Here is a 288,358-nt window from a genome sequence, read left to right on the forward strand (position 1 = left end):
TATATATATATATATATCTTTTTATTTTTCTTTTTGAAAAAGAAAGTAGAAGGCTAAGTTGGAGAGGAAGAAGAATCTTCCTTAACCAACTTCAAATCAATATTATATTGGAGATTGCTTCTGAACTCTTCCTTTGTTAATGGTTTATGATATATTTGTAATCTATGACCATTTACAAGGGAAGTTACTTTTTCTTCATCAATGGTTTTGACTCTGATCGCTCCATTATCAAAGACAGTTTCAATCTCATAAGGACCATGCCAATGAGTTTGAAATTTTCCTTGAAAATATTTAAACTTTGAATCAAAAAGCAATGCCCGAACACCAGACGGAATTTTCTTTCTTTGATAAACTTATCATGCAACCTGGATCCTTGTTGTTGGACTATATTGGTTATATGAATAGCATATTGTCATATCTCATCAAGTTCATTCAATTGCTCTGTTCTTTATCTTTGGGCTTCTGATAGATCAAGACCCAATTTCGTTGTTATTTTAAAAGTATTTATCTGGAACTCAACAGGAAATAGGACTTTCTTTCCATAAACAAGTTCATAAGGAGTGTGTCCTGTTGTGTTTCTCCATGTGGTACGATATGCCCATAAATATTATGGAAGCTTTTCTGCCCAATCCTTTCGATGGAGATGCATTATCTTGGTAAGAATTGCTTCAATTATTTTATTGGTAGATTCAACTTGTCCATTCGCTTATGGATGATATGGAATAGACTTATGATGTTTAATTTTGTACTCCTCCATTATCTTTTGTACCAAATTGGATGTAAATTGAGTACCTTGATCTGTCACAGTTTCCCTTGGGACACCAAAACGAGTGAAAATGTCGTTAAAAAAAATGAAACTACAATGTTTTCAGTAGCAAAAGGAAGTGCTTTAGCTTCTACCCGTTTTGTGAAATAATCTTTAAAAACAAGAATGTATCGTTTTGTCTTGATGGTGGATTGATTGGACCAATAAAATCCAAAGCCCATTTCTCAAAAGGTTCAATAAGTACCTGAGGTTTTAGAGGCATTTCATCCAAAGGAATTGGCTTCCCCATTCTTTGACAACTGTCACAACTCTTAACATATTCTTTGGCATCCTTAAAAAGAGAAGGCCAATAATATCCTAAGAGAAAGACTTTATATGCAGTTATTTTATCAGTGAAATGTCCTCCACATGGTTCATCATGACAAGCTTTTAATAACTCTGGTACTTCATCCTCTCTAACACATCTTCGAATGATTAAGTTAGGTCCAGTCTTGTACAATTCTTCATTTATCCATGAATAACATGCACTAGTTTGAATAACCTTCCTTTTCTCTCGAGAAGATAAGTATGATGGTAACCTCCCTGTAGCCAAATAATTAGCAATATCTACAAACCAATGAGATTTAATAGATACTGCAAAAAGATATTCATCAGGAAAAATACCTTATATGGGAACATCATTATTATATTTTTGTATTCTAGATAGAAAATTGGCAATTGTGTTTTTCTTTCCAGGTCTATCCAAAATACTAATATTGAATTCTTGTAATAACAATAACCATCTTGTAATTCTACCATTAGTAATTGATTTATTCATTAAATATCTAATTGAAAAATGATTTGTGTGAGTGAAGGTTTCATAACCAGTGATATAATGTCTGAATTTATTGATGGTATGTACAACAAATAAAAAGTCCTTTTCTGTTACAGTGTAATTTAATTCTACAGGGGTCAAATTTTTGCTTGTATAGTAAATAGCATAACGAGTTAAATCTTTATGTCCTAATACAACTCCTAAAGTTGTATCTGAGGCATCAATCGAAATGTGAAAAGGTAGTTTCTAGTTTGGTCCTCTTAAAATGGGTGCTTCAGAAATCTTTTCTTTCAATGTTTCAAAATATTTTTGGCAGTCAGAATTCCAGATAAATTCACAATATTTTGTAAGAAATTTGAAAAGTGGAGAGGCTATCTTTGTAAATTTTTCTATAAATCTTCTATAATAGCCAGTAAAACCAAGAAAAATTCTAACATCTCTTTGACAAGTTGGAACTGATAATTTAGAAATGACTTCTACCTTAGATGCATCCACTTTGATTCCATTTCCTGAAATATGGTGGCCTAAAACAATTGCCTCAGCGAACATCAAAAAGCAATTTTCATGACTTAAAGAGAGATTTTATTCTTTACACCTAATGAGAACTTTTTCTAATTTTTTAAGAGCTTCTTCAAAAGAGTTTCCATACACAGTAAAATCATCCATGTAAACTTCCACATAATCATGAATTAGATCAAAAAAATGCCTAAAACTGCCCTTTGGAATGTTGCAGGTGCATTACATAACCCAAAAGGAAGTACTCGATAAGCATAAGTTCCCCATGGACAGGTAAAGGTTGTTTTATCTTGATCTTCTGGAGCTACTTGGATCTGGTTATATCCACTAAAACCATCCAAGAATGAAAAATACTTTTTCCCTGCCAATGTATCAAGGACTTGATCTATAAAAGGAAGTGGAAAATGATCTTTTAAAGTAGCTTTATTCAATTCCCTATAATCAATGCATACTCTCCATTTTCCATTATTTTTCGGAACAATTACCAATGTTGAGACCCACTAGCTGTTTGATATTGGATAAATGAAATTCACATTTAACCATTTTTGTAATTCCTCTGGAGTTGTTAGATTGGTCTGGCATTTTCTTCAATATAGATATGATGCATACAAGTTTTAGGATCAATTCCTTTCATATCAATGTATTCCCATGCATAAGTAGAGGAATGTTCTTGGAACATCTTCACTAATTCTTTCTTTTGAGATTCTTCGAGATTATCATTAATATTCAAAGTTTTCCCTTGGAAATTTTTTTATTAAAAACTTGCCAAATTTCTCCATAGAATGTAAATCCATTTGACGAGATCATAGATATTCAATATTACATTATTCTTGAAAACTTTGATTTTGTTCACAATATGAGGAAAATTCATTATTTTCCATTAAATTCAAAATCTAATCTTCGTCGTCTATTTGTGACGTAGCAAAAATTGGCTGTAAGTCAAAGTTTTCAATATCATCATCTATCCATGCTTCAATTTCTACTTCTATTATTGTTTTTGTAGGAGGATATAATGTGAATTTATTTGTCAAACTTCCATCAGAGATAAACATATCACCAAATCTACAACTTATAAAAGCATCAGTTGTAGCTAACCATGGTCTACCTAGAATCAATGGGTGTCCTCCTAGATTATTCTTGGGTGTCAAGATCATGAAGTCAACTGGATATTCCCAAGAATCTAAGGATACAAATACATCTTCTAACACACCATCAGGTTTGATAACAGATTTATCTACTAATTGCAATAGTGTAGGTGTATATTGAAGATTAGGAAGTTTCAATTGATTCATAGTTTGTTTACTCATGATATTTATGGCTGCTCTTAAATAAATTAATGTATTTGGAATCTCAACACCATTAATGTGTATTTTCACAAAGGGATTTCCTCGATCTAGATGTTTTTGAACTATTATTTTCCCATCATGATATCTGTAATTCTCTCAACTAACTGGATTCTTTTAACTTATTTCCTTTTTCTTCTTGGTTTTTTAATACATAACTCCCTGATTGTCTCTGCAAATATTGGTATTTCTTTGATAGCTTGTAACAAAGGATTTTGTATACAAACATTCTTATTTTCATCTATCATATCATAATCAGACAACACAATCTGTTTTTCGACCCCTTTTTCAATTTTCAATCTTTCAGGAAAAGGTGAATTTTGAATAGAAACTAAAGGTTGTTCTATAATGGGAGTTGAGTTTATTGGAGTATTATCAACATGTACAGGGGTGGTTTGTTTTTTAGGATTTTACTCTTGATGAAGAGATGTATCTTTCTCAAAGAAGTCATTCTTCTCAGACTCCTAGATAAAAATGGATGGTGACTTCTTTTCCAATACTCTACCAGATCTAAGTTGGACATTGTTTAGATCTAATGGAGTTATCATGTAAGTTTGGAAATTTTGCCCTTCCATGTTGTAAACAGGTTGTGAGTTTTTATTATTTGGATTTGGAAGTGGCTAAGCAGGTAGTTGATTTGGCTTTTGTGGAAATGGTAGTGAAAGTTGTGGGTTTGGATTTTGAGGTTGAGAGGGTTGAACAGGTTGAGGAAAATATTGTGGTGGAAAAACAGGGTAAGGTTGTTGAAATTGAGGATATTGAGGATACTTTCCATAAGTATTTTTCCATCATTGTGCCCAAGGTTGAGACTAAGGTTGCTAAGGCATGGGTGCAGTCCAATTGCTTTGTGGTGGTTATGCATATGTTTGAGTGTTGAAACTGTTAGTGCATGTCATTACTGCAAGTCACCAGTGATCAAATGTGCTCTTTCAAAAAAAATTGATAGGGTTCTATGTCAAATTTGTATGGTTTCATAGGATTTCAAACAAAACTTTGGTCACTGGTTAGTGTGTCTAGGTATGTTACTACTCCCTTCATTTCATGGTCAAATTGTCATGAGTCATGCCATCAGTCATTGTGATGAGTCATTAGTGAAGTGTCTTGATCACCATCCGAGTCATCATCTCATGGTTAGTCATGTTTCAAGGTCCAAATCATCAGTTTCATACTCCGTTAGATGTCATCATTAGGTCAAGTCATCAAAAAGGTCAAAAAAGATTCGTGACATCATATAGGTCATCATTATGGGAGTATTAATAAGGAAAAGTGTTCTGTAATGATATCCAAAGTGCATTCCAGCCCTCAGAAGAGCGAATTCTTGCCTCTAGAGTATCATTCTTTCTCCCTCGCTGCGTTTTTGGCATCCTTGTTGCGCTTTTGAAAAGGGAGAAAAATCATTCATTGCAAAAGTTTTCTCCATCAATTTACAGGTCCAGCACATCATCAACAAGTAAGTGAACTTCATTCACTCCTCCTTCATCCTTCCTTTCATCAATTTTCTCAGCAAGAGCCAGTGAAACACCCTCTCCTAGGGTTTTGTTGTGCTTTTGGTCTCCTAGTAATTTTACTACATTACTGTGGTAAAACCCTACTTTTTATAATGAAACACCCTCACCTATACTACATATACCTCCCTTAACCTTTTCCCATGCTCATTCCCCTCATTTCCCTCACTTTCCCACAAACCATAGCCTATTGTTATAATTTTGACACTTTCCTAGGCTAGGGATGTGTTTTTCACTTTACTACCCCTTCCCCTCACTCATTCCTAGGAATCCCCAAATTTTCTCAGAATTTTTCTAGTTCCCTATCCCTTTTATTTCCCTAAATTTCCTCACAGATATCAAAATCCCCTGTCTTCCCAAACCTAAACCCTAATTCTTCCTCCTAGTGGGCTAGGGTTTCACCTTGAAGGCAGAGACCCAACACACTGAAAATAAGAAGTACAATAATGGAGGACATGTCTCAAGAGTTGAGCCATCTAACATCAAAGAGATCAGTGCCTCACAAACTCATCAAGAGGTCATTTGTGGCACACATGGACAGTTTTGCTTCAAATCGTGTTTCTAACCAAATGGAGATGAACTTGACAATAGTGGAAGAGGTTGTTGTCAATAATATACCAAGGGAAAGAAACCTCCTTCCATTTTACACGGGTATCATCGATTGGGAGATATGAAACTTTCTTGGAGACCTATGCCAGAAAATAAAATAAAAAATTCAAGTTAATTTCTTGTTTTAGTCACGATTTTGTGGCATGGATTACGAGAAAATGAAAATTAATTTCCAGAAAATGAGAGGGTTGTTTCTTGAAAACATCCTTATCTACAAAAACCTCTCTCAGTTTTCCAAAAATCCTTATGGTTAGAGTGATATAGCTTCATCTTTGAGCCCTATTTTTGGAGAAAACCCAGAAATTTCAAAAAACACAGTGTGAGCTATAAACACAGCAACCTGCATAGAGGAGACCTCCAAATGGAAAATGGATTGCATATTTGGATTCAGAATGACCTCTACATACAATTTTGACTATTGGCACTCCAAAATATGAGCTTCTGACAAGTAGACAAGGCAAAAAAACCCTCAAGAAATCACCTTTTTGCCTCCTTTTTTAGATGGACGTTGTGCTTATAGAGTCATCTTGGGAGAATCAATTTTGGAAGGCCTTACCATGGGTAATTTTCAAAAATTCAAGTTGTTCTGGAAACTAGACAGGAAAGTCTAGTTGACCGTTCTCTCATATTTCAAATTTGACTTCATAAAGGCTTCCAAAATCTGCTTTCAAGATGGCGCTGCACTTATAACGAAGTGCGCTACACTTATGGCTAAATGTGCTGCGTTTATACCTGTAGCAGCCTTTTTCAGTTCATTTTCTCTAGATCTTGGTTTTATGATGTAATTTTGATATTTTAAAGACTTTATGATGTAATTATGGAATACATTAACATGATAGGTTGTTTTTTAGCTTAATTAGGCCTCAAAAATGAAGCAAAACCCAAATCAAAGTCTAAGAGAAGAGTTTGTTTTTTACCTTCTCACTCTCTCTTGTTGGTTGAGAGATTCTTGGGAACTGTTCCACCACTTAGGGATTCGACCCCTGAAGGTGGGGAAGTGGTTTATCTTAGTCTATATGTATCATTTCTCATTCAGAGAGAAGGGTTGGACTTCAAAGGAGAGGACTTGTATCTTTATGCTTTCATACAGTTAATCAAGGAGCAGTTGCAGTTATTTTTCAGGAATACTTGTTCAGTGAGTTTGTGGTATTGTTTCCCTTCTATATCAGTTTCTTATTCATGAATTCATATCTCTTGACATGCTTTTCTTTCTTCTTGTGATTTTCCTTACAGTCATATAGGCAGAATTCTTTAATTCAAAGCTTTGTTTATGTGGAAAATCATGTTTATGTATCTCTTCTTCTAGATTAATGAATTCATGCTAATACATGCTCATTATGACTTCTTAAGTTTTTAGACCCTACACTACATTGACCAAAATCTTTAATTCACCACAAAACATTGTTATCTAGCTCCTTTTATGCCTGCTACTACAAACCTTTAACACCTTGACCTAATTTCTTGCTCTCATCCCTGGTCCAGCAACCTAAAAACCCTAAATTTTAAAAAACTCAACCCAAACTATTATATCTACTCTAAATCCATTTCTTTTCCAATTATTCACTGAGAAATCCTTAGAGAGATCCCTCTCTGGTTCAATAGGGCTAGCTGCTGAACTGCAAGTGGTTTGAAGTTACCTCTTTTGATCTCCTCCTCAACCTGGGACATTGTAGGGGTTAACAGAAATCTTGAGTCATATTTGATTGTGGATTTTGACATGGTCTCTTGGCAATAAAACAAAGAGGTTTTGCTTGATTTGGCATTACTTCCTCTTGATAGATACCTTTAAGACCCAGTATTGAAGGACATTCCTTTATATCATTATTTTCTACACATAGAACACAGATTTCTACACTTTTTAAGTCAAGGGGGCATTCTCTCAAGGCATGTTTCTTTCTACATTTCAAACAAAGGACAGATAATGCAAAATTTTCAGCCTTTTGTTTGTTTTGTACTTTAAGGGTATATATTTGTTCACTAAGACTCCCCAAAATATATGTTTTAAAGTTGTCAATAAAATTGCCTATTTTAGCCCTACTTACCATCCCAGCTGCAGATTTATTAATCCTAGACATAACAGGATCTCTTGGATTTTTCCCAATTCTTGCCTTTCCTCTTGAAATGTGTATGCATAACTCACAAATATCTCCAAATGATAACTGAGAAATATATCCTTTACCCATCAAATTGAGAAGATCTATCCACTCATCTCTGATATATTTTAGCAAGAGAGATTTCAAAGTTTCTTCATCTAGATTATGCATTTTAGCCCTTTTTACATTATAAGCAAATCTTTCAACGAAATATTCAAGATTTCATCTTATTTTTGCATCATTTTAAAGACTTCATCTTTAAGGTTATTGGGCATATAATAATCCTTGTATTTTTCTAAGAATGCATCTTTAATGTGTTCCCATATTCTTATAGAGTGTGCTCCTAAACCCATAAATCATTTTACTGTTGCATCTTTAAGAGTGGATGGAAACAATTTCAACTTTTGAGTATCAAGTAAGTAGTCATCGGATCTACACAAGACTTCAAACTCAAAGAGAAATGTTTCAGGATCCTCATTTCTTAATCCATGGAAATTAGGGAGGATAGAGGGTGAGATATTTTTCATTGTGGTTGTGGTATCTTCATCAAAGATGGGAAATCCAAAAGGTTCTGGATATCCTCTAGCACCTCTTCTTCCTCTTCCTCCACCTCTTCCACCTCCTCTATTTCCTCCTCTTCCACCTACAATCCTAGGTTGTTCACCATTCACATTATGCACTTCTACTTCCCCTTCTCCTGCCATTGTAGATTCCTTAGAGACAATGTAAGGTTGCAAACTTGGGTTTTCTAGTTCCTCCTCTGGCTCCTCTGGTTCTTCTATCAATGGAATGTTAAAATAGGTTTCTTATTCTTCCTCTTCACTAGGGATTTCCAGTTCTTGTCCTAGAAGTTGTTCTCCAATTGAAGATAGAAAAATTACTCCTTTTGTTGAGGATGTAGGATCTTCTTCTTCTACTACGACTTCAGTAGAGGAAGCTGATGAATCTTTAGGTTGTATTTAAGATCTAAGTACCAGTTGATTGGGGGAAATGTCCTAATCAACATTTGGGGTAATCCACCCAATCAAGGCATGTAACTTAGATCTATATCTGTTGAAGTGGTGGTTCTGACTAGTATAATGGTTCTAGTTACCCTTTCACATAGCAAGTCTATAATACAGGAATAAATGAAAGATAAACTATAACTCTAAGCTATGTATTGCATACCTATTACTCTAATATAATCTAAACTATAAGTTTATTAACTAAATGTACCTGGGATTTATTGAGTTGACATGCTTTTAAAATTTTCCAATGTTACTTAGTAATATAGATCAATAAGTAAAATTGGAAGTAATCCCCTTAAATGATAAAAGTAATCTTGATTAAATAGTTAATCAAAATTAGCTTTTAATGACAAGAAACATGTAAAACTCAATGAATCATTCAAAGTTGAATATCACTTTCATTAGTATCTTCAATAGTGAAAAATACCAAAGTTGATTCAATACACAAGAACAAATAAAACAAACAATTCCTTTTGAAAAATAGAGAAAAAAGAAATCCAGAATAATAGTACCCAAGAGGAATTCTACTATGCCTTCTCTAGAAATGCTTGATGGTTCCACATTAAAATAAAAGATCGCTTACAGACAATAGTGTGCATATAAGTGTCCTTTTAAAATTCAAATCAAAACCTCGATCTCATAATCGAGATGAGAATTTATACATTTGAAAGAATAACAATCTTTCCTAGTTTCTCAACTAAAAATTACATAAACGGAAATCCAAACAATACATTAATATCCAATGGATAATCTTGGCCTAATCTACCAAATCTGAATCCTATTCAGATAGACTGTGAATAAGCCGAAGGGTTATTTCCAACAAATTCCTTGAATAGCCTTTTCAATAGCATATGTTTTTCTTTAGCGATGTAGTGGTTCAACTGTCTGATTAAAATCGGAAGAGAAAGTTCTTCCAGAATTGGCCCTAGGATTATCCTGCAATCCAAATAAAACATAGCAATCATCATTTTATTTGAAATAACTCGAATCTTAACCAATTGTAACGAAAAAACATAACAAATAGCCCAAGAACAATAAAACAATGATTGGCGAATGCGGATGAATATCAAAGGATTTAGGTATGGGAGGTTTTGAAATGGTCACAACATAGCCAAAATTGCGATATTGTGGAAATTTGATATAGAGTGGACGCAATTTTGTATTAAATCATCATAATAAAACCAATCGGGTCTCGAACTAAATCGAAGATTTTAGACATGTGCCACTCCAAAAGTTCTGATCTACGAGCGGATGTGTTATCACAATTTAACCAAATCTTTAATTATATTGCATCTGACATATCAGAGATTGGTACATATTGGAAGTCGGAGGGAGAGTTGTATCAATTATCAGAGATTGGAGGTTATATGATATCGAAACTTTTAAGAGGTGACACATTACAAAAACCCTGATATGGGATTCTCTAATATAAGGAAGCAGAGGAAATGATGTGGTAGGTGGGTCCAACATATATCGAAAATTTGGTTTATCGCAAGTTTCATAATGTGACTCATAACAAAAACTCTGATATGGGTATTTCTCCGATAGTGTTTCATAATATGTGTTATGTGTTATTTGCGTTAGTCATGAGCTTGGTCTCAGGGGCTATTTAATAATTAATCCTAATCATTAAGATTTAAAACAAAGTTTTATTAACAAAAACTTAGTAAGATTAAGGAAAACTGAAAATAAAACAAAGCAAACTAAGTTAAGATGAAACAATTCAATGATTCAAAATGCAAATGCAAATTCAAAAGGGTCCCCATAGTTAGTTATTATGATAATAATAAAGTCAAAAATGGTGGTGTTGTGTTTTTTACCACAACAGTACCTCAGGAAGTCTATGTCTGACTGCAATTGATGGAATATGAGTTTGGGTGGATGGTGGGGCACTACGAGGTCATGGTGGGGTGAATGATGATGTTGGAATCAAACTCCTACCTCTACTTACAAATCTACCTCTAGAATCTCTTTCCCTATGCATATCAATTTTATTTTTATTTTTTTTTAATGAAAAGAAAAAGACTCCTATATACACTTCCCTGACAACGACGCCAAAATGTTTGGTAATTTAATTGATGTTAAATTACTACATAAATTATCGACCAATGCTAGTATACTAATGAAGTGTATGTGCATTGTATGTACTAGAATTCCTTATTATTCAAGCAATTCCTAGATTAAATTGAGATATCGAGATGCACATGTTTTCTTAACAACTATCACTCTTACATGAAAGTAAATATGTCACTCTTTAACAGAAATGAAATCAAAATCATTGCACTTGCTTAAAAGAAATATCACACTTTACTTGAAAGAAACATCACACTTGCTTGAAAGAAATATGAAACTAGGATTATCACACTTTCTCAAAAGAAAGATCACACTTTGCAGAAATAAATATCACACTTACTCAACTAAATAATGAAACTAAATCTAAATCACTCTAATAGAAAAAAGAGAAATTAACACTAATTGGAAATTGAAATCCTCTTCACCAAACTCAAACTATACTACAAATCATAAATCAATCCACACTCTGTCATACTACTTATCATGTGCATAAGAGATCTCAACTTCACTCATTGATCCCGCAACAAAATGATTAAACAAAACATGCTCTGTTATGAACTTTGTGATCACTGTCAAAATTATTCATTAACAATCGAAATTGGACAGTTAGATGAACGAATTAAACACTACATAAAATGCAGAATTGAAATGTTAATTGAAAACAATAAAACCTTACAACTCCAGGGGGCCCTCCTGCGAGATGTAGGTAACAACATGACTCCTTCAAATGATTATATACACATCAAAATAATGCACAACAAGGATATCAAATAAAACAAAGTTTTTATAACTATAAAATAGAGTTTTCAAAATAATATTCAAGACTGTGTTTGTCATGCCGAGAGGTAGATTTATAACCTCTATCAATAATTATTTAGAGATTTACGAGCCTATCCTACTCGACAGAGACTAAAAATATCATAAAAAGATAATATCTCATGATTTCCTCATGATTTTCTATCAGAGAAGCAAATCATGAGGCTAAATATCTTCTTCCCTCACTCGCCTTGTTCACCTTCGGCTCCTTCTTCCTTGGTTTACTTCCGCTTTGACTGGCCCTATGTGGTGTTCTTATCATCGATCTAGATCATGAAGATAGGAAAATACTGTTGTGCCAGTTATTGGCCACCTGCCCATATGTTTCGTTCCTCGACTGAAGTTTAAGAATCGTTCAACTTTGCTATAGAATCAATCATTAGCTGCAGAAATCGTGCAATTCAGTAGCTCATGAAAATATTAAGTTAAATAATAAATAATAATGAAACTTATGAAATAAAAGATGTTTAAGTACCTATTATTGCCATGAACCTTGTAAATTATTGCTCAATTAGAGTTATTAGAGTCAAAAAGGAGGATGGAGTGTAGGAAGTTTGTCAAAAGGAGATAATTTTGGGCTTTGAGACTCCCAAAGGCCTCCCACCTATTCGTGATCATGGTGATGCTATTCATTTGTTTCCAAGAAGTGTTCCTCCAAACATAAGACCTTACAGATATCCCTATGACCAAAAAATTGAAATTAAACTTATGATTGCTGAAATGATAGAGGCTGGTGTAATTCAACCTAGTCAAAGTTCTTTCTCTACTCAAGTAGTATTGGTGTACAAGAAGGATAGATCAGGCATATGTTTCTAGATTATAGGGAGCTCAACAAGCTCACTACTAAAGATAAATTTCTTATTCCTATCATTGATGAATTGTTGGATGAATTACATGGAGCAATTTACTTCACCAAGCTAAATCTTCTTTTCGGATATCATTAAATTAGAACGAAGACTGAAGACATTCTGGAAGCAACATTCAAAACTCATGAGGGTCGTTATGAATTTTTGGTCATGCCTTTTGGCCTTACTAATGCACCTTCCACATTTCAATATTTGATGAATTCCATTTTCAAACCCTTCCTTAGAAAATTTGTGTTAGTATTTTTTGATGATATACTAATCTACAACAAGTCTTGGAAGGATCATGTTCAACATGTTGATAGGGTGCTCAAACTATTGGAGGAGAAAAAATTATATGCAAAAACCTCCAAATGTTTCTTTGGAGTACAAGAGGTAGAATATTTGGGTCATATTGTATCTCATGAGGGTGTTAAGGTAGACCCTAATAAAATTAAAGCTATTAAGGAATGGAAAATCCCCACAACCATAAAGCATCTTTGAGGATTTCTCGGGTTGACAGGGTATTATCTCAATTTTTTTAAGAATTATGGGAGAATAGCAACACCTCTACCAACGTTAATGAATAAAGATGCATTTTCTTGGACTCCAAAAGCAACTAATGCCTTTGAACATCTTAAAGAGACAATGTGCCAAGCATCGGTCTTAGCTACACTAGACTTCCTAAAAACATTTATTATGGAATGTGATGCCTTGGGAAATGGAATTGGTGTTGTTTTAATGCAAGAAGGAAGACCCATTGCTTTTGAAAGTCGTCCAATCAAAGGAAAGTATTTACACAAACCTATTTATGAGAAGGAAATGTTGGCAATACTACATGCACTAAATCAATGGAGACCTTACCTAATGGGAAGACACTTCAAGGTAAAAACAGATCATGATAGTCTTAAATACTTTTTGGAACAAATATTATCTTTAGAAGAGCAACAAAATGTTGTTGAAGATGGACTCTCAAAAAAGGATGAGGATGTGGAAGCATTGCTTTGTGCCATTTCTATTATCCAACCTAATTAGATCATTGAAGCAAGGGATGAATAGAAGAATGACGAAGAGGTGTGGACACTCATTCAAAAGTTGCAGCAAGATCCCAATACATATGATGCATTTAGTTGAAAAAATGCTTCATTTTGGTACACATATCGCTTATATCTTTTTAAGAATTCCCAACTTAAGCAAAAGATTCTTTTGTAATTGCACACCTCCCCCTTAGGAGGGCACTCCAGATTTTTTAATACTTACCACAGGGTCAAGAAGGATTTTTTTTGGGATCGCCTTAAATCTGATATTCAGAAGTTTGTGACACAATATTTGGTTTTCCAACAAAATATGTTATGAAACCAGCTCAAGAAAAGATAGAAAAGATAGATCAACGCCTTAGAATTCAGCCTCTTCTAGGGGGAAACCTCCTTTACATTACATAAATGAACAATTCTTGGATGATTCAAATGAAAAAACCTCCTTTATATATATAGGAGTCTAAGGACTCACAATATAACCCAGCCGACCTAACAATAATAATATAAAGCCACAAAAATAATAATAGAGGGATTCTATGGGGCACAGTAATAACAATATGGGGACAATAGGGGCACAACAATATTAATAAGGGATACAACTACAATAGTAATGGGGTAATCACTAGTATTATAGGGACCCAACAAGCCCCTCTCCTTCAAAAAAGTGTTGTCCTCAACGCTTCAGTAGTTCTGGATGCTTCTGTATAAAATTATCATCCTCCCATGTGGAATCTTCAGCAGATAAGTTCTTCCACTTGATGAGATACTCCGAAATTGATCGATTTCGTAACTGTCGAGTTCTTGTTTCTGTGACTGCTTCTGGTTCCAATATAATTTTTCCTTCCTCGTCAAGTTCTGGAAATATTGTTTGAACTGGGAGCTTGTCTCCTATAACCTTCTTTAAACATGAAACATGGAAAACTGGGTGCAATCGAGAAGCTGCAAGAAGCTCCAATTTGTATGCCATAATACGAATCTTTTGCAACAACTTGTACGGACCATAATACTTTGGTGATAATTTATTATCCTTCTTAGCTTGCTTGAGGGACATTTTGTTATATGGTTGTAGCCGTAGGAATACCCAATCACCTACATCAAAACTTCTTTCGTTGCGATGTTGATCTACATGTTGTTTCATTCTATTCTGTGCCAACACGAGGTTATCCTTTAAGAGTTGGAGGACATGTTGTTGATGTTCGATGTGATGTTCCACTGCTTGAACCTTAGAATTCTCTCTTAAATATGATGTGATGGATGGTGGCTAATATCCATAAAGTGCCATAAATGGGGTCATTTTTGTTGTTGTATGGAAGGAAGTGTTATACCACCATTCAGCCAAAGGCAACCATTTGACCCATTGTGTTTGTTTATCAGATACAAAGCAACGAAGATATCCTTCCAAACATTTGTTTACTATCTCAGTTTGCCCATCAGATTGAGGATGATAAGATGAGCTATGAGCTAACTGAGTACCAAGACAAGAAAATAATTTTGTCCAGAAATTTCCAATGAAAATGGGATCTCTGTCACTTACAATAATCTTTGGGTTTCCATGTAGCTTTTGAATTGTTTCCATAAATGCAGTAGAAATTGTACTGGCTCTAAATGGATGTGATAATGCACAAAAGTGTGCATACTTGGTAAGTCTCTCAACTACCACCATGATGACACTCTTTCCCTCAAACTTGGGTAAACCTGTGATAAAATCCATTGAAACCTCCTCCCAACATTGGCTTGGAATGGATAAAGGTTGTAATAAACCCGGTGTCTTAATTGTTTCAACTTTATTTTGTTGGCAAACCAAACATTCCGCCACAAACTTTTGAATATATGATTTAAGGCCATCCCAAAAAAATTCCTTTTTAACCCTGTGGTAAGTTTTTAAAAATCCTGAGTGCCCTCCTAAGGGAGAAGTGTGCAATTCCATAAGAATCTTTTGTTTTAGCTGGGAATTCTTACAGAGGTATAAGCGATCTTTGTACCATAACGAATCATTTTTCCAGCTAAATGTATCAGACGTACTGGAATCTTGTTGTAACTTTCGAATAAGTGCCCACACTTCTTCGTCATTCTTCCATTCCTCCCTTGCTTCGTTTATCCAATCTGGTTGGATAATAGAAATGGCGCACAACAATGCTTCCACATCCTCATCCTTTCTTGAGAGTGCATCTGCCACCACATTTTGCTTCCCTTTTTTGTAGATGATTTCAAAGTCATAACCCAACATCTTTGTGACCCACCTTTGTTGCTCTTCAGAGGATAATCTTTGTTCTAAAAAGTATTTAAGGCTATCATGATCTGTTTTTACCTTGAAGTTTCTTCCCATTAGGTAGGGTCGCCATTTCTTAAGTGCATGGAGTATTGCCAACATTTCCTTCTCATAAATAGCTTTGTGTAAAAACTTTCCCTTGATTGGACGACTTTCAAAAGCAATGGGTCTTTCATCTTGCATTAAAACAGCACCAATTCCATTTCCTGAAGCATCACATTCCACAATAAAGGTTTTTGTGAAGTCCGGTGTAGCTAAGACCGGTGCTTGGCACATTGCCTCTTTAAGATGTTCAAAGGCCTTTGTTGCTTCTGGAGTCCATGAAAATGCATATTTCTTCAATAATGTTATTAGAGGTGTTGTTATTCTCCCATAATTCTTAACAAACTTGCGATAATACCCTGTCAACCCGAGAAATCCTCGTAGATGCTTTATGGATGTGGGGATTTTCCATTCCTTAATGGCTTTAATTTTGCTAGGGTCTACCTTAACTCCTTCATGAGATACAATATGACCCAGGTATTCCACCTCTTGTACTCCAAAGAAACATTTGGATCTTTTTTCATATAATTGTTTCTCCTCCAATAATTGTAGCACCCTGTCAACATGTTCAACATGATCCTTCCAAGACTTGGTGTAGATTAGTATATCATCAAAAAATACTAACACAAATTTTCTAATGAATGGTTTGAAAATGGAATTCATCAAACCTTGAAATGTTGAAGGTGCATTGGTAAGGCCAAAAGGCATGACCAAAAATTCATAATGACCCTCATGAGTTCTAAATGTTGTTTTCAGAATGTCTTCAATCTTCATTCTGATTTGATGATATCCTGAACGAAGATCCAACTTGGTGAAGTAAATTGATCCATGCAATTCATCCAGTAATTCATCAATGACAGGAATGGGAAACTTATCTTTAATAGTGAGCTTGTTGAGCTCCCTATAATCCGGACACATGCGCCATGATGCATCCTTCTTGTGCACCAATACTACTGGAGCTGAGAAAGAACTTTGACTCGGTTGAATTATACCAGCCTCTAGCATTTATGCAACCATATGTTCAATTTCACTCTTTTGGGCATACGGATATCTGTACGGCCTAATGTTTGGAGGAACACTTCCTGGAAGCAGATGAATAGCATGATCATGATCACGAATAGGTGAGAGACCTTTGGGAGTCTCAAATACCTTGGAATGATTGTCCAAGACTTTTTGGATATCTGGAGAAATAGATGATTCCAATGTGGAAACGTCTAGCGAACATAATTGTGCAATTACACCTCTTTGTTCCTTTTTTAAAAGCTTTGTCATACCGTTAGAGCTGATTATCTTTCCTGGTTTCCCTGCAATACCCCTTAATTCAACTTCCTTTCCTTCCACAGAAAATTTCATGAAAAGTTCTTGAAAATTAAAAGCTATTGTACCCAAGGATTGTAGCCATTGGACTCCTAGTACAACATCAACACCTCCCATTGGAATGGAAAGCATTGGGCTAGTCAATACATATTCTCCCATGGATAGCTTGATATTATGGCACTTTCCAGAGCAATTTATTGTTCCTCCATTTGCAACCATCACTGGACACTCTGGTGCTGGATATAAGAAGCAATTCAATTCTTTTGCTACCTTACAATGAATAAAATTGTGGGTAATTCCTGAATCAATCAACACTATTACCTTTTTCTTCTTGATTTGTCCTTCTATCTTGATGGTTTGAGGAGTGGTAATTCCTGCCAATGCATTACAAGATATGGTCGGATTCATTTCTTCTTTATCTAGGCTTTGTTCCTGGAGTATATCCTCTTCTTTTGACCTTTCTTGCTCCTTTTCTTCTTCCTCTTCACAATCTATGAAGAATAATTTCTTCTCAGCACACTTATGACCTTTATTGTATTTGCTATCACAACTGTAACAAAGCCCTTTTGCTCTTTTTTCTTCCAATTGTTGTGGTGTTGCTCTAAAGAAGGTGTTTCTCTTTGTATCCTCATAATGTGCTATCATTTCCTCCGTGAAAATTGACCACGTAACAAGTTGTTTACGAGAACAAAGCCCTTCATACCATAAAAATTGATCCAGTTCTAAATATGAAGATGCAATATATACCTTTTGTAATAGTGGTACACCATGTAGATCAAAATATTGCTCCATCTGAAGTATCCAATTTACCGGATCCTTGCCATCAAACTTCCTCATCTTGCTTTTTCTTGATTTTACGAGCTCGATATTGAAACGACTGTAACTCTGTACTTTCGGATATTTAAGTTCTGAAATTGCAATCTATAGTAGCCCTCTGTGTCCTCTTTCCAATGCCACCAGTCTGATCCAAGTTGGATTCTCCAAGGAAGAGTTATACACAATCTCCCAAGATGACCTGATTATAGACTAGTTCAGTAGAGCGAACTTGTACGACGTGCCACGAGTCACTGTTTCCACCTTTGGATCTGAATAAGATATACAAGAAACTACAGTCCGTCCTCTTTCTGTGCCTTCTTACGAAATTTCAATCCGATTCTCAGAGAGAAAGTTATGCTGATTTTCCCCAGGTCACCTGTTTGGAATGTAATTTAGGAATCTGCAAAAACACCAACTACCTCAGATCATATCTCCGCAAATATAGCGCGAAAAGCTCTGAAATTCAGACCCAAGATTTAGCGTGATTTCTTCTAAAATGGGGTTTTTTTTTTTAGCTTTTGAAACATCGCAGAAAAAAAGTTATAGCGACAATGCCACAATGACCTGTTTGGAGCAGTGAAACCCTAGAATCCAAAGCTCTAATACCAAATGTTATGAAAGCAGCTCAAGAAAAGTTAGAAAAGATAGATCAACGCCTTATAATTTAGCCTCTTCGAGGGGGAAACCTCCTTTACATTACATAAATGAATAATTCTTGGATTATTCAAATGACAAAACCTCCTTTCTATATATAGGAGTCTAAGGAGTCACAATATAGCCGACCTAACAATAATAATATAAAACCACAAAAATAACAATAGAGGGATTATATGGGGCATAGTAATAACAATATGGGGACAGTAGGGGCACAACAATATTAATAAGGGATACAACTACAATAGTAATGAGGTAATCACTAGTATTATAGGGACCCAACAAAATAAAGTTGAGACAATTAAGACCTCAAATCTGTTACAACCTTTAGCCATTCCAAGTTGGCATTGGGAGGAGGTCTTAGTGGATTTTATCACAGGTTTACCCAAGTCTGAAGGAAAGAGTGTCATCATGGTGGCAGTTGATAGACTTACCAAGTATGCACATTTTGGTGCATTATTTCATCCTTTTAAATCCAATACAGTTGTTATTTCATTTAAGGAAACAATTTAAAAGTTACATGGAAACCCAAAGATTATTGTAAGTGATAGAGATCCCATTTTCACTGGAAATTTTTGGAAAAAAATATTTTCTTGTCTTGGTACTCAATTAGCTCATAGCTCATCTTATCATCCTCAATTTGATGGGAAAACTGAGATAGTGAACAAATGTTTGGAAGGATATCTTCGTTGCTTTGTATCTGATAAACAAACACAATGGTTCAAGTGGTTACCTCTAGCTGAATGGTGGTATAACACTTCCTTCCATATTGCATTAAAAATGACCCCATTTACGGCACTTTATGGATATCATCCATCATCCATCACATTATATTTAAGAGAAAATTCTAAGGTTCAAGCAGTTGAAGATCACATCAAGCATCAACAACAAGTCCTCCAACTCTTAAAGGATAACCTCACTCTAGCACAAGATTGAATGAAACAAAAGGTAGATCAACATCACAATGAAAGAAGTTTTGTTGTAGGCGACTATTTATTTTTAAGGCTATAACCATATAAACAAATGTCCCTCAAGAAAGCTAAAAAGGATAATAAATTATCACCCAAGTATTATGGTCCTTACAAGGTGTTGCAAAAGATTGTTACTATGGCATACAAATTGGAGTTGCTTGCATCTTCCCAAGTACACCCAATTTTCCATGTTTCATGCTTAAAGAAGGTTATCGGTGACAAGCTCCCAGTTCAAATAGTGTTGCCAAAACTTGACGAAGAAGGAAAAATCATATTTGAGCCTAAAGTAGTCACAGAAACAAGAACATGATAGCTACGAAATTGATTAATTTCAGAGTATCTCATTAAGTGGAAGAACTTACCCGCTGAAGATTCCACATGGGAGGATGAGAGTTCTATATAGAAGCATCCAGAACTACTGAAGCGTTGAGGACAACATTTTTTTGAAGGAGAGGGGCATGTTATGTCCCTATAATACTAGTGTATTCCCCTTACTGTTATTGTTATTGTTGTGCCCAAGTGTCCCCCATGTTATTGTTGCGCCCCCATAGAAACCCACTATTGTTATTATTGTGCCCTTACATTATTATTATTATTGTTATGTAGGCTCTGATTATATTGTGACCGCTTAGACTCCTATATATACCAAGGAGGTCTTATCATTTGTATCATCTAAGAATTGTTCATTTATGTAATGTAAAAGAGGTTCCCCCCTCGAAGAGGATAATTTTTAAGTCTTTGTGAGTTGGTTGCATAACAGGAATGGTCTCCAGGTTGCCTTTGTAAAGCACCACACACATCGAAACACAAAGATTAAACAAATTTGAGCGTTCTTGTGGAATCAAAATTCGAAGTATTAAGATCAATTGAACTTTATTGCCACAAAATTCAAAGACACAACAACCATAAGTATAATTGGGAGTCTCTTAAAAAATATTGCACGAGAGATATGCAATATAATGGTGCTCATGATCATCTAGCGGGAATTCTTTTCCCATTTTCTTGTATTTGCATATCAACACTTAAAGAAATATTGTCAATAAAATGTTTTCATTTTGGAATTTTCGCTCCTTAGTAACGAAAAGATGTGGATTATGAAAAAATTCCAACCATTTCTGACCAATCTAATTAAAATTATATAATTTTAATTGGATTCCATCATGCTTTATTTTTGGCATACTGACCACATGTTCTTCTTTTGCATATTCCTTTGGCATATATCTTTGCAAAGACTATATACTTGGCGTGTGACTGAGCTCGAGATAAAGATTCCAACAACTCTCGATCACGTGCCCATTCCTTTTGCAATCGGTACAAAAATACATGCATTTATTCCTTGGCAAGGAAGCCTTTAAACCTGGAAGAGGGTTCTATGATTTCATCTCAAGAAATATATTCACTTTTTGAACCACTGCTTTATGCTCTTCACACTTAGCCACACAATGATCAACCCTATGACAAAAGGTACAAGGAAAAATATTATGTATCTTCTTATTTAAATGATCATCGAAAGAATATTCATGAGACTTATACCTTTTCCCATTGTCTTTTGGACTGATACTTTGACAAGGATAATTCAATTTGGCTCTTCTTTTGAAGCACTCAACTCTTTGTGGAGACAAATCATCACCATCATTACCATTGTGGTTCATTGCATCATTAATTTATAGGAGTCCTTTTGACATGAACTTAATACTTGAAGATTTTCTTGCCTCTGCAGTTTTGGATCATTCTCCAATTTCTTCATGAGTATATCCCAATCCTTCATTTTGAGGTTGTCTCATTACCTCAATAGGATTGATGATGCCTTGACCATTTAATCCAAGTCCATTTCCATTGTAACCCATCTTGGTTAATAACTTCATACCAAATCCCTTGGTATGCTTCTTGAAAGTTGCAAAAGTTGTATCATCATTGCTAACATAAGGTATAGAAAAAGAAGGGCTTTTTACTTCCTTTGTCCCCTGGTCATCTGCTTGATTGTTCAACTCCTCTGCCTTTTCTGTCAATAATGAAGTTTGTTTGCGTGGTTCATAAGACGTATTCTCCCACTGACAAAAGTTACAAATATCAGTATTCCCTTGATAAAATCTATATCTTGTATACTTGTCATGACTACAAACCTGTCTGTCTAGTCTTGGGGACCGTTTTTACTGTTTTGGTGGTCGAATATTCGCCCATTTTCTCTACAAGAGAATTTTGAAATTGAATATGTATTTTCCTTTTCTCATCCTTTGTAGCTTCAAGCAATCTACTCAACTTGAAATTCTCCACTCGAAGAGATAAGTTAATCCCCTCTAGTTCTTGGAGTCTATTTTGGAGATCTTGGTTTTTGCCTTCCAATGTCTTGATCTGTTTTCATAATTCATTTCTTTCTTTGATGTCATTCTATAATTCCTATACCATTTTCTTTATGGTTAAGGAATCTTGAAAGAAATTCAAGTCTTGACAAATATTTTCGAAGAAAGAACCCCAAATGTGACATTTTGAATCAAAGGGAATCACCTTCTACTTGCTTGAATTGGAGCTAACAAATGTACCCACTAATCCAAACAATCAACCACTTTGATACCGAATGATCTAAAAACTGGAGAGAATAAAATTACAACAAAGTCTCTTCACTTCACTGTAAGGGCTTGTGAAATTAAGTTCCAAAATTACAACATAAAGATGTAGAGAATCACATAAAACTGTAACTTAAGAGGCACAATAAAAACATGAATAAGAGAAAACATGAATCATTAGTAACTTAATCGAAACATGAACAAAGTGAAACATCAAGACTAAGATGATAACAGGGTTCATCCAGTCAACTCTTGCACTGGTCTATGTCTCCAGATTCGCCTCCAAAGGTTGAATTGCTTTATTGTCTTCCTCAAAAGAGGTTGAATGTATACAATGCTTTGCAAAAAGGACTGACTCCCAAAACTGCCTTCTACTACCCAAGGGATTTCAAGACAAACACGCTGCATACATTTCTTCAATACCTCATAAAGACTCTTGAGCTCTCAAGCTCTCTAAACAATACTCCCTCTCAAAAACTAACTCTCCAAAAACTCTTTCAAAACAAGCTCTCTTTTCAAAGAGTACATAAGAGGGATTTATAGATTTCAAAGATCCCTAAACAAAGGAGAGGATATCTCCTTAGATCCCTATTCCAAGGAGAGAATCACTCTTTAGATCCATTAAAAGAGGATCTATGATATTTTTGAGGATTAAATCTCTCAACTCCACCAAACTTGAACTTCATCCAAAACTCAAGGGATATGAGGAAATCCCATGAGACTCTCAACTCCAACTTGGATTTAGAAACTGATTTTGAGGAAGATTCTCTCATAAATCAATTTCTATTTTACAATTTAAAATTCAAAAATATGAGCACACAAAAAAACATTTAACATTCAAATTTAAAATGTTCATAACCTAGGCTTTAATAGTCTTGTCTTAGGCATGGCAAATTTTGGAGAACTGTGACAAGATCCTCCTATATTGACATAGATGCATTATCTTCTCAGTTTGAGAAGGATTCCTCATTGATATCTTGCATGACAAGCTCAGTGGGCAACAATGTGTGGTACATTGATTCTGAAGCATCCTTTCACATGACTAGGAACAAGGAATATTTCAACCAGTTGAAGGAGGAGGACATGTAGTTTCACATTGAGCTAGGCGATGATGATGGGTACTTGACCAAGGGTGTGGGTACTGTCAATTTTGAGAGTGATTATAGTAACCTCTCTATATTAAGGATGTCCTCTACGTATTAGGCCTTAAAAAGAACCTTGTTTCTATTTCCACACAAGAGTACAAGGGTTTAGTAGAGAAAAGGTCTGCCTCAAGCAATTACAATTTCTAGCCATGAAGTAGATTAGTGTGAGGATGAAGAATATTTACAAGCTACAAATTGAGATAGACACAACCTTGAGCAGCAAGGTAGGGCATGAGCGTGGCAAATATGTGGAGGAGCTTTAGCATAGATGCATGGGTAATTTGCATCATGGAGCGTTGAAGATCCTTCAGCAAATAGCCACAGGGCTACCACCATGTAATATTGGCCAACATGATGTGTGCAAGGGCTGAAAACTTGGCAAGTATGCCAAGTCATGTTTTCAAGGTTGAGACAACATAGCCAAAGGGATTTTGAAGTTTATACATTTAGACATATGTTGGCCCTTCTCTTCTCCATCCCTCAGGAGACACACGTACTATGTCACTTTCATAGAATACTATTCTTGGAAAAATTGGATCTTCTTTATGAAGAAGAAGGAGGGGTTCTTCTCCAAGTTCGTGGAGTTTAAGGCCATGGTAGAAGACCAGACCGAGAAGAAGATCAAAGCCTTGAGGAGTGATAATGGCAAGGAATATGCCTCCAATTCTTTCAGGGATGTGTGGGCCAAAGATGGCATTAGGAAACATATTACAACATCCTATAAACCTCAATAGAATGGGTGGCTGAGAAGAAGAATTGCAACATACTTGGAGTAGCCAAGGCCATGTTACATGAATAGGGGCTACCCATGTTCTTGTGGGTAGAGGCATGTAACACTCTAATATTTCTGCAGAATAGGAGTCCACATAGAGTGCTTGGACAAGTTAGACTGGAGGAGGGTTTCATAGGAAATAATCTTGATGTTTCTCACTTCCACATCTTTGGGATAAAATTTCACTATCATGTGCCCAAAGAGAGTAGGAAGAAGCTACAACCCATAGCTAAAAAGGGATTTTTTCGTGGGTTATTGTGAGACACCTCAAGCATACAAGGTGTATGTACCATCACTCATGAAGACAATTATTAGGTGAGACATGAAGTTTGCGAAGGACAAATCTTTGAGGGAGTCCTTAGAATGAGAACAGGTTGGAGGGCCTAAGGAGGAGCTTCTCGCTCCTTAGCAAGATCCTCAACCAGTACCAGTCTCATCCAAGTGGCAAGAAGGTTATGCAACAGGATGGCAATGACTCATTGCAGGATGGGAAGGAAAGACCAGGATGAGTGGAGGCAACCACTCAGTCAATGACTCCTAGCATAAGTAGGAAGAGAGATAGTTAGGCTGAGAGGTTGATTTAGGAGGCCTAGGGGCTAGTTGAGGCTCCTAACTTTATGTTCAGACATAATAAGCAACCACAAAGGTATACCAGGTACATGGCACTAATGACTGATTTGATAGGCTTAGAGCCTCCTTATTTTGAGGAGGCAGCCTCTTGACAGGTTTAGCATGATGCCATGGTGGAGGAAAGATTCATCCATCATCTACAACGATGTTTGGGAGATTGTGCCATGCCCAGAGGGAAAATCAGTGGCAGGATCACGTTGGGTGTGCAAGGTGAAGCATAGAGTAGATGGGAGTGTGGAGAAGTAAAATTCTAGGTTTGTGCCCAACGACTTCTCACAGGTTGAGGGCATTTACTATGATGATATGTTTGCCCATGTGACTCGTTATTCATCGATCAAGACAATTCTAACTCTTGCAACTTAGATGGAGTGGAAGATCCACCAGATGGACGTGAAGACAACATTCCTCAATGGGGTGGTTGAGGAGGACATTTGTATGGAGTAATGAGAGGGATTTGAGACTTTCAACAAAGACACTCATGTTTGTTTGCTAAAGAGAGCTCTTTACGGGCTCAAACAGGTACCGAGGGCATGGTACACTCACATTGACAACTACCTTTATAGATCAGGCTTCACTAAGAGTGAGGCAGATGCCAACCTATACTACATCACAGTTAGAGGGATTTAGCTCATTCTAGTGCTCTATGTTAACAATATTATCTTGACTGGACCAAACACCTTGATTCAAGATTTCAAGGTAGGTCTTATAAGAGAATTTTATATGAAGGACATAGGGATTATACACTATTTCCTTGGGTTGGAGGTATGGGAGGGTGATGGGGAAATATTCTTGGGGTAGGGGAAGTACACTACGAACATTCTCAGGAGGTTTCGTATGCAGGATTACAAGCCCATGACCATGCCTCTAGTCACAAACTAGAGTAAGGTGGACGCTAACAAAGTAGAGTGAGTAGATGCCACGTTTTACATGCAACTCATTGGGTCGTTGATGTACTTAGTTAACACACTACTTGATAAATGTTTTGCATTGAACCATTTGAACCAGTTCAATGTCACATGGTTCAGGTTTGAATTCGGGTTCGACAATGATTAGATTTGGTTCTAGTTTAAATTTTTTGATGGGGTTTGGATAAGATTCGCCATTAGGTTCATCTATATACATTTTCTATATGTATAGATATATTAACTTGAAAATTAAATATAGGATAAAATTGTAAGAAATCAACATCCATAAAAAAATGCTATCAAGAACATGGAACTGCAAAGATAGATTACAAGCTTGAATTGTCACATGAGGTTATGAGTTTTAATATACTGACTTGGTTAATGGCCATGAGGTTCACCGAACCTCAAAATATTTTTAAGATTCGTCAAAATTCGAACCTCAAGGTTGAAGTTCGACGAACCATATGACATAGGGCCAGTTCATGATAGACCCTACCAGAGTTCACTGGGTTACTGCAAAGAATGTCTTGAGGTATCAGTAAGGCATGATGGATGATGGAGTCGGGCTTGAGGGCTTCACAAATGCAGATTGGGTAGGGAGCTCCATAATTCAAAAGAGTACTTCAAGTTGCGTCTTCAACATTGGGTCAACAACTGTTTCCTAGTTCAACAAGAGGCAGAGATCAATTGCACTCATTTTAGTAGAGGCTGAATACATGGCTTCCAACTTAGTGGCATGTCAAGCTATCTAGATGAGGAATTTTCTTGTAGGTGTCTTCAGGTAGGGGATGGAGCCCACTATGATACATTGTCATAATCAAAGGTGCATTAATCTCTCTGAGAATCTAATGTTTCATGATCACTCCAAGCACATCAAGATTAAATACCATCAACTTAGAGATGGTGTGCAGAAAGGGATAGTAAAGCTACCATACATTCCAACATATGAGCAAGTTACAGATATCGTGACGAAGGACTTAGTCAAAGGCAAGTTCATGTTTTCCAGAGATAAGTTGGGAGTTGTACAAAATCCCTTCCTTGCTAAGAGGGAGTGTTGAAAATGTAGTGATGCAAGGCCTACTGGCTTGTGCCTTAGCCAATGAAGACCTCGAATTAGTATTTCGCTAGCATGAATGCAAGTTCATGAGATAGACTTTCATTTGGATGAGTTAATTTCCAATTTACTGGAATGGTCTTCAAGTTTGGATGTGCGGTGTTGGAGCTTTAGTTTGTTGGAGTCTTCTTCAGTTAGACTACAGGATGAGGTTGAAGTGACAAGTTCAGTTAGTTCAAGTTAAGACTTCAAAGATAAGTGTAGAGAGGATTAGTTGATTCCTAAGTTAACTTGAATCGTGACTAAAGGAGTCCAAGTGTAACTGGGACTTTCTCTATTTAACTTGAAAAGGAAACTCGTGGCACTAGTGTGAACTAGCATTCGACTATGCCTCCTTGCATGCTTCAAATTATATTGAGAAAGAAAAGGACGAAGGCACAATATAATTAATCATTCTTTGTTTGGAATACACAATAGTTGAGGAGCAAGAGAGTGCGCCTTGGTTGAGGAGAAAGGATCAAGATTCGCAGACCAAGTTGAGACTACCTTCAGCAGAGAACAATTGTGTGCAGGGGAAAGATCAACACTAAGGTTGAGAGCATATTCTTAGGGGGTGAGAGCAGTGATCAAGAGTAGGGCTGAGAACAATTGTAGAGATGAGAATAGTGAGGAGAGGCCTAACACTTTCTTAATGACGAATTGTTGGATGTAGTAGCAACGCATTGAATTGTAATGGATCCATTTGCTCCAAGAACAATCATAAGACACCACAACAAAGAAAGTAGGATTTCCCGTTTGGGTTTCCTAGGTAAAACAAGCGTGTAAATTTTGTGTGCATGTGTTGTTATCGCAAGTATCTTCTGCTACTTATTGAATGTTGAAAAACTTTGTATCTTGGTTAAAATTAAATCTAGTTTTAGTTTTTAGTTGCTTTACTTTTCTATAGATACATCTAAGTAGTTGTAGAGTTTCAAGAAATTCAACAATGTGATTTCATTCTTCTTGTAGCTTGCTTTTCCTTAATTATCTCGGGGTTTAGTAACCTTGCCTTTCACATGGCCCAAAACATCATTCTCTACAAGAATAAGATAAATCCTTATCTTCCATGCCCTGAAGTTTGTAGACCCTTCAAACTTGTTGTTTGTCTTGGTATAGGAACCTATGGTCATATATCTAGTCAAACAATCTGATTACAGAAGTAGATTTCTTCAAGAGTGATCTTAATGCCCTTTTTCCTTCACCGATGCTTTGACACCATGTTGATTTTTTAAGGAAAATTAAGATAAATAAATTTTCTGCCAAATAATTACTTCCAATTGTATAATTATATCTTTAGCACATTCTAGATCATTAAGCAATTACACTTCTGGAAAATTTCAACCATGAATACAGTAGGGCAATAGAGATCATGGTAAAACAATGATGCATAAGAGACACAAAAATTTATCCTAGGAAAACCCAAACCAAGGAAAAACCCAACAATCTTTTCCTAGGAGAAATTTTCCAATTCAATCAAATGTACATAAATTTTTTCTAGCTAAAATATGATCAAATTATCTAAACAACTTTCCAAGTTAAACATGGTTAAAGGAGAGAGAAAATCATGTTTTGTACAACTAGTCAAATATGGTTAAATAGGTTGAATTTTAGCCTTTGCTGCTCTTGGTCAACTACAGTCAAAGATTCTGAATTTCAGCCTTGCAACTTCCTCAAAATTTCGGTCAAACTATCATGGTTGACCTATGGTCAACACTGGTCAAATAGGTATGGTCAACGTCCATAATTTAGCCAGAGATTTGGTCAATAATCTAGTCAACAATACGATAAGATTTGCTCCAATAACTAGTCAAATATTTTGTCAAATCAACCTAAAAAATGGCAAGTCAACATTGGTCAAACATAAGTAGAATAGGTTAAACTTTTTTGGTCATAGTGTCTTCTTCCTCCTTCGCACGAACATAAACCTTCTTGAGCATATCTGAATTAGTGATGAGAGATGCCCATTGAGGAGGTCCAAATGTCAATATATATGATTCAAACGAAGTGGGATTTGACCAAGGGTCAAACCCCTTCAATAGGTGGTCCCAACTTGTAAAAATGGGGCCGACATGAACAATAAAATAATATTTTATTTCTCTTTGACTTTATTGACTTGAATACTAACTGCAACAACATAATTTCAACACCTTCCTGTGTGTCGAGTTCTCCACAAGAGCCTTAAACTATTGGAAGCGATTGAAGACTTTATCTTGTGTCATCAAGAAGTAAATCCAGGCCTTCTTGGAGAAGTCATCTGTAAAAGTCACAAAATACTCATAACCCCTCAGAGACTTAGTGGACAATGGACCACAAATATCAAAATGTATTAAATCTAGAACACCCTTGGTTTTACTACCACTCCTTGGAAATATTGTCTTTGTAAGCTTCCCAAGTATGCACCCTCTACACACGTCATCATGTTTTGTGCTTACTTATAGAACACTTGTCACAGTCTCTCTGAGTAACTTAAGTTCTCCACGATGGATTTGACCCATCCTCCTATGCCATAGCTCTTAACGCAGCCTAAGTCGCTAATACCCACATTATGTAAACAAAATTCCATGCCATATACATGTCCCAAGATTAATCACTTGATCCAGGTGAAAACCTTCACAATTCAAGTTTTAAGGCCCCTTAATTAAATGCTTAAGCGGGAGCGCTTCATTTAACTATCCCAAGTCTAAACTTTAATTAACCTTTGAGCGGAAACTATACGACCCTTCAATATCCTTTGGTTAACTCTTATTACCTGTGCATATTAACCATACCATGGTCTTTAGACTTTGGTTAAACTCGACCTTAACCCATAATACATTAATCCTGCTATTTCTATTATAATACTCATATAATAGAAATATTTCATTAACCACACTTAACCTTACCTTTCCACCATTCTTCAAACCTTTGCACATATATCGATGCTCAACCTGGGCTTCAAATATGCACCTTTAATTTCTTCCTCCAGATCCAACAGCTATCGCATCGTCCGCTCATCAATGTTTGTGCGCCCAAATCTCCACTGTTGATCATTCCTGCATGATCCAATGGATATCGTGCAATCTCGCGCTCCAACTAGCACGACTGATAAAATTTCGGAAGCACGCAAGAAAAGTTGTTTTGTTGTGCTATGTGGCGCCTCCACGTTTTATCGCGTAGAATTTTGAAATACCACTTACATCCTTTAGGCCGTGCAAGATACCACTTATCACCTTTGGAAAATTGCTCACGTGCTTAAATCAAAACCTTTAAGAAAGATGCTTAACCAAAGGTTTAGCGCTTAATCTTCGCCATTCCTCTTCCGTCGTTATTATCTGTCGATCTGGCCGATCCGACAGTTCCCGTGCTTTGCTGTTTAATTCTTTCTACGTCGTTGATCTTCCATTTGACTCCTTCCTGAGCTTAATTACAGTCCATCATTGGAATTGTTTAACCTCCAATTTTCTATGTACGTTGTCTCGGCGCTCTGTCCTTCTCGATTTCGTTTGCACACACATATCTTATGCAAAAACACTTCGTTTATAAATAATTACAATTTAATCACATATGTACTCTACACAGGTTTGAAATCGAATTTCTATATTCATAAACAGGTATCTACACAGTTCCTTCTCTCAGGCCTAATTTCCAATATTAGTGGCCTTTGTTTCCCTATTTGCCTGTAGGCTTACAATCAAACTCTATCTAATCTCTGACTCTCTAACTAACTAACTCTTTCTATGCCTTTTAGGCTTACATTTATACAATTGGTTTTGTGAACCAATTCTAGTTCAGATCCTTAATAATTTCAACTAAACCCTAACAATCCTCTCAATCCCATAAATCATGAACTAATTCCTTAAGATCTACAATTAATTTCCAAATCTATCAATCCCTATGAACTCTCAACTATTCTGATTCTCTCATGTTCCCCTTCATTCGAGAACATTTACAATATACCTCTCAATACTTAATTAGATCCTATTCTCATAAAATCACTCAAAAACATTAAAATTACATTAATTTGATGCATAGGAAACCAACTCCCTTAAAACACAAGACCACCTATGTCTACTAAAATACAATGATAATTTTGAGCCGAATGCTCCTGCATCAGACTCTCAAGGTTGAAAACATTCATAATATCCTAATCATGTGTTCCCATATGTTGATAAAAAACCTCCAGGGTCCCAAACTTTAGTTTGTAGTTGTCTGAATGCTCTGTTCCTTTGTTGATGTTGTAGATCTGTTGTCTTCCAATTCATCTTCCTTACTTCAATCAATTTCAAATTCTGATTGATCACTCCTCCTGCTGTCATTTTCCTCAACTTGGACTGTATCATCATCAACTGCCATAATTCTTCAATCTCCATCTCCAGCACACCCTTGGGCTGGTAACAAATCTTGATTTTATTACTCTGCCACTGCATCTCACTGCACATTGTCCATTCATATTTAAACTGTTGATTACTTTCTTCAGCTTTTTCTACTTCAGCTTCTACTATTACTCTTGATATTGCTCCAAGTACTGCTGTAGATATTGCTTCCACCCAAACTTCCTGAATATCCTTGAAGATATCTCCCTCTGCAACATATAATTTCTGCTCCTTGTCTACAAGTTTACTTTCCAATGATTTAATATTTTCATTCCATGGGCTAAGTACTATCATGTAATCTTCATTTTTCTCCATCATTTGATTTTTCTCCTGTGCCAAATATTCTCCAGCATCTACAACAAAACCTGTAATCATAAAACAATTGTTAAAATAAAAAACATAAGGCTTTTGTGCCTTTTCTTCCCTTGGCAACAATTCAGCTTGCTGCTCTGATTTTTCCTCCTCTGTCAGCACATCAGTATGCTGATTCAACCTCTCTAAAGAATTCTCTAACAGATTCTCAAGACTGTTAGCAAGTCTCTCTTCCACACCATCTGCTTCAGTGATGTCTTCATGTTCTTGTCCACTGTAGTGAACTTCTTCATTCTCATTCAGCTCCGCTTTTACAACCTGAATACTTACTCTTTGGTTTTCTAGCCTTTTCTCCAAAAGACTTAACTCATGCCATAAATTTGCCATCTCACTTGGGATTTCTCCTAAAATCTCTACATAATCCTCACTATCTTCTTCTTTGTCACAAGTATAATTTCTTGGTGACACTACTTCTTCATTCTCGATCAGAATAAAATTATGATCCTCCATATTTGTGATAGTTTTAGATGTTTGTCCATCACTCTTCCTTTGGCCATTTAAGAAAATCAATTTCTCTTTGTTCTTAACAATATCAAATTTCTTATCATAAGACATAACTATCTCATCTCTACTGAAGATATTTCCTTCACTAAGCAAGGAATTTATGAACTCCTTCTGCTGTAATAACTCAACTTGATCTTCATTTGAAAGACAATCATCATCATACTTTGCTTGGCAACTTTCAGCTTCACTCAAGACAGTTCCATAGGATTGTTTGTCTTCTGCAATACCTGCATTAACATACAACTTGTCAATTTTAAAACCACAATACCTCATGATCTCACTTGATGACTCAATCATCAAGCCCTCCTGCTGTTCCAAGTCCTCTACATGACTCAGAAATATTTCGATGGTCTTCTCTTCAATCTCCTCAAGTCCTTCACTTGGTTGCTTGATATCCTTCCCTACTTCTTCTTGCTTTTGGCCATCATCATGAGTCAAACTTCCTCTGCTTTCAATCCTTGCAATACGCTAAAAAGAAAACTTTTCCCCAACTGTGTATGGTCATTTACATGAGACCTATCTATCTCATCTTCTTTCATAATAGAATTTAGATTTTGCCTGTCTTTTTCCTCCTTTAAGAAAATATCAGCAAATTGTCTTTCTTCACATGTTTCACCTGCAAACATACACAAATTATCAATTTTAAAATCATGTGACATTTTGGTCTCACTTGATGCTCCAGTCATCATATCTCCTTGCTGTCTTGAATTCCCATAATAATTCATAAGATCTTCAATAGATCTCCAGTCCTCATCTTTACCCAGAACTTCACCATGTTCTGCTTCACAAATGGAAACTTCCATTCTCAACTCAGCTTCTCTGAGTTGTTCCATGAGCCACTTCACTTGCTTCTATTGTAGCCTTCTTAGTAACTTAGACCACTTCATTTGCCTTGGCATCCTCCTTCTTCACTTTGTGGCTTTTCTCTGAACCTCTACAATGACTATCAGTAGTCATCTTCTTCTCCATCTCTATGATTTCTTCACCCACTCACTATGAGCTGCATAAGTCTCTGCAACAGCAAGTCCTCCCTGCTACATGATACCTCACTAAGCTTCTCTCCTCTGAGCTCAGTCTTTTGGCATCTCTTTGGTTCTCTCCTTTGGAACCATATGAGCACTCCATGCTCTAGACTTCAACTCATCTGCACTTTTGAGAACACAACTGTCCTCTTGTATTTCAAACCCAAATGAAATACTAGGTTCTGGCCACTCTCTCTCAGAAACCCTTACTAGCTTCCTTCATCACTGCTCTTCAGGTTGTGATCTTCTTGCTAAGATGCTTCACTAATTACTGTTACCTACATATCAATGATATTTAAAACAAAGATCATTCCAAGCTTTCAAAATCTTGTTGCTGCCAAATTTCTATGGCCACTTTAAAATGTTTTTGCTCAGCTTCCTTCTGAGAACACTCTTGTCCTCTCTGTCCAACCTTCAGTCGGATTCTTCAGGTTCACTGCCACTTTTTTTCCATGTCTTTCATTCACTTTGTTCTTTAGAACACATACAACTTTCCTTGTCTGTCTTCTTCTATCAATCTTTACTCTGTCTTTAACCTGCAAAACTCAAACCAGAGTTAAATAAAACAATACCTGTATGATTTCACAAGCAGTCTCCATCCACTCTACACATTCAAGTGAATTTCCATTTTCTTCAAGAAAACAAACATCGTTGTTCTTTCTTTATGCTTATGTAATCTCTTCTTAAGAGTATCACGTACTCTCATCTTATGTCACGCCTTCTACTTATCAGATTCAAATAACTTGATCTCCTCTTTCTTTCGCAATCACACTTGCATTTTGCACAATTCTGCTTTAATTAAAAATAGCTTTAACCATCTCTGATACCAAATGACGCAGCCTAAGCAGCTAATACCCAAATTATGCAAACAAAATTCCATGCCATATACATGTCCCAAGATTAATCACTTGATCCATGGTGAAAACCTTCACAATTCAAGGTTTAAGGCCCCTTAATTAAATGCTTAAGTGGGAGCATTTCATTTAACTATCCCAAGTCTAAACTTTAATTAACCTTTGAGCAGGAACTATACGACTCTTCAATATCCTTTGGTTAACTTTTATTACCCGTGCATATTAACCATGCCATGGTCTTTAGACTTTGGTTAAACTTGACATTAACCCATAATACATTAATCCCACTATTTCTATTATAATTCCCATATAATAGAAATATTTCATTAACCACACTTAACCTTACCTTTCCATCATTCTTCAAACGTTTGCACGTATATCAATGCTCAACCTGCACTTCAAATCTGCACCATTAATTTCTTCCTTCAGATCCAATAGTTATCGCGTCATTCGCTCATCAACTTTTGTGCACCCAGATCTCCACTGTTGATCATTCCTGCATGATCCAAAAGATATCGCGCAATCTCACGCTCCAACTAGCACAACCGATAAAATTTCGAAAGCACGCGCGAAAAGTTGTTTTGTTGTGTTACGTGGCACCTCAACGTTTTATCTCGTAGAATTTTGAAATACCACTTACAGCCTTTAGGCCACGCGAGATACCACTTATCACTTTTGGAAAACTGCCCACGTGCTTAAATCAAAACCTTTAAGAAAGACGCTTAACCAAAGGTTTAGTGCTTAATCTCCACCATTCCTCTTCCGTCGTTATTATCCGTCGATCTAGCCGATCCGACGGTTCCCGTGCTTTGCTGTTTAATTCTTTCTACGTCGTTGATCTTCCGTTTGACTCCTTCCTGAGCTTAATTACAATCCATCATTAGAACTGTTTAACCTCCAATTTTCTATGTACGTTGTCTCAGCGCTCTGTCCTTCTCGATTTCGTTTGCACACACATCTCTTATGCAAAAACACTTCGTTTATAAATAATTACAATCTAATCACATATGTACTCTACACAGGTTTGAAATCAGATTTCTACATTTGTAAACAAGTATTTACACAGTTCCTTCTCTCAAGCCTGATTTCCAATGTCAATGGCCTCTGTTTCCCTATCTGCCCGTAGGCTTACAATCAAACTCTATATAATCTCTAACTCTCTAACTAAATAACTCTTTCTATGCCTTTTAGGCTTACATTTATAAAATTGGTTTTGTGAACCAATTATAGTTCAGATCCTTAATAATTTCAACTAAACCCTAAGAATCCTCTCAATCCCATAAATCATGAACTAATTCCTAATTTAAGATCTACAATTAATTTCCAAATCTATCAATCCATATGAACTCTCAACTATCCTGATTCTCTCATGTTCCCCTTCATTCGAGAACATTTACAATATGCCTCTCAATACTTAATTAGATCCTATTCTCATAAAATCACTCAAAAACATTAAAATTACATTAATTCAATGCATAGGGAACCAACTCCCTTAAAACACAATACCCCTATGTCTACTAAAATACAATGATATTTCTGAGCTGAATTCTCTTGCATCAGCTATCCTATATCTTTGTTACTGCTATTGCTAACTAGTGCCTTTGGAGCGTCCAACTGCAACCTGCAAAACTTGTTGCTTCTCACTCTTCATTCATTGACTTCCAATCCTGTTGTTTTATGTACATCTTATATCCTCGAAAGTACGCGTCATACCCCTTATCCTGAAGAGTAGAAAATGAAATTAGGTTCATTTCTAAACCTGGCACATGCAACACATCTGCAACATGAGTACTTTTACCTGACTCCCTTTGAAATGTAGCAATCCTATCCTAAGTGAAGTACACTTGGACTTATTTCCCATTTGAATATAGAAGCCTATCTCCTCTACTTTTTAGCTGGATAACTACTCTCTTAACTCCTACCATGTGACATGACGCCCCACTATCAATATACTAGACTCTTATGGTGGTTGAGCTAGATAAGCAAGCTATGGGAGCGAACTCATCTTCTAGTCTTGAAGATAACTCGTCAGTATTCACTGAAGTTGTTATTTGCTACTTATTCTTCTTTTCACCCTTCTTCTTGTTTAGACATTGACTGACATAGTATTCATTCTAACTGCATTCAAAACACTTGATTTTACTCAAGTCCTTGTTTTAGCCCTTCTTGGATTTGCCGTTTCCTGCAAGAGCAACATTCTCGTCATCCTCATGCTTCTGACTTTTACTGCTACTACCACTGACAAGGTTCAACCTAAGCTCTTCCTGAGTGAAATCGCTCCACAAATGGTCCCGGTCAAGTAAGTCTTGTTGTCCATTGATCACTTAGACAAACACATCCCACTTCTTTGAGAACCCATTTAGAGTATTTCTCACGAACTCCTCTTCATCTATCTTCTTCGACAACTGCTAACTCGTCCTTGACAAGTTTGATCCAAGTGAGGTAATTAACTACACTTTTTCCCTTGTTATGTCTGGTGTTTCTTAGATTCTCTCTTAGGATCAACTTCCTGTTTACAGAAAAATTATGGAACAACTTCAGGTTGGCATCCCACATCTTCTTGGATGTATCCAATTCTGCAATATGAGAAACAATGTGATCGTTGATCTCGTCTTGGATAATATACCTAGCCTTAGCATCCTCAACTTTAAATAGGAGGGTTTGACCATGCACTATGCTATTATATTCCTTTATATGTTTTATAAATGTAAATCCTAAATTATGAGCCAGAAACATCCAATACAAATTCATTTTTATGCATAAATTTACTCTAAAACCCTAGCAATTAACCTTATACTTCTAGGAAAAAGGAGAAGGAGAAGAATGGATGATTATCACAATAATGATTAATGGCTCATCCTAAATGGTTCAATGGAGTCTTTTTAGGGATAAATATTTGAGAATGACCTGGATGAAGCAAGGGGAGGATGATTAGAACCCCAACGATTTTCCTTGTGAGGGGAGTAATTAAATACAAGGAATGCACAATCATAGTTTCCTTATGGGTTTTAATGAGAACAATATTTCATAATATAGAGGAGCAAGTTTTCAAAATAAATTAGCATTTAGACATGAGACAAAATAGAAACCCTACTAACACAAATACAAGATGCAAAATATATAAGATAACACATGAAACTTACAAAATTGTCCAAGAAACACTTCTTTCGGTCCTAGGTCTTTCAGTCCTAGGTAAACATCTCCATGCAAGAAACCATCTCCAAGAGAAATTCACACCATAAAAATATCACATTTTTCCCAAGTAGCTAAAAATGACTAATTCACACTCTCTATGGAGAGAAGAGTCAAGAAATTTTGTTATCAAACCAGCTCGCAAAAAGATAGAAAAGATAAATCAACGACTTAAAAATCAACCTCTTCGAGGGGGCAACCTCCTTTACATTACACAAACGAACAATTCTTGGATGATTCAAATGACAAAACCTCCTATCTATATATAGGAGTCTAAGGGGTCATAATATAATGAAATCCGACATAACAATAATAATGTAAAGGAACAACAATAACAATAGTGGGCTTCTATGGGGCACAATAATAACAATATGGGGACTACATGGGAACAACAATATAATAAGGGGGTTGCACTAATAACAATAAGGGGTTACACTAGTAGTATAGGGATCTAACATGCCCCTCTCCTTCAAAAAGTGTTGTCCTCAACGCTTGAGTAGTTCTGGATGCTTATGTATAAAATTCGCGTCCTCCCATGTGGAATCTTTAGCGGCTAAGTTCTTCCACTTGATGAGATACTCTGAAATTGATCGATTTCGTAGCTGTCGGGTTCTTGTTTCCATGACTACTTCAGGTTCCAATATGATTTTTCCTTCCTTGTCAAGTTCCGACAATATTGTTTGAACTGGGAGCTTCTCACCTATAACCTTATTTAAGAATGAAACATGGAAAATTGGGTGCACTCAGGAAGATGCAGGAAGCTCCAATTTGTATGCCATAGTACCAATCTTTTGTAACACCTTGTACGGACCATAATACTTTGGCAATAATTTATCATCCTTCTTAGCTTGCTTGAGGGACATTTGTTTGTATGTTTGTAGTCGTAGAAATATCCAGTCACCTACATCAAAACTTCTTTCGCTGCGATGTTGATCTGCATGTTGTTTCATTCTATTATGCGCCAAAGTGAGGTTATCCTTTAAGAGTTTGAGAACTTGTTGTTGATGCTCGATGTGATCCTCCACTGCTTGAACCTTAGAATTTTCTTTTAAAGATGATGTGATGGATGGTGGATGATATCCATAAAGTGCCATAAATGGGGTCATTTTTGCTGCAATATGGAAGGAAGTGTTATACCACCATTCAGCCAAAGGAAACCACTTGACCCATTGTGTCTATTTATCAGATACAAAGCAACAAAGATATCCTTCTGTTATGTTCCTATACCAATAGGAGTCATAAATTTTGAATGGCTGAGGTCAAAAAATGTAATATGTACATACCTTTGCTTTCTGCAAACGTTTTTCATATTCAAAAATTAAAAAATGTAAAGAGGGTATATCTTAAAAAAAAATCAAAGGACAAAAAGAAAGAAAAAGGTCAAAAAAGATGAAAATATGAACCCCAAAAAGACCATGAAAGTGTGCAAGTCCAAATTCCACTACTATTTACTTTTCTGCATAATAATGATTGTGTGAAACTTGTTATTCATGCCACAATCCATGGTAATCAAACAGTTTAATCTTGGTTATTCCATGTTTTGAATTTCATGCTTAGATATAGAGAATAAAATCTGACCAAACTGTTTAATCTTGGCAGAAAAGTAGATAGGTAGAGTGAATAAAAGGAGCTCAACAATTTAATCTGAGCCCTTGAATGCAATAAGGATAGATTAAGATAGATTTCTATTGTAAAAGAAAAGAAAAATGTTTTGATAAAGGTTTGCTAGCTTAAGTGCACCCTAATAAAGAGTAGAAAAGATGGTAGGATGAGTAGATGGGTAAGTAGTTGCATGGTTGCAGAATTATGATGATTGATTAGGTAAAATCATGTCATTTACTTTCATCATCAAGTTCCTAAAGTATGGATGATAATTGAGCATTAACACAAAGTCAAGTGATTAATTTCCCCATTCATTTTACCCTTAATTTTACTAATTTCCCATAAGCAAAGTCAAAAGTACCTAAAACCTTAAGTTAAAGGGGATTAGAGCATTTCTCTGACTTCTGGAGGGACCGGACCCTCGGCCCAATAACTTATAGGTCCTAAGTACTAAAATCCCCTCATGAAAATTCACCTCCCTTCAATTCATTCATTTTCCCCTAAAAATCTCTTTTCCTAAGGTAAAATCACCATTTGCCTAGGGAAAGTAATCACCCCCAAGCAAACCCCTTTTCACTCAAACAACTCATAAAAACCATCTTACCCTAAGTATTTTGTGTATATGAATAAAGTGCACCAATCATGTGTTATACATTTAAACTTATGGTAAAAATCTTTTCTGCCTTTGTCATATTAATTTATTAACCTTATTATTTGATTCCCAAAGAATCAACCCTTTCCTGTATATTTTATTAAAAACCCATATGTTAATATCCCACCCTAAAGGTTTGAAATATAAACCTTATTAGCAAATAGTTTAATGGGTTAATTAAGTCGATCAACGACTAATTAATAACCATGAACCACTGTCGAATAAAAAAGATTAATTAGTCAATTAGTGATTAATTAATAAATCTGTCCCCACTAATGAAATCGTTCTTGACGTCATTAAACCTCCATAATCCGCAATTAATTAATCCCTTCGTGCATTGAAAACCCCGTCGGGCCCCTCCATTAAACCTCATATCAAATCATCGCCCCTATCACTGTGCAATCTGACCCCGTTTGATCCAACGGTTGACGCTCATATCAAGCGACCTCTGAAGGCCGACCTTTACCTGCCCGATATGGGTGGTTTCACTATTCACCCCGCCGCTACGTGGCGCCCGATGAATGGCATCGGACAGCCTCCGCCCAAAACCACTTTATCTCAAAAGCGGTGCGATACGATCCCGCTTACCGCCTCTCGCTAAATGACAAAAGGTCACATCCCCCGCTTAACTCCAAGTGTCCTTTTCCTTGTGTACCCGCCAAAATCATTGAATTTACGAATAAAACCAAAAAGCTCATTTTTTTTTGTTTTATCGTGGAAAAAGACCTCTCGAACCTCCATGCAAGCACCAAAGTACGTGCAACCGTCAACCCACATCCAACTGCCAACTTACTGAAGCTGCTGAAACTCCAGACCACCTTTCAGTCACGTGCGCTTCCTGCAAACAGTGCACAGTCACCATTACTCCGTTCAAGAGCCGAAACCAGGTATTTACCCAAATTCACCAAGAAACCCTGTTTTATTCCCAAACCTGAACTCAATTGCTTCAAATTACTAAGTAATTCAGTAAGAAAATTGCCCAACGACCCCAAATACTCTGAATTGGACCAGTTTTTCCCAAATTTCACTAAAAACCCTTCGCCCCCATCCTTGAATCCACAAGAACCAAGGATGTCTGCCCCAATTGCATTGAATGTCATGCCCATTTCTACTCCTCACAGGGATTTAGACCATCTTCCACTAGCAGATAAAGATTTTCAGATTAAAGATACCTCTGTCCAAGAATCCCCTTTGAAACTATACTGCAGGTACAGAGACCAGTACCTGAACCATGCAAACTTCATAGGGCTTTGGGAATCAGGTTTACCCAAATACCAGTTCCCAAGAGTTCACATTTTCCTAGAGATCATCCACTACTACCACATGAACTATAGCCCTAGTCAGAGAGCAGTAATGACCCCAGACCAGTCTGTATTGTTTACCATCACTGCTGAGTCCATAAATCAAATGCTGCAGTTACAACCAAGCCAAAACCTGACCCCTCTTTCTGTTGGAGATTTACTTAATAGATTCCCTACACTCACCTCAATCAAACTTGCTAGGTTTTTCCAGACCTTCATTAGGGAAAAACAATACACTCCAAAGGATCCTCCCCCTTACATGTGGACTATTTTCTCTGATCTTGGCCGAGACATCATAGAAATGATATCCAGTGTGTTAGGCCAAACCACAAGTGAATTTGTTGATGAAATTATTGTAGCCTTTATGTCTATTTACTCTCCTAGACAGCCCCCAACCATCATGTTTGACTTTGCTAAGTTCATTGCTGATAAGATGCATGATCAATTCATGAGGATGGATAATGAAAGAGTGTTTAAATATTCTTCAGTTTTATATCATCTGTTCTTGTATTATCAAGTTGACAAATTCCCAATCCCACTCCAAAAGCTTGATACCAAAGGCAACCCTAGATCGGTAGTCTTTTGGACTTCATTAATCCACTTATATGACTCTCAATATTCTTATACTGACTTCATAGACCTCTTTGTACACCCAGTGGCAACTATGTTGCTAGGAAGCCCTCCACCCAGAATCAGTGCAGATATCAGGAGGGTCCTTTAGTTGTCCAAACAATACAGAGTGGGGGATTGGTACTTGTACCAAAACCACACTGAAATCAGAATCTATGGATGTGAGCTAGCTCCCTACAAACTGCCCAGATACCTCCCTATGAGATTGTTTGCTCTGGAGTACTACAGACAAATGATCAATTCAGATGAGGTGCACTTTGTGAAGGCCAAGAAGAAAGCTCAACTTAGGATAAAGGATCAGCTTGGCCCATTCATATGTAACAGTAGGGAAGCAGGAAAGGTAGCAGAGGAAATCCTCCAAAGACTGAGACTGAAACAAAGTTTTATCTAGAGATATGACCCTTTAGACTTCATTTGCAATAGGAGACAAAAGAACAAATCATCTCCTTACATCCACCACAAAATTCTTGAAATTGAACAACATGTTGTTGGAAATAATACTGAGAGGGGGGCTGAATCAGTATTATTAAGTCAAATATTCCTTTTTCAAAATCAACTGCTATACGCTACTTCAGTTAATTAAACCCGCGTATATACGCAACAATGCAGAAGAAAACCCGCGTATATAATGCAAACTTTTAATTTACTTTATCTTTCTTATGTTGATTGTTAATTTGTGATTCAGAAACAAATAACCAGTAACCAGAAACAGTAAAGCAGAGCAGAAAGACAATCGCACACAAGAACACAAGATATAAGGTGGAAACCCAATGTGGGTGAAAACCACCTGCTGCAATTCGTCTCTATCTTTTCTTTAATTAGAAACTTCTTTTTACATATGTACCGGTGCAGTCCTTTTACCAGTACGCAGGCTGCAACCTGCAAAGAGCTACAACTCTCTCTCGTTTTCCAGCTTCCCCTGGAAGGGAGCTACAACCCCCTTAGCTCTTGCACTAGCCAAGATACTAGTACGTAGGTGTTGGCCTACAGAAGGCTACAACCTTCTCTTTCTTTCAAGGACCATGTTTCATAAATTTTCAGACTGGATCCACTAATAACATCAATCAACCATCAAGAATTTCTGCATCAACCAATCACCTTTTCACCAATCAAAACTAAATCAACATAAACACCTCTTTAACGACTGTACCCAGATCACAGTAACAGTACTACACACCAAAACTGAACCCAGAACACTGCAGCAATAAACAGAAGCAACAAAAACACAATTCAAAATGTATACGCTACTTTAATGGCCTGAAACCTGCGTGCATATGCTTCTGTGTATGGAACAACCTGCGTATACGCTGTTTTCCTTCATTGAACCTGCATATATACGCGCCTTAGCTGAACTGAACCTGCGTACAGATCTACAAACATAATTCACTCTTTCAAGTATTCAGGCACTGATTAACCCAGATTATCAGATTTATAGATCACGCATGTGCCAGATATAACAGATCAAAATCATGCAAAGATATTATCATTCAAGCCAAGAGATTATGACCCATCAATAGAACTTATCCTTCTTTTCACTAAGGTTCCTCCTTCATTCAGATCCAGATCTGCTTCACAATGCTAATCACCAATAATTCAGATCTCGTACATTATCAGATATTCAATAATAATTCAAATGATACCTTGTCTCATGATCTCCTTCCTCTTTTATAGTTTTAGGCCTTCCACAATACCACGGTCCAAAACCATAATAAACCAATACCAAGGGCCCAAAACCCAGGGTCAACACTTCTGACGAGATACCTTGGTCCAAAACCATAGGTTCAAATTCCAAGGACTAACAACCATGGACCAAAAATAAGTTTCCCACCATGTACGCGCTTTTTTTGTGCATAAAAGTGCATGTATACGCATACGCGACTTCTGAATGTATAACCCGCGTGTATACGCATCTTCGGCAAGGTGAACCTGCGTATACAAGATTTCCTTCATTCTGAGTGCCTGAACTGAGGTCTGACACCAAAGTGAGTTGCCATCAGGGACAACACCTGAACCATAGGGCCACACCTGTGCCAAAATGCCAACACATGCTAATCAACTAGAATGGAAGGAAAACACTTTGGTAGACCGAGATAGCACAAAGGTTGTTGTTGATAATGTATTGATTGATTTAGATAGAAGACTTGATGAAGATTCATTTGTAAAGGTGCCAGGAGAGTCCCAATCTCAAAAAGAATCACAGGGACACAGTGGGAAAACAGCAGAAGAAGGACCATCAGAGCAGCAACCATCAGAGCAACCAGAAGTATCAGAGTAGCCAGCGGAATCAGAACAGCCAAAGATCTCAGAAGAACTTGCTCAACCAGAACATATCATGATCAATCCTCCCATTTTACAAACTCCTCTAAATGAGGAGAGGAATCCTAAAAGGGATAGGGAGGAGGCTACTCCTTCTAGCAGACCTATCGCCCAAACTTATGTCAAGAGGCAAAGGTTGAATCCATTTTTAGAACAAGAGTTTACTGAAGAAACAGTAGGAACTACAGGTGTAGAAAGCAGGCAAACTACTCCTTCAGGAAATACACAAAAACCTTCCCCCTCCCATGCTCAAATGCTAAAGAGACAACAGAGCGTGGAAGTATCCTCCTTTAGAGCTCCAACTGGCCAGAGCTATGACATCAGAGAGAAATATAAAGAAATAAAGGCCAGGACTGAAAGATTGAAGGCCCAAATTTATGCAAATTACCTAAAGATGGCTCCTACTAATCATACAAGGCTAATGTCAACCTTTGATGTGAAAGAAGGAAAAATGCAGATGACCTTTATGAAGCCAACAACACAGCAGCCCAAGTCAATTGTAGATTATTTGAAAATAGACTTTGAAGTATTGGCAAAGGATGTCCATCCTATTGACCAAATAGAATTACATAAGCAGACTGGGGAAATGGTTTACTCCACCTTGACCAGCAAGGCAATTGTAGCTCACCAACTCCAAAATTCGCTGAATAATATGTGAGTGCAATTCCAGTTAGAGAAGGCCTCTTCACAGGCCAAAGATACCAGAATAAAGTCCTTAGAAGACTTAGTCATAGAACTAGGCCATGACCCCAAAGATGTGAAAGCTGCAGAAAAGCTTATTAAGAAGAAAAATGATGACATAGCTACACTGAAAAAGCAGCTCAAGATTCCTCCCTGCATCATCCTCAGACAGCTGAAGTATTGGAAACTCAGAAGGAGGAAGAGCTTATGCACTTGGTCCTGAAGCTAAATGAATAGTTAAAAGAAACAGAGAAGAACTGGATAATTTGATGCAGTCTAAATAGAGTGAGTTGGCCACCACTCCTCAGATTGTAATTCCTACAGTTTCTATAGCAGTACCCTCCACATTGGTTGTTTCATTAGCACCAACAGTTCCACTAGCTACTGCTCTGCCAGTTACAGGTACATCAACAAGCACAGGGACATCAATAGAAAAGATAGATAAATTGGTAAAATCCATGGAGGAGATGACCATCCAGGCTGCTGAGCTCAAGAAACTTAGAGAACAAGTGTCAAGTTTGGAAACAGATTGCAAACTTGCACAAATTCAACAGAAGGAAGAAGCTCAAAAGAATCAGAGAATGGGAGAAAGAATAAAAGTCCTTGAAAAGGACTTGACACTGCAACAACCACTTGGAGACATGAAAGAGATTCTTTGGACCAACATCATTGATTCCATCAATGATGTTTGGCCTTCTATTCAAGTTATTTTTGAACAAACTGAACTAGTAAAAGTGGCTACAGAAGCAATCCACAAGACCAGGGAAGAGTTGGGAGAGAAGCCTGAAGAAGCCAACCAATTGATAACATTCCTGAACAATAGAAACAGGTATCAGCTTGATGAACTAGAAATAGAAGACAGAACAACAACAATCATAGAAATAAAGAAGGTTCTCACTAAGAGAAACCTTATGCTTAACCTTGAGAAAAAATGCCAGAGTATCCAAGCAGACATTGACAGGTTTATGACAAAATATGGTATTTTAAGAGAAAAAGGACTCCCCAGTCCCATGGTAATACATGAAAAACTGATGACCCAAGATGACTATATTGAAAGATTACATAAGTTGGCCAGAAGCCAAGCTAGTACTTCAGGGGTAAAATCTTTGCCCACTGGAAAGGTATTATATGACAGTCTTGAAAATCTGTTTTTCATAGAGCATGAGGTAAAACACTTGTTTACCAGCAGGCCAAATTTTTCTAAGTATACAAAAGTTGACAAAATATATAGAAAGATGATAAGGATGAAATTACCTGACAATGAATGGTGGACAAATCTAACTGATTTACTATGAAGTTACTGCAGTAAATCTATATGGTAAAACATTGTTGCTAGGTGAAACAGGTAAGATAGAGTCAAAGCAGAACAGGTAAAGAGTATCAGTAGGTAGAAGATATAAAGTGAATCCAGCACATAAGTATCAAAGCAACTGAAAGAGCCAAATCTGAATTACAATAGCCAACACAGTCACAATAAAAGGGACAACAAGAAGATAGTTCTCCATCTATCTCTATCTTCATGCTGAAGATATTTTAGTTTCCTAGAATAATTCTCATATTGTTATGAGATATTTTTGTAACATTTTTTGTATAAATACTTCACAAATTGAAGTAATTAGGGTGGATTAAAATACATTTTCTGTAGACATTTTATATTGAGCCAAGGAGCTATTGTACTCAAGACTGGACTGGTTTTGTTGGATATGAAATAAAGCTAAGGACATTTCACATGATTCTTGTGCATAGTTGCAACAAATAAGTATTATCTCTTCATGTTTAAATATTGTTTTCTCTTCATGTTATAAATATTCATATGTGTCTCTAAAAAATATGTGAAGTAAACAAGGAATGATAACTCAAAATTAGCTTAAGTGCTCTAGGAATTCTTAATTGCTCCTTTACTTCCATAGTTTAAACCCCCCCCCTTTGGACCATAGTAAAGGATTCTTCATTTCCCTTTGCTACTGATCATCCTTCCCTTCTTCATCTTAATCCTGGTTAAGGATCCATTTGAACCTGCAGATTTGATTTTTGCTGTGCTAGCCTGCCCTGTGAACTCTTACCTTAGTGATTGATCAGATCCAGTTAAGCCATTCTTGATTGACTCCATAGCCCAATGGCCTAAATGCTTGCTCTGCCCATCTGTTTCTTAATTCCACCACCCAATCAAAACCGAAACACCATGAGCATTAAGAACTAGCCTGAAATCTACCCAAAACAAAGTTAAATTATAAAGAGAGAGCCCTCTATGGACTTAGCTTGGCTAGAACCCAAGTCTAAAAGATTAGGTTTGTGGTTACCTTAGACTATTCCTTCTTTGATAACTTCTAGGGAAAACATCTGAGTGATAACACCTTCCAAACATTTATTCACTATCACAGTTTTCTCATCAGATTCAGGATGATAAGATGAGCTATGAGCTAACTGAGTACCCAAATATTCCACCTCTTGTACTCCAAAGAAACAATTGGAGATTTTTGCATATAATTGTTTCTCCTCCAATAATTTGAGCACCTTGTCGTTGAACATGATCCTTCCAAGACTTGATGTAGATTAGTATATTATCAAAAAATACTAACACAAATTTTCTAAGTAAGGGTTTGAAAATGGAATTCATCAAACCTTGAAATGTAGAAGGTGCATTGGTAAGGCCAAAAGGCATGACCAAAAATTCATAATGACCCTCATGAGTTCTAAATGTTGTTTTTGGAATGTATTCAATCTTCATTTTGATTTGATGATATCCTGAACGAAGATCCAACTTGGTGAAGTAAATTGCTTCATGTAATTCATTCAATAATTCATCAATGACATGAATCGGAAATTTATCTTTAATAGTAAGTTTATTGAGCTCCCTATAATCCGGACACATGCGCCATGATCCATCCTTCTTTTGTACCAATATCACTGGAGCAGAGAAAGAACTTTGACTAGGTTGAATAATCCAACCTCTAGCATTTCTGCAACCATACGTTCAATTTCACTCTTTTGGGCATATGGATATTTGTAAGATCTGATGTTTGGGGGAACACTTCCTGGAATCAAATGAATAGCATTATCATGATCACAAATAGGTGGGAGGCCTTTGGGAGTCTCGAATACCTTGGAATGATTGTCCATAACTTTTTGGAGATTTGGAGAAATGTATGATTTCAATGTGGGTACCTCTAGTGAACATAATTGTGCAATTTCGCCATGTTGTTTTTTTTAGAAGCTTTGTCATCCTGTTAGAGCTGATTATCTTTCCCCGTTTCCCTGCGATACCCCTTAATTCAACCTCCTTTCCCTCCCAATTTTTTTTTAAGAAAAGTTCTTGAAAATTAAAAGCTATCATACCCAAAGATTGTAGCCATTGAACTCCTAGTACAACATCTGCACCACCCATTGGAATATTCAAGACATATTCTCCCATGGATAGCTTGATATTATGGCACTTTCTAGAGCAATTTATGGTTCCTCCATTTGCAACCATTACTTGACACTCTGGTGTTGGATATAGTAAGCAATTCAATTCCTTGGCTATCTTACAATGAATAAAATTATGGGTACTACCCGAATCAATCAACACTATTACCTTTTTCTTCTTGATATGCCCTTCTATCTTGAGAGTTTCAGGAGTGGTAATTCCTGTCAATGCATTACAAGACATGGTTAGATTCATTTATTCTTTCTCTGAGTTTGGTTCCTAGTGTATATCCTCTCCTTTTGATGTTTCTTGTTCCTTTTCTTGCTCCTCTTCCACATCTATGTAAGTTAATTTCTTCTCAGCACACTTTTGACCTTTAGTGTATTTTCTATCACAATTGTAACAAATCCCTTTTTCTCTTTTTTCTTCCAATTGTTGTGGTCTCAACCTTGTAGGTGGTGAAAGGCTAGGAGAAACAACACTTCCATCTTTATAGTTATGAGTGGTAGGCTTCCTTGTTGCCATAATTTTGCTTTCAATTTTTCTTGCCAACCTGTATGCCTTCTCCAATGAATTAGGTTCCCAAAGGCGAACCTCATGTTGAATGTTATCCTTTAAAGTCCCTATGAAGACATCAATCCTTTGCTTCTCTGGAATATCATTTAACCTTATATTCAATTTTTGGAAGTCCTCAATGTGATTTGCCATTGAACCCTTTTGTTTGAGAAATATCAATTGGCTAAAGAAGGTGTTTCTCTGTGATCCTTATAATGTGCTATCATTTCCTCCATGAAAATTGACCAGGTGACAAGTGGTTTACGAGAACAAAGCCCTTATACCATAAAAATTGATTCGATTCTAAATATAAAGATGCAATAAGTACCTTTTGTAACAGTTGCACATCATGTAGATCAAAATATTTCTCCATCTGTAGTATCCATGTTATGGGATCCTTGCCATCAAACTTCCTCATATCGACTTCTGAAAAATGGTGGGTCTTCAATCCAATGTTAGATTCTATGAAATCATGATTAACATTTATGTTTTTCTCATCATGAGTTTCCTCTACTACCTTTTCGTCATTAGGAGGTCTTTCTTGTAGCTACTTTGTCCCACCTTCCTTCAAACCTTCCATGTCTTTCTTCAAATCGTCCATGCCTTTCTTCAAATTTGCTTTCCTACAATCGATATTAGCTTCCATGGCACATATAAAACTATTTATCTTAGCTTCGATCACATTCTTCAAATCCTCCATCTAATTTTGCTTACTAGATGTTTCTATTTTCTTGATTCGAGTCATTCTTTTTCTTTCTTTTAGCAACTCGATCTTGAATCTATTGTATCTCTGAAATTTCAGATCTCCAAGGTATGAAATTATGACCTGAAGTATCCCTTTGTGTCCTATTTCCAATGCCACCAGTCTTATCGAAATTGGATTCTCCAAGAAAGAGTTATTCCCAATCTCCCAAGATGACCTGCTTATATACTTTTTCAGTATAGAGAACTTATACGAAGTGCCACGTGTTATTGTTTCGACCTTCGGACCTCAAAACAATACACATAAAAGTAAAGTTTGTCCTCTTTCTTTAGCTTCTTACGAAATTTCAATCTGATGCTCAGAGAGAAAGTTATGACGATTTTCCCCAAGTCACCTGTTTGGGATGTAATTCAGGAGCCTGCAGAAACCCTAAATGTCTTGGACTGTATCTCCGAAAATATAGAGAAACAAGATCTAAAATTCGGACCCAAGATTCACCACAATTTCGGCTCAAATGGGTTTTAATTTCAAAGTCTGAACCTTTGTGGAAAAACAATTATAGCGAAAATTCCACGATGATCTATTTGAGATGGAATTCTGGAGCTTGCAAACACCCTAATTTCCTCAGATCATATATCCGAAAATATAGAGAGACAAAATTTGAAATTCGGACCCGAGGTTAAAAACAATTTCTTCTCAAATGGGTTTTTTTTTTAGCTTCTGAAACGTCTTAGAAAAAAAGTTATATCGAATATGCCATGATGACCTGTTTGGAGCATGCGAAACCCTAGAATCCAAAGCTATGATACCAAATGTTATGAAACCAACTCACAAAAAGATAGAAAAGATAGATCAATGACTTAAAAATCAGTCTCTTCGAGGGGGCAACCTCCTTTACATTACACAAATGAACAATTCTTGGATGATACAAATGACAAAACCTCCTTTCTATATATAGGAGTCCAAGGGATCATAATATAATCAGAGCTGACATAACAATAATAATGTAAGGGCACAACAATAAAAATGGTGGACTTCTATGGGGCACAATAATAACAATACGAGGGCTACATGAGAACAACAATATAATAAGGGGGTTGCACTAATAACAATAAGGGGTTACACTAATAGTATAGGTATTGATTTGGGGTAGCATCGGATGTGCTCTAGCCATGAAAATTGGTGGAGAGGCTAAGCATATGAGATCTCGAAGACCCAGAATTGGTTTGGGCAGATTCTAACCGGTTTGGGAGATATTAAAATAAATAATATTTTTAATGGAGTTCCTAAGTCTAAACTTAGGAAACATAAAATATTAATGAGTATTAATATAAAATTGGGTTAGAAGGTTCCAAAAGTCATGGATCAAGCCAAATATAATCTTAGCCGTTGATTAGAGATTTAATATCGGCCGTTGAAGAACTAACAAGAAAAGTATAAGAAGAAGTTTGAGGGTTAGTTGGAGAACACACTGAGGGAGACCAGTCAGTTCGATTTCTGGAGCGGGGTTAGCTGAGAAATTCAAAGTAGTGATTTGGAGAGCAGCAAGAGGCAGCAAGTATGGAACAGAGGGTCGGGAACAACACCAAGGGAACAACACAGAGGTTGGAGAGGCAGATGCAGAGGCTGCAGACTGCGCAGTCACTTAAGGGCATGCGTGGGTGACGCAGAGAAGCTCAGTGCTGATGCAGAGAGGTAGGGGCTGACGCAGAGGGTCTGGGAGCTACGCAAAGGTTAGCTAGGCTGACATTGAGATTAGGGAAGCGTTGACAAATTTTCTCTTTGTTGGGTAAGCCAGTTTAACACCCAGTTGTACTGAAGAATTGTTGAATAATAAAATCCTCCATTGCTGCACCGATTTTCCCACATTGGGTTTTTCGGGGACTGATTGTCCAAAATATTTGTGTCGATGTGTTAATTCTTGTGCATGTGTTTGTTCATGTATTATGATGTGATATCTGCAGCATAATTTATTTTAATGTTTACTGAAGGATTTTCATAAATAACTTATCGGGAAATAAGTAGGTAAAATAAATCAGTTGTTGTAGTGATATAATTTTCACAATAGGGGCCTAACAAATGTTTGATGATGTAATGAAATGAGGGGAAACCTTTATTCATATGAGGCTTATCTCCCTTATTATAACAATAATACAAGTAAAGTTCCTAATTGCAAGTTTACTTTGAGTGTTCCACGAGAGTGAGGTTACAAGGCAACCTCATAGCACATAACACATAAAGATTAACAAATGAACAACATATTTCAACCTAGAAACCTTTACAGGAAAACCAACTTTGAGTAATAGATCTAATATTCATAGTCCAAAGGCAAATTACAATGGAGTCTTCATGCCTCTAAATAGGCTACATTAAATTAGAATACCATGGGCAAAACTATGGGTTTTTAAAACCTGGGGTTTGAAAACTGCCAACGATAAATTGAATCTATGATCAAGTCAAACTTATTTGAACTACCTTGACACATGTGCTATGTAAGATTCCAAATGGAAATATTTGTTTGGGGAAGTGGCCACCTTCCATCCATGATACTCATGTTCCCATGGATTGTAAAAAACAAGATAAACTAGGAAAGAAAAGAAATGGAGGGAGCATATCATAAACCATCTTATATACAATGTCAAAAAATGTTTTTGTTAGCTTCTTCCCCTCCTCACAATGACCTCGAAAAAGTGTGTAAGAAAGGGGTTCACAAATTCTATGATGTGCCCATCCATGAGTGGTTGCTAGCAATCCTATAAAAGGTTCAATTATTCAAAGAAACAATTGACAATTATGTGTAATCTAATTTAGAAAACATTATTATATCTTATGACTAATTTTGTCCATGAGGATAGTAGATTAAAGACACATTTCATAAATAACATCTAGAATATGTATAAACATTGAAATGAACAACAAATGTACACAATTCCAAGATAATTGTATACACTACATGCCGTTATTTACTCAATCTTTATATGTTCTTCCGAAATAAATCTCTTTAAAACTTTAAGACACTTTTCTTCATTTTAAAGATAATACTTGATGTAAATAATGGATTTAGCTTATAAAATAGAAAACACCAACTAATTTAACAAATTCTCAACAAAATTTTAGACTCTTATTGTTATAATCTTCATCCAATTTAACATTTATAAATTTCAAAGTAATATTGCAATCTCAAATCTCACATCCATATAAAATAAAATAACATGAGTGACGAGGGTCTTAAAAAGAAGCTTCTTTTTAACCCAAATCCAAAGATTTGCTAACCTGCAATTGTTTTAAGTCCATAATAAACTTAAGCATCTTAATAAAAAGAACATAACTAACATATTACAATGAACTCTTTTTTTAGGTGCTTATTTTTTTTATATACATTTCCATCAAAACAATAAACTAATTTAAACTTATACAATGTTATTATTAATTTAATTTAAAAATAAGAATTAACAAAACACAAAATTAATATAAAACTAATTAATATATATAGACCTGAGTGGTTTGTGGTCCAAAATTGCTTTTACTTGGAATTAGTCTTCCTCGAACATAAGGAAACAAGTTAATGGCTCAAGGCCAAGATGAAATTGCTTTTACTTGGAATTAGTCTTCCTCAAACATAAGGAAACAAGTTAATGGCTCAAGGCCAAGAGGCATAGCCCGCTCCATTATGGACCACTAGCGAATAATTAGTCTTCCTCAAACATAAGGAAACAAGTTAATGGGTCAAGGCCCAGAGGCATCTCAAAACCCGCCCCCTTATGGACCACTAGCTAGGCAATTACTTTGGGCGGTTTGTCAACCTGCAATTGCAGAAAACAACTAGTGATGGTTGTGGCCATTGCTGGTTTGACCACTGAGTTATGATAAAAATTTCCACTCTATAGAAAACTGAAATTTGACAAATATAACAGAGATTTTCAAAAATTTCTACCAAATTTTATCAAAATCACATAAAAATTTCCATTATTTTATGTGCTAAATTATGAATTTTTAAGTGCGCTAAAATATACATTATTTACCTCTTTTAACTTTTATGATTTTCTATTTTGATGATTGAATATGTTCATACCCGAAATATGCTATATAATATTTTATAAAAATATCCGTAAAATTAAATTTCCCATTCCAGAATTAGTTATTTTATTTTGATAATGAATCTATTCATACCCGAAATATGCTATATAATATTTTATAAAAATTTCCGTAAAATTAAATTTCCCATTCCAGAATTAGTAATTTATTATAAAATTTACATGCACAACTTGCACCTCGAAAGCAATTACAACCAAAGTAAAAAAACACATGCGGCCTCAGGGCAATCAAGATCTCGCATCTCAATGCAGATGGTGCAGATACAGGAAGAGCACCGTCAGTGACGGGTTCGAATCCGGTGGGGTTCATATTTAAATCACCATCAGAAGAAGTATTCTCTCGCACGTAAAAACATTCAAACTATTCACGTAACAATTTAAACTGAGAGTTCTCATGTAACAGGAACTCACAGGCAGCAAGCTGCCCGATCTCTGGTGAAAGGTAGAAGTTTTTTAAAGAGCATGAAGCTTATTTGATCCGTTCCAATCAGCGATGGAGGCACATAATGCAGATAATAATGGCGGACAGGATGAATTGGACTCTTTATTCGAAGGGATGGTTTTGATGACGCCCTCTCAAATTGATACCCTAGAAACACCGGCACAACTCCAGCGGAATCCGGAGAACGAATCCTCCATTGGTATTAGTGCTGTAAGTCAACCTCTTGATGAAAATCTTTTCTCTGATCTCAATCTCTGCTCCATAAACGAAGACTCAATTGATGAAAATTCGAAATTGTTAGCGTTGGATTCAAACAGGGAAAATAATATTAGTAATGGTCTCAGAAAGGGTTCATTATTAACAAGGTCGGTTGAAGTTACTGGAAGCAGACAGGGTTCTAGAAGGAAAAAAAAGAGCTTCAAGATTGGGTATGGTCGGGATGATTACAGCTTTGATGATGGATTGCAGACTGGTAGTAATAATCTCAATCAAGGTAATAATAATAATAACAATCATAGTAATAATATCTTGGAAGCTTACTCATCAGCTCAAGTTCATGCCAATGTTGATGATCAAGGAGTTCAATTGCAAATTAATGAATCAAAAGAGGAACCCAACTTCGATATCTTAGATAACAGTGATCTTAGCATAGATGGGAAAAAAATAGGTTCTGATGAAATCCCTATGATTCAGAGACCCTCTTCAGAAGAAGTGGGAAGCTCAATTGATACCCCAAATCTCGAGATCACAGCAGAGAAAAGAGAATCTGATGTAGTAGAGGCAGCCGAGAGATGCGAATCAAATCATGTTGAGAGTGTATTGCAAACCTCTGTCGAGATTGAGAATGCTGATTTTGATGTTGCAAGGCAATCTGAGCATCAACCGATTGGTGTGGAGCCAACAGGTGTATCACCAAGGGGACACTCCATTGAAAAGAATCTGGCTGATATTAAGGACCGATTATCGATGAAGTTAAAGGAGCTTCAAGAAAAGGCTGCCTCTATATCTATCTCCAGGAAAGCGGCAGCGCAGAAGAGAAGACAAGCTGCTGAGGAAGTAAATATTGCCTCTAACAAGTACAAGGAGATTGAGAAAGAACTAGAGGATGCTTGCGAAAGAGAGGATTTTGAAAGGGCGGAAAGTCTTAGCGAGAGCTTGCTTTCTGTGGAGAAATCAAAAGAAGCAGCTCTTAATACCTTCAGAAGCGCTGAAGCAGATTGTGATTCCATGGTCTTGAAAATGCAGGAAATATTAGAATTGCAGGTTGCGGTCGAGGAGGAAGGCATTCGTCTACTGCAGTCTTTACAGAAGGTGTGTTTCCTATCTCTATTTGTTTGTAGAAAATTATCTCTCCATCTTCTTTTTTTGATCGTAAAAATGCTTCCCAATTAATATAACAATATGCTCATCTGACATTTTACAAAAAAATGGGTGGGAAAAGTAAAAGGGTATCACCAGAAAGTAACAAGAGGCACATGTAAATGTCCTGTTGAATCTAAAAAAAACCAAGTCAATGCGGTTCATTAAAGTGGACAAAATCTCCATTGTGATCAAGCAGTAATAACAAAATTCATTAGTGCTAGGTCAAGTAACAAAAGGTCACAAAAACATTAATGTCTACCCTGGGAAGGGGCACCAGCAATAAGCATAAATATAATTAAATTAAGCACAAGCTGCCATAGCTGCAGGATCCTTTTTGTTTTCCCTGAGCTTGATTCCGTCCACTGGAACTGCCCGAAAAAGTTATGCACGGTAAAGGTCCAAATCTTTCAGGGAACTTGCTATGTATGGACCTATATGGGAGATGCCCTTATGGAAAGTAATGCTTTTTCAGATATTTTGCCTTTTTTTTCAAATGGTTTTGGAATGTCAAAGTGGCACCCGGGAGAGATTGAATAGAATGAAAATGCTTCCAGGAATACAAAGCCATATACAAGGAAGTGGGTTGCTCTAGCAGTTTTGCTAAATTCATTATAAAGCAAGACCCTAATTTTGAATTCTCTGTTGTTTTTACAAGCAGCTACAAAGGAAGGGTATATTCTGTCGTCAAAATCCCCAGCCCTCATCTATGCAGGCTTTAAAAGATTCTTATCCTGTGGACTTACAACTTCATTGTGTCTTTAGAAATAAATTAAAATAATATGGATTTTGAGCATGAAAGTTCAATGGATGTTTCTTGCATCAAGTTCCTCACACTTGCTTGTTGGCTAGATATTTTGCCTTCAGCTAGACACTTAGTTCTTTGTCTTTTCTGCTTTCAGTACTGATTTAGTTGTTGCTTTTGCACTTCCACTTTGCATTTGACACTTATGCACTCTTTCAGTCCCATTGACGTACTTTTGTGATCATTTGTTGGACATTAATAATTTTTTTCTTTATCCTTATGTATCTATAGAGTATACTACTGATATGCATGATGTGTTACAGAATTTTTTTACCTTTGATATGTTTTAAATTAGCAGAAGCTTTAAATACAGATGGCACATTATAGTAAATTTTACTTCAATGATAATGCTTGGAAATCCAATGCTCAGTAGTCAATTCAACTGGCATTCCTTTTCCAACTTTTCTTCTCAGTAAGGCAAAATGTTATGATTAAAGTGTCAGTCCTCTGGAATTTGAAAGATTTTCATGTTAATGTGCTAAAACTCAGGTTAGATGATTGGCTGTTGACAAGGATAACCACAGGAAATAGGACAGGGAAAACCACAGCAAATAGAAAAACAGAAATCCCGGATGTTTCATTTTGATTCTCACTCTGTACATTCTGATCACAATGCTATTATTATGAATTTCAAGGTTTCACAGATTATACACTCATAATACACTTCTGGCATGGACACACAACGTGACCTAGATAGTGTCAGGTTATATACAAAGTTTGTGTTAGATATTACCTAGTTTAGCTTGGAAAGTCTTCTCCACAGCACAGGGTGCACAATGTCAGTAGGTACAGCAGCAGGAGGAAGAGGGCATTTGATGCAGGTCTGTACAGCAGCAGTTATCGCAACAGTTTGCCTGGGTTTTTGTCCACAGCAGAGTGTGAGGGAGGTGTAGTTATGTGTATTTCTAATTTTGCAGCAACAGTTTGCCTAGTTTTTTGTGCACGGTAGAGTGTGAGAGATGTATAGTTATGTGTATTTCTAATTTTGCCACCATCAGTTAAACTCAGCTCACTGCAGTATGCAGTTCCAGATTCAAGAAGTTCCAGTGTCATTTCAATTTCTATTTCAGTTCAGTTCTAGTTCTGTTTAGTCCAGTTCAGTTTACATTACATGCATGATCTATTCTTAGAGAAAGGTGCAGATCCATAAGTAGTTAGGGCACAGATCCCAAAGAGCAGTGTGCATGCAACATGTGTATGTGCCAATCATCCTCCAATGGGACACACAAACTCGGGTACTATTATTCATGCAGGAGGGTGCACTGGCTATATTGATTAGAGTTAGGGTTTGACTTTTCAGTTGGGGTACTTCATGCATAAGTCCAGATACATCACATCTTCCCTTGTCTCTTATTCTATAAAAGAGATGAAGGGCACAACACTGAGATGGTTAGTGACTTAGAGATTTGAATCTTTTGTGTTGTGATTTTATTCTTTGCAATTGGTAGAATACAGATGTTATTTGAGAGTTCAGATCTAAGTTGCAGGAAATGTGTACCGAAACCAGGTTGAAACCATAGTTTTAAAAATCGTCCGGTTCGAACTGGAAATTGGCCAAACCCGTCGGTTGGAAAACTTTCAGATTGAACCAGACTTTTAAACCTGGTTCGAACTGGAAATTGGCCAAATCGGCTGATCAGGATCAGTTAAGTACCAAACTAGCCTAACTGGTCCTGACTGTCCGATTCTGTCACAAACTAGCCAATTCGGGCGCTGCACAGTTGGGCGTTTTGTTAAAATTGGCAACTAGGGCCAAACCATAGTTGCGGGGGAGCGCCCCCCCCCCCCCCCCCCCCCCCTGCTCCCGCTCCCAATCTGCGCTCCGGGCGGGAGCAACTCGGGAGCGGGTCGGGAGCGCCCACCCTAAAAAAAATTCGCTCCCTGCCTTTTCGGGAGCGTTTTGCCTTTTTTTTTGTAGTAATGTTCGAAATGCAATTTTTTTGAAAGAAACAAATAGTTTTTGAGTGGGGCAGCTTAATGATCAAGTCTAGGCCCTAGTATAGATATGCTATTCATGGTAATGTTAAATTCTTAAAGTAAAAGTGACTTTTACTTAAATTTTTAACATTACCATGAAATGACTCAGGATGTTTGAGAGTGGTTTCATCCTCATTGGATTTCATATGGAGAAAGTAGAATTTTAGATTTCATTCAAAATCCAGCAGACTTATCAGTTTTTCAGGATTTCAGGATTGGGGGATTGCAATGTTTCCATTGAATTTTGTCATGTATTAGGGTATGGAACTCATATTTAATCAAGAGTATCAATCCCTCTATGTACCTTGATGTTAGTGACATTGGTTGTCAAACTCCTCTATCATGACCCTTCTAAAAATGTACGCATCACTCAAACAAAATCTTGACTTGACATGCTATGCTTTTTCTATCTTATGTTAATGCTTAGAGGGTGATATTAATGACAAAGATCCCTATACAGATACAAAGGTAATGACAAAGATACCTCTGGATATTAATGCTTGGAGGGTGATATTAATGACAAAGATCCTGATTTTGCAACAAGACTAAAAAATTAGACATTTCTCGTGGTGGCAAGAGGCCCAAGCATAAGAAATAGATAATAGATTTACTTCTCTTTTCTAGTTTCTAGTAGCTTTTATAACTATTGACTCTTTCATATTTATTATGATATTTTTTTAAACAATATATGACAATTTAAGTTTGAAGTTGGCAATTATAACTCATTAGTAATGAATTATGAATATGATGCTTCATGAAAGTTGAAAGTTGTTTCATTTCATTTCATTTTATAACATTTCATTTCATGTTAGATATTATTTGTTGTAATGGTTACACTTAGCTTACAAGTACAACTTTGGTGATCAATGATGATAAATGTTATATATTGAATTTTGAAAGCTTGAAACTTTAAGATTGATGAATCATGAGACTCAATATGTTGTATGTTACTAACTTGCGGACGTGGTTGATGAAGATTATAACTTCTAGATGATTGTTGTTATATGGTTCAATCTATGCTTTTTTATGTTTTTTATATCTAATTCATCATTCTACATGTTTTTGTTGACATATATGTATCAAAAATTAAAAAATATAAAAAATATATATTTTTAAAAAATCGCTCCGGGATTCGCTCCCAAACCGGGAGCTTCTGAAAATGGTCGCTCCCGCTCTCGTTTTCGCACCCAAACTGGGAGCTTCTAAAAATGGTCGCTCCCGCTCCCGTTTTCGCTCCCAAACCGGGAGCTTCTGAAAATGGTCGCTCCCGCTCCCGCTCCCCGCTCCCAAGTAACATGGGGCCAAACTCCATGTGGGCCATCTTATTTATGGTAGCTGATATTTTTCTTGGATCCCTCTTATCGAGAGGTGTAGGATTGATCTAAAGATCATCTGATTCTGATAGGTATTCATGGAGTTATGAATTTATTTGTGTTATAAGACAATTCGTCAAGGTCGGCCAACAACCAAATAAACCCCACATGTGCTCAAGTTTTAGTATAAAAGGAGATGACTTCAGAGTCATTTTACACACACACTTCTATCTTGATTTCTCTCCACTTGTCTTGGGTTTTAGTGGAAGAGAAATCTAGGAGTGGAAGCCCTAGACGTTGGAGGAAAAGAGGCTGCCCTAGATGCAGATGGAAGGCAACCCTAGACGCAGACTAAAGGCTGCCCTAACGCTGACCTAATCTAGCCCTAAACGCTAGTCTAATTCAGCCCTAACCATAGTCAAACAAGAGAGTCTTAGCCGCCGTATAAAGGGTCAAAGGAACAACGAAGGGGCTGCCCTAGACAACATGAAGGAGTTGTAGGGACAACGTGGCCTTAACTGCAGTTAAACAAGCCAAAAGGAATAGCATAGGTGTGGAGGGTTATTCCCTTGGAGAACCGCAAACTTTAGAAGGCTGTCTTGCTGATTTGTATGGAGGATAAGGGCTGTAGGGTGATGCCCTAACCTGTGATGCAATGTAGTAGTGCAGCATGGTGAAACAACAGATGGTAAGCATGGCAAGCATGGAGCTGCAAGGGACAACTATATAGTAAATTAGGACAACAAAAGAATGCTAAGGCAAGACAGCTGTTGTGACATGGCAGCAAAGGTACATGGTACTGCAAACTCATTGGACAGCAGCATGTTGGGACAACAACTATGATGGCATAGCCAGAAGTTGTGACATGGCAACAAAGGTACATGGTGCTGCAAACTCATTGGGTAGTAGCATGTTGGGACAACCCAATGACATGCTAATTAAGACAACAATGACATTGTGCAGCTGTGGCACAATAGGTCAGCAGCAACATCAAGTACATGGTGGCAAGCATGGTGCTGCAAACACATGGGGACAACTAGGCTATGGCGCTTGTTGGAGCATAAGAATGGGACAACAGTATGGTACATGGGACAACTATGGCAGCATGGTGCAACAAGTGTAGCATTAGGTGCAACAATATGATGTGTACAACATAAGGTGCAGTAGTATGATGTGTACAGCTTGAGGTCCAACATTGTAATGATGGGTGCAACATGGTGCAGCGCGGTGAGGTGCATCATGATGACGAGATGCAATAGAATGGTAGGTGAAGGAGTCATCTTGGAGAGTCAATTGAAGCAGCATGTCTTCAACTGATCTCATGTATCATCTTCTTAGAGATGATCTATGCTCTTACCTAGATAAGTCAAAGTGTTGACTTTTGTTGTAAATGTACTATCTCTCTCTCTCTCTCTATCTGCTGAACTATTGAAGAACATATAAGAAGAATTGATCAAAGGTTTCCCCACATTGGGGTTTGTCCCTGGCTAGCGCCACATCTAGTGTCCTCGTCTTGGCTTGTCTTCTACGATTTATGTTTATGTTCTATCTGCAATTTACTTTAACGCTGATGTGATTGTTAATCTGGAAAGATATTGAGCTAACTGTGAAAATTGAAATAAATTGCTCTAAGCATAGAACATACCTAAAATTAACACGTTTTGATGGGGCTTGCAGGTGGTTTTTTGCAAAGCATGGGCAGGTTTCCCCCCAAATCTGCCCCCCTAAACTTATAAAAGGAGTCCAAGCTCCTATTTGGATCACACATTTGATTTCTAGTGTTTGTGAGCATCTGAGAGCTTCGACAGTACTGCAACAACAAGTTTGGGGGTTCATTTTCATCTTGGAGCCGGTTTGGTACATAACCAGTCTTGATTGGCCGATTCTGTCACAAATCGACCAGTTCTAGTGCTACACAATTCGACATTTTGATGGGGACCGTAGGTGGTTTTTGAAGTTGGGTTTTTGCAAAACTTGCTCAGGGTTCCCCCCCAAATCTGCTCCCCTAAATTAATAAAACGAAGTCCAATCTCCTATTTGCCTCACACATTTGATTTCTAGTGTTTGTGAGCATTTGAGAGCATGGACAATGATGCAACAACAAGAAGTTTGGATGTTCATTGTCATCTTGGAGTTGGTTTGGAGCTGTCTACTGTCTAGTGGAGTTGGCATCTTTGGGAGGAGGCTTTATCAATTGATTTTCATTCCTAGGTATGATATTTCCCTTAAATTTCCATATCTCATTGCTGTCCTTGTTTTCAATTATGTATATCCCCTATTTCAACTTTCAAGTTAAAAAAACAACCTCTGTAGTAGATTAGTAGTTGATCATAGGTTTTGCATTTTCTTTTTTATTTGTAGATCTCTTTCCTTTGAAATTTGAAATTTCACCATTCACCATGGCCCAAAAGCCAAAGATGCTGCATGGGTTCACTGTCATGTTGTTGATGGCAAAATGTTGCGCAAATATTGCAAGCATCTAGTGGGAGGAGGGAGTATTTTTATGTTGAAACAACACTTGGCTAGTACAAGAGGCCAAGTGACTCCCTATGATGCACCAGATAAAGTGATAGGGCCTATTAGAAAAGAATACCTTGAAAAGTTTGAGAAGTTTCATGAAGCAAAGGCTAGGGAAAAGGCTATAAAATAAGAAATTGCAAGGAAGAAGGAATTGCAAAAGCTATGGCTAGGAGAGGAGCAAGGGGGTATGATGATTTTGACCTTGATCTATCCCTTCCACCAATCTCCATGACCCCTTCCGTTATGTTCCTCGAACCTCCCCCTCTTGGGTCTCACTCTCAAGCCAAAGGTAAAAGGCGGATGAACATTAACAACTATTTCACACCTTCCTCCACCTTTGCCTCTGCTAGTGCCACTGCCTCCCAAGCAAGTCTAACTCAACCCACCTTGGATGTTCATTGGAAAAAGCAATGCAAAGATGTTGCTTTTGAATACATTGCTAGATGGTTGTATGATACAGATATCACCTTTAATGTTGCCCACTCACCTTATTACCAAGCTATGTGGGATGCTACTTTCGTTGTAGGAAAGGGCTTCAAATGCCCTCCTATGTATGACTTAAAGGGAACTCTTTTGTAAAGAGAGGTTGCATCCATTGGAGAATATTTGACCGAGTTTAAAGAATTATGGACCAAAACAAGTTGTTCCATCATGTCAAATGGGTGGACTGATGGAAAACACTGCAGTATCATAAATTTCCTTGTCTCTTGCCCTCAAGGAACCATGTTTTTGAGATCGGTTGATGCATCTGATAGGGTGAAAGATGCCAATCTATTATTTGAGCTTTTGGATGAAATGGTTACAACAATGGGGGAGCAAAATGTTGTGCAAATCATCAAATACAATGCTTCAAACTATGTTCTTGTTGGAAAGATGTTATAGTCCAAATATAGGACCATATTTTGGACCCGATGTGGAGTGGGTAAAGAACAGTGCAGAGCATGCCAAGTGTATCTTAATGTACATCTACAAACACTCATGGGTATTGAGCCTAATGAGGAAAAACAGAAGGGCAGGGAGCTTGTTAGGCCCGCCATCACGATATTTGCAACTTCCTCACAATGCAATTTTTCACTCCCCAACAACAAAAATTGTAGAAATTGTTTTCCAGTAATGATTGGAATTCATCTTGGTGGGCTTGTAGAGTAGATGGAAATGACACCAGAAAGAAGGTTTTTGACAACACTTTTTGGAAAAAAGTAGTAGAGCTTGTGAAAATTGGTGAGCCCCTTGTTTAGGTGTTACGGTTGGTGGATGGGGAAATTGGCCTTGGGCTACATGTGAAGATATGGATTAGGTAAAGGAGAAAATACGGGCAACCTACAAGGATGAAGTAGGTAAATATGGGCCTATTTGGGAGATCATTGATAGCAGATGAACCAATCAACTCCATCGTCCTATACATGCAACCGGGTATTTCCTGAACCCAAAGGATCATTATAAAGCTAAGCTAGGAGAAGACCATACTGGGGAGGTTAGAGATGGGTTGTATGAGTGCTTGAAGCACATGGTACCTAAAGAGCTGCAACAGTTGAAAATACATCAACAAAGAGCTGCAATACTTGGATCTTTCTATTGTAAACTAATTCACACTTTTCTTTTGGTACACTATTGGAGATTCTTTAATGCATTTCGATATTGGAGATCTTTGGAAGTTGTGTGAGATATTTCCTGATATCCCAAAATTTAATGGAAATCCATTATTGGTACTTGATCATATAACTAAATTCATCTCATATGTTTCAAGAGAGGGCATCACTCACCAAGGTACTTTGGTGAATTTATTCATTGAGTATCTTGGAACGTGTCAAATCAATGATCTCTATGACCCTATCAACACCACTTCATTTGAAGTTTTGGTTGAATTTATTTTTGGGTATTGGAGGTCACAATTCATGACCGATGAAGATGCACACAACATCTTGGCCATTAACCAATTCTTTCTTCATCTTTATGAAAATGTAAAGAGTCCATCAAAGGTCCTAAAGCTAGATACACCAAGGGAAGATTGTGATGACCCTGAGGAACATAAATAGAAAAGATCATCAAGTAGATGAAGGATATATGGAAGAATTTTGGACTACAAATTGGGGAATTGACTACGATAACAAAGAGGAGGAAAGCTCCATGAAGCCCTTGGTCCATGATGAGGAGCCTGATAACGATGATTCTTCGACACAGGAAGTGATGTTGAATGTACTCCATGAAGATATTAAAACTGTAGACACCATTGATTCCCCAAAGGTTGACATTTGTGACTTCATTTATATAAATGAAGGGAAATGGAATATGAGTGGCCATCATTTCGACAAAGATCCTATCTATGACACCGATGAAGAAGGAGAATTTGTGGAAAGCGAAGTTGAGGCTAGCCCTATTTCTGTCAAGGATATTATTCCTAATGATACACCTTTTGAGCCCCTTGAAGAGCAAGGTGATCCCATGGCTCCCTTGAGAATTGACATTGAAGACTACTTGCATGTTGTAGAAGGGAAATGGGAGATTATTAGCTACCGCTTTGACAAAGACCCCATTTATGATGCTAATGATGAACTTGATAAGGATTTTGACTTGCCTTGTATTCCATGTCATCAAGAAGCATTGATCACTTTTGAGCAATCCTTGGACCTTAGTATTAAAAATGATGAGCACATGTTGGTTGCCCCTTTTCAATATGATTCTTGTAATAGACAACATGATTGGTGTATTTCCCCTTGTCAGTCTTCTTCTTTCTCCTATCCCTCGCGGTAGGAGCATGAGGATATCAAAGGGAACTCCATGAATAAAGGAGCCTTTGAGGAAAAGTATGGGTCTTGATCATTGATTTCTCCATATTCTTGATTGAAGGAAAGATCCGATGGGTCCAACCTAAATCATGTTCATCCCCTTTTCCCATGGCCCCTTTGTAGGATTCATGGTCGCCTTATTTTTCCCACCTCCCACCCTTGTGACCTAGCATATGAGGATCATTAGTATCATGTTCATTTCCACATGGTTATTGATCATAGGAATAGGACATATGATATTGATAATTGCATTGGTTGTATAATTACACTTAGCATTCGCATGGTGTAGCATGCATGTTAGAGTAAGATACATTGCATATTGATTTTGCATAACTAATATCATCATATCATATCCTCATGCTAGAATAGATGCATATAGATTAAACTTGAATTTTAGAGTAAATTTTATTTTTTGTATGGTTTTATTATTTGATGAAAACATGGGCGATAAAAGTATGCCTAGGATAGATGCTTCCAACAATTGTTTGTGATGTGCAAGATACAGGTCTGTAGTCCCAGATGATTGCTAGTGTTCTCATGACCTCCCATTCGAGTAAGATGACCTCCCATTCGAGTACATGGTTCATGCACTCTATAGTGAGCTCATGTCCTAGTTGGAACCAGATGTTACCCACCAAAAGTGGGTGTCCCCATAGGAGGATTTTTCTCCTAGATTTGTCTTCACCTGGCAACCAACATCCTTTGATAGCCACAATTGTAGTTGATCCATTGTGCCACTTGATCTCCGCTCCGTGAGCCAATCATATTTCCCCTCACCCATTTGTCGAGAGCGTATGTTTGAAGGTGGGACATATAAATTCTAAAGGTATGTTTTTCATTGTGCAATTGAGTGATTATGCTTGTTTTTCCTTGGGCACATTGGGCATGGATTAATGGGTGACTTGGAAGGAGGAAAGGTTTTGACTGTAGTCTTGTTCCCTCACCATAAATGGGGGGTTAATCCTCAATCCTAGTCCCATGGGATCTCCTCTATTGGCTTATAGCTTTAGGAAGGGAAATACTTGGGAAACCTCTATTTTGGTACCGTGGTCCCGTTTTTCTGTTTCACATTTTTCACTCCCCTCTTCACATTACAAGCCCTATTTCATCATTTTCCCTCTCTAGGTCCAAATGACTAGTGGGTCCATAAGGCTCTGGTACACCCCCTCCCCTTGTCCACTTGTTTGTGTCGGGCCTGGAAATGTTGCCTCAGGGGTTGATACAACTAAAAATTCTTTAAAAGCATAGCATGGCCACAAGCAAGAAACAAAAAGAATATTATAAAATGCAAAATATGGCCGCGGCTCGCGACATTATATTAGCACGTGGGAAAAAGCCAAACAAGAGCTCTGCCCCTTCATTATGGCCATCACCTTGGTTCCTAGGGTCCCATGAGTGCCCCCACATCATTAAGGAACCCATGCATGTCCCAACCCCTGGTGGATGATGAACTACCCCACCTTAAGGGGGTAATAATTGCTTATATCTTACACAACATGCTCTCATCCCCTGGAGTCCCAAGCAGTGATAACAAAGAAAAATCAAGAATGGCTAAAGGCAAATGAAGGTGGGTGGAAAAACAAAGGCCAGGGTAACTCATGTACCACAATAGCTCCCTCTTCATCTATACACCCAAGTATGTGGACCCATGGCATTCGGTCTTAAGACCCCTGTGTCCGTATCCACCTCATCATTATTCACATGACCCCTATCATGTGAAGTATGTACCTTGGACTTGTCCTTCCCCTTGGAGGCTTAGAACACCTATTAAGGTTGTTACTTGTTTATTAGCCACTCCTACCTAGGGAGGTAACACTATTACATGCTCAAAGCCCCAAATTTGGAAGGAAAGCCCATTATGAAGTCTCATTTGTGCCTTTGATTACAAGCTTGATTCACTTATATACACTAACAAATTATTGTACATGAAGGTGAGGAAGCACAATGGATCTTATATGTAATTAGTAGGTGGTTTCATCATGGGCTGGGAAACTTAATTGGGGCCCATGCCCACTAGAGGATCATTTTGACATTTGTAGGGGATGCATTGAGAGCCATCGGAACCCATCATGTGTATTAGCATCATTTCATGCCATGGTCATCCTCAGTACCTTCAACAGTTTGTTCATTGCCCCACATTATTCGCAAGATGATGCACTTGGACCAGCTTGACCAACCGACTTAGCATGATCAGGGTAGCTGATCCAAGGCCCAGAGGAGGTTTGTTGTTGGAAAATGTAACTAGTTTTGGTCTTCATAATTGTCATTGTACTCATCTCATTATATATATCTTATGTTACAAGAAAAAGAAGAAAGAAAAATATTATTTTCAAGCAAACGGGTTTAATGCTCCATTTGATTGCTCAACTATGTCATGCATGTCCTTCATGCTTCTAGGGTTTGTCAAATCAAAAGAATATTTTTGTTGAGTCAAGAGAGTCTTTATCATTTGTATAATACCTTATTGGGCAAGTTGTAACATGTAAAAGATATTATTTTTGAGTCTAGAAAGTCAAATTTGACCTCCAAGACCAAGTTGACCCTACCAAAGGAAGTCAACCCAATTTGAGGTAATTCAACCTCATGAGAAGGCTATATAAAGGAAGCAAGTTCGATTCATTTGGACACACTTTTGCAGTTCGATCTCAAGCAAGAAAGGAGAAAAAGAGAGCGAAGGTCTAGGAGAAGGAAGCATCTCAAGAGGAAACCAAAATCTGATTTTTGTGACAATCTTCTCTCATAGAAGGGAAGGTTTTTTAGGGTTTTTGCAGTTGTTGCAGGGCTGAAAATTGCAGGCCAAAGTTGCAGACTTGATTTGAGGGCTAAAACTTGTGATTGGAGCAAATTGAGGAAGGTTTGACTCTCGTTGACTTTGAAGGCTTTGACTTACTTGAAGAAGGATTTCTTGGAGGGATGACTTGGTGCTTGGAGGAGGCTTTTGAATTTGGTCTTTGGGTCTTGGAAATCCTCATTTGATCTGATTCTATAAGAAGAGGAGATTCTTTATGGGTCTTCCCCTTGGAGGGTTTTTCCCCAGCTTGGAGCGTAATTATTGTGTCTATTTTTTTATGATTTATGCTCTTGATAATTGTTTGATGAAAAGAATCTAATAAAGGACAATAGGAAGCTAACTAAAGTTCACAAGCAATTATTAAGGATAAGGAGAATTGTTTAAATAGATGCCCTAGTAGATTCTCCAACATTGTATCAGAGCTAAGGTGAAGAGAAGGCAACTTGAAGATCATCTCGTTGACATAAGAGAATGGTGCTTGTCAAAGGGAACCATTAGCAACAAGCACACAAGAAAAGGAAGAAAACATATTGACCTAAGAAGGAAGACTACTATATCTAGTTCTTATTGAAGGCCTCATCTTAAGAAGGATCAAACTCTCCTTAAAGGAAGGATACTGTCTTTCTCTCTTGAAGGCTCTTTGATTTTGAATAAACATCTTGAAGAAAGGCTGCTCTCTTTTGGAAGGCTATCAATTTGAAGTCTCGTTGGAAGATATCTTTATAGGAAGCATCTTACAAGGTCTATGAAGACAAGAAAGTATCAAAGAATCTTGGATACATTATCCACTCCTTGGAGGAGCTTGAAGATTGTTGAAGGCATCCTAGAAGTCATCACTCTAGGGCATCTTTGAAATATTTTGAAGATTCTTGAAAGCACCAAGATAGTTGAAGACATCATCAAGAAAGGCTCTTGGTTCACAAGTAAGTACCATATTGTCTTTTATGTCTCAATCTACAGAACAAATGGCTACATTTTGCAAGGAAAGCAACAAACTCATTGATTCAACTAACTTTATAGCATGGAAGATGAGGATTGATTTGGTACTCACAGAAAATGAAGTCATTGAATAAGTTCTTGGTGAAGTTACTCAACCAGACAAAGAGAAGACTCAAGAATTGGCAAAATATAAGAAGGGAGAGGTGAGGGAACAAAGGATTCTTATTAAATCCATAAAGGATCATCTTGTTCCCCTTGTTGCTGATTTGAAGACTTCTAAAGCTATCTATGATAAGTTGGTGAAATTGTACTCTATAAGTACATAAGGTCAGAAAATATACTTGAGAAATCAACTATATAAAACAAGGATGTCAAAGAATGAAGATATGGTCACATATCTTACGAAGATCTCACAATTAAGTGACTAGTTGCAAGGACTTGGGGAAGTCATTTCCAATTTAGAGATGACTAGTTGTGTACTAAATGCTTTGCCACATGAATGGAGCAGTTTTGCAAAATACAAGAAGAAGAAAGGGAAGTTTGGAAAGTCTAAAGGAAAACAAGATATGACCAAGATTCAATGCTTTGGATGCAATGCATATGGACATTTTAAAAGGGATTGTTCAAACAATTCTCAAAAGAAGAAAAACAACAAAAGGAAGGAAAGGAGTGGAGCTCACACAACTGAAGAAAGGGAAGAACTTGAGAAGAAGCCGAAAGGGGAGGATCCCAAGGATCTATACTATTGAAGGGAGCTCCATCTCTATTAGGTTTATGTACAATTTGTCTCTCTTTTATTAAAAAATAGCAGTTAGAGTAGCATGCACTGTTGCATTCTCTAGAAGAGTTTCATTTTTTGTAGCATCATGAACAAGACCATGGCATTATAGAAGAAAGCATTTGATAGTAGAGAAATCAGAGTCTACATGATCAAGTTGCTTTGGAAGAAGTCATCTAGCTAACAAGAATGGGAAGTTTTGGACCATCTTGCACATCATATTTCATCCAAGTATTTTCTAACATAATGTCAGAGGCAATCATCTTGTAGAAAGGATCATTAAGATCCTATTATAAGAACCATCATTTATGGAATGTTCTTTAACTTAGAAGCATCATGACATAACTAGTATATATTCCATGTAGTATGTAAACAATAGCTTTGAAGGATGAAGTGATGATGATGGTCAAGTTTGTTGAGAAATCCATTAGGGCAACATTAATGTTTCTTATTCATTAGATTTCTCTTTTACTTGACAATTCCTTGTGATTAGTCATTAGTTCTTCTTCATTATGTTTTCATCATCAAGATAATTGCCAAAACTTCAAAGACAACATGAGAACACAAAATGTAAGCACTCAGCCAGGGCTAAAATCCCTATGAAGGGGAAAACCCAGTCAAACTCTTCCACTAGTAAATAAGATTGAGATGACCAAGACCTTTGACAATGACTTTACCCCTCCATCCATCAAGCCAACCTTTAAGAAGACAAATCAAACTTTCAAAGTTATATCAAGGAGAACACCTTAGAATTTCAACTTTCTTTCTTTTGCTCTTGTAATTTTCGGCCCATCTCCACAGCCCTGTATCTTTGGTCTTGTTGAATTACAAACTTTACATGAATGGTAGATCATTCGACTTCCAATCTCCTTCACATGGTCTTCTTTTCTTATGTAGACTCTTCTTCGCACTATCTTCCACTTTTAGGATTGCAGATCGAACTCCATTGACATCACTTACTTGAATAGGTCGAATTCACAGCTATACATGTAGTCGTTGGAATCTCCATCAATATGTCGACATGATTAGTTGGATAGCTGACTTGATGTGTTTGAGGCCGACTTGATGGTGGAGGGGTTAACATGACTAGAATAAATTTCTTTCTTAAATACAATGAGCCCAAGAAGGGTCTTTATACATGATATTGACTTTTGACACAAGACACAAACCCTAGAGCACATAATGGGTGATTTTGACCTATTGACCATTGACCCAAGCATGAAACCCATGCTTTAATAAGTCAATTACTTTTAACAATAACAATTTCTTTTTCTTTCTTTTGACAAATATATTACATCATGACTCAAATACAATTATGAAGACCGAAACTAGTTACATTCTTCAACATTCCCTCTTAACTAGGGAGGTATTCATAATTACATATATACATAGGTACATGGAAGATCTCAAAATGATATGATCCATGAAGAGCCATAGCACACTTAGTGCTACAAATTAGATACTTGACCAAGGTATTTAATTCGGTGGGACTAAGGTGTACTCAAGCTTTAGCCACTCTAGGTACCATCAGGCTTTAAGCTCTAACACCAACTTGGGGATCTAGGTGCGTATCGAAGGTCAAAGCTCCAAGACCAATGCCACCCTCCCTACTTCAGGATCTAGACATCATCACAGGCCGACCAGATGTCCTCCCAAGCGTCTTGTCACCATAAGAAGCTTCATCTCTACCTATAAACTAAATCAGATATGTCCATCAGTTCCAGCATGCTTCAAAATGTTCAACCCTTTTATGGAGAGATTAACCATTACACTCATAATTCCAGCTAGCAATAAACTTTCAAATATATACAAGTTAACACAAACCTTTGGGATCTTATTGATGCTGCTTAGGTCATCATCATATCAAACACATCTCGTTGGAAGCTTCCTTCTTTAATTTTACAACAACACAAACTTAGCCTCGACACTTTTCAACATAACCAAGTTCTGTTTGCAACTTCATCAATCATGAACAACCTATATGTAGTGCTTTATCTATTCTTCAATCTCAATCATCCTGATCAACTTGAAGAGATTAACTTATCAACCAAGCTCCCTCTCAAATAGGGAAATATAAACTTTTCCTTTATCCAAGTTTCTTCTTAAATAGGGAATCGGTCCATCAACAATTTTTATTCTTTCAGCCACAGACTCCTTTTGCATCATCATTACATCGGAGAGCTTCAATCTTTCAAAGCTTCGTTCCTTCAGGGACATCATCCTTTCTATGGCAACAAGATCATCTATTCATTTTTAATGTCATCAACTCCCTCTTTCAATCATGCTTATTATTATTATCAAGTCATCTTTAATTATGAACATCTTTAAAATCTTGAAGATTATGTACTTGCAAATCTTTAACAAGTACAACCTAGTTAGGTTCATAGTCAACAAAGGTTACATCTTTTATATTTGGACTTTAACAACTTGCTAGGGTTTTTGTCATAAACCCTAGATTCCATAATTGAGACTTAAAGCCTTATATCAACAACTAAATCAAGTTAGCAATCCAATCATAACACTTTACATTTTCAATATTATGCCCTAGAATTTCACGTCAAGCTTTATTAGGGTTTTGTCAGGACTCACAAACCCTAGATTTCATCATTGAAAGGATATCAACAATATTAGTATTTGATATCTAGGGATTCATTCTTATATCAATCTCTTACTTGGGTTTTAATTATGCGGAAGCTCATACACCCAGGTTTTCATTCCTAAGACTAACTATTGCAAGGGTTTTGACATAAACCCAAATTCTCCAAACCCTAAAATCCGGGGTGTTATTATTTAACTCAGATATTATTGACAATGTTATGAACCCAACTCAAGAAAAGATAGAAAAGATAGATCAACGCCTTAGAATTCAGGCTCTTCGAGGGGGCAACCTCCTTTACATTACATAAATGAACAATTCTTGGATGATTCAAATGACAAAACCTCCTTTCTATATATAGGAGTCTAAGGAGTCACAATATAACCCAGCCGACCTAACAATAATAATATAAAGCCACAAAAATAACAATAGAGGGATTCTATGGGGCACAGTAATAACAATATGGGGATAATAGGGGCACAACAATATTAATAAGGGGTGCAACTACAATATTAATGGGGTAATCACTAGTATTATAGGGACCCAACATGCCCCTCTCCTTCAAAAAAGTGTTGTCCTCAACGCTTGAGTAGTTCTGGATGCTTCTGTATAAAATTCTCATCCTCCCATGTGGAATCTTTAGCGGATAAGTTCTTCCACTTGATAAGATACTCCGAAATTGATCGATTTCGTAGCTGTCGAGTTCTTGTTTTTGTGATTGCTTCCAGTTCCAATATAATTTTTCCTTCCTCGTCAAGTTCTGGCAATATTGTTTGAACTGGGAGCTTGTCGCCTATAACCTTCTTTAAACATGAAACATGGAAAACTGGGTGCAATCGAGAAGCTGCAGGAAGCTCCAATTTGTATGCCATAGTACCAATCTTTTGCAACACCTTGTACGGACCATAATACTTCGGTGATAATTTATTATCTTTCTTAGCTTGCTTGAGGGACATTTGCTTATATGGTTGTAGCCGTAGGAATACCCAATCACCTACATCAAAACTTCTTTCGCTGCGATGTTGATCTGCCTGTTGTTTCATTCTATTCTGTGCCAACACGAGGTTATCCTTTAAGAGTTGGAGGACCTGTTGTTGATGTTCGATGTGATGTTCCACTGCTTGAACCTTAGAATTTTCTCTTACATATGATGTGATGGATGGTGGCTGATATCCATAAAGTGCCATAAATGGGGTCATTTTTGTTGCTGTATGGAAGGAAGTGTTATACCACCATTCAGCAAGAGGCAACCATTTGACCCATTGTATCTGTTTATCAGATACAAAGCAACGAAGATATCCTTCCAAACATTTGTTTACTATCTTAGTTTGCCCATCAGATTGAGGATGATAAGATGAGCTATGAGCTAACTGAGTACCAAGACAAGAAAATAATTCTGTCTAAAAATTTCCAGTGAAAATGGGATCTCTGTCACTTACAATAATCTTTGCGTTTCCATGTAGCTTTTGAATTGTTTCCATAAATGCAGTAGATACTGTACTGGCTTTAAATGGTTGTGATAATGCACAAAAGTGTGCATACTTGGTAAGTCTGTCAACTACCACCATGATGACACTCTTTCCCTCAGACTTGGGTAAACCTGTGATAAAATCCATTGAAACCTCCTCCCAATGTTGGCTTGGAATGGATAAAGGTTGTAATAGACCCGGGGTCTTAATTGTTTCAACTTTATTTTGTTGGCAAACCAAACATTCCGCCACAAACTTTTGAATATCTGATTTAAGGCCATCCCAAAAAACTTCCTTCTTAACCCTGTGGTAAGTTTTTAAAAATCGTGAGTGCCCTCCTAAGGGAGAAGTGTGCAATTCCATAAGAATCTTTTGTTTGAGTTGGGAATTCTTACAGAGGTATAAGCGATCTTTGTACCATAAAGAATCATTTTGCCAGCTAAATGTATCAGACGTACTGGAATCTTGTTGTAACTTTCGAATAAGTGCCCACACTTCTTCGTCATTCTTCCATTCCTCCCTTGCTTCGTTTATCCAATCTGGTTGGATAATAGAAATGGCGCACAACAATGCTTCCACGTCCTCATCCTTTTTTGAGAGTGCATCTGCCACCACATTTTGCTTCCCTTTTTTGTAGGTGATTTCAAAGTCATAACCCAACATCTTTGTGACCCACTTTTGTTGCTCTTCAGAGGATAATCTTTGTTCTAAAAAGTATTTAAGGCTATCATGATTTGTTTTTACCTTGAAGTGTCTTCCCATTAGGTAGGGTCGCCATTTCTTAAGTGCATGGAGTATTGCCAACATTTCCTTCTCATAAATAGCTTTGTGTAAAAACTTTCCCTTGATTGGACGACTTTCAAAAGAAATGGGTCTTTCATCTTGCATTAAAACGGCACCAATTCCATTTCCTGAAGCATCACATTCCACAATAAAGGTTTTTGTGAAGTCTGGTGTATCTAAGACCGATGCTTGGCACATTGCCTCTTTAAGATGTTCAAAGGCCTTTGTTGCTTCTGGAGTCCAGGAAAATGCATCTTTCTTCAGTAATGTTGTTAGAGGTGCTGCTATTCTCCCATAATTCTTAACAAACTTGCGATAATATCCTGTCAACCCAAGAAATCCTCGCAGATGCTTTATGGATGTGGGGATTTTCCATTCCTTAATGGCTTTAATTTTGCTAGGGTCTACCTTAACTCCTTCATGAGATACAATATGACCCAGATATCCCACCTCTTGTACTCCAAAGAAACATTTGGATCTTTTTGCATATAATTGTTTCTCCTCCAATAGTTGTAGCACCCTGTCAACATGTTCAACATGATCTTTCCAAGACTTACTATAGATTAGTATATCATCAAAAAATACTAACACAAATTTTCTAAGGAAAAAAAAAAGAAACCGTTATTGTCTGTGTTGCACGGGTACCCGAACCCGGGGGTGGGGTTCTCGAACCCGTCCCGGGTTCCCGCACCCAAGTACCGGATTCGGGTACGGGTTCTTCCCAGAAGAACCCAGAAGAACCGGGTTCTTCAAAAAAAAAATTTGGGTTCTTTTCCTTTAACGGGTTCTTGGGTTCTTCGGGTGCTTGGGTTCTTGGGTTCTTGGGTTCTTCGGGTCGGGTTCTTTGGGTTCTTTGGGTTCTTCATAAAAAAAACTATATTAAAAATTTAATTTTCAAATATTTTTTTTTTATTGAAATTTAAAAAATAACTTATAACAAAGGTAAAACTTATAACAAAACCTAAAAAACCCTAAATCAATTCTTTTAAATCAATTTGGAATGAAACATTCTTCCACGGTCCATACCATCAAAACTTGTGTTGCACGGGTACACGCACCTGGTTTTTTTAAGTTTTTTACAAGTCTTGTTTTTTAAGAATTTTTGTAAATCAATTTGGAATGAAACATTCATTCCCGAGCCAAATAACCATCAAATTATAAACTGTAAATGCACACATACAGGTTCAGACATTTTCGGTCAAATAGAAAGTAGGATTGAGACCAGCCATAAGCTGTAATCAGCTGATGTTGTTAAATGGCGAAGGGCTATTTTGGACAATGGCTAAATTAAGTATCAAAATCTGCCAATTTCTCACAGCATTCTGATAACATCATGTTAAGATTAAAACTAGGAAAATATGCCTAAATCATATATGGTCTCTACAGACCTGTACACCAAGTAATCTCTAAACACTGTGAAGATGTTTTATGTTTAGATAATTAATATTCAGGCAGAGCTTCGCACTCAAAGACAAACTATCCCTCAAGCCATCAGATGGCTGCTGTGAATTTTATTGGGAAACAAAGACTGATAAGCGTGTTTTGTGGAAGGGTAAGGCTGCCACTGTTTTTGGGATTGCTTTACCACAGAGCACACCATGCATGGGGTAGGTGGATGATTAGACATCAAGAAAATTCTAAACCACTATCAGGTTGAGAAGAATTTCCTATGAAAAAATTGTGTTTTTATATGGGGGAGACTAAACATTCAAAGCAAAGTTACCAGCTCAAGCTCCAGCCAGAATGAGCAATTTCAATGAGGAGAGAAGTTGTCTTGAAATTAGAGCAGGAGGCAGAAATGCTAACACTCCTTGGTTGTGTAGGAGGAAGGGTCTGTACGACCACAACCTGATTCATTGATAGGCATCCTTGCAAATGAACCTAAGCTGCATAGTTATTTTAAAGCCTGTGTGTGACAAAATCTGTCCCAAGTTTCACCAAAATAGCTGAGTCTAGCATTTATCCTAGTATGTATTTTGAATTTTTAGTGTTAGTAGTAGCCTTGAGCTCTCTCACATCGCTGTCACAGTGTCATGGTTACACGGAAAAGATTCAAAAGAACAGTTTTTTGGTGATAAATTTTGAAATTTCAATGTCAATGTTGAATGTTCAATGATGTGCATGTTTAAATGATTATCATTAAAGTTTTCTTGTTTAAAGTTGAAAAAATATACAAATTCAAATTTCATATATATTATTAATTATAAATTTATAATTTATAAAATTTAATTATTAAAATTTAATATTATTATATTACCCGACGAACCCACGCACCCTGTTTCCAAAAATGTCGTCCCCGTCCCAGTCCCCGTCCCCGTCCTCGCACCCACGTTTCCTGGCAACATAGGTTATTGTTCGAAACTTATATATAAACATTTTTCTCCAAAGGAAAAAAAAGAAACCATCGTTCTCAAAGCAAACTCGAATTTAATGCTGCAAAAATCTTCAAAGAATCGAAGAATGCTGCGAAATCCTTCAGCGAATTTCTCAAATCCGACACCCGCCTTGTTAACTATCTACGTGCTAAGAAATAGTGTGAGGTCTGTAGCATATTGACACGTAATGGTGTGTATGCTCCATGGACTCTTATGTTAAAAACCATAATATATAATATAAGCTAACGTGTAAATAAAACAATGACCCATTCGTTTTGTTTAGGGCCTGACATCTATCAGCGGTAAGTCCGACGATCCATTATAAAAAAAAATGGCGCTCAGTTTGTTGTTCGTCCAGCTGGTTTCTCTCTGGTGGACTCTAAATTCATTTATTTATTTTATGAAAATCGACCAACTGTGCTAGATGGTAAGAAGGTCTATTTTGGCGTTGCCTACCGTCCTTGAGAATCGAACCCACGACAAAGCGTAGAACACCTAGAGGTTAAATGGTTGTTAAAAGCTTCGAGGTTTATCGTTCCTAATAAATGACCACAGGCGTCCAACGATATAATCCCATATCATAGGGCTTCATACAAATTAAAACTTAAACCTTGATTTAATATATATATATATATAATTGTTTTATAATAGGTCGGGTCACTGTTTTTAGGTTGGGTAACTGTTTTTAGGTCGGGTCACTGTTTTTTTTTAAATATCTACAAACATAATTTTCAATTATATCTGTACTTAGAATTATCGTACTATTTCCATCGTATTAAATTATTATATTTAATTCCCATAAATTTAATTTAGTTATATATATTAATGCAAATTTTGTCGTATTTAAAGGAAGGTAAGATAGTAAAATATATATCTATATCTATATATAAAATAAGTAATATGATATAGGAATGTATTAAATAGTGAAATAGAAGCACGAAAATTATAAAAGGAAAGAATACATAAATAAAGATTACATCCATTGATAGTAAGTGTATAATGAAATAGATGATAAATAAAGCACAGTAGTTAAGAATTAATATATATAAAAGTAATATAACATAAAGCAAAAGATAACAAATACTAATAAATTTGAGGTTGGTGGCTAACAAGTGTAAATAGTCAAATGAGTTTATCTTAAAGACTTAAGAAAAATAATTAGTATATTTCTCATCTGAATCACTTATATTTAATATCTGCAAATAACATAATAAAACATAAATATATATATATATATATATATATATATATATATAGAAATGTTATTATAATGTAAATATACATTCGAATGTAATGTAGGAGCATTATAATCAAATGAGATTATTATAATCATTAGAACATAGCATAATTTTGAAATACGTATTATTTTGCATAAAATAGAAAACCCTGCATTAGGACAAGGAGGTCGCGAGACCACCCTCCTTGACCTCGGTACCAGTGAGATTTGCCTAGCAGATAAAAATAGCAAAAAAACTATACTTGTTTGAAAATTTGAAATTGCAAAATATATGTTAAATCCAAATGAATAGCTTAAATTTTTACAAATTTTCTTTTTATAAACAAGAATTATTACGATGGTAAGGACATATGAGCGACGATGACATGATCGGGCAGCATCACCGTCATTAATGCCACCACCATCGTCATCACCATCTCCATCGCCACCAATATCATCATCATCTCCATCGAGACCATCATCAACACAAACGGCTCCAACACCGGAGTTGACCGTGATAATGAACTCATTGGAAGCCTTATTGGAAACATTAAAAGGGTCAACCATGGCTAAGACCAAAGAAGAACTTCAACCCTTAGCAACCAATTCAGCGGAACCAAAGAATTTTGAGTATAAAAGATCAAAGGAAGATATTTCTAGGGAGCTTCAGAAAATTAAACTCCCAGAATTTTCAGGAGGTCGAGCTGGAGAACATGCTGAGGCATGGTTAGAAGGAACGAACAGATGTTTTAAATTAAGAGAATATTCTTCTTCTGCAAAAACAAAAATTGTTGTATTTCAATTAAAGGAAAGTGCCTTGATTTGGTGGGGAAATCTGGAAAAACAACTACACCTCACAATGGATAATGTCCCTTGGGAATTGTTCGAGGAAAGATTTCGCGCAAAGTATTTACCTCCATATTTTCAACAACAAGAAGCCAGAGCCTTTCATACATTAGTTCAAGGTAATAAAACAGTGGAAGAATACGAGATAAGGTTTATGGAGCTTGTAAAATACATTCACTACTTAGATTCTGATAAACGTCAAGCTGAACACTTCGTATTTGGATTAAATCCTCGCATCAGGGCCTTGGTGAGCATGTGGAAACCATCATCGGTAGCTAAGGCGGTAGAATGTGGCCGTTATGCAGAAGAACATCTAGGAATCAAAAAGGATGTAGGGCCAACAAAACCTTTACAATTAGGATTTCCAAGAAAGACTCCCCGAAATTTCTTCAGGGGAGGTAGCTCAAGGCCACCTTATGGTAATAGATTTATTCCAAGAAATGTAGGAACAAGAGCTGCCATGGCAATTAATACTGTAGTCGTTGAATCATCAAACACCAGTCCATGGACATCTCGTGGAACTGCTAATAGAGGAAGAAATTCGAGAGGAAGCAACATGAGAGGATGAAGCTCTTTATCTAGAAATTCACATCCTGATTCAAGAGGACCAACACAGGTTAATTGTTGGGGATGTGGAGGACCGCATTTTCAACGTGATTGTCCAGAAACTTCATCAGGTATATTGCATAGGACTGGAAAGGAACCAATACCAAATACCCAAAGTGATCATAGAATTCATGCATTAGTCAACAACGATCAAGCAACACATCAATCCACTGTAGTGGAATCTTCAGGTATTATTAATGGTATAAAACTCAAAATCTTATTTGATACTGGTGCCACAGATAGTTTCATTTCGTCATATGCACTAAACAAATGTGGGTTGGCAGCTCGCAAACAAAATGATTTCAGACAGGTAGAAATGGCTTCAGGAGAACTCCAATCTGTAGACTTAAGTGCGGATCAATGCAAAATTGACCTAGGGGTCTGTTTGACTAAATTAAAAGTTTATGTCACTGCCTTAGGAACGTATGATCTTGTCATAGGTATGGATTGGCTAGAAGCTCATCAAGCTTGGGTAGACTGTTATGGAAAAAGAATTCTAGGTATAAATGATGAAGGAGAAGCGATCCAAATTCAAGGAATCAAGAGAAAAGTATCTTTATGCTACATATCAGCAATGAAAATGAAGCGTTGCTTAAGAAAAGGTTGTCAGGCATATGTAATTCAAGAAGTAAGTAAAGAAAAATGACCATCCTTAGAACAATATCCGGTGTTAACCGAATGTCCGGATGTATTTCCAAAGGAATTACCAGGATTACCCCCTATAAGAGAGCTAGATCTCACTATAGAATTGAAACCTGGTACTCAACCAATATCTAAAACGAATGACAACTCCAAAACTTCAAGAATTACAAATTCAATTGAAGGAACTATTGGATATAGGACATAATCGACCCAATATATCACCTTGGGGTGCTCCTGTAGTTTTTGTCAAGAAGAAAGATGGATCCTTAAGATTATGCATAGATTATCGAGACTTGAATCGAGCTACGATAAAGAATCGATATCCTATGCCTCGAATTGATGGTCTTTTCGATCAAATGAAAGGAGCTGCTGTCTTTTCAAAAATTGATCTTCTATCAGTGTATCGTCAACTAAGGATTTCTGAAAGCGATATTTCTAAGACTGCATTCCGGACACGCTTTGGGCATTATGAATTTACTGTGGTACCATTTGGGTTAACAAATGCACCAGCGATATTCATGAATCTTATGAACAGTGTTTTCCGCAAATATCTTGATCAATTTGTACAAGTCTTTTTAGATGATATACTCATCTATTCCAAGAATGAAAAAGAGCATGAAGATCATTTACGGATAGTGTTGTCTTGCCTCAGAAAACATCAGTTGTATGGAAAATTATCCAAATGTTCGTTCTTTCAGAAAAAGATTCATTACCTAGGTCATATCATATCAGGTAAAGGGATTTCAGTAGACTCTATAAAGGTAAAAGCAATCATGGAATGGCCAATACCGAAAAACGCACATGAAGTACGAAGCTTTATAAGCCGATTACAACCCTTCAACGTAAAGATGTTAAGTATGAATGGACTGAGGAATGTAATAAAGCATTCTCTGAACTCAAAAGACTACTGACCAGTGCACCAATCTTAAGAGTCCCTGATATGGACAAAGATTTTACGGTATGTACTGATGCATCTAAACATGGGTTAGGTGCAGTATTAATGCAGGATAGAGGAGTAATAACATATGTCTCCAGAAAGTTAAAGCCTCATGAAGAACTCTATGCTACTCATGATTTAGAGTTAGTTGTTGTAGTACTAGCTTTAAAAATTTGGAGACATTATCTAGTGGGGCGAAGTTTTACACTCAAAAGCGACCATCAAAGTCTACAATATTTGTTCACCCAAAGAGACTTGAATGCTAGACAAAGATGATGGAGTGAATTCTTAAGTGAATATGACTTTGGAATATCATATATTAAAGGAAAAGAAAATGTACTAGCAGATGCTTTAAGCAGAAAACCACGGATATTCTCCCTCATATCTATCAAAATAGACTTAAGGCAGCGAGTACTAGAACATCTCATAAAGGATAACTGGTATTTAAAGGTAAGATCTAGTCTTGATAGTAAAAAGCCAAAAGAATTTAAGTTTGAAGGATATGAACTAAAAGATGATGGAATCTTACGATTTCATGGGAAGATGTATATTCCTGATAATAGGGATCTTCGAGACACTATACTTAAGGAAGCTCACAGAGCAGTGTATTGTGCACATCATGGAGTAAATGAAATGTATACGGATACCAAGAAACTATTTTACCTTTTTTTTTTTTTTTTTTGTTCTGTTCGGGCATGAAACGTGATATAGTTCAATTCATTGCAAGATGTTTGGAATGTTAACAAGTAAAAGCAGATCATTGTCATCCAGTGGGTCTTTTACAACCTCACGACATTCCTATGACCAAATGGGAGATTATTTCTATGGATTTTATCACTGGGCTACCTCTTATTTCTCAAAGACACAATGCCATTTTGGTAGTAGTGGATAAATTAACGAAAAGTGCCCATTTCATTTTCGTAAGAGATACTTATGAAGTTACTGACGTAGCTCGAGTATTCATAAATGAAATTATCAGATTTCATGGAGTACCTAAGAAGATTATATCAGATAGAGATTCTTGATTCACTTCAAGATTCTGGACTTGCATGCAATCAGCCTTAGGAACTCAACTAAATTTGAGCACAACTTATCATCCTGAAACCAATGGGCAAACAGAAAGGGTAAATCAAGTACTTGAAGATATGTGGAGGATGTATATTATGGATCAGCAATCACACTGGGAAAAGTACTTACCTTAGTCGAATTTGCATACAATAACAGTTACCACAGTTCAATCGGAATGCCTCCATTTGAAGCCTTGTACGACAGACCTTGCAAAACACCGTTAAGTTGGGACAAGTTAGAAGATATAGTGTTAGTAGGGCCAGAGTTAATACAAGAAATGGAGGAGCAAGTAAAACAAATTAGACAAAGGTTAAAGGAAGCACAAGATAGACAAAAGAGTTATGCTGATGCTCACAAAACTGATAGGAAGTATGAAGTAGGGGATCAAGTTTTCATCCGCATCAAACCGAATAAAAGTACTATCCGATTCGGAAAAGGGACAAAGTTATCACCCCGATTTATTGGACCATTTAAAGTCATGGAAAGAGTTGGACTTGTCGCCTATCGTCTTGCACTGCCACCTCACTTGCATAAAGTTCATAATGTATTTCATGTATCTGTATTAAGGCATTACATAGCTGACCAATCTCATAACCTTCAATGGAAGGAACTGCAGGTATCGGACGAAGGAACCATATCGATCGAACCATTACGTATATTGGAATGTAGAGTTCGACAGCTCAGAAATCGTCTGGTAGACCAAGTTAAGGTCCAGTGGGACAAGTATAGTCCTGGATCAGCTACTTGGGAAGATACGGAAATCATATGTCAAAAATACCCCAACTTGTGCCAATTTTGAAGAACTTTAAACCATGTTTTGTATATATTTACTTTACTTTAAATCAAAGACTCAGAATTATTTTGAAATGATCATATATAAACGTGAATTTTTATGACATAATATCTGTTTAATTCTGCTAGTACATGGATACCAAGATGGAATATGTTATTGATGTTATTAAATTATAGTTATCAAAGTAAAATTTAAATATTTGAGTAATTTTGCTTCTAATGGGAATTAAGATATTATAATTTTGTTTCATTTATGCATATCAATATGATTGATGAAATAGAAATCAAAGAATGATTACATTTTAAATATGAAAGTTAATGACATGAATAGAATAAGGCAAAGTATGTTATACTGTAATTGACATGTGTGAATTATACATAAGCTATTTGTTTTGAATATGTTAATGCACATTTTTGCATGGACAAGTGTTTATGATTGCAGATAATATCCGTTACCAAAATGACCGCGTGATGACAGAAACCTCAGAACAATTAAGGCTCAAAGAGATTCCATGATAGGGTATTAACCCTGATTTTACTGGGAGGGGTGGAGGTGTTGTCCACCGTGTATCCTCTAAACTCTGGAGTCATGGGAGGAGTGTGCGAGTCACGCTCCCCTAGACGTGTGATGATGACTGCCAGAGGTCTACTAGGGATGAGGTCACTATAGGCGATGCTGTCATCCTTGGAGTTTATAAATGGTTAGGCCAGTATAACTGACGCCATGACATACTCTAGTAGAGGACGGATAGGATGAGAGCAGAAGAGATTAGGGAGGATAGGGTGATTTTGTAAATAGCTGGGGAACCTAATGAAATAAAATATGATCATTAAAGTTATAAACCTAAAGTATTCAAAACACCAAATTTATAGTGCCCTTACATTAAGTAAGAATTTAACCTCAATATATGTACTAATCGCTATCATAAATATTCATATAAGATAAAACTCTAACTTCGGGACGGAGTTTTCTGAAGGGGGGGTGTATGTAACGACTTATCTATAAAAGTAATATTAAAGAAATTTTAGTAAATAAATTATATTAATCAATTAATAAAATAATAAAAATAAACTAATGATAAAGTATTTTAATATAAGTCTAACCCTTTATATTAAAATCAGACAAAAGGAAAGAATCAAAAATCAATATACCCTTTAAAAAAAGAAATGTATATGACACGACATGGGAAGGGTGTCACCAGGAAATGAAGCGGTGGGTGCTGGAGGAAGGACGACCACTGACAAGAAACAGTTTATAAATCAGAAAGAAGAGTTTGGGAAGGGGGATCGGAAAGAAGAAGGAAGAATGAAGGGGATACTAAAGAAGTAAACTTGAGTTACCAACAGAAGGAGAGCTGGTTGTTCTGAGGTTTCTGGGCACGGGGGAACAGTCTGCTTCAACTGAGAAGCTTACTGGATTGAGTAGCGAGGTTTTGCTCAGTTTGGCTGGGTGGTTTCGGTCTTTTGGTAAACGAGAGCGAACTGGAGGAGTTCTGAAACATTTTCATCCGTAGCAGACCAAGTAAGTACTTATCATCGAATCAAGCAATTAGTCATATGAAGTTTTGCATAAATTTAGAACATAATTTTTTCTTAAAGTTTCATACTCTGTTTAGAATAAATAGCTCTATAAAAACTCCTTACAATATTTCCAGTTCAGTAAATCTTTATAGTTTCAGAAATGGTTCTTTACATCAGCTTAGCCCTTACATTTCGCTCCCCAGCAACACAAAATTTCGGCCTAACTTCAGTTCTGTAGTTTCGGCCCCTCCAGCAGCTTAGCAGCTTCACACGAGAGAGAGAGAGAGAGAGAGAGAGAGAGAGAGAGAGAGAGAGAATTTTGACTTCTTGTGCTTGATAGAGACCTCCTTTTCCTTCACTGGCCTTCTTCTTATCCCTTGAATTTCACACTTTTTCTGGCCCAGAAGTTGCAGATCGAGCTTGAGTAGTGAGTGCTCCAAATGAGGTTGAGTTGCTTCCTTTATATAGGAGATTCCGCTCCTCAACTAGGCTGACTTGTCCAGTTTGAGGCTGACTTGGTGGAGGAGGCTTAATTGACCTATTTTACATTAAAATAAATTTCTTTCTTGACAAATGAAGTCCAAAAGGGTCTTTTACATTATGACATGGACAAAGACACTTAACATAAACCCTAGAAGCCTTCAATGGAGCATTTGACCTAAAAACAATTGACCCAAGCATGAAACCGATGCTTTAATAAATCAATTTATTTAATAATAATTTTTTTTTTTCTTTCTTTTGACAAATACATTACATCAAGACTCAAATGCAATTATGAAGACCAACACTAGTTACGTTCTTCAACACAATCCCACCTAAGATTCTTAAAGCAATGCTCCTATAATGTCTTCCATCTGCGAGGGTGCTTTGAGAAATCATATGATATAAACATATGCTTCCCCAGTTATGCCTTACCAATGCTCAGCTCATTTCTTGAGGAATTCATCTTCTCAGACAGGATGTTGGGATGTTTTATTTCAAGCCAGCCATTATTTTTGCTTCAACTTAGCCACCTCGACAGAATGAATGGGAGCAATATCTTGAAGCAGGATTCCAGACCTATTTGTTTACCATACCTTTGCAATATCCAGTTCTTGAAATATATTGTTGAGAGTCAAGACAACTGATGATAAATCCTGGAAGAACTGCTTCTGCAAAAACTCATTGTAATGCTTGGTTTTTGAACAAGCTATAGCGATGACTTAGAAGTTAGGAATCAATCTAAAATAATTGGGAACAAAAAGAGGACCTCAGGTTCAGTTTTGGACACATGGATAAACAAGACAGTAAAGGTTAAGCATATAATGTGACGGCAGCTTTGTTGAACTCAACCCCATTGTGCTGTTGTTGGTGAAGGTGGTTGGGATGATACATTTCTATGTGGCAAGTGTAGTGCACAAATTATTGGAATTAGGCACATGAATTTCATGTATTTATGTTGGAGCAAATAATTCCATTTTGTTATGGTCTTATATCTTTTTAGGTGTATCAAACATAATGTATTAAGATTATGGTTAGAATAGAGATTCATGCTAGTGTAGCTGAGTGTCCCTAAAAATTAACAAATTGGGTGTAAATATCCTGATAAAAGTATTCAAAAGATTATACTTTGCACATCTAAAATTTGAATTGAAGTTATGGTTTATTTCTTAAATTTTCTTTGTATCATTGCGTGCTTAGTTTCTCTACACGACACTTCTATGTGTGCCTTTGTTTCTCTGAAGTGGAGAGTGTTGGAATAGTTGTTACTGAATCCCTCAGAGATCTATTTTATCTTGGATCACTGCTGCATGTGTTTAACTATTTCATTTTCAAATTAAATGTATTTGCCTGGTTCAGCAAGGTTTTCTACTTCAGATCATTATGTCATGACATGTCATGCCACTTGTTTTTTATATCTTGATACTAATATGATCTAAAGCGCAAACTGGCAAATCACTGACACAATGTTTTTGCAGGAGGCTATAGATACTGCAGATACTCTCATTAAAGAGGCAGAAAACACTGCTGCCAACGAAATGGAAAAGTGGCAACTAGAGAAAGAAGCTTTGGAGCTGAAGAAATTGGAAACTGATATTGAATTGAAGATAATTGAAGATGCAGATGCAAAACTCAGAGAATCAATTAATGATTCTGTTAGGGAGGACATGGAAGAGAAAAAAATCCTTGTTAATACTCGAGAAACATTGATGCAAGAGCTGCAACATCTGCTTGCCTTGGTTAAAGCTAAGGAAGAAGAGATATCAGAAAGTGATATGCAAATTCAAAGTGTTGAAAAGAGGATTTCTGATAGAGTGTCCAAGTTTGAAGAAAATCTTATAGGAACAAAAGAAAAGTCTGAAGAACTACAGTGTGTACTAGGCCAACTGCAGACTAACTCTGAAATTCTTTCCATGAAGAAAATGGAAGTCGATCAGTTGCTTACCTCAGTGGACCAAAAGAGGGTAAACCTCGTTCGGTTGGCTGACAATGCTGGGGATGAGGCAAGGGTACTTCAGGAGTTGGTGGATTTGAGGAAGTTGATAGTTTCATCCTTTTTGCAATCCAGAGAAAATAAGGTGAAACTGGCCGAGAAGGAGGAACAAATTTCACAAGAAGTCCAAGAGTTGAGACAGCAGGTTGCAGCTGCAAGGTCATCTCTTCAGGTGTGTGATTGCTTTCCTACATTGGTTCTTATGGCCCTAGCATTCTTTTACAGCTTAATTTGGTTTATATATTGTTTGTTGACTTGGGTCATCTTTGCCACACCCATTTTTTTTGACTAACATTATTTTTTTGGCAACATTATCATGGATGAATTTTTTGACTTTGAAGCATGTGACCAAGACAAGCTTAAGAGTTCTAATCTCCATTTACTCATAAAGCAGCAGGGATCCAAAACTGCTGATTCTTTGGTTTGATTGAATAAATACTGCATTGATTCATTATTTTGTTTTCAAATGAGTGAAAAATATTCATAGAAAAAACTGCTTGCAAAAGGACTAATTTAATATAGTCAAAAGCAAGTGTATTGGCAACAATTAGTTCCTATTTTGGAACCAGACAAAAATCAGATTGCAAACGAAAACAGACAGCTATAAAAGCCCATTACAATATAAGGATACTTAGTAAATATGTTAAAAATAGAATGGAAAATTGCTAATGGATATGATTTAGCAACTGGTTCCCCTCCATATCTGCTCTATGCTTCACTAATTAATTGATAATGTTAAGTTCCTAAAGCCAATTATCTCTAATTGCCATATTGAGCAGTGAAATAATAAAGAAAGCCATGAGTGAGGTCCATCCTGGTTACTAGTTCCTAGTTGTTTTAGTTTTTTTTATACTTAAATCCAAACCATTGTATAAACAAGTTATTGATGGCATGCACTGCATTCTGATTCTCTCTCCTCTACCTCGTCCTTAACGGCCAGCCCTAGGTTTGGGTATTTAGAAGTGCTGTCTCAAAGGTGATAATTGTACTTGAGCAACAGATCCTTTCGCAGTTCAACCTGAGGATGTTAATCAGTTCCAAAAAGGATTTCATATTGCTTTCTCATGTCTTTTCTAGGCCCCATATCGTATTAGGATTGTCTGACCTTTCAATCCTTTAAAATTTCTATTTTGAACTTTTCTCTGTGTTGTCTCTAGGTCAAGGCATTTGGCTGTTAGTTCCTGTTGAAAATTGGTAGCTGCGGTCGGTATTTTCTTTGGCAAATCAAAGAAGAAATTATGAATTTATCTGTTGACCAAGTCAGCCTAATTTGCACAAGTCGGCCCAACTGATTGAAAGGGTTTGACCCCAAGGTCAAAAACCCACCTAGCACATGTATAAATTGGAGTTCGTTTGACCTCATTTGGCTTCCATCCATCTCACTCATTTGATCTGAAACAAGAAGAAGATCACACGTGCAAAGGGAAGAAGAAGAACAATTGACTTATGTGTTGGCCAGCCACTTGATATATGTTTGACCAAGCTCTTGACTATTTTTGGGGGCTGAGATTCTTCATGGTTCGTTGACTGTCTTTGACCGAGTTTTTGATTTGTTATGTGCTCGTTGACTGAGAGTTTACTTGCGGTCAACTTCTGTGATTTGACTGAGATTTTACTGTGGATTACGGGTCGAATTTCAGCCTCCTGTGACCAGCTACCTTAGGCTGAAATTCAGTCCCTCTGTTACAGACTTTGTGTTGGACCAATGTTGACTATTTCTCTCTCTTATTTGACTGGTTTGAATTGGCGTTGTTGAGGTCAGAAATTGGTATATTTGTGACTGGAATATTCTGATGTACATTTTGATGAATTGAACTCTCTCTCATAAGGAAAGATTGCTGGGTTTTACCCTTGTGGGTTATGCCTTGGTCATTGACCTGATTTCCGGTGTCTCTTGTCTTACTGTTTTACTGTGATCTCTATTGCTCTATTGAAGAAGTTAATGGTTGAAAATTTTCATGTATAACTTCTTAAAGATTTGAATGCACTAAAGAAGCCTAATTGTATCATTGGAAGTAGTTATCAGTTTGAAAAATTGTACTAGTCTTGATTGCACTAGAAACTCAACATGGTATCAGAGCTATGGTGAAGAAAAGAGCACTGAGATCACCTTTTGAGGAAGCCCTAAGTAGGCCTAAGTTTGAAAAAGTCCTAGTTCAATTTGCAAAATAACAAAAGATTTGTTTGTGGAAGGCTGAAATCCTATGTCACAGTTTGCAAAGAAATCAAGGGCTAAGATCATTCATTCATTAAGGTTGTTGGCCATGTTAAGATCAATAAAAATTCTTGTTTGCTATGGAAAGTATCAATTGCAAGCTCTCTATATTTGTGGAAGGTGACCAAGTCTGAAGCCTATAATCAATGTGGAAGACCAAACTTCTTTATCTCTGTGAGAAGGTGACAAGTTCAAGATCATTTATCTCTGTGGAATGGACAAGTCTGAGCCTCTTCTCTCTGTGAAACAAGGTCCGAAGGTAATCAAGTCTGAGCCTATAATTTCTGTGGAACAATGATCAAGTCAGAGCTTTATCTTTGTGAAACGAAGCTACAATGTCTGAGTTTATTACTTGAATTTACTAACCTTGTAGAAGTGATCAAAGTACCCTACCCAAAAAGGTTTGAGTGTACTCCAAAAGTCTGAAAAAGACGAAGAGGTTTGAACTATATTATCTCTATGAAAGAAATCAAGAATCCGAACTCTACACCTGTGGTACTGTCAAGAAGACCGAGACCATTCTCAAGGAAGAAGTCCAGAGTCCACTCTAACGAAGAAGTCCAAGATTATCCAAGCCTATCTGCGCCTCTCTATTGTATGGATTAGAAATCCAAATATCTTTGACATCATAAGGAAGGCCTATAACAGATCTTGATCCATGTATATATATTGTGAAAAATTGGGAGACATTCTCGTGTGCAGTGGATACCTGTGGAAGATTCTCTTGATTCCCTTAAGAATGATTTGGTAACAAATGAAGGGCTGATGCCAGCAATTTATAAAAATCCCAGTCAAAGCAAAGATGAATGACAAACTGATGCTCAGGAACCTGCTCTTCTAAGAATCATGTCTAATTGAAGACAGTGGAGTTTTTGCAAAGGAAAGAAGTATTTAGAAAAGACCATTGGAGCAAAATCAGAAATCCAGGTATGTACCTATGACTTCTTTGGATTGTGTTTCTCTTGAAAGATCTGTAATCAGACTGAAGTTTGAAGAAGATATTGCTTGGCACCTAAGGATAGATATCTGGAAAATAATCCGAAGATTGATATCTCCCTGAACTCTTTGATGTGAGGTATGAATAACCCTTGTTTAAAATATTTGATCTCTTTTCACCATTAGAGAAGCTCCGTCAGATAGGATGAAATGAGGGTCTGAGTTTTGCATCATAATATTTGGAACTAATATTTCTCAACCTGAAGACTGTGTGTCTATACTTTACAAATTACATGCATTACCTGAAGTACAATATGCTTACATTTAAAAAATGAATGGTATGATACATTCAAACATGACATGAGCTGATCCTGTGTATAAAATACTGAAGTCACTAAGTCTGAAATTGGAAACTACATAGATTACCATCAACATTTGCCATTCAAGATTGAAGGCTGAAGTGTTGAACTTGAGGAAGTCCCTTCATCTGTGATGCATAATCTTCATGGAAATATTGACATAAAAATGGTCTTGGACATCTCTTCAATTCAAGCTTGTGAAAGAAGTATCCCTTGTGTCTTGAGACATGCAAGATTGCTTGGAGAACGATATTTTCTTTTATGGATGATCAGTCTTATCATAACACCTTCTTGATGAAATGAAAAAGAAGGCCGAGTGCCTCTTCAGGTTGAACTTTGAAGTATAGTTGGAGCAAAGTCTAGATACATGATTGCTAAAGTAGAAGGAATCGTGTGACTTTTATTGGAAAGTTACACAAAGTCAGGACATTACTTTGAAGTCTTGAACAAGGCCTGGAAGATGCCGTGCTGTCATAATATAACATTGAAAGCAAAGTCACCTTATTTATCTTCCTACTAAATCTGAAGATGTCACTTGTCTAAATCCATCTTCAAGTGTTGTAGACCAAAGTCTCTCTCTTGACAATGTCATAAATGATTGAAGACATGTTAAATGATTGCATGAACGTCCGAGTATAAAGCTAAGATCTGGATGATGAAATTTATTGCAAGTTTTAGGAAGTAGATGCTGCTGATGATTTTATGTAAGAACGGTTTCTTGAATTGATCATCATTAATTGTAATAATTAAAGATCTAGGGTTTGTAAACCCAAACAAGCGACAAGGCTTAGATAAGAAAGCCCTAGGGTTCATGGACAAAACCCTAGGGTTGATTACTTTTGTTGATAGAAGAAACCCTATCTCTAGCAACGAAGGACATCATGATGATGATGTGGATGAGGTTGATTTGCAAGAAGGCTAAAGATCAAGAGGGAGCCAACATATTCTCAAAAGATAAGTATCTTGTATCTCTCTTATTTTTTTATATCATCACTGTCGTTATTCTTCTTGTCCTTGTATATCTTGTTTGGTTGCATTGGTCTTCCTTGGCCTCTTAGTGAGGATTGCAGGTACATGATGAAGCCTGCCAACGCTGTGGCAATAAATGAAAAGATTGGAAGAATAAAGCTTGAGACAAGAAGTTGAGAGATATTGTATTAGATGAGCCCTAGACTCAGAGGGAGCAGACAAATTAGCAAGATTAAAGCTTGTTTTGATATATGTCGAAAATAAGTGAGTTGTGACTTCCAAGATTAAGATGGCTAAAAATGCCAAGCAAAGGGTTACCTTAGTGAGAGGGAGAAGGATATGAAGACAGACACCTTGTGCATGGTAATCTCAAGTTGATGGCTAAATGGTTCTACAAAGAGCAATGTTGATCCATTATTGAAGATGAGCTCGTGATTTTGATTTTTGACTAGGGCTAAGGACCTCTTTGTCCAGTGTAAGAGGGAGCTGATAAAAGGATCTTGGTCTAATGCGTGACTACCTGAGATTAGAAGCGTGGCAAAAGACTGCTGAAATCTTTGTTGAGATCCTTCAGAAGTTTGGCATGGTGGATTGAGTCCATGAACACTCCCATGATGACAAATTTGAAGAAGCTGCGAGATTGTGATTGTGGTCTGGTCGATCCCTCTATGTATCGCAAATTGATTGGCTCATTGAACTATCTGGTGAACCCCAGACCTGATATTTGCTATAGTGTGAACACATTGAGCCAATTCTTGAGCCCTGACATGTGCATTGGGTTGTAGCAAATATCGAGATATTTGCATAGCACCATTGATTTTGGTTTGAGGCCTGTTTTTAATAGAAAATGGCAACTGCATGTTTTTACTAATGTTGATTGGGCCAGATGCACCAGTTATTGCTCAAACTAGTAGGGGACCTAAAGGGGATTCCTATAGGGTCAAATGCTAAACCAAGGGCAACAAATGGAGACTTAGCCCACTGTCACCTCAGTTAAGGCTCCCTACTATTTACAGACTTTCACTGATGGGAGGAGACCCAATATATATGGAGTGAAAAATTAAGGATAAATCAACAAATGGATATAAGTGACCCAAACAATCTATTTCTAGAAGAGGGTCAAGGATCGAGCTTGCTTGCTTTCTAAGCAAGGTACAATGTCTTCTAGGAGAAGGATGTGGGGATTTGAGGGTTAGGTTTAGGGAATATAACTTGTGAAAGAGTTTCCTGATCCCTAAAATCCTTATTGAAATTGGTTTCCCAGATGGTTCTTGAAGAATTGTCTTTTCAAAGGGGTGAGAGTCGAGACCACACGGGATCAATTGGACCCAGCCTAGGTTAAGAGGCAAGAATTTAGCAACCAATGATGTTCTTAACCCAGATAAGGGTACTAATTAACCTAAGTAGCCCTGCATTTGGCCACAATGACAACTTGGCCATATCGATCTCGACCGACTACCACTACCGAGCCGTCGTTGCTCTGCATCTCTCTAATCCACCGTGTTTTCCCCTGCCCAAGCTTGCTCCTTGTCTCCCATCGACCCCCTGTCCTTGAATGCCGCCATTCTGTTGTCACCACAGGCTGTCTTTGTTCCTCGCTACACGCTGCAGATCTTTCCTAGTCACTACATTGCTGCTAGCCTCCATGCTGACAGAAAAAATAAAATAAATTATATCGTTCATTCGTAATTTTCTATAGAATCGATATCAAACAAGAAGAGGTGGCATAAGCCAAGGGTCAAACATTACAACCCTTGATAAATATATCAATTATATCAACGAATTTAATCATTGTATTTTATTTGAGCCACTAGAATTCGAGTAAAAAGCAACTAATAAAAATAAATAAATAAATACTAAAGTGGGGTGAATATTTCTTTCACGTGGTGAAATATCGTAAAAAAACAATTTCACATACCTTTTTATGTACCTTATAAGCCTAAAATAGATAGTTTGAGTAACTCATGTGTATATATATATATATATATATATTATAAAAGGAGTTAAGGAAAATTATAAGGTTATTGAGAAAAGCTATATATATATATATATATATATTACAAAATAAATTATATTAAAAAATAAAAAATAAAAACAATTGTGGCATTTTAAGTAAAAATACAATAGAGTCGATCATTGAAGAATTAATAAAAGTTAAGGGGTTACCTTTAAACCCTAAGCTTAGCGACAAACACAAAAGAAAGTTCATCACTGAAGAAAGATAGAGTCTAATTTGAAGATGAATAGAGAAACTATGGATTCCATACATAACTCTACATTTTGGACCAGATGTCCATTTTGTGGAGCAAAAGATCAGTGTTTATCTAGTTTTAAAAATCGCACAATACCTTGTCCCAAATGTCGAAGATTGTTTACTTTAGAAGAATATCAAGATAGCGCCCAGACACAAATTAAAAAATTAAAGGAAGAAGAAAATACGTTTAAAGACTTATTAGAACAAATTAAAAACTTAAAAGATAAAGAGAAGGCTACTAACGACGAGGTCAACAATTAAGAAAAGGAAGAAAAAAAAGCATAACCAAAATCTTCTTAACCAAATTAAAAAACTTAAGACTGATAAGAAATCATTGAAGAATAGATTCAAAGAACTTGTCACAAAGGAAGCATCAAAATCTCTAGATGTAGCAGTCCAAGCTGAAGAAACAAACATTGATTCCTCTAATCTCACAGTTCAAGCAAATCCAAATCCTATTGAAGTAAAGACGTACTCAAAGGTTACCATTCAAACGACGGACACTCTAAATGAGGATTCAATAATCAATTCAACAACAACAATGCCTGAAGGAAATCAGGAAACTACCACTAACATGATAAGGGAAAGTCCAACTAGACGAGCTTTTTATCGACATCCGAATCACAAGAGCAGACTTTCCAATCAATCTAAGTATCAGTATGGTTCAGAGCACAAACAACAGATCTATGTTCCAAATAATACTGAAGGTTACAGAACCCAACCTTATGATAACAATTCATCACAAGATCTGAGAGGTCAGAAGATTCCACTGAAGGTTAATCTAGGATGGTCCAATCCATTTTCAGTACGACAATTCTATCTATCGCTCAGAACATTATATCGTCTTGTATCAACAAAGATGGATGCTCAGAAACAAGAAGATATTCCAAATGATAGAGGAGATTTGATCCTTCATCAGTAATCTTTGAGGACAAAGCTTTTTGAAGGGGAAGGCAATGTTATGAACATAAATTATGTAAAAGTAATAAATATAGATAAGAAATAATAATCATAATAATATAAAATTAAATAATAATTAGTTAAACAAAGAGGCATGTCTCTACAAACACAACTCTTCGTGAAAGGGTACTTACCTGGCTATATATACATGACCCTCATTCTCATTTGTATCATCCTACATCAATTCTTTATTTTTTTTTTTTCGATGTGGTTCACGGGGGCACCGGAGGTGGGCCGCTACGTCCACGTAGAGCTGCACGGCCATCAGGCCTACCCCCGAGGGCGTCGAGGAGATTTGACCCCGTGACCTCTCAAACCGGAGAGTACTATCAGCGGGAACTCGACCATTTGAGCTAACCCTCGGGGGCCCTACATCAATTCTTTTATACAATATAAAATTTACAATTACTGTCCTGCAATGGATTTTTTTCTCTACGAAGTATTTTAATATTTCGGTTGCGTATACGACTTTTGGTCGTTACAACTTACCAACCATGGACCACAAGTGGGGACTTCATAATGGCCTGCCATTCTATAATGGGCTTCGGCATGTGCTAATGTCTCCCAAACTCCAAATGGGGTTAACCAAGTATCCTATTAGGTGGTTTCCACTTCTAAAGGGGATAATATGTTTAAGGTACATCCTTTAAAATGTGGTGGTATGTGATAGAGAGGTGAATGAAGTAGGGGATGAGAAGTGGTAGTCCTCGGCCACATCCTGGGGTGCAAGGGTACCTAATGAAGGGGAAGCCCATACTTGGGTTTATAATGTATAGGAGGGAGCAATTGTATGAGGTGCCCCAACCTTGATTTTTCCACTCTTCTTGTATGCCTTTTGCCTTTCTATGATTTTTCTTTGATTAACTGCTCGGGGCTCATTGGGTAAGGGCATGATGTATGAGATGTAGCAGTGGATACCCCCTTTTAAGGTAAGGCAGTTCATTTCCCACTAGGGGTTGGGATAATCATGGGTTCTTATTTAATGAAGGAGGCTCATAGAACCTGTAGGAACCAGGGTGATGGCCATGATGATGGGGTAGAGCTCATGTATTGGCTTTTGCCCACGTGCTAAATGTGTTTGTCCTGACCATCTTTTGCATTTTGTTGTACATTTTCCTGTTAAGTGTGGCCAAATATGCTTTTACTTTTCTTTTTAGTGTCATTAACCTCCGAGGCAAGGGGAAGGGGAGAGCTAACCCTATGTGGACTTAGTGGAGGAATGTGGACCCAGACGAGAGAAATGATGAATGGCTAAGTAATGAGTGGAAAGGGGGCAATATATGCGGATAAGGGAGTGGGACCACGCAACCAAAAGCAGGGTTTCCCGTGAAATACCATCCCAAAAGCCAAATGGTAAGTAAAAGAGATCCCACGGGACTAGAATACAAGGTAAATATCCAAAAGGGATCTAGGGGACACGAGCACAGATCTAGCCCATTCTTTTTGTCGAATCCCCCCATTAATCCACTCCTAGAAGTGTCCATGATAAGCAAACTACAATACTCAATTACCAAATGACAAGGCATACCTTTAGGTTCGAGAGGCCCACCTTCAAACATACGATCATGGTAGATGGGTGAGGGACCACATGGCTGGCTTAGGTGGCAGAGAAATAACACAATGAGCTAGTTGGTGGTTGCTGGCTGCCGACTGAGGATCATCTTGGAGAAAAAAATTCTCATAATCACCCACAAAATGGTGGGTAACAACACCAATGATAGAAAAAGCACTTATGGTTTTTGTTTTTGGCTTGGGCTCTGCGATGATTTCATGATCAAGTAAGAAGCAAACTTCTGTTGCTCTTAAGCTAAGTATATAACTGCATGTTCAACCTATTGCGACGCTATGTGGCTTCGTAAGCTGTTTGCTGATTTGTTTGATGAAGTGTTGGAATTGACTATTGTATATTGTGAAAATCAAAGTTGTGTAAAGCTTTCTAAGAATCTTGTTTTTCATGGTGGAGTCAAAGCACATTGAGATCAAATATCACTATATCTGGGATGTTGTCCTATGTGGAGCTGTGAGGCTCGAATACATTTCTATTGAGCAAGTTGCTAATGTTCTGACTAAGCCACTGTCTCGGATGAAGTTTGCTTGTTGTGAGAAGTCTGGAGTGGTTGAGAATTCCTCTTGAAGAAAGAGAAGCAACATTGATTTTATAGCATCATGAGATTGACAATCTTCCTTGAGCTTAATTGAGAGACCAAGATTTATGGTCGAGAAGATTGTCCTATTTAGTCGCTTGGGTCATTGAGATTGATTGAGAAATCAATAAGGCTGGGGAGTTTGAGGCCTAGAGTGATCGCTTAGGTCATTTTGTGTGACTAAGAGACTTATAGGTTTGATCGGGGACACTGATTTTGAGTACTCTCCCTTGGGTCATTGTTTTTGACTGAGAGACCATATGGTTAGGGAGATTGACCCTATTGACATCGAAGTTAGGATTCCTCCCTTGGGTCATGGACTGAGAGAATATATAGTCGGGGAGTTTGATATTGAAATAGGGATTCCTCTCTTCGATCATTGAGCTTGACTGAGAGACCCTTATTTATGGTTGGGGAGATGGACCCTGTGTACTCTCTTAGGTCATTGGGTTTGACTGGGAGACCATTGGTATGGTCAGAGAGTTTAATCTTGATTACTCCCTTGAGTCATTGTCTTTGATTGAGAGACTAGTAGGATGGTCGGGGAGTTTGACGTTGAGTTCTTTTCCTTGAGTCATTATGTTTGACTGAGAGACCAAGTGGACTTGGTCGAGAAGATTGATTGTGTACTCGCTTCGGTCATTTTGCTTGGCTAAGAAGCCGTTTCATATGGTTGGAGAGGTTGGCCTCATTGATTACCTTGGGTTGTTATTGAGAGACCAACAAATTGGTCAAGGAGATTGATCTTGAGAGAGAGAGAGAGAGAGAATGAAAAGTACCTCCCTAGCTAAGAGGGAGTGTTGAAAATTAGTAGCTACGGTCGGTATTTTCATTGGTAAATCAAAGAAGAAACTATGAATTTATATGTTGACCAAGTCGATGTAATTTGCACAAGTCAATTGCACTCATTGAAAGGGTTTGACCCCAAGGTCAAAAACCCACCTCCTAGCACATGTATAAATTGGAGTTCGTTTGACCTCATTTGGCATCCACCCATCTCACTCATTTGATTTGAAAGAAGAAGAAGATCACATGTGCGAATGCAAGAAGAATAATTGACTTCTGCGTTGACCAACCACTTGATATTTATTTGACCAAGCATTGACTTTGGTTCATTTCTCTCCTTTTGTCCAATCCCTTGACTATTTTAAGAGGCCGAGATTATTCATGTTTTGGGCGCGTTGACCAAGAGTTGACCTGCGGTCAACTTTCGTGATTTCACTGAGATATGATTGTGGATTACAAGATAAATTTCAGCTTCCTGTGACGGCTTAAATTCGGCCCCTCTGTTACAGACTTTGACTTGGACAACATTGACTATTTCTCTCTCTCATTTGACTGGTTTGACTTGGCATTTATTGAGGTCAAAAATTGGTATTTTGACTGGAATATTCTGATGTACATTTTGATGAATTGAACTCTCTCTCATAAGGAAAGATTGCTGGGTTTTCCCCTTGTGGGTTTTGCCCTGGTCATTGACCTAATTTTTGGTGTCTCTTGTCTTTACTATTTTACTATGATCTCTATTGCTCTATTAAAGAAGTTAATGGTTGAAATTTTTCATGTATAACTGCTTAATGATTGGAATGCACTAAGAAGCCTAATTGTATCATTGGAAGTAGTTTTTAGTTTGAAAAATTGTACTAGTCTTGATTGCACTAGAAACTCAATAGTTCCTCCATATGGCATTTTATGTTGCGACTTTCCTTAAATACATAGTGGGAAGTAAAGTAATCTAATGATATATGTTTTGGGGAAAGAGTAGTGGTGGTTAGATTATAAGAACTAGTGGGGATATAATGTTTAATGATATTGAAATGCTATTTTCAAATGCACTTGAATCTTTTCCTCTCATTGCCCTTGACCTTAATAAGGCTCGGTAACAAGTGGCAGGTTGGTAGCTAGAAAGGACAACAAATCATAGTTATACAAAACCTTAAGATAGTGTTCCATGACTTTCCTACTCCAAGGTAGTCATGTCCTTTGTTGGCTAAATGATGACTTTCATGGGTCCCACTGAGTGCATCATACATCTCTATTGCTTGTTGGAATTGTAATGGCACAATTTGGTCGTCTTTGGATGCCTTCCAAGATGTTATTTGTAAGCATGAACCTATTTTATTTATTGAGAGACACAAGATCCCTAAAAGGTCACTTTCATCAATTTCTATATACCATTGAGCTTTGACCTTCAAAAAGGAATCATGAAGCTCTAGGGATCTTTGAGGTTTTTGTGGAGCTGTCTATCTCATATGTGACTACTTCATGTCTAAGTTCTTAGTGATGGATTTTGATGAACATTCTAAATATATATGGTTTGAGTTCAAAGTGACCTATCATTTTAGGATGTCTTTAGTGCAATTTGTTATTTTCCCCCAACATCTTCCTCTTTTGTTGTCCATATTGATAGTAACCCATTTCTTTTTGTTTTTTAACTGGAACGGTTATGTTTTATTGATAAAAAGACAGGTTGGGCAAAGCCTAATCAACCATTACATTCTTCAGATTGACTTAAGCACAGTATCCCACTTAGGGGATAAATGCCTTGGTCGGTGTATCTGCATTTATACTGATCATTCCATTTTGCAGCGTGCATCCTATATTTGCCAATCTGTCCGCTTCCTTGTTTAATCCTCTGAGAATGTGGAAAATTTGAGCCGAGGGAAAATCCTTCAGGATTCTGTTCACTCTTGTTAGCTGTTTGTTTAGCACTGGATCCTTAAGCCCTTTCTTGCTTACTATTGCTTTTATCAACATTTCTGAGTCTCCAAAAACTAAGATTTCGCTTGGATTTTCTTTTCTGGCCATTTGGCAAGCTTTCAATAGACTGAGAATTTCTGCTTGGTTGTTGGTTTTCAGTCCAAGACCCCAGCTGAAGTCTTCTTTGTTCCCATTCGGAAAGAAGATCGCCCCTCCCGCTCCTGACCTCCCTGGGTTACCTTTTGAGGCTCCATCAAAAAAGATTGTGCACTTGCCCTGGGATTTCCACCACTGTTGGAATCTGTCCTCTGGATCTCGGATCTGCCATCTTTCCTTATGGATTGGTCGTGTGTTTGCTGGGTGTTTGGCCTTACAAGTGTGAGCATCCAACCACATCCTGTTATGAAACCAGCTCACAAAAAGATAGAAAAGAGAGATCCACGCCTTAGAATTCAGCCTCTTCGAGGGGGCAACCTCCTTTACATTACATAAATGAACAATTCTTGGATGATACAAATGACAAAACCTCCTTTCTATATATAGGAGTCTAAGGAGTCACAATATAATCCAGCCGACCTAACAATAATAATATAAAGCCACAAAAATAACAATGGAGGGATTCTATGGGGCACAGAAATAACAATATGGGGGTAATAGGGGCACAACAATATAAATAAGGGGTATAACTACAATAGTAATGGGGTAATCACTAGTATTATAGGGACCCAACATGCCCCTCTCCTTCAAAAAAGTGTTGTCCTCAACGCTTGAGTAGTTCTGGATACTTCTGCATAAAATTCTCATCCTCCCATGTGGAATCTTCAGCGGATAAGTTCTTCCACTTGATAAGATACTCTGAAATTGATCGATTTCGTAGCTGTCGAGTTCTTGTTTCTGTGACTGCTTCCGGTTCCAATATAATTTTTCCTTCCTCGTCAAGTTCTGGCAATATTGTTTGAATTGGGAGCTTGTCACCTATAACCTTCTTTAAACATGAAACATGGAAAACTGGGTGCAATCGAGAAGCTGCAGGAAGCTCCAATTTGTATGCCATAGTACCAATCTTTTGCAACACCTTGTACGGACCATAATACTTTGGTGATAATTTATTATCCTTCTTAGCTTGCTTTAGGGACATTTGCTTATATGGTTGTAGCCGTAGGAATACCCAATCACCTACATCAAAACTTCTTTCACTGCGATGTTGATCTGCCTGTTGTTTCATTCTATTTTGTGCCAACACGAGGTTATCCTTTAAGAGTTGGAGGACTTGTTGTTGATGTTCGATGTGATGTTCCACTGCCTGAACCTTAGAATTTTCTCTTAAATATGATGTGATGGATGGTGGTTGATACCCATAAAGTGCCATAAATGGGGTCATTTTTGTTGCTGTATGGAAGGAAGTGTTATACCACCATTCAGCCAGAGGCAACCATTTGACCCATTGTGTCTGTTTATCAGATACAAAGCAACGAAGATATCCTTCCAAACATTTGTTTACTATCTCAGTTTGCCCATCAGATTGAGGATGATAAGATGAGCTATGAGCTAACTGAGTACCAAGACAAGAAAATAATTCTGTCCAAAAATTTCCAGTGAAAATGGGATCTCTGTCACTTACAATAATCTTTGGGTTTCCATGTAGCTTTTGAACTGTTTCCATAAATGCAGTAGAAACTGTACTGGCTTTAAATGGATGTGATAATGCACAAAAGTGTGCATACTTGGTAAGTCTGTCAACTACCACCATGATGACACTCTTTCCCTCAGACTTGGGTAAACCTGTGATAAAATCCATTGAAACCTCCTCCCAACGTTGGCTTGGAATGGATAAAGGTTGTAATAGACCCGGTGTCTTAATTGTTTCAACTTTATTTTGTTGGCAAACCAAACATTCCGCCACAAACTTTTGAATATCTGATTTAAGGCCATCCCAAAAAAATTCCTTCTTAACCCTGTGGTAAGTTTTTAAAAATCCTGAGTGCCCTCCTAAGGGAGAAGTGTGCAATTCCATAAGAATCTTTTGTTTTAGCTGGGAATTCTTACAGAGGTATAAGCGATCTTTGTACCATAACGAATCATTTTGCCAGCTAAATGTATCAGAAGTACTGGAATCTTGTTGTAGCTTTCGAATAAGTGCCCACACTTCTTCGTCATTCTTCCATTCCTCCCTTGCTTCGTTTATCCAATCTGGTTGGATAATAGAAATGGCACACAACAATGCTTCCACATCCTCATCCTTTCTTGAGAGTGCATCTGCCACCACATTTTGCTTCCCTTTTTTGTAGATGATTTCAAAGTCATAACCCAACATCTTTGTGACCCACTTTTGTTGCTCTTCAGAGGATAATCTTTGTTCTAAAAAGTATTTAAGGCTATCATGATCCGTTTTTACCTTGAAGTGTCTTCCCATTAGGTAGGGTCGCCATTTCTTAAGTGCATGGAGTATTGCCAACATTTCCTTCTCATAAATAGCTTTGCTTAAAAACTTTCCCTTGATTGGACGACTTTCAAAAGCAATGGGTCTTTCATCTTGCATTAGAACAGCACCAATTCCATTTCCTGAAGCATCACATTCCACAATAAAGGTTTTTGTGAAGTCCGGTGTAGCTAAGACCGGTGCTTGGCACATTGCCTCTTTAAGATGTTCAAAGGCCTTTGTTGCTTCCGGAGTCCATGAAAATGAATCTTTCTTCAATAATGTTGTTAGAGGTGCTGCTATTCTCCCATAATTCTTAACAAACTTGCGATAATACCCTGTCAACCCAAGAAATCCTCGCAGATGCTTTATGGATGTGGGGATTTTCCATTCCTTAATGGCTTTAATTTTGCTAGGGTCTACCTTAACTCCTTCATGAGATACAATATGACCCAAATATTCCACCTCCTGGACTCCAAAGAAACATTTGGATCTTTTTGCATATAATTGTTTCTCCTCCAATAGTTGTAGCACCCTGTCAACATGTTCAACATGATCCTTCCAAGACTTGCTGTAGATTAGTATATCATCAAAAAATACTAACACAAATTTTCTAAGGAATGGTTTGAAAATTGAATTCATCAAACCTTGAAATGTTGAAGGTGCATTGGTAAGGCCAAAAGGCATGACCAAAAATTCATAATGACCCTCATGAGTTCTAAATGCCGTTTTCGGAATGTCTTCAATCTTCATTCTGATTTGATGATATCCCGAACGAAGATCCAACTTGGTGAAGTAAATTGATCCATGCAATTCATCCAGTAATTCATCAATGACAGGAATGGGGAACTTATCTTTAATAGTGAGCTTGTTGAGCTCCCTATAATCTGGACACATGCGCCATGATCCATCCTTCTTGTGCACCAATACTACTGGAGCTGAGAAAGAACTTTGACTCGGTTGAATTATACCAGCCTCTAGCATTTCTGCAACCATACGTTCAATTTCACTTTTTTGGACATAGGGATATCTGTACGGCCTGATGTTTGGAGGAACACTTCCTGGAATCAGATGAATAGCATGATCATGATCACGCATAGGTGGGAGACCTTTGGGAGTCTCAAATACCTTGGAATGATTGTCCAGGACTTTTTGGAGATCTGGAGAAATAGATGATTCCAATGTGGAAACATCTAGCGAACATAATTGTGCAATTACACCTCTTTGCTCCTTTTTTAGAAGCTTTGTCATGCCATTAGAGCTGATTATCTTTCCTGGTTTCCCTGCAATACCCCTTAATTCAACTTCCTTTCCTTCCACAGAAAATTTCATGAAAAGTTCTTGAAAATTAAAAGCTATTGTACCCAAGGATTGTAGCCATTGGACTCCTAGTACAACATCAGCACCTCCCATTGGAATGGAAAGCATTGGGCTAGTCAATACATATTCTCCCATGGATAGCTTGATATTATGGCACTTTCCAGAGCAATTTATTGTTCCTCCATTTGCAATCATCACTTGACACTCTGGTGCTGGATATAGGAAGCAATTCAATTCTTTTGCTACCCTACAATGAATAAAATTGTGGGTGCTTCCTGAATCAATCAACACTATTACCTTTTTCTTCTTGATTTGTCCTTCTATCTTGATGGTTTGAGGAGTGGTAATTCCCGCCAATGCATTACAAGATATGGTCGGATTTATTTGTTCTTCATCTAGGCTTTGTTCCTGGAATATATCCTCTTCTTTTGACCTTTCTTGCTCCTTTTCTTCTTCCTCTTCACAATCTATGTAGAATAATTTCTTCTCAGCACACTTATGACCTTTTGTGTATTTGCTATCACAATTGTAACAAAGCCCTTTTGCTCTTTTTTCTTCCAATTGTTGTGGTGTCAACCTTGTAGGTTGTGGAAGACTATGGGCAACAACACTTCCGTCTTTATAGTTGTGAGTGGTATGCTTCCTAGTTGCCATAATTTTGCTTTCCATTTTTCTTGCTAACCTGAATGCCTTCTCTAATGAATCAGGTTCCCAAAGGCGAACATCATGTTGGATATTATCCTTTAAAGACCCTATGAACACATCAATCCTATGCTCCTCTGGAATATCTTTTACCCTTATGTTCAATTTTTGGAACTCCTCAATGTGCTCCATTATTGAACCCTTTTGTTTGAGACTTATCAATTGGCTAAAAAAAGTGTTGCTTTTTGTATCCTCATAATGTGCTATCAATTCTTCCGTAAAAATTGCCCAAGTGATAAATTGTTTACGAGAACAAAGCCATTGATACCATACAAACTGATTTGGTTCCAAATATAAAGTTGCCATACGTACCTTTTGTGTGTTTTGCACATTATTGAGATCGAAGAATTGCTCCATCTGTAATATCCATGTGGCGGGATCCTTGCCATCAAACTTCCTCATATCGATTTTTGGAATATGGTGAGTCTTCGATCCAACATTAGAGTCTATGGAATCATGATTAACATTTCTTTTGTTCTCATCATGAGTTTCCTTTACTACCTTTTCACCATTAGTGACCCTTTCTTGTAGCAACTTCTTCAATTCTTCCATGTCTGTCTTCAAATCTATCTTCAAATTTGCCATCGAATCCTCCATCTTAGCTTCCATGCCATTTATCTTAGATTCCACGCCATTTATCTTAGCTTCTGTTAGCTTTTGTGAGCGTGACATTTGTTGCACTTGTTCTTGTAATTTTGATATATCATGTAGCATTTCTTCCTCTTCTTCATGAGTCATGCTAGAGCTTTCAGGTTCCTTACTAGGTGTTTGCATTTTCTTTCCTCGGGGCATCAGTTACCGATAATAATGCTTTACTATGCCCTTTGAATTCCGTTAAACCAAGCTTACACAAAAATTTAAAAAAAAACTACACACCTTTTTTCACTTTATAGAAGCCTGATATTGAATCTGATGTATCTCTGTAATTTCGGATCATCCAGTTCTGAAATTGCTACCTGTAGTAGCCTTCTGTGTCCTCTTTCCAATGCCACAAGTCTGAGCCAAATTGGATTCTCCAAGGAAGAGTTATGTGAAATCTCCCACAGTGACTTGCTTTTAGACTAGTTCAGTAGAGCGAACTTGTACGACGTGCCACGAGTCACTGTTTCAACCTTTGAATCTGAAACACACATACAAGAAACTACAGTCCGTCCTCTTTCTGTACCTTCTTACGAAATTTCAATCCGATCCTCAGAGAGAAAGTTATGACGATTTTCCCCAGGTCACCTGTTTTGAATGTAATTCAGGAGTCTGCAAAAAGACCAACTTCCTCAGATCATATCTCCGCAATATCGCGCGAAAAGCTCTGAAATTCGGACCCAAGGTTCAGCGCGAATTCTTCTCAAATGGGTTTTTTTTGCGACTTCTGAAACGTCACAGAAAAAAAGTTATAGCGAAAATGCCACGATGACCTGTTTGGAGCAGCGAAACCCTAGAATCCAAAGCTCTGATACCAAATGTTATGAAACCAGCTCAAAAAAGATAGAAAAGATAGATCAACGCCTTAGAATTCAGCCTCTTCGAGGGGGCAACCTCCTTTACATTACATAAATGAACAATTCTTGGATGATACAAATGACAAAACCTCCTTTCTATATATAGGAGTCTAAGGAGTCACAATATAATCCAGCCGACCTAACAATAATAATATAAAGCCACAAAAATAACAATAGAGGGATTCTATGGGGCACAGAAATAACAATATGGGGGTAATAGGGGCACAACAATATAAATAGGGGGTATAACTACAATAGTAATGGGGTAATCACTAGTATTATAGGGACCCAACACATCCTTTCTTCAATTCGGAGAGAGTTATCATCTTTGCCCTCTCAGCCACTTTTGTTTTTGGCAATTCAGTGTTACTGAAGATGGTTTCATTCCGGGCTAGCCAAAGCTTCCAGCAGACATACTTAGGGGCAGCTATCCACACCCGGTGCCATATAGATTTGCTAACTATGTTGTGAGGGTAGCTAGCTTTCCAAGAGGAAAACATGATGTCAATCGAGCTTTGAGATGGAAGACGAACATTCAGTCCATTCAGGAATATGGACCAAACCTCCTTCGCAAACTCACATTCTATAAATAGATGATCTGAAGTTTCCAATGCGCATTTGCAGAGGACGCATCGATGTGGGCCTGCTATGTTTCTTTTGCACAGGTTTTCCCCAGTCAGAATTTTTTTGTGGAACAAAGTCCAGAAGAAGAAGTTAATTTTGGGGATGTTGAAGCTATCCCAGATCTGTTTCCACACGGACTCCGGATGAGACGATTCCTTTTTACTTTGCATCTGAAGATACCCTTGACTTGCCGTATACACCCCCATCTTACCCCATCCCCAGGAGTCTTCTTCTTCTGTGTGCACCGGAGCAAAATCAGAAATAGCGTCTTTAAGGGCATCTAACTGAGGTTTTAAATGCTCTGGGATTCTAGGGAAAGTCCAGCGCTGCCAGTTCCCATTGCTATCCCAGCCTGATATGTCCTCTATTTTCCGGATTCCTTTCGCATGTAACCAGGCTCTTAACTCGGATATTTCGTTAACTTCTGCTAGAGGGGGATGGCCCATGACACTGTCTCTCCATAGCATTGTGTTTTTACCATTTCCAAGAATTCGATACAGGTAGGATCTGAAGAATTCTATGCCTCTGCTGCACAACTTCCAGGCCAACATTCCTTTGGGGTTTTTCTCCACTGTAAAGAGTCTTATTGACTGATTTTTGAGGTATTTCAGCTTGAAAATCTGGCTGACTGGGTGATTTGGCTCAATGTAAAGCTGCCATAATAATTTACAGCCCATAGCTAAGTTTGCATGCAAGGGATCTCGGATTTGCAATCCTCCTTCTGCGAGTGGTCGTTTCACTGTATCCCAACTTATCAAGTGGAATCTGTTATTGTTTCCGCGTCCTCCATTCCACAGAAAGTTGCGCATAAGTTTGGAGATTTGATCGGAGATTGATTTTGGAGCCAACATTAGAGAAGCCTGGTATGTAGGAAGAGCTGTGAGGACTGATTTGATGAACGTGAGTTTGCCTCCGGTAGTGAGCCAAGAGCCTCCCCACACAACAATTTTCTTCTTGAATTTCAAAATTACTTCCTCCCACAGCTGATTTCTGTTAGAGCCCAACGTTATTGGGAGGCCCAGATATTTAATTTTATCCCAACCAGCGTATCCTGTAAAGCCCAGATCATTTTCTATTTTCTCAATTATGTGTTGCTCTGTGTTCCAACCATACACAACGCTTTTCCTCTCGCTTATAAGAGCTCCCAAGATGCTACAAAATTTCTGGAGGATGTTTTTGAAGGAATTTTCTATTCTTGGAGATGCTCCCCCAAGCAAAAGTGAATCATCTGCAAATAGTGCATGGTTCACTGGGTCAATTCCTTTCTCAATTCTAATCGCAGGTATGCTACCATCTTGTTTTTCCGAGGTCAACTTTCTACTCAGGGAATCTGCCATCAGTATGTAGAGGAATGGGGATAGGGGACAGCCTTGCCTCAATCCCCTAGTGGCTATAAAGAAATTAGCAGGTCTTCCATTTACCACTGGAGCAATCCATATCTTCTCTAAACAAGCTTTGATGAGGTTGATGAAGTCCTGGCTAAACCCAAAGGAAGAAAGAACCTTGTACAAGAAAGAGCAATTAACTCTATCAAAAGCATTGCGCATATCCAGTTTGATAAGCATACCTTGTTCTTTGCGAGAGTGGCTGGAATGCAGAGCTTCCTGAACTTGGATGACATTGTCCAGTATATGTCTTCCTGTCACAAACCCCCCTTGTGCTGGAGAAATTAATTTTTGCAGAAGAGGTTTGATTCTATTCGCCAGAAGTTTAGCCACAATCTTGTAGGAAGCATTGCAAAGCGAAATCGGCCTGTATCTTTCAAAAGATCCTGGGTTTGCTTCCTTGGGGATTAAGGCGAGAAAGGTGGAATTTATTCCGCCTCCGACCTTTGCCTTCCTCATGAATCCATGTATCATTCTAAGAAGATCTGGTTTGATTAGCTCCCAGCATATTCTGTAGAAATGGATTGAGAATCCATCAGGCCCAGGGGCTTTGTCTGGCTCCATGGACCAAACAATTTTTGATATTTCTTCTTCCGTAATTGGGCTCAAGAGTATGTCGTTATCATCTGGGCTGACTAGGTTCGGAATATTTGAGAGGAAATCTGATATATCCTCCTCGCTCCCATCCCTTTCAGCACTAAGAAGGTTTTGGAAATGCTTCTCAGCAGCTTCCTTTATTTGATCAAATCCTTTGCACACCTGTCCACTGGATGTAGTGATTTCTGCAATATGATTTCGCGAAAGGCGGGCCCTATACTGTCTGTGGAAGTATGTAGTGTTTCTGTCCCCAGCTTTGAGCCACAAGCTGCGAGACTTTAAACGCCAATATTCTTCTTCACTTCTAAAGGAGCTATATGTTTTCCTTTGAGTAGATTTTTCTTTATCTAGTTCCATGGGGGAGATTTCTTTCTTTTCTAGTTCGAATTGAAATTCTACCAGCTGATGGACTGCTTCTTTCCTCTGGCTGGTGCGGGATTTTAAAGCCTTCTTTATCCATTCTTTTAGGGCCTTCTTTGCATTTTTCATTTTTTGTTCCCGCACAAAGCTTGGGGAGCCTATTACATCTTTTTCCTAGGTTGATTGAACTGTTTCGAAGAACCCTTCTCTTTCAGCCTAGAGATGGCTAAAGCGGAAAGGGAGAGGACCTAAGTCTTCTTCTTCCTTTAAGCAAAAAAGGATAGGTTTGTGGTCCGAGGTAAGTTTTGGAAGAATCTTGGTGAAAATAATTCTTTTGTCCATCATGATGGAGCTGCTGGTGAGAAATCTGTCCAGCCTTGCTGAAATATGATTTTCCCCTGTTCTATTGTTGGTCCAAGTGTATTCTCCTTTCACTGGCTTGAAATCTACTAAATCCCACTGGAGAATGAGATTTTCCACTGTGAAGAGGAGAGGGTCCCTTGTGAAGTGTTAGGATATTCCGACACATAGGATATAGTTAAGTTCAACTTGGTCTAGTATAGAGTTAGGTTAGAGTTAGGTAAAGTGTGTTTCTTTACCGTTGTACATTTTGTAACTTACAATCCGACGGTCACGATATGTAGTGATCCGACGGTTCACTCTCACCTCGGTATTACCGACACTTGATCCGTGGCTTGACACCCGATTGGTCCATGAGTTCTATTTAAAGCGCATGGAGGGTCATTGTTCGGGTAATCCGTGCATGAGAGAAGCTTATGTAAATTTTCATTCTTTGATTAATAAATTGCCTGTAGTACCCACGTTGGGACAGGCCGTGGACTGTTTCCCTCCTTGCACTTTGAGGGTTTTAACCACGTCAAAAATACTGGTGTATTGATTTGAGATCTGGTTGTGAGCGGTGTCCTTTTGGTATTCTTTCTGAGGAACTTACCCTGTAAATTCCTACATGGTATCAGAGCTATTTGAGGGCCGCGTCCGTTGGTGATCCAAATCTGAAGCCGGTAGAACTGCATGCGGCTGTCGTTTCCTAGATCTGCTGTTTCTGACTGCTTTCGGGCCGAGAGGACTGCTCTGTTGCGTTCGGAGCATCTGTTCCAGTGAGGAACCCCTTTCGTTTCACGCGAAAAGGTTTCCGGTAGCCCTAGCTGCGTCATTTTTCAGATCGGGAGGTATACAGTGTTTTTTGCAGTTTACTGTTATTTTCTCTCTGCTTATTTCGGTCTCAGTTTATTTAGCCTTTTTTTAACCGGATCTATACCTTTCATTTCTGCGTATGCTCTTTGCCCTGCGACTCTGTGCGATCTGGGCAAATCAGAAACAGAAAGGAAGGATTTTTCTCATGCGTATGCTCTTTTCCCTGCACCTTAGTGTGATCTCGGAAAATCAGAAACATTGAGAAAAATATTTAGTTTTTCGGCTAAAGCTAACTTTGAAATTTTTTTTAAAATTTCTAGTTTTTTGGCTAAAGCTAACTTCGAGCCGCAAGGTTCGTTTTTCTTTGCATATTCGTGTTGGGTTTTGTGTTTTGTGTTTTGTAGGGAAAAAGAGCTTTCTCAAGGCAAGCACGCAAACCAAGGCCCCCCCCCCCTCTCTCTCTCAAATTTTTTGTATAGATCAATTGGTTCAAAGCTATTTTAAGAGAGTAGAGGTCTTGGGTTCAAGTCTCCATTTTGTGGGGGCGGATTTTTTCATTCCCGCACATTCGCGCACTTTGCCGGCAACGTCAACAATTTTTTTTTCAAAAAGCCATAACTTCTTCATCCGGAAGCCTTTTTCAGAGCCGTTTTTTTAAAACCGCCTATTTTTTCGAGATCTATCCATTGGAACACTTACTTTCAGCATCTTCAGCTTCAGTTTTTAAAAAAAAATGGAAAGTCCATGCCAAGTCATTCTTGACAGCACTAACTACTTCCAATGGGTAGCCTACATGGAAGATTTACTTAGAAGTAAAGGTCTCTTCAGAATAGCCACAGACCAAGAGAAGAAACCAAAAGATGAAGACAAGGCGGCAAAATGGGAAAATAGACAAGATCAAGCACGTGGTTTGATAGGGATGTCTATTTCTCCTGATCTTAGATTCCACATTGCAGAACTTGAGACTCCTCATGAAGCATTAGAAAAACTTGCTAAAGTTTTTGGGATTAAAAATGAAATTAGAGCCCATCAACTTGAAAATGAGCTGCTTACTTTGGATCCTAATAATTTTTCTTGCATTGAAGATTTCTTGTCCAAATTCAAGACCCTTAGATATCTCTTGGAAGGTGTTAAAGTTAAGAAAGAAGATGGTAACCTTATTTATTCCATCCTTACTAAGTTGGGACCAGCCTACTCTGTATTTGTTTCCACTTTCCATTCTACAAGGGAAGCTTTCATTTGTCAAGGACAAGACTACAAGGCCCCTTCCTTTGACTCCTTTTGTGATTCCTTAATAAGAGAACAAGAAAAACTCTTACACCTTGGTCTTCTTAATCTTGGAAACTCTTCCACGAAAGCGTTAGCCGCCCAGCAGCAACCAAATTCAAAGAATCCTAAGAAGTCATATCCTCAAAAGAATGGTCCTAAACCATCTCAGCCTCAAAATGAAAGATCATTTCAGCAAAATGATAAGACCAATAAAAACAAATGGAAGAAGACTGATAGACATTGTAACTTTTGTAATCGAGATGGCCACTTAGAATCTAAATGCTTTAAGAAGATGGAAGCCTTGGAAGCCGCAATGAAGAAACATAACATCCATGTGGAGCCTACTTCAACTTCAACTTCCGGAATGGCACTTTCTGCATGTCATTGTCAATCATCTCAGTCTGGTTATGCATTAAATGTATCTTCTTCTTCTTCTCATTCTCATGAGTGGCTCATTGATTCTGGAGCCTCTTGTCACATGGCCAAAAACCAAGCCATGTTTTCTTCTTTAAATGATTGTAACACCAAAAATATATATATTGGTGATGATAGATCTCTTAATGTTGTAGGGACTGGAACTGTTCATCTAGACAATGGTCAGTTTAATGATGTATTATGTGTTCCAACCTTATCCTGCAACCTTCTATCTGTCTATCAGATAACTCATTCAGGTGAAGGTAAAATTGTTGAATTTTCACCTCATGATGTTGTAATCAAGGATCTAAAAGATCCTAAACAGATTCTAGCTACTGGTCTTGCTGATGATTCCAAAAGGTTGTATAAGTTTCACAACTTTGGGTCATCAAATCTTCCCTCAGTATTTGTTGCTCATAATGATGAAGTGAGCAAACTTTGGCATGAGCGATTTGGTCACTTAAACTATCGCTCCCTTCAGCATCTATGTAAAGAAAATATGGTGACAGGTCTTCCTATGGTATCTTGCAGAGATGGTGTTTGTTCCGGATGTGTACTCGGAAAACATCATCGGGACAGTTTTGACAAACGTGCCTCTTGGCACGCCTCAGCCCCTTTACAGCTTGTGCACAGTGATTTATGTGGTCCTCTTCCTGTTGCTTCATTCTCTGGCTGCAAGTACTTCTTAACTTTCATTGATGATTTCTCCAGACGCACTTGGGTATACTTCTTAAAACTCAAGAGCGAAGTATTTAACACTTTTTTGGCCTTCAAAGCCTTTGTTGAAAAACAATCTGGACATCAAATTCTTAAGCTAAGAACTGATAATGGTGGAGAATATGTTAAAAACACATTCATCAACTTTTGCACCGAAAATGGAATTCAAATGCAACATACTGTTCCATACACTCCACAACAAAATGGTGTAGCTGAAAGGAAAAATCGCACCTTAAAGGAAATGGCTAATTGTATGCTGCAATCTAAAGGACTCAGTCTTAGTTTTTGGGCCGAAGCAATTAATTGTGCAAATTATATAATCAATCGCACTCCTACTAAGGTTCTAGAGAATATCACTCCAGAAGAAGCTTGGAGTTCCATTAAACCAGATGTAAGTCACTTTCGTGTGTTTGGAAGTGAAGCATGGGCCCATATTCCAGATGAAAAGCATAAAGCTTTAGAACCTAAGAGTGAGAAATGTACTTTTGTTGGATATTCTGAAGATGTAAAAGGTTATAGACTTATTCCATTTAAGTCCAAAAATGTTATCATTAGAAGAGATGTAAAATTTGATGAAAATAAATCGGCCTGCGAGCCTAGTCCGGCGGATGTGCCACCTCTTCCTATCTCTTCTACTTTTGAAAACATTTCTTCTTCAGATGATGAAAGCGAGGATGATAATCCTCCCCCACCTTCTCAGGATCCTCAACTTCCAAGATGGGTCCGTGCTACTCGGGATGCAGCAGGTGATCTTGCCGGTGATCCTACAGATCAGCGACGTACACGTTCTCAGTTTGAAAGAGCCTCTTCTTTACTGGCTCAAGCTCCAGTAAATCATGATCCTGACACTTTTGCAGAAGCTTCAGGCCATCCACATTGGGAAGCAGCTATGAATGAAGAATATCATTCATTGATGACAAATGATACATGGGATCTTGTTCCTCTACCAAAGGGACGCAAACTTGTTAGATGTAAATGGGTTTACAGAACCAAGTATGGACCAGATGGGAAAGTTGATAAACATAAAGCTCGTCTCGTTGCTAAGGGCTTTTCACAGGTTGAAGGCATTGACTACACTGAAACCTTCTCCCCTGTTGCCAAAATGAACTCTATCCGCCTTGTTCTTTCCCTTGCTGCCTCTTTAAAATGGGAAGTCCATCAGATGGATGTTAAATCTGCCTTCTTGCATGGGGACTTGCAGGAAGAAATCTATATGGAACAACCCATTGGCTTCATACAAACAGACTCCAGCCTTGTTTGTCGACTTAAGAAATCCCTTTATGGCCTCAAGCAAGCTCCTCGGGCTTGGTATGCCAAAATGGATAGCTTTCTTTTAGAATCTGGCTTTTCTAGGTGTCATTCTGACAATACTGTCTACACCAAGAAAGTGGGAAACTCTCTTATCATCCTTGTTCTTTATGTTGATGATCTTATTCTTACTGGTAGTGATCCCAACCTTATAAACCATGTGAAGTCCAGCCTTAAAAAGAAATTTGAAATGACAGACTTAGGACACTTACACTATTTTCTCGGTCTTCAAGTCTTGCAATCCCAGGAGGGTATTTTCCTTTCCCAGTCCAAGTATGCTTGTGATATTCTTCGTCATTTTCACATGGAAGACTGTAAGCCAGCCCCTTCTCCCTTTCAGTCTGGAGTCAAACTTTCAGTCTCTTGTACTTCTCCTGAAGTTGATGCTACCTTATACCGTCAACTTGTCGGAAAACTCTTGTATTTAACCCATACTCGTCCTGATCTTTCCTTTGTTGTTGGCCTTGTTGCTCGTTTTATGCAAAACCCCCGTGAAAGTCATTGGAAAGCAGCTAAAAGAATACTTCGTTATGTTCGAGGTACAGTACAGTTTGGGATTCATTACAGTGCCAAAGCAGCTCCTCTGTTAGTTGGTTTCACTGATTCTGATTGGGCTGGTGACCCTGATGATCGGAAGTCTACTGCCGGTTATGTCTTCACTCTTGGTTCAGGACCTATTACATGGGCTTGTAAGAAACAGGCTGCCATTTCTCTTTCGTCAGCAGAAGCAGAGTATCGTGGTGCCGTGGAAGCTAGTAAGGAAGCCTTGTGGCTTCGTCAGATCCTATCAGAGTTTGGCTTTGAGCAGCAGCATCCAACCACACTTTGGTGTGATAATCAAAGTGCCATTCAGCTATGCAAAGATCCAGTCCAGCATCAGCGCAGCAAACACATTGAACTACACATGCACTTCATCAGAAAGCTCATTCATGACCATGTTCTTGAAGTGCAATATTGTCCAACAGATGATCAGGTTGCAGACATCTTCACAAAGGCTCTCACAGAGGCGAAGTTCACTAAACTTCGATATATGCTTGGAGTTCAGGAAGTTGTCACTAAGGGGGGATAGGCTCTAGTGCCTCCTTCCTTCTCCTATTGTGTCATATTTGTAAATCCTTCAATCCTATCCCAAGTTGTTCTTAAGGGGGGATGTTAGGATATTCCGACACATAGGATATAGTTAAGTTCAACTTGGTCTAGTATAGAGTTAGGTTAGAGTTAGGTAAAGTGTGTTTCTTTACCGTTGTACATTTTGTAACTTACAATCCGACGGTCACGATATGTAGTGATCCGACGGTTCACTCTCACCTCGGTATTACCGACACTTGATCCGTGGCTTGACACCCGATTGGTCCATGAGTTCTATTTAAAGCGCATGGAGGGTCATTGTTCGGGTAATCTGTGCATGAGAGAAGCTTATGTAAATTTTCATTCTTTGATTAATAAATTGCCTGTAGTACCCACGTTGGGACAGGCCGTGGACTGTTTCCCTCCTTGCACTTTGACGGTTTTAACCACGTCAAAAATACTGGTGTATTGATTTGAGATCTGGTTGTGAGCAGTGTCTTTTTGGTATTCTTTCTGAGGAACTTACCCTGTAAATTCCTACATGAAGGTCCCACCTCTCTTCTCTTTGGGATCCATAATAATGTTTAGATCTCCTCCTATGACTATATTCTTAGGATTGAAGAGTTCTAAATAGTCCGAGAGTGTCTTCCAGCACTCTTTCTTTTCAACATAATGCACAGGAACATACATATTGAAAAGAGCTAAGATGAAGTTGCTTGTTTTATGGCGCAATTCAATATAGATCCAGTGTTGAGTCTCATAGGATCTTTCAAGAGAAAAGGTGGTTTTAGACCAGAATGTGCCTATTCCTCCAGTCGAACCTCTAGCACTAACTACCTTTCCTGAACCAAAATTCCATTTGTGTTGCTTGTGTTTAGAAGGATCTCCCCTTCAATTTTTGTCTCTTGAAGCATGAGTATGTCTGTGGATTCCATTTTCAATAGATCTTTAATAGCCTTTGCCTTAGTGGGATTCCCCAAACCCCTGCAGTTCCAAGAGACCAGCTGCATCATTTACAACTTGTTGGGGTGGGTCCACCTCCCTTAGGAACCCTTGGTCTGGTATTCCTCCCGAGGGTCATCTCAATGGTGGCTTGACTTCCAAGGGTTTTTTGTCTTTCTGATTCTTCTTCCCTAGTTTCCTTATTTGATTTCCTTCCAGCTCTCTTTGATGGCCTCTCGAAGGTCTCATCATCCGAAGAGCCCGCATTTTCTACATCCTTTTTCTTTTTTTTTTAATTATGTCTGCATATGAAGGGGAAGAAGTACTGCCTGGAATCGGGCTTGTAGTATTACCTGGATCTTGAGAGTCGGTGTTGTTCAGCTGGGGGAGACCGTCCCGTTCTGCCTCTGGAGAATCTGAAGGCGTTTTGAGAGATTCAAAAGGATTTTTGTCCTCCTCGATGCTGATGGTTTCCTTGCTTCCCGTGTTCTGAATGTTTGCACTTTCTTGCCCTGATTTGTTCCCTGTCTCTTTGCCTTTGTTTTTATTGTTTTGTCTGTTGTTTGCTGTTTTCTTTACTTGTTTCCATTGTTCTCCTTTTTCTTTCTCTGTTGCCTCCTCATTTTTCTTCTTGCAGTATCTTGCGAAGTGCCCGTGTTCGTGACAGTGTCGGCATTTGAAGGGGAGCTGTTCGTAGTCAAGCTCTTGGATATGTGTCCAATCTGCAACCGAAAGTTTGATGGCTTCAGGTAATCCGACTTCCAGATCGACCTCTACACATATTCGGGCACAGGAGAATTGATCCTTCCTCGGCGCTTGGTCTATGTATCTGCCTAGAGCATTACCAATGGATTGCAGCGATCTCTGGCTCCAACAGTGAAGGGGGAGATGTGGAAGACGCACCCATACAGGCACTGTCGTGGGCACGTCCTGTGCCGGATCAAAATCTGGTGACCATTTATTTAGATAAAGCCCTTGAGGGCCCATAAAATATGGCCCGTTTCTGAAGATCAGGCTTCTATCTTCCGCATTATCAAACACAAATACAAAAAACCCTTTGCCAACGAAATGGCTTTTTATTCCTTCCTAAACCAGAGGTATCCAGTTCCGTTTAACCCATTCTTCAACTGCTTTCGGGGATGGCCATAGCCCTGTGAACTGGCCGATGAGGCCTCTTTCGGCTAGGTTTAGCGCTGTTCTGCAAGTTTCCTCCACAGGCAAGGTCACCGTGGGGATGTTTTCCAACTTTTTGACGAACTTTTTCTGTGAACTGGAGATCAGACGTTTCCCAGCAGCTGTGATGAGGGATCTGAAAGCTTCGAGCTCCGGAGACGGGGGAGGAGGGGCCTCAGGGCCACCTCCGAGATCCATAGTGGAGAAGACCGCGCGAAGGAGGGAGTAACCAGCCAGGCGCGGCTAGGGTTACAGCAGAGCGGCCATGTGCGCGCTTAGAGCCATCGTCGATAATTTATTATGAAATTTGAAAGATAAATATTAATATATAGTAACCCATTTCTTGACTATACATAAAATGATCTATTTGTGCTTAAAGGACGTCATTCTAATGGGCAATTTCAACCCCTAGGGCCTACACTAGGACCCAACAAATTGGTATGCATACGCTGAATCAAGGTCAACTCTATCTCTGCAAGCTAAATTTGGAGGATTTTGGGCTTTAAAGACACTTATTGTGATCTTTTGGGGTCTCCAAAAGTATTTACGCCATGTTTCAAGTGCTTCATTAGAGTTGGGGTACATGGTGTATGTTCAGTGCTTGGATGGCCCGAGATGGTTTGTGTTGAAAAATGAAAAGTGTTAGCTTATTATATCTTATTTTCCTTTAACCTTGATATTTGCTTGTGAATCTTAATTATCTTCTTTATGTTCTTTAGTCAGATCTTTTCATCAAACAATATCAAGAACAATAACAACAACAATAAGGGTAGATATTAGGCTCTTAGCGAGGGCAAAACCCCTCCAAGGGGAAAATCACGGAAAACTCCTCTTCTTAGAATTTGGTTCAAATGAGATACAAAGACCCAAACCCTAAACCAAGTCCTTCTCCAAGTACCAAGTCAGCCCTTCCTCAAGTCCTTACTTGATTTTTCATCAAACTGCTACACACTGCAACTTCGACCTGCCAACTTCGATACTGCTACTCAGCCTACAACTTCGACCCTGAAATTTCAGTCTTGCAACTTCCAAGAAAACCCTAATGCAACGTCCTCCTGAGACTTACTTATAACAAGACAACTCTCCCAAGGTCAACGAGGTCAAGGCAAGGCTTTCTTCCTTCCAGCTACAAGATTTTGCATTTCGTCCTACTGTAACTCAGTCCTACAAGTTCGACCTCTTTTTGTAGCCCAAAACCCTAGAATTTTGCATGTGTGAGATAGATAGAGCCCAAAAACAAGAAAATTTCGTCCTTCCTTCTCTTCCTTGGCCTTTGCTCTCCTTTCTGCTCTTCCCAACTACAAATCGAAGTTATTCTTGTGATATCGAACTTTGTGGAGTGAGTATGTGTAAATGAGGTCAAACTTCTTCTTTATATAACCTTCTCAAGGGGTCGAATTCCCTCCTTTAGGCCGATTTGATGTTCCGAGGGCCGACTTGTACTTTTGGAGCTTCCTGGGCTTTCTAGACTAAAAAATAATTCTTTTTACAAATATATTTTGCCTGGAAGGGTATTATAAACATGATGTTGACTCCATTGACTCATGATAATAAATCCTAAGACCTAACAAACCCTAGAAGCACAAAGAATATGCTTTTACCAAGAAGACCATCAATAATGAGCATGAAACCCATGCTTTTATAATGAAATTTTTTTCTTTTTTTTTCTTGTTGGTTACATATGATACATATTAAAATGAGTACAACAACAATTATGAAGACCGAAACTAGTTACATCTTCAACAATTTGACTCATGGTAGATTGTTAGTGAAGGATTTGTACAATGGAGGCGGCGTGGTCAATGAATGTTGGACCTCAAATAGGTGCCGACTTGGTATTATTCACTTTGGCATTGGAGTTCTCTTGATAGCTTTGGGGACTTCCTTTATGACAACCACATGAGGGGTTCACTTGCTTGGAGAATGCCTTACTTGGGAGGAGGAGCATTGTGCATTTTGGAGGAAGGCATCTAGCCCTAGGTAGCATGGGATAGCTTGTTTTCTTATTTAGAGGCTAATTTATTGCTTGAAACGCTTGGCTATGACAATTGGTAGCTAACCCAGGGGAGTAAATTTCTTAGGAGGATCAATGTAATTTGTGGAGGTTTGTGATGGGGAGATATGGGGTCATGCCTTCTGTAGCTACATTATCTCAAAGACCTTATTGTGCACATCATCTTGGAGCATGACGTGTATTTTGAAGTGGATTGCTTCATTTGTTTTGATCTACAAGTGCTCATTGTAGGTTGCTTATAAATGTTTGGGCTCATATTGTAACATTGGCCTCATGTACCTCCCATACAAGGTTACTTGGTAGCGGGAGCGAAAATGGGGAGTGGGAGCTAAAACGGGAGTTAGAGCGACATATTCAAAAGCTCCCGGTTTGGGAGCGAATCCTGGATCGTTTTTTATATATATATATATATATATTTTATATTTTGATGCATATATGTCAACAAAAATATGTATAATGATTAATTAGATATAAAAAACATAAAAAACTTAGATTGAACCATATAAAAACAAACATCTAGAAGTTATAATCTTCATCAACCACATCCACAAGTTAGTAACATAGTAACATACAACATATTGAGTCTCATGATTCATCAATCTTAAGGTTTCAAGCTTTCAAAATTCAATATATAACATTTATCATCATTGATCACCAAGGTTGTACTTGTAAGCTAACTGTATCCATTACAACAAATAATATCTAACATGAAATGAAATGAAACAACTTTCAACTTTCATGAAACATCATATTCATAATTCATTACTAATGAGTTATAATTGCCAACTTCAAACTTCAAATTTAAATTGTCATATATTGTTAACAAAAAATATCATAATAAATATGAAAAAATCAATAGTTATAAAAACTACTAGAAACTAGAAAAGACAAGTAAATCTATTATCTATTGCTAATGCTTGGGCCTCTTGCCACCACGAGAAATGTCTAATTTTTAGTCTTGTTGGAAAATCAAGATCTTTGTCATTAATATCACCCTCTAAGCATTAATATCCAGAGGTATCTTTGTCATTACCTCTGGATTTGTATAGGGATCTTTGTCATTAATAGCACCATCTAAGCATTAACATAAGATAGAAAAAACATAGCATGTCAAGTCAAGATTTTGTTTGAGTGATGCATACATTTTTAGGAAGGTCATGATAGAGGAGTTCAACAACCAATGTCACTAACATCAAGGTACATAGAGGGATTGGTGCTCTTGATTAAATACGAGTTCCATACCCTAATACATGACAAAATCTAATGGAAACATTGCAATCCCCCCAATCCTGAAATCTTGAAAAATTGATAAGTCTGCTGGATTTTGAATGAAATCTAAAATTCTACTTTCTCCATATGAAATCCAATGAGGTCGGAACCACTCTCAAACATCCTGAGTCATTTCATGGTAATGTTAAAAATTTAAGTAAAAGGATGAAAATGAAGATCAAGGAGAATGTCATTTTTACTTTAAGAATTTAACATTACCATGAATCGCATATCAATACTAGGGCCATAGGCTTGATCATTAGGCTGCCCCACTCAAAAATTATTTGTTTCTTTGAAAAAAATTGCATTTGGAATATCACTGCAATTTTTTTTTTGGAAAAAAAACTAAATGCTCCCGAAAAGGCAGGGAGCGCTTTTTTTAGGGAGTGCGCTCCCGAGTCGCTCCGAAGCCGCTCTCGCTCAGAGCGCGAATTGGGAGCGGGAGCGAGAGGGTTGGGGGGTGCTCCCCCGCAATCCTGCTCCCATATATATAGGAGGGATCATTATCATTGTATCCCTTCTATTTGTACTTGTCTTCTTGGAGAGAATCACTAAGGTTCATAAGTTCACGAGGAAACCCTAGTATAAGCTATGGAAGGGAAAGATAATGATTTGCTTTGGAGTTTGCTCTTGTGATTAGGGTTTTCTCTTGTGGAGGTGATGTTGGAGATGGCGATTCATATCTTTGTACTCGTGTTCATATTCACTCTTGTGTTGAGATGTGACCTTAGAGAGGAGTGCACACTGCACACTAGTGTTCTCTCTTTCTCTTGGTTTTTATTTGTACTTGATATCTCTCTTTGTTGAAGTCACTAGGGTTTCTCTATCTTCTTCAAGTATCTTGGAGCATTTTGGGAGTCTAGGGTTAGGGTTTATCTCTTGAAGGTTTGAGATTAGGGTTTTGTGATAAAAACCTAGGGCATTTGTGGTGGAAAAGAAGAAAAGAGGTTGTCTTGCCTCAGAGGACTTGGAGTGATTCTTGCATTTTGTAGCTCCTTAGTTGAGCTAAGGCTTTCTTTGTTTTCCTTAGCTAGGTTTTGGAGAGATAGTGGACTTGTACTAGCCTCGAGAAAAGGCTATGGTATGCATTTGTACTTCATTTTGAGCAAATTAATGAAGTTTTCAGCTGTCCAAAACTTGTGTGATTTCCAGATATGATTTTCAGCCATAAAAGTTCCTCAAATATTGTTATTTATAGTGATCCATGTCCTGCTGATTTGACATAAGTAAAAGGACACTCTGTTGAGAGATTTGAATCATTATTAAAAAATCTATATGGATTGTTTTGCAGTTGCTATAACTGCTGTATTACTGCCGTTATAACTTCTGTAAAAGTTAATTTTTAGATCTGGTTTATGTGGGATTAGTTTCCCTAGAGGGTTGAAACTTATCTTGGTTGTTTGGTATCTTTTCTCCTTGGATTGCCTAGAAGATTGGACTGTTAGTGAAATATTGTGATATTTTGGTTGTTGTTTTATACTTTATTTCATAACATCCTTAAGGCTGAAATTCATAGGGTGAAGGTCTTGGAAATCTCTAGTCAAAGAGGTGAAATTTTTGTTTTGCATTAAAATTCAATCTGGGCAGAAATTTCAACATGATATAGATGCTTGTTGTAGCTAAGATCATTGTAGAGTAAGAGGGAGCTTGTATTTCAGCTGAAGATTGCTTGGGAGAGGTACTTGACCTTTTCAAGAGTGTGGGGTTTCAAACACTAATTTGCTCGAGAGAGGCACTTTGACCCCTGCAAGGGTTGTTTCTACTTCATATATTGTTGATTTTGTGCACTTGAGAATTGTTTCAGTTGTTTGAAGTGGCTCTTAATTTTAGAGAGTGACTGGTTGAATGTATCTTCCAATTTTGTTCCATGGAAGCTTAGGCTTCAGATTTTTATGGAGGAGGACGATCTTGGTAAGAATGTTGAGAAGGAACTTCTAGAATCTATTGATCTAGCACAATTGGCCTATTGTCAGAAGAAGAAAGTCAAAGTGAAGAGAATCATTCTCAGTTTGTTAAGGGTTGTTTTATCGTATGCATTTTAGATAGGACAATTGGTAAGAACATGTTTGATGCTCTGTAAAGTTGTTTCAAAACTGTTGTGCTTCTTCATAGTTGCTCTTGCAAAACCAACAATTGATCATTTGCATGAGCAAGACAAAAACTATGTTGAGCTGCTTGATGAGGATTAGTGAATTTAAGGATCAGTTGGTCACCATTAAAACAATAATGGAAGATCGAGAGTTGTTGTCCATTTCCCTAAAGGGGCTTGCTCCTTCCTGGATGCCTTTCGTTCAGTGTGTTTGTGCTAGAGAGAACATAATTGAGTTTCTAAATATTTTGGTTGATCTTGTGCAAGAAAAATTCAAGCTGCAATGTTTTTCAAAATAGCAAGGGGAAGTGGATGATATTGGCTTGTCAAGGGGACAAAGAAGGGTAGTGAGAAAGGATTCAAGAAAAATGATGGAATAGATACAGGAAAGGACTTTAGTAAGATGATGTGCTTTTGATGTCACGAGATGGGACATTATGCCAGATAATGTCCATTGAAGAAGGGAAATAGTGTGAATAGGTTGCAACTAGGATTGTAGTAGATTTAGAGGAGATTAACTTAGTTGGAGACTACCTTTTCCAGGGCTTCTTGTTTATCTTCTAACACTGTCTATTGTTGGATGGTATGTGGACAATGGAGCTTTGAGACATGAAATATGATAGGTCATTATTCAATGTATTTCAAGAGCAAGAGGGTCGCATGGGCATGGAGCTTGGTGATGATGCCACTTATCCTGTAAGAAGAGTTAGATCCACCTTGTTTCAGATTCCTTAGGGTGATTTTCTTGAGCTGGTTGATAATCTATTTGTTCTTGGTTTGAAGAAGTCTCTTCTTTCAACATCTTGTATGATCGAGGTATAGTGGAGAGTTGCTTTTGAGGAACAACAGTGCACCATCAATCATTGTAGTCTAGAAATGTTTCGCCAAGTTTTCAGGATGGGGAGCGTGTGAGTAGGGAGACACACATGGGGGACATGTGGAAGCATCCACGAATTTTGGGGAAATTTAGGGGGTATGAGAGGATTTTTGGTACCTAGCATAGGGGTCTCTTTCTCTAAAAATATAATAATAATAATAATAAAATCCCAACAATAACAATTCATCATTGTACATTGTAAATCTAAGTTGCACGAAACGGGGAAACGGGGAAGCGAAACGAAACGCGGAAGCGAAACGAAACGCGACCTCCCCAAATTTTGGAAACGGGGAAACGCGAATATATATAATAATATATATATTAAAAACATTTAAAAATTATTAATATACATATGTGCAATCATAAAGCATTAATGATACATTTACTTAAACATTTTAACATTAAGATTAAATTTACATCACAATGATCACATTTACTCATGAGTCATCACATAATGAAAATAGAAATATAGGAACTGGAAAATCCAAAATCAGCCTTTATTTATATTAGTATATGAGGCTGTAAGTACAATAAAGACTATAAGGCTGCAAGAACTATAGAGACAAGTCACAAAAGACTAATCCTCATCATAACAATCCTCATCAAAAATAGAAGCAGCAGAATGCTCAACAATGGATGGTGGTGCTGAAGAAGATGATGCACCAACTCCACTTCCAGAATCCTCCTCAATATTCAGGGCAGCAAGAGAGAGATCCAAATCAGGATTTTCTGCATCCACATCCCATTCTTTAGAAGGACCACTGTTGTATTCTGGACCCCTACGAGATGCAAGGCGAAGGTTGGAGTGCACATAAACAAGATCCTCTGCTTTCTGTGAGCCCAACCTATTGCGCTTCACAGAATGAATAAAACCATAAGTGCTCCAATTCCTTTCTGCTGATGAAGAGCTTGCCACTTGTGAAAGAATACGAATGGCAAGGCTTTGCAAATGTACACCATTTGCTCCATGACAAATCCACCACCTAACTGGATTCATGGTGCTTCTCTCCTCCAAAGCTGATATATCTGCATAATCATCTATTCCTGCAGCAAAACTGGCAAATTCCTCCTTTACCTCCCTATGTAGATGAGAAGGAAACATTCTCATTAGTGCTTTTTTCACCCCAGGAGCCACCTCTCTATCCCTATGGGGTGCCTTCCTCTTCCCATTGCTTTTAGCAATAAGCTCCTCATCATAAAATTTGGGGTTCAAAGCATGTGCTAAAGTGTGCAATGGTGTATTGAAATTGTTCCACTTGTCAACAATGATTTTCTTGATCAAACCAGCAAAATGATCATCAACAAACAGAAGTTGTGGAGACTCCTGCGAAATGATTTCCATAGTTTTCTCAAACATGGAATCCATGCCATCATATACCTCTCCCAAGAAAGGTTGGTCAGTGTCAGCACTCCGGAGAAGCTCAAATGCAGGGGTTGTGAACTTTAGCAAGAAATCTACCTTGCTCCACCAATCCTCATCAAGGCACAATCTACGCACCATAGATCCCCGCTCTGAATCTGCTTGTCTCCACTCAATCCAAAGTTGACTCACCACCATAGAAACTAATGCATGCTTAACCTCAACAAGGCGGCGCAACATCACGAAGTTTGAGGCATATCTTGTCTCAGCAACTTTTAACAACTCCAATTTGGAGTACTCTCGAAATATGGCCTGAGACTGGTGGTGGTTGGTGATGAATTTGATAATCTCCCTTGCTTCCCCTGTGACTTCCTTTATCCAGGAAACTTTGTTGTTGATCTCCTCTAAGATCAGATTCAGATTATGGACAATGCATGGTGTCCAAAAGATGTGGTCATACCTCCCCTCAATAATTAAACCTGCAACTTTGCAAACTGGTGCATTATCCGTGATAACTTGCACCACCCTGTTAGGCCCTATTTGTTCAATAGCTTTTATAATAACATCAGCAATGAACTGTGCATCTTTCACCTCTCCTGAGCAGTCTTCTGCCTTGATAAACATTGCTCCTTTGGGGGAAGTGGCAATGATGTTTATCAATGGTCTGCGCCTCATATCTGTCCAACCATCTGAGACTATGGTAACCCCAGAGCTACTCCAGGAAGAACGAATTGGAGCTAAAACGTCCTCCACAAGTTCCTTCTCATTTTTGAGAAGCTGGGTTCTGACTTTCTCATAGTTGGGCCCCTTGTACCCTTGAGGAGCTTTGTTAACTGCCCTCAACATATCTTGCCAGTAAGGAGAGCGAACAACATTGAATGGGATACCACATGCATAAATGCACCTGGCCACTCTGGAATCAGCTTCTTCTCTTGCTTGCACATTCACCAATCTAGCAATTCTGCTATCCTGAACTGATTGGGATGCCCCTGAGCCTCTGGTATGTTTGGGTGCTGCTTGTTCATGTTCTTGAGTGTGACCAGCTCTCCTGTTTCTTGCTTCAGCTACAATCCTTGGCTCAATGTTAGATGTAGCCTGAGTATGCTCATCATGCCTTCTCTTAGTACCATCCGCCTCATCTTGCTCTCTTTGATATGCCCTCCTTACCAACGGATCTGATGTTTTTGTGCAACCCAGAATCCCCTGTCCTCCTCCATGCAACAGATGCGCCTTCACTCTTGGGTAGGAGCCCTTGTACGTATTATTGCAAAGAGTGCATCGCCATTCCCATGAGCCACCACCTCCACATTTTTGAAGCTTCGTCACATGCCTCCAAAGAGGATAATATTCAGCCCTTGGGTTGGCCCTAGGGTTTGAAGTTGCAGCTGCACTTTGGCTGGAAGCCATTGCTGCAAAAATAAATTAAAAAAACAAATCTGTAACAGTGTAAATAATAAAAACGTTTTTCATATTTTTGGCTGTATAAACCCTAGAAAAATTAAAGAAATAGTAAGAAAAAAACTAAGAAATGAATGTGGCTTACCCAAATTAATTTTCTGTGGCTGAATCTACCCTAAAATGCCAGAAAAGAGGAGAAATATGGCTGTAGCTGAGCCAAATCTGCTGCAAAAATAAATTTAAAAAACAAATCTATAAATAAAAAACGTTTTTCAGCAATTTAGCTGCATAAAACCTAGAAAAATTGAAGAAATAGTAAGAAAAAACTAACAAAATGAATGTGGCTTACCCAAATTAATTTTCTGTGGTTGAAACTACCCGGAAATGCCAGAAAAGAGAAGAGAAATATGGCTGTAGCTGAGCCAAATTTGCTGCTACAGAAATCTCCTGCTGAAATCTCCTTCTCTTGCTGCTGAAATCTCTTTCTCCCGCTGCTGAAATCTACTTTGCTCACTGCTCAAAACACCAGCTACTGAAACAACTGGCAATCTCCAAGAGAAACTCCTTGCTGAATAGTGTGATGAGAGAATGAGAGGCACTGCTCTTTTATAACTTTAGAAATGGTTTCTAGAACAACTTAGAAACCCTAAAAAAATTTACAAACTAATAAAAAAAAAAAATTTAAAAAACAAGTGAATTTTTGGAGGAAACGGGGCCCGTACGGCCTGGAAACGTGTTTTCGGCCGTACGGGCACATTTCCATTTCGGGAAACGTGCCCGTACGGCCGAAAACGCGTTTCCAGGCCGTACGGTACGCGGAAACGCGTTTCCGTTTCGTTTCCGTACGGAAACGGACCCTGCTAGCACGTTTCCTGCAACTTAGTTGTAAATACTAAATGATAAACAATACAGTAGTATTAAATTCAAATTTGTAAATCATATGAACATGATTTAGATTAAGATTCAATAATGAATACATTTTTTCATAAACCATAAATGAAACAAAAATACTAAAATATTGATACACTGATTTAAATTCATCATTCTAGAATCTGATTAGTACTAGAAAAACAATGGGGCTAGATATCGAAGTGTGAAATAGTAAATTGAAATTACTCACACTAAAAAATAGTAAAGAGTGACAAGTCAAAGACTCATTCGAAGGTCATCAATGTCTAGAATCAAGATGCAAAGGTTAAAACCGGAAATTAACAATGGACAATGGATATTGGAAACAAAATGAGCATTGTTACCACAAAATCTAGCAGGACTTGGAGGGGGAAACCCTATAAGACAAAAAGCTAGACTAGGTGCTAACAATGGGACAATGGCCCATTGTCACCACAGCCAAGGTCCCTTGCTCTTTATAGACTTTCACTGATGGGAGGAGTCTCGATAGGAAGGAGATCACTTAGAATAGATATGCTAGGTATAGGGCACAAAGTGATCAAGCTAGAGCTCATTCGAAAGAGAGGCTCAATAAAGGTACAAGGCTTCAAAGAAGCAAATTACTCTCTAAGAAAAGCCCTAGAAAAGAAGGCACAAGACCTAGGGTTTTGAGGTTTTTCGATGGTAATAAGTATTCACAAGGTCAAGGCTCAAGAGAAAAGGCTTCTTGAGATATACTTCAACAAGTACTAAGCTCATACAACCTTCAAAGAAGTCCCCAAGTTGAGGGAGAAGAAACTAGGGTTTCCCTCTTGGAGTAACACCTAGGGTAAGAGATTTTATGGATGAGAATCAAGTGGATGCCCACTAAACATGGAGCATAGGTAGCCTGGACCCTAAGCTTGATGTTTAGGCTCTCGAATTCCCAAAAAGTCCCCTCCCTAAACTTTCACTGCAAGCCCATGATTTTCACCCTAGCCTTAAAAGGACCAAATTTTAAGAGGAAAAATTATTGATGAAAAGTTGAGGGCTCAAGAATGGTGCTAGCCCTCCCATGTCTCTAAGGGTGAGGCAATCCTCATCTGGGTCTCGGATTAGCTGCCAAACCATGTGTACACTGCTAAGTTGGCTGGGGGCATGCTTGTCCAAGTGTATCATCTCATGAATAACATGGTTCAAAGTGCAGATTGCTATGGTGCTGTAGGTGCCCATGGAATGAAGTAATGATGCTCTACAAGTACATGAGTCCCATGGTTCTCAACGCTTCACCTGGAGGGTGTCATATGCTCCTCTAGTGGAATTAGGCCCTAGTTAAGTTCCCCAACCCATGATGAAACCACCTGCCAATCACATATAATGTCCAGTGTTGCATCCTCACCATTAGGTACAATAATTCATTAGTGCATCTAAGTGAACCAAGCTTGTTAAACAAGGGCATATTGAGACTTCATATGGGCATGCTCTTGGAAATTTGGGGCTTTAATTGTGAAGTAATGTTACCTCCATAGGTAGGAGTAGTTAATAAACAATCTCATTAGGTGTTCCCAGCCCCTAAAGGGAAAGGCAGGCCCTTGGTACACCCTTCAATTGATAGGTGGCATGTGAGTGATGATGAAATGGATGGGGAAATAGGGCTCTCAAGGCCAAATGCCATGGATACAAGGATAACAATAATGAAGGATGTCCACATTTTGGGTATATAGATATAGGACGTAGCAGTCATGGATAAAGGAGTTACCCAACCTTTGTTTTTCCGCCCCTCTTTATTTGCCTTTTTCCTTTTCTTATTTTTTCTTTTGTATTGCTACTCGGGGCTCCAGGAAATGAAAGCATGTTGTGAATGGTGTAAAGCAGTTATTACCCCCTTAAGGTGGGGTAGTTCATCACCCACCAGGGGTTTGGACATACATGAGTTACTTAATGATGTGGGGGCACTCATGGGGCCCTAGGAACCAGGGTGACGACCATGATAAGGCGTAGAGCTCATGCTTGGATTTTGCCCACGTGCTATTTAATGTCTTGGCCATATTTTGCATTTTATAATATTCTTTCTTTCTTTTGTTTCTTGCTTGTGGCCATGATATGCTTTTAACTTTCTTTTAGCTGCATCAACCTCCGAGGCAACATTTTCAGGCCTTACCCGGATGTGGACAAGGGGAGGGGGTTCCTGCCAGTGCCTTGTGGATCTAGTGGTCATGTGGACCCAAAGAAGGAAAATAATGAAATAAGGCTTGTAATATACGGAGGGGAGTGAAAAATGTGGAACGAAAAAGCGGGACCACGCTACGGGTTTCCCAGGTAGTACCCTCCCTAAAGCCATAGGCCAATAGGGGAGATCCCACGGGATTGGGATTAAAGAATTAAACCACCCCTCCCCCCCCACCCAATTTAAGGTGAGGGAACAAAACCACGATCAAAGCCATTCCTTCTTCCAAGTTACCCAATAATCCATGCCTAAAATGCCCAATCAAAAAAAGCATAAGCACTCAATTGCACAATGAAAAACATATCTTTCGGGTCAGATTTCCCACCTTCTAACATATGCTCTCGACAGGTGGGCGAGGAAACATATACCACACTACGGGTTTCCCAGGTAGTACCCTCCCTAAAGCCATAGGCCAATAGGGGAGATCCCACGAGACTGGGATTAAAGAATTAAACCACCCCCCCCCCCTCCCCCGCCAATTCAAGGTGAGGTAACAAAACCACGATCAAAGCCCTTCCTTCTTCCAAGTTACCCAATAATCCATGCCTAAAATGCCCAATGAAAAACAAGCATAAGCACTCAATTGCACAATGAAAAACATATCTTTCGGGTTAGATTTCCCACCTTCTAACATAAGCTCTCAACAGATGGGCGAGGAAACATATAACTGATGCAGGGAGCAAAGATAAAGCGACACATCACATCAACTAAGGGTGGCTCTTAAGGGTTGCTGGCTGTCGGTTGAAGAAGATGAATAGGAAAGAAGCTTTCCTAGGGTCCCCCATTTGGTGGGCAACAAGCATCAAGGAGTGAAAGTGAATAAAAGGTAAATAAAAGTGAAAGTGAGATAGGGTATTTTTATACATTGTTTTTATTTTTTATATTTTCATTTTTTAAGCTTTTATAGGAAATTTTTTTGGTGGGATGCCTAGAATCTTCCCTTCCTTGAGGGGCACACCTAGAAGAATCCCTTTTCTAGTGGGGATGCCATGAAGCACCCCTTTCCTAAGGGGACGGCCAAAAGGACCCCTTTTCTTAGGGGGGTGCGTAGAAGTCCCCCTTTTGGGAAAATGACTCCCCTACACTAGGTAAACATTTCTCCTTTTGTTTTGGGAAACGTTTCCCCAAGCATCCCCTTGCTTCGGGGGCATGCTCCTCAATCTAGTGGGCATGTCCTCGTGAAACATTGTAGTTTAGCTAGTTTAAGGACTTTGGATGGAGGGGTGAGAGAGTTTGGCCTTTATAGGTTACTTGTTGATCGAATATTGCTTGTACATTCTATTGGGAGGCTAGAAGAGCCTTCTAGCTTTGAGGAGGCACACGCATGTTGGAATATCTTAGAGACAAGCTTTAAACCTATTATGGGTGTTGTGATAACATCTTTTGTTGGTAGATATGACGATACTTATACAACTTATAGTATCGATATTTTGACACAATGCAAGATTGTGGCGGGTAGAGATGTGACATCTAATGAAGACACAAGGTCTTCAAGTTCACAAGATTCTACTTGAATGATTGAGGGGAAAGTCGAGGTTGTCGTTTAAGAGATTGATTCTAAGACTAGAGATGAGTCGGATTTAGAGGGAGTTGATGTGAGATTGAGTGTGGATATGCCCTCACGTAATCTAGCTTGTAAGAAGCCAAGATGGCTAACCCAAACATTACAGGAGCATGTAGGAGCGCCCAAATCTTCAATGACGGTGGGACACATGGGAGATGATCCTTGATGGGTTTGCATAGTGGAGACAAGTTGATTAGTGATTGCTTGGCATTAGTTAGGTACTAGCTTAGTATTCTTCAGTAGGTTGTTGGAGTTTTCTTGACAGCTTGGGGGATGTCCTTCACGAGGGCCATATGGAGAGTTCACTTCCTTGGGGAACGTCCTATTTGGGAGGAGTGTTGTGTATTCCTGAGGAGGACATCAAACCGTAGAGAGCATGGATGATGGGATAACATGGATTCTTGTTCAGAGGTTTAGAGTTGTCTCACTTAACCTAGGTTGTGACAATGTTGTTGCATGATGCATCTAATCAAGTGGAGTAAATTACTTAGGAGAATTGATGGAGTCTTAGGAGGTTTATTATGGAGAGATGTGGAAATGCCTTGTGTACTACATCATCTTGGAATCTTTATTGTGTATGCTATCATCTTGAAGCATGACATGTGTTCTTTGAAGTATAGCATTTCACTTTTGTTGGCCTACAAGTGCTCATTGTAGGTTGTTTGTAAGGACTTGGGCCTGCATTATATGGTTGGTTCTATTTTTTCATATGGTATATATATCTATTCGTAGTTTTGTTCTAGGGTTATATTCCTTCATACTTGCAGGTGGTCATTATTCATTAGAGGATTGAGATGATGTGATAGCATAGGTGACAGGTCTTTACAAATGACAAAGGTTGATTCCCAAAATGTGGCCAATGTAAATTTGTAGGTAGCAGGTTTGGTGGAGTTGCAGATGGAGTTGATATGTGTTGATGTAAACACTTGTAAAGAGGGAGTGCTAGCTTTTGGGGTTACTTTGAAAGTGTTTACACCATGTTTGGGGTTCTTCATGATATTTGGGATACATGGTGTATGTTCAACCTTTGGATGGTCCAAGATAGATTGACACATGGGAGATGATCCTTGATGGATTTGCATAGTGGAGACAACTTGCTCAGTGATTGCTTGATCTCATGGCTTAGTATTTTTACATAGTATGTTGGAGTTCTCTTGATAGCCTGAGGATATCCTTTGTGATGGCCACATGGAGAGATCACTTGCTTGGGAGGAGGAATGTTGTTCATCCTAGAGGAGTTCATCAAACACTAGAGAACATGGGATAGCTTGGATTCTTGTTCAAAGGTTTAGAGCTGTCTCGGTTAGGTTGGGTTGTGATAGTATTCTTGCCAGGTTTAGCTATCACATGCTCTCTAGCGTTTGATGGATTGACACATGGATGGTCCAAGATGGATTGACACATGGGAGATAATTCTTGATGGATTTGCATAGTGGAGTCAACTTGCTTAGTGATTACTTGACCTCATGGCTTAGTATTTTTCCGTAGTTTCTTGGAGTTCCCTTGATAGCTTGGGGACATCCTTCACGATGGCCCCATGGAGAATTCACTTGCTTAGGGAACACCCTATTTGGGAGGAGTGTTGTGCATCCTAGAGGAGGATATCAAATGCTAAAGAATATGGGATAGGTTGGATTCTTGTTCAAAGGTTTAGAGTTGTCTCGGTTAGCCTGGGTTGTGATAGTGTTCCTACAAGGTGTAGCTAATCCAGTGAAGGACATTGCTTAGGAGGATTGATGGAGTCTTTAGGGGCTTATGATAGAGAGATATGGATACGCCTTGTGTAGCTACATCATCTTGGAACTCTTATTGTGTATGACATCATATTGAAGCATGACATGTGTACTTTTGAGTGTAGCACTTTACTTGTGTTGGCCTACAAGTGCTCATTGTAGGTTGTTTGTAAGGACTTGGGCCTGCATTGTATTGTTGGCCTCCCTTACCTTTTATATATATATAGAGGAAGGAGAGAGTCCTTTCATCATCATCATCATTTTATCACTTCTCTCTATACTTGTCTTCTTGGAGAGATTCACTAGGGTTCATGAGTTCATGAGGAATCCCTAGGAGAACTTGTGGAAGGGAAAGTGAACCTCCTTGTTTGGGGTTTGCTCTCGTGACTAGGGTTTGCTCATGTGGAGGAGATGTTGGAGATGATCATTCATATCTTCGTACCCATTTTCATATCCACTCTTGTTGAGATGTGACCTTGGAGAGGAGCACACCTTAGTCTTGTCTCTCTCGTTTGGTCTTAATTTGTACTTGATCTCTCCCTCTCTCTCTCTTTTTCTTGGAATCACTAGGGTTTCTTGGTCTTCTTGGAGTATCTTGGAGCATCTTGGAATTCTAGGGTTAGGGTTTATCTCATGGAGGTTTGAGATCAGTGTTTTGTGATAAAACTTTGGGGTATCTTTGGTGGAGAAGAAGTGAAGAGGACATATTGCCTTGGAAGACTTGTTGGAGTGATTCTGACATGTTGTAGCTCCTTGGTTGAGCTATGGTTTTCCTGTTTTCCCCAGATAGGAGTTTGGAGAGCTAGTGGACTTATAGTACCTTGAGAGAAGGCTATGGTGTCTATTTTTATGCCATATTGAGCATACTAATAAAGTTTTTAGCTGTCCAAAACTTGTGTGATTTCCAGATTTGATTTTCAGCCATATATGCTCTTCAAGTATTGTTATTTACAGCTATATATGTCTTGCTGATTTGACTAAGTAAAATGAAAGTTTGTTGAGTGATTTGAGATCATCAAGGAAGGATATAAGGGCTGGTTTGCTGCTGATATACCTGCTGTTTTACTGCTGTTATAATTGCTGTAAAAGTGAATTTTCAAATCTGGCATATGTGGGATAAGTTGCCCTAGATGGCTGAAGTTTATCTAGGTTGTTTGGTATCTTTTCTCCTTGGATTGCTTGGAAGATTTGGCTCTTAGAGTGTGGAAGCTTGTCTAGGTTGTTTGGTACTTTTCTCCTTGGATTGCATGGAAGATTGGGCTATTAGAAAGTGAAATATTGTACTCTTGAATTTCTCATGGTTAAGATCTGGGAAACCTCAAGTCAAACAGGTGAAATTTCTGTTTTGCACTAAATCTTAACTCAGACAGAAATTTCAACACTTAGCTGATGGCTTGTGCCCTATCATGGCATATAGGGGACATTTTCTCCACTTAGAAAAATCTCACGGTCTTTTCATTTTGAATAGGCGTCTGTGTTTTTCAAATTTCATTGGGTATAATTGCTTTCCACATGGTGGGGCAGCTATTTGGTTGATTCACTTGATTGTGTTCTTTCCAACAGAGCTTTGATTGCCCATATTCAAGATCTTTATGTGTGTCGCCTACTTCCATTCAATCATACTTACTTTACCTTCAAACTTCCTAATTCTTTCCAATTCTTAGTTCCCTCTCTCATGGGGACTTTACATGCTTACCATATTGCCTTTTATTTTAAAAACTTCAATTGTGTTCTATTTTAGTTTCCTTTCTTAGCTTATCCCCCGCTTTTATTCCCTCTCTGTTGACATTGCCAAACACCTCTCGACCCATATCCTTTTGGAAGCTTCCCTTGACTCATATGCTCACTTGAATCATTCCCCCAAGGCTATTTACTGGATTGGATCTTATCTTATGACTGTTAGTAGGATAACAAGTGAAAATCCATGCACATATATCCTTGATTTGTTCTCATCTACAGCCTTTCCTTTTTTGTTCATAGGGAGTATTGTTGCCTCCTTTGACATAAGAAGTATGTGCTTCTTGTGTTAATAAGGCATGAGCTTATTGCTTGCCTTTGCACCTCCTTCAAACCTTTTAGCATACTCTTATTTTTGGAATCCCCCCTTTCATATGTTGATCCCCAAGCTTGGGTCTCTCATATCACCTTGCTTTATAATACTCCAAATCAATGCTTGTTGATTGTCTCTTCTCCTCCAATTTGTCATTCCTTACTGTTGGACATGTTAGGACTCATGAGAGCTATTTAGAAATTGGGTATTACCAAGCTGGTTGTGAAACTTTCACTATTGCATCAACTAGAAATTATTTTTCTAACTGAATATTATTAAGTGTAGTTTATTTTCTATTATGACAAACAACAAATAAAATCACTACTGCAATTTTCACCAAAAATAAAATGTGCTATGGAAGCAAAATTGGAACTGAGAAAACAGATGCACACACAATAAAAATGACACCAATATTTTTGGACAAAAGTCCCCAAAAAAATCCAGTGTGGGAAAACCAATGCAGCAGATGAGGGTTTTATATTTATTATTCAACAACAAAATCCGATTACAATATTTGGATGCCAAGTTGGCAATCCTCTCCTAATAAATCACTAGCAAAATATCTGAGACATTTTTCTCTCTCTCCACGAGCAATCTTGGCCTGATAAGGTCCTACAAACAACTCCCAATCACTAGCAAAATATCTGAGAGATTTTTCTCTCTCTCCACGAGCAATCTTGGCCTGATAAGGTCCTACAAACAACTCCCAATCTGCCTTTGTGTCAACCACTATGCAGGCCGAAACTTGCACTGCCTAGAATAGTTGCTATCTGCCTTTGTTGTCTATCTCTGCCACTGAGAAGGATTCAATGGCCCTCTGGAAGAATTTTCACGACACTCTGCTACTGAATCAATCTCTCTAGTTGAATTGAACTGCCTCCTTGAGGCTCTGCATAGTCTCTCTGTAAAATAACTCGACCTCTCTATGCTGACTCTTCTGGCACTGGAAAATCCTCTGGAATCACTCTGCTACTGCTCCTCAATCTCTGCTACTCGATCACTGGATCAAATTCTTCCCTAGCTGAATCTCTGCTCTATGGGAAATTCAATCTGCATTGATCTTCCTCTCACTCGATGTGTCTATCTCCATCCCCATCGTCTTGCTCTTATAATCTTTTGTTGGTGAATCAATGACCATGATTAGATCTCCATCAACAACTAAGATCATCTCAAACTCAATCCGTGTGAGTTTCTAGAGCATTCTCACATTTCTTTAATTAATTACCATTAATTAACCAATTTTCCTAAGTTAGGAAAAATTTAAATGATGGCTAATTAAGTTAACTGAGGCATTTTGCAAGCTTAATTCGCGAAACCTTTTCTGGGTTTTGAATATTTCGCGCTCTTAGCCTCTCTGACACAAATCGAGACTAGAACACCTTTCCAATGCTTCAAAAACTAACACTCCCTCTTAGTGAAGAAGTTGTTCTATTATCTTTCTCTCGTAACATCTTCCCTCACACTGTTGATGTTTGACACTTGTCCATCAACCCACTGCACACTCTGATTCATTTGCCAATTCTGTAGTTGAACTACCCTGCATATGCATTATTGCTGACACTGCTCTGCGCTGCATTTGATCTCATGATGTTGTTGCTATTACAACTACTGCAACTAAGAACCAATCTCTGAATCTACTGTGACCCTGTATTGGCTCTGCAACTGTCTCCTGAGTCTCTCACTAAAACTAGCCCCTGCACTATCTACTGAGTAATTGTTTGCGCCCCTTAATAACTCAATGCAACTAGTCTCTCAAGATCTGACTACGCCATGCTGACAATGATCCATCTGCTATTGAAAATTGTGGGCCCTTGTAGCTAAGGTAATGATGCGTGAGGAAACATCTGTCTGATGTTTTTCTCCATGGATCTTGCCCAAATCTCTGCAACTCTGGTAACTAGAGTTCAAGATCTCCCCAACTCTCTCTTGGAGGTATAGCTGCATACAAGGCAAATTTGTCCTCCAACCTGTTGGACAAATTATCAATCTTTGCCGAAGCTGCTTCCTGCTCTTGTTATTCTTGGGGCAATGGGTATTGTAGTGACCAAACTCACCATACCTGAAGCACTTGATCTTCAACAAATCTTTCTTCTTCTTTTCTTCTCCCTTTGAGCCTTGTCCCTGACTAGGACCTTTCTTCACCTTCCCTTTAGATGCAAGGGTTACATTCTCCTCATCCTTCACACTCTTCGGTCCTTTGCTACTGTTGCCGCTGATATTACTTTCGACAAGAGCAAGCCTCATTTCTTCCTGAGTGAAATCACTTCATAACCGATCCCATCTAGGTAGTTGATCGCATCTAGTGATACCCTGAACAGAGGTCGCCCACTCCTTGGTGAAACCGTTGAGAGTTGTATGCATTAGCTCACTGTCGGGAGGTGTCTCTCCAACTGCTGCAAGATCATCTCAGACATTCTGAACTTTGGTGAGATTATGAGTGACTCCTTTACCCTTCTGCATCTTGGTGGTCCTCAACTTCTCTTTCAAGAACATCTTCCGGGTCTTGGAAGGATCCTGGAAAAGCTTCGCCACAACATCCTAGCTTTCTTTGGCAGTATTCTTGGCAGATAGATGCGGAACTATATGATATCGTACGCCATCGAGGATCATCCTTTTTGCCTTGGCCATTTCCTTATTGCAGTTCTCTAGCTTCTGCTGATCTATAGGTATGGAAACCACATTTCTGCATATGTATTTAGACCAGACCATGCTGATCTAGTAAGAAAGTCATTTTGGTTTTCAAAATATAGTAGTTAGAGGCTCCATTAAGCCTACCCTGATCTTGAAGTACCACTGAGGCCATTTCTGCAAAACTCAAATCTAGGTAAATAAACAAGAATCTCCTTTCTTTCTTGCTCGACTTCCTGCTCTGCTACTCGCATTCCCTCCTGGAATGCGTAGATCTGCCCTGCTACTACCCTGTGCTATGGAAAAGTCGGATTCCTCCAGAAAACTGAATCTGGAAAACCTCAGGGAAATTCGGGAAAACTCCTCTCTATGTGCTTTTTCTCTTCCACCCAGCGTTGATCTGTTGCTGCAAACCAACTGCGCCCATATCTACTTACTGGAACTACTTCCGGACAACACCACTGTCTGCAAATCATCACAACTGAGGCTCTTCGAATTTTCTGCTGCGTGCAAGTTGAAAATCAAACCTTGCCTCTGCTAATTCGCATTTCCTGTTGGTGGTCTGTGCAAATCTAGAAATTTTTCCCAGAGACTCCCTATGAAGCTGCAAAATTTCTCCCTCATCATTGAGCCACCGATCTGTCTTCAAACTCACTGTGGTACCATGTGAAATTTTCACTATTGCAGAGACTGGAAATTATTCTTCTAACTGAATATTATTATTTGCAGTTTATTTGCTATTATGACAAACAATGCATAAAATCACTACTGCAATATTCACCAAAAATAAAATGCATTGCGGAAGCAAAAATGGAACTGAGAAAATAGATGCACACACACAATAAAAATGACACCAATATTTTCGGACAAAATTCCCTGGAAAAACCCAATGTGGGAAAACTGGTACAGTAGATGAGGGTATTATTATTATTATTCAGCAGCAAAATCTGAGTACAATATTTGGATGCCAAATTGGGAATCCTCTCCTGAGAAATCACTGGCAAAATATATGAGAGATTTTTCTCTCTCTCCACAAGCAATCCTGCACTGATCTGGCCCTACAATCAACTCCCAATATGCCTCTGTGTCAACCACTGCTTGGGTCAATGTTTTCTAGGTCAAAGTCCCCATTGAGGACTTCTAGGTTTTGTCTTGAGTCATTAGAGTCATTTCCATTATTATTAGACCCTTCTTGGACTTTTGTATCATGTAAAAAGAATTATTTTTGAGTCAAAAAGGTAATTTGTCACCTCCACACCAAGTCGACCTTGCCCTCAACAAGTCGACCTGGATTAGGGCAATTCGACCTCACAAAAAGCCTATATATTGAGCAACTTGACTTCATTTGGAGAGCATCATCAACAAGTTTGATCTCTAAGAAGCAGTAGCTGGAAAAGAGTGCGAAGTTGCTGGAGAAGGAGAGAAGTTTAGAAGAAGAAAATCTAGTTTTTGGGCTACCTTTCTCTCACATGTGCAAAGATATTGGGCTGAAGTTGGGGCCGAAATTCTGATCTAAAGCTGCACCTTAAAGCGTTGACACTTGGAAGGCTGCGAAAAGGACATCTACAAGGAGGAAGGGTTGAGTTGGTGGTTGGAGGAGGTCTTTGTCTAGGTCTAGAAGTCTAGAAGTGTCTCACGTTAATTTGAATCTATTGAAGGAAGAGTTCTTGACTGGTTTTTCCCCTGGTTGTGCGCCTACACCTTGTGTCTCTTATTCTTGTGATTTTCGTAAACATAATTTGGTAATTGCTTGATGAAAGATAAATTAAATAAGAAGTAAAAGAAGCCATCATAATTCACAAGTAATTATCAAGAAAGAGGAATCAAACCCTAAATCCTACTAGCATTGATTTCTCAACATGGTATCAGAGCTAAGGTTAAATAAGGTTGAAGATCACACTGTTGGCAATTACTTGAAGAAAGGAAAATCAGTTTTGGAAGAAAAAGGTTACTCCTATGGCAAAGTTACTTGAAGATGGGAATCAATATTGTGAGAATTGCAAGAAGTTGGATTGGAAGGAACATCTACAATCTATTTAGAGAGTCAAGAGTGAAGGATTTTTGCCTACACTTACAGGTACTCTTGATGATGATAATGCATAGGTCATTGATAGTGGAACATCAAGACATTTCACTGGAGAAGATGGACAACTTAATACCCTATGGAAGGAACCATCATCTCATGCAGTGGAGTTAGGAGACAACAACAGTTATGCAGTCAAAGGCCTTGGATCTATATCATTAAAGCTGGAAAATGGAGCAAAGCTACACCTCAATAGTATACTCTATGTTCCAGGTTTGAAAAAGAATTTACTTTCAATTTCCTGTTGAGAAGATAAAGGAGATAGGGTTGCCTTTGTAGATGGTAAAGTTCCGATTTGGGAAAAGATTCAAGCATTGTCAAGGTAAAAGTTATTGGAGTTCGTGAAGGAAGACTATATAGAGTTATAACACCATCTCCTCAAGCCCTAGTTCACATGGAGATCAATCTTATCGACTTATGGCATAGGAGATATGGGCATATACACTACAAGATAATTTCCTCACTTATGGTAAATGGCATCCCCAATATCAAAGAAGATCGTGAAGGAGTATACAAGGGATGTGCTCTGGGAAAGAATACAAGGAAGCATTTTACAAGCAATGAAACAAGGTCTAAAGAAATATTAGACCTCATTCATTATGATGTGTGGGTCAATGTTCATCAAATCTCTTGGAGGCCATCTTTATGTGACCTTCATTGATGATCACTCTAGGAAGACCTGGCTCTATCTTCTCAAGACAAGGGATGAAGTATTTCAAAAGTTCAAGGAATTTAGATCCAAAGTGAAGAACTTACCAAAAAAAAGATAAAAACTTTGAGATTCGACAGTGGAAAAGAATACACTTCAAGAGAATTGATTGCATATTGTAAAGAAGTAGGTAGTAAGAGGGAGATCATTGTTCCCTACAACCCCGAGCAAAATGGAATTGCAAAAAGGAAGAATAGAACCATTGAAGAATGCATAAGGAGGGAGCCTCCACCATTTTACCCCAAGATAAGTATCTTGTTCCTTGTTTCCTTTGTTATGTTTGGTTTCCCTTTCATATCAAGATTTGTTTGTATTATATGCTAATAACCTTTTCTTTGTAGGATAGATTGCATAATACACAGAGGTTATGGAGAAGACTTCAAAGGACAAATTTGAAGCATGGAAGAAGTTATATAGCAAAGGAAGCCCTTCAAAATTAATGTCTTACAAGGTTTGTTAAGGAACAACTCAAGGTATGTCTCAAACTATAAGCTTTGTTATAAAGTTCCCTTCCTATAAAAGGTACGATCATTCTTCTTTTAAAATTTTCTTTACATTACTAACATCATTATGTCTAGGGTTTTGAATCGTAAAGATTCTTGTTAGGGTGATTAATCATAAGATTGAAACTACCCTCATTATATTATCATCTATCATTCTTATGGAACCCTAAAAAATTCTCTGTAAAACCCTATCTTAAGGGTATATCAATATTGATTATGAAACCCTAGTCTACTTAGGGTTAATGAAATTTAGTAAACCTATTCATTTTTTAGGGGTTTAGTATTGTTATGATAAAAACCTTATTCCTTTAGGGTTTGTTGTTAATGTCTAAGTTATGTATTGGAACCCTAGATCTTTAGGGCTTGGTAAAATGGGGTTTATAATCAAGACCCTCGTATTAGCTAAACTGAGGTCCTAGGAATGAAACCCTAGGTGTATATTCGTCTGTATGATTGAAACCCTAGTTTGAATGAAATTGTTAACTTCGATGTATTGATGTTTGTTTCTTGGGTTTACCTAGTAGATATTGATGTGAAATGCATCCTCGATATGTATATGTGAGTATGCTGTCCTAATTGTTAATGTTCATAGTTTGTGAAAGTTAGGGTTTGTAAAGCTCTAGTAGAAGTTGATATTTGAGGATATGATATAGTTTTCAATATGATTTAGTCTAGGGTTTGCAACAAAGCCTAGTAAATGTTTGTCATGTAAAAGCATATTGTTGAAAGTCCAACATTGCGAACATCAGCGTTAGGATAAAATCGGCAGGGGTCCAAAAAAAAATCGTAAAAATTGGGAAAATATCGATAAAAAATTAGCAAACATCGGCAAAATTAAGATACCATAAAAATAGTTTTAAAAATCGGCAAACATCGGCTAGGCCAAAAAATCGTCATTTCGAGATAAAATCGGGATGTTATCGAGATGTCACAACACCTTAGATAGTAATATGATTGGATTGTTATTGAATCATTGATATCTAAGGTTTTGTGTCTCGAAGATGGAATCTAGGGTTTACATTAAGTCATGGTAGAATGTCATATATCTCTAAAAGTAATATTGAGGCCCTAGATATAATGACACTGATATCTTGGTTGAGTTGCTCAAAGTCTTGATGATGAAGTCTAGGGTTTATGACAAAACCCTAGCAAGAAGATGATGTCTAGGATGTAAAAAGTTGTATCTCATGAACCTAACTAGGTTTAGTTGTTTAATGTCCAAAGTCTAATGCTTCCATTATAATATTGACATGATTTTTGTATGGTTGACTTCATGCTTCTGTATTTTTTTTTGGGTTGTACTTGCTATTAAAGTTTTACATGTACATAATCTTCAAGATAATAAAGATGTTCGTATAAGCATGATGAAGGAAGCATATGAATGATGATGATCAAGGAATGAAACCATGAAAAAAGAAGGAAGTGGTTGATCTCCCTAAGTTAAGAGGGAGCCTAGATAGAAGAAAGAGTACATCACCCCAGTTGAGAGGGAGGGCATATTATCATAGTCATGATAGATACCTTGAAGAAGAAATTGGAGAATGAATTGGTGCTGCTGAAGAAATGAAAGAAGAAGAAAGCCTCCGACAAATTAAATATCGATAACTTGATATTAGCAGCGCTCGAATAATTGAGGACCCCAAAGGTTTGTGCTTACTTGTATATTTGAAAGTTTTATTGATTGGGGTTTATGTTTGTACAGGTCAAATCTCTCCATAAGAAGATTGAACACTCTGGAAGCTATTGGAGATTGGATAAACCAATGCTCCTCATGTGTCTCGTGACATGGACTAACAGCCTCTCGTGGATCTTTATCTTTGGTGATGCAATCGTTGACTATCACCTGTGGGTTTTGGTCTAACGACAATCGTGATTCCCAACAAGTGGTATCAGAGCGTAGGTCACGAGTTCGTTACACACCCGATTTGCGTTGGGGGGGGGGAGATTGTTAGACATTAGGTAAACCAACGCTCCTCGCGTGTTTCGTGACATGGACTAACTGCCTCTCGTGGATCCTTATCTTTGGCGATGCGATCATTGACTAACACCTGCGGGTTTTGGTCTAACGACAATCGTGATTCCCAATAGAAGCATGCTTGGACAAATGGATATATCTAGCTTGATAGGGAGAGTTGAAGCATCTAATGGCAGATGCTTGGGAAGACATCTGGTCGACCTTTTTGTTGATGTCTAAATCCTGAAGAGGGAGGGTGGCGTTGGTCTTGGAGCTCTGACCTTTGATATGCACCTAGATCCTTGGGTTGATGGTTAGTAAGTAAGCCTAATGGTACCTAGACTAGATATCATTTTTGGGATTCAACTACGTTAAGTAAGTCATTCACATATGACCATTTCCATGAGAGGTAGTCGTAAGTGACTAATTTCTCACGATTTGAATAGTTCACTTAGCACTCATTGCATTGGGTGATGCTCACAAGGGTGAAGAAGTGGGATTGAAACTGGTGAAATAAATCACGTAGTGTCAATCATCACTTCCGGGGATTGCACCCGGTAACCAGGACTTCCTGGGAGGTCACCCATCCCAGATCGCCTCTGGCTCAAGTGCGCTTAACTGTGGAGTTTTCCCCACAATCAAGCCCACTTAGCTTGCTACCTAGACTGGCTGAAAGTTTGAGTCCGTCTTAGTTCCACCAGGATAGATTACCCTGGTTAGGAATCTAGTCCGCAACAGTGAGTGTGCTAGAACTCTTCGTAGTTCAAGATCATTTTGAAATACTCCATGTACTTGTATATACATGTAATTATGAATATCTCCCTAGTTAAGAGGGAGTGTTGAAGAATGTAACTAGCTTCGGTCTTCATAATTGTACTTGTCAAAAAAAATTATTATTAAAGAAAATGACTTATTAAGCATGGGTTTCATGCTTGGGTCAATGTTTTCTAGGTCAAAGTCCCCATTGAGGACTTCTAGTTTTGACTTGAGTCATTAGAGTCATTGTCATTATTATTAGACCCTTCTTGGGCTTTTGTATCATGTAAAACGAACTATTTTTGAGTCAAAAAGGTAATTTGTCACCTCCACACCAAGTTGACTCTACCCTCAACAAGTCGGCTTGGATTAGGGCAATTCAACCTGACAAGAAGCCTATATATTGAGCAAATCGACTTCATTTGGAGAGCATCATCAACAAGTAGCTGGAAAAGAGTGTGAAGTTGTTGGAGAAGAAGGAGAGAAGTTGGGAAGAAGAAAATCGAGTTTTTGGGCTACCTTTCTCTCACACGTGCGAAGATATTGGGCTAAAGTTGGGGCTGAAATTTTGTTTCTGTTGTAGGGTCGAACTTTTGAAGCTGGGGGGCCGAAAAATCTACTGCTAGGGCCGAAATTCTGATCTAAAGCTGCACCTTGAAGCGGTGAGACTTAGAAGGTTGAGAAAAGGACATCTACAAGGAGGAAGGGTTGACTTGGTGGTTGGAGGAGGCCTCTGTCTAGGTCCAGAAGTCTGGAAGTGTCTCATCTTGATTTGAATCTATTGAAGGAAGAGTTCTTGACTGGGTGTTCCCCTTATAGGGGTTTTGCCTTGGCTATGCGCCTACATCTTGTGTCTCTTGTTCTTGTGATCTTCATACACATATAATTTGGTAATTGCTTGATGAAATATAAACTAAATAAGAAGTAAAAAAAAGCCAACATAATTGACAAGTAATTATCAAGAAATAGGAACTATGTTGCAGGAAACGTGGGGGGGGGGGGGGCGTTTCCGGCTGGAAACTGGGACGAAACGCGGAAAAGCGTTTGGTACGGCTAGAAAACGCGTTTCCGACCGTACTGCCACGTTTCCCGAAATGGAAACGTGGCAGTACGTGGGGGGGGGGGGCGTTTCCGGCTGGAAACTGGGACGAAACGCGGAAAAGCGTTTGGTACGGCTAGAAAACGCGTTTCCGACCGTACTGCCACGTTTCCCGAAATGGAAACGTGGCAGTACGGCCGGAAACGCGTTTCCCGACCGTACAACCCGCGTTTCCCAATTGAATTGTGTTTTTTTTTATAATTTTTTGTTTTTTTCAAATTTGTTTTTTAATTTTCTAGATTTGTGTCTAAAGTTATAAAAGTGAATTTTTGCCCTAGTGTTGACATGCAGTTCATGGTAATGTTAAATTCTTAAAGTAAAAGTGATATTCTCCTTTATTTTTCATTTTCATCCTTTTACTTAAATTTTTAACATTACCATGAAATGACTCAGGATGTTTGAGAGTGGTTTCGCCCTCATTGGATTTCATATGGAGAAAGTAGAATTTTAGATCTCACTCAAAATCCAGCAGACTTATTTGTTTTTCAGGATTTCAGGATTGAGGGGGTTGCAATGTTTCCATTGGATTTTATCATGTACTAGGGTATGGAACTTCTATTTAATCAAGAGAACCAAGCCCTCTATGCAGGGGAAACTCCCAATAATCAAAATCATGTAGGGTACTAGGGTATGAAACTTGTATTTAATCAAGAGCACTAAGGTCATTCGACTATGTAGGAGGAGACTCCCAATACAACAGTGGTCCTTCTAAAGAATGGGATGTGGATGCAGAAAATCCTGATTTGGATCTCTCTCTTGCAGCCTTATAGTCTTTATTGTACTTGCAGCCTCATATATTAATATAAATAAAGGCTGATTTTGAGATTTGATATCTAATAAAGGTTGCTTTTGGATATTCCGATATTTTTATTTTCATTATGTGATCATTCATGAGTAAATGTGATGTAAATTAAATCTTAATGTTTAAGTGTAATAAATTATAATGTATCATTTATGCTTTATGATTGCACACACACACACACACACATATATATATATATATTTAAATATTTTCTATATATATATATATATATATTCGCGTTTCCCCGTTTCCAAAATTTGGGGAGGTCGCGTTTCGTATCGCTTCCCGTTTCGGAAACTCGTACCCGTTTCCCCGTTTCCAAAATTTGGGGAGGTCGCGTTTCGTATCGCTTCCCGTTTCGGAAACTCGTACCCGTTTCCCCGTTTCGTGCAACTTAGAATAGGAATCAAACCTATGTTGCACGAAACTTCTAAGAACCCGATGTTTCAGGACATACTCATACTTGAGACTTCGAAACTCGATCATCATGTAATCATTTATGAGAGTTAATATAGACTTGGTTTTCCCTCTAAAGTGTTATCTATGGGTCTTATTTCCCTTTTTTCTTCCAAGATAATGTGTTAATCACTTATATATATATATATATATATATATATATATATGACGTTTTGGCTGATGTTTCCATTTTTGGGAGGTGACATTTCTAAACGTACCCATTTCAGAAACTTTGAAACCTTTCGACGCTTCGTGCAACTTAGAATCGAACCCTAAATCCTACTAGCATTGATTTCTCAAAACATCATTCATACAAAAGCAGGGGTCTTTCTATGAAATGCACCAATAATATAGAAGATTTTCAACAATAGTATAATTATTCAACAAAACCACAGTAAGTTAGGGCTGACTGCCAAGTGAACAACAAGTCTATCCAACCAATAAATCCACCAGTATAATTTTGTTTTGCAATGCCAATATTTAGCAACCGTAATTCACTAACACTATTTCATTCTATTGTTACTATACTACTGGTAGCTCATTGTCTAGTTATGTTGCCTCCAAACTTATTGTTGTTAAGGGGGCTTGTAGCAAACCCTCCCTTAACCACATTTTTCCTGTCGTGAAGTAGTGCTTTAGCTCTTGATTGTGTTGGCTTATCATTGTAAATTCGTTGACCAGGAGAGCTATTGTGATGCCCTGTTTGCCTGTACTGAGGTTGCACGAAGTGGGGACGTTTTTTGGAAGCGAAGTGCCATAAGCGTCATTTTCAAAAAATCATCGGAAACAAAGCATCTCAGAAGTATTTATATATATATTGCATTTATATTAAAAAAAACATCAAAAATACCAAATTAGTTGTAGAAGATATGAAAACATGCAAATTTGTAAATAAATCAAGATAGATATGGCATCCAGTGTACATTATTGATTAATTATTCGAGAATCAACCATTTAGACTGTAAAACACCCCCTGCTCATTCCGTCAATTTGGTTTGGTCGAAGGTCGGTCGTTCGATCTTGAACATGGAACCACAAACAAAACCATGACTGAGGGACCCCCCCACCCTCCTGTAACATTAGTTGGGGGTCGAGGGGGGCGGGGGGTTCCTCAGTTGATTTCAATCATCGATCTGTGTGGTGGATGAACACTGTTGATCGACCGAGGGAGCATGTGGATGCCACGTGGCAACACAATGCTGACATCGCAAGGATTTAATGGCCCAACTTCAAATGGCCATATCTCGTGATCTAGGCGCCAATTTTTGAGAAATTTTATATTGTTGGAAAGCTGTCGACAAGTTGGACGTAGTGGCGATGTTTATTTTAAGTTCTAAGGAGTTTGAAAAATGACAAAATTTTAAGACCCCATTTCCATAACAAGACTTTGGAGGTTGAGTCAAGGATAGTAATGCCGCCTTCTACCTCTAGTATGGGCTATGGGGTGGATGGGGGTGTTACATAAACTCTAGCAATTACAAACATACGTCAATTTTTTAAGCATATCAAAGATAATGGAAGGTAGAAAGTACCAAAATTTAAGCATATAATAGAAAGAAAACATTTAAAGATAAAATCATAAAACTTTCAAGTAACTTATCTAGCAAGTGAGCAACTGCCAACATGAGTCATGACCAAAATTAACATACTAATGTTTACAAAATAGGCCACTTGGCCACCACCAACTACACATTGAACTAGGAAGAGTAAGACAAAAAAGTTCAAATTCACAACACTAAATTCTAGTCTATGACAAAAGTAGTGAACTGTGAACATATTTAGTGATCTCTCCTCCGTACACCACGATCACTATGTGAGCCTTCATGTGGGGGCAATGAAGAATATGGTGGTCATGGAAGTTGTGGAACTGTTGAAGATGAAGCCCCTGCTGCTTGTGTTGAAGAATGGAACTTGGGACCATGGGACTGGATGTAGGTGTCATCTCATATCAATCATCATCATCCTAGATAAGTTTCTCGTCCAATTGCTTTAATTGCAACCCTCCATTCTCCAAATTGGCCTCTAGATTTTTGTCCCAAAGCTTAAGGTATTTATTATTCTTTGTCTCCTCATTGTAACGGAACAACAATCACATGTTGTAATGAACATAAACCAAGCTCTCTGCCTGATCTACATTTAACTTGTTCCTTTTAACATTGTGGATGAAACTATAGGTGCTCCAACACCTCTCTGTAGAAGAAGTGTTTACTACCTATGATAGCACTCGTATTGCCAAAGATTGTAGAAGTGGAGTAGCACCTCCATGCATTTTCCACCACTCAAGAGGATAAATTCCCACGATCTCTAATTGCATGATTGGTCCCAAATGCACCAGTGCCAAGGATATAGTTGCTCAATTGTTTCCGTAGCATGTCACACTCCTCATCAGGGACTAATTTATCCAATGCTTTCATATAACCAGATAGAACGTCTGGATGTTGGTGTGGCTTTCTCTTGGTCCCCCCACTAGGTGTTGGTGTTGAAAGCCATGATGGATGATAGTATTTAGGTGTTAGAACATATGCTAAGGCATGCAATGGAATGTTTAGCATTTTCCGTTATTTTTCCAACTTTACACGAATATAATTGTACAAGGTGATATCTCTAGGCTTAACAATGTCTTTAATCTGCTCCAACATGCTATCCATCTGCTCATACACCTCCCCAATTATTGGCTGATCTAAATCTACGAACTTGTTCATGTAATAAACTGGTTTGGTGATTTGCAAAACATATTTAATCTGTGACCATAAATAATTGTCAAGAATAGTGTCGTTGACTATATTAGCACCATCTCTATCAATGCTCATCTCATCCTATGAATCACATGTCACCATAGCAGTTAAAGCTTCCATATAACCAGATAGAACCTCTGGATCTTGGTGTGGTTTTCTCTTGGTCCCCCCCACCAGGTGTCGGTGTTGAAAGCCATGATGGATGATAATATTTAGGTGTTAGAACATATGCTAAGGCATGCAATGGAATGTTTAGCATCTCCCATCATTTTCCACCTCTGTAAGAATATGATTGTACAATGTGATATCTCCAGGATTAACAATGTCTTTAATCTGCCCCAACATGTTATCCATTTGCTCATACACTTCCCCAATTATTGGCCAATCTGAATTTTCAAACTTGATCATGTAATAAATTGTTTTGATGAATGGCAAAACATATTTAATCTGTGACCAAAAGTAACTATCAAGCACAATGTCCTTGACTATATTAGCACCATCTCTATTAGTGCTCATCTCAACCCATGAATCACATGTCACCATAGTAGTTAAAGCTTGTCTCACCTTCACTAGCCACTTAAAGGTGAGGTAATAGCTTGCAAATCTAGTTTTTGAAAGTTTAAGCAACTACAACTTGGATAAAGCACCATAAAAGTATTTTACCATTGCATGCCCTGTGACATATTTAATGAGTTGCTTTTCTTTCTTGTAAAGTTGATTTGTCCATCCACATTCTTTATGCTTCACAATATCATGCATCAAAAGGTTCAATGTGTGCACCAAGCACCAGGATCAAAATATGTGTGGATGAGTACACTCAATGATTTTTCTTGCTTCCTTACAATTTGTTGCATTATGGGTGATCACTTGAACCACATTATTAGGACCAACATATTTGATTGTTTTCAATAGGAAATCTACAATGTTTTGAGGAGATGCAGTGATGGAGGAGTCATGAATTGAAAGAAACATTGCACTGTTAGCAGAAACACCAAGAACATTGATCAAATGTTGGTTTCTAACATTTGTCCAACCATCTAATACAATGGATACCCCACAATCCACCCACTCATTTATAAAACGTGTCAAAAATCTTTGAACCTTTGCTTTTTCTATTTCTAATAACACAATTCTAACTTTCTCCTAGTTGGGGCTCCTGTATCCTTTTGGGGCTTCATTGATGGCCTTAACTAAATCATGCTAGTAGGGAGAGTGAAGCACATTGAATGGTATACTGCAAGCACAAATAAACCAGACCACTTTTGCATTTGCATCGTCCCTCCCACCAGCATTCAGGAAATCTGCTATTGTTCTTCTAGATTCATAGGTTGCAGAAGTATCGTGAGGAGATGAGCCACCAAATCTAGAGGTTGCACTTGATTCAAATTAAAGTTTTTGTTTCTTGCTTTTCTTTTGTGCAACCTCCTCTATTTGGATGTATTTTCTCCTTTGTTCCATTGAAACATCAAGACAAATTGATATCCCTATGGGACCCTTTTTTTCATCACTATTGAAAACTCCACAATGAAGCCTCCTCACACGAGTATATGAACCACTATAAGGTTTTCCTCCATGACAATCATGAGGGCATAAAAACTTGTAGCTTCCACCACCTCTTCCCCCCTCAAGTTTTGTCACATAATTCCACAAGGGTGTCAATGCAACTTTTCCCCCTTGCATTCCAATGCCCTCTTCATCCTCTTCCTCTTCAAACCCTTCCTCCTCATCATACATTGGGTCACTCATAGTGCGACCACTATCCTCTTCTTCTTCTTCCCTTCTATGCCTACTCCCCACCAACACCATGAAAACCAAAAGTGGAATGATACAAATAATCCAAAAGAACACCATTTTGGAATATAGATGGACAACTTGCAATAAAATGAGCAAGAAGAAAGAATGGGAAAAAATAGGATAGGGAGGAGAGAAAATATAAGCAAGAATGGCAAGAAAATGAGGGAGTTTGGGGTTTGGACCTACCTCTTTAGCTCTTGTAGATGGCATCCCTTCTTTACTCCTCCTTCACTCCTCTAAGCTCTCCTGAAACCTCTCACAAATCTGATCTCAAAGGCTAGGTATCTCCTCTCTTGTCCAAGCTCTCCAAAAATGCAAAAATGAGGAAAAGAGAGCGGGGAAATGCCTTTTAACCTCATCCTCTCTTTTCCGTAACCCACCCGTAACTCATTTGAACCCCATGTCAACTCTAGTTAAGTTAAAAAAAAGTCTTCGCCCCTCTCCAGGAACCGGTCGTGATCCACAACATAACTACAACAAATCGGTGTCGGAACCGCGCATGGAACCGTCGTGGTTCCACCTGAGGATCACTGGTGGATCCGCCTGGGATGCAAATGCGCCTCCTAAACTGGTGGGGATGTTTCTTGCAACTGTGGCTTATACTGGTTACCCTACTTTACAGGACCTGTGTGGAACAAAATTAGATGCCCGTGACTTAAGGAAGGTGTTAATTTATAGACCGTTGCCTTAAGTAGCCTCAAAACTGGACTAAGGTGGTGTCGTTGCCCTAAACTCAACTGATCATAAAAACCCTAATTTCAATTGCAGAAGGGTTTGTGCTGCCCTGTTGTAGGAAGCCACAACCTTGACCTTAATTGGTATGACGAAGAAGGAGAACCTTGTTAATGGAAGCCTTGGAAATAAATTCATACAGAAAAGGATATTGATGTTGCAGAAGTTTACGTTATGACGAAGGGCCATCATGAAGAGGGCTATCGACAAAAGGTTGTTTAGATTCACCTACAACCAGAATTGAAGGAATGTTTCTGTAAAGAACATGACTTGGAAAAGGTAGCAGTATGAGGGATAGTTAGATGATGACAAAGAAGGTTACTTTCCGATGAAAAGAAGAATGACATGACTAACATCAATTGGCTCAACAACTATGTTTCGTTGAAGGGAAAGTGATGTAGAATATGGCAGAAGCCCTACAAAGACGTTATGGAAGAAGTTGCCTCCATGATGAAGAAGTTGAAGTCTATTCAAGACATGATAATGCAGAAGGAGGATCCCTATAAGCAGCTGATAGTACCATGATCTCCACGGAAGAGCTGATAGCTACTGTTGAAAACAAGTCCCTTGTTAAGAGGGAGCTTGGGTATATTCCTTTCATGTCAAAGCAATGAGTAGATCCTCCCTAGTTGTGAGGGAGATATAGACACATCATTCTTGTCTTCACAGCATGAAGAAAGAATGGAAGATTGGGTAAGCATCTGAGACAAAGACCGATACTCTTTGAGCATGAGGTAGGGAATCCAATAGGAAAGAGTAGTCGAAGAGGAAATTCCTTGAGGATGTGTAAATCCGAGAATGGAATTGTCCTAAAAGGACATACCTTGTGAACATCTGGATGGGGTATGTGCCTTGAGAGCAATGATGAGGATGTCTATAAATCATTGTCTCCCCAACATTGTGTTCTAATTTAGTGGAGAGATAGAGCTATTAGTCAAGGCCTTGCTATATGACAATGTTGGTTGATATGATGACATGTACTGATATAAGTTGAAAAGATAGGCTTATGAGATGGCTTACCAATCCAACTCTTCTTATGAGAATTCTTCAATATGAGAATGTCCATGTACCATCTATTATGAAATTTGCATACCTCCCTAGTTAAGAGGAAGTGTTGAAATTTGTAACTAGGTTCGGGCTTCATAATATTCTATGTACTATTGATTTTATGTATTTAATGTCAAAGAGAATGGAAAATTTATTATTATTATTTTACAACATGTGTTTCATGCTCAAGGTCAATTTATTTTTAGGTCAAAGCACCCATTGTGGGCTTCTAGGTTTTGTCATAGTGTCAAGAAGTCAAAAAGAGTCATTGCCATATGTAATAAACCCTATTGGGCATTTTGTATCAAGTCAAAAGATTTTTTTTTGAGTCAAAATTGTGTCAAAAGTCTCTCCATGACCAAGTCGGCTTGCAAGAGATGAAGTCGGCCTGGTAATGACAAGTTGTACTCCCATGAGGCCTATATATAAGAAGAACTCGACCTCATTTGAAGAACCAATCAATCAAGTTCGATCACAAGTACAAGAGCAGAAAAAGAAGCGAAGGACAAGACAAGGACTTGAAGACAACAAAATCGAAATTCTTTGGGTCAATCTCTCTCACACATGCAAAGAGAAAGCTAGGGTTTCTACAACAATTAGGACAAAATTTCAAATCTCCATAAGAAGGCCAAAATCTGTGATCTAAAAGCAAGGCACATCATCCACTTGACAAAGAATGAAGAAGAAAATCAAGCGAAGGAGGGAGAAGGCCTTATTTAGTCGCTACCACCCACACGTGTGAAGTTGCAACTGTTGCAGGAAGGCCAAAAAGTTGCAGACCTGAAATAGAAGCCGGAATTCTGAAATAGAGGCTGAAATCTGAAGTTTGAAGTTGTTTGACTTTGTGGAAACGAAGCTCATCTACAAGAAAGGTTGACTTGGTCTTGGAGGGGTCTTTGTTTTGGGTCTAAAGCTCTTGGAATTTATCATTTGAAGATTCTATAAGAAGAGAAGAATTCTTGCGGGTTTTCCTCCCTAGGAGAGGTTTTGGCCCTGGTTAGTAGCCTATATCTTGTGTCCACTTGTTCTATTGATCTTCATGTTTTTTGTAGCTGTTTGATGATAATAACACTATAATAATCAAGAAAAGAAGAAGTTAATTATAAATTCTATAAGTTGAAGTTAAAGAGCATCACAAGCAGTTATCAAGTTAAGAGAAATCACCCATAATCTAGTTGGCCTAGATTTCTCAACACTTTTTACCCTAGACACCCCAAATTTACCGAATGTTGCCCCAAAACATTGGATAATGGTTTTCCCCCTTTATTAATGACTGTAGGCTACAGGGTTGGATATGCTATTTCATCCACCCTTGGGCAATTAATCCGTAGGGGACATTACATATTAATGTGTGCACATATCACATGGCACACTTTCACACATTTGTTGTTTGAAACCATATGTCATACATTCAATTTCACTTTCACACACTTAGTCTCCTAAACTTACTCTTTTCAGTCCTTCCATTTATACCTAGGCATGAATGAAGTATTGGAGGACCATCTATCGTTGGGTTCTAGAGTTGAGCTACATTGCTGGCAACATCCTCAAGCTGCAATTTGATTTCTTGTTTAAGGTTGCCGGCAAGGGTGTTTACATTCTTCCTCCCCTTCTATGGCTTTCAAGCATGATTTTAGTCTTTGTCAAGTTTGTGAGGATTGTTTTGCTAATATAAATTAATTCCATGTTGATTTTATAGCTTCAGAAGGTTTTCTGCATAGGCTTGTGTCTAGCATGCATGAGAAGAAGTCCTATTTAGGTTGTTGTTTGAGAGGAGCAACTAATATGATAAATATTAGTTGCTCCTCTCGAACAACAACCTAAATAGGACTTCTTCTCATATTAATATTTAATTAATATGAGAAGAAGTCCTAATATAACAACAACTAATATTTCTTTTCATATATTATCATATTATGACTTCTTCTCATATTAATTAAATATTAATATGAGAAGTCCTAATATGACAACAACTAATATTTCCAAGGATAAATATTTAATTATTTAAGTGACTTGGATCTAATCTCAACCATTGATCTAAGTGGGTTAGGATTTAATCTTAGCTGTCTATCACTTTGGAGATTGAGGGTTAAGGATTTTACTCAATTTGAAATTATAAAAGGTCACCAAGGGAGAGGATGAAGACAAATGTTTCTGGAGAGATTTTAACAAATTTGCAGGAGCTAATTGCAGGTTTGTGAAGAGGCTGAAGAAATCAGAAAAGTGTGCAGCTGGGAGTTTGAAGGTGGAGCACACAAGAGAAGGGATGAGATTTAAGTGAGGTTGAGGCCAAGATGTGCCGCAAGCTTGGAGAGGTCGAGAGGGTTGAGGCTGAGTTTGTGGAGTGGTGCTGCAGAGTGTGGGGAGGATGAGAGGGTTGAGGCCACATTAGTGGAGGGATCGGACTTGTGAGAGAACCAGCAAAGTGCAAGATGAATTATTGGGGGCTGATTTTGCAAGGTTCCAATGGCTATTTTTTTGTGTATTTTCAGAAGGCCATTTTTTCTGGTAAAGGAGCCCCTGTGTTGCACGGGTACCCGAACCCGGGGGTGGGGTTCTCGAACCCATCCCGGGTTCCCGCACCCAAGTACCGGATTCGGGTACGGGATCTTCCCAGAAGAACCCAGAAGAACCGGGTTCTTCAAAAAAAAAATTTGGGTTCTTTTCCTTTAACGGGTTCTTGGGTTCTTCGGGTGCTTGGGTTCTTGGGTTCTTCGGGTCGGGTTCTTTGGGTTCTTCGGGTTCTTCATAAAAAAAACTATATTAAAAATTTAATTTTCAAATAATTTTTTTTTTATTGAAATTTAAAAAATAACTTATAACAAAGGTAAAACTTATAACAAAACCTAAAAAACCCTAAATCAATTCTTGTAAATCAATTTGGAATGAAACATTCTTCCACGGTCCATACCATCAAAACCTGTGTTGCACGGGTACACGCACCCGGTTTTTTTAAGTTTTTTACAAGTCTTGTTTTTTAAGAATTCTTGTAAATCAATTTGGAATGAAACATTCATTCCCGAGCCAAATAACCATCAAATTATAAACTGTAAATGCACACATATAGGTTCAGACATTTTCGGTCAAATAGAAAGTAGGATTGAGACCAGCCATAAGCTGTAATCAGCTGATGTTGTTAAATGGCGAAGGGCTATTTTGGACAATGGCTAAATTAAGTATCAAAATCTGCCAATTTCTCACAGCATTCTGATAACATCATGTTAAGATTAAAACTAGGAAAATATGCCTAAATCATATATGGTCTCTACAGACTTGTACACCAAGTAATCTCTAAAAACTGTGAAGATGTTTTATGTTTAGATAATTAATATTCAGGTAGAGCTTCGCACTCCCTCAAGCCATCAGATGGCTGCTGTGAATTTTATTGGGAAACAAAGACTGATAAGCGTGTTTTGTGGAAGGGTAAGGCTGCCACTGTTTTTGGGATTGCTTTACCACAGAGCACACCATGCATGGGGCAAGTGGATGATTAGACATCAAGAAAATTCTAGACCACTATCAGGTTGAGAAGAATCTCCTATGAAAAAATTGTGTTTTTATATGGGGGAGACTAAACATTCAAAGCAAAGTTACCAGCTCAAGCTCCAGCCAGAATGAGCAATTTCAATGAGGAGAGAAGTTGTCTTGAAATTAGAGCAGGAGGCAGAAATGCTAACACTCCTTGGTTGTGTAGGAGGAAGGGTCTGTACGACCACAACCTGATTCATTGATAGGCATCCTTGCACATGAACCTAAGCTGCATAGTTATTTTAAAGCCTGTGTGTGACAAAATCTGTCCCAAGTTTCACCAAAATAGCTGAGTCTAGCATTTATCCTAGTATGTATTTTGAATTTTTAGTGTTAGTAGTAGCCTTGAGCTCTCTCACATAGCTGTCACAGTGTCATGGTTACACGGAAAAGATTCAAAAGAACAGTTTTTTGGTGATAAATTTTGAAATTTCAATGTCAATGTTGAATGTTCAATGATGTGCATGTTTAAATGATTATCATTAAAGTTTTCTTGTTTAAAGTTGAAAAAATATACAAATTCAAATTTCATATATATTATTAATTATAAATTTATAATTTATAAAATTTAATTATTAAAATTTAATATTATTATATTACCCGACGAACCCACGCACCCTGTTTCCAAAAATGTCGTCCCCATCCCAGTCCCCGTCCCCGTCCCCGTCCCCGCACCCACGTTTCCTGGCAACATAGAGGAGCCCTTAATTTTACTGAGAAGAATTTAATGAAGACAAATCTGCAGGGAAAAATATTCATTGTTTGTGTGTGATTTTATCTGAGCAATTCCACGGCAAAAAATATTGAGTTAATAGTACCATTATTTACTGCAGAAAATTAATTTGCTTGGTACAATATTTTCTGGGGATAAAATAGCTGCAAAGAAACAAAAAGCTGAATCTAGTACTTAGAAATTAGCATTCCAGAACAGGAATAATACAAATCCCTTCAAAGTTACTAAATGCTACTATTGAGATATACAATAACTTTTTATGCTATGAAAATGGCTTCTAATGTGGGATAGTGGAAGATTTGAATAACTAATGTACCCACTTGAAGTAGTTGTCACCCATCCCTTAGAAGGGCTGCTTATTTTTTCCGCAGAAAAAAATCTTAATTTTCATTAAGAAAATGAACAATTACATTCTGTTGATGCACTGGGTGCATTCTGATAGTCCTGGCATATGCCCATCTGATTAAAAACTGACAATAACTTGCCCAAAAATATAAACATGTCCATTGTAAATGATGTGTAATTTAAGACATCATATAAAACAATTCAGCTTGTGTGAGCTGATCTAACTATCTCTACCTGCATCATTACATAAAGCATAATTGAATATAGCATAAAAATCCCACAAAAACAGATCCATCAGTGATATATACTCGAAAAAAGTGTGTTACTGTTGCTGTAGGATGCCTTCATTAAAAGGTTTGCGATAATAATTATGCGATGTGCCCTCTAATTGTTCAGAAATCCTCCAAGATCCCAAAGGCTGTGAAGCGCCTTCGAGAGTTTGTCTGCCTCAGCGTTCCTCACCCTGTAAATGTGGAACATGAAATATAGTCAAAAGTGTGCTTGATACAAAGAACCTTCTCAACAATGGACTGAAGTGTGTGTCTGTGGCATCTCTGTACCTCATTGAACCAGTTCACAACTATCATGGAGTTCCCAAATATCTGTATAGCCTTGCACCCTTTTTCTGAAGCAAAAAGGAGGAGATATTTCAATGCCATGAGCTCAACATAGTTATTAGTTCCTCTTCCCAGACCGATTTGATGTTTGAATAAATGGGATGCATTCAAGAATAGTATAGCTACACCTCCACATGAATCATTTTCAAGAGAAGCGCCATCGAAATAGGCCCATGGAATTGAAGGGTCAATTTCTTCTACAACTATTTTCCCGAGAGCTTGGAAAGATTCCGATGATGGTAGAAGGGAATAAATGGCTCTCATCTGAGCTGCCACCTTTTCAGGAAACGATATCTGGTCCTGGAAGATGGCCTCGTTCTTGGCCAGCCACACCCCCCAGTGAATGAGAGGTGGGATGTGTTGGAAATTCAAAGTAATTATATTAGGTTTTGATTCTCCTTTCTTGATAGTTACTTGTGAGTGTGTTGGCTTCTTTTACTTCTTTAGTATCTTATCTTTCATCAAGCAATTATACATGTATGAAGATCACAAAACAAGAAACACAAGATATAGGCACATGCCAAAGCAAAACCCCCATCGAGGGGAAGACCTAGTCAAGATAATTCTTCCTTTCAATAATATTTTTTGAGATTCCTTATCCTAGACCAAGTCCAAACTTTTCCTCAACACCATGTCAGCCCCCAAGTTCTTTGACCCCTTCTAGCAACTTCGACTAGGCGGCAGCTTTCGACAAGATGCAGCTTACGACAACAATGAAATCTTAGGAGACTTCAATCTCCCAACCCGACCACAAGACAGAGAGAGGGGCACCAAAAGTTCGATTTTCTTCTTCTCTAGAGACTCCCCCAAACTCACACTTATTTCGTCCTCCCGACAACAAACTTCGCACTTCTCCAACTCTTCTTGAGATATCGAACTTGCTTGAGAGTGGGTGATTCAAATGGCTTCGACCTCCTTCAATATATATAGGCTTCTAGTGGGTCGAATGGGGCTCCTTAGGCTGACTTGATCTTCCTTAGGCATAAATGATGTGGAGGTGTTAAAATTGGCAACTAGGGCCAAACTCCATGTGGGTCATATTATTTATCGTAACTGATATTTTTTTTGGATCCCTCTCATCGAGAGGTGTAGGATTGATCTAAAGATCATCCGATTCCGATAAGTATTCATGGAGTTATGAATTTATTTGTGTTATAAGACAATTCGTCAAGGTCGGCCAGCAACCAAATAAACCTCACATGTGCTCAACGTTTTAGTATAAAAGGAGATGACTTGAGAGTCATTTCACACACACTTCTATCTTGATTTCTCTCCACTTGTCTTGGGTTTTAGTGGAAGAGAAATCTAGGAGTGGAAGCCCTAGATGTTGGAGGAAAAGAGGCTGCCCTAGCCGCAGTCAAGAAGAAGAAATACGTTGTCCTAATCTGAAGGACGCAATCCTAATCTGGAGGACACAATCATCAAGAGAAGCCCTAATGCTATAAAGAAAGAGCCCTAAACTTTACACTGGTCCATGCTAAAACACAGACCTAAAGGCAGCCCTAACGCAGACCTAAAGGCAGCCCTAACGCAGATCTGAAGGCAGCCCTAACGCTATCAAAGAAGGAGCCCTAACCTAACCTAGAGGACGTAGTCATACCCCAATCCTCCACGCTGTCTCAAGGGTAATCAAGAGGAGGATATACGCTGCCCTAATAGGTCTTAGCCGCAGCAAAAGCCATGGGTCTTTTGGAGGACCGAGCTGCTGTTAGGAGGGCCGGTATGCTAGGCTAGAAGGCCACAATACAAGGTCTACTTCAGCAAAAGAAGAGGGGACGTTAAGGTCACCCTTGTGACTGTTGGAGAGCAAAGGAAAGGAGCTCGGATTTGCTCCTTGAGGACTGTGTGAAGAGGCAACAAGGTCTGTGTGAAGGATGCCCTCATAGAAGGTTGTTCTGAATGATGGGACAACAATGACATTATGGACAACAACATGTTGGGACTGCAATGTCATTATGGACAGTAGCAGCACAATGATGGGACAACAATGTCATTATGGACAACAACACAATGATGGGACAACAATGTCATTATGGACAGCAGCAGCACAATGATGGGACAACAATGACATTATGGACAACAGCATGTTGGGACAACACAATGATGGGACAACAATGTCATTATGGACAACAGCATGTTGGGACAACACAATTGGGATAGCATGACTGTTAGGGACAACAGCTACAACAATATAACTAGGCAGCAGTGGCAAGCATGAAGCTGCAAGGGACAACTGCATGATAAATAGGACAACAATGACATTGTGCAGCAATGACACAATGGGATAGCAACAACGGCAAGATGCAGCAAGCAAATGGGACAACTAGGCATGGTGCTTAGTACAATATGGCACATGGGACAACTGTGGCAGCATGGTGCAACAATGGCACATGGGACAACAGTGCAACATAAGGTGCAATAGTATGATGTGTACAACATGGTCATGAGGTCCAACACTGTGATGATGGGTGCAACATGGTGCAGCATGATGACGAGATGCAGCGCAATGATAGGTGAAGGAGTCACCTTGGAGAATCAGTTGAAGCAGCATGTCTTCAACTGATCTCATGTATCATCTTCTTAGAGATGATCTATGCGCTCATCTAGATAAGTCAAAGTGTTGACTTCTGTTGTAAATGTAATATCTCTCTCTGCTGAACTATTGAAGAACATATAAGAAGAATTGATCAAGGGTTTCCCCACATTGGGGTTTGTCCCTGGCTAGCGCCACATCTTGTGTCCTCTTGTCTTGGCTTGTTTTCTAATATTTATGTTTATCTTCTATTTTCAGTTTACTTTAATGCTGATGTTATTGCTAATCTCGAAAAGATATTGAGCTAACTGTGAAAATTGAAATAAATTGCTCTAAGCATAGAACATACCTAAATTTAACATGGTATCAGAGTTGAGGTGAAGACAAAGCCCAAGCAAGAGTGAAAGAGCAATCACCGAAGACAGTTGGGAAAACACAAAAGGATCAAGGATTCCTCATCCCTCTTCAAATTCACCAAGAGTGAAGTTGAAGCAGAGTATATTATCTGAATGGCGCAGTAGAAACTTCTGATGGCCTACCTAAAAATCACTTCAATGGGAAGTCCGTATCTAAGGGTGGAAGGAAAGGCAGATGCCTTGCTTGCAATAAATTGAGCCATTATGCGAAGGTGTATTCGAATGGCAGGGACACATCTCTTGATGAAGATAACAATCATTCCCGGGACATCTTCAATGATCAGAGGAATGATAGGTAATGCAGGTCATCAAGGAAACGACCAACTCTTCAAAGAAAGCAAGGAACCCCAGGTATGAAGAATCAAATGTTGTTTCTGATAAGATAAAGAAGCGTTATCTTGTATTGGCCCTCTCCTTCAGATTTTGTGGGAATTTGGCTTCTTGATTGTAGTGCTTCAAGGCACTTCATCAGATAGAAGGGTGATTTCTCTAATTTGGTAGAGATGAAAACAATCATGGGATTATACTTGGAGTCAGTAAGAAAGCAAGGAACCCCAGTTATGAAGAATCAAATGTTGTTTCTGATAAGATGAAGAAGCGTTATCTTGTATTGGCCCTCTCCTTTAGATTTTGTGGGAATTTGGCTTATTGATTGTAGTGCTTCAAGGCACTTCATCAGATAGAAGGGTGATCTCTCTAATTTGGTAGAGATGAAAACAATCATGGGATTATACTTGGACATCTTCAATGATCAGAGGAATGGCAGGTAATGCAGGTCATCAAGGAAACGACCAACTCTTCAAAGAAAGCAAGGAACCCCAGGTATGAAGAATCAAATGTTGTTTCTGATAAGATAAAGAAGCGTTATCTTGTATTGGCCCTCTCCTTTACATTTTGTGGGAATTTGGCTTGTTGATTGTAGTGCTTCAAGGCACTTCATCAGATAGAAGGGTGATCTCTCTAATTTGGTAGAGATGAAAACAATCATGGGATTATACTTGGACATCTTCAATGATCAGAGGAATGACAGGTAATGCAGGTCATCAAGGAAACGACCAACTCTCCAAAGAAAGCAAGGAACCCCAGGTATGAAGAATCAAATGTTGTTTCTGATAAGATAAAGAAGCGTTATCTTGTATTGGCACTCTCCTTTAGATTTTGTGGGAATTTGGCTTATTGATTGTAGTGCTTCAAGGCACTTCATCAAATAGAAAGCAAGGAACCCCAGGTATGAAGAATCAAATGTTGTTTCTGATGAAAACAATCATGGGATTATACTTGGACATCTTCAATGATCAAAGGAATGACAGGTAATGCAGGTCATCAAGGAAACGGCCAACTCTTCAAAGAAAGCAAGGAACCCCAGGTATGAAGAATCAAATGTTGTTTCTAATAAGATAAAGAAGCGTTATCTTGTATTGGCCCTCTCCTTTAGATTTTGTGGGAATTTGGCTTATTGATTGTAGTGCTTCAAGGCACTTCATCAGATAGAAGGGTGATCTCTCTAATTTGGTAAAGATGAAAACAATCATGGGATTATACTTGGAGTCGGTGCCACCTATCCCGAAAAGCATGTAGGGAATGTTACCCCTCAATTGAATGAGGGTAACTCGATTCATTTACATAATCTCTTTTATGTACAAGATCACAAGAAGAACTTGGTGTCCATTTCGGCAATGGGAGTCAAAGGTTTCAGGGTGGCATTCATCGATGGAAAGGTACGTGTTTGAAAATAGAATTTTCAAAGATGCTTTTTCTCATGGGTTCAGGGTTGGCAATTTGTATCAAGTTATTGGATGGTCCATTGGGGATCATGTCAATTGACATATCTTATCTATAACACCGGAGTTCCACTTATGGGGCCCTACGCGATGTGAGTTAGATGGTGACAGGGATGCCTGAATTCAAGAAGAGCATGAAGGTACATGTCTGAGATGTACTGAAGGAAAATCTTACAAGGGACCATTCCCCTCATGTAGCAGGTCCACAGGTTTGGAACAACCTGAGGAGTTTGAGATTCATGATCGGGAATCTCATGTATATAGGTGGGAGAAAGCCCTCTATGGCTTGAAGCAAAACACCCTGGGCTTAGTATGAGAGAATTGATAGTTGTCTAATGAAGCTGAGATTCACTAGGAGTGAAGTCGATCCAAACCATTGCTTGAAGGTTGTGGATAATAGACCTCTCATACCGGCACCTTATGAGGACGTCCTATTTTTGACAGGTGCAGACCTTCTCATTTGCGGAAGTAAGAGGGAGTTGGATTCCTGATGTGGCATGGTAAATTGCAAACCCGTGACTACCTCGAGGATCTTAACTTTCAGAAGTTATATGGTAGTGATGCCGGACCAAATTTGGGAAATGCCTCTGAGTTTCATAAATTCATTTGCATTGATGTTCTTGGTGAATTTCCGTCCGGACATATGTTTTGCAGTTAGCATGATGAGCTCATATATGGTTGAGCCTCACTGGATTGGTGCCAAGAATATTTTGAGATATCTTTTGGGCACAATCTCTCATGAATTGAGATACACTGTCGGAAATGTGAAGCTACATGATTATTCGAATGTTGACTAGGCAGGCAGTGTGGATGATCGCAAGAGCACTTTTGAGTGTTGGTTCTCTTTGGATTTTGCTTCGATATCTTGGATGAGCAGGAAGCAAAAGTTGGTTGCTATAAGCACCGTTGAGACCGAATACATAGCTACGAGTATGATCTCGTGTGAAGCTGCCTGGTTGTGGAAGCTCTTCAGCGAGCTGTTTGTACACATGATGGATACCACTGTAATCCTCTGTGTCAACCAGGGGGGATTCAATTGTTGAGGAATCCCGTATTCTATAATTGCTCCAGCATATAGACATCAGATACTACCTTATCTGGGATATGGTACGTCGATGAGTGAGGAGGCTCCATCGCATTGAGACTGATGTACAGGTTGCAGACATTCTGTCTAAGCCCCGGGGAAAGGTCAAATTTGTGACTTTCCCAAACGACTTGGAGTCGTTGAGAGACCTTCTTATGAGGGTCCTGCATGATGCATGCATTGAGCTCTGGGAGCTCCGGGGGGCTTAGGGTACTACTTGGAGCAACAAGTGACCATAGGGTGACTCACCCTCCCCTAATGGTGCACTGTGTATAGGGTGAATGGTTCAGCCTTTCCCTGTGATACCTTGTGGCGACTTAGGGACAGGATGAGTGGTTCTCCTATTGAGGCATCCTATCCATGCAGTCTGGGGGCTCATGGGAAGTACCTCCCATCTGGCCAATGAGCAGGGAAATGGGGTTAGGGACCATAGTAGTACTATTGATGGACGCATCGTTGTATCTACCGTACTCCTTATGCTAGGATGACCTCCATTGATCTGGGATCAGTATGAGTGGTTTGAGACACTCTTTTGTGATATTGATTTGGGATCAATAAACCTGACTTCGAGTCAGTAAGAGTGATATGACTCACTCTCTTGGAACTGATATGGGATCAGTAAGAGTGGTATGACACACTCTCTTCATATGGAATTGACTTCAGGTCAGTAGAGAATGGTATGAGACATTCTTGATCAATTCTTCTTCTTCATGGTTTAGCAGAGCAGAGCAGTGCAGGGCACTGATGGCAGAGAGTACAGTCGGACAGATGGATCAGTGGATGGAGTTCTCCCTAGTTGAGAGGGAGTGTTAAAATTGGCAACTAGGGCCAAACTCCATGTGGGTCATCTTATTTATGGCAGCTCATATTTTTCTTGGATCCCTCTCATCGAGAGGTGTAGGATTGATCTAAAGATCATCCGATTCCGATAAGTATTCATGGAGTTATGAATTTATTTGTGTTATAAGACAATTCGTCAAGGTCGGCCAGCAACCAAATAAACCCCACATGTGCTCAACATTTTAGTATAAAAGGAGATGACTTGAGAGTCATTTCACACACACTTCTATCTTGATTTCTCTCCACTTGTCTTGGGTTTTAGTGGAAGAGAAATCTAGGAGTGGAAGCCCTAGATGTTGGAGGAAAAGAGGTTGCCCTAGCCGCAATCAAGAAGAAGAAATACGTTGCACTAATCTAGAGGACGCAATCATCAAGAAAAGTGCTAATGCTTTCAAGAAGGAGCCCTAAACCTATACGCTGGTCCCTACTAAAACACAAACCTAAAGGCTGCCCTAACGCAGACCTAAAGGTTGCCCTAACGCAGATCTGAAGGCAGCCCTAACGCTATCAAAGAAGGAGCCCTAACCTAACCTAGAGGACGCAGTCATACCCCAATCCTCCATGCTGTCTCAAGGGTAATCAAGAGGAGGATATACGCTGCCCTAATAGGTCTTAGCTGCAACAAAAGTCATGGGTCTTTTGGAGGACTGAGCTGCTGTTAGGAGGGTCGGTATGCTAGGCTAGAAGGCCGCTATACAAGGTCTATTTCAGCGAAAGAAGAGGGGACGTTAAGGTCAGCCTTGTGACTATTGGAGAGCAAAGGAAAGGAGCTCAGATTTGCTCCTTGAGGATTGTGTGAAGAGGCAGTAAGGTCTATGTGAAGGATGCCCTCATAGAAGGTTGTTCTGAATGATGGGACAGCAATGACATTATGGACAGCAACATGTTGGGACAGCACAATGATGGGACAACAATGTCATTATGGATAACAACAACACAATGATTGGACAGCAATGTTATTATGGACAACAGCACAATGATGGGACAACAATGTCATTATGGACAGTAGCAGCACAATGATGGGACAACAATGTCATTATGGACAGCAGCACAATGATGGGACAACAATGACATTATGGACATCAACATTTTGGGACAGCACAATGATGGGACAACAATGTCATTATGGATAGCAGCATGTTAGGCCAGCACAATTGGGATAGCATGATTGTTAGGGACAACAGCTACAACAATATAACTAGGCAGCAGTGGCAAGCATGAAGCTGCAAGGGACAGCTGCAAGATAAATAGGACAGCAATGACATTGTGCAGCAATGACACAATGGGATAGCAACAATGGCAAGATGCAACAAGCAAATGGGACAGCTAGGCATGGTGCTTAGTACAATATGGCACATGGGACAACTGTGGCAGCATGGTGCAACAATGGCACATGGGACAACAGTGTAGCAGTAAGATGTGTACAACATGGTCATGAGGTCCAGCATTGTGATGATGGGTGCAACATGGTGCAGCACGGTGAGGTGCAACATGATGACGAGATGCAGCACAATGATAGGTGAAGGAGTCACCTTGGAGAATCAGTTGATGCAACATGTTTTCAACTGATCTCATGTGTCATCTTCTTAGAGATGATCTATGCTCTCATCTAGATAAGTCAAAGTGTTGACTTTTGTTGAAATGTACTCTCTCTCTCTCTATGCTAAACTATTGAAGAACATATAAGAAGAATTGATCAAGGGTTTCCCCACATTGGGGTTTGTCCCTGGCTAGCTCCACATCTTGTGTCCTCTTGTCTTGGCTTGTCTTCTACGATTTATGTTTTTGTTCTATTTGCAGTTTACTTTAATGCTGGTGTGATTGTTAATCTGGAAAAGATATTGATCTAACTGTGAAAATTGAAATAAATTGCTCTAAGCATAGAACATACCTAAAATTAACAGGAGGACACATAATTCATTTTTGACTTGATACAAAACCTTTTTACATGATCCGAAAGCCTAAGAAGGGTCTCTTTGAATATACAATGACTCCATACACTCAATATTAATCCTAGGAGTCCACAATGGGGACTTTGAATAATATAAAGATGACCCAAGCATGAAACCCGTGCTTTAATAAGTCATTGTTACAAATTACAATAATAAAATTTTGTTTTTTTATTCTTTTGACAAGTACATTACATAATGCCTCAACTACATTATTGAAGACCGAACATAGTTACATTTTCTAACACTCCCTCTTAACGAAGGAGGTATTCATAATGTACATATACAATGGAAGATCTCAAACTATATGAAAACATGAAGAACCTTTAGGCACCGCAATGCCATGGACTAGATTCCTGACCAGGGAAATCTATCCAAGTGGGACTAAGGTGGACTCAAGCTTTCAGCCCCTCTAGGTACCATCAGGCTTACTTGCTAACCACCAACCCAAACATACAGGTGTGTATCCAAAACAGAGCTCAATAATCAACACCTCCTTTTCAATTCTGGGATTTCAGACATCGACAAAGAGTGTTGGCCTGATGTCTCCCCAGGCAATGCTTCACTCGCAAAGCCTCAACAAATCTCTTTCATTTCTTTATCATCAAACAATCACCAATATCTACCAAACCCAATAGGTTCCTTAGATATTCTAACTTATTAGGAAGAACCTTTGTCAGTATGTCTACTACTTGTTATATGTCGGAACATACTTTAACTTCATGATCCCATCCCGCACCAAGTTCCTAATAAAGTGGAACTTATTATTGATATGTTTCGTCCTTGAATGAAACATGAGATCTCTAGACATCTTGATACAACTTTGGTTGTCACAATTAATCACAGTAGGACCTGTTATCACTCTTGATCCTTACTCACTCCGTTTGGACTCTCTCCTAGGCAAGTCAAGGGAGGTAGTCCCTAAGGTAAATGGATGAAGATAGCCTGTGAAACACAAGCTCTAGGAGATTTTAATGATAAAAAACTTAACACATGTAAATGAATCTTGATTAACTCAGATGAATAGATTAAACGCTAATGTAACCAAGACACGACCACAAGATATAAATAATTACAGACCAGTGCCTTTAATATTTGAATTAACCATCGACTAAATAAAACAAGTTATCCAGAACAATTTTCCAATATGTGACGAATAATGACAGTCATGTAAATGTCCAAAACTTTAACATGCAAGAGATTCGAGATTTAAAATGATCTTCATTTAATGGTCCAAATCTAGAACATTTAACTTTCCCCTACAAGCCAATATAATTTAAAACATTTATAGCATCTTGACCATAGAGATATAAAAAAATGCATTTAATTAGCAAATAATACTAAGGAACTTTAGGTTTAAATTTTAATTATTCCTTAGGCAATAACTTCAATGTGATAAATGAATAAATCGAAGTGAATCAAAGGATTAAACAAGTTAAACTTTTAATGGGCCATAGGCCACATAAATTTTTTTAATGTGAAAGCAAATCCCTTTAATTTATTTCTTTTAATTCATTCCTAAGAATTTTTTTTAGATTTTTAGAATTTTTAATGATTTATAGATTTTTCAAAAATTTTGTATTTCTTGAGTTTTTTTTTAATGTTTTTTAAGATTTTTAAATCAAAAATAAAAATCATAAATTACACAATAAATATGAAATGAAAACAAATCAAGTTAAAAGTGAAAATCAAAATCGATTTTTTTTTTTTAATGAATCAAATGAAAAAAAAAAAAAAATCGAACTTAAAAATTAAAACGGGTATAACCTAAGTCTAAAACCAAATGAAATAAAAAAAGTACCTAAGCTAACCCTAATCATATGCATACATAACAAATAAAATAAATTGAATGCTTTTGTTTTGCTCTTGTGTGTGTGCAGGTCGAAGGCTTGGACAGAAAGGGTTCGATAGAGGGCTCACTGCGGAGAGACTCTAGGACGTGGGGAACAACAGCGCTAAAGGATGGCAAGTCGAAGGCTGACGACGGGAGGGATGCACGTAGAGGAGTAGCATAGGAAGCGTTTGAAGATTCGAATGGAGGGTTCGAAGCAAGCAGCGAGGAAAGGTGAGAAGGAAGCGAATAGGATGGGGTTGGGTCTATGAGAGGAGGCCGAGAGGGATGGCTCGTATTGTTAGCAATGGGCAACGCGGATTGGCAGAGATGGGCTGGTGAAATGGTCGCAGGAGGAAGGGTCTTCTTGACGGAGATGGAGGATGCAAGCTGCAACTCTGCGTACAAGAAGAGAGGGAGAAAAAGGTGTAGGTTGAGGGACGTAGGGAGATAGACAAACAACGATGAGAACATAAGGGATTTGCTGCAAAGCAGAGGAGAAGTTGCGAACAGATAATGGGCAGTGTATGGAGCAACGAAGAATGGCTGCGAGGGTTTGATTGAATAAGGCTGAAAGCTGAAAATCGCAGGAGGAGGTTGCAAAATCAAGCAGCAGAGAGGAGGGTTTGGAGGTGAATGTTGCGTACAGAGGGCAGCGACAGAGTGAAAGACAACGTCTTCTTAAAAAAATTTAAATTTTCAGCAAGAAGGAAAAAATGCAAACAACGACGCTAGGCAGTCAACAACAAACTCAAAAAACCCAAAGCAAACCCAGAAACAATCGAACCCTTATCAATATATTTTTATGGCTCAAATATATTAGTGAAACCCTTGAAAATTTCTCTAGAAAAAAAAAAAAATTAAGGAATCCACTTGCTGCAGATTTGTTAATGAAACCCTCACGAAATTTCCATATTTGAATATAAAAAATAAATAAATTTAAACCCTTGGGCTGCAAAATGTCTGAATAATATCCCTGGAAAATGATTTTGACGAACACCAAAGATCCAGATCTTACCCTCCAGGGCCTAGATCTGGACTCTGCACAGTTTCCTTCTTCAGATCTGTAGCTGTAGTTGCAAGACAACAATAAAACACCCAAATGATATATACAATGATAAAACTAAAACCCAGCAAAACCCAAGTCAAAAAACTGAAAATAATTACAGATCTATGTACATGAATGTCAGATCTATTAGATTTAAGGAGTGCGAGTCCAACTTCGCTCCCAGATCTGATAATCTGAGGCCCTCAACAACCAGATCTATTGATTTAGCACAAAAAAAATAATATTGAATTCTAAAGGAGGTGTTGAGCTCAAAACCCTTCATGCATCACCCATAAAAAATATCTTATCATAAGCCCAGGGTTAAATAAAGCTGGGCTCTTCAGAAAACACGGATCGGGAGTTGGCTGGTCCAACTGAAAACTTCCCTGAACGCCCGATGATCTAAAAATCAAGACTTTCCTGCAAGACTCAATTCAACCATCAACATAGCGCGAGAGAACGATAATAAAATTCAGATAAATAGAGATACCTGCTATTATATTCAAAACTTAAATTATCTTTCAAACCCCAGTGACTGAGCAAGATACCTGTACTCAAATCACTCTTCAGTAAGCTATTATCAATGGCTAAAACGAAATCTATGTATGAAAATGACACATCTTACAGTATTTCCACGAAGAGTAACACTAGCAGAAATTAACCCAAAGTCTTTCTTTATTGCTCATAAAAAGATTACAAGAGAGCTTTTCACTTAGCACACGATCCAAAGATCGGATTATCTCGCTGACAAAAGACCTCCTATTTAAAGATAAATCCTCCAACGGCTAGTTCGAGTGATCTTCGTCAAAGCGATCTCGACTGTTGATGAGGATCAAAATTTATTTTAATCTCATCCGTCGAAATTTTAAATTCTTGAGGAAATTCGAAATTTTCAATTAAATGCATTTTAATTAATTCAAAAATTATTTTTTTGAATTAATTTCCTCAAAATTTTGACTTTGACTTAACCCAGGGACCAAAGGCTTAAAATTTAGCAAAATAATCAATTTACCTTAGTGTCGGGACCTCTTAAAATTAATTTTCAAGGACTAATGAATTTTGCCTTCGGAGAATTTAAATTTACCTAGGACCTATAATTAATTAAATTTATGGCTTTGGATTTTAATTAATTTTGGCCAGAAAATTTAATTAATTAATCTACGAGGGGATAAATTATTTTTCCAACCCTCAAGACACTTTACATCATGATTTTTACATTTTTTACATCTCAAGGGGGAAAACCCATTTGCAAAATACCCTCACAGACTACTCAATTCTGCGACACAAATATAATCTAGCAAACCAAGCAATTTGTAATAAAATAACCTAACCAAATAGTTATGATTATTCCCAAATCACTTTTACATAGACTCGATCTAGAACACTAGGACTCCCGTAAGATCCTAGTGACAATCCATTCCGGCTTTGGGGTGACGTTGAAGGAAAACTCTGCCGACCATCTGAGAATGGATCGGTGAGACAAAAAACCTCCCGGAATGTAGATTGTCACCAGAAAAGTAGGTTTACCTAGGTAATTACATACATGACATAGATCTGCTGAGATTATTTACACCATATACATGCAGAATGGGTTTACATTATAACATGATCCTTACGCTGATGATGATAGCTGGACGGCACGAACACATCAATCAGGCACTATCCCTTTTGTGAAAAAATGGGGTGTACTGTTATGGGTCGTTGACACGTAGTGGTCAACATCTGGCTCTACTTGGGGACACATTGTTGCACTTGAGGAATGTGAGAATCTAGAATCTACATCCACGCAACACACAACATAACATAAGTAACGTCCATCCAAAAATCATCATATAACGTTAAGTACAGGAAAAATATAAGCTCTTCATTTATTAACTATTCTAACAACATGAAAAACACAAATTTAACTACAAAACGAAATACTGAAATAACAGAACATAAGGTTAGAAATATAATACAAAGATGCCCCATGGCATCAGATGCGTTCAATATAGTGCATACTAAGCATTTCCCTTCTTTTAGGCAAATTTGTTGGCTGTTTCTCGGATGTGCCTTGTCCAATTCTGCATACGGTAGGACTTTTCCTATCCGAAAATCAAGTTGTTCGCGACCATTTGATGCATCAACTCGCTTTCTCATTCTCTTTCTCTTCCGCTTTTTCTTTGTGGCAGGTTGTATCACTGATGATGTGGAACATTCTGCTTCAAAACTCTTAGATGAAGTATGTAAGATATGCGTGACATGTCTTTCTTCATTTTGCATCTGCTCTGTCAAGAATGATGGATCAGTCGCACAAGTGTCATGAGTAATAACTTGACCTTTTTTAATTTCTTCTTTGATCATGTCATTCTTAGTTAAATCTTCGTTAATGGAGTTAGCCCCTTTCTCGGGATATTCGCAACAAGACTAGACTTGTGATTTCCTCTCTTCCAGCCTCTTATGTAGTGTACCCATTTCTCTGGCATGTCTTACTATTAACTTCGCTTGATTGAGTTCAGTTTTCATGAATCTTTCTTGCAGAGTGACATGATTAGCTTGCATAGCCTTTATTTGATTCTGAATAATGGACATCTGATTAGAATGATTAACTTCCATTATTTTTAATTTTTTCGATGATATGTATTCCATTTGTATTTATGACACATGATACCTGCTTTTTTTCTATGGCCAATAATCTATTCTGAAGAGATATTTGACCAACTTCCATGTCCTTTATAATTTATCCTTCTTTGCTTTCATGCCCATGAAACAGTTTTGCATATAGTTTATCTCTTTTTTATGATTTGCTTGCATGGTAGCGAACTGATTATTATAATCGAATCTCATGATGGTCATTTCTTCATCCATAGTTGACAATTTGTTCTGAATCGAACTTATTTATTCCTGGTAACTTACTTCCATGGCAATCACTTGATTTGAATGATTAAATTCCATGATCGTCATCTTTTCCTCTAGGGCTAATAACTTGCTTTGCATAGAATTAGTTTCTCTGTCATGATTAGCTTTCATGGTTTCCATTTCCTTAGCATGCTAACTCTGTATGTCGGTTACATGATCAGAGTGTTTAATTTTCATGATTTCCATCTCCTTATCACGTTTTTCTAGGTGGGTGTACAAAGTTCTCATATCCTTGACATAATCGGTTACAAATTTTTCTTGATTAAGCTCCATATTTTTTACCAGCTGCATTTGACTGAACTGCATGTCTTTAACCAACTGCTTTAGTTCTTCTATAATTTGCTTATCATTTTCCCTTTCATTGTCGACACTGATTTGATAACTTGTTCCTGCTTTTCCACTATCATGGATTTGTCTAGCAACGGTACAAGTGGATGGCACATTCTGATATGAAGAATTGTCTTGAAATCTTTCATTGACAGTTGGATCCTTTACAAGATCACTTTCATTTTGTTGCATAATTTTAGGGGCACAAGGCGAGCCACCTTGATCACCATATCTATCTGTAAAAGCATTGACAATGTCTTGTAAAGAAGCGAATGAATCTTTAGGACAATTATTAAACCAATTCAAAGCATCACCCTCTAAAGAAAAGGCAAATAGACGCATTTTGACATCTTCATGATTATACTGGGGAGAACTACAATATTTGATTATTGTATGAGAAACCCTGCATAGATGCTTTATAACAGCGACTGAATCACCACCTGAGAACAAAGGCAATTTATGAATGGCCGCTTCCGGTATATCATGGAGAAAATCAGTAAAATGACACGAGGTAAACGAATCATCCATGATGACTTGCTTGAAGGGATAAGGTGGGACCAAATGGATGGTAGAGAGAGACCCCTGCTCAAGAAAATAAAGAGATCCACAAGAAGCGAGCTTCTAGTAGAAATTCTTGTAAGAAATGAAAGAAGTGGAGTCGCCACTTGAACATGAATCTAGCTCTAAGATCCAAAAGGCAAACAACTGGATATAAGGGAGGGTTTCTTGTTTGAGAAATAATGGATGAATAAGTGGAGTCGCCACCCAAACAAGAAACCCGATATGTCCTGGTGCTAAAGGTGCAGATGAAACGATAAATGAGATGACGAAAGGTAAGGCAATGAAAAGATTAAATGACGCCAGGAAATGTTGTCCCGCTTGACAGGCTAATGAATGGCGGAAAAGATGAGATGATTAAAACGATGTCGAAGAAACCAAGGACATAAAAAAACTCTATCCCCGGCAATGACGCCAAAAAATGTAGTCGCACAAAGTGTCTAGGCACCGCGACAACGCTCAGAGTAAGGGCTGTCACTCTTGATCCTTACTCCATTTGGACTCTCTCCTAGGCAAGTCAAAGGGGGTAGTCCCTAAGGTAAATGGGTGAGGATAGCCTGTGAAACACGGGCTCTAGGAGATTTTAATGATAAACAACTTGACGAATGTAAATGAATCTTGATTAACTCAGATGAATAGATTAAACGCTAATGTAACCAAGACACGACCACTAGATATAAATAATTATAGACTAGTGCCTTTAATATTTGAATTAACCATCGACTAAATAAAACAAGTTATCCATAACAATTTTCCAATATGTGACAAATAATGACAATCATGTAAACATCCAAAACTTTAACATGCAAGAGATTCCAGATTTAAAATGATCTTCATTTAATGGCCCAAATCTAGGACATTTAACTTTCTCCCACAACCAATATAATTTAAAACATTTATAACATCTTGACCATAGAGAAATATAAAAAAATGCATTTAATCAACAAAAAATACTAAAGAACGTTAGGTTTAAATTTAAATTATTCCGTAGGCAATAACTTCAATGTGATAAATAAATAAATCGAAGTGAATCAAAGGATTAAACAAGTTAAAATTTTAATGGGCCATAGGCCACATAATTTTTTTAATGTGAAAGCAAATCCCTTTAATTTATTTCTTTTAATTCAATTCCTAAGAATTTTTTTTAGATATTTAGAATTTTTAATGATTTATAGATTTTTCAAAAATTTTGTATTTTTTCATAAAAATTTAATTTTTTTTAAGATTTTAAGATTTTTTGAAGTTTAGAATTTTAAATCAAAAATAAAAATCATAAATTAAAAAATAAAAATGAAATGAAAACAAATCAAGTTAAAAGTGAAAATCAAAATCGATTTTTTTTCTAATGAATCAAACAAAAGGAATAAAATCTAATTTAAAAATTAAAAGGGGCCTAACCTAAGTCTAAAACCAAATGAAATTAAAAAAAAAGTACCTACGCTAAACCTAATCGTACGCATACATAACAAATAAAATAAATCGAATGCTTTTGTTTTGTTGTTGTGTGTGTGTGCAGGTCGAAGGCTTGGACAAAAAGAGTTCGATTGAGGGCTCACTGCGGGGAGACTCCAGGACGTGGGGAACAACAGCGCTAAAGGATGGCAAGTCGAAGGCTGACGGCGGGAGGGATGCACGTAGAGGAGTAGTATAGGCAGCGTTTGAAGATTCGAATGGAGGGTTCAAAGCAAGTAGCGAGGAAAGGTGAGAAGGACGCGAATAGGATGGGGTTGGGTTTATGAGAGGAGGTTGAGAGGGATGGCTCGTATTGTTAGCAATGGGCAACGCGGATTTGCAGAGATGGGCTGGTGAAATGGCCGCGGGAGGAAGGGTCTTCTTGATGGAGATGGAGGATGCAAGCTACAGCGCTGCGTACAAGAAGAGAGGGAGAAAAAGGTGTAGGTTGAGGGACATAGGGAGATAGACAAACAACGATGAGAACAGAAGGGATTTGCTGCGAAGGAGAGGAGAAGCTGCAGACAGATAATGGGCAGTGTATGGAGCAGCGAAGAATGGCTGCGAGGGTTTGATTGAATATGTCTAAGAGCTTAAAATCGCAGGAGGAGGCTGCAAAATCGAGCAGCAGAGGAGGGTTTGGAGGTGAACGCTGCGTACAGAGGATAGCGGCAAAGTGAAAGACAACGTCTTCTTTAAAAAATTTAAATTTTCAGCAAGAAGGAAAAAACGCAGACAACGATGCCAGGCAGTCAACAACAACCTCAAAAAACCCAAAGCAAACCTAGAAACAATCGAACCCTTATCAATATATTTTTATGGCTCAGATTTATCAGTGAAACCCCTGAAAATTTCTCCAGATTAAAAAAAAATTATGGAATCCACTTGCTTCAGATTTGTTAATGAAACCCTCACGAAATTTCCCGATTTGAAAATAAAAAATAAATAAATTTAAACCCTTGGGCTGCAAAATGTCTGAATAATATCCCTGGAAAATGATTTTGACGAACCTCGGAGATCCAGATCTTACCCTCCAACGTCTAGATCTGGACTCTGCACAATTTCCTTCTTCAGATCTGTAGCTTGTAAAACACCCAAATGATATATACAATGATAAAACTAAAACCCAACAAAACCCAAGTCAGAAAACTGAAAATAATTACAGATTTATGTACATGAATGTCAGATCTATCAAATCTAAGGAGTGTGAGTCCAACTCCCCTCCTAGATCTAATAATCTGAGGCCCTCAATAGCCAGATCTATCGATTTAGCACAAAAAAAAAAAATTGAATTTTAAAGGAGTTATTGAGCTCAAACCCTTCATGCATCACCCATAAAAAATATCTTATGATAAGCCCGGGATCAGATTAAACTGGGCTCTTCAGAAATCGTAGATCGAGAGTTGGTTGGTCCAACTGAAAACTTCCCCGAACGCCCGATGATCTAAAAATCAAGACTTTCCTGCAAGACTCAATTCAACCATCAACATAGAGAGAGAAAACGATAATAAAATTCAGATAAATAGAGATACCTACGATTATATTCAAAACTTAAATTATCATTCAAACCCCAACGACTGAGCAAGATACCTGTGCTCAAATCACTCTTCAGTAAGCTATCATCAATGACTAAGAAGAAATCTATGCATGAAAATGACACATCTTACAGTATTTCCACGAAGAGTAACACCAGCAGAAATTAACCCCAAAATCTTTCTTTATTGCTCATAAAAAGATTACAAGAGAACTTTTTGCTTAGCACACGATCCAAAGATCGGATCATCTGGTTGACAAAAGACCTCCTCTTTAAAGATAAATCCTCCAATGGCTAGTTTGAGTGATCCTCGTCAAAGCAATCTCGACCGTTGATGAAGATCAAAATTTTTTTTAATCTCATCTGTCAAAATTTTAAATTCTTGAGGAAATTCAAAATTTTCAATTAAATGCATTTTAATTAATTCAAAAATTAATTTTTTGAATTAATTTCCTCAAAATTTTGACTTTGACTTAACCCCAGGGACCAAAGGCTTAAAATTTAACAAAATAATCAATTTACCTTAGTTCCGGGACCTCTTAAACTTTAATTTTCGAGGACCGACGAATTTTGCCTTCGGAGAATTTAAATTTACCTAGGACCTAGAATTAATTAAATTTCTGGCTTAGGATTTTAATTTATTTTGGCCAGAAAATTTAATTAATTAACCTACGAGGGGATAAATAATTTTTCCAACCCTCAAGACACTTTACATCATGATTTCTACATTTTTTACATCTCAAGGGGGAAAACCCATTTGCAAAAGACCTTCACAGACTACCCAATTCTGCGACACAAATATAATCTAGCAGACCAAGCAATTTGCAATAAAATAACCTAACCAAATAGTTAGGACTATTCCCAAATCACTTTTACATAGACTCGATCTAGAACACTAGGACTCTCGTAAGATCCCAGTGACAAAATCCATTCCGGCTTTGGGGTAAGGCTGAAGGAAAACTCTGTCGACCATCCGATAATGGATCAGTGAGACAAAATCCTCCTGGAATGTAGATTGTCACCAGAAAAGTAGGTTTACCTAGGTAATTACATGCATGACACAGATTTGCTGAGATTATTTACACCATATACATGCAGAATGGGTTTACATTATAACATGATCCTTAAGTTGATGATGATAGCTGGACGACATGAACACATCGATCAGCCACTATCCCTTTTGCGAAGAAAGGGGGTGTACTGCTATGGGTCGTTGACACATAGTGGTCAACAGGACCCAAAGACTTCTTGAACAAATCTGTCAGAAGCTTTCTTAACCAAACAACCTCTTTTCCTACTTCACATGCAGCCACATATTTTGCCTCGACACTACTCAATGCAATGGGATCTTGCTTTCTACTCATCCATGAGATCATAGTAGCTCCCAGACTAAAGCATCCCCTGGTAGTGCTTCTTCCATCAGTCTCACTACCATCCCAATCAGAGTCTGTGAAGCCAATTAGCTTGACTTCCTTACTATCACACTTCAGGCAGTGATGTATAGTGCCACGAAGATACCTCAATATATGTTTGGAAGATATCCAATGATCATGATGAGACTCCAATTAAAACTGACTAAGAATGTTTACTGCAAAACATATATCTAGCCTAGTATTTACCGGATATATCGGAGAACCCACCAATTGATGATATGAGGTAGGATCCACGAGACTAGAGTTGGAGTTCCACAACTTCTTAAGGTTAGTGATCATAGGAGTAACCGTCGACTTGGATTCCATCATTCCAAATTTCTGCAATAACTTGATGATGTACTTTCCTTGCCCCAAATATATCTCCCCAGGTCTTTGCCATACTTTTAGACCTCGGTAGTAGTGCATCAGTCCTAGATCCTTCATCTCAAATTCAGCTGCCAACATCTTCTTGCATTCTTGAATTCTTCGTTCTACACCGATGATGAATAGATCATCCACATATAGTAGAATAATGACAAGCTCATAATTCACGACCTTGATATAGATTTGGATCATTATTACTCTTCACGAACCCAATTCTGAGAAGATATACATCCATTCTTGCATACCGTGCCCTTGGTGCTTGCTTCAAGCCAAATAGGGCCTTCTTGAGTCTGTAAACATGAGAGTCCCTGCTATTCACTTCAAATCCTTCAGGTTGTTCGATGTACACTTCCTCATCAATGGTCCCATTTAGAAATGCGGTCTTAACATCCATTTGATGGATATTCCACTCCAATGTAGCAACCAGTGAAACCAACGATCTAATGGTAGTGTACCTTCTGTAGGTGCAAAGGTTTCTTCATAGTCAATGCCTTACTTTTGAGAGAAACCCCTTGCGACGAACCTTGCTTTGTACTTGTCTATACTTCCACCAACAACATGTTTGATCTTATAGATCCACTTCAATGTGACAACCGGTTTGTCACCAGGTCTAGGACTTCCCAAACCCATTCTTCATGATGGATTGATATTCTCCCTGCATAGATTTCTTCCAAACCTCTTCATGCTCAGCGTCCTAGAATGTAGACGGTTCGGCTTCAATCAAATTTGCCATATATGTAGCATAACCAAAATACCTTTTCGGTTTCTTACTTTCCCTGGAGGACCCTTTCGCAGCTTCATGTCCTTCAGCGTCTTCTAATGTACCTTTCAACCAATTTGGCCTCTTCCTTGTGGTTGGGATAACCACCGATTGAATAGGCTCACTTGGTTCTTCTTCATCATTTGCAGTAGAGTTCTCAATTCTCATGATGAACTTCATCTTCTTCAAATACGAGAACTTCTTCGTCGTTAGAATCAATAGGAATATCCTTTGATTTCTTGTAAGCTTGATTCTCATAACAAATGACATCCCTGCTTACTTCAATCTATCTTCCCTCCTTTATGTAAATTCGATATGCCTTTGAGGAAAGACTATAACCAATGAATATTCCCTTGATGCTTGTCAAGTCCAACTTCTTTCGCTTGTCTTTTGGAACATGGACATATGGTGGACTTCCAAATATGTGGAGATGATCCACACTCGGCTTCTTTCCTGTGAATACTTCTTCGGGTGTAGTATTATCAAGACTCTTGAGGACTTATATTTACACAACAATCATCGTTGCTTCACCCCATGAGAATTTTGGTAGATTTTGATCAAGGAGCATAGTTTGAATGCCTTCTTCAATTGACCTATTTTTCCTTTCAGCCAATCCATTTTGTTAGATATAGTAGGGAGCAATGAGATCCCTCTTAATACCTCCATCCTTACAATATGCAATTAACTCTTTAGAGGTGTATTCCCCACCATTGTTAGACCTTAGAGTCTTTATCTTCTTTTTGGTTAGGGTTTCCACCTCAGCCTAGAACTCCTTGAACTTAACAAATACTTCATCTTTAGTTTTGAATAGGTAGAGCCATGTCTTCCTCGAATGGTCATCAATGAATGTTACATAGTAGAGATGACCTCCAAGTGTCTTGTTAGACATGGGCCCGCATACATCGGAACGGATGAGATCTAATATTTCTTTAGATCTAGATTCACTATGATGAAATGGCTTTCTAGTATTCTTCCCCAAAGAACATCCCTTGCACACACTTTCATGATCTAACTTCATATCAGGAATACCATGAACTAGTCGACTAAGAGTAGGGATGACCCTATAATGAAGATGACCATACCTTCGATGCCATAGTTCAATGGGACTTATTTCCATATGAACCAAAGCTTGAGGAGATGGAGTGATAACTCGATAAAGACTTCCTTCACGAATTCCAATAACCCTAGCTTTGTCAATACTAGAGTTCTTTCCCAAGGGCCAAAACCAATACTTTTCCATCAACAAAAGCAATCCTTTCACCTTTATCTTCTAAACAAGAAATAGAAAGTAAATTCTTTTTCAAACCTGGAACATAGAGAATGTTGTTGAGATGCAACTTCGATCCATTATCCAACTTTAATGATGTAGATCCCAGGCCTCTAACAACATAACTTTTGTTGTCACCCAATTCCACTACATGAAAGGATGACTCCTTTAATAGTGTGTGTAGTTGCTTGCTTTCACCTGGCATGTGTCTCGATGCTCCACTATCAATGATCCATGCATTTTCATCAGTAAGAGAACCTATAAGGGCAGCCAAGAATCCTTGACTTTTGACTTTGTTGAATAAGTAGTAGATGATCTTCTTGATCCATCTTCCAACAAAGTTGAAACCCAATCTTATGTAGTTCACCATAGAGGGAGAATCTATGCCGACAAAGTGATATTCGACTTCTCTTGACCTTAGCTCTGAAACCATGTTGGAAAATCAAAGTAATTATATTAGGGTTTGATTCTCCATTCTTAATAATTACTTGTGAGTGCGTTGGCTTCTTTTACTTCTTTATTATCTTATCTTTCATCAAGCAATTATACATGTATGAAGATCACAAAACAAGAGACACAAGATATAGGCACATGCCAGGGAAAAACCCCCCTCAAGGGGAAAACCCAGTCAAGATAATTCTTCTTTTCAATAGTATTCTTTGAGACTCTTTACCCTAGACCAAGACCAAACTTTTCCTCCACACCATGTTAGCCTCCAAGATCTTCGACCCCTTCCAACAACTTCGACTAGGCATCGGCTTCCAGCAACATCCCGCTTATGGCAACAACGAAATCTTAGGAGGCTTCGATCTCCCAACCCAGACCACGAAACAGAGAGAGAGAGGCACCAAAAGTTCGATTTTCTTCTTCTATAGAGGCTCCCCCAAACTCGCACTTTTGTTGTCCTCCCGGCAATAGACTTCGCACTCCTCCAGCTCTTCTTGAGATATCGAACTTGCTTGAGTGAGTGATTCAAATGACTTCAACCTCCTTCAATATATAGGCTTCTAGTGGGTTGAATGGGGGTCCTTAGGCCGACTTGATCTTCCTTAGGCTGACATGATTTGGAGGACACATAATTCATATTTGACTTTATACAAAACCTTTTTACATGATCCAAAAGCCCGAGAAGGGTCTCTTCGAATATGCAATGACTCCATAAACTCACTATTAATCCTAGGAGTCCTTAATGGGGACTTTGACTAATATAATGATGACCCAATCATGAAACCCATGCTTTAATAAGTCATTGTTACAATAATAAAAATTATTTTCTTAATTCTTTTGACAAGTACATTACATAATGACTCAAGTACATTATTGAAGACCAAACATAGTTACATTTTCTAACAGGATTTTCTTGAGTTTCTTTTCTCTAGCCTGATCCCACCAATTGTGCCATGCTTCTTGGAAAGACTCCCCTTGCCATTGCGTTCTGAAGCCAAGGGTAGATTTGCAAATAGGCCATACCCATAGGGAGAAATGGCAAGCTATAAACAGATGTGCCACCATTTCTTTGTTATTTTTGCATAATGAACACCGCCTTGGACCTTCCTTTCTTCTTTGCCACACCCCCCAGCTAATGAGAGGTGGGATGTTCCTGAGTTGCTTTTCTCTAGCCTGATCCCACCAATTGTGCCATGCTTCTTGGAAAGACTCCCCTTGCCGTTGTGTTCTAAAGCCAAGGGCAGATTTACAAATAACCCATACCCATAGGGAGAAAGGGCAAGCTATAAACAAACATGCCACCGTTTCTTTTTTAGTTTTGCATAATGAACACCACCTTGGACCTTCCTTTCTTCCTTTTTGCAGATTATCCCATGTTGGAATTTTGTTTTCTAACAAGCACTAAATGAACAACCTTGCCTTTGCAGGACATGACAGTTTCCATATTCTTCCACTACCATTCCTGGGCTGCTGGCAAGCTGGAACTAATCAAATGTTGATATCCTGTCTTAAGAGTATATTCCCCGAAAGGAGAATGGATCCAACATAGAGTATCCTTACAGTCTCACAGTCTGACATGTGAGATACTCAAGGCATTGGTATAATTTTGCCAATGCTCTACAAAAACTTCTGGCAGATTGAATTGTGTTGCATCGACCCAAACTTGAGCCCATATGGTTGATCTCAAATTATCCAACACCTGGTTTAGGTTATACCTTTCCTGGATGTGTAAGTGATTTATCATTTCACGTGGGAGAAGGTAATGTAGCCCGCATCCAACTTGGGGGTCCTTTCCTATCCTTAACTTTTCTCCATTGCCCACCTTCCAAGCAAGACCCTCTTTGATCACTGAAAAGGAGGATAAATCAACTTTCGATATGACTGATATGTTGGGTTTTTTCTTATCAGGAGATCTAATCCAGTCTTCCACGGAGCTGGGATATATATTTCTTGTATACCACTGTAGTCCATAAGCTGTGTGTTGACAGAAGCCTTCATCCCACTTTGGCTGCTAGAGCTTTCGCAAAGGGGGGTGTTTTTTTTTCCCCATTCCCCCAGGCCTTTGGGACTGTTATTCTCTCCCATCACACCAAAGGGAGCACCGATTCTTCTTTAGAGCCAACCCATAAAAACCTGGAACATATCTTTCGAACAGAATTGAGGACCCCCTTTGGGATCCAAGATGAAGACATCCAACATTTCTCGCTTTTTCTGGTATCCATATCAGATAATCCTTCCTGCTAGTGCAGAGCGGTAGTCTGTCTTTCCTTGAAATTTGAATAAGATAAGATAACCATGTATTTTGCCAAAGGTCCTGTACCAGATGGTGTTGCTTGCTTTCGCACGAGCGAGTCTGTCCTTATTAGGGTAACTCGGTGAAGAAGGTGCTTCTTTGGTCACACCCCTCGTGGGTCGCTCCCTATAAAAAATAACCCAACTAAATAGAATGTTGTGGGTAGTTTGGCAGTGTGGATTACGTGGTGAGAGCATGACATATGAAGTCGGTTAGTTTGAGCAGGTCAGGTAATGAATGAAGGAAGGTAGGCCACTAATAATATGACAGATTGGACAAATAAGAAACCCAGAGGAGAGCCCCAACGAGGGAAAAGAAGGGAAAGAATTTCCCTAGCAATCTTCTTTCCCTGATTCGACCGTAGTCCGGGGCGTGCTTCGTAGAAGACCTGAAGGAAGGAGCCACCATAAAGTATGTCAATCATAGTATGGAAACCATCGTCTTTAGACCATCGCGTCTAGACCATCAAGAATGTCCCAACCAGTAATGAAGGTTAGCACTTTCAGTCATCCATCTAGAAAGAGAATATCGCCTTTGGGATCCAAGATGAAGACATCCAATAAACCGGGATTGCTTCCAAAACTGACTTTACAAGAACTAATCTGCCTGTTCTAGACAGCCATCTGAAACTCCAAACCTTTAGTCCTTTTTCCATTTTTTGTTCAAAGCCAATGCCAGTCATCTTTCCTGTAGTCATTCGGTTTTAGAAAGAAACCTAGATATTTTAGGCCTTCTTCTAAGTCCTTTATCTGGAACGGGAACGCTTCTTCCATATACCTAGATCCAGACTGACAGGCCAGTTGGCAGAAGAGCTGATTTCGTAATGTTAACCAGCATCCCTGTAGCTTTTCGGAAAATACCCAAAGCTGTTATTATTGCTGCAATATCACCTCTGGAGCCATTACTGAACAGCAAAATGTCATCTACAAACAGTAAATGGGTAACTGCCTGGTCTTTTGCCACTGCTACTCCCCTCAAGTCCCCCTTTCTTCTTGCCTCTGATATAAGCCTCCTTAGTCCTTCAACTGCCCTGAGGAATAATAAAGGGGATAGTGGACAGCCTTGACACAGTCCCCTTTCTGCATGAAAAAAAATCAGATGCTGAACCATTGATAAGGACAGCAAAAGAAACTTGTGGTAAGACAACTCATGACCCAGTTTAGAAAGGGGACTTCAATCCCCGGGTGAGTGAGAATCAGTCTCAGGAATAACCAGCTGACTATGTCATCTGCTTTTGAGAGATCTATTTTAATTACCAGGCCCTTTAGTCTTCTAGTTTTCATACTGTGTAGACCTTGTGCAACACCGATTGCTTCATGGATTTGCCGGTCTTCTAGGAAAGTAAATTTTTCCTTTGATACCATTTCTGGACAGTATTGGCTTGATCCATATTGCAATAAGTTTAGCAATCACTATGTATATGCAATTGCAGAGGGCTATGGGCCTGGAATCCTCATATGGTTGTGGGTCATCAGCTTTAGGGATAAGGGCTATGAAGGTTGAATTGAAGGAGGCTGGCCTCCTCCCATTTTGACGGGAATCCTCCACCACTCTAAGTAAGTCCTCCCCAATAGTTTTATAAAAAGCCACCTGTCCTTTTATACAGGGAACGACTGTCCTGTTCTACAATTAAATGCCCAAATCTTTAGCTTGTTGTAAAGGTCCCTTTTTTAAAAGATAGATTGTGCCTATCAAATAAATAGAATAGCTGTAAGGAGAAGGCACTCACCTAAATATAGAATAGCTGTAAGGAGAAGGCACTCACCTAAATATATACTGACAAGCTTTTCATAAATTTACAACTAGATTGTCCCCTACTTTTCCATTTTATCAATCACTGTTTATTTTTGTTGCATTGTGGCTCCCTGATTGGTCAAAAGCAATTTGCAGTCTTGTTTAGTTCCATTGAAACATGATCAATACTATCAACTTCAAAGTAGTGCAAATATAATTCCTCTTCCAACCGTACTTAATCCTTGGTTGATAATTTTCAATCCGTCTTGACCATCATAGTCATTAACATTGAGTCACCAACGATTTCAATATTCATAATTCAAACTATGCACAAATTGTAAGACACTAGACAATTTCTATCAGTTCTATGTCAATTACCATGAGTTCTATTTTTTGTACAATGTTATCAGACTCTCAATCAGCAAAAAATTGGTGAGCCCAAAGAGCAAAGAGTTTGAATTGGATTGGGAATAAATTGGGAAAAACTTGGCAAATATAAAAAGGGAAAAAATATACAAACAGATGTTCAGCAGCATCAGTTGATGGCCTTAGATGGATTACTTCTTCCTCCTCTAGTTCTGTTTGTCAATGTTTGTCACTTACATTCAACTCGTAGAGAAGAAACTAGCTGAAACAGGCAGAAAAAATGAGGGAACCCACAAAAAATGCTTTTACATACAAACTGGTGCAATCCATCCTTGACTCACGATTTGAAATCATGATCTGTACTAAAATTGCGAGTTTGAATTGGTGAGCTTCGGATAGCCTTGTTTGGAGGCCAATCTGATTCAAACTTCGAAATTGCTATGTAAAGCATGATTCCTGTTTTGCTGGTCTTATAGTTGCTTATGGGTAGCTTATTTTATAGAAAATAATTCCTGTTTTATCTGGGTTTACTTTGAAATATCTGTCATATTTGAGCAGGTAGCCCTGTTGTCAATGATCTGAAAGCTTGGGTTTATCTTGATGAATTTAGGATATTGGAGTCACTTATAGGAACCTAATTCTAGAGCTTGTATTTTTATCAAAAGTTTAAAATAAAGAATAATTGTGTAAGATAAAGGCTTCTATTTCCCTATTTGTTTAAAATGCAAGAGTTTTAAATTTGCTGAGATGAAATCATAATTTAGCTATAGGGGGAATGAGCAGCAGTAAAAACATTTGTTAATCTTTTCATTGCAAACGTGGTGCATGATCATGTACCAAATATGCTGTAGTAAAGTTTTTAATTTTCAGTGACTTATATGATATTTTACAGCAAGAACTATATAGTATATACTACTACCTTTTGGTACTGAATTCTCGATGTTTGTTACAAACAGGAGCTTTCATCTGCCAAAGCTAACCTCAATCAAGAGATCACTTCCATGAAACAAAAACTGTTGTTCATTGATAAAAGGGGTCCAGAACTAGAAGCCGAAAAGAAAGTGGCAGCTGCAGCAAGAAATTTCAAGGAAGCTGGCCGGGTTGCTGCTGAGGCAAAGGCATTGAGCTTGGAGAAGGATGATGTCAGCCATAAAATGGAGAGGGCTTTGTCAGATTTGCAGAAGCTGGAGGAAGAAATAAAAGGCAAAGTTACTGCGTTGCAGGAGGCTGAAAATCTCATTATTTCAAAGGAAAGAGATGCAGCAATGGCAAGATGTGAGAGACTTAGATTAGTTGCTGCCTCTGCCAGGGAGGAATGGTCTGCAGCACTTGAGGTTGAAGATATCGAGGAAGCAGGAAATTTGCTTGCAGAGGCAGAAGCTGCAGATTCTGAAGCTGACAAACTTCAAGAGGTTTGTAACTTTGATGGTGACCAGTTCATTAAGGTATCAAAGCAATTCATCTCTGTTGCTATGGCTAGTACTCTCATGGGTAAGCAGTTAACGGAGAAAAGTACTTGTGTTGAGACTTCCAATGAATAATTTGATATCTCCTCTTAGAAATGGTCGGTGTTTTCAACATATTTTTGGCTTGTAGGTCGTCATCATTTTGGACCTCCAATAATTATTGTTATACATGTAATTTAATATTCATTTTAGGATCAGGAAAATTTAGATTTCCCTTTCCTGTCATAAACCACCTCCATTTTCTCTTTACATTCTGCTTTCTGTATTTTTCTTTGTGGTAGAGTCGCTTTCTTGAGGAATAAAATTCAATGATTTGTGTCCTGTTTTTCTGAACTTAGTTCTACAACTTTGATAGATGGGTAGTAGTAATTGTCCATTTGCTGCATTTAGTGTACGCTGCACACTGAGGCTTACTACAAAGGATCTAGCACTATAGATTATCTTTTCATGGCTTCCAAGCAGATAATGTCTGTGTATCTAATGTTAGAAACAAAATCTGCCATTTCAGTTGTTATATAATTAAAGGATTTCAGCTGAACTTTGACATCCTAATTGCACTTTTTGGATTGAACACAGGGATCTGAATTGTTTGTACCACATAATGGTTCTTTGATGCTCAAGTAACCAACATTGATAATTGAACCTTAATATCTTAGGACTCCAATTGGAGACACCTTCACTATTTCTTTGGAACATGCTTCAAATATTTATTGAATAAAACATTAATAGAAGAGCACATATAACAAAAAGATGAACACCAAACAGGCTATTGCCAGGGATACAGAATAAGTGCTGAAAACACTAAGCAGAAAATCTAAAACTAGATCCCTAAGAAACCACGGTTCCCCATGAACAACAAAGCAGGGGAGAACCATGCAGACACAGGACCCAGAGACATCCCTTTATAGATTCACAGGCCTTAATGAAAAGAAGCATGTGTTTGTTAAGGAAGCTGGTAGCATAGAGCAAAAGAAACCATCCCTTTACACATTCACATACAGTATGCAAGGGAGCAGCATTTGTGTAGGCAAAAACAACCAGCAATCCATCCCTCACATACTGTCGATAGGGTGTCCAGAGAGAGACACCCCAAAGCTATAACTAGGAATGAAATTGCTGAGATCCCACACAACTGGACACCATGGATATTGGAGAAATCCCTAGGCTGCTGCCCAAATTTGAAACCTCTTACACATGGATATGGGTCAATAACCAAAAGATCAGACTGGGATCTTCTCCAACGTATCCACTATCATGAAACTGTAGTGCAATGAAAATGCGAAAACCACTACAAGCACACAGATGATATCATTCCACCTGCTGCAATGAAGCAGCAGAATGAACACCACCCACCAGCTGGCAAGAAACAACATATTGAACCTGCCCAAACTGCAATGCAACCATGTCAGAAAAAATGCTTAGTCCAGGAAAACTGTACTTCTGTAGCACTTCCGCTACTTCAACTGGAGAAACGCAAAACATTTTGTTTAAACAAATATGATAATAACAAAGCATTGCATGCAATTCTAAATATCCATCCATGTTATTCACTATATGTAAAAACAAGACTATCTTCTTTTTCTTTTTCTTTTTTAAACCATGGTGAATCGGTAACTCGTTCGAGTAATCTGGACAAGGCCCAAGATCAAACCTAGCGCCTGCCACTATAACACCAAGAGTATATCCAACAGCCCGTAAGCCAGATATACTAGGAATATATGACTTTGCAAGAGCCGAGACTTCACAAAGGCAGGGGAGTCTACTCCTTGAGCCTTATCACAATGGGCCAAAGATGTCCACCTGTTGACTTTCTAGTGCTAATTAGACAAGCACAATTTTCTGCAACTGATAATTATTTCCAATGATATATGATATTAGTTTAACACATTCCAGATTATCATTAAGCAATTACACTTCAGAAAATCCAACTGTAAATGCAATAAAACAGTAAAGATCGCAGTAGAAAAGCCATGCACAATATACACCAAAATTTTGCCCAAGGAAACCCAAATTCAGGAGAAAACCCAAAAATCTTTTCAAGGAGAAATTGTTCAATTCAACAAAAATACAATCTGATAATCTCAAGTCAAACTTGGTCAACCCAGACCAAAATCACAGAACTGGTCAAACCTGGTCAAACAGATCAAAATTTGGCCTTCTACAACTGTCCATAAATTTGGTCTACCTCTGCCCAAATAGAGCTGTGTCAGACTGCTCAGAAACTTGGTCAAACTGCCCAAACAGAACTCAGTCAAACTGCCCAAAAACTCGGTCAAACTTCCTAGTCAGAACTTGGTCACACTGTCCACAAACTCAGTCAAATTCTGCCCAGAAAAGCTCGGTCAACACAGGTCAAACAAATCTCAGAAAAACGCAGTCAAAACTGGTCAGGTCAAACTTCAGAAATCTTCCTCAACTCACACATGTGAACAGAAGAATAGAAGATGTTGTGTGATCCAAATTGTCCAAAAGTGAGGCTGAATTTGTATTTATATTGGTCAAAAGAGGTGGGTTTTGACCAAGGGTCACACCCATTCACTCTGCAACTACTTAGATGAATCACTGAAAACGGAAACTAATTTACTTTCACCAAGATACAGAGTTTCTTAACAATTCATATGCAGTGGAATAAAAACACAGAGATAAAGACACATGCACAAATTGACACACTTTTCTCAGGAACCCAACAGGGAAAACCTGCTTGCTTGATGTGGCTATTTTATTGATTGTCCTTGGAGAAATTGAATCTATTACAAAGCACTTTGTCTCTCTTGAGAAAGTGTTCTGCTTCTCTCACAAATTTCAGCTAATACAACTGTTCTTGGCCTTCCTTGATCAAAACTTGATCTTGGTTCCTACACACAATTGATCCTTCTACTGCCTCCTTGACTTGCTCTGCAAACCTGGTTGTCTTGCCTCGATTCTGCTCCTCCTTGGTCTCCTTATCCCTTGCACTGATCTCCTATTTCCTAGCGTAATTCCAGGCCCTAATTTTTAGCGCACTTGAGCTCGTATTTTATAGGACTCCATCTCCTTTCTGGGCACAACCAATCAACTCCTAAATCCTAGTGCATGTGTGCTCCTATTCTTTAGGGCACAATTCTTGCACTCCACAATCAAGGCTCTCTCACACTAGCTTGTGAGCTTTGTCTTGTCACAATCCTTTGTGCACAAAATAATTGTAATTTACTTGTGCCTTCGTCTTTCCATTATAGATTCGATCCATGCTAAATTAGGCTAGTTCAAATATAGAACTTGAGCTCTGATAGTGAGTTCATTGAGAGTGTTACTCGCTCTCCTTCCAATAATCATTGGAGTTGTTAACTCGTGTTCTCTCCAATCAACACTAGAGATCTAACTTGCTCTTCCTTCAATCAAGACTGAAGACCCAACTCGTTCTAACTGAACTCGATCTGCCAACCAATCCTGTAGTCAAACTGATGAAGACATCCACTTAACTGAAGCTCCAACTCTATGCATGAGCTCGTGATGATTATTCCCATAAACTAGAAATTAACTCACAACTAAAGTCTATCCCTTGAGGACAACTCGAGGTCTTCACTAGCTAAGGCACAAGCCAAAAGACCTTGCTCGCTACATTCTTAACACTCCCTCTTAGAAAGGAAGGTACCTCTGGAAGAACTTCATCCACCTAGATTTGCCTTCAACACTACCACGTCTTTGTTGTTGCAACTGCTCCCTCTGAACTAGAAGACTTCCCTGCTTTCTCTTGCGGAATCTGATCTGAAGACTTGTTCTTTCCAACCATGCTCTGCGAGTCTACTACCTTAGTCATAAGTGCCATGTACCCTGTGTATTTTTGTGGCTGCTTACTTTGCCTAAATGTGGTATTGGGAGATCCAACTATCTTCTGATCCCCCCTAAATAAATATTTTTCCCACTTGGCTCGAACTCTCCCTATATTGGGAGTCACTCACTGAGTGGATGCCTCCACTCACCCTGGGCTTTGCTCATCATCATCCTGCTGGTTTGCCCAACTGCCAACTAGACCAGGCTTAAACTGAGACACTGGCTGAGGCTCCATCTTGAGTAGCTTCTTCTCAGGTACTCTAACCTTCTCTTGCTCTAAGGACTCCCTCAGTGCTCTGCTCTCCTTAACCATCGCTTCTGTACTCTGTGTTGTAAAATGTAACTAGGTTCGGTCTTCCTAATGACATGTAATTATGATCTTTGTAAATGATGAAAAAAAGAGAATAAAATTATTTTTGTTATGTCTTGCTTCATGGGTTTAATGGCAAGAGTTTTTATGGGTTCCATTGAGAGCCTTAGGATTTATCATTAGAGTCAAAGAATCAATGTCATGTATGAAGAGCCCTTCTTGGGCATGTGTCAATTGTATATAAGTCTATATAGCCCTCCAACTACAAGCATACAATCCTCTCTTCATGTTGGCTTCAAGATAAGGTGACAAACTCATGTCGACTTCTCATTATGGAGACACACCTATTCATAAGTTTATGTCGGCTTAATATGATGGAAAAACCACTATAAATAGGCACCTTGACCTATTCCCAAACACAGAATTTCGGTCATCTCTCTCTAAAGTTTTCGGATGGGAAAAACAGAAGATGGGTTTGGATCTCCAGTACAGAAACAAGCTCGGATGATGTAGACAACAAGGATATGTTTAAAGGGTGATCACAGTAAAAGATGAAGCTCAGATCTCTCCCAGAATTCGGATCACAGAACAAAAGACACGTTAGATGTATCTCTGAAGTTTGTGTGTATGATTACAATGACATGAAGTTTAGATCTCTGTCTCGGTGCTAGGAAGAAGTCTTATATCAGTAATATAATGAAGCTACAGAGATTCGATGCTATCTTTGATGACATGACAGTGAGATTCAGTGTTGCTACAATGATCATAGTTTGGTGACATGACAGTGATGAGTTTCTGTGGTGATAGTGACATGACAGTTCGTTGCTATGATAGGAGATGATCTTAGTTTGTGTTAGTGCTATGTATCAAAGAAGGTTGAGGTGGAAGAGGAGTCAAGAAGAAGGCTGACTATCAAGAGAGCTTGTGTCTTGGTCTTGGAGTGGCTAATAGGTCAAGGGTATTGGTCTTGGTATTCGTCAATTGGAATCTCTATAAGAAGAATTTGTGCGGGTTTTCCTCTCAAAGAGAGAGGTTTTGGCCTTGGCTCATAGCCTATATTTTGTGTCTCTTGTCTATTTATGTTCATGCATTGGTAGTTTTTTTATAAAGAAGAACACTAATAACTTAATCAAAGATAAGATCCTAAGTTAATAAAGTAAAAACTCTCACAAGCAATTACTAATGAAGAGAAATCACCTAATTCATGATGCCCTAGATTTGTCAACATGGTATAAGAGCTAAGGTGTCAAAGTCAAGGAAGGGCATCTTATCAAGGGAGACTCAAGGATTGAATATCGAGAAAGGTATCAAAGTAAAAATGGAAGGATATCACAACAATTTGTAGGATCTACATTGTAGAATCAAACCCTAGATCAAAGAAGGAAGTCTACTTAAGAAGTCTTGGGATCATCAAATAATCGAGGCCAAAGCCTTATTTCTACTCAAGGCGAATAGATCTACAAATCAAGGCTACTAGAAGTCTACACCAGCAAGAGTGTGGGATCCCATAGTCTTTAGCAAAAGACCTCAAAGACCCTCATCAAGATGAAGAGATCTACAAGCAAGGTAGCCCAAAGTATAGAGAAGGATTTCTAGGACTAAGATCACATCATCTTGGAGATCCTAGAAGCATTTCGGATGTGCATTTATTCACTACCAAAGAAGTCAAATTATTTTGAAGGCGAGAAGGCATTATCATCATCTTCAAAAGCTATAAGGCAAGCTCCCTATCATTACAGCAAGGATCCCCTCCTTGTCGTTGAAGAAGATCATCCAAGGAAGCATCAAAACATCCTCATCGATAACCATCAACAAAGGAAGCTAGATCTAAAGGCCTTGACATAAAAAAAAAGGAGCAATCTCCTTTATTGAAGAAGGGCTTTCCATTTGGCAGATCATCCAAAAAGGAGCACTACTACATCTTCTTCAACCACCATCAAAGTGATCAAGTAAGTATCTTTAATCAAATTTGGTAAAATGTCTTCATTTTGCAAGGACATCTATAAGCTGGTTGGGTCATCGAAATTCCTTGCATGGAAAATGAGGATAGACATAGCCCTTGAGGAAAGTGAAGTCATTGAACATATCAATGAAAAGGTCCCCTCATATAGCAGTGTTGGAGACATCAAAGAGATACATATGATAAGCTGGTAGAACTATTTTCTGAAGATTCGACCCTCTTTTCTTGTCTTTACATGAGGAAAAAATTTCTTTGAGTATATCGGCTTAAAGGAATATTAATTCCCTTTATTTAATTCTCATCTCATAGGTATTATGCCCCTTGCAAAGTTAAACTTTGTTCTTCTATTCATAAATCACAGAATATTTGCAAGTTGTAAAGGGGCTAGTTGTAGAGACTGGTAAGGATGTCTTTTGAATGATGGTTGTTGTAGTTGATGAAGATCTTCAAATCTAGCTATTGTTGTTGTAGAGGTATCTTCAAACATGTCTTCTAGTAACCTTAGAGAAACTTGAATTACAAACTTGCATGCCAAGAACTTGTGTCAATGTTTGCAACCTTTACTTCAGATCTTTTGTCAGATAATGATGATTTCGGATCACCGTTGTTATGGGTTCTAAGTCTTGATTTTTTGATCGACAATATTCCTTTTAAAGTAACTCGTCCATCAGACTTGGATTTTCGGTTCTTCATAGGATTGTACCTTAGATAAACTTGCAATGGATAAAACGACTTTATTTCAGAGGGAACTTTGGTTATTTGATATATACCCAGAACAAAGAATTTTATAGAATTTCACAAGAAAATTTGGATCAACCCACAGTCAGATTTGTATCATACTTTGGATCCTTCTTGTAGTAGACTTTCTTTCTTTTCCATTATGCCAACAACCTGTGATCTTCTAACCTCCTTCTACCGACCTTAGCTCTGATACCATGTTGGAAAATCAAGGTCTTTGAAAATTAATGTTGATTTTCCTTACTTGATAATTACTTGTGATATTTGTTGGCTTTTTATTATTTAGTTTTACTTCTTCATCAAGCAATTACCAAAACATGAAGATCACAAAGACACAAAGAACACAAGATATAGGCTCCAAGCCAGGGAAAAACCCCACAATTGGGGAAAACCCGAACAATCCTCTTCTTATAGAATCAGATCAAAATGAGACCTCCAAGACCCAAAGACCAAGACAACTTCATAATATCCCCAAGTCATCCCTGCTCCCAAGTCACAATCAAAATCAAGCTTCTTCAAACTTCAATCAAACTACAAAATCAGATCATTGTCCTATTACCAACTTCAGAGAAATTTTGACCTTGTCACAAATTGCAGAGTTCTTCATATTTTCGGCCCTGTCACAAAGTTGCAGACTACTTCATATTTTCAGCCTAGTCACAAAACTTTAGAGAACTTGTTTATCCTTCCACAGAAACTCGCATATCCCTTCCATTGAAACTCGCATGTCATTTCATAACCTACACACACTGCCTCTATTTTGGTGGAGGGATCACGCCTATAAGTAGTTGTTCTTACATGCGAACAAACACGTCCTTTTCAGTGATCCAACTTGACCATCTGGAGGGCTGACTTGGTCTTATGGAGGTCAATTTGACTCTTTTTGACTTAAACAAAAATTATTTTCCTTTTTCTTACAAAGAGTCCAAATGGACTTTAACTCAAATTTAATTCTTTGACTCAATCAAAACCTAGAAGCATGAAGAACATGTTTGACCTAGACTTGAGCATGAAACCCATGCTTAAATAAAATTATTTTTCTTCTTTTACATAAAATACAAATTGATACAAGTACAAAAATAATTATGAAGACCAAACCTAATTACTTTTCCAACACCCTTAAGGCTTCCTCTACTTCTCTGTGAATGCTATCATCATTAAGCTTTTTATCCCTTGCCTAGTTAGTAGCTACCTTTTCCAAATTGCTTTTATTCTCCCCACAAAGTCCCCCATCTTCATCCACTCTAGATTTAGTTTAAAGGGACTAATAAGCTTCTCTATTGGAGGAGCCACTTCTACTACCATAGGATTATGGCAAGGTCCCCTCTAGTGGTGCACATTGTTTGATCCTAATGGCTTCATCTAGGAAGGATTCAAAAATTAAAAAGCTTTCAAGTCTCTTAATAATTATGGCTTGCCCCACTCTTTTGTTATTCCAAGTGGGAGATAGCTTGGAAGATTCAATATCCAAAAAACTACTTTCTTCCAATTTTCTAGTAAAATGTCCAAAGGGAGGATCTAGTTAAGTAGTTGGGACCCAAACCCCTAATGCTTTTTTGGTGAAATTCAAGTCCCTGCCCATTGCCATTATGACTAATATATTTTGAACAATATCCATCTTTAGAAATATATCCTAGTAATCCAGCATATCCATGTAAGGACCATAAAAGTTCATCAATGTGATATCTTCCCCCAGTCCAAAGAGAAAATAAGGTACCTAGTCTTGTAGGAAAGGCCCAAGAATTTGTTAGAAAAAATGAGCATTTATTCTATATTATCACATTCCCAGTCAGTCCCCCAATGGCGTCAATAAAAAAAAAATCCCAATTCCTAACTAGTTTAGAAAGTTCCTTAATTATTTTCTCTCCCTTTATGATTCTATCTCTTATATCATAATAATAGAAGGTTTGTTATCATCAATTAATCTCTTTACAACAAACTTCTTTGGCCATCTCTTTAGAATTGGGATAATAAAATTCATTTAGAACCCTCGAAAGGGGAATTTTCTATAATAGCCCCAACTAAAGATAGTTGTTTCTCATGCATGACTTTTGAGGATGCTAGTTTCTAGGTCATATACATGAAATATTTTCTTCCCTTTTGATTGGGTTTGGGAATTTTCTCTTCAAAATATCATAAACCGCCCACCACTTTCCCTAAAAAATCAAGTGTCTTTGCTTCTAGATCTTAAATTGTACTTCATCAATTCCAAGGCACTGGACTCATTGATTTTTCCATCTATAGAGCAGTTGAAATAGGGCTTGTTATCGAACCTTCTAGTGCTTGTGCAATATCCACACCCTTTTCAATTCCAAGAGTGAGTATGAGAGACATGGGTTGGTTTTTTACTCTAGACAAATTGGGTAAACAATCACTTAGGGATTTCAGTGCTTTGGATCCAACCTCATTTTCTCAGGACCCAATAACAAAGTTTTCTAAGATACACTTTTATACATAGCAGTTGATTCATATTCTATAAATGTTGTCTTTAAATTCTTGTACTTCCCAATATCATGGAGATGTGTTTGTGTGTGTATATGATCTCAATTCACTTCTTTTATGTGTCAATCATTGGTGAGTGATATTGCATTGACAATTTTATGCCAATGCATAATTTATTCATAAAAACTAGGAGAAATTGTGGATTTTAGATAAATAATAATTAAAATTGTGGATGCATGAAATTGTGGAGACAAATTTTATGAGATTGGATGCACAACTATGAGATCAAATTTTCACTATTTGGAAATTTTGTAGCATCAAAAGCTTCATTCTTTCCTTTGTTCTATCCTTACTATGTAAAAGTTAACTTTATGTTAACAATCCAAGTTGGTAGCTTTGCCTAATTAATTCTAAACAATTCAAGTTGGTAGCTTCGCCTAATTAATTCTAAACAATCCAAGTTGATAGCTTCACTTAATTAATTCAAAGGACTACATGTGATAATAAATAGTATTACTCTGATGTAGAGAAGAAATACGTTTATTTTCAGTGTTATACCATCTCATACTATGGTCTTTATGGGAATGGAAAATGGCTATTATGATTCGCATACACAGTATTAGGACATTGAGACAAGAGGTTTTCACATTTTCATTCAAAGCTACACATGCTAAGAAGTTGTGCTTGTGAATTCTTTAATAACTTGGGCTAGCATGAGCGTTATTAATGCTGCTTTTTCTTATAAGGGATATGTCTGTACAAGCCTTGTTAAAACCATTTTTGCATTTTTGCTATCATGTACTTGGCACATTTAGCAACATTTGATATTTAATTGATATTGATGTAAAATTTACAATAAAAAGGCATTAATTTAGTGTAATTACTTCAAATTATTGGGAATTCAAGTGGAAAAATTTTATATTTAGTAAAAGATCATTATTTCTACAAATTACAAAAAAAAAAAATCAATTACAAAATAAAATAAAATAAGATTTAATCACTTTTGTTAACCCCCACAACACACACATATAAATTAAGGAATTATAAAAAAATTTGAATACAATTTACTAGGTAAACACAACTTCATTCTCCAAATGTGAGTTGCCAAAAATATGATGCAACCAAATATTGTGGTCCTTTGCATTAGGGGAAGTCCACACTTTTTGGTATTGTAAATTATCTTTTCTTTATTTATTTGGTAACTTAATATATATTTACAATTAATTACTAGTACATAATTATCAAATAAATTCAAATTCAAATTTAATTGTTTCTCTTATATTTATTAGAATTTGTTCTTTATTCTTGATCATTTCTCCTTTTCTATTTTCAAGGGTTTAAAGAAATAATTTTAGTTGGAAAATTGTAAATTTTGAATTGAGAAATGCGACTTCTTCAAAATTGAAAGTCTTGAATTCACTTCCATTCTTTTGAAAAGCTTCTCCTTATCCTATCACATACTACAATGTAAATGAATTGTAATGATTTTTTGAGTTCAAAAATAACTTATATATGATGTGCCATTAAGCCTTTTAATGTATTTTCAATCATTATAATTATTTTGTTTAAATAGATTTATTACTTCTAAAAAAATTCCTCAAGATAGCTATTATTCCCAAAAATCCCTTTAAAAAAGTTATTTGATCATTAATATTTTTTTATATTGTTTATTTATTTATTTGGTGAAACACATTATTTTTTAATTATCAATTTCTGTTGGATATTTGATATATTTACCGTGATTATGTGTGTGTGTGTGTGTGTGCGTGTGTTGATTACATCAATGTCATTTGTGAGTTGATTTTCAGTAGTGATCATTTAATGTAAGAATAAATTAGAAGTTCTATGGAATGATGGACAATAGGTAGATACTTATTACATTTGTTAATTTAGTTTTGTATTGATTTGTTTATGAATTTGATGTAGTTTAAATGTCTAAGGGGAAAGTTGTTATCCTCCCCTATCTTGATTCAAATTTCACTTTGTGACATTTTTACCTTCTTCAAAAATCAATTGTTATTGGATATTATCCTTAAAATGAGAAAAAGTACCCAAATATTAGTACATTGAAAAAAAATAGAGCACTTTGGTTTGCTTCAGTACAAGTATCATTGAGATTTACAAACTCTAAGTTTTCCAAGCTAAAAATAACTTTAATTAGGAATAAAGTAAATATAATTTTATGTAATGCTAACATATAATATTTTTTCCATATAAAAAAATAATTCAATAATTCAATATAATGTGTTGCATATTGAATATACATAATACATATACAATTATTTAATGTTTTATAATAGTTGTAGTGAATGGTTTTCCATCTTCATATAATAATTGATATAGATGATAACATAGTGCTTTATCATATTAATGTATATGTGGTGTCAAGAATTGATTTCCTTGGTAATTGGTAATGCTTCATATGCATCTTGGAATTAGCACAATTGTACAAATTTAAGTTGGGCCAAAGATTCCTTTTATTTTTAGCTTTCATGGCAATTTTCTTCACTTTAGTTTCCATCTCTAGGAATCCTATATGTTCAAAGTAACTAGCTTTCACCTAGTTTAATACACATTTGACTTAAGAGTCAATGAAAAAATAATCTAATTTTTAGCCCATGGATGTTTTTTATATCCATGGAGTTTTTCAAGTAAAGTGTAATTAGAATTAATATAAGAATCAAAATACTTTAGGGTATGTTAAATCGTTCTATAGAAAAGAGGTTTACATATCCAAATCACAAGCGGTGCATTCTAAGGGCACTACATCATTGCCTAACTTCATTTAAAAAATATAGGTCAATTAAACAAAACATAAACACAATTTTACGGTAAGGACTAACTACTTTGCAACTATTGCCCTTGTTTTTATCTTATTATTCAACCATGTGAATTCATATTATCTCGTAATTCAATTTGTTTTACTCTTTCTTTTTTTTAACTTATAAAATGACACTTTGAACATTCATTATCATGAGGTATGAAAATTGACAAAGGAAACTCTTATATCTTAAAAATCATAAAACATATACGCAATGTAATATAGAGAAAGAAACATAATACATGTTAGTATTGAACTTGATCAATGCAATAACATATTTATCAACTATTGCCTATAAATAGATTTTTGACAAATATGTAGAATACAAATGGAATCATGCTACTATATGCAATGTAAAGGTAAGAATGGAAGACCACCTTAACACACATATGCACCCTACTACAAGGGGGGAAAGAAAGAAAAGAATAGAATCACCAAGAAGAGAGGGAAGGCCACTAGGTTTATTAGGGTTTTAGATCTTGATTAAGTTAACTTATGGACACAAATTATTAGGGTGCTTCACTTAACTTTCATAATAGGGTTTTTTTAGTGATTTGAAATTAGAATTTCCTTATCAACCAATTACATGAAAACTTGAGAAACTTGGATGGACCGATCCAATATCTAAAGCTAACCTAAAATTGACAAAGACGATATAGATTTACTACGGATCTCGGCTTGGAACCCAATATTGATCATAGCTTTTTTCGAATCTCTTTTTTTGCTTTTCTTTTTAACATCACTCCATTCCAAGGAGTTGTTTGGAACAGATGTAGAGGAGGCAATAGTTGCATTTCCTTGAGACAATTCCATTTCTGAAGGGTCTTCAATGTTGTCTGCTTCCTTATCACTATCCATGTGATCTGATTCATGGAAGCATTTGTGCCCACTCATTTGCAAAGCTCATTGTTGTGTTTCATTTGTGTCCATTTGTGGGGTGAACCCCAGAATTAGAGGGATGAGATGGAGATGCCTGTGGTTGTGTTGAGGCTAAAGGACTTGCTTTGTCTGTAGAAGTTTTTTGTTGTTGCTTGATGTCTTGCTTGGAAATTGAAGATTGCTTAGATCCTTTTGTAGCTTTTGGATCTTGCCACCCTCAGTTGTTTTTCTTATCAACTGAGGGGGGAGAGAGCCCTCGAAAAGAAGGGTAGGCATTCTGGAGATGATTGAGCTGTTGGAAAACCTTGCGGTGGACAATTGCGTTCTCGTTGTCTAACAGTTGTGAATAAACAACTCCCCTCCAATTCAGGAGGATTTTATCAAGTAGTCCTTTGTTGAGATCTATTTCAACACATATACGAGCAAAGGTTACAATACCCTTCCCAAGCTTATCTATGTCGATCTTAATGAATCAACCCAGGGAATTTCCCACATCCCCTAGGATATCTGAATGTAGTAGATGAAGAGAAAAAATAGGAGTAGCCAACTCTGACATAAATAGGGGGTTAAAATATGGAAACCATGGTTGAAAGGAAATCCCAAAGTGGCCCCAAAACCATGTTCCAAGATCAAGGACCCTTTGGCAATCCTTTAGATTTTAAACTATACCATAAAGAAACCTTTTTAGTAGTAAAACAAATTTGTATTTGGGGACCAAGTTTGGTGCACCCATTCCCAAAGCGCAGATGTTGAAGGCCAAAACCCATTGAAACAACAAATAATGGCATGTTGCATATAATCAACACTAAGAAAATCAGGTTAATCATTAGCCATTCTAATAGAGGGAATATTTTATTCTTGATCCACAACAAAAGTTGGCCCTAAGAGCTCTTTGGGAGATTGATGCAAGGGCCCTAGACTTAGGGCATCTTTAAAGGATCTGGGCTAAGAGGAAGAGGGTGCACCCCATCCTTTAGTTCCACCTCTTAATCTTGAAACTAGAAAGATTGATGTGTCCTTGGCTATATCATAATCACTGAGCGAATCCATTTCTTGAAGTTGCCGGCCCTCATAAAGGAGATGCATAAACACAGAGGGGAATCATGTCCATTCTTAAATTATGGTTGCAAGGGAAGAGACTAGATCGATAGCTTGCATATGCAAACAGAAAGTTTCCCTTGAAAGGGTGCCTCACAAAGACTGAAAAGGTCAATAGATATGAAGCGTTAGCCCCAACTTGGGAGAAGGAAGAACCCAACTACAAAAAAAAATCCCCAGATTAACTAATCTTTCTTCTGCTCACGAGAATTGGAGGAAGAGGAGGCATGCACAACACTGTTGGAGAGAAAGTCGTTAGTTGTAGCGGTAATGACAACAACAACAATAGCGACCTTCTTGAAAGTATTAGCAAGAGAGCTAGGGTTTTCCATCGTAAAGATTTCAAATAATAATAATAAATATAAATATAAATATAAATATAAATATAAATATAAATGAAAATAAAAATGGGTTTCACAGTAGGTTTTATTATCAAATTAATAAAGAGAAGTAAATAAACTAATAAGGGTTAACTTACAATTTCCTTTAGTGAACTGGAAACCCTGATGTCATCTAAGAGTCCTCTCTATTAATCATGTCGTACTTCCAAGAGACACCATGATTCTAATACTTCTACTAAAAGGGTTAGCCTCTCCCTCGTGTTTATGTGCAATTCTTCTACGAGAGGAGCTATTTTACTCTTTAAGAAATTTGATGGTATAGGAAGTTTCAATGTTAGGAGAAGATTTAATGAAGAAGAAAATAGCATGGCAAGTGAAGTTATCAAACTAGAAACATTTTTTTGACAACACAAACAAAGGGAGATGAGAAGAATTTTCCTAGAAACTCCAACCATGAATTGGCCCTGAGCATTGTAATTAACCCTTACATGTGAGCAAGGGTCCTTGGACATAGCCACTACCTACCATTCCTTTGCAATTAAGGATGCTAGGGGGATAGATCAATGACATGGAAAGGGAAGGACATGGATGTCAAGTGGTGTGAACTTAACCCCTAAGGCATCCAAGGGGTGATTTCATTTCCTATGAGGAGGATGCAGCATATGATGTACAAATTCGTCTACCTCTTCAATTTGACCTCCACTCCATTCAAGGTTGTGCCTTGAGAGTATAACCACATCACCTAGGTATGACAAAGGAGGTATGCAAAAAGGTATGACGGACATTTGATTTCATGCCACCTTTATAGTCCATACCTCCCCACTTCATTCATATTGTTATAAACATAAATGGTTTTCTCTCTTGTTTCCTCATCTTACTTTCTTTATCTTGGTAAAGTTCCCCATCCTATCCCACTAGAGTGTGGACTAGAGACAAGAAACAAGGCAACTGAGATTGCACCAATGCATAGACTTGGCTTTAAAATCCCCCTTAACTATGTGTGAATGAGGCCAAGTGCAAGTCCTAGATGATTTTGGCGACATAGATACACCCCTCATAACATGACAACTTGGTGAAAGGGACCTTTGTAAGTCTATATACACAACATTTTCAACAAAGAAAATCCCAATGTTGGAAAACTATTGCTACATGAACACGAATGTCTTTGTTGACCTACTAAGATCAAGGAGGTTTGGGTTATAAAAGAGAGGTAAATCTAAAGGTGTCGTTGAAGATGTTAAAGAGACATTGTCTTGTCAAGTGGGTAGGTGGAAAAAATAGTGGCTTCAATTAACTAGAATGTTGTCAAAAAGAGCATCAATGGCAAATATGATTGTGATAAATTCGAAAGGTAGATAGTTGAGGTTCAAGATCATACAATCAAATTGCAAGAACAAGTAGCTCATTCTTACTCATCAGCAAATACACATATACACTCTCGCGTTGAGAAATCCAATAGGGTGGCAAGTTAATTGATTTTTCTTATTATGACGTTATCTTGTGATGATTCATTATTATTATTCTTTCTTTCAATTTATCTTTTCCTTATGATCAAGACTAATGCCAAACAACAAATAGAAGAGGACACGAGAAAACCCCACTCTAGGGGAAAACCTGGTCAAAATTCTTCAGTAGATTCAAAACAAGATGAGACGACCAAGCCCCTCACAACCTAGACTAGAGACTCCCTACATCAAGTCAACCTTGGCTCTTAGTCTTATGTGTAGTATTTCATTCTTCAATGTGTACTCAACACGTCCTCCTTGCAACAATGAGATAACCCTTTACAAATTTCCTTGAGATGCATCAGTCATGCTTTGGTTCTTTATGTAATGACACGGTCAAGTAATAGGCTTCATACTTCAGTTCTATATGGGTAGTAAACATTTGATAACTTAGCCACATAACAAAGTTATGTCTCAGTCTTGTAATGATATCCCTATACCTGTAGTGACATCTGTGTCTTTGTTCTTGTAGAGGTAGCAACACAGTGCTCTAATATTGGCACATGTTGTTCTGTAATATGGTACTGTGGAGATACGTCAAGCTTCGGTCCAGCAATGATGACCAATACTATAACACAATCATGCCTTCAGTCCTGTGGTGACAGCCCTAACTTCAGTACACCAAATTCCCTCACTGTAATATACCAAAATCTTCACTGAAATTTTCAGACTCCATCATTGATGTACACTGAATTTGTATCTCTGAAATTCGCTGAATTGTTATCTCTGCAATAACCAAACTTATCTCTGAGTTACACTGAAACTCTATCTCTTGGATCCATCGAATTATTTTCTGCCTTTTGAGCAAAAGTTCACATGCCTATATATAGTTGATTTCCATTGTAAATGAGCCAACATGAGCTTATTTGGATAAGCCAACTTATTGACAATCAATTTGAATGCCAGCTTGCAAGGAGAATTGATGGAGGAGTCTTTTGACTAAACAAAATTTGACTTTGACTTAAATAAAATTCATAAAGCCTATAATGGAGGCTTGACTTATGACAATTGACCCAAGCATGAAACCCATGCTTTAACAAGTCAATAATAAAATTCCTTTTGCTTTCTTTTGGCAAATATATTTCATTTTTTACTCAAGTACAATTATGAAGACCGAACCTAGTTACATTCTTCAACATATCGCACATGGAAAATGGGTCGAGAAAGATGGGCAACCTTAACGAAGAAGTGAATTCCCCATTTTAATCAATAATAATAACATTAGAGTCCAAAATGGACATAATCAAAAGAAGGAAAGCAAGATTGATCTTGCTAAGATTTTGAGCTATGATGTTTACTTGTCTAGTTGCAGACAACTATGTCCATACAAATGTAGAGATATTGAAGTGTGCCATGTTACTAATAAGAATGATTGAATTTTAGTTTATGGTCCAAGGCAAAATCATCAATGGAACTTAAAATAGATATCTATGTGGATTCTTTAGTTCAAATGGATAACCAAGTACAATCCTAGCTAATACAACTTTTCATAATATATTATAAACCCCTTCTATTTGCGTTTTGAAAAAAGGAGGGATGTGTATTAGATTGAATTAAAATTTGAAGGATATAAAGCATTTGATATGATATAATCTAGATATCACATAGAAGCCATAAGATAAATGTGAATTCTAGCTTGAAAGGAATTTCTAATATTGATTTGCTTTTGGGAAATTTTGAGATATATGTTGATAAATCTCTTACTTGAAAGTCTTCATGGATGCTTGGTCTCTTTTGTATTCCTTTAGTTATTGTTATTGTGTGTTAGGAAAAATTATTTGATGTGTCTCCCTTTAAAAGTATAGTGGAAGATGATGGAAATCCCTAGCACCGGTTAAAAGTATTTTTGCATTTAAATGATGCAAATGGAATTTCTCAATTTGAAATTTCTTAATCTTTTGATGAGATTAGTAGAACTTTATTATTAATAGCATAGTTTTTTTTAAAAGAGACAAAATAATTTGTAACCATTACCAAAGAATCTAGAATAACTTTTAACTCACCCCTAGCAATCAAACTCCCTTGGATGTAAGGGTCTTTTCACATTTTTCCTCTATAATGCAAATTTTAAAACTCTTGAGCCCTCTATTGACATTCATGTGAAAGTGCAACTCATTTAAAAGTTTAAAATGCATATATATTGTGCTGAAAACGTAATTTTTGTTATACCAAGCCATCGACAAGATAAAATTGGGTTATTGGGCACTTTTAAAACCTTAAATTACAATATGTTCGATGCACTTAGACCTTACAAAGATGGCCAGGCCCCTAAAATCTGTTTCAAAAGCTGAAAACATATATTTGTTTTCATAAAAGAGATATCTTTTTAACACCACCTAACCTAGCAACCATAATATGGAGTTGGCATGCCAAAAAGAACCACATTACAGACACAAGTCTTTCTCTTGCCTTTGTTGCTTGGCTTCACGATCCTTCATGTATGTAGTTTTACTATGCAGTTATACGAAATTTATATCATAATCGACCTGAATTGGTACTACTTCTCTTGAGATACATGAAATAAAATCAATATATTAAGCAAAAATAAATTAAGAATTAAAAAATAGATACATTTTATTTATTAGCAAGCATTGTAACCTACATCTTGTATAATGAACAATTTTTTGCCTAGTCTTAAGAGTTGGGTCTTTTGACTCATCGTGTTTAGGTAATCCAAGAGAAACCCTCTATTCCTTGTATGTCTCACTTCCTTTGCTCGACTTTTGCAACTAAGCCATTCCAAGTATACCTACATGTGTGTGAGAGAGTGGTGGTCTTTGACTTTTTTCCCTAGCAGAAAGGTTAAATTTCAATACTCTTGCAATATTTGTTATGTCTCTTTCTCATCTGCAATGGAACTCTTCTTAGATTTAGCTTCCCGCCATAATCGAATTCCCCCCTATAATTCTCCAATCATAAAATACTAGCAACCTATCTACAAGTCATGTAGAGTGATCAACATAAAGGAGGGGCCAATTGCTATCCCCAAGTTACATATTGTTATTTATTGTCTTATAATGTAGTTTTTCTGTTGGTGACTTACAGGTGTGGTTGATAGAATAATTATGGTGTAATGACTTTATTAATTGTTCATGAGTCAGGTTGTGAGGTCGTCATATGAAAACGTTATTAGGAAGTCCTAAATAGTTGGGTGAATAGTTGTATTTCTAATTATTGTGTACAAGAGAACCAACCCTCCCTTGGAAGGGATGATCATGATCTTACTGAGTTGATATTTTAAATCCAACCCTTCACTAAAAGCTTTGAATAAGCCCTTGTTGGGCTCACCAAGACCTTATCTATGGAACCCTTTGATATCTTTGGTCATTAAATCAGTTTTAGTTTCTTTGATGGTACCATACTACTCGTACCTGGTTGATCCTGCCAGTGGTCATATGCTTGTCTCAAAGATTAAGCCATGCATGTCTAAGTATAACCAACTCTTTTAATGAAGGATTTTATATGCCAACACCTCTAACAAAGGATCAGTGAGTGACTTAAACTTGAAAGTATCATATATTGGTAACAAACAATTGTTGAATGGACTAGCCTTGACAATGGTCTTCTGTAAACGTTTGTTTGAAACCAAAATTTATCCCATACCATGGGAAAGCTTAGCTATATCGTACCTCCATCTTTGTTGCTGTATAATTTAAAAGGTTACAAGTTAAATAGAAGCTTAATAACATTTTCCATGTTCTCATGAATGTTGTCGTAGTTGTTCATTCTCATGTTTATTGAAGTCATTTGAAGTCATGTGCACATACATTCTCTCTTTACGTTGTTTTGTTGTCGTCACTCTAGACTTAAGGTGAAATCCACATTCAACACTCTAATAACATTTGTCCTTAGTCCCCGTATCTTTGATAGAGCAACAGTAGAATTAGAGATTTTTTGTATGCTTATCATAAGTTTTTCTTACCGTAGCTTCATACCCTTTGCAAGTTGCAACTGTTTGGTTATCGTGGAATGTGGATTCTTGGGGTACCAACCTTGAAGATTTGCATCAAGATCAATAAGCCACTTTCCTAAGTGACTACATTCATATTTAACAAATTGTACCTGCCATCGGATCTCTGGGTTACTTAAAATCTAGGAGGTCCAGCTTGGAACAAAAAAGTCTAGGGTTTTCGTTATACTCCCAAGAAGTGAAATAAGTGTTTGTCATTCCAAAGAAAACCTTCTGTGGTGTAGATTTCAAGTTGTTCCTCAAAAAAGGTGTTTTTCTATAGATGTTTCAGAGCAGAGTAGCTTCTACTTGTAATGTGTTACAGATGATCAAACAATCTACAAGATGTTAGAAACCCATAATGTTCAGCCCTGTCAAATTTTCATGATTAAGGAAGTCCCGCAGTTCCCCCAAAGCATTGTCATCAAGGGCTTGCTCACCAGCTCCCAAAGAGTGGAACCCGTTCTAATTAGGGGACCTCGTTGAGAAGACCTCAATCCCACTCAGATAATGAAAATATTATAAAAAGGATTATTGATTTCCATAACTAGTTCGGAGGATTGAAAAAGTCCCAAAGCTGCTTTGCACCATTGCTTTGAGGACTCAGCCCTGCATTATGAAAGAAGTCCAAAGGCAATCAGAAAATAATCATCACTCTCAGCGCATGCACTATTTAGCAAGATTAAGTCAATAGCTAAAGCAAAGGTTGATCTCGGAATGAGAAACTTCAAATTAAAACATCCACTGAAAAGTTAAAAAGAAAAGATACGAGATTCTGATGACACAAATTTAGGCCAATTGATACCAACCATAAATGCAAACACACATTTCCTATTTTTCTCATTGTTACTTTCTCAAAATTGCTTAGACAAAGCAAGTATTCTTATCGTTACATTTTTTATATATCCATTTCTAACTCATGCAATAATATCAAATCACAAGAGAAAGTGCAGAGAAAGCATTCAATCAAAGAAATCCAACGAACATACTCAAAGGAAGATGCCAAACATAAGAATATAAAAGTCAAAGCCAATGTCTAACATTTAGAAACTCTAGTTTTGACAAAATGGTTAAAAAATGAATATGTACATGCGATCATACTAGTTGTCCAATCCACGTGTTGTGGCTTTCCAATATACTGATGCTTCATAACTAGAGAATTCGATACCTTGCTTTGACAATGATCCTTGAATGTTGGCTAAAATATACACTAAACTCTGGTACGCATACAATACAATTATGCAAGATGGTTCCACAATGCTAGGCCAATAAAGACAGTAAATTTTCAGATGATAATTTTACAGAAACAAGAACATACCTAGCCATTGGATACCTGAAGTCAATAGTTTTGAATTATTTTGTTGTGCATCACCAATAATCTCCACAAGAACATTGCCCATCCTTGAAATGGATTATTTTGTCATGTATCACCAGTAATCCCCACAAGAACATTGCCCATTCTTGAAATGATGGAAACGGTTAGCATCCCTCAAAATAATTTCTCTTTCAACAGTCTTGGCAATCAACTTAATTGCAGAATGGCAGTCACCGCACACTCTAAGGTTCTTGATAACCCGGATGGTTGTCTGAGGTGAGGTGTTAATAAGCCCAAATGCAATTGCCAGCTTCTCACTGTGGTGGCCGAGAAGATGTTCCTTCTGCTCCTCCTCCACATCAGTCCGAACAAATCTTGTGTGGGGTGCATACCCTGCCTCCTTAATCTGCCCATATAAACTCTCCAAATAAGCATAAATTTCCTCTGTTTGTGAATGTGATCTATCTCCTACAACAAAAGCATAGACATGCTTATTAACCTCAATCCAGCTGCATCCTGGCTTCTTTTTTATGCCCTTGTCTTTCATCGTGTTTCGCACCTTTCGGATATCATCCCATCTTCCAGCAGCGGCATAGAGGTTTGACAACATCACATAAGGCGTAGCTTCATTAGGATCCAACTCACACAAGTGTTTTGCTGCACGCTCTCCTAGATCGACATTCTTATGGATATTACAGGCACAAAGCAAAGAACCCCACACAGCAGCATTCGGTTTAACTGACATTTTCTTGATCAAGTCTTCGGCCTCCGTCAGGCGCCCTGCACGGCCAAGGAGATCAACCATGCAGCTGTAGTGCTCAACTGTAGGTGCAATCCCATACTGGCGAGTCATCCAATCAAAGAATCGCCAGCCATCGTCCACTCGGCCTGTATGGCAGCAGGCTAAGAGAACTCCGACAAAGCTGACATAGTCTGGATTCAAGCCAGACTTCTCCATTCGTCCAAAGATATGGACAGCCTCCGTGGCACACCCATTCTTGGCATATCCCATAATCATTGCATTCCAGGTGACTACATCTCGTTTAGGAATTTTTTCAAACACCTTGTAAGCACTCTCTATGCTCCCACATTTGGAATACATGTCTATCAGAGCACTTCCAACAAACACATCCTCTTCAAAACCGCTTCTAATAATATCGTCATGAACCTTCTTCCCATGCTCCAGAGCGGACAAATTCGCACACGCCGGAAGAACACTTGCAAAGGTAAAATGATTCGGTTCAATCCCCACCAACCGCATCCGGCCAAACATCGCCAAAGCCTCGTTCATTTTCCCATTCTGAGTGTATCCTACCATCATGGCATTCCATGAAACTACATTGCGTTGAGGCATTTCATCAAACACTTTCCGTGCATCCTCAATACTACCACATTTCACGTACATATCTACAAGAGCACTAGCCACAAAAACATCAGATTCAAATTTTCTCCTCCTTATTTCTTCGTGGACCTCCTTGCCCTGTTCCAAATTCCCTAAATCGGAAAATACCCGCAGAATGCTTGCAAACGTGAACTCGTTCGGCTTACTTCCCATTTGCCGCATTTTGTCAAATAGTTCCAACGCTTCCCTGCTGTGCCCGTGGCTGGAATAAGCTGCAATCACAGTAGTCCATGACACAACATTCCGTTTTGGCATCTGCTCCAGGACTCTGCGGGCATCCATCAAGCTGCCACACTTTACATACATGTTAAGGAGCGTGTTACCGATATACAAGTCTGGTTTAAATCCCATGTCCACCATGTGGGTGTGGATTCTTTTGCCCTCTGAGAGGACCTTCTTATCAATGCAACGTCTCAATAGAGAATCGAATATGGTGGGGTTCCTGCGAAGGGCTCTCTGGTCCATTGCCTGTAAAACATCCACCGCCTCTTTCAGTCGGCCTTGATTGCACAGAGTTTTCACGTCACCGGGAGAGGCACGTTGTTGCGATGTGCGATGTGTTCCATTGCTTGCGAGAGCGCTACTTTTACGGTTTCCACGTTGAAGGTAATGAAGAAATAATAAAGCTGTCCTCCTTTTCAGATAGATTACAGTGTATGATATCTGCATTGCCCGTCCTGCTCTCGCTTCTGCTCTGCTTATCCATTAGGTCAAGCACTGATTATGTTTTTTGCTAAGGAGTTTGTGTATTGTTGTCACATGGTTCTTTCTTCTATTCCATGTGAACAAAGGCAGTTAAGAGGTGACCAACACTCCGCCTGCGGGGGTGAGTGTGGTGGTTATTTGTTTTCTTCAAATGCTTGGCATTTTTATGTTAATGTAAGTTTTTTTGTTTTTTTTTCGAAATTATATAGGAGATTTTTTTGGTCGATGCTTTTCGAATCAATAAGTGTGGTTCATCATCAGAGCAAATGAAAAGGCAAAGTAGCTCAAAACGCGACCATGGCAAAGGCTTAAATAGAAAGCAATGTCATAAGGAAATGAAAAGGCAGACCATTGAAAAGGCTTAAATAGAGAACAATGTGAAGAGTAACGGTTATATTTTAACAATAATATTTAAATTATAATATTAATTTATTAATATATTAAAAATAAATATTATTAAGTAATGGCTATATTAAATCGCTAGTTTTTGAAAAATAATATTTAAATTAATTTATTAAAACCAAATATTACTATTTTTTGAAAAATAATATTTAAATTAATTTATTAAAACCAAATATTACTAGTTTTTGAAAAATAATATTTAAATTGTGATATTAATTTATTAAAAACAAATATTAATAAGTAACCACTATATTAAACAGCTAGTTTTTGAGAAATAATATTTAAAAAAAAAAATTGTCAAACTTTAAAGGAGGGGACTCAAAAATTATAAAAACAACAAAATTATTTGATACATAAAATAATGGAAATAAAATAAATTAAATTAAAAATAACTAATGGAAAAATAAATAAAATAAAACAAAAATATATACCAGTCAAAAGAAATATATATATATATATATATATATATATATACTGAGCCCCATATTTTATCATTGACCCCATCTTAATTGATTTTTTTTTTGGATATATATATATATATATATATAAGAAAAATAATCAATAAATAAAATGGGGTCAATGATAAAATATGGGGCTCAGGACCATTAAACAAATAACAAAAAATACTAAAAGGAGTTAATAACGAATAGGATGATAAAATACATAAAAAAAGGATAAAAAAATAAACTCTAATGAAGAATAAATCAACAACAAATACTATAAAAACGATGACAATACCTACATAGATAAACAAACAAACAAAATATGAAGGTACGGGGGTTTGGGCTTAGATGATCAAGAAACTCTGAGCAAAGTTTTAGGAGCCAAACTCTGGTGGAGATGGGTTAAAGAACTCGAAGCTCAATGGGCTAAGATCTGGAAAGACAAATATGCAAGCTTGTGGCAAACTAATGATCTCATAAGAATGTCTGGAAACATAAAGGGCTCTTATATCTGGAACAAAGCCTGGGAAAACAGAAGCCTAGTTCAAAACAACAGTTTCTGGGAAATCAGAGCAGGAGATCTAGCTCTCTTCTGGGAAGACAAATGGCAACAAGAACCAACACTGTTAGAAGAAGACTTTTTGAGCCTCAAGCAGGAAACAGACTCCCAAGGATTAACCAAAGTCAAAGATTTCTGGAATCTTCCTCATAACTCTGGAAAGTGGAGAAATTGGAAAAGCATAGAGTGCAGAGATGACGGTGCCATAAAAATAAAAGCAGAAGCAATTATGAGTAGGTTAAAACAAAGGAAAATCTTGGTAACAGAGGGGCAGGATCAGTTAAGATGGGACCTAAATAAAGAAAGAACCTTTAATCTTAAGGAAGCAAAAAGAATCATCTTGAAACTTGATTCCGGTGTTTCGGACAAATCCTGGCAACAACTTTGGAGCCACCAAGGATGGATGAAAATCAAGCTTTTCATGTGGTTAGTTCACCACAAGAAAATTTTAACTTGGGACAATATCAGGAAAAGAGGGGTTTTAGGGCCCTCTAGATGTCAGCTATGTGAAGACCAAGAGGAGACTATGGAGCATATCCTCAACAGCTGCACCTACACAACCTGGTTGTGGGATTCTTTTGCAACCATTTTTCAGCAGTCAGACAGAGATAAAACAAGTATCATTAACACCCTGAACAAGTGGAGAAGAAAATTTTTGGAGAATGAGCTCCTTAATCTGGCCTGGGCCTTTACACCAAGCTTCATTATCTGGAATGTTTGGAAAGAAAGGAATAAAAGAATTTTCAATGATGAAAAAACTATTCCTTTTCGCCTGTTCGATCTGATCTTGAAGCATATCAAGGAGACAATTAGTACCACTTGCAATTATTCCAAGAACCCTCCCACAGATAAGGAAACTAGAATACTCAGGCAACTGAGAATGCAAGAGATCATTCCCAATGAACTAAGCAGAAAAGGAAAACATTTGGAAACAGAAAAGAAGTTCTGGCATCCTCCACCGAAGGGTTATCTGAAATGCAATATTGATGGGGCATCTAAATGCAATCCTGGAATAGCTGGTTATGGAGGGGTGTTAAGAGATGAAGAAGGAAACATAATCTTTATTTTTCACTCCCATTTAGGTAAAGCTACCAACAATATGGCCGAATTAATGGCTTTGGAACATTGTCTTGAGCTGCTAATTCAAAATCATAGCTCCAATGTCATTATAGAAGCAGACTCAGAGATCTCCATAAATGCAGTTAAGAGAATCAGCTTCGGAGCAGCGCCGGAGAAGGTTTCAAAACACTGGAGACTAATTCAAGTGTACCAAAGAATTCAAAATCATCTTTTGAGTATCTAAACTGTTAGTTTCAGTCATGTTCGACGAGAAGCCAATAAACTAGCGGATACTTTAGCCAACCAAGGAGTATTTAACACGGAATGCAGAATTGAAATGAAATGGCAGGAGATGCCTTAGGATAGATTAAAAGCGCTCTGCGAGGAACAAGTGGCAGAGGACAAAGAAATTTTTAAATATTGGGCCAGAGTGAAAGGCACGGAATGATGAATTCTAAGCTAGTTCGATCTCAGTACTGTGGTTGGTACCTTAACAAAGGGCAAGCTCTGAGCGATCACTCTACACCCGGGTGTAAACAGATCATTCCCCCTTCTCTTTCGTTTCGCAGGATAAGATTCCTTTCTCAGTTTGCGGTAGTCTCTGTTGCTAGTTCCAAGATGTGCTGGCACGGGAAGGACAGTTGGAATTATCCGGCGGAGGCTTTTCCCCTGTTTTCCTCTCATGGTTCGGAAAACCAAATGCCAAGTGGTTTCCAGGTGATCGCTCGGTTCCCGAATGGTAAATGGTTTTGGGATTTTGGGAGCGATCCCACTAATCTCCCGACACGTGGCACGGGAGGGGTTATGAAAACCACCCTCCATCGGGCATTAAAGTTCGGACAGTTCAGCTATGCGATACTTCTCTGCGCCGTTCGATTTAGCCTTAGAAATCGACGGTCAGTGTTGAACGTGTTGTTTTGTGTTGTTTTGTATGGTTTGACGCGGCAAAGACTTGGGGAGTCAACGGAGTTTCCCTTTAGGTTTTTGATTCATATTGTTCAACCCAAGAAATTTTAAGAGAGAATAGTTTAGTAGGGTGTAAAGGGTAGGGTCATTTCTGAGAAAGATAGCCCTTGGTTTTCCTGAGTCCATGTGGAGGTCAAGTTTTGTACATGCTGTAATTTTAATTTTGATTTAATGAAATAGAAGGATCAACTCTTGCTTCAGCAAAAAAAAAAAGATAAACAAACAAACAAAATAAATCCCAAAAAGAAGCCTAAAAACCTAGGAGGGTGGAACAAGGACCCAACTTCTGCTAATATTCCAACCATCATCTCTATTCAAAATATTGGGGTCTATTTTCAATTTCTAGGGCCTCCCTCAATTTACGATGATGGAAATGACTAATCCTAGTAACGGCTTGGGCCTCCTCAATGCAGATGTGATGCTTAGATTTATCTGCGTGCTCCGCGAAAGCAGAGGAGCGGATCCTACCATGCTTGATGTCAACAGCATGCTCACAAATCCTTTGATTAATCGAGTGAATAGTCTCACCAATGTAGGGAGTCCCACAAGAGCATGGGATAACGTAAACACCCTTCATATTCTTGGGGTCCAGTGGGTCTTTTATAGATCTAAGTGAGCTCTGAATGGTATTTAAAGGCCTGAAGGTTGAAGCCACCTTATGCTTCCTTAGGATCTTCGCAATCTTGTCAGTGGTCCCTTGGATAAAAGGAAGATGAACACCAGAAAAATGATCCTTGGTATCTTTCTTAGCACTAGGACCTTTTTCAGCGCTAAGGAAAGACTTTGCTTAAAGCCCTAAAAAAGGGACTTTGCTTAGTTATGGATCACAAAAGCTTGAATACAGAAATTCTTTAGGTTGTTTAGTTTAATGGTTTTTAAGTTTTTTATAATGCTAGCTAAAGATTTTAAGGAATGTATTAGAGTTGTTAATATTGAAGTAAATAGAAATTTTAATTAAGATAGTAAATGGTGAAGTTAATACAATGAAATATGTGACTTATTAATATGGTTTTTTTAATTAAAGTTTTTAAAGTTAAATATTTAGTATATGAAATGAAATGATATTTTAAGGTTCACGAGACTAAAAATAGCCTATGAGATTATTAATTCTCTGTTTTTTCTTTTTTGCAATTTAATGTTTTTCTGATTTAAATTGATGATGAGCTGGCTCAACCTTCTAATAATCCCCTCGCTAAAAAAACAATGCCAAGAAACTGATGCTAACATGTTCTCATAACTTTCTTTGATGTCTTTGAATGCATTACAATCCAAAATGAAATGTTTTTCCGATTCCATGGCCCAAACGTGAAAAATGTACACACCCGTTCTTCCCAAGCTTCTTTAGGCCTTTTCCACCGTCTTGTTTCACACCGAAGTTGATGCGAGTTGGTCCTTAATTGAACAATAAGAACCTTTGCCCTCCACGAAATGCTAGCTCTAATGAACTCTTTTTGTGAGAGAGTTAGTTTTAGTATTGTTATTTGTTATTGTTAATATTTTTTTTAATAATATTGTTTTTTTGTTTTTTTTTAGTTATGGTGAATTTAGAGTATGTCATAAAATTGTTTATCTTTAGTTAAGAGCTCTTTTTTTTTACGTAAGGAAATAGGTTGAATGGTCTACGACCTAGGAGGTATCTAGAAAGAGTGAAAACATGCTCCATTGTGGATCATGAGCAAGTCATTCCAAGTGGTGTGATGACCACGAGCGAGTCATTCCAAGTAGTGTGGTTTTCCTTGAATAATTGTGATGAGTCAGTGGCATTCGTGGATAATAATTAGAGATGGTTGTCCTCACTGTTGGTTTGACAATTGAGTTATGATAGGTTTTTCCACTGTTGAAAAAAAAATTAGTCATTGTGAATTGGTAAATCATTGAGTAATATGGGAAAAGCTCATGATCAAACCTTTTAGCTACCTCTATAACACCAAGAATATATCCAACAACTCGCAAGCCAAATATACCAATAACTTATAACTCAACGAGAGTCTATATGTCCCTAATGTTAGCTTTTGGAGTAGTAACAAACATGTGTTCTAGTCTCTATGGTGTCTATGAGGCTAAGAAACACGATATCTCCAAAACCCAAAAAAGGTTTCATTAGAAAATCCTTAAAAACACCCCAATTAGATTAATTAGCCAATAATTAAATATTTCCTAAGTCTAACTTAGGAAAAGTGGTTAATTAAATCAGATTAACTGAAGGAGTTTGATTTTTCTCTAGAGACTTCTAGAAAAGTTAATTAACAGAGTCAAGATGATCGTAGTCATCGATTGAGATGTGATCATGGTCATTGGTTTCCCAACGTGACATTATAAGAGCAGGTCGAAAGGTTTGTAGAAGACACAATTAATCATTGAAGCAGTTTGACTTACTGAGTTGTAATGATTCAACAAGGGTGCAGTTGAAGTTGGGGAAGCATCAGAGGCTAGGGTTTCGATAGAGATTTGGGAGCAGGAGTTCAGAGGAGATTTACCCAATGATTTCCCATTGTCAGAGAGGTAGGAAAAGGGAGGTCGAATTATTTGCAGAGGAGGATGATTCAACTAGTGTGAATAGGCAATTTGATAGTGTGAGTGGAAAAGAAGCTCGTTTCAGTTGCTAGTGACCAGATCTATCACCTAGAGGCATATGGAATGGGCCTAAAGAAGTCCACAACTCAGGATGACTTACTAGAAATGTTTCCCAGTGGTTGTACGAATTTCTGGGAGCAATAGTGGGCATTTTGAAAAGACAGTGCAAATAGCCTAGAGGAGTGTGAGTTACCTGGAGAGGGCCAGATCAAGTAGTGAAGGGAGACAGTTGGTATCTAATATATTTTACCAAAGAAGATCAACATTTGTCGGAGGTTTTCCAGTGAAAGGCAACTAGTTGTAATATTTCTCAAATTGTTGAAGATAATAATAAAACCCTCATTTGTTGCACTGGTTTTCCGTTCGGGAATTTTCCAAGGACGATTATCCAAAAATAATGGTGTCATATATATTTATTTTTGTGCATATTTCTCAATTCTAGTATTTTATATTCCACAATGTTTTTATTTGTGAAGATTACAATAGTGATTATATCATTATTTGTCGTAAAGTAAATTACAGAAGATAAATAATCTCTAGGAAATAGAAGATTAAATTTCAGTTTATTGCAATTGTGGAAATTTCACATGGTACCGAAGCAGATCAGATCAAAGAGGATCTAGAGTGAGGTTTGTGTAGTTCATAGGGAGGTCTGAAGCACAGAAAACCAAATCTGTGCAGGCTAGCCAGGCAGTGCGAATTGCAAAGGCAACATTTGATTTCTAGTCTAGATACAGAAGAAAGTGTGAGTTGTCTCAGTTGTAGCAGTAGATAGTGAGGTTGTCAAAAAAGGGTTTCCAAAGGCAGAGAAAATCCAGCGCATAGGGTTTGCAGCATAAGGGTTTTGCAGTAAGCATATTAGCACAGAGCAAGGCAGATAAAGCACATAAGGATTTATACCTAGTTTTTCTCCAGTGTATTTGAGTACTCGAATTTTCAAAGATGGCTACAAAAATATTCAGAGGCTAGGATGATATGGATTTGTCTTCCAGATTGGAAGATGAATTCGCTCAGATTTCTTGCCTCTCTAGCTTGACTTCACAGGGTGTCTAGTATATAGACAGTGGAGTATTAGCACACATGACAAGAGTTAGAGACTACTTTTCTAGTTATAGGGAGGAGATGGGCTTTCGGATCTAGATGGGAAACAAAACTAAATGTACTCCAATTGGGAGGGGTACCATCAAGATTCAGAGGGAGTCAGGAGCAAGAACTAAAGTTACAGATGTGTTGCATGTGTCAGGCTTGGGCATGAACCTGATTTTAGTTTTGGAACTACAGGAAAAGGGATATGGCATCTACTTCATAGGGAAGAAGGTGTTCATCAAACACCAGAATTGGAAGAAGGTGAAGCAAATTGGGGTTCGAAGCAACAAATTATATAAGTTGTAGCTTGATTCTCCAAAGGCACTAGCTAGCATCAACAATAGTAGTGGGCGAGACTTGGATGAATTGTGGCACAGGAGAATGGGACATTTACACCATGGAGCACTAAAGATGCTTAAGGAGACAGTGATGGGTGTTCTAGAATTAAGCACGAAACACGACGATGTGTGCAGGGGGTGCGCACTTGGGAAATATGCTAAGACAACATTCCCAAGGGGTGACAGTAGATCAAATGATGTGTTGCATCTTGTACATTCAGTCATTTGCAGCCCAACGTCTACACGATCTCTCAGAGGTTACGAGTACTTTGTCACCATAGATGGCTACTCTAGGAAGACCTAGATCTACTCTTTGAAGACCAAGGATGACGTCTTAGATCATTTCCAAGAGTTCAAGGCTCTAGTGAAAAACTTGACAGGGAAAAAGATCAAGGTGCTTCGCACGAATAACGGAGGAGAGTACATAGATAGTAACTTCATGGGATTCTGTGCAAAGGAGGGCATCACGAGGGAGTAGATAGCTCCATACAATCCACAACATATTGGAGTCACAGAGTGGAAAAATAGGACTTTAGTTGGGGCAACAAATGTTATATGATCAGGACATGCCCAAGTTTCTATGGGCAGAGGCATGTAGCACCACGATGTACATACAGAATAGGGTTCCTCATAGGGCGTGAGAGGAGATAACACCAGAGTAGGTTTTCTCAAGGAAGAAACCAGAGGTTAGTCACTTTAGAATCTTTGGTAGTATAGCATGCTGCCATGTGCTATATTAGAAATGCACCATAGAAGGGGTACTTCATTGGGTATAGTGAAACCTCAGAGGCATACAAGATCTATATTCCTAACAATAGGAGGATTATCGTGAGACGGGACATGAATTTCATGGAGGAGGAGACCTTCAGGAGATCTCGCGAGATGTCAGCATGTGATCAGAGTGGGCCACCAGAAGCTCCATTAATCCAACACTAGGGACAGTCACGAGGTCAACAATGTACTAGTATAGTTACTAGTACGAGAACTAGCTCAAGTGCACGCGATCTAGAAAATTCGCAGCAAATGGAGTAGTAGAGGTAGAATGAGGAGTTGGTAGAACCACCCACCTCTAGCGGTAGAACCAACAGAGAAGTTTGTTAGATGTTGAAGGATGCACAAGATTTTATGGGGGCTCTTAGGATCAGCAAGTGGGAGCGCAGGTAGTCAGACAAGTACCAAGAGTTGGTGGCACAGGTTGTTGAACCTTCCAGTTATCAGGGAGTCGCACAACGCCAAGTGTGGAAAGATTTCGTGGTGGAGGAGTATAGCTCCATCATGACAAACTATGTATGGGAGGTCATGCCTAGACCTATGGATAAGTCAGTTATATGCTCCAGATAGATCTATAAGATCAAATATGTTGCAGATGGTAGTGTGGAGAAGTACAAGGCTAGGTTTGTGGCCAAGGGGTATGCGCAGAATGAAGGCATAGACTATGAGGAGACCTTCACCCCAATGGCCATATATGCTTCCATCGAGTTAGTGATATCTCTAACAACATAGATGGGATGGTAGATTCACCAGATGGACAAAAGGACATCATTCTTGAATGGGGTGATAGAGGAGGAGGTATATATAGAACGACCAAAGGGATTCGAGACACATGAGAGAGGTACACACGTGTGTAGGTTGAAGAGAACGTTATACAGGCTCAAACAGACTCCCAAAGCATGGTATGGTAAAATTGACAGTTACTTGCAAAAGATGGGATTTGTGAAGAGTAATGTGGATTCCGACCTTTACTATGTGATAGTAGAGGGCGAAACACCCATCCTAATGTTTTATGTGGATGACCTCTCCTTGATAGGGTCATGTGGAGAACCTGAAAGCATAATTTGAGATGAAGGATTTTGGGTTGATGCAATACTTCCTAGGCTTGAAGGTATGGAAGATGAATAGGGAAATATTCCTTGGTCAAGGGAGATATGCTATGGAGATCCTGAAGAGGTTTAAGATGCAGGACTGTAGACCCATGTCCATGCCTACGATTACTAACTGGAGGAAAGTAGATGCATTAGAGGACAAGGACATGGAACTGACCTTGTATAGACACCTCATCAATTCACTCATGTATTTAGGCAACACAAGGCCAAACATTTGTTTTGTTGTCAACACTCTCAGTCAATTATAGTGGGAACTAAGAGAGTGCATTACACAATGAGGAGACATATCTTGAGTTACTTGTGTGGCACATTCGAGTACGGGTCAAAGTATACTAGAGGTGATGGTGTCAGGTTATTTGGATATATAAATGCAGACTTGGAAGGAATTTTAGTGGATCAGAAGAGAACATCAAGGTGTTACTTCAGTGTTGGATCATGGGTTGTATCCTCGTGCAACAGGAAGCAAAAATTTGTTGTAACGGCCCTGGTTAAAAACTCATGTGAAAATATATAAGACCATGGTTGATGGGACATGTATTCCAAGCTGAATGGTGGGAAAAACATCCTAGTGGGTGTTCATTTCGGTTATTATGGCTAAGGAAATTGGCAAAGGCAATGGAAATGGCTAATATTTTGGAAAGGAAAATGGCATTTTTGGCACATTTATTTATGAAAATAATGGAAATTAGGAGAAAAGGAAGGTGAAAGGTCACAAGTTGCATGTGAGGAGGAAAATGAAGGAAATAGAGGCCTCATTAATAAAAAGGCTTATGAGGATCAGTTGGTAACCTTTTTTCAGTTTAGTTTTGGAGCTCTCTCATCATTCTATCTCTCTCTCTCTCTCTTGGACACTTATAGTTTTCTTGGAGCACTTGAGCATTGGATCAAGAAAGGCAAAGAAGGCAAGAGGAAGTGAAGATCAAGAAAGTAAAAGCATGTTCAAGCAGCTACAACAGGATTCTTTGCAGGTATTGATTTGCATGTGTGATTTCCTTGCTAGATTTGGCATGCGTGGTATTGCATGTGGTTCTTTTGCTTTTATGGCATGGGTTTTTTGAGGTGTGATAGTGTTTTCTCAACCTAACCTTGCCATTTCCTAACAGCCTTGATGAGATGGGTTCTCATACTTCAGTTGAGATGAATTGCCTTATGGATTCGAAGCTGAGTGGGGTGGATCTCCGAAATGACAAATACATGACCTAGTGGTCCCTGAACCGGACTATGGATCACGGTAAATCCACTGGCCTAGTAACCCTTGAGCCCGATTGTGGGTTGCAGTAAAGCCAGGATTGTGTGCCTCGGTGGGCCTAGGAATCCTTGCCGGTCAATGGTGGGATATACGGTAAATCCAAGAGGTGGATTGCTCTTAATTTGGGCCTAGTAGTTCTAGGATGGGATGTATGGTAAAGCCTGGAGAGTGGGTCTCAGTGTAGGGCCTAGTGATCCCTGGATCAGACTATGGATTACAGTAAAGCCTAAGAGACTAGGAGGCACTCAAATTCCTCACAATGTAGGTTGAGAACTCTAATAGCATCTGTGCTTGTTTGGTTCTTCTCGGTTGGTTGAGTCCCACATTCATGCTTGGAATATGGCATGAGTGTGATTGGATGAAGAGAGATTTGGCTCAACCAATCTACGGTCGGGTGGAACATGGTAGTCCCATTCCCGGTTGGTTTCTACATTCATTAATGAGAAATTCATCCCTTTGGTTTTCATGTGTAAATGTACTAGTTTATATGTGGATTCTATGGCTAATGTATTTATGGTATTTTTGTTGTTACTATGCTAGTTATGTTAATGTTTTATAACAGAAGCTATGTATGGCTCTCATCATGTTTTTACTTCTAAATGAATGGACAATGTATCTATGACCTAATAGATGATAATGCAGCAAATGACATGAGGGAACAATGGTTCTTAGAAATTCTCAGATAAGTACGAGATCCCTATGCTTAAATTTGTTGTTTACACCTATAGATTACATGTTTGTGATATGTTTGACGAAATGTTTGTCATGGCTAGTAGGGGTCTGGATAAGGGCTTGTTCAACTAATTGTTTTTGCATCATATTCCTCAGTTACTTTACTACTTTGAAGATGTCATTCCATTCTGGGTAGTGACTTGGGCTCTGGTCTTGAAAAATTGGCTCAAATTCCAGGGATGCTAGCACAGAACTGGACAAAATGGTCTCTAGACGCTGGATTGCAAGCCTGCGAGAGCGTCTAGAGGTCCCTGGACATAGGCATGCCCATAGCATGAGAGCGTTCAAAGGTCAAGTGATCCAAAACTTCAGTGGGACCCAGGGGTAAGTTGTCTGAAGTGTTGGCATGCTCCTCAGGGATCCTGTAGCTGATGTGGGAGTTTTGTATGTTGTGTTTCCACCGATTCCATTTCCTTAAGGTCACATAGGAGATTGAATCCAATCACGGTAGCACCTTGTCACATGTTTACCCTAGTTGGCCGGTTACTTGGGTAGATGTGGGAGGAGGGTGTTACAGAGTGGTATCTGAGCAGTTTGTGCTCTCTTTGGGTCATATTTGATACACCAAAGTGGTACTAGAGCATCGTTCACCCCTCGGACGCGATGGGCGATGTGTTGGTCATGCATTCATATCGATTGCATATGTGTTGCGTATGCTTGTAGTCCATGTGCTTGTTGCATTTGCATGGATTTGATCATGGTTGTAGTGATGTCTCCATGTAGGAGTTGATGATGTTGTTGTGGGATGTGTCTTCATAAGTGTATGGTTGTATATGCATTTGTTATGCATGTTAACATCTATATGTTGTTATGCATGCATTGTCATGGTTATGGTTACGCATGTAGGGTAGTTCATACATGAATTGTGAATTCATTGTATGCAATTAGGTCATCATCATGATATTGGTATGATATGATGCTAATGTGTGGGCTAAGATAGAGTAGGGATGCAAATCATTAAAGTGAAGTTTCAACAATGGACTTCGGGGCACGAGCAAATCATCATACAGGTATTGTATGTTTGACATGTAGGTATATTATTTCATGGATTGTTATATGCATTAGGGTTACATACATTAGGTTTATGTACATGTATATTAATGTTATGGTTTCATACATGATAGATGCTAGTTGATTAGTATAGTCATATGCACTGGTGTTAGATAGTCATGAATGATAGTAACATGTGATTGTATGCATAACTATTGTTGTTTTATGTTAGATAACTTGATGATTATGTTATATGTTATATATTGTTGATGAGTATGTATAGGTTAACTTGTTATGATTATGTCATGTGTTATATGTTGTTGTTGAGTATGTTATAGGTTAACTTCTTTTTGTTATATGATAGTTAGCTTGATGATTAGGTTATGTGTTGTTGATGAGCATGATATGTAATGTGTTGTTGTTATATGCTAGTAACTTGATGATTAGGGTTATATTAATATCTTGATGTTATATGTTTCATTCTAAGTTGGATTGGTCTGTGTGAATGGTTAGGGTTATGACATTCAAGTATGAGTTAATATGTTGTGATATTATGTCATACTAATCTAGACTGACGATGCATATGTGATTATTATGTATGAATGATAATTCTTTATGAGTTTGTGACGTGAAAATGTTAGTTAGTGACTATTATGGATATCATGACCTTATTTATGGTTGAATTGATATGTTGTGAAGTTATATCATGCTAACCTAGCTTGATTGTGTAAACAAGATAGCCTCCCCTGAGATACATTAACGTATGAGTTTGCTTATTTCGTATATTTGGTGCTTGATTGTTTGATTATGTCATCTATTTGGTGTTTGGGTGTTTGGTGTCTATTATGTTGTCTAGTTGATTTATTTGACATGATATGTTTGCAATTTGGTTGAATGTTTGATGAATTGCATAATATGAGTAAGTTTTCAAATGATCTTGTTTTAAGATGATTGTACCAACACATATGTGTTTAGACAGTTGATATGTACTTGAGTGTAGTAGGTGATAGTTGTAGCATTATGTCTAATGACTATGAGTTGACTGTGGATTATGATGTAATTGCTAATCTTTGTAAATGTTGATTTCAAGTGGATAGACATAATTGTCTTGATATTTGGAACATGTGGTTGACATAAGTAAACAGTTGCAGGATTAGCGTGACAAGGTAACAATTGATGTATTTAAATAAATAATAGTTGAGTGATGTGACAGTACATAGTAAGCCTCGATTGCAACAAGGTAAAAAGGTAAAAGAAAGGAATTGGACAAGAATTCCTTTGGTTGTGTTTGGAAACCCAAATCCCAAATGAATGAGTGTTTTGCATACATGAAGTCTTCTTAAACTTAATCTTGTCTGACATTATGTGGATATGTGTTAGATTTGTGAACATGTACTTGACAGGTATATTAGCTAGTCCCTAGTTAGAGGTGGATCTGACAAGGGAGTTGGAGTCCCTCGAGAGATGGAATGACGTGTTCAATTACAAGGAAATGTGTTTGGCACAACAAGGTAAGGTAACTAGTATGTTGTTATGTTTATTTATGTACTGACAGTTATGTGTTCATGGCAATATGATGCAGGGGATTGCATGGAAAAGGGAATGCCATGAAATCTTGAAGAAGGCTCGAGTTGAGCTTTCCTATGGAAGCACTGGGAACCATGGGGATTGATTCATGGTGTTTGTTGTTAGTCTTTTGTGACTTGTTTGCGCTTGATTTGTAGCTTTGTTATGTCTATTGCATGATCGTGCCACTTTATTTATGGTATCATATTGTTATGGTTTTCATGGTTTTCTTCTTGTTTGTTTCTTGTGCTTGCCTTTTAAGTTTTGAGTCTTGGGAATTGGTTGGGAAAGAAGAAAGTTAGTGGGCTCAGGGAGAGCTTAATGAAATATAGCAAGTAATGAAAGACTTGAATGAATCTGGTGCATGTATAAGAGCAGTTGAAGACAAGAGTATGACAACCAGTAGGACTGGTTACGTCCATTGGTGTAAATGGATGATGACAGGATAGCCATGGGAAAGGTAATAAAGGAAGGTAGGTTGAATGGATTTGAGGTGTCATATGCCTTGTCTATGTTGGGAATTATTGTTCTCGATGTTGCACATGTGTTGTACGCATAAAGGGAGTTCTCTTAACATTGACCTTATGATATCTGGTAATTATGTTGTGATCATGATTATGTCAATGTCTATATGTGTATACATGTATGTATGTCGTTGACTGACTAGATCATTATTATTTTATGTTGATGTTTATATGTATGTATGTGTATATATGCATACCATTGTCTGACAGGGTCATTAGGGATCATTCTTGTTGAGGAATGATTGCTTATGCAGGTGAATGGCATGAAGAGGTTCTAGGTCTTACGAGGAATCAATTGGGAAGAGTAGCCCTGAAAAATCTATGAGGTCAATATCATTTGGTTATGAGTTGATATTATGTGATTATATTATGTCTATGTCATGGGCAGGCTATATCGAGGGATACCTCAGTTAAATGAAAGCGGTTTGGTCTGCAACATGTTGGGACAAGCATAAATAAGACACTGGAGGAAATGTAGAAATTCTCACTGTAGATTAAATTGATTATGCAATGTACTAAAGCAAAATACTTAATCTACTTCTACAATCAAACTTGCAGAAGCTTAATCGATTTTGAGCAAGATTAAACAGAACACATATAACAGAGAAGAAGATTCAATCACACATGAAACATAGAATAATACTCTGGGGAAAGCCTCAGCTAAAAACCCCGCTATTTGTATTATCATACAAGTGGAAATATCTCAGGATTACACAAAGCTTTAGCTCTCAATCTATCTAGCTCTCAGTACAATCCTTCACTGCTGCTCATAGACAGAATAGACAACACATATGTCTTCCTTCAGTCCTTCAAGCCTCCTATTTCCTTGCGCAGTTTCTCCTGGGTCCTCCAGTTGCCACCTGTGTGTTCTTACCTCACACATTGCTTTGACCTCTGTAGTAATTGCGCAATCCTCAAGGAATGAATTCCTTCTGCATGCAAGAGATATTCACATGGGAATATTCTAGCAATTGATAGTACATTTCCCCTGCCTTTAATCTCAACTGGGTCTTTGTTTGAACTGACATGCATTGGTTATTTATGAGAGAATGTTCACTTATTTGGAGAACACTAGTTGCATGCATTAACTGATTGAACTCACAATTAGTTCCTCCAAATGTTTGGAACTAATTTAACTGGACTTAACTCAGTTAACTGAGCTAACTAATTACAATTCATCCTTATCTCCTTAATTAAGGGATAACTTCCTCAATCAAAGGGATAACTTTTGCATGTCTTCAGAAAGACTTCATGTTTGATCTTCACCAACTAATTAACTTAAGATGAATTAATTAATTATTTGTTAGGCCCCTATACTACTAGTGTAACCCCTTATTGTTATTAGTACAACCCCCTTATTATATTGTTGTACCCATGTAGTCTCCATATTATTATTATTGTGCCCCATAGAAGCCCACTATTGTTATTATTATGCCCTTACATTATTATTGTTATGTCGGCTCTGATTATATTATGACCCCTTAGACTCCTATATATAGAAAGGAGGTCTTGTAATTTGTATCATCCAAGAATTGTTCATTTTTGTAATTAAAGGAGGTTGCTCCCTTGAAGAGGCTGAATTCTAAGGTGTTCAACTATCTTTTCTATCGTTTTGTGAGTTGGTTTCATAACATTTAGAATCAGAGGTTTGGATTCTAGGGTTTCACTGCTCCAAATAGGTCATCGTTGCATTTTCTCTATAATTTTTTTCTGCAACATTTCAGAAGCGAAAAAAAAAGGCCATTTGAGACAAAATTGCACTGAACCTCGGGTCCAAATTTTAGAGCTTTTCTCGCTATATTTGCAGAGATATAGTCTGAGGAAGTTAGGGTTTTTGCAGACCCCCGAATTACATTCCAAACAGGTGACTTGGGGAAAATCATTATAACTTTCTCTCTAAGAATCAGATTGAAATTTCGTAAGAAGTTATAGAAAGAGGACGGACTGTAGTTTCTTGTGTACATGTTTTAGATCCAAAGGTCAAAACAGTGACACGTGGCACTTCATACAATTTTGCTCTTCTGAAAAGGTATATAATCAAGTCAACTTTGGAGATTGTGCATAACTCTTTCTTGGAGAATCTAAATTCGATCAGACTAGTGGCATTGGAAAGAGGACACAAAGGTCTAATGCAGGTCGAAATTTCAGAACTGGAAGAACCAAAATTACAGAGTTATAGTCGTTTCAAGATCGAGCTCCTAAAATCAAGAAAAAGCGAGATGAGGAAGTTTGATGGCAAGGATCCGGTAAATCGGATACTGCAGATGGAGAAATATTTTGATCTACATGGTGTACCACTATTACAAAAGGTATGTATTGCATCTACTTATTTAGAAACGAACCAATTTTTATGGTATAAAGGGCTTTGTTCTCGTAAACCACTTGTCACGTGGTCAATTTTCACAGAGGAAATGATAGCACATTATGAGGATACAAAGAGAAACTCCTTCTTTAGCCAATTGATAAATATCAAACAAAAGGGCTCATTGGAAGAGCACATTTAAGACTTTAAAAAATTGAATAGAAGGGTGAATTATATTCCAGAGAAGAAAAGGATTGATGTCTTCATAGGGACTTTAAAGGATAGCATTCAACATGAGGTTCGTTTTTGGGAACCTGATTCATTGGAGAAGGCATTCGAGTTGGCAAGAAAATTGAAAGCGAAATTATGAAAACAAGGAATCTCACCACTCATGACTATAATTATGGAAGTGTTTCTTCTCCTAGCCTTCCACAACCTACAAGACTTACACCACAACAATTGGAAGAAAAAAGAGAAAAAGGGCTTTGTTACAATTGTGATAGAAAATGCACTAAAGGTCATAAATGTGCTGAGAAGAAATTATTTTACATGGAGTATGAAGAGGGGGAAGAAAAGGATCAAGAAACATCAAAAGAAGAGGATATACGCGAGGACCCAACCCCAGAGAAAGAAAAAATGAATCCAACCATATCTTGTAAAGCATTGGCAAGAATTACCATTCAAACTCTCAAGATATAAGGACATATCAAGAAGAAAAAGGTTCAAGAAGTGAAAGATCACATCGAAAAAGAAGAAATGAATCTAACCATATCTTGTAATGCATTGGCTGGAATTACTACTCAAACTATCAAGATAGAAGGACATATCAAGAAGAAAAATGTTCAAGAAGTGAAAGATCACATTGAGCATCAAGAAATGAATCCGACTATATCTTGTAAAGCATTGGAAGAAATTACCACTCCTCAAACTCTCAAGATAGAAGGAAATATCAAGAAGAAAAAGGTTCAAGCAGTGAAAGATCACATCGAGCATCAACAACAAGTTCTCCAAATTTTAAAGGATAACGCCACTTTGGTGCAGAATCGAATGAAAAAACAGGTAGATCAACATTGCAGTGAAAAACGTTTTGATGTAGGTGATTGGGTATTTTTATGGTTACATCTCAAGCAAGCTATTTATGAGAAGGAAATGTTGGCAATACTACATGCACTTAAGAAATGGTGACCTTACCCAATGGGAAGACACATCAAGGTAAAAATGGATCATGATAGTATTAAATAACATGTGAGTTGGTTTTATAACATTATTTTTCAAACAACTAGTGAGACTAAATTCGTATTTTAACTCTCAATTTTAATTCAAGGACAAATTAAAATTGGAATATATCCTAAAATGTTATCTATAGCAATGTTATTTTTAGCATTTCTTGTTGCTATTTTCAACACTCCCTCTCAACAAGAAAGGGATTATCTGTCACCCCGATCCTATCTTTGTGGAACTCGAATTTACACTTTGACAATGCCTTAGTCAAAATGCCAGCATCTTGCTCCTCGGTCGAAATATACTGCAACAACATGATCCTCCTCGCCACAGTCTTTGAGATGATGATACCGAATGTTGATATGCTTGGACCTATCATGAAATACTGGATACTCAGAGAGTTTGATACAACTCTGATTATCACAATAGATCACACTTGGATCCATCCTCTTATCAAATAAACCAACTAGAATTTTCCGCATCCAAATGGCCTCACATGCTGCCTGACTTGCAGCCATGTATTCAGCCTCTGCTGAGCTAAGTACAACTGACCTCTGTTTCTTGTTGTACCAAGAAAACACAGTTGAACCAAGGTTGAAAATTCCTCCTGATGTGCTCTTCCAATCTGATGGACTCCCTGCCCAATCTGCATATGTGAAGCCCTGAAGCTTCACTTCCTCTATCCCTCTGTACCATAATCCATACTGAGATGTGCCTCTAAGGTATCTCAAAACATGCTTCGCTGCCTTCCAAAACAACTTGGTAGGCTGAACCATAGCTTAACTCAGTTTGTTCACCGCATAGCACAAATCTGGTCGTGTGTTCACTAAGTACATCAATGAACCCACAAGCTGCTGATACACAATAGCCTCTACTACTTCTCCTGAAGTAGTATCCTCCTTCCTCTAGTTACCTGCTAGAGGAGTCTACATTGGTTTGCATTTCTCCATGTGGAATCTCTTGAGTATCTCATTGGCATACTTGCCTTGAGACACAAACACTTCCCCATCCTTCTGCCACACTTCCATGCCTAGAAAGTAGTGCATGAGACCCATCTCTTTCATCTCGAACTCTCTTTCAAGGTCCTCCTTGCAAGACATGATCAACTGATCATCACCTGTCAATATCAGATCATCAACATAAAGAACAATGATCAACTGCTTACCTTCCACCATGGTGTGGTACAAGTTCGCATCCGCTTCACTCTTTGTGAAGCCTAACCTAGTGAAGTAGTTGTCGATCCTGGTGTACCAAGCACGAGGTGCTTGCTTCAGCCCGTACAAAGCTCTCTTGAGTCGGAACACATGCGACTCACAATCGAAGGTCTCAAATCCTTTCGGCTTCTCTATGTACACCTCTTCCTCAATCTTGCCATTGAGGAACGTAGTCTTCACATCCATCTGATGGATCTTCCAACCCATCTGTGCTAATAGTGCCAACATCGATATGATAGATGAGTACCTTGCTACAGGAGAAAAAGTCTCATCATAGTCGATCCCCTCAACCTGTGAGAAACCACGGGCAACAAACCTTGCCTTATGTTTCTCCACACTACCATCAGCAGCTTGCTTTACCTTGTAAAGCCAATGGGAACTCACAACTGACTTGTTCTCTGGTCTTGGAACCACATCCCAAACACTGTTCCGAACTATGGATTCATACTCCTCCACCATAGCATCAACCCAAACTGGCTGCTGCACTGCTTCCTCAAAGGAAGATGGTTCAGTCTCTACACATTCCCCAACAAGGGCCATGTAACCAGTGTACCGCTCAAGTGACCTCCTCTGTCTACACTAAAAGATGGCTCTCCTACATTCTCTCTCGCATCCATCAACAATCTGTCAGCCTCCCTTATGTGTTTCCGCCCATCTTTGGAATACTTTGCACGAGTGGATGTCTCCACTCCTGGAACCTCTGCATGTGATTGCTCCACATCAGTCTGAGGCTCCTCCTCCTTAGGAACCAAAAGTTCCTCCTCTACATGCATCTTGAGCTCCCTCTCAAGGGAAACTCGCATGGCCTTCAGCTCATCGAACTTAAGATCTCTGCGAACCACTGTCCTCTGACTGGTACACAAATACACCTGATAGTTGTGGGGAGTATCAGTGTACCCCACAAGTATCCCCAACTCTGCAGTCGGCTCTAGCTTCTTTTGGGCATCCTTGGTCACATGGCAATAAACCGATGAGCCAAAGATCCTGAAGTGACTCACTTCTAGTCTCTTCCCGGAGAAAGCTTCCTCTGGTGTCTTCATCCCAAGTATGTAATGCGAAATTCTATTCTGCAAGTAAACCATTGTGTTGCATGCCTCAGCCCACAAATGAAGTGGTAGGTGTTGGTCATGCAGCATCGCCCGAGCTGGTCCCACAATCGTTTTGTTCTTACTTTCGGCCACCCCATTCTGTTGTGGGTTATGGGGTGTCGTCAACTCCCGTTTAATTCCTTCTGTAGCACAGAAGTCCTTAAACTCTTGAGAGACATACTCTCCACCATTGTCACTTCACAAGGCCCTGATCTTCTTTCTTGATTATTTCTCAACCAAGGCTTTGAACTCACAAAACCTTGAGAAGGTTTGATCCTTCTTCTGCATAAAATAAATCCAGTCATCAATGAAAATAACATAGTACCTTTGTTTAGAGGTGGAGGCTGTCGAGAATGGTCCACACACATCTGTATGAACTCACTCCAAGATTGCTTCAGCTCGACTGTCTCGATCCTGAAAGGAAGATTTTTCATACTTACCCAAGGTACAACCTTTGCATGTGTCCACTTACTCAAGTTTACCTTTGGGAAGTCCGGTAGAAATCTGCTGCATTAACTTCAAGGTCCCATGATGCAAGTGGCCCAACCTTCTATGCCATAACTCGCCAATATCTTGGCTTTGCACCAATTCTACTTTGGAACTCAATGCAACACAGTCATCTACCTCCAACTTGTAGAGATTCTTCACTCGAATCCCAATATGTAGGTTTTAACCCCATACATAAATTACCTGCATACGAATTTTAAAACACAGAAAATAAACAATGCGAGAGCATAACACATAAAACACATATACACAAATATTTTCTCCTAGATCCCAAAACTAGGACTACCAGCTTGATTTTCATTATGTTCCTTTCAATGTTACAATACATAATTATACATGCCGAAGCATACAATACCATGGACCGAAAACCATTGCGTCCAAAACCATGGACCGAAAACCATCGCGTCCAAAACCATGTGCGAAAAGCATGCACAAAACCATAGGTAGGTCTACCCAACCTAATATAAGGTCCAAAAAAAATTTCTACCCGCCCCCCTCAAAACCCCCCGCTGCGCAATCGGCGCAATGAAGGGGGGCTCCGCCCCCCCTCTAACTCCCTGGTTCACTACGTGGGCTAGTCATGGAAAGAATAACACAATCCAACATTCTCCCACTTGTTTTTTTCTTTCCACAGGGGGCCACAAGAGAGCTTAGTCGTTTATCTAGCCTTACAACGCCCATTGTTTCTCTACACCAAGAGAACTTCTCAGAGCTCACAGATTTTGTCAATGCATCTGTAGTATTCTTCAAAGTGTCCACCTTTACCAGCAACACCTTTTTGTCTTCTATTATATCCCTCACAAAGTGATACTGAACATCAATGTGCTTTGTCTTTGAATGGTAAGCAAGGTTCTTTGCCAAGAAAATTGCACTTTGGCTGTCACAGTCTATCCTTATAGCTCCCTGTACTAACCCCATACTTGAACACAATCTTTGCAACCAAACTGCTTCCTTGCTTACATGAGTGACTGCCATGTATTCTGCCTCTGTAGTTGATAGTGCCACTACAGATTGTTTCTTACTCATCCAACTGACTGCACCTCCAAATAGGTTAAACACATACCCACTTGTAGATATTCTCTGATCCATATATCTAGCCCAGTCCGCATCAACAAAGCCACGGATATCCAAAACTCTGTCCAATCCTAGTCTTCCTTGGTAGCACAAACCATAATCACTAGTGCCACGCAAACACATGAAAACCCACTTCACTGTTGTCTAATGCTCCTTCCTTGGTTTTGACATAAACCTGGTCAATACTCCCACTGCATGTGCAATGTCTGGTCTAGTACAGACCATCGCATACATCAAGCTACCGACTGCACTTGCATATGGAACGCGGGACATATCCTCTCCCTCTTCTTATGTCTTGGGACACTGTTCAACATATAACTTTACACTTACAAGAATAGGAACCTTCACCGGTTTACTATCCTGCATATTAAACCTTTGCAATATTGTCTCGACATACTTCCTCTGGTTTAACCAGAGCTTCCTCTTTGCCCGATCTCTTTTAATTTCCATGCCCAAAATATAGTTGCAACACTAAGATCTTTCATGTCGAATTTGGAGGACAATTGGGTCTTCAAATCCTGGATAATTTCTCTATCATTTCCAACCAGCAACATATCATCCACATACAAGACCACATAAATAACACGGTCACCAATTAATTTAAAATACACATAGTGATTTCCTTTGCTTCTAGTGAAGCCAAGTCCCAGTATAAATGTATCAAATTTATGATACCACATCCTTAGTGACTGTTTTAACCCATACAGAGACTTCTTTAACTTGCATACCAGTTCTTTCTTACCCTTCACCGCAAAGCCTTCAGGTTGCTTCATGTATATCTCCTCTTCCATATCCCTGTGAAGAAATTTTGTCTTCACATCCATCTGTTCTACCTCAAAATCAAAAGCAGCAACAACATACAAAAGTAATATAATAGAAGTTACCTTGGCAATAGGAGAAAAAATATCACCAAAATCAATTCCCGGCACCTGGGAATAACCTTTTGCTACCAACCGAGCTTTGTATTTCTCCACCTTTCCTTTTTGAATTTGTCTTCATCTTGAACACCCATTTGCTGTCAATGGGTTTCCTTCCAACCAGCGACTCCACCAGATCCCAAGCCTCATTATTGTGCAAATATGCCATTTCATCAACCATGGCCTCTTTCTAGTGTTTTGCTTCCTCTAAATCTACTGCTTCCTTCACAGTTATGGGATCATCATCAGTAATAGATAAATCAAAATTTGAACAGAAAGCAGATGGACTATACCTTTCTGGTTGTCTTCTTTCTTGAACTGACCTTCTCACACCCGGAGTTTGTGGCTCTTCATCTTTTGATTCCTCCTCTGTTGTAGGTTCTTCCTCCTTTAGCTCAAACTCTATCTTCTCAGGTTCCTTTGGTTGAATTTCATGTTTAATAACACCTTTCACCTCTCTGAACACCACATCTCGACTGTACACAACCTTCCTTGTTACTAGGATCCAAAGTTTATAACCCTTTAAACCATCCTTATACCCAATAAAGATGCACTTTTCTACTATCCAACTTGGTTCGTTTCTCCTTTGGAACATGTACATATGAATCACATCCAAATACCCTCAGATGTGAAAGAGAGGGTTTCTTACTAGTCCATATCTCTTGTGGAGTCTTATCCTCCAATGCTGATGAAGGTGATCCATTGACCAGTTAACATGTTGTCTCCACCGCCTCTGCCCAAAATTCCTGTCCTAACCCGGCACCACTGCGCATGCTTCTTGCCCTTTCCATCAATGTTTTTTTCATTCTTTCTGCAACTCCATTTTGCTGAGGTGTATATGGAGTAGTCTTCTGTCGTGATATACCACACTTCTTACAGAATTCTTCAAATTCCTTACTGCAAAACTCTCCATTGTTATCTGTCCTCAGCACCTTTATCTTTTTCTCTGTCTAGTTTTCCACCAGAGCCTTAAATTCTTTAAACCTGTCAAAGATTTCAAATTTCTTCTTAAGAAAATATATCCATGTATTCCTTGAGAAGTCATCTATAAATGATACATAGTACACAGACTTACCTAGTGATGGAACCTTCACAGGTCCAAACACATCACTATGCACAAACTCTAATATCTGTTTTGCCCTCTTACCACCAGAGGGGAAACTCACCCGATTCTGCTTCCCATATACACAACTTTCACAGAAATCAAAATCCAGAGAGCTATTATTCATACCTTCTACCATACCTTTACCATGAAGTTCGAAGGCCCTTCTCTCCAATATGTCCAAGCCTTTGATGCCACAACATGGTCTTCTCTCCAGAGACCACTAGATTTTCTGCTTCACTTTCATGAACCATAGAACTGTTGCACCCATCAACAACAATGCTACCTTGCAGCTTGTACATAGTTCCAATCCGAACTCCCCACATCAATACCAGTGCTCCCTAAACCATCTTGTAGGTATCCTTCTCAAACATTGTTTTTACACCTGCATCATCCAGCTTGCTTACAGAAATTAGATTTTTGGCCAATGCAGGAATATGTAGAACACCCAGAAGTGTTCTAACCCTTCCACCTTGCAACTTCAACTTTACTTTTCCACGACCAATGATTCTAGCCTTCCTATCATCCCCTAAGAAGACATCACCACCATCATATTTCTCATACTCGCAGAACCACTCTCTATGGGGAGTGAAGTGAAAGGATGCACCTGAGTCAATCAACCATGCCTCATGATCTACATGTGTACTTGAAGAAGCCAAGTACACATCCCCACCTTCATCTGAGGTGGTTTTCGCCTCTGCAGAAGGAGCATCATTAGATCCCTTTCCCTTGTCAGGAGCTTTAGATTTACAGTCCCTTTTGCAGTGCCTTTCCTTTCCGCATTTCCAGCACACCACCTTTACAGGTTTTCCTGGAGATTTAGATCTCCCACTCGATGACTTATTTTTGTTTCTGTTCTGGGACCATCCTCATATAGACAAGGTATCACCACTCTGACTCTCCATATTTTTCCGTCTCATCTCCTCCGTCAGCAAGGATGAAACTATTTCATCGAACTGCAAGGCAGTTGCATTGCTACCTATTACAATAACCAGACTATCCCACGAATCTGGTAGAGAACACAACAAACTAATGCACTTATCTTCATCTGAAATCTTGATATCAACAGATGATAACTAACTTACCACAGTATTAAATGCATTCATATGCTCTGTCACCGAGTCTCCATCTTTCATCCTTAGGTTATACAACTTTTTCCACAGGAACAGTTTATTCACCAGAGACTTAGATTGGTACAAAGTCCCTAACTTGTCCCACAAAGCCTTCATCGTAGCTTCCCCTAATACATTCAGCAATACTGAATCTGAGACACATAATCGTATTGTGCTCTTTGCCTGCCGATCCAACTTCTTCCATTCTTCATCGGACACTCCTGTTGGTTTAGTACCACAATCTACCACGATCCACTAATCTTTATCCACCAACAGATCCTCCATATTGAGTTTCCACAACTAAAAAATCTGACCATTAAATTTCTCGATATTTATCTTTCCACTGCTGGCCATCTTCTTTCACCACCAGAATCGATCTCGCAGATCTCCCACTGAACAGGGTCTACCACAGGTCCGAGCGAAACCCTCAGTAGCAAAGGCATCCCCTTGAAGCCAAAACTTGCTCTGATACCAAATGTAGGTTTTAACCCTATACAGAAATTAGCTGCATATGAATTCTAAAACACAAAAAATAAACAATGTGAGAGCATAACACATAAAACACATATACACAGAGATTTTCCCCCGGATCCCAAAACCGGGACTACCAGCTTGATTCTTCATTATGTTCCTTTCAATGTTACAATACATATTTATAAATGCCGAAGCATCCAATACCATGGACCGAAAACCATCGCGTCCAAAACCATGGACCGAAAACCTTCGCGTCCAAAACCATGTGCGAAAATCATGCACAAAACCATAGGTAGGTCTGCCCAACCTAATATAGGGTCCAAAAGAAATTTCCCAGGGCATTGCCCCAGACCCCATAGAGGGGGCTACCCGCCCCCCTCTAACCCCCCGGTTCACTACGTGGGCTAGTCGTGGAAATAATAACACAATCCTCTTGGTCTAACCCATGGCTATGTGTCTCAGGAACGCCTTTCCTTTACTAAAGACTACATCATAGCCTTTGTCTTCCAACATCGCAACTGATACCAAGTTTTTCTTCAATCTAGGCACATACTTTACATCAGTCAGGGTGAGAGGAGCTCCATGCTCCCTCTGAAACACAATCGTACCTTCACCTAAAACACGGTACTTTCCATCATCGCCCATCTCGATGCGCATCTGGAGGTCTTTCTCCTCCAAGGTACTAAATAAACTCTTATCGTTGGTCATGTGGAATGAGGCTCCATTGTCCAGGTACCAAACACAACCCACCATCGATGAAACCATGCATGCGATTGTTGGAAATAGCAATAAGAAATGCTAAAAATAGAATTGCTATAAATAGCATTTCAGGTACCCGTGTTGGACATAGTAACAAGGAATGAAAAATGGAAATGCTAAAAATAGCATTGCTATAAATAGTATTTCATGATAGATTCCAATTTTAGTTAGTCCCTGAACTAAAATTGAAAAGTAAAATTCAAATTTGATCTTAGCAACTATTTGTAAAATAATTAATTAATTCATCTTGAGTTAATTAGTTGTAGAAAGTCAAACATGAAGTCTATGTGAAGACATGCAACAATTTCTCCATTGATTGAGGAAGTTATCCCTTGATTAAAGGAGATCAGAATGAGTTGTCCTTTGAGTTGTAATTAGTTAGCTCAGTTAACTGAGTTAAGTCCAGTTAGATTAGTTCCATCAGCTTGAGGAACTGATTGCGAATTTAGTTAGTTAATGCATGCATGCATGTAACTACTGCACTTCAGATAACTGAATATTCTCTCATAAATAACTCATGCATGTCAGTTTAGTCAAAGGCCCAGTTGAGATCAGAGGAAGGGACAGTGTGCTATCAGTTGGAGGATTTTTCCTATATAGGAAACTCATCCATGCAGAAGGAATTATCTCCTTCAGGATTGCACAGTTACTTCTGAGTTTAGTGAGCAGTGTGAGAGGCCAATTCACACAGGTGGCAACATTGGACCCCAGGAGAAACTACACAAGGAAATAGGAGGCTTGGAGGGCAGAGGAAAAGTTTTGTGAGAAGCCTTTCACTGTCTATAAGCAACAGAGGGTTTGTACTGAGAGCTGGATAGCTTGTGAGCTAAAGCTTTATGTAATCCAGACATATTTCCACTTGTATGATAATACAGAGATTGAGGTTTTTAGTTGAGGCTTTCCCCAGAGTATTCTTGTGTGTTTCATGTGTATGATTTCTTCTTCTCTGTTATATGTGTTCTGATTGATCTAGCTCAAATTTATTAAGCTTCTGCAAAGTTTGATTGTAGAAGTAGATCTAGTATTTTGCTTTAGTATATTGCATTATCAGGTGATCTATAGTGGGAATTTCTACATCGATGAGGGTAAAATCCAATTCGAACTGTGAGGCTACTGCCTTACCATCTGATCCTTTCTAGGATCCCTTCTTGGATTTCTTCAATGGACAATTAGTAGCATAATGGCCCACCTCATGACAATTAAAGCATCTCACTTTAGATTTGTCAATCTTCTTCCCACCATGGGAAGAACTCAATTTGGAATGGGAAGCCTTCCCTTTCCCTTTCCGCACCTTACTTGCTAAGGCTATATTTTCTTCATCATCATGCTTAGATGAAGAACCATCTCCAGTGCTTCTCCTGATCTCCTCCTGCATCAGATCCGACCACAGTCATTCCCAATCTGGCAGTTTCTCTCTTCCATTCACTGAGTCTTTTTAGCTATTCCAACTCTTAGGAAGACCGAGGAGAGTAGGACTCACCATATCATCATCAGCTATCGTGATTCCTACACTTCCAAGCTCATCTCTGCAGGTGGTGAGCTTGTTTAGATATGTAGAGATCGTGTCGCCCTTTTCACACTTGAGATTGCGAAGTTTGTCCTTCAGCGCCAACTTCCTCTGGTCATTTTTGTTCTGATATAGATCCTTCAATGTCTTCCACATTGAAAACAGAGTCTCTTTCCCATGGAGACTCGAGACAATATGGTCTCAAACTCCCTCCAAAAGAATCATCCTTGCTCTCGCCACAATTTTTTTCCATCCTACCAATTCTTGGGCATTAGCTGATGCTGGCTTGGGGAATTCTTGATCAATGAAGTCCTTCAAACCATTATCTTCTAATACTGCTTCCATGTGATCCTTCCATGCTATGTAGTTCAAGCTGCCATTCAGGGCATACTCGAGTCTCAAGCCATTGAACGCCATTGGTGAACTTTGAGATGTGATAAGAAATCAATTTTGTACCTACAATCAAGAACTTCAAACTTCGAACTTCTCCCTTCTTTGTATATTGTTCTCCGCTTTGATCACCTTTTCTCTGATACCATGTAGAAATTCTCACTGTAGATTAAACTGATTATGCAATGTACTAAAGCAAAATACTTAATCTACTTCTACAATCAAACTTGCGGAAGCTTAATCGATTTGAGCAAGATCAAACAGAACACATATAACAGAGAAGAAGATTCAATCACACATGAAACACAGAAGAATACTCTGGGGAAAGCCTCAGCTAAAAACCCCACTATCTGTATTATCATACAAGTGGAAATATCTCAAGATTACACAAAGCTTTAGCTCTCAAGCTATCCATCTCTCAGTACAATCCCTCACTGTTTCTCATAGACATAATAGACAACACATATGCCTTCCTTCAGTCCTCCAAGCCTCCTATTTCCTTGCGCAGTTTCTCTTGGGTCCTCCAGCTGCCACCTATGTGTTCTCACCTCACACATTGCTCTGACCTCTGTAGTAACTACACAATCCTTAAGGAATGAATTCCTTCTGCATGCAAGAGATATTCACGTGGGAATATTCTAGCAACTGATAGTACATTGTCCCTGCCTTTAATCTCAACTGGGTCTTTGTCTGAACTGACATGCATTTGTTATTTAAGAGAGAATATTCAGCTATCTGGAGAACACTAGTTGCATGCATGCATGCATTAACTGAATGAACTCACAATTAGTTCCTCCAACTGTTTGGAACTAATTTAACTGGAATTAACTCAGTTAACTGAGCTAACTAATTACAACTCAATTACAACTCATCCTTATCTCCTTAATTAAGGGATAACTTCCTCAATCAAAAGGATAATTGTTGCATCTCTTCACAAAGACTTCATGTTTGATTTTCAACAACTAATTAACTCAAGATGAATTAATTAATTATTTTTCAAACAACTAATGAGACTAAATTCGAATTTTAATTCTCAATTTTAATTCAAGAACAAATTTGAATTGGAATATATCCTGAAATGCTATCTATAGCAATGCTATTTTTATTATTTCTATTTTTAGCACTTCTTGTTGCATTTTCAACAGGCAAGGTTGGTTGGTAGAGGCAGTGTGGTTTTGGATGTGTGGTACTATTATTGTGCATATGTTGTAGATGTTGCATATGTGATGTTGTGCGCATGCGGTGTTGTGTATATATAGTGCATCTACATGTTGTTTATTCATTGAGTATGTACAAGGTGGTACAAATAGTGTTGTGCGAATGTTGCATATGCAGTGTTGGGTATAGATGGTGCTATGTACATGTTGGCTATGCACTGTTGTGTACATAGGGTGTTATGTACATGTTGTATATGCAGTACTATGTACATGTTGTATATGCAGTGCTATGTACATGTGGTATTGTGTACACGTTGTACATGTGGCATTGTGTAGGTGGTGTCGTGTACATGTGATGTTGTGCACACGTTGTGTAGGTGGTGCTTTGTATAGGTGGTACTGTGTACGTGTTGTACGTATGGTACTGGTGTACATGTGGTATTGTGTGTGTGTCGTACATGTTGTGTTGCAGGCATGTGGTACTATGCATATGCATTGTGTAGTTGTGGTATGACGACATGTGTATTGGTTATGTTGCAATCTGTATAGGTATATGTATTGTGTTGTACATCTATTCTAGGTGTATGTATCGTGTTGTGTTGTACAGTGGATGCAGGTGTATGTGTGGTATGTCAGGTGTAGGTGCATGTATTGCATGGTGTTGTATGTCATGTGTGGTTGTATGTGTGTGACACACGCTATGTGTATGTACACATGGTTGAGGAGAAGGCAATGGGTGTTTGTCGGGTGTGGAAACTGATCTGATGTGAGTACGGAATAAATATAAAAGCAGAAGTAAGGATCCTTGAAGGATAAGTATCAGTATCTTATTTCCTTTTTATTATGCATGTGATCTATGATTCCAACTTGTGATGGTTACATGTGATTTATGATCATGGTTTATGATGATTTCATGTGATTCATGATTTTAATTTATGATGGTTGTTTTGAGCTAACCTGATGTGATATGTTTATGCAAGATAATTTGGACAAATATGCTAGTTTGACTTGTTCTGACAGGAAGCAAATAGAATTGCAAGTGTACCTTGTTGACGGGCCATCAATGAGGTATGATTTGAAGTTATTTCAATTTATTTTGAATCTAATGGAAATTATGTGCTTGGTACAGTGAAGCATGAAATGCCTGGTTGGGTGGTCGAAACTGATGGCAAGCATTAGCAATAACAACAAAATAAATTAGAACAGGCAACATTATGTTGAAGCATTCAGGAGCAGGGCCATTGTGGGACATTGGTACCCAATAGTATCCATTGATTTCCATGAGCATATTATGACCTGTATGATGGTTTTGAGGCAAGTATGTGCCTTGGTTTTTGTATCTTCCAATGCGAGGAAGCCTTGCCAAGGGATGGATTGCCCGGGATGGGGGTGCCAGTGAAACTTGGAAGGTGTGTGACTGCATGAAAGGGGATGACTGAATTGTCCAAGGGACTGTGTAGAAGAGAAGGGAAGGTTGAGGATAGATTTGTTTTGGTCATTATCATTGACAGATGGAATGAAATGCACATTGGGAGTATGCCCTGGAACAATGAGTTGGTAACTATTCACTGAGAGGACAGGTGGCGCTGGACATTGGATGCAGTTTTGAATTTGGCAATGGATTCTGGACTTCCTGGGAAGGAGGCAATTCCTATTATTACTTTGAGGGCAGAGGTGTGAGCCTCTAGACTCCCTTGTTGTGGATACAGGCATCGTATCCTTTTTTTTTCGGTTGAGCAAATGTGTATATGTGTATATCATTGTAAATATTGTAACAAGCTGGATTTATAATGCTCCATAGAAAGCATGATTATTTACTGAGTGCAGCAAATGTGTATGTGTGTATATGTGGTTGTTATTGTAAATATCATAATGAGTTGTGTTATAAAGATCCAGTAAACGGTATGTTTGTCATGTTTTAGCAGGTGGTCATTGTAAATACTGCAAAGAGCTGTGTTATAAAGCTCCATGGGCAGTATGTTTCATTTTTAGTAGTCTTGTTGGTTGCGGGTGTCATTGAACACCAAGGACAGTGTTCCCCCATGGGGGATGGTTCTGTAAAAGCCCTGGTTAAAAACTCATGCAAAAATATATAAGACCATGGCTGATGGGACACGTATTCCAAGCTAAATGATGGGCAAAACATCTTAGTGGGTGTTCATTTTCGTTATTATGGCTAAGGAAATTGGCAAAGGAAATAGCTAAGGTTTTGGAAAGGCAAATGGCATTTTTGACACATTTATTTATGAAAATAATGGAAATTAGGAGAAAAGTAAGGTGAAAGGTCACATGTTGTACGTGAGGAGTAAAATGAAGGAAAATAATGGAAAATAAAGGAAATAGAGGCCTCATTAATAAAAAGGATTATGAGGATCGGTTGGTAACCTTTTGGCAGTTCAGTTTTGGAGCTCTCTCTCTCTCTCTTGGACACTTAGAGTTTTCTTGGAGCACTTGGGCATTGGATCAAGAAAGGCAAAGAAGGCAAGAGGAAGCGAAGATCAAGCAAGGAAAAGCAGGGTCAAGCAGCTACAACAGGATTCTTTGCAGGTATTGATTTGCATGTGTGATTTCCTTACTAGATTTGGAATGCCTGGTATTGCATGTGGTTCTTTTGTTGTTATGGCATGGGTTTTGCCAGGTGTGACAATGTTTCCTCAGACTATCCTTGCCATTTCTTGACAGCCTTGATGAGACGCGTTCTCATATTTCGGTTGAGATAGATTGCCGGATGGATTCGAAGCTGAGTAGGGTGGATCTCTGAAATGACAAACGCATGACCTAGTGGTCCCCGAACCGAACTGTGAACCATGGTAAAGCCACTGGCCTAGTAACCCTTGAGCCATATTGTGGGTTGCGGTAAAGCTAGGATTGTGTGTCTCGGTGGGCCTAGGAATCCTTGCCGGTCAATGGTGGGATATACGATAAATCCAAGAGGTGGATTTCTCTTCGTTGGTCCTAGTAGCCCTGAGATGGGATGTACGGTAAATCTTGGAGAATGGGTCTCGGTGTAGGGCCTAGTGATCCTTGGATCATACTTTGGATTACGGTAAAGCCTGAGAGACTAGGAGGTACTCAAATTCCTCACAGTGTAGGTGGAGAACTCCAGTAGCATCCATGCTTGTTTGGTTCTTTTCGGTTGGTTATGAGTCCCACATTCATGCTTGGAATATGGCACGGGGGTGATTGGCTGAAGAGAGATTTGGCTCAGCCAATCTATGGTCAGGTGGAACGTGGTAGTCCCATCCCTGGTTGGTTTCTACATTCATTAATGAGAAATTCATCCCTTTGGTTTTCATGTGTAAATGCACTAGTTTATATGTGAATTCTATGGCCAATGTATTTATGGTACTTCTGTTGTTACTATGCTAGTTATGTTAATGTTTTATAACAACAGCTATGTATGACTCTCATCATGTTTTTACTTGTAAATGAATGGATAATGTATCTATGACCTAATAGATGATAATGCAGCAAATGACATGAGGGAACAATGGTTCTTCGCGATTCCCAGATAAGTATGAGATACCTATTGCTTAAATTTGTTGTTTACACCTATAGATTACATGTTTGTGATATGTTTGGCAAAATGTTTATCATGGCTAGTAGGGGTATGGATAAGGGTTTGTTCAACTGATTCTTTTTCATCGTTGTTTCCCTGTTACTTTTCTTCTTTGAAGATGTCATTCCATTCTGGGTAGTGACTTTGGCTCTGGGCCTAAAAAAGTGGCTCAAATCTTGGGGACGCTGGCATGAAACTGGACAAAATGGTCCCTGGACGCTAGTTTGCAAGCCTGTGAGAGCGTCCAAAGGTCCCTGGACGTAGGCATGTCCATAGCATGAGACCGTCCAGAGGTAAAGTAAGCATTATCAAGGAAAAAGTTGGAATACTCATCAATATTCATGGAACTAGCATCACAAATTTACCATGCAAAGGGATATTATCAAATACCAACATCTACCGTAAATTGGAGAAGTCACAACAACACTACGTGGAATCAACGAAAAGAGAATTATGCAAAAACCAACCATTAAGATTTAAGACCCAAAGGAATTGAATTTAGATGGATGGGTCATCATCAATGGCAATAAGAATGTAGAGCTATAAGGAAATCCTATTATTTGGTTTCATTATTGTAAAACTTTGAAGACAAAACTTTTTGAAGAAGGGTACTATGATAGGACCCCAAGCAATTAAATGTATATATGATATGATCCTATGGGGGGCATATATTGGATTAAATGCACATGTAATGTGTAAATATATATGTAATATGATCAACCTAAAAGTAATAGGCCATATGTACAATGAATAAGTATATAAAGAAATCATATGGTTATTATTGAGGAGATGTGATTTGAATGTATAAATATATTTGAGTATTCTGAGGAGTTTCTCCCATTATTATCTATATTGGAGTTGTGTTTCACATTCACATTAATGTACATAGTATGTATTTCTAGTTTTTTATATAATTGGATTATAACAACCTCATTCTAAAACAAAAATAACTATAACAATTCAATAAAACAAACTTCTAAAATTCATATGATAAAAATATTGAAATAAAAAAGAATTAAATTATGAAATATATATATATATATATATATATATATATATATATATATATAGATATAATTTATTTACTTGAATGTTAGGAGATCTTTCAGTATTAATCACATTAGAGCTTTTTGTCGACGTGTTTTGAACCATCTAGTGTGGTTCATCATCAGGACAAGATGTAGAGTCAAATCATGACACCATATTAAATAGCCACAAGGAGAGCTAATTTTTCGACCATTATAGTATAACGACTAGTTTGACTTGATAATAAAATATCTTAACTATAATTTGACTAAAAAAAATGTTAAAAATATAAAGTTAATCCCTAAAAAAAAAAAATGAATAGACTACCTTATTATTTATCTACTTATGACTAATAAAATATATTTAAATACTAACAAAACTATAAAATGTTGGTACTAACTAAATATAAATATTAGAATAATTAAATTCCTAGAAAAGTCTAAATAAATGAATAATTTAGCAAATAAATTTTGATTAAAGCTTCAATAAGAAAGCTAAATTATATAGATTGATTAAATTATTAGAACGAACTTCTTTTGACTAATAAAGTGTTATATACCTAGGGGGGATAATATGGGGTACCAAGGGAGGTACCCAAGGTAATAATGTAATAATGGGATGGGCCATAGTAATAAATAAGGTGGTTAACCCATGTCATGTAAGGGACCACAAGTAGTTAATAATAATGTAATGGGCCCATGGTATTAGTTGATGGTATGAGGGAACCATGGTAATGACCCATGGTATTGTATGTATGAGGCCTATAGAGAGGCTAGAGACTCCACATGGAGGATATGAAGTGAAGTATTATTGTATGAACAAGCATATGGCTTGTGGAGTGTTCTCCTTCCTTAAGGAGTGAATGTATGGTGTTGCCCTACCTTAAGGGTTTGATTAATAAAGAATCATTTCATATTATTTATGGGTTAGATCTACAACAAGTGGTATCAGAGCTACAACAATTGGTATCAGATCTACAACAATTGGTATCGGAGCTTTGATACCAATTGTTGTAGCTCTAATACCACTTGTTGTAGATCTAACCCAGAAATAATATGAAATGATTCTTTATTAATCAAACCCTTAAGGTAGGGCAACACCATACATTCACTCCTTAAGGAAGGAGAACACTCCACAAGCCATATGCTCGTTCATACAATAATTCTTCTCTTCATATCCTCCATGTGGAGTCTCTAGCCTCTCTATAGGCCTCATACATACAATACCATGGGTCATTACCATGGTTCCCTCATACCATCAACTAATACCATGGGTCCATTACGGTATTATTAACTATTTGTGGTCCCTTACATGACATGGGTTAACCACCTTATTTATTACTATGGCCCATCCCATTATTACATTATTACCTTGGGTACCTCCCTTGGTACCCCATATTATCCCCCCTAGGTATATAACATAAAGAATATTTAAATTATAAACTATAACTAAACAATAAAAATATTAGGACCAATTAAAAATAAAATTTTAGAATAATTAAATAAACAAACAAAATAATAATTAAATATTTATTTATGAAAAATTATATTTATATCTTTGAATAACTTCACAAATGTCCTCCCAGAAAAAAGGTAAAGAGATTAAAATTAAAATCTACTCTAACATAGTAATTTCAAATTAAGATAAGAGAATTAAAAATAAAATCTACCCCTTAAGGGAAAAATAACGAATAAAAATAAGAAAGGAGATAAAGAAAACCTAGAAAAATAAATAAAAATTAAAACTAGGAGGAAAAGGCAAGGACCCAACACCTACTAATCTTCCAACCATTGTCTCGATTCAGATTCCCAAACATCTTTTCAATTTCTATAGCTTCCGTGAACTTACGATGATAGAAATGATCAATTTTAGTAAGGACTCGAGTGTCCTCAATGCAGAATATGATGTTTAGTCTTTTCCGCGTGTTCAGCCAAAGCCGAAGAATGCGTCCTCCCATGTTTTATGTCTGCCACATGCTCATGAATCCTCTGATTTATGGATCGGCCAGTCTCACCAATGTAGGGAGTACCACATGAACATGGGATGAGATAAACACCTTTCATATTCTTGGGGTCCACTTGGTCTTTCAACAACCTCAGAGAGCTCTTAATGGTATTTAGAGGCCTAAAGGTCGATGGGACTTTATGTTTCCTTATAATCCTAGAATGAAACCTCTTGAACAAGTGTTTTCTCAATTTATACCAGTTTCTTAACTAGACCTTTGAGTGCCACCACAAGAACCAATCACACATTGATCTTTCCGAGTGCAATGATGTGATATTTATAAACCACACATTATAGGAGAAAATTCAAAGGAAACAACTTAGTATGTAGATTTAATAGCCATTGTTCAAGCATTTTATATATCTTGATTGTAAAAATGACACATGACTAAAGATTGTTTTGTAAGTTTATGTTTTGGGTTCTTCATAATTTACTTCAAAAATTCTAAAGAAAAAAAAATAGCTTATGCATCTAAGACATTTTTATGGTAAGGTTGGTCTTTCATAAAACCATGTTTCATGGAATTTGACCCAATCACCATGGCCTTACTCTTATCTAAAATGTGGTTGAGGCATCTAGAGTTAATCCATTATTAGTAAGGGGATGTCTTTTACACAATAAGAAAATGTTTAGATGCATATATTGATCACAATTAATAATATCATGGAGAAAGATAATAAAAAAAAAATTATGTTATAAAAATTGTAAAATCGGATTTAAGTGAAGGGTGGTCTTATAAGATCAATTTTGAATGTGAATAATTTTATTAAATAAAACAAATATATTCGACAAAACTATCAAAGAATAAGGTAAATTAATGGAAGCGTGTTTAAAAAGGATTTAAGCTCAAGAAAATTTATTGAAAATTTCATTAAACTCTTGTTGATGGCTAAAAAAATTATCGCCAACAAAAACAAGGAATAGCACTCGATCAAGGCCTCAATTAGGCCTATACTCATTTCGTATAAGAATATTCATGAGTGTGCAAGCCCAATTTCCACTAAAAAGTTTGGAAATAATGAATGTCAATCCAAAGGAATGAAAATAAATTAATATTATTTATAAACCATTTTAAAATGAATAAATGTAATCTAATTAATAATATATTTAACTACCTATCCTCATCATGTGCAAACACTAAAACACTAAATCGTTTCAAATATGAGATAAAAGGTTTGTAATTGAATAAAGAAAGAAATCATTTCGTTAATAACATAAAGCACACGGAAACTATATTGTTATTTTTGTAGATAAATAGTTATTTGAAAAATTACAATATGTTCATTCATATTTGATAATTACATTTATTGAAACATATCATTTGACACATGAAAATAGTAAAACCAACATAGATCCATCTTACTTTAGATCTTCCAAGCATCGAGGGAGATCAAATCTTTTTTCGCTCTAAAAGAGGCTTGCATCTCAAGAGATTTGTGATCCGGATTTAAACAGGAACGCAACAAATTACAGAGATAACCATATACAAAAAGATGCAGCGGAAATAATACTTCATTTCATTAATGGAAAATACTGAAATATGCTTACAACCAGAAATGGAAATAAACCAGCTAGGGCGATGGTAGCTTATCTCTGAGAAGAGATGTGATGGCTACATGCCTCTGAATTGTGTTACAATGAGGCTTGAAGGCCTATTTATTGTTGAGAAACAGTGGAAAACCCTTAACATTCCAAAACCTAACCCTAGGAGATGAAACACCAAAACTGTGGGCCCCGTTTGGGGTAAGTTGGTACATCAACTTCCCGAGGTCGTAACTTTGGCATATGATCTCCATTTGACGCGTAAAATAGCTCATTAGAAAGATCCATCCGAGCACTATCATTGTTGGAACGGGCAACATCGGTCCATTCCATGGACCCATGTTGCCCCCGGATTCCCCAAAAAACTTTGTTTAGGGCCTCAAAACGGCTCCGGAAGTTCAGGACTCGAAAAACTACTAAAAATAGTAAGTTGTGCTACAATTAAGGAAACTGAAAATGCTGAGAAAGACAATGGTGGGGGTCCAGGTGGACTTGGCAGGTGGCCACCAATATCCACTTGGATCAATTTGATCCCTCTCGGTGCTTGGTATATCTAAGGTTAAGATGGATCTAGGTTGGTTTAATTATTAGTTATAATTATAATTATAACTATAATTATTAATTTTATGTTTTTTATTTTATTTTATTTTGCTTTATTTTAATTGAGTCAAAATGTTAAACATTGCAACATCTTTACCATAATGGGTTGGAAAGTGCCTCTTGGTTCAAAGATAACTAGATGCTTACATTATATATATGCAAAAGTACTAGGTGTATCAATTACAATCGTATGCCTCAAAAGTTGTATCACTTCATACTTCAATACCTCATAAAAATACATCAGTTTAAATTAAAATACAAAGAAAATATCAAAATATAAATTTTAGTCCAAAGCAAGAATAATCTTGATTATTTCAAGAAAATACAGTTCCAAGAAAGATGCTTCAGCTATAGACAAAAAAATCTTGTCTCTTGAACCAAAGAGTCCAAGTCTTAATTTCATTTCAAGATTCCTTGATATAGATTATTATTTGTTCTCCTCCTCCAATCCTTAGCCTTGAGTTTCATGACCAAGAAAAGAGTATTGATCAATAGATTTCTCCTTGAGAGGTTTCTTTTTCATCGTTCTTTCCTTTAAGATTACCCTCCCATTGATTGTAGAGCTTAGTTACAAGAGAGACATGTGGAGGATTTAGATTATCCAAAGTGATTTGACATGGGTAGATCCTTCTTTTCATTTTTGACTTCTTCTTCCTATATTTGGAAAAATGTGTGTATTAATAGCTTTGGTACATTCTTCTGACAAGGATTAAAATTCCTTGGTCAATTCACTATTCCATTGATTTAATTTCATTATTTCTTTTTTGATCTCATCTTGCTTTTCTTCAATACTAATTAAACATAGTTAGGGATTCCTTGATAGGACCTAAAGATGGAGGATTGTAGTCTTCCAAATGCTCAAAGCTAAATTCCATAACCTCGAACACCAATGGTCCTTGAGAAATCTAGGGCATCAATAGATAAGTGATTTCTCTATTTTGATAATTACTTGTGAGTGCATGTTTACTTCTTGATTATGATCTTCTCTTTCATATGTTATTATTGTGTTCTTTTCATAAAGACAATTACCAATTCATGAACAATAAAGAGACAAGAGACACAGTATATAGGCTTTCATCCAGGGCTAAAACATCTCACTCTTTGAGAGGAAAACCCAAACAAATTCTTCTTATAGAAACTGTTAGCACTTGAGATTTCACCTCAGGCTGAGAAAGGCAAATCTCAAAGCTACATCAAACCATTCAGCCTCGTAGCTAGCCCTACGGGGCAGGAGAAGGCTCTCTCCGGTCAATCTCGACAAATATTCAATGAGATGAGATGACCAATCAAAGGTAACACTGATATTAGGCTAGTAAACTGATTAAAAGGTTGATTTAGGGGTTTTTGGGGTTTTTGGTGGCAAATCGAGGAGCTGCAATTTAGGGTGCCGGGATTGGACACAGTTTCTGCAGGGGGTTCTTTGGGGCGAGGTAGGAGACAGTATTGATGCCTTAACTTGAGATGGATGATCAGGAATGAAAGATGAGGAGCTAAAGAGAGCAAACAATGACTTTGAATTCCCTTTAGACATTAGAAAACATGGAAATTAAACAAATTTAAAAGCAGAGCATGGCTAGCATGAATTCATACTTTAACACTTCATTTGTTTAATGTGCAGCAGTAAAGAAAGGAGATGAAGCACATAAACACACTTACAAGTACATTAAGATACACATCATCAACACATGAGTCCACAAGAATCCCAAAGATGACTGCAAAACCCTGGTCTTCCTTAGCCAAAAATTGCAGAGATACAAGTGAATAATACAATGATAGCTTCTCCCTCAAGAGTCCAACCTTCCAACCCCTGAAAATGATTAAGAAAATACATAATATAGGCAAGCCAACCTCTTCCCTTACCTCTAGGGGTCGAGCTCATCCTTCTAGGAGCTGTTTCAACTAATTCTAAATTGAGCACTAAAATCTAGGCAGTCAAAACAACTTGCCTCTATAAGCTAGGAAACCAATCCATTCATTAAATATTTACCCTTGACATGAATGAATCTTCTAGAAGTGTTAAACAAGAGTAAAAGTGTCTTAGATTTACAATAATTACATCAAAGATAATCATTTTCAACCAGAAAAAGTCAAACTGAGTCAAATCTGCGTTTTCTGGGCTGTACAATGCAATCTGGCAAAATTTGCTCAACGGGTCGCGCCCCCCTGCTCAACGGGTCGCACCCCTTTGGAGCCCTGTTTTAGGCACTTCTCGGTGTCAGAATTGGGTGCAGGATAGCTCGTTGGAAAGGTCTGTGATTCTACTTTCCAACCCAACTAGAATTTTTGGATTTGGAGGTCATTTGCCCGGTAAAAACTCAATTCTCCCAAGACAGCTTTCTGCAGTTCAAAAAAGTGGCAGAAAGTCAAATTTTTCATGTATTTTGACCTTCTGGAGGCCCAAAACTCCATAAAAACTCAAGTCCATCCATGGGCATATGTAAATTTGCATAAAAAATCTAGAAATGCTGAGTTTTTGCAAAAAGGAGCTGTCATGTCGGGTGATGGGAGCATCAGGCTGCTGAGATGGTCCTCCCTCCTCATGAATAGCCTCCTGATGTGGCTGAGGTGGCACTGTGAAAAACTCACGGGAGATGAACACCTCCCATGAGATACCTTGCTGAGTCAACTGATGAGAGACTATAAGCTGGATCAAACCATAGTGACAAAGGCTCCTTTACTGCTGGGCCGGGGTCTTCCTCTGCAACATGGGCACCATCCTCTGAATGTTCTGAAACAGGAAGACCGAGAGGTTCATCATCCTCACCCGGGTGAAATGCATCAACAGGCGAATGTGATATGAATACACCTGTGAAAATCTGCCCTCACATGTAAAATAATGCATGATAAGTCTCATGAGGGGGGCATACTCACTCCGAAGAAATCTGAATGGGAAAACACCCGTCAACAGTCTCACAAATGATGGCCGGACATAAGGCTCAAAGTGAACAAAATCAAGTAATCTGCGCTTAGGCCACACCTCACCCACATTTGGTATCCCTGTAGCCTCTGAGATCACCTCTGGTGTCAATATGAAATTCACCCCTGCAAGAGTGACATGTCCATCATGGAGGTGTAAGACAAACAAGCGGGCCAACTCTCTATGATGCTGAATCTGAGAGAGCCTCTCACAAAACTGATAGCATGATATATACTGGAAACAATTCAGTGCCAAAGGACAAGCCTGTAACTCTGCCAAAGAAGTAGGCTCCTCCCTCTTATGATGGCCTCCCTTACCTCTTCTACGAGGCCTCCTCTGTTCCTCAATCTCTGTGGATGATGAATGGTCATCACCTTGCTCATAAGTCTCGGTATCTGACATGGTTTTGGAGCAAGGTGGGCAAACTGAAGGACAAATTGAACTGCTGCCTCTGCCTGCAAAAGTACTGAACTCTATGCTGTTTCAAGGGGAAAAAACATGAGGGGAATGTTAGGGGAGGGAACTTCTTAACGAGGAATGGGAATATATGAGAATAACAGGGAATTTTCAAGGGAAACTTTACAAATTGTCATGCATATAGGAACACATTTTAACATTGGGAAATCATTTGCAAAGAACATCTCATACGGGACAAAAACATGTATGATAATGAACATGGAAGGGGCATACATGTATCAATAGGGACATAGGGACACCATACACCAAATTTGCTTATAGGAGTTCATGTGTGTCATAAGGCAAATTTTTGCTCTTTTTGTTCTTAAGGAGTACATGCACATTGTTTTCACATAGAGGGAAGGTTTTCATGTACAAGGGGATGTCAAGGGTATATAGGGGTTATGTACATGCCTCTAGATATACAACAGCATTTATTTTCACATGACTCTTTCTTTATTTACAAATGTATCTTTTCTTTTTGTTTTATTTTTTGCATGTGTATGGTAGAGGGAATTAGGGTTTTGTGTGCTTGTGAGAGGGGTAGGGTTTATAGCTTAGGGATGGGGGAAAAAGTCAAAATTTTATGTACAAATAATATGGGACAGAGATGCAAGCATGACTATGAATGAAAGAGGAAAAGAGGGAAGGGACCAAATGGGACAAAAACACTTGAAACAGTCACAAAACCCTAGCATTTTACAAACATTAGCAAGCAGCCATATTAATCCATTCATTTGCAAATTTAGAAGATGAAATCATAACATACATCCTTATTTTCACCACCAATATCAACAACCATGCATTAAGAGCCTACCTCGACCGATTGAGCAAATTTGAAGTGGAATGAAGGAATTTGATTGAAGTTTTGGTGGCAGACAGTTGAACGGGTCGCGCACGCTCCCCAACGGGTCGCGCATAGCCCAACGGGTCGCACCCGTTATAATTTTACACTGGCGGAGTGCGCTGGACGGGTCGCGCACCGCCCAACAGGTCGCGCACAAGCCTGGACGGGTCGCGCACCTGCAAACTGCCCGAAACCGTTGCAATTTCGCCTCCTTCGCCTATCACTCTCTCACAATCTCTCTTGCAAGCTTGAAATGCACAATGAGAGTGAAAGGAGGGAACATTACCTTTTATAATCTCATTTGAAAAAATTTCATCCATAAACCCACTTTATAAAGTCTATTTTGACACTTTTTTAAAACACTGATTTTCTTGGTTTCCTTTATCCTGAAGTTGACTTTTTGAGTGCTTTGACCTGATTCTTTTTGCAGGTAGATCATCTGAAGGACTGTGGCAAGGGGACCAGGGTTGTTGCTGCCTTTTTGAAGACATTTTGGAAATTTATTCTTTTTACAAAAATTATCATGACCTTGGCTTTAAAAACAGGGTTTTTAAATCCAAGGTTAAAAATGAACTGTACATGATGAAAATTTCAAAGGAACATGTTTACCATCCTCCCTCTGGCTTGCTGGTCACTCAAGGACTTTCAGAGACATGACCTTGCTAAGACAACTGACCAAAACCCTAGACCTAGAATTTTGACATTAAGACCAAACAAGAGCAGCTTGACAAACTCAATGACTGATATGACCTGATCCAGCAAAGCCAAGAGGGGTATGAATAGACCAGCTCCTCCATCAAGATTATGGCATGCCTAACGGGATGCAAATTTTGACACTGATGAGACACCTACTAATACAAATGCAAAGAGCTTTGATCACTGATAGAGGGCTTTCAAGACCGATACTAACATTGGCTCCAATGGGGATGGTATCTCCTTGGAGGTACCAAGAACCTCAGACCTCTGGGAGAGCAGACCAGTGCCTTTATCATTGGGCAATGGAGTCAACTTATTCACATGTGACCAACTTGAAAACAACTTTATTTGACTTAGACAATTGACTGAAATTCAAGACTATCTTGGACACTAACTCACTAACTCTATACAGAAAATGAACTGACATGAAACAACTTGTAAAACTCACACCAACTAATCACCATTTTCAGAATTATAGCCTTCACCGCGGGCCCCAAACTGAAGATGGAAATCAGCTTCACACTTGCTGCAGAAAGAAAATGACATGGTATTTACAATGAGAGTGATTAGAGCAGAAAATGCTCAAGCATGATACCTTTTGAGCAGCCGGCCATTCACCGACCCTCCAAGACATTCATCTCCGTTCATTTCTTTGAGAAGGAAAGCATTTGGACCACGGTATGCTGCAATTTTATAAGGACCCTTCCATAAGTTGTCGAATTTTCCATGCTTCCCTTTATCCTCATTTCGGGCATCCCACCGTAACACAACATCATCAATCTGAAACTCATCTGCCTTGGCCTTTTTGTCATAGATTCTCTTTATGCGCTCCTGCAACTTAAGGGAATTCTGGTGGACTTCTTCTCGTGTCTGCTGCAAATGAATCATTTGACTGATCCGTCGTTGCATAGGATCCTCTTCACCACTAGCTTCTTGAAACAACTTGGCTACCGGGACACTAAGTGAAGTAGGAAACATTGCATCTACTCCGTAAACAATTTCAAAAGGTGACATATCAATTGACTTCTTTTGACTTACCCGATCAGCCCATAGTGCATTTATTAACTTCTTATGCCAGCTCTTCTTGTTTATTTCCAGCAATTTCTTTATAATATTCACAAGGGATTTGTTTGAAGATTCGGCCAGCCCATTACCTTGTGGATGATAAGCAGTTGAATGCCCCAAACTGATGTTATATTTAAAGAAAAAATCAACCAACTTCTTTGATTTGAATGCAGCTGCATTGTCAGTAATCAACTTTTGTGGACAGCCAAAACGTGACAAAATATTATTTTCAAGAAAGGAAATAATTACCAAATCTGTGGCCTGTCGGGTGGGAATGGCTTCAATCCATTTTGTGAAATAATCTGTAGCCGTCAAGATCCATCGATGCTGCCCGGAAGATGCAGGGTGGATTTCGCCAATAAAATCCAAGCCCCACTGCTGAAATGGTGCGCTGATTTCGACCGGCTTAAGAGGCAATGGCTGTAATTTCTGTTTTCCTTGAAAAATTTGACATTCATGACAGCTCTTTACCGCTTTATATACATCAGAAAATAAAGAAGGCCAATAGAAACCAGCTCTCAAGATCTTATTAGCCGTGGTCTTCCAAAATAAGTGACCCCCACAGTCACCCTTATGGAAATCATTTACTGTTGTTTTGGCTTCCTCTTCGACCAAACAGTTCAGCAAGATGCCACCGGGATCCTTCCAATAAAGTGCAGATTTGATAATGCAAAATTTGGCAGCCTTAAGCTTCAATGTTCTAGCTTTGTTTCTAGGCATGCCAGGAGGTGCAGATAAGTTTTGAAGCACATAAACTATATCAGCATACCAAGGAGAAGACACAAAGATATCGGACACCTGTAGAACTGAATTCTCTTCGTCTTCATCCGACAAGGCAGCAATCAAATTTATATCAAGGACATGAAGGTTTGCTTCAGCCATCAACTTAGCTAGACCTTGACCTTTAATCAACTTGGTAGGCTTAATTTCAACATCATATTCTAAGAGTGCAGCAATCCACTTACCCCTTCTTCCTTCCGGTTCCGTTTGCACTAGAACATCCTTCACAGCTGCATTGGGAACATATGCTAAAACATGAGAATTCAATATGTAAACTCGGAAATCTTTCAATGCTTTGATCAGGGCCAATGCTTGTTTCTCAATGATATTATAATTCAGCGCTCCGTCTCTTATGATGCGGCTGAAAAAAGCTATGGGCCTCTCAACTCCATCTCTCTTTTGCATCAACACAGCTGCCAATGTATGCTCAGAGGCGAATGAAAACAAAATAAAATCCTGTGTATAATCCGGGCTAATCAATGTTGGGGCTGAAGATAAGATTACCTTTATCAAATTAAATGATTTCACCGCCCCTTCGGTCCATTTGAGCTCGCTGTCCTTCTTCAGTATATTTGTTATCTCTCTAAGATGTTCAACAAGATTGGGAATGAAACGACACAGAAAATTCAACTTACCATTGAAGGACTGAATTTCTTTCTTGCTACGGGGCTGCTCCACTTGCTGAATTGCTTTTACTCGTGCAGGGTCTATACGAATGCCATCTTTAGAAATGATATGGCCCAGCAGCTTGCCTTCACTCATAGCAAAAAGACTCTTCTTTGGATTCAATGAGATGCCATATTTTCTGCACTTTTCAAACACCTTAGTCAAATGAAACAAATGCTCTTCATCTGATTTAGAAAACACGGTCAAATCATCAAGATAAACAACCAAAAAGACATCCTTCTCGTTTGCAAAGGCCATGTCCATTGCCCGCTGAAATGTAGCACCCGCGTTTTTCAAACCAAACGGCATCTTGGCATAATGAAATGTACCCCATGGAGTGGTAAATGCTGTCTTGTCACGGTCATCTTCGTGCACCAAAATCTGATTATATCCGGAGTAACCATCAAGCAATGACATCCTAGATGCCCCCACAACCCGCTGCAATATGTGATCCATCTTGGGCAGCGGATAATTGTCCTTTAATGACACTTTGTTCAGATTTCTAAAGTCTATACACAAGCGAATCTCACCGGTTTTCTTCCTCACGGGCACCAAGTTTGAGATCCAATCGGAAAACCGGATTGGCACTATGATTCTGGACTTATACAACCTGTTGACTTCCTTCTCAATCAATGGCAGCAATTTAGGATTAATTCTTCTCAACTTTTGCCGGAAAGGCTTTTGATTTGGCTTTATGGGGATGGTATGATGAATAATACTTGTGTCATAAGTTTTCAAGTCTGAATAATCCCATGCAAAGACATTAGAATACAGAGACAATAATCTGATATACTCTTGCTTTACCTTAGGCGGAAATGCTTTTGAAAGTTTCACCATCTTTGGATTTGCAGCTGTCCCAAGGTTCACATCTTCAACTCCTTCATCCGTTGGCCTCAAAGTTGGCTTGCGGGCCACATCATCCTGATCAAACAATTCCTCCAAAGGAATCAATCCTTTTGGAATGTGATTGTCTTTGAGCTGCAATACATCCATCTGATTCACTCCCTCAGCTTCCGTATCTATTGAGATGTCTTCGAACTTACCCTTAACTTGCAGAAAATCTTTGATTTCTTCGTCATCTTGGAACACTTGCCAACACCTTTGGTTATCTGGAACTGTAGGACGATGTTTCACGTATATCTCAAACTTATTGCTGGAATTCATGGGTATTTTCAAATTACTTGCCGCCTTAGCCAAAGCATCCACAACACCATTTTGAATCCGGGGCACACATGTGTTGTTGGGAAAAGTATCCAATACGGAATGACCCTATCCCACTCTAAGGGTGATAGTACCTCAGCAACAACCGAATGCAAAGCTATTCGAGATTACTTCTTTGTGAGATGTAAGAGAGAGGAGAAAGAGATCCACTAACCGTTATCTTCCACTAATGATTGATCCAATCTTCCCTCTTTGCTGCTTGCTCCCAACTCCTTGCTCTTTCATTGGCCCAGCTACACCAAGATCCTGCAAAATAACAAGAGAGGGAAACTACAAGAAGCATACATTCATAATTGATTCAAGGATTAGAATAAATCAAATATACAAGTATCAATACGCCATTGAGACACATGCATATAGAAGAACCTCAAATGCTTTATTAATGGAAGAAGTAAAGTTCTGAGAGTGTTACAACCATAAGAGGCCCAATCCAGCAACACCTCCCAGCAGAAAGAAATCTCCTCTTCACCTCCTTCAAAGCAATCACCCAATAGTTCTATACTCAAACCAACAACACTTCCTTACATTCACAAGATTCCAGCCTCCATAGACCTCATGAGAGAGCTCTATATATAGGAGTTTTGGAGAAAGGATGAGTCAGCTTGAGGCTGGCATGAAGCTGACTAGTGTCCTCTCCCACTTCAGTTATTCTTCAGTTCTTGAGTCCACTTGGAGGTTCTTGCTTCCACTTGGAGATCTAGATCCTCTTACTCATCACTAGGTGAATTCCCTGATCCAAGTGTCATTTTGGAAGCTTCCTGGGCATTGACACCTTGAGGAATGACTGTGCCACTTGGCCAATCTCACCCAGCGCAAGTAGCCTTCATTAAAGTTGACATTCAGCGCAGGTACAGAGTGGAGTAGTTGACATTCAGCGCAGATGCTCAGTGGAGCAGTTGACATGATCCAGAATTAGCTTGTTTTTGAGTGTTTTCAGGTGGAGAACTGATATTTAGTGTTGTGGTTTGCTGACCTTGTTCCTCTAGGGGTAGGAACAACATGTTTAGGGACTTTGGATCCCTTAGATTATTGACATTTCATGTTTCATGCTGTAAGGCACAAAAATGTCTATAACAGTTGCCCCCTAAAGTATGAGGTCGTTTATCGGGTGAAATGCTTTATCAGGAGGATCTGAAGTTCATTCAATCGTTGAGAGGTGACCTGTAATAAAATACAATACAATACATTATTTTTCATTCTGCTTTCATGATCTAGCTGAGGCGGGCATTCCCATGCTCAGCTTTATAAATTCATTTTGGTACATAGAACAGACGATCGTCTGATAGTAGACTGATAATTCTCTGCTGAAATTATCATCCTTTGAGTAGGATGATCATCTGCTGCAATGATGTACATATCAAATGTCTTTATATTTCCTGAATATATATCGCAGCCCGGATGGATGAAACTAGATCCGGGGTCTTCAAACTCGTTCGATCTTCACTCTATGTACAAGTCGATCCATGTGAGAATTGCGCTGAAGTCGAACATGGAAAGACATCGCTTGATTACCGGTCAATAATGTAAACCGTTAACAAGCGCGAGAGGAATCACCGATAATGATAATGACCCTCAAGGTACTGCAGTACAATTCACGTGGTGTGAATAAAGGACTTGGCGTCGAACACCACGCAAAATCTTCTGGTCGAAGGTCATTGATGTATACCTATCGCCGGAAGTGAGAAACTTGCCATTGAGGCATGCAAGCTTCAAAGTACTGAGGGGGGTGTTCCTAGATCAACTTCTTGGATAATGAGCTGAAGTCGACAAGAAGCGATCCGTCAAAGGAGGGCCTTAATGAATCCCACATCAGTGACACGGAACGGAGCTAATGATTTTAGTAGATGTGAAAACAATCTGTGAAATATGATTCAGGGTGGCGATCATGGGTGGATGAAGGATAATGTATGGCAGTGGATGGGACATGGTTGATTCTTTCTGAACAACATCTCTTGAACATATAACGACACTGATACGATGGATCGGTAGCATTACCCCAAATGTTGATGGTTTGGCGAGGACCATGGTGATGAGACCGGTGAATGAAACAACCCAACCCGATGTGATACGGAGGAAAAGTGTCATGTTCAAGAGCAACTTGCTACCATTAAAGCGTTGAGGTTCTCCCAATTTTTCCCCAGTCATTTCTGACCAGTACCTCTTTATTTTTGTCAAGCTTGAGGAGGATAACATATGCTTGTTCTATAACCTGCCCTTCGAGCAAGCCCATCGCTATGTTTTAACGAGCCTAGCGATAGGGAAACTCGTTCTCGTCTAAAGACAAGTTTGTCGCTATTTAATCATTTTAACGAGTCTAACGACAAGGAAAACTCGGTCCTTTTCATTTTTAGAGAGTCTGAAAAGGTACAGAAAGTTAACTCCAAAATTCCTTTTTCGTCATCTAATCCCTTAAGTCCGAAAAAGTATAAAACAATACAGAAGGGATGAGTTTTCGATAACTGTAACGAGCCGAATAAAACAAGCGCTCGACCTTTTTGTGTAATAATCCCTCAGGTCCAAAAAGATTAAAATCTAGAGGAGGGATAGCTCTTCCGGTCACTTTAACGAGCTGGAAGGCCAAAACTCGGCAAACTTTTCATATTTTACGAGTTAGGAGAAAAGAGCTCAAAGAAGACTCGTCTTTTGAGGAACGAGTGATAAACAGGGATAGCAGCAGATTCCAGGTACAGGTTGGAATTTTCCAATCACGGCAGTGTCACAAGGATGGCTAAGTGAAATCACTCTTCGCAGCTGTTCCTCAAAATAGGTAAACAATCATATGGGGGTGAACGATCGGCCAAATGGAATGGAGGTGGCAGGTGCAAACACGACCAAGGCTTTTTATGGCTAATAAATTTACGATCGCAATGGTTATTAACCGGAATAGGTTCATTTTTTAATGAGCTTAAACTCTGGAGGGAACTCTTGCTCAATCTTATGTTTATTTTTTAACGAGCATGAACTATGTGCTAAAACTGCTCGGATCTCGCTTTCTATTTTTTAACGAGCATAAATTCTGCGGTAAAACTGCTCGATTATATGGTCAAATTTTGATTTTTACCATTACTAGCTTTTCTCTTTTCAAGTATAGTACTGCATTTTCAATTGCTGCAACAAACTTTGTTAGAAATGAATAATATTTGCATGAAAATGAGATTATAACCCTAATATTTCACTTTGAACTACGTAAATAGCCATTAAAAAGGTGTTTTTACCTCTCATTTACCATTTCATTTGCATTTGGTTTGTTGGAGCTCTGGAGGTGCCTCTTACCCTTTGATTTTCACCAGCTGATTTCGGGAGATTCTGCGGACGATTTTCGGCGCCGTCTGGACCAGGTAGGAGCTAAACCCTAGCTCTTTCTTTTCATGGTTTCATTTTCCAGTTTTAGGCCTGTTTTCAGTATTTCTGAGCCCCAGGGGTTTTGTAAAATCGCCCTAACTTCAGCGCAGGTTCCCCTTTCGAAACCTGCGCTGAATGTCAAGCTGCCTTAGGGCAGCCTGACCTTCAGCGCAGGAGGGAGACTCTCTGCCTGCGCTGGGCTCAAAAAACTGAGTTTTCAGGTCATTTTTTGATGATTTTTCGCCAGTTTTTCATCAAAATCAGGAACTTACTCCTTCTCTTGTTTGCTTTGCAGGGAACTTTGAACAACATGTCCCTTACATGGCAAGAACGAGAACATGAAGAGGCGGACATGATTGCCCTCCATGACCCGGTCACGGTGAACGCGCTGCGGAACTGTGGCCTGCTGAAGTTTTTCCGTATCTCTAGCATGAGAGCACAGATTTCTTTGCTGCAGTATATGCTTGATGCTTGGGATCCTGTTAACCAAGTATTCCAGATTAGGGGAAAGTCCATCCCCTTGACCATAGAGGACATGTACTTCTTGACTGTGTTGTCAAGACGAGGTGCCCCCATTTCCTTGTCAGGTACGGCTCGGGGGACTGATTCCACCAGAGATTATGTCCGCCAGTATTGCAGGGAAGGTTCTCAGCCGAGCAGAGGCGGCAAGATTATTATCCATGAGATTACTGATCGGGCTCTCAGGTCCATTCTGTACACTATTGGTAGGATGGCCGGTAGCGCAGCTCTACATGTTGCCAACAGATCTTATATGCAGCACGCCTTGGAGTGTCTCCAACCGAAAGTATTCAACTGGTGTGACGCAGTACTTGTTCAGATGAAAAGTCAATTGACCAAGGTAAAGGACGGGAAGATGAAGAACTTTGGATTTGGTTCTATTCTGACTGCCTTCGCCTTGGAGAAAATCCCACTGACGCAGCCTCAATACATCATACTCGACTTGCCTTCTCCGACCGAGCCACGCATGCAGAGGTGGGTTGACCACATGTCTAGGCATGCTGGTCAACCTCAGATTACTTTTACTGAGGCCTTCTTCAGGTGGTTCGAGCGCTAGGAGATGGCGTTTTCTGAGTATCCATATGTGGGTATGGATTTCCGAGGTGATCCGGATTTGGTGCTACCGGATGGCGAACAGTGGGGCGCCATTGGTAAACTCTTTGACCATATTACTGTTTACTGTTCTTATTTATAATGTCGTTGTGCTTTATTCTATCAAGACTTTTAATTGTACTATTGGATGCATGCAGATATTGGTCCTGTTCGTCTAGCAGTTCGTCCGAGACCGCCAGTTGCTGCCCCGGCAGTGGAGCCTACTAGGAGAGCTGTCATTCGTGACCTTGACGATACTGAGACCCTTACAGCCGTGCAGGAGCAGGTTGAGAGCCTTACTCTCGGCATTCCCGATGTGAGGATTGATGAGTTACCTGTACAGCTGCAGCGACACACTACTGGTGTACCTAGACGATGGACTCGTCTCTTGCGCATGATTGCACAGGCCGTGACGTGCTATCATGAGCACCACTAGGCTAGGGTGCCCCCTAGCACTTTTTGAGTTTTTAGGTCATATGACCAATTTTGTCTTGGTTACAGAACATTATGTATGAACTATATAAACAGCTTATATATTTTGATTTTCGAGTTTTATTCTGTTTGAGTTATATGATCCATATGTACAATCTTTGATGATGTGTCCCTTTTATAAATGTTGCAAATGTCTATCTAACACATAGTTTGCTAATGAGTCAGTTAATGTGTTTAAGTTTCTTGAAATATGTTGATATTTAATTGAATCAAATCGTCTTTCCAAGATCTTAACCCTTAGGAACATGCGATAAATAGTCGGATTGCGAACAGAATATATACCATTGAATTGTAGTATTACAAGCTGTGAGTCTAGCCTGACAATTAGTCGGCGTATGCCACGTGTGATGGCATCAGAGAGTAGTTCTATCAACGCGCTATACTCAGCGATGTTATTCATTGATTTCCCAATACACACACCTCTGAAACTTACTAACTCGCCGCTTGGATCAAAAATGGCCCAAGCTACGGAAGATAGGTTCTGCGAACTATGACTCGCTCCGTCGACATATCCAACACATGTCTCCAAAAGGTTCGACATCTGCAACGAATGTAAAAGGTGGATCATTCGACCAGAACAAATACTTTAGCGAAAACAAAATACAACAAAAGCATGCAGGTTACTATTTAAGCATAGTAACGCTTGAGGTACAGCCCGTTGCGGGGCTGCGCCAGTGGAATTCCATCGTAATCCATTAACTCGTAGGCTCCTTTTGCTAACACCCTTTTAACAATATAGGGGCCCATCCATAAGGACTTGAATTTACCTGCTCCCAACTTATCAGATTCTTGGTCATAAAGCAAGACCAAATCACCTTCTGAGAAGATACGGGGTTTGACATTTTTGTCGAACTGAGCCTTGACTCGTTTCTTATGGGCTTCGTTAGCCAAAGCGGCGTCACACGGTTTCATCCAATTGGATTAATTCCAAGAAACGAGCCTCTTCTTCTGAAGTTCCGGGGAGAAGACCGATTGCGAGTTTAAGCGATGAAATTTCGCACTGGATTGGCAAGACTGCTTCCAGGCCATACACCAGTTGAAAAGGTGTGAACCCGGTTGCGTTCTTTACCGACGTTCGGTAAGCCCACAAGGCTGAGTACAGGATTAGGTGCCACCTTCTTTTATGAACCCCAATCATCCTTTGCAACATACGCTTCAGGACCTTGTTGATTGCCTCAACTTGTCCGTTGGCTTGCGGATAATATGGGGTAGAGCTGTCGTGAGATAGCCCTAGCTTGGCAGCTAATTCGACCATCATGTGATTGCGAAAATGCGACCCATGATCTGTAACTATAGCCTGTGGTACGCCGAACCTGGCGACTACATGATTGAAAAAGAAAAGGGCAGCTGTTTCACCAGTGTTATCCAATGTAGGCATCGCCTCGGCCCATTTGGTAAAATAGTCGACAGCGACTATAATATACCCATGCCCCCCGGTCGAGGTGGGGTTACATTGCATGAAATCGATGCCCCACTTGGCGAAGGGCCCAACAGCAACTATCGGCTGTAAAGGTGCGGGTGGTCGTCTGGTTTTGCTATCAAAAATTTGACAAGCATGGCAACTTCTGACTGCGGTTATGCAATCTTTGAACATGGTTGGCCAGAAGTATCCTGCTCGTAATATTTTTTGTGCTGTTGCATATCCAGATTGATGCCCCCCACACGCGCCTGAATGACACTCATTCAGGGCTTTTTCGGCCTCCTCATGGGTAAGGCACCTCCTCAGAACTGTATCGACACCACGACGGTAAAGTGTATCACCGACGATCATGTAGTCTTTGCTTGGTATCGTATACGTTTTTGTTCGGAGTGAGAGGTGTTAGGCCTGAATTTTTGGGTTTGGAGATAAACTATGATATCTCCATACCACTCATCGCTTACAGATATCAGAAACAAACTTTCGTCCATGATTGACTCTTCCGATGTTTCATCGTTGGACGACGATGGGAGATCGCATAATAATTCTGCGAAAACTAGAGCTTTCTTTGATTTGGATCTCACAAATTCCAGATCAAACTCTTGAAGGATCGCTATCCATTTTGAATATTTGCCCCCCAGCAACTGTCACGAAAGTATATAAGTCATGGGGTTGCAATCTGACAAGATGGTAGTTTTCCGAAAGAGGACATAATGTCGAAACCTTTGAATCGCTTGAACAGCTGCAAGCGCTAGTTTTTCAACATAAGAATATTTACTTTCTGTATCGTTTAAGTTTTTACTTAAATAATAGATAGGATGTTCAATTCCATTGACTTCTTGAACTAAAACCATTGCAATGGTCGTATCCGCTGCAGCCAGATACAGGTTAAAATTTCTTTGATAGTCTGGGGCGTACATTAATGATGCTTTTACTAGACAATCTTTCAGAGCATCAAAGGAAGCTTGCGCCACCTGGTCCCAGACAAAAGGTACATCCTTTTTCAAAAGACGAGTATAACCCTTAGCAAGTTCTGCGTAATTTGGAATGAACCTCCTCAGAAAGCTTGCTTTCCCTTGGAGTTTCTGAATCTGAAGCAAAATTGAAGGTGGAGGCAAATTAATGATTGCCTAAACCTTGCAGGGGTCGAGACGAATCCCATCCTTAGAGACTACAAAGCCAAGTAAGCGACCAGAACCGACGCAAAACGCACATTTGTGTGGATTGAGTCTTATCTTGTAATGTCGACAACGTAGAAATATCGCTCTTAAATGCTGCGGATGATTAGTCCGCTTTCGCGAATGAGCCGGAAGATCGTCGAGATAAGGTTGAACAATGTTCTTGATGTCATGGAAGGCATAATTCATCGCCCTCTGAAACGTCGCCCCTGCGTTCTTTAAACCAAAGGGTAATTTTCGATAAACGAATGTGCCCCACGGACAAATAAATGCAGTCTTTGACTGGTCCTGTGGGCGGATATTTATTTGATTATACCCGGAAAATCCATCCATAAATGAAAAGATTTGACATCCGGCACATTCATCAATTATCTGGTCGATGAAGGGTGTAGAGTAGTTGTCCTTCGGACAAGCTTGGTTTACATCCCTATAATCGACACACACTCTAATCGTCCCTTGTTTCTTCATAACAGGGACAATATTCGATACCCAATCGGTTAGAGGAACCGGGTAGATGAATCCAGCATGGAGGAGTTTTTCAACTTCCGCCTTAATGGCAGCGGCTTTCTTGGGGTGCACATGCCGAAGCCGTTGTCTTACTGGTTTGACATCAGGATACATTTTAATTTCATGTTCAACGATACTCAAGTCAATGCCTGGCATTTCATCATATGACCAAGCAAAGACATCTCTAAATTCACGAAAAAGAGCGTTATATATTTCCAGTTCTGAAGGGGAACAACCTTTTCCAACATAAATATTCTCTACAACATTTGTCTTAGTCGAGATATTTATGGCTATAGTCTCTTCAATATTGGATAGGTTTCGCTCGGAATCCACCGTGTTTACAGTATTTGTTAGGAATTCAAAAACTGAAGGGTGATAAAGGTCACTTTGAGTATCTTCTTCATATTCTGGAAGAAGGGAACGATGGTGGTGATCATTCCATGGTGCTCCCTCAATCATCATTGATTGTAAGATTCCTTCGTCAGTCCCATGTAATTTTGACCAAGGATCTAATGGGGTTCCATATTCTCTAGACCTATCTACCCAAACGCTTGACGAGCGTTGATTTGGGCTCGCCTCCCATGCTTGAAACATTGATTGCTACAATATTTCTAAAGGGCTTGGGGGCAAGACCATTGAATGATCCATGTTGACCTTCGTGGAAGATATCATGTTGCAGGTTGCTACAAAAGGTACATTTCCTATATAAATAGGAGGCGGTAGTGCGAAAGTTCCCATCAAGGTGGGGTCTTTCAATAATCCTACTCCGATATCTTGAATTGAATGGTTGCTTTCATGGATCATGGGAATGCTTCCTGTAGCTTGTGAATCATTAGGGAGGAAGTTCTGTTGGTCGACGACCATAATCCCTCCTTCAAACGGGAAAGCGATCTTCCTAAAATAAGTCAACACGACAGCTGCCATGGCATAAATCCATGGTCTTCCCAATAGAATGCTATAGTCAAGATTTCCATCAATGACCTCAACATCAATTTCTACTGTCTTTCCTCCTAGTTCAACTTTCAAGTTATTAAGGGTACCGTACGGGGTATAAGTCCTTCCGTCGAAAGCTTTTAATGTCGTCGATGATCGCGACAAGGTTGGAGATCCTAAAGTTTTCCAGCAACTCATCGACATAATACATGTCGATGCTCCCTCATCAATTATTGTTCTGTGAACAGTTTTGTTGAGGGCTTTCACTTAAATAAGGAAAGCTAGTTGAGCTGGTAACTGAGGATCGTATCCCTTGTGATCAAAGGATACAAGATTGGAATCCTTAGGATCAACCCCACCAATTGCTGATAACAAGGCCTGCCTTTGGGTTGGACAATTTTGTAGTACTTCAAGGGTCGACATAGCAGACGACGATTGTGCCAAATCTTCCACTATATTATAATGTTGCGCCGCTCTGGCGCGAGGATTAAATGTCGACTTGTGTACTACACCCTTTGGCGGTTTTATTGTTAATTCAGGGATGATGGGTGGTACAACTTCTGTCGAAGTTGTTGTCGAACTACTTGGTTGATCTTTACCTTTTTCGTTCGACAGCTGAGGATTCCCATAATCTTTGTTCCTTGTCGAAATCAAAGCATCATTCTGCTGTTTTGAAACCGACAACATAAGGACTTGCGACGGGGAAGCATTTCCATTATCAACCAGATTTTGACCTGGGTTGGGAAATGGATCAGTTAACACAGCTGAGGTTTGGGAACTTTTAAAGAACCTTTTTAACTCAGCTTTGAATGGGCAATTCTTTGTGTTATGATCCTTATCATCACATATTAGACATGGATAATTTTGTCTCCCTTTCCCAGGAGGGTTTGAAGAATTTTTTCCAGGGGATGACTCACCCTGTTTCTTCTTCTTCCCTTTGTTTTTCTTTTTCTTGCTTCCTGGTTGATTGGTTTCTTTGCCTTTATCTTCTGATACGACATTTACTTCCGAAGCAAGAATTTCTTCTTTTGCATTTTGATCTGAATTCTTACAGGCTTTCTTTGACGAAGCCTTTATCGATTTCGTGTTTGCCGTGCCAATCACGCCGTCACCGGCATGAGAGTCACTATTTGATTTAGGAGGAGGAGGAATTGAAAACTCTGGTCTAGGGGCGTCAGGTATCTTGTCGTAGAGTGTGCCGGACTGAGTATAAACTAAGTCCAAATACTGTGCACGAGCAATTACTTGCTCCTCTGTTACGACTCCCCCCTTGGCCACATCTTCCGTAATAGCAGGAAGTAACGACTTTATAAACCATTCAGCTAACAACTGATCGGGAACATATGTTTTCACCATCCTACGACGATGACGCCACTCATGTATATGATCAGATATATGGGTGGCAGTTGTCTGCTTGAAGTTGGTTAATATTTCTGTTCCCGTTTCATACCTTATCGGTAATTGAAAATGGGTTAAGAAAGTCGTGGCTAGGGAACTAAAATTGTCGAAAGAGGCTCTTGGCAATTCAATATACCATTTAGCCACTGGACCCGTCAATGTCCTCTGAAAAAGGCGAAGCCTTATCGAATCGTCGTTTAAGGTGTTCGACGAACACCACAGATGAAAAGTCATCACATGATTCGATGGGTCTTCACCTGGATTTCCATTGAATTTAGGAATGTCAGATGGAAGTTTATGAGGAATCGCTGGCCACCAAGGGGCATAAGCAATCGGATCGTTGGTTAACCGGTGTAAATCGGGTAACTCTAAAGTTGCCACGAATGGTAACTGTTGATTCAGGTTAGGTGAAGCGTAACCAGGGTACGATGGAATCGCTTGAGCAGTGGGCCTTTGCATACCAGCATAATGTAATTGATGTTGGTATGACTGATACGGCGGTGGACTTGGCCACTGTAAAGTGGTTGGTTTTGACCGTTTTGGATATACGGTTGTCCACTATTCGCAAAGATCTGCTGCTCAGAACCCTGGTACACCTGTTGGAATTGCGGTTGTTGGTATTGCACAAGCCATGGTTGTGACACCATGTTTTGTTGTGCTATGCTAACCATTGGACCGAGGTGTGGGGTAATTGTACCCGTTTGTACTTGTGTCGCCCCACCAGTTGGTGATTGTGGTTGTGACCCATGGTCAAGTGGCTGTTGCATTACAACCTGAGAAATCTGAGGTTGACATGCAACAGGTATCGCTTGAACTTGTGACACTGTTACAATAGCCGGTGTGGTTGGGATGTTCGTCACAGGTACACACTGTTGCATAGAATATACAACCCTTGGTTGTTGAGGTAGCATAGGTACCCAACTACTTGATGCAATTCCAGTATAACCTGAATACTGTTGCGAACTCACGTATGGGTACCCTCCCGAAGGGGGTAATGAAAGGGCATATTGCCCCCCATACGGTATCAATCCCGAACTCAAGGGGATCGATTGCCAAGATTGACCTCCAAATGGATCAATTTGGCGAGTTTCAACATAAGAGTTGCCGGGTATTACTCCGGATGAACAAACTGGAACAGACCATACTGTCGAAATAGTCCCTTGGTGGACTCCTTCTAGTTGTTGTGAGCTAGTTGGGACAGCTGGTATGCCGGCAAACATCGTCGGAGTGACGGCAGGGACTTCTGCTGTCGTTGTGTCATTTGACACAGTCCTAGACGATGACGGTTGTTCAGACATTTTAATTCTATCCAATAGATTGCCTAGCGATTCTACAGGGACTTCCACTTGTGGTGGATTAACTTCTGATGAAGGAAATAGAGTGACCCCGACTCCAAAATGAGTTGGAGTACTTGCTTGCGGATCCTCTGCAATTTCCTCTATCGCAATCAAACCCGGTGGAAGAGGAAGACCGTCAGGTCCGAAAAATATTTCTTCGACAGCGACAGTTGTTTGAGGAACAAAAATCTCTGGACCGGTTACAGATGGAACTGGTTCAGTTATGCAAGTATTTTCCCCCAGACTAGGATCAGTATTACTGTCCTTCTGTGGCTGTTGAACTTCTTCTATAGAGGCAGGGTTTCCAGAAATGTTAGGAGTAACCGGAACCTCAGATGCAGTTGGAACACTTGTTCTAACTTTTATAGGAGATTTTGAACCGGTTAAACGAGTTCGCTTTGTCCGTACTGTTTTCGATTCCAGAGACAAAGACGGTTGACTCGTAAGCCTCCGCGAATGACGGGGTTTCAATTGACTTTCTTCCACGATTGCGGATTACTCGATCAACCAAAATATTAAAAGGGGAAATTTGTGTTTCCGAATTGAATGAATTTTATTAGACGCTTTTAGACACAACTTGCTTTTTCACTTTTTAAGAGTCGAGAAAAAGCTAAAGATGACTCTAGTCTCCTTCGATGTATTAACGAGCCCGAAGTGACAAATGCTCGGTTGGACTTTTTCAGTTATAGAGTTTGAAAAAGGCCAAAAGAAACTGCTCTGGAGATCTAGGCAGAGGGTGTGCCAAACCTTTCGCAAAACCACAGAATACGTTTTACGGTACGGGTGGTCGATATTCGTGAATGCTGTGTTCACTGCATTGCGATCAGTAGGGCGGCCGACACAGTTTCCTATGGATAAAGGCTTTGTTCCTATAGGGGTCTCCCAATATATACGCGACAGTACGTGGGAGCACAAGTCCGTATTGATACTTATCGCTTCACCATGGAGGAATCACCCAACCACTCAACGCTAAGATATCACGTTTAACGACGCCAGAACACGTCTCTAGCTTAGACCTCTATGTGTTTGCATTATGTTTCAATGCGTTGTTATGTAAATTCAATTTATTTTAAGGTTGATCTTGTTTAGCAGTTTGCCTTTATGGATCACCACGAGATGTATAGTAACACTCCTAAATGCAGTCTAAGATGATAAGCAAGCTTTTCAATCTTTCAACTTTGAAAATCTTAACTACTGAGGGAAAAGAAAGACAACATCTTTTCACATAGATCATAGAGCACACACTAATGCACTTTTTCCTAAATCAACATGCAAACTGTCATAATGCACATGCACAATGCAAGTATTTCTTTTCTCTTTCTTAATGTTGGTGCGATACAAAAAGAACGCTGTTGTATAACTTTGAATTCAATTTCAAGTGAAAGCAAACAAGCTTGTCCAAAATCAAAAGACACCTTAAGATTTACTTGTTTCGACACTAGAAATATATAAATTCAAACCATATGACAAAAGCAAAAGCTCAATCAGCTATGAACAACAAATAAACTAACTCTTAAGATCAGAACGACACTTTATCACAGGTCTAGATCTAAGAGGCCACAGCAAGACTAGTTCACTTTTCGTTATGGGAAACTGCAAATGATACAAGAAATACACAAAGAACAAACACAGTTTCTTTATACAACCGAGGCGGAATAGTGGCAAGGAAAGTTGGTTTCAGATAGGTACATTGACTGGTAACAGGCTGCAAAAACAAGGGTGAAAACAGGGCAATGAACAGCAGGGAACCCCAGCAGCACAAGGCAAGACTGGTTCAGCGCAGGTGGTACACTGTCAGTTTGACATTCAGCGTAGGTAGCCCCTTCGGGAACTGCGCTGAAATGCAGACAGCCTTCACAGCACCTGCACTGAAGAGACAAACTTTCGTTTTTCTCAGTTTCCGGGTCACAGATTGCTCAAAAATTCACAGTTTTTGGCCAAATCAGAAGCTATCGGTCAAGTACACACTAAGGGATGAAAAGGAGGATGAAAAGCTATCACTAAGAGCTATTTAGAGTCCTTGTGGATCAGCTCTTCAAATCATAAACTTGCCCAGAAACTGAGCTAGAGTAGCTGCCCTCTACTTTGCATTTGAAAGACCCAAATGCAGTTCGATTCGGTACTCCCTGTATTTATGAAATGAATAGCAAAAACACAAACAACCAACAAGATACAATCCCCAGCGAAGTCGCCAATTTGTTGTTGGGAAAAGTATCCAATACGGAATGACCCTATTCCACTCTAAGGGTGATAGTACCTCAGCAACAACCGAATGCAAAGCTATTCGAGATTACTTCTTTGCGAGATGTAAGAGAGAGGAGAAAGAGATCCACTAACCGTTATCTTCCGCTAATGATTGATCCAATCTTCCCTCTTTGCTGCTTGCTCCCAGCTCCTTGCTCTTTCACTGGCCCAGCTACACCAAGATCCTGCAAAATAACAAGAGAGGGAAACTACAAGAAGCATACATTCATAATTGATTCAAGGATTAGAATAAATCAAATATACAAGTATCAATACGCCATTGAGACACATGCATATAGAAGAACCTCAAATGCTTTATTAATGGAAGAAGTAAAGTTCTGAGAGTGTTACAACCATAAGAGGCCCAATCCAGCAACACCTCCCAGCAGAAAGAAATCTCCTCTTCACCTCCTTCAATGCAATCACCCAATAGTTCTATACTCAAACCAACAACACTTCCTTACATTCACAAGATTCCAACCTCCATAGACCTCATGAGAGAGCTCTATATATAGGAGTTTTGGAGAAAGGATGAGTCAGCTTGAGGCTGGCATGAAGCTGACTAGTGTCCTCTCCCACTTCAGTTATTCTTCAGTTCTTGAGTCCACTTGGAGGTTCTTGCTTCCACTTGGAGATCTAGATCCTCTTACTCATCACTAGGCGAATTCCCTGATCCAAGTGTCATTTTGGAAGCTTCCTGGGCATTGACACCTTGAGGAATGACTGTGCCACTTGGCCAATCTCGCCCAGCGCAGGTAGCCTTCATTAAAGTTGACATTCAGCGCAGGTACAGAGTGGATCAGTTGACATTCAGCGCAGATGCTCAGTGGAGCAGTTGACATGATCTAGAATTAGCTTGTTTTTGAGTGTTTTCAGGTGGAGAACTGATATTTAGTGCTGTGGTTTGTTGACCTTGTTCCTCTAGGGGTAGGAACAACATGTTTAGGGACTTTGGATCCCTTAGATTATTGACATTTCATGTTTCATGCTATAAGGCACAAAAATGTCTATAACAACATGTCAAATTATGTTCGGAAAATCTTTTCAAGATATCTAAAACAACATTTCTATAAGCTCTCATGCGAGGATGTTTGGCCTGAAATTCACCTTTCACTTGCTTGATAACTAATTCGGAGTCGCCATATACTGCTATTTTCTTTGCCTTTAACTTCAGAAGGATTTTCAAACCAGCAATAAGAGCTTCATATTCTGCCTCATTATTCGAGCAATCAAATGCCAATTTATAAGAACATACCCGTACCTTGCTTGGAACTTGATCTTGGGCTGAGAATGGGCTTCGAATCCACACACCGATACCAGCACCATCGCTGCCCATTGCACCATCAAAATCCATGGTCCAAAGACCCTCTTCATCATCTTCTAAGTGCTGAAAATCTGATTTTGATTCATGTTCTGCTTGCTGCCCATTTATTTTTGCATTTGGCTTTATGACAACAGACCTTTCTTCACTTTCCTTTCTCAAAACATCCCTGAAATTTTCTGAAATGTCTGGTATATCTTCTACTTGAACTAACTTACTATCTACCTCATTGAAATTTTCCACAAACAAAACAAAAGATTCTAAATCTGTCTGTACATAATTTACAGGGTGATTCACGGGCTTTTCCTTACTAGTGATCATGTATTTCATCTTTTGTTCTCGATATAACTTCCTCATTTGACCGAAAACTGGAATTGAAGCATATCACCATGTACTTTTGACATGTACTTTTGACCAAGGATCTAATGGGGTTCCATATTCTCTAGACCTATCTACCCAAACGCTTGACGAGCGTTGATTTGGGCTCGCCTCCCATGCTTGAAACATTGATTGCTACAATATTTCTAAAGGGCTTGGGGGCAAGACCATTGAATGATCCATGTTGACCTTCGTGGAAGATATCATGTTGCAGGTTGCTACAAAAGGTACATTTCCTATATAAATAGGAGGCGGTAGTGCGAAAGTTCCCATCAAGGTGGGGTCTTTCAATAATCCTACTCCGATATCTTGAATTGAATGGTTGCTTTCATGGATCATGAGAATGCTTCCTGTAGCTTGTGAATCATTAGGGAGGAAGTTCTGTTGGTCGACGACCGTAATCCCTCCTTCAAACGGGAATGCGATCTTCCTAAAATAAGTCGACACGACAGCTGCCATGGCATAAATCCATGGTCTTCCCAGTAGAATGTTATAGTCAAGATTTCCATCAATGACCTCAACATCAATTTCTACTGTCTTTCCTCCTAGTTCAACTTTCAAGTTATTAAGGATACCGTACGGGGTATAAGTCCTTCCGCCGAAAGCTTTTAATGTCGTCGATGATCGCGACAAGGTTGGAGATCCTAAAGTTTTCCAGCAACTCATCGACATAATACATGTCGATGCTCCCTCATCAATTATTGTTCTGTGAACAGTTTTGTTGAGGGCTTTCACTTAAATAAGGAAAGCTAGTTGAGCTGGTAACTGAGGATCGTATCCCTTGTGATCAAAGGATACAAGATTGGAATCCTTAGGATCAACCCCACCAATTGCTGATAACAAGGCCTGCCTTTGGGTTGGACAATTTTGTAGTACTTCAAGGGTCGACATAGCAGACGACGATTGTGCCAAATCTTCCACTATATTATAATGTTGCGCCGCTCTGGCGCGAGGATTAAATGTCGACTTGTGTACTACACCCTTTGGCGGTTTTATTGTTAATTCAGGGATGATGGGTGGTACAACTTCTGTCGAAGTTGTTGTCGAACTACTTGGTTGATCTTTACCTTTTTCGTTCGACAGCTGAGGATTCCCATAATCTTTGTTCCTTGTCGAAATCAAAGCATCATTCTGCTGTTTTGAAACCGACAACATAAGGACTTGCGACGGGGAAGCATTTCTGTTGGAGAGGTAAATCCCCTCTACGGATAGAGGCGATCCCTACTAGCCCAGCAAGGGTCTAGCAACAATCATACAATGCTGCTACGCATATTCCTAGTTACAATTAAACAAGAGGTAAAAAGCACCTACTTGGATTCCTGCGCTGTCGTTTGGCGAAGAGATGTTGCCTTCGCTCCTTCGCTTCAGCTGGTCACAATCCTCCGTGGTCCCCGCGAATGGACACCTGCACACACGAAGAGAAAGCAAACGCAAGCGTGAAATCTAGTAAAAGCAACCATACATCAGTCAGAAAAGATATAATTCACATTTACCCATTGCATAGACAAACGAGAATGGAACAATAATAGCAGTCATCTATTATTAATCAGAATAGAGAAGAGTACAACCAAATGTTCTGACGTCGGTAACCTTCTCAGGAGGGGCCAGTCAGCATGTATCTCAAGCATTCACCTTTGAGGATGGTTCTCCCAAGACAAACAACTCTCTCTCTCTCACACAAATGTCACAAACAACCTTCCCTAAGCAATCAATCACTTCCACACCTAGCACACCAAACCTATAGCAGCAATCTGAGCACTACAAGCTCTGTACAATCCAAGCTATTCCAAGCTAAGTCTAACTAGCTGCTCATGGTAATGGTGAGAGTTTATATAGGAGAAGGAGTCTCCTAAAAAGGTGGAAGGATGAGCTTATCTTCAAGGGAAGTTGTTGGAAAGGGTCGAACAGACATGCCATAGAAGGGAGTCGACATTCACAAAGCTAACAACCAAGCCTGGAGAGATCTGGAAGGCAGGTTGTTTGAACAAATTCGCCCAAACTGGATCAGCGCGGATTATAGGGAAACTGCCGCGCTGTCGGCGCATCTCCATAACTGAAGAAGTCATGTCAGCGCGGAAGCACACGGGAAAGGCGCGCTGTGGACCATCGCGGAAAAGTGATGTTCTTCCGCGCTAGCAACACACAACATACACTGGAAGGCGCCTGTCATCGCGGTTATTTTAGGAACAGACGCGCTGATAAACAAAACTTTGGAAAAATGGGTTTTTAACTAGTTCAGGGAGCAAGAACTTAGTCATTGTGAAATCTGGGCACAACAGGGTGACTGACAGGAAGGCAGTGAGAAATTACTGTGTAACAGATGCCCCCTAAAGCATGAAGACCGAGAGAGTGGGAGGGGTGAAATGCTTTACAACACACGCCGAACTGGAACACCACCAAGAAGGACCGAAAATCTCTGACAATCAAGTACATGCAGTCTAGGCATGGGCGCAGCCATCCAAAAGACATGCGAGAATGGTCTGTGGAATGGACGCAGCCACCCAGTCAAAGAGACCAAAAACTGATAAGGTATGGTCGCAGCCATCCATGAAGACTCAGGTATGGGCGCAGCCATCCATCAAGGAGTCATGCAATGATCATCCAAAATTCGCAGCCTGGACCATAACAAGCAAAGATCCAGGGTCTTGCGCTCCATCTCGACCCGAACAAAGTACAAGTCCAAGCATGTGAATACAGGAGTTGAAGTCGAACATGCGTGAACATCGTCTGATTACCAGTCAATGATGAAAACTGTTAACAGACGCGAGAGGTACCACCAATAATGACAATGGTCCTCAAGGTACTATAGGTACAATCCGTGGTGTGTGAATCAATGAGTTGGTGTCGAACACCCACGGAATCATTCGATCGAAGGCCAATGATGTAAACCTTGCGTCGAACACGAAGAACCTGCCATTGAGGCATGCAGGCTCCAAGGCACCTGAAAGGAGTCTCTAAGTCACTTTCCCGGATAATGAGTTGGAGTCGACGGGAAGGGACCTTGATCGAAGGTGGGCCATAATGGTTCCCACATCATCGACACGAGACAGAGGTATAATAATTTGTGTGAGATAGCGAACAAGGTTGCATTGTGGCAGAAGACAACTTCTCTTGAACATGTGGCGGCACTATAACGGGTTTGGCAGTACTTGACATCAAATGAGCAGAGGATATGGTAATGATGGCACTGAGCAAATGAGAGGCCAAACAGGATATCCCAAACCCATGGAGGCTAGTGAAAACAAGATGAGATGACCCCACCCAGACACGAAACAACAGAGTGCCATGTTCAAGAGCGACGTACTGCCGACACGACTGTAATCATAGTTCCATTTTCCCCACCATTTCTGGCAGGTACCCCGATTATTTTTGGATGACAAGCTTGACGGGGATAGCATATGCTTGATGTGCGTCATTACGACAATACTCGATGTCATTGAGTATTTAACGAGCCTGACAAAGGAAAAACTCGGCCTCTTTTCTTGTTTTGAGAGTCTGAAAAGAATGCGGAAAAGGAGACTCCAGGGGGTCCTTTTTCGTATAGTTGTGTCTCTCGAGCCCGAAAAAGTATAAAACTATGCTCGAAAGAACCGCCCGGCCATTACGACCGAGGAGTACTTTTCGTAAATAGTGCTTTTGACCCGAAAAAGTAAAAAAGCGGTCGAAAACACGTCGTTTTAGAGCCGATAACGAGTTCGAAACGACAAAAACCCGGCAATCTTTTTAGTTTAAACGGTCGAAAAAAGAGCTTTAAAAATGACCGCCTCTCGTTCCGTTAACGAGTCGAGAGGGGGACTCGGCAATCTTTTCATCTTTAAACGGTCAGAAAAGAGCTGAAAGCAGACCTCCATTTTTATTCTCTTTAACGAGTCAAAAAGGGAAAAATACTCGGCAATCTTTTCATATTTTATGAGTCAGAAAAGAGCTTAAAGGTGACTCATCCTAGAGGAACGAGTGGTATAAAGGGTAGCAACTGGTTCCGGCAATGGTGGAACTGTTCAATACATGTAATGGTTAAGCGGCTGGCTAATAAAACCAATCATCACTGCGGTTCCTCAGGAAAGGATAAACAACCAAGTGAGAGCATATGATCGGCCAAAGAGATGGTGGCGATGGAATGAAACAACCAAGGCTCATCTAGCAGAATTCAGCGGATAAAAATGGCAATCACGAGATGTAAATCGGGTATGGGTTCATTTTTACACAAGCTTGAACCATGGAGAACTTTGCTTGGATTCGGTTTCATGTTTACACAAGCTTGAAATGAAAAACTATGCTTGTTATAAGTTTGCATGCCCCCAGCATAATAATGAAAATCGAGGTACATGCCCCCCAAGCTTCATTGCATTCGACAAAGTGGATGGAATGAAGGTTCACTCTCGAGATCTATGAAAGACTCGACTTGTATTTTACGAGATCTTAATCAAAAGACTCGATCTGGAAAGGGAGGTGTTTCATTTTTTAATGAGGTTGACACAGTAAAAGAACTATCCTCATAACCCGTGTTTCATTTTTTAACGAGCTTGACACAAGATCAGGAACTATGCTCGACTCCTTGTTTCGTTTTTTAACGAGGTCGACACAAGATCAGAACTATCCTCGGACCAGACCCAATTTCATTTTTTAGGGAGCTTGACATAGGAAAGTGAACTATGCTCCGACCAGACTTCATCATAATGAATGGGAAGTGGAGGCCCCCAAGAAAGTGGCTCCGAAGGGAAGGCCGACATCTTGGAAATCAGGACCTAATGCCCCCAGGACACTATGCACGATGGTGTCATCACTGGGTAAGGGCACGGGGTAGGTGGCCACGTAGTTGATTTGCGGTGAGGCACATGCAACTTGTGGATGAAAACCAGGAGGGAAGGATGAGTGCGCCGGAGGGGCTTGTGGACGAACGAACGATAACTGATCGAACGTCACTATTCTTCCATCGTGTGGAAAGCAGACCACACGGAAAAGTGAAGAAACAAGGGCTCCCATGGCATACACATAATCACGACCAAGGAGAAGACTGAAGTCTAAAGAACCTTGGGTAACTGAGATGTCTATATAGACAGTCTTGCCCCCCAAAGTAATAGGAAACTTTGGAAGGATCCCTAATGGCTGACTCGTTCCTCCGTCAAACGCGGTGAGATGCGGCGCAACAGGTACGAGCGATGGGGAACCCAAAGCTCGCCAAGTCGTAACGGGCATGAGACTAACCGATGCTCCTTCGTCTAACACAGTGCCGGGCAGCGCCTTATTGCAAGCATAGGCGGTGACCCAGAAAGGCACGTGGGATGGAAGGGGAGGGGTAGTCAAACGACTCCAATCAAAGGAAATGACCGAACTACTTGGTGGGGGAACCATATGGTTGCCTCCCTGCTCGGAAAGAACCGACTCTGGATCCTCGGGAGAGGTTGGGGTGGGAACACCATTATCAGGCTCCGGAGGATTTGCCGAGACGAGAAGAACATGAGAATTTTGCTCTTCCGAAACAGAGTGCTTGAGAGGAGGTGAACTCGAATCAACACCCTTTCCGGCCAACGACGGGTCTGGAACAGACTGGGAACAGCCAAGTTCGGGAAGAGGGGCCTGGACAAAAGGGGAATCTGAAGCGATCTCTTTGTCAACAGGGGCGCGATCTACAGTTGTAGAAAGACGTTGATAACCGGCGGGAAATGGATTCGGAGGAGCAGCAAGACTTTCCAACACAGCAGAGGCTTTATCCATGAGGGGACAAAGGTGAAGGGGATGTTTGCCTTCACAAAGTCGACAGGGGATTCGAAACTTCCCTTTCTCCTTACCATTCCCAACTGATGAGGTAGCATCGCCATGATCATTAGTGGACGATGAAGGGCGGGTCGGATCATGAGACCAAACTTCTAATACCCTGGGAATGCCAGGACAATCACGAAGCAGATGGTCCTCCTTGCATAATCGACAAGGAAACTTAACCTTCCGCGGAGGAGCAGAAGGTGACCCGACTTCAGGTGTACTGGAGTGGATAGCTGGACTTGAGGGGGGGACTGTGTGTGTAAGCTCTCCCTTAGGAGACTTCTTCTTCTTGGTCTTCTTCTTCTTCTTCTTAGCCACCTGGTTATGCGAATCGAGACTTTCACCAGGCGAAGCACAAGAGGACGACGTAGAAGTAGGCGTCGAGGGGGAGAGATCCACCTTAGGATCAACATGATGTCGTTCAGGTGGAGGGACTGATGGACTAACAGCCGATACGGTAGGGACCAAAGAGGTTGAAAACAACCACACAGGCAACCCGACAGTTAACCCTGGTAGGGACAACGTCGCCATATACGAAGCACCAACATTCCCAAGAGGAGGGAATTGTCCTGGATTCCCATCAGAGGGGGAACCTGGGTTGGTGAATCCCGGAAAAGTTGCCATAGCAAACGAAAACGAAACCTACTCAAGCTAACGCACACGAGATCTAATCAGGTGATGTTATCGCGGCCGAATAAATTTTTAAGACACAGGAACTGAACTTGACCTTTTCATGTTTCAAGAGTCGAGAAAAGGACGAAAAGATGACTCCAGTCTCCTTCAAATGTTTAATGAGCACGAAGTGACAAGACGCTCACAGGCACCTTTTCATTTAGGGAGTCCGAAAAGGATCAAAAGTGACTGCTCTGGAATTCTAGGTAGAGGGTGTGCCAAACTTTTCGCAAAACCACAGAATACTTTTTAGGGTACGGGTGGTCAATCTTCGTGAATGCTGTGTTCACTGCATTGCGAATCGTAAGGCGGCAGACTCGGCTTCCTATGGATCAAGGATAAAAGCCTAGTGGGGTCTCCCTATATACGCGACGGTACGTGGGAGCACAGTCCGTGTTAGACCACTATCGAGTCACAGAAGGAGGAATCACCCAACCTAATGTGAAACAACAGTGACTATGTTTTAAGACGCCGGAACACGTCTCTAACCTAGACCTCTAGATATTTGCGTTTAGTTCCAATGCGTTTTTAGATTCATTTGGTTCATTTTACAGTTGATCTTGAGATTAAGTTTCGATTTCAAGCTCTATCGTATGTTCGCTCACAATTACCTAGATGCAATCTATATGCCAAAAAAATCCCGTTTTGTTCGATGAATTCTAGCTACGAGAGGGCAAGGAATTTTTAATCAAACAAAACAAGTACAAGCAAACAAGCAACTTAATGCAACTAAAGTGAGGAAAGGAAACTTTTTCTTTTGAAAATGCAAATCAACGAAACGTTCTTTTCCTTTTCAATTTTTTAAAGCAAAGCTACTAGTTTGATTTCTTTTCAATGACATAAAGCACCTAAAGGAATTTGGAGGAACCGGAACACCAAGTAAACTACTTAATGAAAACACACAGAGTTCCAAAAACACTCAACCAAAGTTTCCAAATCAAAGGAAAACAAAGTGTTGCACGAGCTATGTGATCTAAGCTCTGCAAGACAAGCAAGGATTGCAAGCAAGGAGGAAGCGAATGTGAACTGATCGATCCAAACAATCGTAATCTATGCTTGGTAGTGAAGAAATCGAATCAACATAAAAAAGGTGGTTCAATAATCGACACTAAAAATCAACCAGCAACAAGCAGTGGAAAAGCCTCAAGCAAATCAATAAGAGGGTTGTGGATGAACCTTGAATAGACAAGTAACCCAAGCAAACGGTTTCTCGATGAAACTTCTAAAGGGCTAGGTCACATGGCCTAAAAACACAAGAGTCACTCGAATGAAATCAAAGAGAGAGCATCCCTTAACCAAAAGCAATCAAAACAAGCTAATGAGGGACAAGAAACCACAGGGGATAAGAAAGATTGATGAATTCAGGAGATAAAGTTATAAAAACAACTTTTCAGGAGTCAGCGCAAGTTTTACACTAAAAACCCATGTCAGCGCAACTTTTACACAGACCACCCGAGCTGTCAGCGCGACTTTTGCCCAAAAAACCGAGCTGATCTCAGAAAAACACAGTCGTCGCGGAATTAAGCTAGAAACCCAAGGTCAGCACGGGTAGAAAGCTAGCAAGTGGCGCTGACATCGCGACTATACACATCTTTTCCGCGCTGATCCGATTTTCCAGGATCGTCGCGACTGTTAGGCGTATTTACGCGATGAACAGGATGTTGCAAAAGGGTGAGCGCGATGTCAGCGTGACTGTTAAAATTAAATCCGCGATGGAGCTCAAAAATAGTGACAGGCAAATCAAAACTCCCAAATCAAAACAACCAATCTTTCAATCAAACAGGGGCATCTCCCAGATCAACCCAGGAAACGCAAAAGACTGATAATTAATCCCCAATTTCAAAAAGAGAGCAATCAAATTCAAACACAAAGATGGACTCAAGAGACAAAAAGGCTGTTCCCCAGCGGAGTCGCCAAATTGTTGGAGAGGTAAATCCCCTCTACGGATAGAGGCGATCCCTACTAGCCCAGCAAGGGTCTAGCAACAATCATACAATGCTGCTACGCATATTCCTAGTTACAATTAAACAAGAGGTAAAAAGCACCTACTTGGATTCCTGCGCTGTCGTTTGGCGAAGAGATGTTGCCTTCGCTCCTTCGCTTCAGCTGGTCACAATCCTCCGCGATCCCCGCGAATGGACACCTGCACACACGAAGAGAAAGCAAACGCAAGCGTGAAATCTAGTAAAAGTAACCATACATCAGTCAGAAAAGATATAATTCACATTTACCCATTGCATAGACAAACGAGAATGGAACAATAATAGCAGTCATCTATTATTAATCAGAATAGAGAAGAGTACAACCAAATGTTCTGACGTCGGTAACCTTCTCAGGAGGGGCCAGTCAGCATGTATCTCAAGCATTCACCTTTGAGGATGGTTCTCCCAAGACAAACAACTCTCTCTCTCTCACACAAATGTCACAAACAACCTTCCCTAAGCAATCAATCACTTCCACACCTAGCACACCAAACCTATAGCAGCAATCTGAGCACTACAAGCTCTGTACAATCCAAGCTATTCCAAGCTAAGTCTAACTAGCTGCTCATGGTAATGGTGAGAGTTTATATAGGAGAAGGAGTCTCCTAAAAAGGTGGAAGGATGAGCTTATCTTCAAGGGAAGTTGTTGGAAAGGGTCGAACAGACATGCCATAGAAGGGAGTCGACATTCACAAAGCTAACAACCAAGCCTGGAGAGATCTGGAAGGCAGGTTGTTTGAACAAATTCGCCCAAACTGGATCAGCGCGGATTATAGGGAAACTGTCGTGCTGTCGGCGCATCTCCATAACTGAAGAAATCATGTCAGCGCGGAAGCACACGGGAAAGGCGCGCTGTGGACCATCGCGGAAAAGTGATGTTCTTCCGCGCTGGCAGCGCACAGCATACACTGGAAGGCGCCTGTCATCGCGGTTATTTTAGGAACAGACGCGCTGATAAACAAAACTTTGGAAAAATGGGTTTTTAACCAGTTCAGGGAGCAAGAACTTAGTCATTGTGAAATCTGGGCACAACAGGGTGACTGACAGGAAGGCAGTGAGAAATTACTGTGTAACAATTTCCATTATCAACCAGATTTTGACCTGGGTTGGGAAATGGATCAGTTAACACAGCTGAGGTTTGGGAACTTTTAAAGAACCTTTTTAACTCAGCTTTGAATGGGCAATTCTTTGTGTTATGATCCTTATCATCACATATTAGACATGGATAATTTTGTCTCCCTTTCCCAGGAGGGTTTGAAGAATTTTTTCCAGGGGATGACTCACCCTGTTTCTTCTTCTTCCCTTTGTTTTTCTTTTTCTTGCTTCCTGGTTGATTGGTTTCTTTGCCTTTATCTTCTGATACGACATTTACTTCCGAAGCAAGAATTTCTTCTTTTGCATTTTGATCTGAATTCTTACAGGCTTTCTTTGACGAAGCCTTTATTGATTTCGTGTTTGCCGTGCCAATCACGCCGTCACCGGCATGAGAGTCACTATTTGATTTAGGAGGAGGAGGAATTGAAAACTCTGGTCTAGGGGCGTCAGGTATCTTGTCGTAGAGTGTGCCGGACTGAGTATAAACTAAGTCCAAATACTGTGCACGAGCAATTACTTGCTCCTCTGTTACGACTCCCCCCTTGGCCACATTTTCCGTAATAGCAGGAAGTAACGACTTTATAAACCATTCAGCTAACAACTGATCGGGAACATATGTTTTCACCATCCTACGACGATGACGCCACTCATGTATATGATCATATATATGGGTGGCAGTTGTCTGCTTGAAGTTGGTTAATATTTCTGTTCCCGTTTCATACCTTATCGGTAATTGAAAATGGGTTAAGAAAGTCGTGGCTAGGGAACTAAAATTGTCGAAAGAGGCTCTTGGCAATTCAATATACCATTTAGCCACTGGACCCGTCAATGTCCTCTGAAAAAGGCGAAGCCTTATCGAATCGTCGTTTAAGGTGTTCGACGAACACCACAGATGAAAAGTCATCACATGATTCGATGGGTCTTCACCTGGATTTCCATTGAATTTAGGAATGTCAGATGGAAGTTTATGAGGAATCGCTGGCCACCAAGGGGCATAAGCAATCGGATCGTTGGTTAACCGGTGTAAATCGGGTAACTCTAAAGTTGCCACGAATGGTAACTGTTGATTCAGGTTAGGTGAAGCGTAACCAGGGTACGATGGAATCGCTTGAGCAGTGGGCCTTTGCATACCAGCATAATGTAATTGATGTTGGTATGACTGATACGGCCGGTGGACTTGGCCACTGTAAAGTGGTTGGTTTTGACCGTTTTGGATATACGGTTGTCCACTATTCGCAAAGATCTGCTGCTCAGAACCCTGGTACACCTGTTGGAATTGCGGTTGTTGGTATTGCACAAGCCATGGTTGTGACACCATGTTTTGTTGTGCTATGCTAACCATTGGACCGAGGTGTGGGGTAATTGTACCCGTTTGTACTTGTGTCGCCCCACCAGTTGGTGATTGTGGTTGTGACCCATGGTCAAGTGGCTGTTGCATTACAACCTGAGAAATCTGAGGTTGACATGCAACAGGTATCGCTTGAACTTGTGACACTGTTACAATAGCTGGTGTGGTTGGGATGTTCGTCACAGGTACACACTGTTGCATAGAATATACAACCCTTGGTTGTTGAGGTAGCATAGGTACCCAACTACTTGATGCAATTCCAGTATAACCTGAATACTGTTGCGAACTCACGTATGGGTACCCTCCCGGAGGGGGTAATGAAAGGGCATATTGCCCCCCATACGGTATCAATCCCGAACTCAAGGGGATCGATTGCCCAGATTGACCTCCAAATGGATCAATTTGGCGAGTTTCAACATAAGAGTTGCCGGGTATTACTCCGGATGAACAAACTGGAACAGACCATACTGTCGAAATAGTCCCTTGGTGGACTCCTTCTAGTTGTTGTGAGCTAGTTGGGACAGCTGGTATGCCGGCAAACATCGTCGGAGTGACGGCAGGGGCTTCTGCTGTCGTTGTGTCATTTGACACAGTCCTAGACGATGACGGTTGTTCAGACATTTTAATTCTATCCAATAGATTGCCTAGCGATTCTACAGGGACTTCCACTTGTGGTGGATTAACTTCTGATGAAGGAAATAGAGTGACCCCGACTCCAAAATGAGTTGGAGTACTTGCTTGCGGATCCTCTGCAATTTCCTCTATCGCAATCAAACCCGGTGGAAGAGGAAGACCGTCAGGTCCGAAAAATATTTCTTCGACAGCGACAGTTGTTTGAGGAACAAAAATCTCTGGACCGGTTACAGATGGAACTGGTTCAGTTATGCAAGTATTTTCCCCCAGACTAGGATCAGTATTACTGTCCTTCTGTGGCTGTTGAACTTCTTCTATAGAGGCAGGGTTTCCAGAAATGTTAGGAGTAACCGGAACCTCAGATGCAGTTGGAACACTTGTTCTAACTTTTATAGGAGATTTTGAACCGGTTAAACGAGTTCGCTTTGTCCGTACTGTTTTCGATTCCAGAGACAAAGACGGTTGACTCGTAAGCCTCCGCGAATGACGGGGTTTCAATTGACTTTCTTCCACGATTGCGGATTACTCGATTAACCAAAATATTAAAAGGGGAAATTTGTGTTTCCGAATTGAATGAATTTTATTAGACGCTTTTAGACACAACTTGCTTTTTCACTTTTTAAGAGTCGAGAAAAAGCTAAAGATGACTCTAGTCTCCTTCGATGTATTAACGAGCCCGAAGTGACAAATGCTCGGTTGGACTTTTTCAGTTATAGAGTTTGAAAAAGGCCAAAAGAAACTGCTCTGGAGATCTAGGCAGAGGGTGTGCCAAACCTTTCGCAAAACCACAGAATACGTTTTACGGTACGGGTGGTCGATCTTCGTGAATGCTGTGTTCACTGCATTGCGATCAGTAGGGCGGCTGACACAGTTTCCTATGGATAAAGGCTTTGTTCCTATAGGGGTCTCCCAATATATACGCGACAGTACGTGGGAGCACAAGTCCGTATTGATACTTATCGCTTCACCGTGGAGGAATCACCCAACCACTCAACGCTAAGATATCACGTTTAACGACGCCAGAACACGTCTCTAGCTTAGACCTCTATGTGTTTGCATTATGTTTCAATGCGTTGTTATGTAAATTCAATTTATTTTAAGGTTGATCTTGTTTAGCAGTTTGCCTTTATGGATCACCACGAGATGTATAGTAACACTCCTAAATGCAGTCTAAGATGATAAGCAAGCTTTTCAATCTTTCAACTTTGAAAATCTTAACTACTGAGGGAAAAGAAAGACAACATCTTTTCACATAGATCATAGAGCACACACTAATGCACTTTTTCCTAAATCAACATGCAAACTGTCATAATGCACATGCACAATGCAAGTATTTCTTTTCTCTTTCTTAATGTTGGTGCGATACAAAAAGAAAGCTGTTGTATAACTTTGAATTCAATTTCAAGTGAAAGCAAACAAGCTTGTCCAAAATCAAAAGACACCTTAAGATTTACTTGTTTCGACACTAGAAATATATAAATTCAAACCATATGACAAAAGAAAAAGCTCAATCAGCTATGAACAACAAATAAACTAACTCTTAAGATCAGAACGACACTTTATCACAGGTCTAGATCTAAGAGGCCACAGCAAGACTAGTTCACTTTTCGTTATGGGAAACTGCAAATGATACAAGAAATACACAAAGAACAAACACAGTTTCTTTATACAACCGAGGCGGAATAGTGGCAATGAAAGTTGGTTTCAGATAGGTACATTGACTGGTAACAGGCTGCAAAAACAAGGGTGAAAACAGGGCAATGAACAGCAGGGAACCCCAGCAGCACAAGGCAAGACTGGTTCAGCGCAGGTGGTACACTGTCAGTTTGACATTCAGCGTAGGTAGCCCCTTCGGGAACTGCGCTGAAATGCAGACAGCCTTCACAGCACCTGCACTGAAGAGACAAACTTTCGTTTTTCTCAGTTTCCGGGTCACAGATTGCTCAAAAATTCACAGTTTTTGGCCAAATCAAAAGCTATCGGTCAAGTACACACTAAGGGATGAAAAGGAGGATGAAAATCTATCACTAAGAGCTATTTAGAGTCCTTGTGGATCAGCTCTTCAAATCATAAACTTGCCCAGAAACTGAGCTAGAGTAGCTGCCCTCTACTTTGCATTTGAAAGACCCAAATGCAGTTCGATTCGGTACTCCCTGTATTTATGAAATGAATAGCAAAAACACAAACAACCAACAAGATACAATCCCCAGCGAAGTCGCCAATTTGTTGTTGGGAAAAGTATCCAATACGGAATGACCCTATTCCACTCTAAGGGTGATAGTACCTCAGCAACAACCGAATGCAAAGCTATTCGAGATTACTTCTTTGCGAGATGTAAGAGAGAGGAGAAAGAGATCCACTAACCGTTATCTTCCGCTAATGATTGATCCAATCTTCCCTCTTTGCTGCTTGCTCCCAGCTCCTTGCTCTTTCACTGGCCCAGCTACACCAAGATCCTGCAAAATAACAAGAGAGGGAAACTACAAGAAGCATACATTCATAATTGATTCAAGGATTAGAATAAATCAAATATACAAGTATCAATACGCCATTGAGACACATGCATATAGAAGAACCTCAAATGCTTTATTAATGGAAGAAGTAAAGTTCTGAGAGTGTTACAACCATAAGAGGCCCAATCCAGCAACACCTCCCAGCAGAAAGAAATCTCCTCTTCACCTCCTTCAATGCAATCACCCAATAGTTCTATACTCAAACCAACAACACTTCCTTACATTCACAAGATTCCAGCCTCCATAGACCTCATGAGAGAGCTCTATATATAGGAGTTTTGGAGAAAGGATGAGTCAGCTTGAGGCTGGCATGAAGCTGACTAGTGTCCTCTCCCACTTCAGTTATTCTTCAGTTCTTGAGTCCACTTGGAGGTTCTTGCTTCCACTTGGAGATCTAGATCCTCTTACTCATCACTAGGCGAATTCCCTGATCCAAGTGTCATTTTGGAAGCTTCCTGGGCATTGACACCTTGAGGAATGACTGTGCCACTTGGCCAATCTCGCCCAGCGCAGGTAGCCTTCATTAAAGTTGACATTCAGCGCAGGTACAGAGTGGATCAGTTGACATTCAGCGCAGATGCTCAGTGGAGCAGTTGACATGATCCAGAATTAGCTTGTTTTTGAGTGTTTTCAGGTGGAGAACTGATATTTAGTGCTGTGGTTTGCTGACCTTGTTCCTCTAGGGGTAGGAACAACATGTTTAGGGACTTTGGATCCCTTAGATTATTGACATTTCATGTTTCATGCTATAAGGCACAAAAATGTCTATAACAACATGTCAAATTATGTTCGGAAAATCTTTTCAAGATATCTAAAACAACATTTCTATAAGCTCTCATGCGAGGATGTTTGGCCTGAAATTCACCTTTCACTTGCTTGATAACTAATTCGGAGTCGCCATATACTGCTATTTTCTTTGCCTTTAACTTCAGAAGGATTTTCAAACCAGCAATAAGAGCTTCATATTCTGCCTCATTATTCGAGCAATCAAATGCCAATTTATAAGAACATACCCGTACCTTGTTTGGAACTTGATCTTGGGCTGAGAATGGGCTTCGAATCCACACACCGATACCAGCACCATCGCTGCCCATTGCACCATCAAAATCCATGGTCCAAAGACCCTCTTCATCATCTTCTAAGTGCTGAAAATCTGATTTTGATTCATGTTCTGCTTGCTGCCCATTTATTTTTGCATTTGGCTTTATGACAGCAGACCTTTCTTCACTTTCCTTTCTCAAAACATCCCTGAAATTTTCTGAAATGTCTGGTATATCTTCTACTTGAACTAACTTACTATCTACCTCATTGAAATTTTCCACAAACAAAACAAAAGATTCTAAATCTGTCTGTACATAATTTACATGGTGATTCACGGGCTTTTCCTTACTAGTGATCATGTATTTCATCTTTTGTTCTCGATATAACTTCCTCATTTGACCGAAAACTGGAATTGAAGCATATCACCATGTACTTTTGACATGTACTTTTGACCAAGGATCTAATGGGGTTCCATATTCTCTAGACCTATCTACCCAAACGCTTGACGAGCGTTGATTTGGGCTCGCCTCCCATGCTTGAAACATTGATTGCTACAATATTTCTAAAGGGCTTGGGGGCAAGACCATTGAATGATCCATGTTGACCTTCGTGGAAGATATCATGTTGCAGGTTGCTACAAAAGGTACATTTCCTATATAAATAGGAGGCGGTAGTGCGAAAGTTCCCATCAGGGTGGGGTCTTTCAATAATCCTACTCCGATATCTTGAATTGAATGGTTGCTTTCATGGATCATGGGAATGCTTCCTGTAGCTTGTGAATCATTAGGGAGGAAGTTCTGTTGGTCGACGACCGTAATCCCTCCTTCAAACGGGAATGCGATCTTCCTAAAATAAGTCGACACGACAGCTGCCATGGCATAAATCCATGGTCTTCCCAGTAGAATGTTATAGTCAAGATTTCCATCAATGACCTCAACATCAATTTCTACTGTCTTTCCTCCTAGTTCAACTTTCAAGTTATTAAGGATACCGTACGGGGTATAAGTCCTTCCGTCGAAAGCTTTTAATGTCGTCGATGATCGCGACAAGGTTGGAGATCCTAAAGTTTTCCAGCAACTCATCGACATAATACATGTCGATGCTCCCTCATCAATTATTGTTCTGTGAACAGTTTTGTTGAGGGCTTTCACTTAAATAAGGAAAGCTAGTTGAGCTGGTAACTGAGGATCGTATCCCTTGTGATCAAAGGATACAAGATTGGAATCCTTAGGATCAACCCCACCAATTGCTGATAACAAGGCCTGCCTTTGGGTTGGACAATTTTGTAGTACTTCAAGGGTCGACATAGCAGACGACGATTGTGCCAAATCTTCCACTATATTATAATGTTGCGCCGCTCTGGCGCGAGGATTAAATGTCGACTTGTGTACTACACCCTTTGGCGGTTTTATTGTTAATTCAGGGATGATGGGTGGTACAACTTCTGTCGAAGTTGTTGTCGAACTACTTGGTTGATCTTTACCTTTTTCGTTCGACAGCTGAGGATTCCCATAATCTTTGTTCCTTGTCAAAATCAAAGCATCATTCTGCTGTTTTGAAACTGACAACATAAGGACTTGCGACGGGGAAGCATTTCTGTTGGAGAGGTAAATCCCCTCTACGGATAGAGGCGATCCCTACTAGCCCAGCAAGGGTCTAGCAACAATCATACAATGCTGCTACGCATATTCCTAGTTACAATTAAACAAGAGGTAAAAAGCACCTACTTGGATTCCTGCGCTGTCGTTTGGCGAAGAGATGTTGCCTTCGCTCCTTCGCTTCAGCTGGTCACAATCCTCCGCGGTCCCCGCGAATGGACACCTGCACACACGAAGAGAAAGCAAACGCAAGCGTGAAATCTAGTAAAAGCAACCATACATCAGTCAGAAAAGATATAATTCACATTTACCCATTGCATAGACAAACGAGAATGGAACAATAATAGCAGTCATCTATTATTAATCAGAATAGAGAAGAGTACAACCAAATGTTCTGACGTCGGTAACCTTCTCAGGAGGGGCCAGTCAGCATGTATCTCAAGCATTCACCTTTGAGGATGGTTCTCCCAAGACAAACAACTCTCTCTCTCTCACACAAATGTCACAAACAACCTTCCCTAAGCAATCAATCACTTCCACACCTAGCACACCAAACCTATAGCAGCAATTTGAGCACTACAAGCTCTGTACAATCCAAGCTATTCCAAGCTAAGTCTAACTAGCTGCTCATAGTAATGGTGAGAGTTTATATAGGAGAAGGAGTCTCCTAAAAAGGTGGAAGGATGAGCTTATCTTCAAGGGAAGTTGTTGGAAAGGGTCGAACAGACATGCCATAGAAGAGAGTCGACATTCACAAAGCTAACAACCAAGCCTGGAGAGATCTGGAAGGCAGGTTGTTTGAACAAATTCGCCCAAACTGGATCAGCGCGGATTATAGGGAAACTGCCGCGCTGTCGGCGCATCTCCATAACTGAAGAAATCATGTCAGCGCGGAAGCACACGGGAAAGGCGCGCTGTGGACCATCGCGGAAAAGTGATGTTCTTCCGCGCTGGCAACGCACAACATACACTGGAAGGCGCCTGTCATCGCGGTTATTTTAGGAACAGACGCGCTGATAAACAAAACTTTGGAAAAATGGGTTTTTAACCAGTTCAGGGAGCAAGAACTTAGTCATTGTGAAATCTGGGCACAACAGGGTGACTGACAGGAAGGCAGTGAGAAATTACTGTGTAACAGATGCCCCCTAAAGCATGAAGACCGAGAGAGTGGGACGGGTGAATTGCTTTACAACACACGCCGAACTGGAACACCACCAAGAAGGACCGAAAATCTCTGACAATCAAGTACATGCAGTCTAGGCATGGGCGCAGCCATCCAAAAGACATGCGAGAATGGTCTGTGGAATGGACGCAGCCACCCAGTCAAAGAGACCAAAAACTGATAAGGTATGGTCGCAGCCATTCATGAAGACTCAGGTATGGGCGCAGCCATCCATCAAGGAGTCATGCAATGATCATCCAAAATTCGCAGCCTGGACGATAACAAGCAAAGATCCAGGGTCTTGCGCTCCATCTCGACTCGAAAAAAGTACAAGTCCAAGCATGTGAATACAGGAGTTGAAGTCGAACATGCGTGAACATCGTCTGATTACCAGTCAATGATGAAAACTGTTAACAGACGCGAGAGGTACCACCAATAATGACAATGGTCCTCAAGGTACTATAGGTACAATCCGTGGTGTGTGAATCAATGAGTTGGTGTCGAACACCCACGGAATCATTCGATCGAAGGCCAATGATGTAAACCTTGCGTCGAACACGAAGAACCTGCCATTGAGGCATGCAGGCTCCAAGGCACCTGAAAGGAGTAACACTTCATTTGTTTAATGTGCAGCAGTAAAGAAAGGAGATGAAGCACATAAACACACTTACAAGTACATTAAGATACACATCATCAACACATGAGTCCACAAGAATCCCAAAGATGACTGCAAAACCCTGGTCTTCCTTAGCCAAAAATTGCAGAGATACAAGTGAATAATACAATGATAGCTTCTCCCTCAAGAGTCCAACCTTCCAACCCCTGAAAATGATTAAGAAAATACATAATATAGGCAATCCAACCTCTTCCCTTGCCTCTAGGGGTCGAGCTCATCCTTCTAGGAGCTGTTTCAACTAATTCTAAACTGAGCACTAAAATCTAGGCAGTCAAAACAACTTGCCTCTATAAGCTAGGAAACCAATCCATTCATTAAATATTTACCCTTGACATGAATGAATCTTCTAGAAGTGCTAAACAAGAGTAAAAGTGTCTTAGAGTTACAATAATTACATCAAAGATAATCATTTTCAACCCCAAAAAGTCAAACTGAGTCAAATCTGCGTTTTCTGGGCTATACAATGCAATCTGGCAAAATCTGCTCAACGGGTCGTGCCCCCCTGCTCAACGGGTCGCGCCCCTTTGGAGCCCTGTTTTAGGCACTTATCGATGTCATAATTGGGTGCAGGATAGCTCGTTGGAAAGGTCTGTGAGTCTACTTTCTAACCCAACTGGAATTTTTGGATTTGGAGGTCATTTGCCCTGTCAAAACTCAATTCTCCCAAG

At 38.7% G+C, this 288,358-nt stretch overlaps 1 protein-coding gene and 1 pseudogene across 1 annotated transcript; one reads left to right on the forward strand and one right to left on the reverse strand.

The window, feature by feature from the left end:
* The first annotated feature begins 53,025 nt into the window (after positions 1 to 53,025).
* LOC149156700 (uncharacterized) lies at positions 53,026 to 184,025 on the forward strand. The gene is made up of 3 exons (XM_089438413.1): positions 53,026 to 54,588; positions 85,355 to 86,041; positions 183,195 to 184,025. Exons 1-3 carry the CDS (start codon positions 53,329 to 53,331, stop codon positions 183,777 to 183,779), a joined length of 2,532 nt encoding a protein of 843 aa, XP_089294539.1. The 5' UTR covers positions 53,026 to 53,328; the 3' UTR covers positions 183,780 to 184,025.
* Positions 184,026 to 204,984: 20,959 nt separating this feature from the next.
* On the reverse strand, positions 204,985 to 206,943 carry LOC149156701 (putative pentatricopeptide repeat-containing protein At3g13770, mitochondrial pseudogene; annotated as a pseudogene).
* Between the last annotated feature and the right edge of the window lie 81,415 nt (positions 206,944 to 288,358).

Source organism: Pinus tabuliformis, chromosome 9, assembly GCF_031772625.1.
Source record: "Pinus tabuliformis cultivar Carrire ecotype Pingquan chromosome 9, CPIR1, whole genome shotgun sequence".
Classification (NCBI taxonomy): domain Eukaryota; kingdom Viridiplantae; phylum Streptophyta; class Pinopsida; order Pinales; family Pinaceae; genus Pinus; species Pinus tabuliformis.

Coding starts and splice junctions, on each gene's coding strand:
- LOC149156700 (XM_089438413.1), top strand. CDS start 53,329: ATGGAGGCACATAATGCAGATAATAATGGCGGACAGGATGAATTGGAC. Junction 54,589..85,354: donor TACTGCAGTCTTTACAGAAG/GTGTGTTTCCTA, acceptor ATGTTTTTGCAG/GAGGCTATAGATACTGCAGA. Junction 86,042..183,194: donor CTGCAAGGTCATCTCTTCAG/GTGTGTGATTGC, acceptor TGTTACAAACAG/GAGCTTTCATCTGCCAAAGC.